At 37.0% G+C, this 288,358-nt stretch overlaps 16 protein-coding genes across 24 annotated transcripts in view; 7 read left to right on the forward strand and 9 right to left on the reverse strand.

The window, feature by feature from the left end:
- LOC141426581 (carnitine O-acetyltransferase-like) overlaps positions 1-23,285 on the reverse strand; it is a 23,335-nt gene extending 50 nt beyond the window's left edge. Inside the window, exons 1-14 of one of the 2 annotated variants that reach the window (XM_074085594.1) lie at positions 23,004-23,285; positions 22,856-22,910; positions 22,487-22,522; positions 22,150-22,395; positions 21,856-22,067; positions 21,379-21,532; positions 16,642-16,816; positions 16,107-16,294; positions 15,775-15,875; positions 9,260-9,382; positions 7,165-7,287; positions 6,785-6,983; positions 2,443-2,580; positions 1-564 (exon numbers count right to left, since the gene is read on the reverse strand). The exon at positions 1-564 is cut by the window's left edge and continues 50 nt beyond it. In XM_074085594.1, coding sequence (XP_073941695.1) covers positions 349-564; positions 2,443-2,580; positions 6,785-6,983; positions 7,165-7,287; positions 9,260-9,382; positions 15,775-15,875; positions 16,107-16,294; positions 16,642-16,816; positions 21,379-21,532; positions 21,856-22,067; positions 22,150-22,395; positions 22,487-22,510 — 1,899 coding nt within the window. In that variant the 5' untranslated portion in view covers positions 22,511-22,522; positions 22,856-22,910; positions 23,004-23,285 and the 3' untranslated portion in view covers positions 1-348. Of the gene's footprint in view, positions 565-2,442; positions 2,581-6,784; positions 6,984-7,164; positions 7,288-9,259; positions 9,383-15,774; positions 15,876-16,106; positions 16,295-16,641; positions 16,817-21,378; positions 21,533-21,855; positions 22,068-22,149; positions 22,396-22,486; positions 22,526-22,855; positions 22,911-23,003 lie in introns of both variants that reach the window. The other variant, XM_074085593.1, reaches the window with a different exon arrangement.
- A 4,337-nt stretch (positions 23,286-27,622) lies between these two features.
- Positions 27,623-29,941, reverse strand: Wdr82 (WD repeat domain 82). Its single transcript, XM_074085598.1, has one exon. It carries the CDS (start codon positions 29,746-29,748, stop codon positions 28,798-28,800), a length of 951 nt encoding a protein of 316 aa, XP_073941699.1. The 5' UTR covers positions 29,749-29,941; the 3' UTR covers positions 27,623-28,797.
- A 157-nt stretch (positions 29,942-30,098) lies between these two features.
- Positions 30,099-74,455, forward strand: LOC141426579 (uncharacterized). Of its 4 annotated transcripts, none has more exons than XM_074085587.1 (16): positions 30,099-30,380; positions 37,750-37,959; positions 38,552-38,847; positions 38,963-39,084; positions 39,319-39,447; positions 42,157-48,136; positions 48,431-48,605; positions 51,010-51,097; positions 51,520-51,815; positions 61,175-61,264; positions 63,704-63,901; positions 64,232-64,463; positions 64,847-65,178; positions 67,386-67,532; positions 69,654-70,458; positions 70,922-74,455. In XM_074085587.1, exons 2-16 carry the CDS (start codon positions 37,823-37,825, stop codon positions 73,319-73,321), a joined length of 11,427 nt encoding a protein of 3,808 aa, XP_073941688.1. In that variant the 5' UTR covers positions 30,099-30,380; positions 37,750-37,822; the 3' UTR covers positions 73,322-74,455. The 4 variants fall into 4 exon arrangements, with proteins under 4 accessions (XP_073941688.1, XP_073941690.1, XP_073941691.1 ...); XM_074085589.1 differs by having other exon boundaries at positions 39,319-39,420; XM_074085590.1 differs by having other exon boundaries at positions 38,552-38,799.
- Positions 74,456-76,998: 2,543 nt separating this feature from the next.
- LOC141426580 (uncharacterized) lies at positions 76,999-89,020 on the forward strand. The gene is made up of 4 exons (XM_074085592.1): positions 76,999-77,333; positions 78,446-79,438; positions 81,734-81,973; positions 85,434-89,020. Exons 1-4 carry the CDS (start codon positions 77,292-77,294, stop codon positions 86,274-86,276), a joined length of 2,118 nt encoding a protein of 705 aa, XP_073941693.1. The 5' UTR covers positions 76,999-77,291; the 3' UTR covers positions 86,277-89,020.
- A 2,169-nt stretch (positions 89,021-91,189) lies between these two features.
- On the reverse strand, positions 91,190-111,662 carry Pss (phosphatidylserine synthase 1 homolog l(3)77CDf). The gene is made up of 7 exons (XM_074085597.1): positions 111,317-111,662; positions 109,348-109,606; positions 108,953-109,263; positions 108,359-108,613; positions 107,879-108,101; positions 100,295-100,354; positions 91,190-98,186 (listed from the first exon to the last, which is right to left on the reverse strand). Exons 1-6 carry the CDS (start codon positions 111,493-111,495, stop codon positions 100,310-100,312), a joined length of 1,272 nt encoding a protein of 423 aa, XP_073941698.1. The 5' UTR covers positions 111,496-111,662; the 3' UTR covers positions 91,190-98,186; positions 100,295-100,309.
- On the forward strand, positions 100,836-103,801 carry LOC141426586 (uncharacterized). The gene is made up of 2 exons (XM_074085601.1): positions 100,836-102,022; positions 103,704-103,801. The coding sequence occupies exons 1-2, from the start codon at positions 101,246-101,248 to the stop codon at positions 103,713-103,715; spliced, it is 789 nt and encodes a 262-aa protein (XP_073941702.1). The 5' UTR covers positions 100,836-101,245; the 3' UTR covers positions 103,716-103,801.
- Positions 111,663-112,408: 746 nt separating the features above from the next.
- On the forward strand, positions 112,409-151,941 carry LOC141426582 (uncharacterized). 2 transcript variants are annotated; one of them, XM_074085596.1, is made up of 3 exons: positions 112,409-112,639; positions 113,247-113,443; positions 148,826-151,941. In XM_074085596.1, exon 3 carries the CDS (start codon positions 148,847-148,849, stop codon positions 150,431-150,433), a length of 1,587 nt encoding a protein of 528 aa, XP_073941697.1. In that variant the 5' UTR covers positions 112,409-112,639; positions 113,247-113,443; positions 148,826-148,846; the 3' UTR covers positions 150,434-151,941. The 2 variants fall into 2 exon arrangements, with proteins under 2 accessions (XP_073941697.1, XP_073941696.1); XM_074085595.1 differs by lacking the exons at positions 112,409-112,639; positions 113,247-113,443 and adding an exon at positions 147,598-147,825.
- On the reverse strand, positions 116,917-145,711 carry Kua (Plasmanylethanolamine desaturase Kua). Its single transcript, XM_074085600.1, has 4 exons — positions 145,222-145,711; positions 139,311-139,516; positions 122,809-123,027; positions 116,917-121,856 (listed from the first exon to the last, which is right to left on the reverse strand). Exons 1-4 carry the CDS (start codon positions 145,478-145,480, stop codon positions 121,596-121,598), a joined length of 945 nt encoding a protein of 314 aa, XP_073941701.1. The 5' UTR covers positions 145,481-145,711; the 3' UTR covers positions 116,917-121,595.
- A 130-nt stretch (positions 151,942-152,071) lies between the features above and the next one.
- Positions 152,072-155,236, reverse strand: LOC141426587 (alpha N-terminal protein methyltransferase 1-like). Its single transcript, XM_074085602.1, has 2 exons — positions 154,466-155,236; positions 152,072-152,396 (listed from the first exon to the last, which is right to left on the reverse strand). The coding sequence occupies exons 1-2, from the start codon at positions 154,906-154,908 to the stop codon at positions 152,159-152,161; spliced, it is 681 nt and encodes a 226-aa protein (XP_073941703.1). The 5' UTR covers positions 154,909-155,236; the 3' UTR covers positions 152,072-152,158.
- Positions 155,237-157,631: 2,395 nt separating this feature from the next.
- On the forward strand, positions 157,632-160,540 carry RpL35 (Ribosomal protein L35). The gene is made up of 3 exons (XM_074085606.1): positions 157,632-157,740; positions 158,242-158,378; positions 160,292-160,540. The coding sequence occupies exons 1-3, from the start codon at positions 157,738-157,740 to the stop codon at positions 160,521-160,523; spliced, it is 372 nt and encodes a 123-aa protein (XP_073941707.1). The 5' UTR covers positions 157,632-157,737; the 3' UTR covers positions 160,524-160,540.
- Positions 160,537-167,822, reverse strand: O-fut1 (O-fucosyltransferase 1). Of its 3 annotated transcripts, none has more exons than XM_074085603.1 (5): positions 167,617-167,817; positions 166,811-167,263; positions 166,160-166,445; positions 165,984-166,016; positions 160,537-160,971 (listed from the first exon to the last, which is right to left on the reverse strand). In XM_074085603.1, exons 1-5 carry the CDS (start codon positions 167,711-167,713, stop codon positions 160,671-160,673), a joined length of 1,170 nt encoding a protein of 389 aa, XP_073941704.1. In that variant the 5' UTR covers positions 167,714-167,817; the 3' UTR covers positions 160,537-160,670. The 3 variants fall into 3 exon arrangements, with proteins under 3 accessions (XP_073941704.1, XP_073941705.1, XP_073941706.1); XM_074085605.1 differs by lacking the exon at positions 160,537-160,971 and adding an exon at positions 161,780-161,804 and having other exon boundaries at positions 167,617-167,822; XM_074085604.1 differs by lacking the exon at positions 165,984-166,016 and having other exon boundaries at positions 167,617-167,799.
- Positions 167,823-169,428: 1,606 nt separating this feature from the next.
- LOC141426590 (WD repeat-containing protein 55 homolog) lies at positions 169,429-183,395 on the reverse strand. The gene is made up of 5 exons (XM_074085608.1): positions 183,187-183,395; positions 182,581-182,936; positions 182,337-182,454; positions 171,588-171,756; positions 169,429-169,997 (listed from the first exon to the last, which is right to left on the reverse strand). The coding sequence occupies exons 1-5, from the start codon at positions 183,287-183,289 to the stop codon at positions 169,499-169,501; spliced, it is 1,245 nt and encodes a 414-aa protein (XP_073941709.1). The 5' UTR covers positions 183,290-183,395; the 3' UTR covers positions 169,429-169,498.
- A 3,221-nt stretch (positions 183,396-186,616) lies between these two features.
- On the forward strand, positions 186,617-236,283 carry tim (timeless). 2 transcript variants are annotated; one of them, XM_074085609.1, is made up of 17 exons: positions 186,617-187,042; positions 205,059-205,155; positions 207,837-208,387; positions 209,052-209,205; positions 209,291-209,538; positions 212,813-213,105; positions 214,423-214,783; positions 215,304-215,495; positions 217,949-218,046; positions 222,258-222,456; positions 223,028-223,257; positions 223,972-224,453; positions 228,542-228,742; positions 229,677-229,818; positions 231,970-232,080; positions 233,583-233,735; positions 235,116-236,283. In XM_074085609.1, the coding sequence occupies exons 2-17, from the start codon at positions 205,059-205,061 to the stop codon at positions 235,261-235,263; spliced, it is 3,660 nt and encodes a 1,219-aa protein (XP_073941710.1). In that variant the 5' UTR covers positions 186,617-187,042; the 3' UTR covers positions 235,264-236,283. The 2 variants fall into 2 exon arrangements, with proteins under 2 accessions (XP_073941710.1, XP_073941711.1); XM_074085610.1 differs by lacking the exon at positions 186,617-187,042 and adding an exon at positions 201,265-201,287.
- A 1,771-nt stretch (positions 236,284-238,054) lies between these two features.
- LOC141426594 (uncharacterized) lies at positions 238,055-240,349 on the reverse strand. The gene is made up of 2 exons (XM_074085613.1): positions 240,293-240,349; positions 238,055-238,814 (listed from the first exon to the last, which is right to left on the reverse strand). The coding sequence occupies exons 1-2, from the start codon at positions 240,296-240,298 to the stop codon at positions 238,182-238,184; spliced, it is 639 nt and encodes a 212-aa protein (XP_073941714.1). The 5' UTR covers positions 240,299-240,349; the 3' UTR covers positions 238,055-238,181.
- Positions 240,350-242,783: 2,434 nt separating this feature from the next.
- On the reverse strand, positions 242,784-250,813 carry Arpc5 (Actin-related protein 2/3 complex, subunit 5). Its single transcript, XM_074085616.1, has 3 exons — positions 250,520-250,813; positions 249,148-249,219; positions 242,784-243,109 (listed from the first exon to the last, which is right to left on the reverse strand). Exons 1-3 carry the CDS (start codon positions 250,658-250,660, stop codon positions 242,870-242,872), a joined length of 453 nt encoding a protein of 150 aa, XP_073941717.1. The 5' UTR covers positions 250,661-250,813; the 3' UTR covers positions 242,784-242,869.
- A 1,689-nt stretch (positions 250,814-252,502) lies between these two features.
- On the forward strand, positions 252,503-257,174 carry Ccm3 (programmed cell death protein 10 Ccm3). The gene is made up of 5 exons (XM_074085615.1): positions 252,503-252,773; positions 252,871-253,048; positions 254,014-254,146; positions 255,877-256,038; positions 256,220-257,174. Exons 1-5 carry the CDS (start codon positions 252,702-252,704, stop codon positions 256,302-256,304), a joined length of 630 nt encoding a protein of 209 aa, XP_073941716.1. The 5' UTR covers positions 252,503-252,701; the 3' UTR covers positions 256,305-257,174.
- Positions 257,175-288,358: the final 31,184 nt, after the last annotated feature.

Consider the following 288,358-nt stretch of genomic DNA (forward strand, 5'->3'; position numbering starts at 1 on the left):
TAAACTAAAACAATGAAAAAGAAAACTAATTAATAGGTACTTGCTTAGTTACCTATATTAAAAAATCCAGCACCATATGAATGTTTTGTAAGCAGAGTATTCACTTTATGCTTAAATCTATAATGTTAACTAAGTAACTAGTTATATAATAAAATAGTATCAGTTTTTTTTATAGGTAATACAACATGCAATTTTTGAAATAAATATATTATAATTGGGCCCTGATTACAATCACAATTAGACAAAACATCAAAATTAGACTAGATATAGATAGTTAGTAGAAAATTTTTATACTTCTCTTAAAGGAAATTATTTTATCTCCATTAACCTCATCCTCAGGGTAACAAATTACAGTTTGGCCTGTGTACTCTGTAGAAGAACGTCATGCATGTCTTGTAAGGCCTGTTCCAAGGTGGCTCGATACTTGTCACAGCTAGTATCGGGGTGTTCTTGGAATGCAGAAGTGGCAAAGTTCACATCATTGTCTCGAGGGTTATAGCATGTCGCGTAGCCGTTGGGTACTAGTGGTCCGTAGCACATGAACCCGTCGCATTTGCAAGCCACCTGAAATATTACATCACCGCTATTGAAAAAGCTTTCATATATCTGGACACATAGAACTTCTCACAAGCACATAACCGCAAACGTGAATCAAACCCTAGATCGGTGGTTGTAGGTACCACAGTCCTAAAAAACTTTAGGGGGCTCAGCACGCTAAGTTTTTGTCGTAGGTATACAGCAAATCCTTTGCATCTTTTATCCGAATCAGATCACAGACACCAATGGAGAATTATTAAACAAACGCCATACAGAAGGAGATTTAATCGCGGAAACGGCATTGGATTGATCAATTCCCAGGAACTCTGATCCCCACTAGTATATGGAAAAAACATCGATAATTGAGTTATGAAATATTGACGTTGTGTTACAAATAAGTAATAGGCCGGGAAGTATCACGCTGCAGGCGCTGCGACTCGGCAGCCTGCGTGCGGTGACTCTAGCGGCCTGCAAAGAGATTTCATACAACTTTGCAGGCCGCTGGCCGGCAATGCGACCGTCTCTTGTTTCAACTCGAGTACAAACTTTCGCATTTATAATACTACCGTTTACTCGCGGCTTCGCACGCGTAAATCATTAGATACAGTTGAATTGAAATTCCGGTATTTATTAAATTCTCGTGGGAATTCCCTAAAATTACATCGTGGTTTTCATTCACGTTATATTATAACAACCATGCCAAATTTCATGACTCTAAACCCAGTGGTTGTTATTTCGAGATTTTATCCCTATCCCGTGGGAATATCGGGATAAAAAGTAGCCTATGTGTTATTTCAGATGTTCAGCTAATTTCATACCAAATTTCATGACCCTAAGCCCAGCGGTTATTATTTCGAGATTTTATCCCTATCCCGTGGGAATATCCGGATAAAAAGTAGCCTATGTGTTATTCCAGACGTGTAGCAACCTACATACCAAATTTCATGACTCTAAGCCCAGCGGTTGTTATATCAAGATTTTATCCCTATCCCGTGGGAATATCGGGATAAAAAGTATCCTATGTTTTAATCCAGGTTATAAACTAACTTTTTGGCAAATTTCATCTGTATGCCGAATTTTATCTAAATCGGTTCAGTGGTTTAGACGTGATGAAGTAACAAACAGACTTACAAAGTTTCGCATTTATAATACTAGCGTTTACCCGCGGCTTCGCACGCGTAAATCATTAGATACAGCAGTTGAATTGAAATTCCGGGATTTTATTAAATTCTCGTGGGAATTCCCTAAAATTACATCATGGTTTTCATTGACGTTATATTATAACAACCATGCCAATTCGAGATTTTATCCCTTCTCGTGGGAATATCGGGATAAAAAGTAGTTTATGTGTTATTATTCCTGATGTCCAGCTATCTACATGCCAAATTCCATGACTCTAAGCCAAGCGGTTATTATTTCGAGATTTTATCCCTATCCCGTGGGAATATCAGGATAAAAAGTAGCCTATGTGTTATTCCAGACGGCCAGCAACACATACCAAATTTCATGACTCTAAGACCAGCCATTGTTATTTCAAGATTTTATCCCTATCCCGTAGGAATATCGGGATAAAAAGTATTTTCATTTAAAAAATAATTAAAAAATATTTTTTATTTCATCCAAATCCGTCCAGCCGTTTAAGCGTAAAGAAGTAACAAACATACTCACTCGCTCACAAACTTTCACATTTATATTATTAGTAGGATTTCATGTTATGTTTTCTCAAGAAAAGCACTATACTCGCATCCCTATCCGGCCTCGCTACGCTCGGCCATTTATATCTGCTTGGCCGGCGACCCCTACTTCCCGACCTCTACAGTAATGTACCTACTATTATCGATATAGGAACTCTCTACCTGTCATAAAATTTTGCCCCCTGGATTCCCATGTCTGCTTGTTACATACCTGACTGGTGGAAAGCCGCATATGCGCACTTCTAACGTAACCGGGATCAGAATATAATTTATGTATGTCGATGCCGTTTTCCAGTGCAATCAGCTTTAATCCAAGAAGATGACGATCAACGCCAAGACCTTGCAATGCCTGAAAAAAAAAGTACAATTACACCATAGACCTTTCAAATTGAAGGATTAGCGCGCAGTAACAGATCGGCATCGCCTCGTATGATCAATGAGGGTTACTTGACAGGCGAAATATCGCTAGATGGCGTTAGTATCGTGAGGTTATTTTGACGTTACGGTCTTGCTTGCAAATGCAATCGCAAATGAGCCAATGAGGGCTATCGCGTATGAATTCACCACTAGAGGCGCTAGTGTAGCGTGAGGTCTCCGAAATGTCAAATCTCATAGTTTTTGGGTGAGCTACGCGGGTTTATTTATAATCAGAATAATTTTGTGTATATTCGCAATATCTGAAATTAATTATGGCAAAAATATGCGTTCCGGGGCAATGAATGTCTGTGTTTTGAGACAGTTTTGTCTTTCGGAAACCTTTGTCCTCCCTTTTTTCCGAACAAAACGGGGACTATGCAACACTGTGGCACTTTTTGGATTTGATAATTAATAGATTTAATAATAAACACCAATTCAATATTTACCGAAAGCCCACGTACACAGATGCCGTGATACCAGCATCATCTAATCACCCGTGGCAGCATATATTAGCAGCTTTTCATTGTTATGTACATAGATTGTTAACTGTACCTCTTTCTAGGGAAGATTTTGATTTAGAGTTAAATACTACTTATCAGATAGCGTTGTCTGGCATCAGGAAGAAAAGGAGCACAACTACTGCTTTGCACGATGTCATGGGTGAGATTATCGAGGCTCAGGATACTGGTGAGGGTACTATCTTGGTCTTGCTTGATTTTACACGGGCATTCGATTGTATAAGTATCCCACTTCTTCTGTCCAAAATGCACTATTACGGTTTTGATAATGCTACCATCCGTTGGTTTAGCAGTTATTTTGAAAATCGTCGCCAATTGGTGAATATTCTAACTAATGATGGTGGCTCTCTTTGTTCTAATCTTTGTCCTGTTGCAAGAGGTGTGCCTCAGGGATCCATTTTGGGCCCTTTGTTGTTTATTTTGTATGGTGCGGACATCATTAAATACATCAAACATTGCAAATTTCATTTATATGCCGATGACCTACAAATTTATTGATACAGCATCGGCCGTTGAAAAGATTAACGAAGATTTACAAAGAATTAGCGATTGGTCCACTGCAAACTGTTTAGTTCTAAATCCTATTAAATCAAAATATTTAATACTTGGAACTAAGCAGCAAATAGATAAAATCTTAGTTTATGACCCGAAAATCACAATCGATGGTATGGAAGTCGGGCGAGTAGACGAGGCCCGGAATCTCGGCCTATTGATTGACTCTAGACTTCGTTTTGAAAAGCATGCGCTAGAAACTGCTCCCAACACTTTCTACCGGTTAAGGATACTTTACAACGTTCGTGACTTTCTTAGTGTTGACACTAGAGTAAGGTTATGTGAAACTCTTATTCTGTCAAAAATAAATTATTGCTTTACAGTATACTGGCCGTGTCTGCTGGAGCGATCTCGTAGACTTCTTCAGCGGGTGCAGAATGCTTGTGCCAGGTTTTGCTTCAAGATCCCACCGCGCACTCATGTGACTCCATTCTTTAACAGCGCGGGTCTCTTGAAGCTATCAGCAAGATACGATCTCTTGCTATCATGTTTGCTGTTCGATACAATCAAGTGGCAGACTCCTAACTATCTCTACAAAAAACTTATTTGGTCCTCTTCTTGCCGCATAATCCGAGCTTCACGAGCATTAGTGATATTCGTACCTAAACATAAGACTGGCGCCTTTAGAGGGAGCTTCAGATATCAATCCACAAAGTGTTGGAACAATATTCCCCCACCGTTCCGTAACATCCGATCAAAATCCAACTTTCGTATTAAAATGAAATCTCATTTGCTGACAATTCAAAAACTACTGTCTTAAACTGTTTCTGAACTCCCTCTTTTCATTTTATTTCCTCTCATTAATTTTGTCTCATATTATAATTTTACTTTTATTTTTATTTATTTGAATTAATAACTTAACGCTTATCCTTTATATCCATCGTATGTATTTTGTAATTAGTACCTACTAAATCTGGTATTCACTTATCACCCACTTATATATATTAGCACATTTTATTTTAACACTACATCGCACGTTTAAGCGTTTTTATCCTTAATGGCATGTAATGTGGCACCACTGATAGATACCACGGTTGCCGACATTCAAACTCACACAGGTACTGGCAGAATACCAGCGCTACGGCTTGTTTGCCGCGGCATTATGCTGAGTCAGCGCCTTATCTTCATTACATAACATGGCTCCCTGTATTACAATGTGGTTTCTCTATATCTGTTTTGCGTTCTCTGTATGATTGTTAACCTGGTTTTGTCTTCTTAATGTTTATTCCTTTGTTTTTATCAAAAACGTGTATAGAGCCATGTTATTTTGTTATGACGATTAAAGTTTCTATCTATCTATCTATCTATCTTGTCGAATGGTTATACTAAATCAATGGTCAATAGTTTGGTTCAGAAGAAGCAGGCACGGATAGTGAATAGCATGCTTTACGCCGTGTTACCATCGCAGTCTTCTAACAAATATAGGTGTAGCATTTCATACGTTGGTCGTTTGTCTGATAGAATTTGTGGTATTTTAAAATCAAACAATGTTAAGGTAGCCTTTAAGACTAACAACTCTTTGTACTCTAAACTTTGTAACCACAAAGAGAAGGTAGATAAAGGAACTAGATCGGGTGTATACAAGCTCACTTGTAATGACTGCAGTAAAGTATATGTTGGTCAGACAGGTCGCAGTTTTAATGCTAGATTTAAGAGCATGTTTCGGCATATAGGAATGAGCATCCTGATAAGTCGAATTTTGCCAAACATTTGTTGGAACTAAATCATTCTTTATCGGACTCAGATTCGTATGAAGTGTTACATTATTGTGGCAAGGGGTTTCGTCTCGATGTTTTAGAATGCATGGAGATAATTAGATACAACAGTATGGGGTCTATTATTAATGAGCAGGTAAATTTAGTTTCATCTCCCTTGCTACGGCTTGGATCTAATTTCAGCAATGGTAGTTAATAAAACATGCCTTGACAGTAAATAAATAAAAATCAAGGTAGTTTTGAAGGACGGTTAAGAAATTTATTAATAATTTGTGGGTAGTTTTGTTTTGTTTCATAAAACGTATGTGGGTACTTGGGGAGTTACAGTGACAAGTTAAAACGGTGGTTGTGGTTCGTTAGTCTAACAACTGGTAGCACGGTGTACGGTTGTGTCACTCTGAAGATGAGCTCTGGTTGAGTTCGAAATGCGTCAGTGTAGTGTGGTGGTGGTGATAGATGGGCTTGTGTGATTTGTGTGTGTTCTTACAGTGTGGAGGTGGAGGAACTGCATGAACACGCATATTTTGCATAAGCTTAGCTATCGTAAGGTCGCGGGTGAGCAAGGAAATTATTTTAGTTCATTGACATGGACCTCCGCAAAGTAACGCCTGATTCAATAAATTAATTGGAGATTTCCGGAAATAATCGCTACCAAAGTAGCAAAAATTGTGTCTCCCCCCCCCCTCTATACCTTCCGCCGCCTAACTTTGCCTAAAAGTTCATTGCCACAAAAACTATAAAGGTATAATTCCAATAATTGAATAGGCACTATACCGTTAACCGATTCGAACACAATCCGGGAGTAACGTAAAGACGTCGCATAAAAAATGTATCTCAAAAATGCGTCAAATTTAAGTATTAAGTAATGAACTTTTAGGCAGATTTATATGGCGCGTGGTATATCTTTTAAACCGTTTGTCCATAAATATGCAAAAAAAATATGGAAAGGTAACGCTTAATAAATACTTTCAACGAAAATTGGTTTCAACATGATCGGATATACCGTTTTTGAGTTATTGAAAAACTGCGCTTCTCATTAAAAGGACGTAAGTGCCGTGAAGATACGCTCTTTTTCTGGTAATAGATTTTAAGACTGTAGTAAGTGTTTAATTGTGTTACAACGCACATAAAATTACTCGTTTTTTTTTGTAATGGCTACGGAACCCTATCTTGGGCGTGTCCGACACGCTCTTGGCCGGTTTTTTATACTGTGACAATGCCGTTACAATACTGAGAAGTGAGAGTTTTAATATAAAAAATATTGAACTCGAGTCGAATCGAATCGATGCTACATTTATGCAATAACCTTATAGCTGTTTGCAAAAATAAAAAATAAAGTTATACCACATACCTGTACTGTATAGTCCTTGTGAGCATTTATTGCCTTTTGCATTGCGGCTTTTTTCTCTTTGGGTGTACTTTGAGAGTTTAGCATTGTCTTTGCAAAGTCTATCGATTCTATGGAGCATGATCTGATCGTTTCGGTTCGCCCGCCAGCGTACATGCGCGTTGCTGCAGACTCGTAGTGCGCTCCAGGTGTCTTATGTAATCTTAAAATCATTAAGAAAATGAAATTGCTGACATTTATTTACTTAGATATTAGCTGACAGAAAACTACTAAATTATTAAGCAAGCAAACAAAATGCAAGTAAGCGCTTACAATAATTATGTTAGTTACAATGATTTACTTGATCGACTTACTTATACATAGACCTACAAACAAATACGAACCTGTAAAATGCATACTGCATAGCCATCTGTAAATAACTGTCTGGGCTTAACTTCTGTGACTTGATGAAATTCTTCCCGTATCTCTCGAAAGTAAAGCAATTCAATTCCAGATTTTGAACTAATCTGAAATAAATTAACAATAGTACATTACTGCAGAGTCCCAAAATAGGAGATTGCTTGACAATCCCTGTTCGTGAACGAGGCTTCTATAGTGCTTTTCTCAAATAAATCCAAGGAAATAATACCATGTCACTTGATGATGAACTCATATCAAAGTCTGTAACGAATAATTATCGGAGTACACACATAAATTATATATTAAGAAGTTCTATCAGACCACATTTTTAATTTTCATTAGTTTTTTATGGAATAATCGAGAAAAACTAACAAAAATGCAACGTTGCCAGCTCAGCAGGTATAAACGCTCTTAAGTGGGGTCGTGATGGCCTGGAACCTTTATTCCTAGGTCTTCACTTTCTCAATTTTTCAGAGAGTGAGAAGAATTGAGAATGTGGTGATCTGGGAATGTGAAGATCTGAAAATGTAATGAATTGGGAATGTGAAGAATTAGGAATTTGAAAATCTGGTAATGTGAAGAATTGGGAATGTGAAAATCTGCTACTTAATGTGAAGAATCGGGAATGTGAAAATCTGGATATGTGAAAAATTGGGAAAGTGAAGACCTGGGAATAAAGGGCCTCGAAGACGATCTTCGTAGTGGGCGGCCAATTTCTGCAGTCACCGAAGAAAATGTTGCCCACGTGAAAAAAATTAGAGTGAAGCAATGGGAGATAGCCAGAGATGCGGATTAGCAAGGAACGAGTGAGTACAATAATTCACGAACATTTAAATATGTCCAAAGTTAGCGTACGCTCGGTGCCTAGAATGCTGACTTCTTTCGATATGGAGAGAAGAGGTCGATGTTGTGAGGACTTTATAGAAATGAGTCGAGGTAAGGAGGAGTAAACTAACTATATCTAGAATAGTAACCTGCGATGAGACCTGAATTAGGCAATGGGATCCCGGAAGTAAACAGGAGGCATTACAGTTGAAATTTTAAGATGAGAAGCCACCCAGGAAGTTCAAGGTTCGTCCATCGGCAGGTAAACTAATGGCAACAATTTTTTGGGACGCGGATGGGATTTCACTAATTGATTATTATGCAAATTTACTACATCAGCTTAGAGAATCAATCAAAGAAAAAACCGGCCAAGAGCGTGTCCGGACACGCCCGAAATAGGGTTCCGTAGCCATTACGAAAAAGTTAAGTACCTGATATTTTTCTAAGGATTTCGTATTTTGTACGGAATATTCCAAGTTTAAGTAAATTTTATACGTTAGGCTGCTATTTACTCTTAAACTACTTACTATTAATTCTCAAGAAAACTTAACCGTTATAGTTTTCCTTGTAAGTTTGATATACTTACTACTAACCTGATTTTTTCCAAATTTTTCCACCCAATTGTTTAGATTTTAGAGGGGGAGGACGCTCGATTTAATGAAAATTTGCATTTTAAAGTTGAATATTTTGTATATTCGTACTAAATTACAGTTTTCTAGTATTGATAGTCCCTGAGCAAAGCCGCGAACGGACAGACAGACATGGCCCATGGCCGAAACTATAAGGGTTTCGTTTTTGCCATTTTGGCTCCGGAACCCTAAAAACGAAGAGGCAAACTGAGCAAAGGAATTTTGCTGTTGCACGACAATGCCCCAGTGCACACTGCTCGCACAACAAAGCTGGCTATGTCCAAAAATGGCTTCGAAGAAATCAATCACACTCCTTACAGCCTAGACCTGGCCCCTTGTGACTATTTTCTGTTCAGACTCCTGAAGAAAGGTTTGGAGGGGACGCAGATTTTTGACGGATTTTGACGATAAACTGAAAAAAATAAATTAAATGGTTTAATGTTACTATTTGAAAAATGTAACAAGTGCACTTCTTTCGCAGGGGATTACATAGGAAAATAATTAAAAAAAAACACCGTCACCATTATAGTCTTTTCTTTCTTAGTTAGGTAGATTAGTTTTCAGACGCCCCTCGTACACCTATGTACATGGAAAATGTATAGTTACCTAATTCTTGTAAACTTACTTATCCAAGCTTCCCTTGGCAGTTCTGATCATGTCGGCCACTTCGGTGTTCACATTAAAATTCATAAGTTTTGGTGGTTTAGGGCTGGAAGAAGGACTTCTTCCTGCGGCTTTGTCTTGATCTCTAAAATTAAAGTAAAAAATATGTATATAAATAATTTATTGAATCAGATGTAACTTTACGAATGACCATTTAATATCAACGAAAAACAATATTATTATTATCATCGTCATCCTCATCATATTGTTTCGGAAGCAGGTCAAAGAGGAAAGTCGTAGAATATTTTTTTTTAAATTAGTACCACTTAGTCGTTTTCAGCAGACTGAAACACGTTTTCAGGCCGTTTCATGCCAAGTTACGTACACACTTTCTAGAATGTTCCAGACAGGTGGACTGTTCCACCTGTCTGGAACATTCTAGAAAGTGTGTACGACAAGGATAACCTATATATGTGAAAGAGACAGACGATCTTGTTCCCCGAAAATTCGAGAAAGTGTGTGAGAGAGATAGCATACATGTGAAAGAGATAGAGGGATGATACCATCTCTGGAATAGTCTAGAAACTGTGCGAGTGAGATAGCACACGAACGAAACTAACGGAATATTACAGAACATTCGAGATGTATTTACTTAAGTCTGTATGGGGTTCTAGCTGGCCTGTTCTCGAACTTTGTGGAGCGATTCACTGGGGGTATATAAGCCGGGCGAGGTTGCGGCGGAGTCAGTTTCAAATATGATACCGAGAGATAAACATCGAAAAGAAATCAGTGATTAGTAAGCGATTAGTTTAACGTCATCTACGTGTCGTAACTATATTTATTTATTTGTCACTTAAAAATTACAGCATTACAGTAAAAAAAAAAAGAGCTGTAAAATTGAAATTATAAAAAAAAAGTAATATCATAACACTCTTCCATAGACAAAGCGATTGGTCCGCGTAAGAGTCCGCGCCGCCCCCATGCGAAAAGCGAGGGGCGATCTACAATGCGTGGGTGGCATTATGCAGTATTACACTAAAATAAATAGGCTTGTTTAAGAGTTTATTTTTTTATTGAATGTTTCAATGAAAATAAATAATCTTTGTAATTACAGTAACAGCAGGAAATCACAACATAAAATGGTCCAACTGTATGCCGACATAAATAATTGGCTTTATATTGGCTTCTATTGAGAGGAAATTTAATAGCAACAGTGGGAACAGTTGTTCACTTACTAGGTACCTTTTATTATTTTTAGATTTATTGATTTATTTTGATTGATAAAAAAAATGTGGCTGTTGAGACTTGACTACGAACACCTTAGACGAAGATTTTAATTTTACTAGTGAATACTGGAGCATTTTGTAACACTGTACTGTAATGCATAATATCATCCTTCATACTAGAAAAAAACATATTATATTTGAGCACATCACGTGAGAGTTATTATAATAAATGAAAAAAATAATCTTAGTTGCATGTTGCATAACACTTTTCATGGTCGTCAAGTATGGCATTTTAAATATTTATTTACATACTAGCTTATGCCCGCGACTACGTCTGCGCAGATCTAGGTTATCGCGCGGTGGCGCCCTCTACCGGAATAAAAGGTATCCTATGTTAATCCTTGGGGTTCAAACTACCTATATACCAAATTTCATCAAAATCGGTTCAGTGGTTTCGACGTGAAAGGGTAACAGACAGACAGACAGACAGACAGAGTTACTTTCGCATTTATAATATTAGTAGGGATATGAAAGGTGAGCCTTGTGTTTTTCATATCTGAATGGCTTCTATACTCAAAAATGGAATTCAAGACCAAAAAACCTACGACAGATATGTCACTGTTAAATCTCTCAATGTCACTTCTGTCACTGTCAAATAAACTTTTCAGGTTTCGCCAACCTTTTTTAACAGTGATCACAAAATTCTATATTGCTCTCGTGTCTGACATTTTTTAATGCGGAAGTTGTCCGCGTGGTTTCTGGAATTTTGCTATCAAGTTGCAAAAACTACAATCACCGTACAACGTGAAGAAGAAGAATATAAGTATTTATCTTTAATTTAACTGGCATTGGCCTAAGTCTTAAGGCCGCCATTGAGGGGAATAATAATAACTTTTTTTTAATATGATTCCTTGTATTGTTATTAAATAAGGATTTTGTGAAAAATATTACATTACTGCAGAGGCCATGAAGTAAGAGATTGATGGAAGAGTTCGGTCGGGGTAGACGGCCGAGTCGTAGACGAGGCCGGATAAAACGAGTCCAGCAATCCCTGTTCTGGCCGAGGCTTGTATAGTGCTTTTCTCAAACAATGTGAGGAAATACATGATGCATCCACCCATCCATCCATCCATGTATCCATCCATGCATCCATCCATCCGTCCGTCCGTCCGTCCGTCCATCCGTCCATCCGTCTAACCATCTGTCCATCCGTCTAACCATCCGTCCATCTGTCTAACCATCCGCCCATCCGTCTAACCATCCGTCCATCCGTCTGCCCATCCGTCCATCCGTCTAACCATCCGTCCATCCGTCCGTCCGTCCGTCCGTCCGTCCGTCCATCCATCCATCCATCCATCCATCCATCCATCCATCCATCCATCCATGCATCGCAGTCGCAAACGCATCGCATCGCATCGCAATATCGCAAATGCTTACAGAGTAGTGGTGGTTGGCTGTCTGTAATTTTTCCTTTGTCAGTTTAATGTTAGTAAGCAAATTGAAAAAGTTAGAGCAGCGGACAATAATGGATTTTCATACATACTTCATGGACTAGGCCAAGAAGTTATGTAGGGAGGTGGTAGGGAGCCATAAATGAGAAACTTCATGTCTCCATTTCGTGACATTAACGCATACATTTCCGAGCATGTTTGAGAAATATATTTAAGTACTAACTTATTTTCAACTCTCAACTAACATTGAGACAATTTTATTCTAAGGAACATAAACAGGATAAGGTTGCGTTGTTCTACCACAGTGTAGTCCTGAATATTTATTTTATTCCGTTTTTTTCGTATTTGTTGTTATGGCCGCAACAGAATTCATTATCTGTGAAAATTTCAACTGCCATGGTTTATGTTATGAGATACAGTACAGCCTAATAACAGACGGACAACTGAGTCTTAGTAATAGGCCTCATATTAAATGACAGGAAAGGAATTTGAAAAGGTTAAATGAAATATTTTTTTAACAGTTTTAACCACCATATTTAGCCACCATAAACCCCATAAAGCGCGCTACACACTAATACCTCTGCAGTAATAACTCTGCAGTTTTGTTGATTAGCTAAATGTATGTAAAAAATTAAATCAAATATTAGTTTGATTTTATCTTAATTTTAAATTATTGCACCAAATGTTATGAATACCTGAAGAAATAGAAGCACAATACCAGTTTTTCAACCAGTATTTATGTAAAAGTAAACAAAATTACTTCTTTAAATTATAGAATCAAAATTAGTAATAAAAAGAATATTCTATCGTGTGTTAAAAAAAAAGGAATGTACTATTGTACACGCATTTTATTTCAGTGGCAACATTGTCGTAGATTTTTTGGTCTTGAATTGCAGTTTTTAAGTATACACCACTTCACACAACACAACGGCATATCTTTTAAATTGATCAGCGTAAAAACACAATCATAAACTTAACGGAAACTTTCCACGGAACGACTGCGCACGACTGAAGTTTCATGGCCGAACTGGTGCGCCGAGTGGTCTCTTAATAAAATTACTCCTTTCATGACTTCTTCCAATCCCAAAACGAGCAAAATAAATAATAATATGTGATAATAGTTTAAACCACTCACAAGTAACCGATAATTAACTAACGATAAAAGATTGGTTTAGCTGGCCTCCAGTAGCAAGTTATTTAGTTAAAAACTTGTGTTGCTCTCGTCATTACCACCTACCTGCTTTAGTTCATAGATTTTTGTTCACCATATTTGTGTGGTACCCTCTTTTACCTAGATTTAAGTTAAATTAATATTGTTTTTCTCTAAAAGTGATTTTTTTGTAAATCTTTTGAGAAAATAAATAAAAAATATTATATTATAAAAACGTAATAAAGGTTTCAAACCGAAGTGGCATATAGTTACATGGGCGGTTGTCATTGGCAAATTATTGGACAGACAAAACGGAACAGACTCCATTTTGAGCGTTGCTGGCAGCGTTTGGTTTGCTATTTCTTTCCTTTCCTTCACTCCTTTGAAGCGTTGCCATTCGGGTACAAAATAGAACGAACGGCATACATTTAGTAGTCTAACGTACTCGCGTACTCTTCTGCCAAATTGCGTACTATCACAGGGCGACTAAAATCCCAGTAAGTACTAACTTCACAGCATATCGTGGCGCAATAGTTTGCATGGCTGCATGGAATAAGTTTCCATTGCCTATCTCTGAAGGGGTAGAAATTGGACCTAAAAAGCTTACAATACATACGCTGAAGGTTGAACGCCGAACATCTAGCATTTTTTTCTGATTCGACAAACTTCTTTGGATTCTTGAGAGCGTTTTCACATTATCCGATCCGATATCGGTATCGGATAATCTGAAAGATATATTTCATACATTTTACTTGCCCCGATATCGGTATCAGCGGATCGGATATAATATGAAAACACTCTTAAATCGAAATACGTGAATTTTGAACGCATCATTTAATATTTCATAACCAAGTCATGACCAAAGAGAAAGGAGAGACAATAGGGAGAAGGTAGCTAAATACCAAGCGTACCCGATTATTCCTATTATTTCTTATGCCCACAGGCACCTATTCGCAAGTTTAGAATGAACTGACACAATTCGAAATAGTCATATTTCCAAAATAAACTCTGTTCTGAACAGAATCTGGTTGAGTTTTTAATGAGAATATTTCGATTCGAGTTGTGTCAGTTTTATTCTAGGTTCATCAAATGCACCTCTGCTCATTGGTCGATTTCTGTGGCTAATATACTAGTCATTTTCAAAAGCTAGCTATTCAAATAAAATGTTATTTAATTTAGTCGGGTACTAGTAGCTCTATATACTTCCAAATAAAAGTAGTTTGTTAAGGCGGGGTCATAGATGAGAGTGTGTATACTGGTAATAGATAGCTAACTTCACGTATATTTGTGGTCTCGACTAAAGCGCCACCAAGCGGTTTAGTCCGTGACTAAATGTCTTCTATATAGATGTATAGCTACGATAGCTGTCTATTACGTATATATATTGATAGGTATAGGTAGGTGTGTAGTGTTAGTTAAAGGTAGGTATGTATAACACGACCAAGCTAAGTTTGCACCTCGCACTTAACAAAAACAGTTAAAAAAAATAAATTCAACAAATAGGAGACGAAAATTCGTAAGAAAAGCTGAAAGCTGTTAATGCTAGAATTTTCGTCTCATATTTGTTGAATGATAAATTTTTGAACTGTTCTTGTTAAGCGCGAGGTGCAAACATAGCTTGCTCGTGTTACAGGCAAAAGGCGGCAGTCTTTTACGCCGATTTCAAGTACATAATTTCAAATAAAAAATTACTTGGATATGATTAGCAAAGAAAACTGTTAACGTTCAAATCAGACAGCCTTTTAATGTTGCCAGCACTAAAATTAAATTCCAGCTAGGTATTTCGTGGCAATCATATTCGATTTCCGCTTTAAAATTTTGTTTAATGGAATAAAACATAAGTAGTTTTACTTTCAGGCGTATAAAATTAAAAAAAAAAAAACAATTTAGAATAATAATAATATATGTTATGGATTTTTACTTCTACGATTTTTTTTTACCAATGGTAACAATGTGTAACATTAAGCTTATCAGCGCCACCTAGGCGATCTTTAGAGAGATCGAGCGCGTGAGTATTATCTTATGAGACTCATCCAATAGATGGCGTTTTTACCAGTGCTCTATACTTTGTTCTAAGATAACACAGCATGGGCGGGGTGTTCTCTATTTAAATTAACGATGGCAGAATTCGAAAATGCTGATTTTGTTTTATTTGTATCATGACAAAAAGTCATATTGTGTTAAAACTAAAAAAAGATAAAGATACGTAATATTATTACAATAAGGTTTATTTTGTAGGTACTGATGGTTATTCTTTACATAAATTTTTACGGTAACTTTGTAAAGTTTTGCAAGTTGATAACAGAACAGAACAGCGTCACGATTGGCATGCGATACCCGAAGCATGCTTCCAAAATCCGAAGGTTTTTTTAAAAGCTCACGGAGTGTAACCGCCTGGAGAACACATTTAGAAGTTTTTCCTTGAAATAAGAGCTGTGATAGTGAGTGTCATAGTGTAGGGTTTCAGCACGCGCCCCGGATTGGTGGAGATCCAAGTTCGATTCCTGGCTCCCACCATTTCTTTTATGGTTTTTTCAAATGTGTTCCAGTTACAGTATATTCAAGGAAATAAAAAAAACATTATTCCCGATTAACACATGGTACTTTTTATCCAAAGAAAATGCATAGTTACTACGGGACGACACTAGTATAAGTACATAATAATAGCCAAACCTATGATATAAATACAAAATATATAAAAAAATCTTACATGAAATTAATGAGGAAATCTGTTAACACGGCTATTGGTTGCCCTTCCGCTGGAGAGTGCTCATAGGTCAACCCAGTCACGCCATCTGCGCCAACGACGAACTGAAATATGTGATTGGTATATTAATTTGACTAACATACACTTATTCACAAAGTCAGGATTAATAAAAGTATTGTACGAGAAACATTATTTTCATCACAATAAGACCTGTGTGCTGTGTGGCTGTAAAGATATAAAAAACTAGCAGTATTACTATTGTTGCTAGGGTTATTTTTATGCCTGATCCTATACTGAACATCATATAGATTATTAACGTCGACAACATAGTCTACCTGTACAGTCTTGTCAAACCAGCGGTTTCCTCCATTGCAATTGGAGCCACCTCCATGAATGGTCTGAGCAGCAGCTATGTTCTGGCGGGCATTTTTGTCAGCTGCCTTCCATAATCCAACAGGTGCGTCTAAACAGAGTACTACTAGACTCGATTGCACATCAGATAACGATTCCTTATTCTGCTTATCTAAAAAGATAAACATTAAATGTTAAAATCAGGGCTGCGTTTACAGTACAAAAGACCCCATAGGGACTTGTGGACTTGTCAAGCCAAAAGACGGTTTGAATTGTAAGGTTGTACATTATTATTGTTCATTCCGTGTTTGCAATTACAAGTCGCATACTTTAATTGCACCCTAAATAAGTCATATACTTGCGATACATTCTGGTGGTCACCTAATACTATTTATCTTATAGAACGAAAAGTAACAAATTCCATGAAAACGAGAATATGGATAAACGTGAAAGAGACAATATATTATGCATAGCATAATTTTAATACAAATTTTAGTTATACTTACCTTCGATACTTACCTTTGATTAGCATGTCATAAGCTTTCGACCAAGCATTCCTGTTTTCAGATGTAAGAATACCAATCCCTGCTTGTGCTGGAGTTTTGGACATGTCTATTACTTTATGTAACTGCTGTACAATTTGATCTTCATTTAGAATGACATTATCGTCACCCCAAAGATCAACATGGAAAATCTGAAAGGTAAGACATAATTATGTTAGTGCTCATGCAGTTCAAATTATTGTATATCTAGAATAAAATTAAATTTTCAAGTTTATGGTCCTGGTTGTATCTATCAATTTCCCTTATCATTTGATGCAAAAACCAGACTTATACTTAGAAACAAGCTGTTGCCCGCGACTCCGTCCGCGTAGAAGTATGAAAAATAGTTTACGTCCAATTTTCAGACCTACCAAATAACCAAATATACACAAAAAAATCATAAAAATCGGTCAAGCCGTTTTGGAGGAGTTTGTTCACAAACACTGTGACACGAGAATTTTATATATTAGATAGTAAGAAACATAACTTAAGTAAAAGCACACTAAGATTGATTGAAGATTGCCAATGGTTATTGAAAAATTCTAGTGCTTTTTTTTTATTCGACTGGTTGGCAAACGAGCAAGTGGGTCTCCTGATGGTAAGAGGTCACCACCGCCCATAAACATCTGCAATACCGATGCGTTGCCAAACTAGGGGCCTAAGATGGGATATCTCAAGTGCCAGTAATTTCACCGGCTGTCTTACTCTCCACGCCGAAAGAACAGTGCGAGCACTGTTGCTTCAAGGCAGGATTAGCGAGCAAGATGGTGGTAGCAATCCGGGCGGACCTTGCACAAGGTCCTACCACCTGCTGTAATATGCACACACCTACTATGACAGTATTTAACAATGGGCACAAATAGAATGAACTTGTCAGAAGGGAAGGTGAACTTTATGCAATACGGTATTTGACAACTCCTGATTTTGCCATATTTTAATATTATTATGAAAATATAGATATATACACTAACAGCCTTATTCATAAAAAGTTAGAGCCTCCTTGAAGGCTCCTTGAAGGCCCGATGCTAAAAAACATGATTCATAAACGTCTGTTAGCGCTAATCAGTCGATCAGGCTCTGCTAAAGTTAGCGGACCGTAGATTTATCTCCCTGCTAAGTCACAAAATGGCCGCCACAAGTTTGAACAGCTGACTTTGACAAGAGCAAAAAACCATACCGAAGATATTTAGTTATTAAAAAAAAACAGGAAAATATTTTCAGGAATTTGTATTTAAAAATCCTCTAAATAACAATAAATATGAAAAAAAAATAGGATGATTAACATAATTATGGCTTTTTGACATAAACATGCGGATCGGAAATTCTCGCTTTTCCTGCTAATTTGCTGTCACTGCTGATCGATTAGGCCATTTTTTGTCTTTGATTTGTCAGGTGGCCAACATAACGCGTCTAATCCGTCTATCGCTCAACAACTAGCAGACTGCTAGCAAGCGTTTATGAATCATACTTCTTGACAACCGTCTAAGCTTAATCAGTCTGCTAAGTAACAGAGATCAAACTCATGAATAAGGCTGTAAGTGTTTAGCGAAGAGAAAATTTAAATCGGTTGAAAATTGGATTTATAGTGATTTTTTGAAAAATCTATATACCAGTCTCTTTCTCAGACGCTTTTCTCTATGCAGCAAGTATGGCGGTACTGGCGTGTCACGTCACATGCCAGTATGTCTTTCTCTGTCTTATCTTGAATTTCAAACCTTTATAACTTTGTTATTCGTAAAGGTAGCTTAAAAATTGTTTTTCTATTTGATAACAGGCATTGTGTAGTTTTAATTTATAAAACGTATACAAAATAGTCAAATACCGTATTGCTGAGACATAACTACCACCCAAGAATACTTTTAAACACTCATCAGATTTATGTTTTTTTTTAACAAAAAAGTAAAACCGACTACAAAAAAATAAAAAAATAACAAAAAATGGAACCGACTACAAAACCCTTGAAAATATATTTCTAGGTACCTCGAAGTCGGTGACAGCACGTGCCAGCAGGAATGGAATAATAGTCGTCTACCTCACCTACTTACATACTATGGGTTTCATTCAATCCATCCTGCTGGGTCGAGCTAGTCTAGTAGGTATGTACCCAGAAAAATATTTTCAAGGGTTTTGTAGTCAGTTCCATTTTTGGGTATTTTTTTTATTTTTTGGAGTCGGTTTTACTTTTTTGTTAAAAAAATTCAATATTTCTCACTTTTTAGTGTATCGTAGCCAAAGTACATCTCACAACGATTCCGGGAAGCCCAAACACGGCTTAGTTACGTTGTTTTATAACATTGCCTTACCTTCCGGCTTCAGCATCAGATCAGTTCGAAAGAATCTTTTAGCTTTTATTTTTAATAGCTGTATAGATGAAGGCGTATTTCCAGATTAGATGAAATGAAGTAAAGTAGTTCCAATTTTTAAATCAGGTGATAAAGGTAATCCCTCTGATTATCGTCCTATGTACATCCTATCAGCGTTTAGCAAAATATTCGAAAAAATAATGCTGACGCAAATGATGTCTCATTTTAATACCCATAAAATCATGCATCCACAGCAGTTCGGATTCACAAAAGGCAGGTCTACTACAGACGCGGGTCATAGTTTAGTTAAATTCATATTGCAAGCTTGGGAGGAATCACATGATGCTATAGGTGTATTCTGCGATTTTTCGAAAGCTTTTGATTGTGTGGATCATGATACTTTAATTTGTAAGTTAACATTTTATGGCATTCGTGGCCTCGCTTTAGAACTCCTTAAATCTTACCTCACACAAAGAAAGCAAAAGGTAGCGATTAACGGAACGTTATCAGAGGGATCTGTGGCCGAAATGGGGGTGCCTCAAGGATCCATTCTTGCCCCATATTCCTGTATCTTATTTATGTAAATGACCTAACTTATATGGTAAGCCAAAAGTCGGGTACAGTTATGTTTGCTGACGACACGTCTTTACTGTTAAAGGTTAGTAGAAAAGATACCGACTTCATTGAACCCAATGAAACCCTGTCCGTGATATCCGCATGGTTTGCTGCAAATAATTTGTTACTAAATTCTAAGAAAACCAAATGTATTAAATTCTCGTTAATAAATTCATCTAACTCGAATTCAGTTTCTAATATAAAGTTAAATGGTCAAACTATTGAATTTGTAAAATCAACGGTATTTTTATTTTTTTAGGAATAACGCTCGATTCTAAACTACAATGGGGACCTCACGTCACAGCAATCGCGGGTAGATTGAGCTCTGCAGCTTTCGCAGTTTGGAAAATACGGCGGCTAACCGATGTTGCGACGGCACGGCTGGTGTATTTTGCTTACTTTAATTATTAAAGTTTAATAGCATTATTTCGTATGGCCTTATTTTATTGGGATCTGCTGCAGACATTGACTTAATTTTTATCTTACAAAAGAGAGCAATTAGAGCAATTTATAATTTGAAGACGCGTGAATCTTTAAGATCTTTTTTTAAGGAAACAGGTATCCTAACCCTGCCGTCGCTTTATGTTTTTGCAATAATCATCAATGTAAGGAAGAACATGTGTGATTTTCCCACTATCGTCGATAAGCCAAAGGCTGGCTAAAACCAATAAGTCGTTTCTGGGAAATTGAATACGTTTTTATAATAAAATTCCAAAAAATATTATAAATGAAACGGATACAAAATTCAGATCTATTGTCAAGAAGACATTAATATCTAAGGCGTATTATAAAGTTAATGAATATATCATGGACAGGGATATTTGGAAATAATTCCGATCCGCCTTAGCAATCCCTTCAAATAGCGAACCTACTGTGTTAAAAATAAAGTTGTGTTAAATTCTTGTGATGTATAAATATAATTTCAGAATATTGTAAATCTGTTTAAAAAACCGGCCAAGAGTCCGATCGCGACGCTCGATTTTAATGAAAATTTGCACTTTAAAGTTGAATATTTCGCAAAAATATCGCTGAATCGTAAAATCGTCTTAGCAACCCCCTAATGGTTTTAAAAGACCTATCCAACGATACCCCACACACACTATAGGGTTGGATGGGAAAAAAAAAATCACCCCCACTTCACGTCTATGGGAGGTACCCTAAAAATTTTTTTTAAAATTTTTAATTGTACTATTTTGTCGGCATAGTCTACACATATATCCGTGCAAAATTACAGCTTTCTAGCATTGATAGTCCCTGAGCAAAGCCGCGGACGGACGGACAGACAGGTAGACAGACATGGCGAAACTATAAGGGTTTCGTTTTTGCTATACTACTTTTGCTATACTTTGGCATGATAATTTACAGCTGTTCACAATCAAAAATATGAAAATTTGACGTGATCTCACTAAACTTGCAAAACAAATGCCAGTCAAAATTAAATGACACATACCTTAGCGCAGGACACAGTTTCCATCTTTATAATGCAGTTAGGCTTCCTGATATTATTTGTTCGTAGCCTATGTGTTATTACAGACGTCCAGCAACCTACACACCAAATTTCATGACTCTAAGCCCAATGGTTGTTATTTCAAGATTTTATCCCTATCCCGTGGGAATATCAGGATAAAAAGTATCCTATGTTTTAATCCAGGTTATAAGCTAACTTTTTGCCAAATTTCATCCAAATCCGTCCAGCCGTTTCAGCATGAAGATGTAACAAACATACTCACTCACTCACTCACACTCACAAACTTTCATATTTATAATATTTGTTGGAAGGAAGTAGGATTACTTACATGGTTGTTATGGATGATAGTAACATGTTTGCTGGAACTATTGTACGATAACTTATCCCTTTTTTCCCCGGGAATTCTACATGTCCCAAAGATTTTCTTGTACTGTTGCATATCTAAAGGATTTTTACCCATCATTTCAACTGGAATTTTGTCACTGAAAAATCACATATTAAGTTGGTTATTATCACAAGTAGGAACTGAATCATACAATAGGCACCTTGGTCGAAAATTATATTGGTGTGAAATTTCAAGAGTACTATTATAAGGCCAATTGTAGACGTCCCTTGTTTTCACCAGACAATGGACCATTTTTATTGGTGGACTTGCAGTTTTATATGGCTTACAATTAATGTGTGTACATGCACTGGACATTTTTCCGGCGATGAAGCAATACAACACGGCAAAAAATGGTCCATTGTCCAGTGAAAATCATGGATGTCTACAAGCAGCCTCAGTCACAATAATAAAATGTCTTACTTGTCAATTAAGGACTTGTAGTCAAGTGCAGCCAGGAGAGTTTTAGCTGCATACTTCAATTGATCCACCTGACTGTTGAATTTACGAAATGGAAAGACAAGTCCCGGACTAGAGTACACTACAACAGGATTCCTGTACTCCAAATAAGCAGTATTCAGCCACCATTCTTCAAGCCAGTTAGTATGTTGCTGTGCTCTTTTCTCTAACAATCCCTGCAATTTTATTAAGGGTATTGGTGCTCTGTCATTTAAATCGATTAAAATTAAACATAACAAAAAATATTGAGCTAAGTACCTGTAATTTTTGACCAACTCCATCAACTGAACCAAACTCTTTGGCAAGATTGCAGGTTATAGCAAATTCGTCATTATTCAGATGGGGTTTTACAGTCTTCAGATATTTATTAAGAGTGTCACTCAGCTTTGGTACAGGCAACCTTGGAAGATTTTGAGTGCTGTTTGCAGTCTTAGCTGAGGTGTAATGGCATGACAGTTGCAGTGAGGTGATGTAAGGCTCCAAAAGGAAACCATTGTGTCCACACTAAAAACATTATCAACAGCCATCTAAAAATTTGACAAAGGCGGAATTTAAATATCTTTTAAAAATTAAACTAAGTATCAATTCTACTTACAACTTTATGAACTCCACGGATCATTATGTAGACCTGCTACTACAACAATAAGCATAAAAATTAACACAACACTGTAGGCCCAATCTTGAACTATACAGGGCATAACATTTGTGAAGTGGACTTTATACTGTGCAATTGATAAAAAAAGACAAGATAATCTTTACTTTGATCCTAAAAACGTAACTATGACAACATATTGTTTAAATTTAATGGTTTTCGGAACTTTAAGCAGCTGGTTTGTTGAAAAATATGCTTAATGTGCGTAAATTTTAATAAATCGGCAAGGCACTCTATTATTAGGCCTTTCCATTCGAAACGGAAATGTACTATTATTAAGTAATAAGTTACTATAAATAAAAATAAGCTTACTATAAATTGTGGCAGCCTGACTGAATTTTTCGAATTCGACGTGTGCTGCAATCAACTGCAAGATTCGAGTGTAAGAGTGTAAGTAAATGTAAAATTAATTTGGGTAACTTTCAAATAAAACTTGTTTTGTTTTTGTTTCTGTACTGACGTTCATTTGACAGCAGTGCAGTGTTGTGTTGGCAAGACATCGGTGCACGCAACGCAGTGATTATATGATTCGCGCTGTCATCGTTCATCCACCATTACCTCTCATATTTCGTTTTCTAGAATTTTTTTACCGTACAACGGCAAAAACTACTAGACACTGGCAAAATTGTCCTCCGATGGACAGAGCCATATTTTTTTAAAGAAACAACAACAGTGATTATATACTCTTTGCACGCAGTGATTATATACTCTTTCTTTGGCGTACTATTTGTTGCCGCATTTGACAAGTACGCCGGCGGTATCTAGTCGAGCGAGCGCGCGGCGCGAGACCAATCATTCATCTAAGTTTGTGCTCTTATTTCTCTGGCCGTTTTCAGAGCTTTCAGGTTTTTAGTACTAATCGTTGATCGGAGCATAAATGAGGAACTTCATGTCTCCATTTCGTGATATTAACGCATACATTTCCGAGCATGTTTGAGAAAAATAAATAAATAAATATCATATTGTCCGTCTGTCTCATAAACGTAATATTACTAGCGTATGGTCTGTCTATCGATCTGTCAAGATACTTTTTCTCAGGAACATATTTGAGATCTGACATTTTGAGAAACAGGCGTTTTGACAATCTGGCATTTTCCAAACATGGTATTTTGAGAATCTGACATTTTGAGAAACTGGCATATTGAGAATCAGACATTCTGCATATCTGATCTGATAAATAGATCATGAGACAGAATCTCGATAGAATATCTAATCTATCAACAACTGACTGGGTTTTTTACCGTACAACGGCACAACCTACTAGACACCGGCAAAATTGTCCTCCAGTGGACAGAGCCATAGTTTTCTAAAAATCTAATCTAATTTAAATAGATCATGAAAAATGGACAAAATTGGTGTGACATACTTTATGGATGGCCCTTTGACATAGGTTGAAGAACGTGCCGGGTGGCACTCAGGTCCGCGGTATAGGTTCTGTATCGTGGATCTATCTACGCTTCCCTTTCCCTTCGCCCGAGACCATAGCCCCCTCCCCGATACCATTTTTTTGTTTCTGAGGTCATTTCTAAAAATCCGGAGGCTTGTCAAGTCCGGCCGCAACCCTAACAAAGGGTCAAAAATCCTGACAAATCCTGACGTATGGCAACCCTAGGTACATAGGTACTAATTCTGTTATTACGGGCGTGAAAACAAAGTTTAGATTAAAATCATATTTAATACACCTTAAACCGTACCATAAAAACATCGAGCATACCACAGTGTTGCATAGTCCCCGTTTTGTTAGGAAAAAAGGGAGGACAAAGGTTTCCGAAAAACAAAAGTGTCTGAAAACACAGACGTTCATTGCCCCGGAACGCATATTTGCCATAATTAATTTCAGATATTGCAAAATATTCACAATATTATTCTAATTATAAATAAACCCGCGTATCTCACCTAAAAACTATGAGATTTGACATTTCGGAGACCTCACGCTACACTAGCGCCTCTAGTGGCGAATTCATACGCGATGCCCTCATTAAAAGCGAGTAGATGATATAAAGGCATTCAACGCCGGCCGGCCCTAGGCTTTGATTGGGGAGGAAATGGCAGAATAACTGTTAAAACTACCATCAAAATTTGCTTTGCACGCCCCAAACGCTCAAGTAGGGTTACCGCTTCAAAAACTATGGACAAGAGTGGATCCGCCGTTTTGATTCTTTCTGATTTATTTTGATGATTTTTAAAAAGTGATCGGATATGCGTGCAAAACGCAATAAAATTAAAGATTTTTTAGTAACATTCACAAAACTACTAAAGGCACTAAAATCCAACAAGCGAATCAGAAGTTATCGACTCTCAAAGTTACATGATTGCAATGGTAATGATGTCTTTAGTATGGTAATGATTTTTTTATATTGGTAATGACGACATGTTGACGGTAATGACGAAAAACATATAATAAAATATGTACTTTTTTTGTTTTTAATCACTACTCATAATAAAATATCACAAAACAACGGCTTGAATAACATAATAACAATGACAACCAAATAGTATAAAGGTGAGGAAAAATTCTTAAGTATACATTTATATACATTCAACGATGAAGTTATTTTTGGATAATTCTGTGGAAATCAAGTTATTCTGACAAATAGTTTTAATAAACTATGTTTAATCATAAAACTAAACCGAAACCTTAGTAATAGCCCAGTAAAATTAAATAGCATAATAGTTATTTTAGGTCACGAGGGAAGTTTATTTACACATTCATAGAAGTTAGTTTTATTTAGTGTACCTAGTGATATCCCTTTTGCAATGTTTTATTTTAATAAATCACACATTGTTCAAAATTTTGAAACGAAGTACGAAAGTGGGGTTTAAAATAATCCCACTAATATTATAAATACGAAAGTTTGTAAGTCTGTTTAATTGTTTGTTTGTTACTTCATCATGTCTAAACCGCTGAACCGATTGAGATGAAATGTTTTAAGCTTTCGTGATTTTCACTCATAGTCAAAATACCACAAACGGGACTTATCACGCTAAAACACACGAGTAATATTTACCTCGACGTTTCAACCACACTACAGTGGCCGTGGTCACGAGTAGACTGAAGTGTAAGGTGTCAAGTCTGCCTAGCAGCGCGATTCCTTTGAACTATCCTCACTCAAAAAGTACTGGCACTCGTATCTCGAACTACCCGCACTTGGTCATTCTTATTTGTCACACCATCACACCGACACACAACACTAACAACGTCCGATCGTCCCTCCGAACATTCATCCCGACCCTGACACTTGCTTATAACAGGATTCCATCAAGACGAAAGCTTATATCCATAGTCCCAGTTGAAATTTTTGTGCTTTTTTTTATTTCAACCGCTTTACGTACTATTCTTGAGTAGAAATTACGTTCCATGGAGAGGATTTTGGGATTGTGAAGCTCAATCTAGTGGTAGGTCCTGACTTTAATAAATGTTCGGTTATGGCTGACTTATTCACTTGGCGATTTTTAACAGCTGCATCTTTTCGTCTGTCCGATATAGAAACTACCAAAACTACAATCAACCTTATAAACACCTCACATCTCTAATATGCCTCGTGACTTTGGCAACCCAAAGATGTCGTTCCCTTCCAAACACCTGGTGTTAATAAGGTTGATTGTAGTTGTGGTACTTCCTACCTATATAGGACAGACGAAAAGAACAATAGCTGAGAGAGTCAAGGATCATATTGCAGCTGTTAAAAATCGCCAAGTGAATAAGTCAGCCATAGCCGAACATTTATTAGAGTCAGGACCAAACCACTGGATTGAGCTTCACAATCCCAAAATCCTCTCCAAGCAATGTCATTTGTACTCAAGAATGGTACGTGAAGCGGTTGAAATCAAAAAGTACAAAAATTTTAACAGGGATGATGGATATAAAGCTTTCGTCTTCATAGAATCTTGTTATAAATAAGTGTCGGCATCATGATGACTGTTCGGAGGGTCGATCGGACGTTGTTAGTCTTGTGTGTCGGTGTGATGGGGTAATAAATAAGAATGACCAAGTGCGGGTAGTTCGAGATACGAGTGCCGGTACTTTTTGTGATCAAGTGCGGGTAGTTCGAAGGGATCGCGCTGCTAGGCAGACTTGACACCCTACACTTCAGTCTACTCGTGACCACGGCCACTGTAATGTGGTTGAAACGTCGAGGTAAATAAACTCGTGTGTTTTAGCGTTATTAGTCCCGTTTGTGGTATTTTGACTATGATTTAGACGAAATTCGGTATACAGATACTTTTGAGTCCCGGACGTAGGATAGTTTTTATTCCGGGAAATTGCATAGTTCCCGCGGGGTACCGATGAACCAATTTAAATACTTTTTAAAAGCAAACTTCACATATAATCGTAATTTCCATAAGATAAAAACACAATTTCGTCATTGCCGTTCGCATATACTCATTACCATTAACACAAAACAAATGGCAATGACGACGATGGTTATGATGAACATGATTTCATATATATTTTTTAACTGAATACTAATCCTGAAAGAGCACCGCCAGCGATTTTTATTGTATTGTTCATAAAATACACCGGCCTAAATAGTTAAAAAATATGTAATATTGGTATTTTCCTTGTTTTCTTTGTTGTTGGTAATGATGCAAAAGTGTGACAAAGCGTCCACAAGCAAATGTAAATCCAAAATTTGATAATTCTGCGTGGGAAAAGTAGACATGCGCTCTGCCCCTATTAGCAACAGATCTTGAGGAAAGAATGCGCTGCCTCTCGATCGCGGTAGGTAGTAGGAACATTAGATAAATTTAACTTTGACGATGCTGCAACGGTGATGACGAATTTCCGTAACAAATTTCTTTTATTCATTATTGTTATGTTTCACCAAATCAAATTATTTTATAATTTATTTTGTTATTCTAGATCATGTGTACTTTAGAAATATGAAAAGAAACACGGAAACTACGCAGTGAATTTTTAGTAAATGAGTCAGGAAGTTTACTTTTTTTTGTAATTGGCGATGACGTTTGGTGCGTGTCTTTTGTAATAATTAATTAAATGTTTGTCATAAGACTATTTATAATACATGCAACATAGGTAAAAACATGTGAGAAACGTCATGCAAAGTGAAAAAAGAATGCAGCCGTGATATTGAATTTATTATTAGCATATATTCGCCATTATTGAATTTTCGTGGATTGGACCACAAAAGGCCTAATGAGGGCTATCGTTTTTTGTCTCACTAGATGGCGCACTGTTGCGTGAGGTTTTTAAGTATGGCTTTCAAAGTCTGTTATTACGGGCGTGAAAACAAAGTTTAGATTAAAATCATATTTAATACACCTTAAAACCGTACCATAAAAATAACGAGCATGCCACAGCGTTGTGTAGTCCCCGTTTTGTTCGGAAAAAAGGGAGGACAAAGGTTTCCGAAAGACAAAACTGTCTCAAAACACAGACATTCATTGCCCCGGAACGCATATTCGCCATAATTAATTTCAGATATTGCAAAATATTCACAAAATTATTCTAATTATAAATAAACCCGCGTAGCTCACCCAAGAACTATGAGATTTGACATTTCGGAGACCTCACGCTACACTAGCGCCTCTAGTGGCGATTTCATACGCGATAGCCCTCATTTATATGGCTCAACTATTACCGGGTTACGTGTATTTTCGTGACCTATGAAATGGGCATTATATTGAAAATATGTATTAAGTTTGTTAGTACACACATAATGATTACATCATTTCTAGCATTATATGTCATTTCAAATGCTAGGACTATAGACTCTGCACAATAATTAATCCCTCCCTTATAACACAACTATTAATTCTTCTTGGGAATAACAAACAATATCATTTTGTCATACATCTTTTGTACTATCCAATATTAACATGCACATTTGAAACAATTGTCAACATCCCTACAATTATGGATGAATAAAATTACAGGCTTGTGTTGAAATTATATTTATATAAAAGAGAAAATTAGGTGTTTTCAATTCAGTTTATCATTTCACTAGGTAGCCAGGTAAAGTATATAACTTACAATATTATAATAAAAATACAAATTATGTTTACATGGAATGAAAACTAAATGCATGTACTGAGTTATTGTACAAATACAAAATTTCACTTCTTTTTTCACATAGTACAGTACAGTTGTCTTTGAAACAATGAAGTAATGCATATAGCTTATACCTACTTACGAATTTGTTGTTAAAAATTCTTATGATAGACTATAATGTAAACTTGCTCAATGTCTTAAACTACATAGTAATATATAATTGACATGGATATACATCTATTCAAACATCATCAATAGTGGGCAGCCAGAATGCCATATTAGTACATGCTGATGCTAACATCATAAACTTAGGATTAAATTGAACACACTGTATAGGAGCTGGATGATCACCATTAAGGACGCAGACTTTGTATCCAGTATCTGCATTCCAGACATGAACCCTTCCATCAGTGGAGCCACTGAATATGTACTGTGAGTCAGGGCTAAAAGATGCCTCAATTGGTATACCTTTGTTATTAAGATGGCCTGTGAATGTTTGTAGTGGAGTACCATGGTATGCATCTACTAATCTAATTATTGACCCATTTGTGCTTATAAGCATTGTTTTCCCATCACGTGAGAATTTTAATCCTGTCCAATCACATTCTTTTTCTTGATTTAGTTTGAATGTTACAAAAGGGCCTTTGTCAAATGACCGTAGATCATATAGTTTAATACTTTCAGAGTTAACTCCAGCTGCAAATATTAAGCCTTCAGGGTCATATGCAGCTACAGGTCGCCCAGACAAATGCATTAATCCTTGGCAGTTTGGTGATCGGAGATCCCACAAGCGTAGTGTTTTGTCTAGAGATCCAGATAAAAATGTATCTTCCACTGGTGATAAACATAATGTCACAACCTTCTTTGTATGCCCTGGGAAGTATCTGATGTATTTATTGTCGTGGAGCGAGAGATACCTGATTGTATCGTCAACTTTAGTAGAACTGTGGATTGCAGTATTTTTAGCATGTGTGAAGTGTATTAGATCAACACCATATTTTTTACTGTTTACTGTTATCATCTGGGTGCCTTTTTCACAGTCGTATATAACTATCTGGTCATCTTCACTACACGATATTAAAGTCTCTCCACTTGGTGAAAAATCTATACTGTTTATTTTGTCTGTATTTTCCCTGAACACCTTGGCGACCTTAAAACTTCGAACCACTTGGTCAACTAATTTCATCATCATTTGGAATATCGTTTTCTAGCAAGAAATTGTTTTAACAGATAGTAATTAGTACGAATGCTTCTGTTGTATTTCTGTTTTGAGAAGTCAATACAATTTTAGTAGCATCTTTGCGAGCTGCACAGGCACACCATTTTTTTGATTGACACTTTTGTGAAAACCGTAGACAATACTACACAGAGTACATTACATAAATGGCAAAAGCCACAGAATTGCTTCATTTAACATTTAAGGAATCGTTTATTTACTATAAAGGTTAATTTCATGAAGAAAGTCAGAATAGCCAACAGTACAAATAATTTTGTCGTTTTTAGTCTATGAAACTTATTTTATCAATATGGCCGAAGGATGTATAGTTCAATCTCAATCCGGGCACTCAAGTAAAAAAAAAACATTTGGGAATCAAAATGGACGGTGTGTAATGGCGTTCGTAATTGTTACATAGTGGTGCAAGTATTACTGCAGTTTTAAGAGTTGAATCTCATTTAATACGTTAGAAAACTATTGCTGGCGTTGCTGATATAGTATTACAAAGTAGTTGACAATATTCGATAGGCATTTTAATTGATCCCCGTTTCTTAGAATATGGTATCCATTTTGTGATCACTGATCAACCTTGTTGTGTGGCGTTTTCGGTAAGTAATAGCTACGTTAACTATATTATTTTATCAAAATTGTTTGGTTTGGTTATTAATGATTGTCTAATGCTATACTATATTATAATGAGGACATAGGTTGCAAGATACTGACTGTTGTATGTACATCGTACTATATACGTATAAACTACAGCTTTCCTTACCTTTGTTACCTTTCTAATGCGCTCATTTCAAGAACTTTGTAAAATAATTTTATATATATATATATCAGAAGAAAACTGGAAATTAAGTTACTCAATTCGATGATAACGTTACACTAAATATTTTTATAAATTGTACATCTTTTTATTTGTGATACCCTTTTTTAATAAATAGTTAATTCATAACTGTAATAATTTGGAACTTGCAATTTGCACTGTTTTTTTATTTAGAGAAAATGTTGCTACCATTCATTACTACTTTCACACAAGTTTTTCTATTATAAGTTTCAGGTTACTTAATTTATCTTTTTGTGAAGTGTACTAATTGTAAAGTATACGTATTTTCTCATTGAGATGAAAAATGGGATTCATCACTTCATCAGCACAAAATATGCTATCTGCCTGAAGGAAAAAGTTATATCGCTCTATGTTAATCTTATTCATAAGCGTATAGCTTTTCCCCTTAGTCAAATAAGCTGAAGCCACTGTAGAAGAACTCAAGATCTTCCTTTGGACAAATCAAGATTGACTGTGGCAGTGCCTAGTTTTATTATTATTTAACCCCGTTATCTAACTCTCAGTTTAGGGGCAAATGATGGGGCAGTTTTGATAATCTGAATTGATAAAAAATGAAGTTGATTTACTCACTAACATTTCAAAAGATCTGATTCATACTTAACAAAGCTCTACTATAGTGATTTTTTAAATTATTATGAAATGAAAGAATTTATTTATTGTTGTAAATTAACAATATTTTTCCAAATTATATGAAGTCAAACTTCGTTGCCTACTTGTAAAAATCGATTTTAAAAATACTATGAAAAATTAATGAGAAAAGAAATATGTCAAGAAACCAATAGATTAAAAAAAATAGAAGACATGAAAAAGGTTTTATCATTTAAAAAAAGAATACTACTTATTTCTTCACCAAAGAATAATTTTATTTTGACAAATCACTTACTTCAATGAATTAACTAATTATGTGAAGCAACAAGTATTTTAGGTTGCCCCCAAACTGAGCGTTAGATAACGGACTTAAATTATTATATTTCTGGCTTAAATAAAATTTGCTTGACTTTATTTTAACACTTCATTGGTTAATATTGGTAAAAAAAAAACATGAAAAAATGATCTATGAGAAATTTAGTTAATAAATAGATCTTTAATAAATTGTAAATTCAAACTGCCTTAAAAATATATTATATTATATTGTTATTAAAAGGTTATTTTTGCAAGACTGGCAGTGCACCAACCCTGCCACTGGTGCTATACGTACCCATGAGCTGAAATGATCACTTTACTTCAGGTGAACCTCATGGTTAACATACATATAAAAAAAAATTGTTAATTCAAAATTGAATTGAAGTAGATGTTTCATAATGTTTTGTAACTTCACCTAAATTTAAGATATTATTTGTTTTATACCTTTTAGCAAATAAATACTTTGCCAGATAAAAGCTTTACGGAGATATATGTTTTATGATCTGTATGATATCAAAATGAAATTAAAAAAAAAAAAACTTTTTTGCTGACCAGGATATCTTAATACCTGGGTACTTTCAAAAGGCGAGTGTAGGCGAGCGTTGCCGGCCGCACTCCTAATAATACTGTAGGTGTTCATGGGCGGTGGTGATCCCTTACCATCAGGTGACCCGCCCGCTTGTTTTCCAGCTGTTTGATAAAAAAAATAGATCTGTAGTTTGTTAGTAATAATACATAAGTCTTATTTTTAAGGATATATACAATTTTTTTTTCTACTATTCTGTATTTTTCCAAGGTGTTATACCTGCCTGTTTTGTTTTTTTAGCATTAGAAAGAAGGTAAGCGATCTTGATGTCTTTTTATTGAAAAACACTTGAAAAAAAGTCACAGCAAATATGTAAGAATCAGCAAGGACATCATCATTTACATGCTTTTGGTAATGTAAGTAATAGTTGCTGTTTTTTTAAAAACGTTTTTCAATAAAAAGACTTGTCAAGATTGTTTACCCTTTTACTAATGCTAAAAAAAACTAAGTATAATAAAGGCTCTTCTGTTACTGCCAGCCTTGTTGGAGGATTCTAGGTACCTTAATTTTTAAACTAGCATTTGTTATCTATAGATGGAATCATGTTTCTAGTGTTTCCGGAATAATCCCTCTGAATAATAACTTCAGGATGTGACACACTGGAAAATTTGGAAGAGTTTAAACCCTAAACATCTTAGTCAAATGTATTATTTTTTTTGTTTGTATACTATACTATACTGTACTGAGCACCAAAAAATCCCGCCCTCAAATGTATGCAGTAATAAGTAAGTAATTTTTTATGTAGTGGGAAAAATTTTGTGCCACTGAGTATATATACTACTGGCATCTATGCTTCTTTGGAGGATTAAAAAAAAAAACATAAAAGAGACTGACAAGGTTTAGACCAAACACTGCCCAGAAATGAAAATACCTCTAGCAAGTTCCTTGTTTTACTTTCTATTTGAAATAATATATTTTTTGCGAAATTGTTGATTAATAGTATAATTATTTAAATGACGATTATTACTCTACTGTTAGTACTTTTAAGGGCTGTTTCACCATCCATTGATTAGCGTTAACCGACGGTTAAATGTGATGCCGTCTCCGTCTATTCAAGCAAAATAAATAGAGATGGCATCACGTGTAACCGTCAGTTAACACTAATCAATGGATGGTGAAACAGCCCCTTAATGTAACAAATAGAATATGATTTAGTTCCCATCAAAAAATATTTTTCATAACCCTTGGGATAGGCCTTTAATCGCTTTAGTATACAGACTAGTGTTATCCTAAGGAGCATAATGCACTGTGTGTTTAGTCTTCATGAACCAACTACAAAAAAAACAAACATATATTTCTATAAGTTTAAGCCCAGTGCCTTAGCCTGAGCCAGCAGGAGTGATAGAAGATCCTTAGAAAGTATGGAGGTATGGTAGCAACTACAGGTCTACTCCCTGGCTCATACTGAAGCATTGACTTTAAACTGATAAAAAAATATTTTCATGGTTTGTTTATTAGTTAATTTTTTTGTTATATATTTTTTCTCGCTTTATAGTGTAACTAATTTAAATTACAATAGCTTAATAGAAAATGCTCATCACCCTTTACAAAATATTTCTTTTTCCAATGCAGACATTGATTTTGGAGGAGCCCTGGTGCTTCACCATCTGTTCCACTTTACCAAATGCATTGTGACAAGTCTAAATTGCTTAGCAACCATGTTAGAGTAATTGAATATAACCTGTGAAATAGTTGTTATTGAATAGTTACAGTGGCCATTTGTGGGCTTCCTCATCAATTCCACTTCACTAATAATGGTGATTCCCAAGAGCAAATGCACGAGGTACTACTAAATATACCTACCCACATGACTATGAATGTACAATATTCTAAGTCCTCAATTTCTCTGAGTTCCACTCATTAGATCCTGACTGGGTTACAGTGGGACCTAATTGGGGGTACATACTTCATGCCATTGAAGAAAAAAATAAATAAATTGGTTCTTTAATGAAGGAGTTCTTAGGTAACACAAAAAAACCGAATTGATTTTTTGTTGTTGAGTTGAGTTGAGAGTTCTATCAGAATACATTTTTAAGTTTCATTCAATTTTTATGGAATAATTTAGAAAAACTAAGAAAAATGCAACATTCCCAGCTCAGCAGGTATAAACGCTCTTAACAAAAATATCACACATTTAACTAAAACAGGGGTCAAATTCTTCCTACTGTTCCATGTATCACTTCTTACATCGTTATTTCGGATGCACTGTATAAATAAAATAAAATATCCATAACCAGTCTGAGCTAAGGCAGACAGAATAGTTTTTTATGTTCAGAAACACATTTTTTAACGATTTATTGAATCAGGCGTTACTTTGCAGAGGTCCATATCAATGAACTTAAAGAATTTCTTTGCTCACCCGCAACCTTATGATAGCTAAGTTTATGCAAGATACGCGTGTTCATACAGTTCCTCCACCTCCACACTGTAAGAACACACAAAGCACCCAAACCCATCTATTACCACCACCACAATACACTGACGCGTTTCGAACTCACCCAGTGCTCATGTTCAGAGCACCACAACCGTACACCATACTACCAGATGTCAGATATAAACCACATCAAACTTTTTAATTTGTCACTGTTACTACTTAAAGTACCCACCTATATTTTTTCTTAAACAAAACTACCCACAACCAACATATTAATAAATTTTAATAATAGTTAGGATTAAAATACGCCTTTACAGTAAATAAATAAAAATTCAAGGTAGTTTTATAGTTATGACGGTTGTGTTGCTCTGAAAATGAGCTCTGGTTGAGTTCGAAACGCGTTAGTGTTTGTGGTGGTGGTGATAGATGGGTTTGTGTGATTTGTCTGTTCTTTCTTCCAGTGTGGAGGTGGAGGAACTGTATGAACACGCATATCTATATCTATACTAATATTATAAAGAGGAAAGATTTGGATGTTTGTTGCGAATTAACTCAAAAAGTACTAGACCTATTTTAAACTTTATGTGCCTTAGGCAAAAATAATAGGATTCCGTACTAAAACTACAGCAATGTAACTCAGTGTCAAAAAAGTTGCCATGAAACATCTTTCATCGCATGTGCTGTGGAAACTATTGATGATGATAGTACAAAAAAATGTTTTACAATATTAAAGAATATATTAATATCTACAAAAAAACTTCGCGATACCATATGTCCAACTATTGTAGTTATAATTTATTGAATCAGGCGTTACTTTGCGGAGGTCCATATCAATGAACTAAAAGAATTTCCTTGCTCACCCGCGACCTTACGATAGCTAATCTTATGCAAAATATGCGTGTTCATGCAGTTCCTCCACCTCCACACTGTAAGAACACACACAAATCACACAAACCCATCTATCACCACCACCACACTACACTGACGCGTTTCGAACTCGCATTTTGCCAAAAAATAACATCAAACTTAAAAAGAAACAGTAACAAAAGTCAACAACAATAATAACAGAAATTAACAATAACAAAATACAATGCAAAGAAAATACAACGGAAACTCAACTCGTATACAAGGCAGACGCACTCTTACTGACAGTGATACTGACAGACAAGCACTGGCCATAAGAGGCACAAGATGGCTGCGTCCGCGTGTACAAAATCTTGCAAGTTTAGTTTAAAATTTTAAAATATCTTGTTCATTGTTATTGAAGAGCAAAATGGATTTCGAAAGAATAAGTCAATAAATAAAGCTATTTTCGATCTAATGCAAGTCGCTCTAACTCAGATGAATAAAAAAGTTCCAGTTTCAGCTCTGTGTATGGACATGACAAAAGCTTTCGATTTTGTCGATCATAACATTCTACTCAGCAAACTATATGCATACGGTGTGCGAGGTAATGCATATAATTTAATCAAATCTTACTTAAGTAACCGTAAACAGATAACCCAGATATCAAAATTATGTATTAAATCGAAAACTGAGAAAATTTACTCGACAGCTTTTAGAGAAATACGTTACGATGTACCACAGGGCAGCGTCCTGGGTCCTTTGATATTCCTCATTTACATCAATGATCTACCAAAGGTTATTGATCAACCTGTAGTTCCATTTGCTGACGACTGTACAGTGTTATTTACTGGTAAACGTTTAACAGATTGTGAAGTAAATATCAACAGGACATTAATTACAATAATTGAATGGCTGACAAATAATAATCTTAATATTAACATTAGTAACACCCACCAGTCATGTCTTTCAGACAGAGGCGGAATGAATCGTTTAATTTAAATATAGCATATAAGGGACAAACAATCTGTGAAACTTTGTTTTTGCTTTTAATAAACCATTTTGATTTTAATTTTTTGATTTTGATTTGAAACTGACATGACAAAATTTTTAGGCTTAAATGTAGATAATAAGTTAGCATGGAATAATCAAATTGAAATCGTATGTAAGATACTAAATAAATATTCATATGCATTGTATAATCTCAGGAAAGTAAGTAGTAAATGTTTCAACAGTTCTAACTGCGTATCATGCCTATGTAACATCGACATAATATTTTTATAAGGTACTTTTTAGGTATTTTTTATAAGGTACGGCATTATATTTTGGGGAAACGCTACGAGGTGGGCCATGGCTTTCAAAGCGCAAAAAAATGTATCAGGTCATTGTGTTGTGTGGTTTGCGGAGAACCGATTCTTGCAAATCACACTTTAAAAATCTCAAAATATTAACACTGCCACGTCTGTACAACGAAATCTGTGTATTTGTGAGAACTAATATGGATTTATTTATGAATTATAATAGTGTACGCCTTCGACACAAACTTTGCCTCATGAAATCTAAAACAGCTTTACTTAAGAAGAGCGTGCTTGGAATGGCCCCCAAAATATATAACAAATTACCGAGGGCTTTGCATGATATTGACAACATATACGAATTTAAGAAAAAACTAAATATTTTTTTGGCCGAAAAGGCGTACTACTCCATCAGGGAATTTTTAGAATATACTATATATATATATTTAATATGTATTAATTAAAAAAATAGTAAATAGGCTTAATATAAGGCAATATTTGTATGCCCTGGGGCACCACATAGTGATACTCAAAAAATAAATTTAAGACCAAATAAATGTTACCAATATTGGACAAATGAATAAATTATTATGATTATGATTATTAAGAATGAACCGCGGGAATTGTCTATAATGTTGTATCACGTCGCTACTCTGTTCCGTTTCACACATTTCGTCATTTAAAAAAATAAATATTTTTCTGTCGTAAGTATTCGATGGAGTCTATTTAATGGTCACTGATATTGCTATAAATTTTTAAAAAGTACACAAGTGTCACAGAACTCATCATAGGTGAAAAATGGTTCTCTATCGTTTGCCCGAATTTCATATGCCCGAATGTATCGTTTTCTAGAATTTTCATTTGCCATAAAGTAATTTATTTCTGAAATAGTAATTTCTTCAGAGTTGATATTAAACTAAACTAACCTAACCTGACCTACTGCATTCTATATGATGACATTTAGAAAAGTCCTGAAAACAGCCCGGTTCTATATAATTTATGGCAAACGTTGGTATGGCAAGTGAAATTCGGGCAAGTAAAGGTAAACGGTGAAAAACACATAGTTATCATAAGGTCGGGGGTGAGCAAAGAAATTATTTTAGTTCATTAGTTTCCTTTTTTTTTTCAGATTAAAATGGGCACATCAGATAATGATAGTACTCTTCAAAGTCAAATTATTTTAATTCACTCTTAAAAGAGTGATGGACTCATACAATTTATTTGGTGACGATGGAAGCGGTATGTTGGAAGGACTTACTGATCTTGGTGGAACAGACAGCTTTGCTGGTAGCTCAAATTCGGGGGTAACAGGAGAAAATAAGGATTCTGCAGAAAATAGGTAAGTGGGTTAAAATTCTTTTCATTGTCTTGCTTTTGTCCCCGATAAAATGGCACGTAGTTTTTTTTATATGGAACCTAGTGGCATTTTCTCTCTAAGGGGCTGTTTCACCATCCATTGATTAGTGTTAACTGAGTGTTAAATGTGATGCCGTCTCCGTCTATTCGAACAAAACAAAAAGAGACGGCATCACATTTAACCGTCAGTTAACACTAATCAATGGGTGGTGAAACAGCCCCTAAATAAATATTAGTTAACCAGAAAAAAACAAACATTGGCTCCACATTTTTTTTTATTTCTTAGAAGATAAATAATATCGTGACAGAGTGGTCAGAAACAATGCAACGAAAATAATTTTGACCCAAGTATTACTATGGATGAATTAGCTGTTTTGGTTTTACTGCAATGAAATGAACAACATATACATCAATTATTCGTTTAACACGTTCATGGACATAAGGCTATAGCTTTAGGTATCTGTTATAACAATTATTCTGGCTGGTTCTGTATCTAATCCATGATAGTATTAGAATTACTTGTGTTTCTTAAATGTTTCCTTAGTTTGTACTATAATAATTTAACATTTTCTTAGTTACAGGCAAACATATAGTCAAGGGAGTGTAGGTCAGGAGAGTTCAATTCAGAAACTGGCTTCATTTGGTGGAGGAAGTGGTGGGGGGCTCAGCAGCAGTGCACAGCCAGTGCCGAATCCTGGTGCAGCGCCTCCTGCTCCGGAGTACCATGACTATGGAGGTTATCCTCCGCGGCCGCGTATGCCGCAACCGCCTCACGCTTCGCTGCACCCCACGCACCATGTGCATCCGTCACATTCATACCCAGGTTACCACCCTGGGCCTGACCCTATCTATGGCATGCCTGAACATCCAGGTCTGATATACAAATCACCTGTTTAATTTTGATGTTATAATTATCAGCAAGGTTATTTATTAATTAGCATTCTTTGCAGAGATTTATATTATTTACTTATCATGTTTTTTTGTAGGAATCGGGGATATGGGAGTTTGGTCGAGTGCACCAGGCCCCAACAGATACGCGCCAATTACGCCAGCCTATAGACATTCCTATGAACATCAGCAAAAAATGCACCAGTACTCTCCACAGCAGGTAAATTACTAAGAAATAACTTCTGCGTCCTGATTTGGTTACTCATACAACTTTATAAGTATAACATGTAAGGTAAACGTACGAGTGCTCGACACGCTAATTCCAAATAGCCGACACCTTGCTGTCATCTCTATTGCTAAGGACATAAGATTAAAAATGCCAGCTATTGGGATAGCAACGAGCACTCACATTTACCTTAATTTACACTCACCTTTAATAAATATTTTTCGACAGGCTTCTACTATAGGAGGGATACAAGCCCAAAATGGCGCTTACTTAGCGAGACAACCCCATTTTTCACAATCTACATCACAACAAGTTTATGGACAACAGCAGGTGAAACATTCTTTCCATTTGAATTCTGTGAGTCAGAGCGTTTTTTTATTTGGTAAATTGTGCACTGGCGTCTTTTTCTGTCATGTATAAGCTTGATTCTTCTTTCACAAGTTTCACTCTTTATTGGCACATGACTGGCGTGGGTTTTAATACTTCCTTATTAGCTTGACTAACTTACATGTATGAATATAATTGTGATGTGAATAAAAATAAAATTAAGTCTACTTTTGTCACTTTCATAATAATGCAATTGATTACATAATAGGATTTTCTTGAAAAAAAAAATATATATATAACAGACTTCAAAAAACAGTATTTTATGCAACTGTTGTATAAGCGAGGTCTTAAAACGCGTGTTTGGCCTGGGTAGCGATATGAGCCGCATGCGAATATCGCTATGAAAGACGTCACGAGCGTTTTGAGACCAAATTATGCAACGTTGTATACAATACTTTTTCTACGACTACTTTTAAATCATCATAATTGTGGCGATCCATCAGAAAAGGGTCCTTATTGCAGTTTCTAGTTACGGAGATATTGACGTTTTTGTAAAATCCTTCGAAATTATCATTTTTTTGTTTTAAGCAAAAGGTAACATATACGGATAGACGTGTATTTGTAGCTTGGTTTCACTAGTGTATATTAAGTATTTCTATGTTAAAATTGGGTTCAAAGTTTAGTGAAAAAGGGTCCTTATGGCAGAGCAAATACAAGAATGATAAAGCTGTTGATAAAATAGTTTAATTTACTTGCAACTTTTGCTTATAAGTAAGTTTGTTATATAGATACACTTACAAAATGTGCCTTGGTATCTAATATCAAAACAAAAAATAAAAAACAAAAAACCCGACTTCCTTAAAATACTTACTAAAAAGAAGAAAACAAGTCTAGTGGGCTAAAACTTTGTTAAGTAGCTAACTTAAAGTTCAACAGTCAGTACCCATCAAGTATCAAAGAATTTTTGAGCGTCTCGATTTAAATGGGCCCCGACTGTTGAACTTTAAGTTAGCTACTTAACAAAGTTCTAGCCCACTAGACTTGGTTTCATCTTTTTAGTATTTTAAGGCAGTCGGGTTTTTTGTTTTTTATTATTATTATTAATTATTGTTTTATTTCACACTTTTCTGTGAAAATGGTATATTAAAACGATTATAACCTATTTATTTAGAATGGGCTAATTATTAGCTTTCATTTGATACCCCACTCGATAGGTTTGAATAAAAATCATTTTTGAAAACTTACAATTTGGCGCCAAAAATCCGCCATTTTGATTTTTCAAGAATTTCATGTAACCAGTGTCACTCGCGTCATTAAGACGAATCCAATGACGTATCATTTATCAAAATCGGTTCAGCCGGTGAGTAGTTACGAGAGGACATAGGACATACATACATACATACGCGTCAAACACAACCCCAACTTAGATAGTGAAACCGAAGTATTTATACGAGCTAGCAAATTTATTACAATTATCATAATCCTTCTTATGATACTTAATTGGAATTTGTAATTAATTTTTTTGGAATTATTATTATTATTATTTTTTGTAATTTGGAATTGGAATTTGGAATTTGAATATATATATATATATACACGTCGACTTAAGAACCTATTACACAAAAACAAGAATCACTAGCAAAGTTCTGTCGCCCAGTTATTAAATACACTAAAATTCACCCGCGGCTTCGCACGCGTAAACTATTCGATCTGGTAGTTACAATTGATATTCCGGGATTTTACAAAATTCCCGTGGGAAATCCCCAAAATTTATATCGTTATCTTCGTTTGAGGTGTTGTGTTAAAAACAACTATCCCGTGGGAATATTGGAATAAAAGTAGCCTATATGTTATTTGAGACATCCAGCTATCTACATACCAAATTTCATGACTTTTTTGCGGTTATTATTTCTTAGATTTTATCCCTATCCCGCGGGAATATTGGGATAAAAAGTAGCCTATGTGTTATTCCAGATGTCCAGCTATCTATGTACCAAATTTGAACTAAATCCGTCCAGCCATATTAGCGTGAAGAAGTAACAAGCATACACACACACACAAACTTTCGCATTTATAATTATAATATAAATTGAAAATACAAACTGAAATACAGATGCACAGAAAAACCAGAAAAATAAGACCATCACTGGGAATCGAACCCAGGTCCTCGGTATTCCGTACCGCGTGCTATACCGCTACACCACTGATGGTCAACGGTACCGACACGAATTTCCCCTATGCACCTCATACCTCAGCTTGTTTGTTTCTTATTTAGCCACTTAAGCAGTGACGCTAGCGACATCTATGCCGTAGCCCTCATCGAGAAACTTTTTTCGGCACCCCATTGGAACTAACCGCTCACCCGGACAAGAGATATCGTTACTAAGCAATCACCGCCACAGTGACACTGACAATCATTAAAATTATTGCCAGTGTAAGAAATTAGTTCCAATGAAACTCCGCAACATGGCGAATAGTCATATATTTCTGGTCAGGCTTACAAACGAACTTTTCCGACATAATACATTATTCATTACTTCTGTACAAAAACAGTGATTGTCCCGTTCTGGCGGTTCACTTTTATATTATAGATACTATGAAGTGCTTAAACTTTTGGTAGCTTATATTATAATTTGTGCAGAATCCCCAGTGCTATACTCCGATTAGCAAATCGCTGGTTTCTTGAAAACAAGTTACTGACGTGTGTACTAATATCAAGTCTTTTGTGTCATGTTACAGAATTACCCAAATTACACACAGATGCATCCTCCATCAGCATCTAGAATTAGTCAGCATCCTTCTTATCACCAGCAAATGGAAGTAAATCCTCATCAATATGGGCTACCTCTTAGTCAACAAAATCATGGAGCAGTACCGCAACATCAGCCTCATCAGAACATGTCCAGTCACTCAAGTGGGATAGCTCCAGGCATTCAAGGCCACCCGAATGTCCACCTTCACCACGGCGGAGCGCCGCCTCTGCATCACGTAGCGCGCCAACCCCCGGGACCAGCATCCTCCGCGGCTCCATCTCACCCTGTTCCATCACAAATGCCATATGTTTCTCCCCACCATTCCATATCTATGAATTACCAATCACATCAAGCTCAGCATCCTCTCGATGTTAATGTTACTAATCAGTACAATCCTCCCAAACCTCCTCCAGGCATGGAGTCAGGTGGCCCTCAATACAGACCTCCATTTCCTCAATTATCTCCTCAAATGTCACCAAGAGCACAAATGTCTCCACGTCAACAACAACAACCACAACTATCTCCACGTCCTGTAATGTCTCCAGTCAAAGGCCCGAGCGCGTCACCTCATAGCTCTAGAAACTTAGTTCATTCACCGAGTGCAACTGGGCCTCCTCCGTCATCGGCTTCTTTTACATCTCAGAATACTCTTCAAGCTCTAGAACAAATGGTTCTACCGGCTGGTTCAGAATACGCTTACCAACGAAACCCAGCTTCTCCAGCTGTTCCACATGTAGTTTCATCGCCTTCACAATGGAATCAGAATAAAATGCCGCAGCCTATAAATAACGTAGTGCCCCTCGAAAGCGGAGATCAACCCGTCAAATCTGGTGACTCGTTGGCAACACAGTCATCAATTCTAACGGAATTGTCGAAAAATGTACCTAAAAGTACCAGTAATATAGATAATAAAGATTTGGAAAAGAAAACTGTTCTTACTCAAAGTTCATCAGAAGGTGATAATTCGCCACATATATTTATGCCACCACTTAACGTGAGTAAAGAAAACACTACAATGAACACGTCAAACAGCGGACACAATCTACCTCCTAACGTTGTGAATCCGCCTTGTGTGTCTGAAACACCAGAGACACACGAAAAGCAGCCGCTTGTTCATCAGCCTACCGATAATAAAGCAGAACCTGTAATAATCGCAAAACAAGACGAAAAGGAAGACTCTATTCCTTGTTCATTCGATAAGGAACTAAAATTGGAAGCAAGTCCAAAACCAGTGGAAACTAACCTGAAGAAAAGTAATGAGCAAGTGACGAGTCAAAATTCCTCACTGCCATCACCTGTGACAGGTTCAAGTAATAAACCTGTTGAACATCAACAGATATCTTCACAGCCACCTAGTTTGACAAATGTCATGAGCCATCCTCCAAATTTGACTACTACCAATCAGTATGAAAATCTACCTCCGCTTAACATAAATAGATCGCAAGGTTTTCCAGCAAGCAATCTTCCAAATGTTTCTGGCAGTTTACAAAATATATTGCCACAAGGTATTTCACCTAATCTACCCACGAGCATTTCTACCAGCTTACAAAGTAATGCGTCCCATAATATTCCTACCAACTATCAAAGTAGGCCTACAGCGCTACCTGGGCCACCAACATCATCCAATGCACAAAGCAGTGCCACTCCAAACCATTCAATGCAACATGTTAGTTTGGCATCGAATACAATGTCACCTAGCTTGCCATCCCATAACACGCCGGTTAATTTGCCTTGTATGCCACCTGCTCATCCAAATATAACAGGAAACGTACAACTGAACCTGCAAGGTGCTCCCAATAATATTACTAACGTTCCATCAAACGCATCACCGAATATTACCAATGTTCAAGTAGGTTTACCAATGGGAGTCCAAAATATGCTTCCAAGTATGAGTCAGAACCTAGGACCAAATATGCAACAACCTAATCAACCCAACATGATGGCCAGCATGCCTCATGGTGTTAATCCAAATATGATGTTGCTGGGAGGTAACCCTATGCCTCCTCACAATTTACCTGGAATGTACCCATCTAGCCACCACCAAGAACGTACTTCACTACAGCAACAAATCCAGGAAATATATTGCTTACCGCCTTCAACTGAAAATCAAGAAAAAGTGAGATGCCTTCAGGAAAGATTAGCTTTCTTGCAACAACACGAGACAAACGACAAATGCAACGGTGGCCCAAATTGTGCTGTACAAAATCCCGTATACGGATCGAAAATGGTCGAAAGCCCACAAGTCACTAGCACAACTGGTCGAGGAAGGGGTAAAGGACCGCCCAAACCAAGAAAACCCAGAGCAAAGAAGGAAAAAATAGTTACTCAACCCCTAGATCAATTGCCAGTGTCTGAAGACTGCGTAACAGCTGGTACTGGTCTAAAAAACAATTCTGAATTGGATATTGATTTAAATGAAGATGTTACGAATTTAGATAGCGGTGCAATTTCAATCGATGATACTAACGGTGCAAAAGTAAAGAAGCAGAGAGGTCCACGTAAAAATAAAGAAAGGAAACCGCGAGCACCTAAAGAGCCAAAACCTGAAGTGGGTGAAAAACCTCCAAAAGAGCGCAAAAAACGGCAACCTAAGGATCCTAATGCTCCCAAAAGACGCAGAAATGCTAAAAAAGATGGTTCAGAAATTCTGGCTGATACAACTACTAATTATGAATTATTGGACAAAGACCCTAATGATAGTAAATCGATGGACGCGTCAATGAACCAAAGTTTTATTAGCGTTGAATCTCTTCAAACTCCACAGGTATTACCTGATTTATCAAATGTTGACGATAGTAATGTCACTGACTTTGACGATATACCAGTCTCAAAAATTGCTATTAAAGACTTACTTGAAGAAGCTGAAGCGAAACGAGATTTAGCTGACAAAGATGACGATCCAGATGCATTTAATCCGAAAAAGAGGTCAAGTAAGAAACGTCCTTCCGCTGGTGGAAGTTGTAAAAAGATTGCCCTTAAGAGAACTCCTGGAGGAAGAAGGAAGAAAAGAGGTGGATTGATACCCGATTCTGATGGTGAGCCTGACGATTTAATATCAACACCTCCTCCGTCCCCACCCCCTGAAGGCGATGATAGCTTAAAACGCAGATCTGCGAGAAACACACAACGGAAAAAATACACTGACGATGTGATGCTGCGTTTATCTGACGATGAATGCATACTGATGCCAAATCCCAAGCAAGATAAAGAATTTAAATCAGAAGAATTACACGCTGATACCAAAGACAGTAGCAGGCCAGACGGTACGCCTAAGCCGAACTTCATGTATGTAAATACAACGGAGGAAGACGCTATGATTGTTCAACATGTCCTTGCTTGTCGTATGGGAAAAAGGGAACTGAAAAATGAGCCGCCGCCGCCAGCGCCTTCGGTTGAATCTACGCTCAAAGTAGAACCTGGCGACAAAGAAATTACAATCAAAACTGAATTACCAGAAGGAAACGAAATAGACGAGACTAAGGAGAATCCAAAAGTTAAAGAACCTGATGCAACAGATTCTGATGAAACTAAAGTCAAAGAAGAAACTGTGTCTGAACCTGAAACAGTTCAAAATGATCCTAAACCGGAATTTCCAAAGCCAGAAACGGATAAACAAGTTATTGAAACAAAGAATGGGAAACCCATAATGGTTGATGTTGAAGAATACTTTGTTAAATATAGAAATTTCTCTTACTTACATTGTGAATGGAAAACAGAAGAAGAATTATATAAAGGTGACAAACGAATATTTTCTAAAATAAAACGATTCAAGCAAAAACAAGCTCAGCAATTGAACATATTTGAGCTTCTTGACGAAGAACCTTTTAACCCTGATTATGTTGAAGTTGAAAGGATTTTAGATATGACTGAGAGTCATGATCCTGGAAATAATACAGTCATGAAACATTATTTAGTAAAGTGGAAAAGTTTACAGTATGAAGATAGCACATGGGAATTGGAAGAAGATGTCGATGTCGATAAAATTAAGCAATATAAAATTTTCAGTGAAATTCCTCCTAAAGAAAAATGGAAGTTTAAAAAGAGGCCATCTGCTGATAATTGGGTCCAATTAAAAGAGTCTCCTCTATATAAAGGAGGTAATACTTTAAGAAATTACCAACTTGAAGGGCTCAATTGGTTATTATTTTCATGGCACAATAATCGTAATTGCATTTTGGCGGATGAAATGGGACTGGGAAAAACCATTCAGAGTTTAACATTCGTCAATTCCGTTTGGGAATACGGAATAAGAGGCCCTTTTTTGATTATTGCTCCATTATCTACCATTCCAAATTGGCAAAGAGAATTTGAAGGCTGGACGGATATGAATGTTGTCGTTTATCACGGATCTCAACATAGCAAGAGTATGTTACAAGAGTATGAATATTACTTTAAAAATGAGAAAGGTGAACCAATAACGGAAATAACAAAGTTCAATGTTTTAATCACCACATTTGAAATAATAGTTACAGATTTTCAAGAACTAAAAAACTTTAATTGGAGGATTTGTGTCATAGATGAAGCCCATAGATTAAAAAATAGAAACTGTAAACTATTGGAAGGGTTAAGACAACTTCATTTAGAACACAGAGTTCTATTGTCGGGTACTCCATTGCAGAATAACGTTAATGAATTATTTTCTCTTCTGAATTTCTTAGAACCCTCGCAATTTGCTAGTAATGATGCGTTTTTGAACGAATTTGGACAACTGAAAACTGAATCAGAAGTATTAAAGCTACAAGCTCTTTTAAAGCCTATGATGCTACGAAGACTAAAAGAAGATGTTGAAAAAACACTTGCACCTAAAGAGGAGACGATTATCGAAGTAGAATTAACCAATATACAAAAAAAATACTACCGAGCTATTTTAGAGAGAAATTTCAGTTTCTTACAAAAAGGTACCGCTTCTGCGGCGAATATTCCAAATTTAATGAATACCATGATGGAACTTAGAAAATGCTGTATTCATCCATATTTATTGAATGGTGCCGAAGATCAAATACAATTTGACTATAAACAAACCTATGGAGAAGATGACGAAGCTTATTACAAAGCACTTATTCAGTCGTCAGGTAAAATGGTTTTGGTTGACAAATTGCTTCCAAAATTGAAAGCAGGCGGTCATCGTGTATTGATTTTCAGCCAAATGGTAAGATGTCTTAACATATTGGAAGATTACCTTGTTTTCAGACGTTATCCTTATGAGCGAATTGATGGAAGAATTCGAGGAAATTTGCGGCAAGAAGCCATTGATCGGTTTTCTAAGCCGGATTCGGATAGATTTGTATTTTTGCTGTGCACAAAAGCTGGAGGGCTTGGCATCAACTTGACAGCAGCTGATACTGTGATAATTTATGATAGTGATTGGAATCCACAAAATGATTTACAAGCTCAGGCTCGATGCCATCGAATTGGGCAACAAAAAATGGTAAAGATCTATAGATTGCTTTGCCGTAATACGTATGAGAGGGAGATGTTCGATAAAGCATCTATGAAGCTTGGATTGGATAGAGCCATTTTACAAAGTATGAACACAACCCAAGGAAAAGAAACAGGGTTAAAGCAACTATCCAAAAAGGAAATAGAGGATCTTCTTAAGAAAGGTGCTTATGGTGCAGTAATGGATGAAGACAATGCCGGAGATAAGTTCTGTGAAGAAGATATTGAAATGATTTTAGCGCGTAGAACTCAAGTCATTCAAATGGAATCTGAAAAGGGATCCACATTTTCTAAAGCCAGCTTTGCTGCTACTGATCAACGATCCGACATTGACATTAGGGACCCAGACTTCTGGAATAAATGGGCTAAAAAAGCCGAAATCGATACAACTGAGAAAAAGGAAGATGAAGATTTGATAGTAACAGAACCGAGAAAACGAACAGTCATCAAAAGATATGGACATGATGATGGACCAATGGAAATGTCGGATATGGAAGTGACGCCAGATTCCGACGAAGATGAAGAAGGTAAGTCTATACAAACTAATCAAAATACTACGTCCTGTATACAAGCTATTTGTCTTGCTTTTAATACTTAAAACATTTGTGGGGAAATTTATGTTTTAATTAAAAATCTCTATGAATAGTACCATTCGCCTAGACTTACCACGACGACATCGCGGTAATTTTAGCAATATCGTCGTGATTAAGATCCGTTTATGGTTTAACTAGAATTAAAAATCGAGAATGTTTAAAACATTACATTTCAATGATGATTTTTCACCAATTATCTCATCATTTTATTTTATTTTCATTTCAAAGGTATAAGTTTAAGAAGTAAAAGGAAGAAAGAAAAACTGGGCAGAAAGGGTAGAAGATATGCAAGTGATGATTACATACCTCGACATGAAGGTTTACCTGTTGATGAAGAGGTTAACTATGGATCATGGACAAGATCCGAATGTTTCAAGATAGAGAGAGGATTACTCACATTTGGGTAAGTCTTTTTTTATTAAACAAACATACACAAGAAAATTTTTAACAAAAAAGTAAGACCAACTCTAAAAAAAAATAAAAAAAAATAGCTAAAAATGCAACCGTCTACAAAAACCTTGGAAATATTTTTCTCGTAAGTATACTAGCTCGAAGTCGGTGCCTCAGCAGGCAGCAGGAGTGGAGCAATAGTCTTCTACCTCGCCTACATACTATGGGTTTCAATCCCTCCTGCTGGGTCGTGCTGAGCTGAGTGTATCTAAATCAATCTAATCAAGCAAAAATCCTTGGATAGTCATCTGTAGTTAATTATGTCAAGTCACAAGTGTCATAATATTAACAAAAATCATGATTCAAAAAATGGTAAAGGCAATGGTAATGGTACGGTTGCTTCCCTAGCTTATGTATCCACTTTTTCATACTAGTTGCATTGAAAAGTGGATTGAAAAGTGGAAGTGGAAAAGTGGAATTATGTTAGGGCACCAACTGTACTTACTAGAAAAATATTTTAAAGGTTTTTGTAGTTGGTTCCATTTTTTGTTATTTTTTTATTTATTTGGAGTTGGTTTTTTGCTAAAAAAATTCTTTATTTCTCACTTTTTAGTGATTCGTAGCCAAAGCACATCTCATAACGAAACCATTAACCCCAAACACGGCTTAGTTACGTTGTTTTATAACAGAGTTCCGATGCCTACCTTCCGGCTTCAGCATCAGATCAGTTCGGAAGAAACATGAAGCTTCTTCTTAGTCGCTTATCTAGGTGCTTATATGAATCATGATAATTTGTGACGTTGCGCGGTCAAAGGTACCTTGTGGTCCATATGGAGTTATGAGCATTCCAATTATCTGCAATTGTTAAGCTATCGGTATCAAAAAAGATCATTGTCGTAAGAATTACACTTACGAAGATATCATTTTTTGAAAAATGTATTGGAAAATGTGCAATATCAGGAAACAGACTATTTAAGTTTAGTTACCTCAAAAACCATGTTGCCGATTTATGTTACATAGTGGGCTACGAAATATGTTTAATTGGGCTGGGCTTCTGTCCATCAACAAATATAATACAAGTTCTATAATTGCAAATCAAAACTTGTATAAAGTCCAATTATTATTAACTAGCTACCCGCCCCGGCTTCGCACGGGCAAAGTAAAAAAAAAACGGCCAAGTGCGAGTCGGACTCTCGTACGAAAGGTTCCGTTCCGACATTAGCATAAAACGCCAAAAAAACCACTTTGGCTCTATGGGAGCCCACGTTAAATATTTGTTTTATTTGTATTTAATCATTTCTTTTTAAAGTACATTTATACAAATAATATTCTGTGAATATTTCAAGCAACTACCTGTCTCGTTTGTTGTATGGGAGCCCTTAAAAGTTAATTTTGTTCTGTTTTTAATATTTGTTGTTATAGCGGCAATAGATATACATCATCTGTGAAAGTTTCAACTGTCTAGCTATCACGATTCATGAGATACTGCCTAGTGACAGACAGACAGACGGACAGTGGAGTCTTAGTAATAGGGTCCCGTTTTTATTACCCTTTGGGCACAGAACTCTAAAATGGTCTCTAATCAAGGGCATTTCACACACATTTTTCAGCTCAATTTCCCAAAAACTACACCCGACACGCACGAAGCCGGGGCGCGTCAACGCAGAGTAAATGCATTTTTTGGTTAGATTGATATTTATAATTTCGTAATATCTTTTGAATGGAATGTCCGATTTCAATAATTCAAAAAGTAATCTACAAATAAATTAAGATTGGTTTTTGGAGTCTTTTTGTATTTTTTATTTCAACTCCAAATTTTGTTACTTTTACGGTCATACGGTTTTAATTTGATTGCTTAATAACGACATCTCTTGTCCGGTTGAGCGGTTAGTTCCAATGGAATGCTGAAAGTTTCTCAATGAGGGCTACAGCATAGATGTCGCTAGTGTCGTTGCTTAAGTGACTAAATAAGAAACAAACAAAAGATATGTGGTGCATAGGAGAAATTATATTCGTACCCCTGTCCAGTGGTGGTGTAGTGGTATAGCACGTGACACGGAATGCCGAGGACCTGGGTTCTATTCCCAGCGCTGGTCATTCTTTCTGGTTTTTTTGTGCATCTATGTTTCAGTTATGTTTTGTTTTCGATATGGGTTTTACGGGATGACCGTAAAAGTAACAAAATTTGGTGTTGAAATAAAAAATACAAAATGACTCCTAAAACCAATCTTAAAATAAGTTCAGCCGTTTTTAAGATATTAAACTTAGAATTGACAAAGTCGGGGGTTTTCCAATTTTTTGTTGGATAGGTAATATGAAGCCGGTTAAAAAACAGTAATGTAATGTACATTGACGATATATATAATTTTATTTTAACGTCTAAACTGAGAATACTTTATTTAAAATATCCTTCACAGGTGGGCCAGATGGGATGAGACTATTGACAAAAACCAGTTTAGAAAAGGTTGGACTCTTCCTGTTATTGAAGATTGCGCCCGCATAATTGTAAGTTTTATTTAATTACTACCTGTTGCCCTCGACTCAGTCTGTGGAGAATTCATTGATCGCTATCCCGCGGGAAGCATGAAATCTTTCGAGATGAAAACAATCCTATGTCCTTTCTAGGGTCTTAAACTATCTTCATACCAAATTTCATCTAAGTCGGTTCTGCAGTTTAAGTGTGAAGAGGTAACAAACAGACAGAGTTACGTTCGGATTTATTATTAGAAATCCATACTAATATTTTAATAAGGATAGATTCTGTCTCAACTCGACTACTAACTGATCAAAATGATGACTTGCCATGCTAATACCGAGAAAGTTTTAGACTTTCGCTGAGTTCAATTAGCACTTCTGACCACATTCTCATTAGGATCTTTGTTGTATATAAAATATCGATTCCTTATAAAATAGTTTTAATTTTTTAGGTGCTGTACTGCTTAAGACATTATAAAGGAGACGAGAAAATAAGGAATTTCATATGGGATTTAATTGAACCATGTGAAAATGGTGAAGTAACAATTTCTCGAAACCACAGTGGGCTACATAATCCTGTGCCACGAGGTAGAAATGCGAAAAAGAAAAATAGACCGAAGGATTTACCAAAACCTAATGACATTCCAAGGTGGGAAGATCCCAACCATTGGAGTTCAGTTGAAAAGTATGACTGTGAAGCATATCTAGAGTCAAGTTACAAGAAACACTTATTCAGACACGCAAATAAGTAAGTATCTTCCTTCAGTCTTCTTTATTCAGTGCCATTATATACTCAGCGGCACAAAATTTGACCCACTCTACATACAAAAGAGCCTATTCCTGCATACATTTGAGGGCCAATATTTTTTGCCGCTCAGTATTTTAAACTTCATTGGATTTGGTTTGGTACAACCTATTCACACATCTATCATTATGTTATTTATAAGAATATCATATATCACATCATATTTTAATAACAGTATTTTATGCAACAGTTGTAATAATAACAGGGTCCAAAAAGGCGAGTGGCGTGGGTTACGATGTGAGCCTAACGAACATCGCAAGAAGAATACGCCACGATTTTTTTTTGACTTATTTTTACAACGTTGCATACAATACTTTTTCTCGGAACAGTTACTTTATAAAAAAAATACAAAATTAGAGAAAAAGTACACTTAAGTTTAGTAAGAACTAGGACAAACGCCAAATAAGCGGTAAACAACAATAAACGAGTGGAGAACATGAACATGATAGAATTTGTCTGTAGTAAACTTTGTTAGGGTTCCGTAGCCCAAATGGCAAAAACGGAACCCTTATAGTTTCGCTGTCTGTCTATCTGTCCGTCCGCAGCTTTGCTCAGGGACTATCAATGCCAGAAAGCTGTAATTTTGCACGAATATATATGTAAACTATGCTAACAAAATGGTACAATAAAAAATTCAAATAAAAATGTTTTTAGAGTACCTCCCATATACGTAAAGTGAATGTGATTTTTTTTTTCTCATCCAACCTTGTAGTGTGGGGTATCGTTAGATAGGTCTTTTAAAACCATTAGGGGGTTGTTAAACGATTTTTCGATTCAGTGATATGTTTGCGAAATGTTCAACTTTAAAATGCAAATTTTCATTAAAATCAAGCCCAGTCGTCAATACCTAAACTTGGAATATTCCGTACAAAATACGAAATCCTTAAAAAAACATTACATATTTTTTTCGTAATAGCTACGGAACCCTTTTTCGGGTGTGTCCGACACGCTCTTAGCCGGTTTTTTTAATTGACGTTTACTTGCCAGTGATGTTCGGCTTTTTCTTGTTCCTTATAAAAAACATATGAAGGTAGTAATTTGTTAAGTTGGTAGTCGTGCATTTTTGTTTAAAATTTAGTGGCTGCAGCGAATCGTTTTAGCAACATTAAGAAACAAGCACTGTTATGGGGAATAGAGAATAGACTTTTCCAAAGTCTACTTATGTTTATTTTATATCTATTAGTGTTCGTGATTAAGTAAATCACATACCTACTGTATAGGAGTTGAAGAAATTGTAAAACTCGTTCGCAAAAGAACAATTACTTATAACAAATACGAACCCGTTTAAACTGGCAGCTGGCTTGGCTGTATGGAATTATTCTATATTGTATTTCCGTAATTTCTAGGAAAGTATGGAATCCTCTCCACACTATATTCTGTTTTTTCTAACATGATTCAAATGACAGAGGCCAAACTGACGTAACTAGAGTCTCTCCTACTGTTACGCAAACTATCGATAGTTTTAGCAAAGTCTAAGAACTTAAGGTCACTGAACTCGGCCGTCTAGCTCTAGACAGAGCAACGATGAGGTGCGGTGCGGGGGAGAGGGGCGTGGCCCCGCGGGCGCCCCGTCCACTCCGACGTTCAGTGCGCGATGGTACTGGCTACATACTACGAAACTCGAAAATCTAAGTTCGTATCGTACCGTCCCTCTCGTTCTCGTATTAAATAGTATAAGTGTCAGAGGGACCGCACGATACAAACTTCGAGTTTCGGGTTTCGTAGTAGCCCTGCTGGCTGCGAAGAGTGTCGCAATTTTTCGTGAATATAATTTAATAATTGTTCCGATACAGGAGTGGCTAATTTATTATAAATGCGTTGTACATGTGAAGTATACGGCTCTGTATGTCAACGTCCTATGTACAGCCGTAATGATGGACAATTGAGATTCCATAAATTACGTAAAATAAAATCCCCCGGTCTGTCCGTTAAGTGTACGTAATTACTACCTATTAAAAAAAAATGTTCACGAGGAACTTTTAGACAATAAAGGGGATGCTACACGGTTGCCAACAAGCCTCCGACGGCGAGGCGCGGTGCGGGGCGGGGCGCGGCGCAGACTGTGAGCGGTTGCTTGCTAGGCGGCATCTGTGGCGGCATTATCAAAAAGAATCAGAACGCCACCGCCGCGCGGCAATTCGCTTTTTAATTCCCGACAATCGCGACTCGGTATAAGTGTGAACTAAGGCATTGATATTAAGTAATAATATATCTACTTACAAACTAAACGAAATTGGGACTTCATCGTATTACTTCTTTTATTCATCATCATCATCATCATCATCATTATTACGATTTTACAAAAAATGTTTAGAACCCCTTCTTCTGTGACCTTCTAGAGTCCAATGTTATCCCCACATTCATTTATAAATACCTTATTATAGGAACGTACTTGCATATTACTTTTTTGTGACAACCCTGATACATTTCCAGTGTCTAGCCGATTGTCGGCATTTCGCGCTCAGACAAAGAATATTAAGCACTGTAAATTTTCTTACACTGTGGTTTTAGGTACTATTAGGTACATCTAGTGGTAAAAGTGGCAATGGCATTATTTGTTGGTTTAACCCTTTAGTGGGTAAAAGCAAGATATTTGCCGTCATACGACTCAGATATTTTATTTTTTTCTCAATGAACGTGTTGTTAGTTAATATAACTTTTGGTTCGCATAAGAGAACATACTCGTACCAATTTACGAAAAAAAGAATAGCAGATAAACGTTATTCCAACCCATGTTAAATGATGAACTTAGATTTTTAACTATTCCTTACAATTGAACAAAAATGTTTGTAAATAAAATTTTTTTTGCTGGATTTATCCGATAGTCACAATTCTCTACTTTCAGAGACAAGATTGGCGATATAAAGTTTAAAGAAAAAAATCTGTTATTTGATAATTTTAAAAAATGAAGACGGCAATATATTTGCCACTATCCGTTAAGTGTCTGGTGTTTATTAAAGGAAAGGGTGGGTTAGGCTACAATTGTTATTGATTTATATATGGAGCAATAGCTTAATTCAATACTTCAAATTTGCCTTTTACCTTTATTGCTGAATTAGCCGTGTTAGTTAGAAATGACAACGGAAGTAAAAAAATCTCGCAAAAAAAGTGTTGATTGTTCGTGCGTGCAATCTTATAATATAATATATTGTTGTTGCTTAACTCGCAGGTTAGGTATTTTTAATTTTATAAAAAGGTTTGTTATAACTTTATACCTTCAGGCATATTCTCTTTCAATGTCTATGTATTTAAAAAAAATTCTTTTGTTTCGTAAGTCGCGTGATCCGTCAGTGTGTTACTTAACAGAAGTCATGAATATAATATTGGAAAAAAAAACCTGACTACATACAGACGTTGTCGAATGTGCAGCTCAGCTAAAAATAATAAAAGGTCAAAAATTGGATGCGAGACTTGTAAAGTCCCACTTTGTGCTGTCCCATGCTTCAGAGATTTTCACGTTTTCAATTAAGGTCGGGCAGCTACGGGACCCTGACTATAAGCATGGCCCGATATGCTCTTGCCCGGTTATTTATTTGAAAGAATTCAGTTTTAAGTTAAATAAAGGTTTTAATTATTTCTTATCATCTATTGGTTTTTAATTTATTTATTTTAGATACGTCGTGCCACCCGTAGTTCCCCCGGCAAACTGACATGACGGTCTTGTCACTTAATGCCCTTGGCTGATAGCGGCAAACATATTGCCGTCTCATAATTCGGAAACCCTGCAATAATATATACATTTCTCTTTCTCAAAAATCATAAAAAAAATCATTCATGCTGTGCGTTTCGTTAAAGTTCTCGATTCATTGCTTTAAAAAAATAATGGTCAAAGGGTTAAGCGTTATGCTTTCGAACTGAGTCTTATTTTAATTTTAAAATATTAGTACCAAATTAAGTTATTAATTTATTAATATTCGGTGTACATTAACACTCAATCCCTAGCTTTTCACTCCCGATGATCAATCGTGAGAAACGATTGCTTGCTGCCGAAAGTGTGCTCCGATTGTTAGGTCGTACAAAATTAGGTTGTCTAATAGCACCTTGAACAATATTGGTACAAGGGGTGATAAAGCTCGACCCGTGTTTCGAGTGATATGTGCACGAATTATCAGGGCGTACAAAATTGGTCGAGCTTTATCATGGATACAGATTATTACAGATGTACAAGTTGCAGAAAGTTTCCAAGTTCTCGGAAATTTCTGGAATTTTTCACAGGAAATATAGGAAATTTAAATTTAAGAAACGGAATGTTTCAATCCCCATACAAAATTGTGAGAAGTTTCCGAAATTTTCCTATATTATTATGAAAAATTGGATGTACATTAACCGCACCCTTAGTTTTGGTGATGATGATGGTTGATAATAATTAGGGTTGGGACTTTTAGATGCTTACCGTGGTTCTAGAATCCATGGAGTCGTCATATGTTATTCTATAATTTTCGCAGTCAAAGTCAAAATCTAAAAATAATACGATATATTAGATAATATGATAATGTTGTTACATCGTAATCACATTGTAATAGAGTGCAATTAAAATTATCATAAATCGTTATGGAAAAATTTACCATAGAGCAGGAATGGGGAAACTGCGGCCCGCGAAAGCTTGAAATCCGGCCCGCGACCATCAAACAAAAATCAAGAGAAGATTTCGTATTGTTAAAAATTTCATTCTCATTGGCAATGGCCAAACTAGTGTTTCAGAAAATACATATCAATATTTTTATTTCAGTAAATAACAAAGACTAAAATGCAAAACTTAGCCCGCCATATATTTCGTTAGTATATATAGGCACGTGAAGGAAAAAGTTTCCCCATCCCTGCCTGCACCACCCTCAGACTCTCACTAACGATCATCACCATCAACCATCATCAATCATCATCATCATCATCATCATCATCACCATCACTAACAATTATCATCATCAGCATCATCATCAAAATCATTATTACTAGGCATGGGACTTTTGAATGCTTACCGTGGTTCTAGAATCAATGGAGTCTTCATATGTTTAAAAACAATTTTCGAAGCCAAAGTTATATAATATTTGTTGCACCAAGCAGAAAGTTATTTATTATTGCACCGAGAGCCTATTTGGAGCCCGAGCGTTAGCGAGGGCTTTAAAAAGCACGAGGGCAATATAAATTTACTTAATGTGAGGTGCATAATCTTCTTTTCTTTTAACTATTACAGGAATAGTAGACAATAACAAACAATTACTTAATAGGAAAGAAATGTCACTAGCACTCGATGATTCCATTTTTGTAAGTTGACATCTCAGATTAAATAAAAAAGTAAAGATGGAGGACGGTGAACAGCCGAGTGAGGCCGATCAAACTACACCAATCCGTGTGCTTACACAGTGGCACGCACACACTTGCAACCAAACTACACCAAATCCTTATCTTACTTTCTTAGCAACGCATTCCCGTGGAGCATGACGTATCTTAAACTTCGACAAAATAACTAAAAATGCCAGATTGTGTAGTGAAATGATGTAAAAACTATCCATCCAAATATAAAAAGCAGGATCGAATCACTTTTCACACGCTAGTAAACTTGAAAACCAATATTTTCATTAAAAATCGAAATAATTTTGTTTGAATTTTGCTTTGAACACAAAACGTCAATACTAATGTTGCCATTATAATAATTGTAATTACCCTATTATTGGGTAAAAGTCGCCTAGGTAATACAATCTTTTTATTTATTTATTTATTTATTTATTTGTGATACACAGGTAAAATACATTGAGTCGTACAATATAATGAGAAAAAGTTCTCTGCGATCTACCTAAAAGGCGTACAAATTTTCAACTTAAATCTAAAACAATATCTAATACAAAACAAATAAAAATTAAAAAAAGAAACTACACTAAATATGACAGTACTAATATTATTATTATACAAGGTGCTATTATTATTATTATATATTATTACAGTATTATTATTAATTAATCATATCTATACAGCAGCAATGATTATAATATTTTATAACAGAGTCACGATAAAACAAATAGGTAATTGATTGAAATGTCAGGTTTTATTAATCAGAAATTCATCAATAGTATAATATGCTTCAGTTATTAGCCTTGCCTTCAAATGTTTTTTAAAATTATTAATATCTAGCTCTTTAAGGCCTTCGGACAACGAATTATAAATTTTTGTTGCCATGCCTAGGACACTTTTCCTTAACAAGGCTGTTCTGCCTTTCATAATTTGTATTTTATGTTTATGGCGAACACTTCTGGAGCCGTTGTTACATTGCAATGGAAACAACGTAGGATTTGACTTGACAAAGACTGCAACTTCGTAAATGTATAGGCTGGCTAAAGTCAATATCTTCAGTTCTTTAAAATGAGGCTTGCAGGTATCAGAGTTCTTAAGACCACGAATAGCTCGGATACATTTCTTTTGTGCAAGAAAAACTGATTGATTATTGGTAGAATTACCCCAGAAGATGATACCATATCTAAGGATTGATCCTACATATCCATGATATGCCAACAGTGCAGTGTTCTGGTCTGTTATTTTGGACAGCCTTCTTAGAGCAAAAACAAAACTATTTATACGGGTGCATAGAGAATTGGTATGTGGTTTCCAATTCAAATGATTATCAATTTCAATACCTAAAAATTTTACTACGTTTACATGTTCAATAACTCTATCTTTATACTTTACATTAAGATTGATTGAATTTGATCTAGATTGATGGAATTGCATAATTTTTGTCTTTTCAATATTAATTTTTAATCTATTTATATCTAGCCATTCGATGATCGTTGCAAGTGTATTATTTATTTCGTTCTCATATGTGTCGGAGTTGGACGCTCTAATTAAGCATGTGCTGTCATCAGCAAACAATACCAAATAATAATAATTTTATTTTTTATTTTTAAATTCTATTCTTTCTATGGCTTAAAACTTGAGAACGTGACACGTAACGTAAAGTTATTTGGTTCTTGTAAAAGTTCATCAACGTTTTTTATTGTAGTAACGGTATTAACGTGACACGCAACGTAAAGTTATTTGTTTCCTGTAAACGTTTTATTTGATCTGAGAGGTTGACATTCGCACTTTCAAAAAATGACCACGGAAAATTCGCAAGGTTCCCGCTAATTAGTTTGTTTAATTTTAATTTCTTACTTTTTTTTGGCAGATTTAGTAGCCAGTAGCAGATATTTTTACCCGCATTCTGTCAAATTTCGGATGGGCACGAAGTTTTTTTAAATATACAGCTACTTGGCTACTTACTGTTTTTGGTAGGATTGGTAGCAACAATTTTTTGTACGCAATCTGTCAAATGTCATAAGACCGTCAGGCTGAGAAAACTAACACTAGATTTTTTTACACTACGCATGCTAATTTTATAGCAAAAATACTTGTTACCTCTTTGGTGGTGCAATAAAAAAAAAAATAAAACAATGCAATAAAGGATTTTCATACATTTTTCTGCTCTAGAGCGGAAAAGTCCCCCTTTGTGCTGGGTATTTAGTTATGATGAAATTAAAGCATAGTTGGAAGAAAAATATTTTCATCACACTTGCTCGTAAACTGTGTCGAAACATGCTGGCGCTGCCAAGAGCGCAGTCAGCGGTATCGGCAATTTTTGAATTAATATTAGTTTTTATTTTACAAATATACAATTTTACTCGAAAATGTGATGAAAAACATTGTATGTTGCACGGGCGGTACTAGAATTACGAACATCGACTCATTAAAGCCCTCAGTCTTCGACTTCGGGCTTACGCATTTAACACTATATAATACACTAAAACACGTTACTGTTAGTAATCACAATAAACTAAAACAATTACTTTATGTGACAGCAACAAAAATCTCTTCTTCAACTGTCTAATATTACCCGTAACTTCCAGATACCTGAAGCGGTACTGGCTTTTGGAATATGTGTATCATAATCGTCATCAATTATTATTTCATGTTCATTTAAAAAATGGTAGTAAGCAAGGATCGTTATTGTTTTTTCTGTTTTGCGAGGTTAAATGAGTTGTAGATTGATCAAAAACTAAGATTGTTTTTTGGAATCTTTTTGTATTTTTTTTTATTTCAATTCCAAATTTTTACTTTTACGGTCATCCCGTAAAACCTAAATTGATGTCCAGTGATGGTCCTATTTTTCTGGTTTTTCTGTGCATTTATATTTTCAGCTTGTATTTTCAATTTTGATCAAAAACTCTTTTTTGTGTTCAAAAAGATTTCTGTACTCACATCGACTGAAGTTAAACTTATATTCTCGTAAAAGATATCCGATACGATACTTACTTCCTAGACACTAGCAGCTAGTCTCCAGGATGCGTTACTTTCTACGACGTTTTTGATGACGTAATGGCAACATTTCATTCATATTATTGAGAAAAATATAATTCAAGTTTTCGAGTGTCACTTTCAGACTGACAAGCAATCTTGCAAATTAATAATAAGTTCGTTTTCACTTCCCATGCTTTTAAAATGTTACTTCGGTATCTGCATATCGGGACTAAAGCTCCTTTTTATTCTCTAGGGATTAAAGTTTTTTTTATTTTTTATTTACGTTGGAAACCCTTAAACAGCCAGCTAACACGGTGTTTGTGAATGGAGGATTTTTAGGCGTGGAAATAACCTCAAAATGACAACTACAAAAATATGCAAAAAAAAACAAGGTTTAATTTCGTGAAACACAATTAATAATTACGAATATGAATCTATTCAATTATATTAAGGATTAAATCATTTTATTATGCATAGTGCAATTAGTTTTAAAATAGTCTTCAATTTTGAAACTGTTGGCTAAATATGCAAGCTTTTAAAGCGTCACTTCATAAACAATAAAAGAAAAGAAAAAACCGCGCAAGATTTTTTTTCCCCTGTTGTCATTATGGCTTGTTGTAGACCCTTGTTCAACAATCTACTATTCTTTTACCGCTTTTATTTTTACGGATAACCCTCACCTCTATCAATTGCGGCCTATTGAAACAACATTGTGAAGGCGTTCATTAAAGAAAGTAGGTTAATATAACACAGTGCCTACGCATTAACTTAACATATTGGTAGCGAATTTGAATCCAAATTTTAGAACAATCGGCAGTTTGAATGTGATTTCATTTTTCAAGCATTATATCCCTGTTGGAAAAAATAAAAAAATTGTTACCACCTTACAAAGTTATATAATTTATCATGTGTCATTTGAATCATGTAAGAACAAATGGAGTATAGTTAAACTTGCGCTGGTCTTCTTTTCTTGACTAACATATAGACATTACAATACTGAAATGACATTGCAATTTAAAAAATATACATATTTTCAGAGTTTTACTGAGGGTCCGGATGATGTATTACATCAAACATGAAGTTATTGGCGACTATGCTACACAGATCGACGCTGGAGTACATGCAAGGTAACATTTCTGACAGTGAAAAAGTTCTGCTAATACAGTCAAAGTCAAAGTTTTTTTAAAAATAAGTTCCTAAATAGTTATGTGTTGTTGGAGAGCTAAGAAAACGGTTATGTAACCGTCTTTAATATAATATGAGTTATTTGGATAAGGATTATAATATTTTTCACCTATGATGAGTTCTGTGACGTTTCGAGTTTGACAGTTTTAGAAATGTACAATTTATCGAGTGAACTATCAATTTTTCTAAGCGTTATTAGTGCCTATTTTGGAGAAGTTGCATTATATTTTAAAAAAAATTATCTTTCCAGATTTTTTTTTTTTCAAGAAAAGTAAATAGCGCGCCTCGCTCTGCTCGGGTGGCTAAACATCTCGTGTCATTATGGCTTGTTTAGTCCCTTGTTAAACAATCTACTATTCTTCGCTGCCAGTTTCGCCAAATTGTTCTTTTGTGATTCGGGAAACGGTAGCTTTCCCGATATCCTGCGCATCTGCAACTCGGTCAGCACCGTTTTCAATCGCCATCAATGGGCCATCGTTTTCTCGTTCTCGCTCGAAATAATCCCTCAAACGAATTACAAACTCCCGACTGTGGGAGTTCAAAACAGTCTTTTTTTAGACTGTTTTGCCTTTTTGCCAAAAAATGACTTCAAACTTAACAAGAAACAGTAACAAAAGTCAACAATAATAATAACAGAAATGAACAATAACAAAATACCTACAATGCAAAGAAAACGCAACGAAAACAACTAGTATGTATACAAGGCAGATGTACTCGTATTGGACAGTGATACTGACATGCACGCACTTGGCCACAAGATGACTGCGGCCGCGTTCCAAATAGCCGCGTTTACAAAATCTTGAAAGTTCTGTTTAAAGATTTAAAATATCTTATTGTTCCCTGTTATCGAATAATGAACCGCGGCAATGAGGGCTATCTTTTTTTGTCTCACTAGATGGCGCACTGTTGCGTGAGGTTTTTAAGTATGGCTTTCAAAGTCTGTTATTACGGGCGTGAAAACAAAGTTTAGATTAAAATCATATTTAATACACCTTCAAACCGTACCATATAAATATCGAGCATGCCACAGTGTTGCATAGTCCCCGTTTTGTTCGGAAAAAAGGGAGGACAAAGGTTTCCGAAAAACAAAAGTGTCTGAAAACACAGACGTTCATTGCCCCGGAACGCATATTTGCCATAATTAATTTCAGATATTGCAAAATATTCACAATATTATTCTAATTATAAATAAACCCGCGTATCTCACCTAAAAACTATGAGATTTGACATTTCGGAGACCTCACGCTACACTAGCGCCTCTAGTGGCGAATTCATACGCGATAGCCCTCATTGCCGATAATGTTGTGTCACGTCACTACTCTGTTCCGTTTTACACATTGCGTCATTTAACAAAATAAATATTTTTCTATCGTATTCGATGGAGTCTATTTAATGGACACTGATATTGCTATATATTTTTAAAAAGTAGTTTTGCATTTTTTTTGATTATTTTGCATCAAAATATAAATTACTTAAAAAAAATATTTTGCGAACATAGTATGCGTAATTCGGAAAATTTTCAAGTGTCACAGACCTCATCATAGGTTAAAAATACAATAACACAAAGGTATGGATAACATGATGTTCTGATTTTAGTCGGTATTTCTGTCGACTTTTAAAATGTAAAAAAGTAGTTATAGTGACATAAGTACAATAGTTGGACATATGGTATCGCGAAGTTTTTAGATATTAATATATTCTTTAATACAGTAGAACCTTTTTTTGTTCTATCATCAATAGTTTCCACAGCGCATGCGATGAAAGATGTTTTATGGCAACTTTTTTTACACTTTGAGTTACATTATTGAAGTTTTAGTACGGAACCCTAATTTTTTTCTGGTTATAAATATAGCCTATGGTACTTTGAAATAATTTTGCATCCTTATAGTGAAAGAAGTTTTAAAATCAGTCCAGTAGTTTTTGAGTTAATTCGTAACAAACATCCAAAAATACAAAAATACAAATCTTTCCTCTTTATTATATTAGTATAGATATCATAACAATAACAACCACTAGTATCAATACAAAATCACATCCCTGACCAATGATTATTATTTATAAGATAAGTCCAGAATTTAATTATTGATAATGCTTTCTTACTTTGTTTTATCCCTCACATGGTTCACTGTGTCAATCATATTCGGAGTTAATATCAATCTCCTGCTCCGGTTTATTTTTTATCCGCAGATTTTCCATTTCCTTGTATCATTTCAAGGTGAAACCACATTTCTTTTACGTATTACCATTAAGTACCATCATTTAATACTTAACATCAGGTAGTTTTTCTTTTATACGGTCCTTAGTTTACGAGTCAGTCGTGGCCGGTGTATATAGGGCAGTGTAGAGCTAGAAGCTACAAAGATGGCGGTGTTGTGTTGCAGCGCGTTGGGCATGCGCGTGCCGCGCGGCGTGGACAGCGCGCCGCCGCGCGTGTGGTGGGACGCGGAGTGCGACGTGTCGCTGCTGGTGGGCACCTACGTGCACGGCTACGAGAACTACCTCGCCATGCGCTCCGACCCGCAGCTCTGCTACGTCGACAAGCTCGGCCCGCCCGACGACGCCGAGTGCACCGACATCAAGTTTGTATTATTACGGCTCCATATCCGAAACGTCATAATTATTGTCAACAAACTATTACTGTCACTGTATATTTTTTCATTTGTTCTTCTTTATGTTGCAACTGGTGTAGATTCGGTCAATCGAGTCTTCAACAGTTCTGAGAATGCATTTTCGAATTAACTGGATGTGTTTCTTTTTTTTAGCTTTCGTATCTTGCTTTACTAACTGCTCGTTTTTCAGCTAATCATTTTTCTCTATTCTGATCCATGGTAACTTTTCTGTATCGAAGTTCATTAATTAAGTTAAAAGTATAGCGAGCGGTGTCTCTGAACCGCGTAATATTTGTTTAGAAGTGAAGAAAGAAAGGTGCGCGGCAGTGCAGTGGGCGACGAAGATTGCACGGACGAGGTTTCTAGTGGAGCGGGCGCGACGTCGCCGGCCGCGTCGCCGCGCGCCGACGACGACGGCGCTGGGCACCAGTGGCCGTCCATGCAAGACCTCAACACGCGTCTGCGCCGTCTCATCACTGCCTACCAGCGCAACTACAAGCGCGAAGAGCTCAAGATGCAGCAGAAAGCTAAGGTGAGCACAAAAACACTTTGTAAGCTGACCGTAGATATGACCATGTATGTACGAGGTTTTTACCTCTTTGTTCACCTGTTTATTAGAGCCGTTATCCGCAATTTGGTCTGCGTCCCGTGAAAATTGCACTTACCCTTGATAAGAAGTAACCTAAGTATTTCTACTAGAGATAATGAAATCTTATCCTCGAAATTCATGAAATGACTATTTGAGTTCCAGCTCACGTCTCTTAAGTGTATCCTATTTATGTGCCAAATTGCTATTAGCTTTTTTGAGAAGTTTCCAATTTGCGCTGACCTATTCTCAGAGGAGGGTTGTGTCCAGCTCACAGGCCTCCTCAGGACGTTAGAAGGTGGCGATGTTGAAGGTGTAACCGTGTTTAGATGGAGCGTCGCGAGCGTATGGAACAGTTGGCTCGAGACGAGGTGTCCGCGTGGCGCTGGTCTCGCGCGGACGAGGAAGCATTCCGCCGCACCGTGGCGTCGTACGGCGTGGAGTTCGACCCCGCCACCAAGAGTCTGCGCTGGGGCCGCTTCCGCGCGCTTGCTCGCCTCGACGCGAAGGGCGACGACGCGCTCACAGACTACCTCAAGGCGTTCATGGCGATGTGCAAGCGCCAGTGCGGCCTCTCCGTCGGCGAGGCCGAGCTGCCCACGCGCGCCGACCTCAAGGCCGAGCCCATCGGCGAGGAGCGCGCTATCGCCACACTGGAAAGGTAGCATTGCAAGACTGAACCAATTCAGAGTATTAATAGTACATTGTTGCACCAAGCAGAAAGTTATTTAGTATTGCACCGAGTGCCGATTTGGAGCCCGAGCGTCAGCGAGGACTTTAAAAAGCACGAGGGCAATATAAGTTACTTAATGCGAGGTGCATAATCTGCTTTTCTTTCAACTATTACAGGAATAGTAGACGAAAAAAAAAACTCATGCTAAATAATGAATAGGAAAGAAATGTCACTAGCACTCGATGAATCCATTTTTGTAACTTTACATTCGCACTCTCAAAAAATGTCCACGGAAAATTCGCAAGGCTCCCGCCAATTAGTTTTTTTTTTTTTTTTTTTTTTTTTTTTTTTTACTTTTTTTGGCAGAGTTAGAAGCCAGCAGATATTTTTACCCGCAATCTGTCAAATTTCGGATGGGCGCCAGGTTGGCCAACCAAACAATTTTAAATATACGGCTACTTACTGTTTTTGGTGGGATTGGTAGCAACAATTTTTTGTACGCAATCACTTTATAGTAAAAATACTTATGTTACCTCTTTGGTGGCGCAATTTAAAAAAATCTAAAAGCAATAAAGGATTTTCATACATTTTTTCTGCTCTAGAGCAGAAAAGTCCCGCTATGTGCTAGGTATTTAGTGCGGTTATGATGAAATAAAAGCATATGAAATAGTACATTACTGCCGAGGCCGTGAAAAAGCAATTTGTGGATGAGTAGAATTTCACGAACGAAGCGTAGCTGAGTCCGTCAATAAATACGAATCCACGAATTGCCATTTCCGCTGAGGCATGTATAGTAGAGATATGTCGATTATGACTTTGGCCGACTAGTCGGCCAAGCCGATTACGGGTTCAGGAATTTCCGTGACGCTTCGTGAACCGGCGGTAAGCCTGTAAGCGTGTTGGAACCTGTTTATTTTATTTATTTCGTATTATTTCTAGATTTTTGCTTTTGTACCTGTTTGTCGAAACGGTGTTTTTGTGCAAAAAAAAATTGTTTCAAAATAATGTCTACTGTTATGTTCATTAATGTGAAAGGGCTAAAGAAATTGAATTTAAATTTATTGACACAAAAAATAAAGTCTCGTGTATCGTTTTTTATTTTTACAATTAGACAGACAGTGATTACCGTAAAGTCAAGTGTAACTAATGCCAAATAATATTTTTACGTGGTAGGCAAGGAAAAACAGTAAATACTATAAGAACGAACAGCTTAAAGTTTTTATGTAATGTAATTCCCTCTCCGCGTGTATGTGATATTAAATATTTTATTGAAAAATACGTACAAAGTAAGAAGCCGGATAGTCGGCGCTTTTTGCCGACTATCCGCCGACTAGTCGCCAACTACGATAGTGGCCAGATAGTCGACTTTACCGACTAGTCGGCACATCTCTAATGTATAGTGCTTTTCTGCAATATTATTTAATGTGAGGAAATAAAGCAATTGTAAGGGGCTGTTTCACCATCCATTGATTAGTGTTAACTAGCGGTTAGGTGTGATGCCGTCTCTATTTGTTTTGTTCGAATAGACGGAAACGGCATCACATTTAACCGTCAGTTACCACACTAATCAATGGATGGTGAAACAGCCCCTTAAAATATTAAATTAAATGCTTTAAAAAGTTGCCCTTATACTTCCCGTGATACATGTTATTTTTTTTTTTTTAAAGTACTCGGCACGACTTATCTTTACGAGCTGCATCAAATGGCGGTTGGGATTGACTTCTGCTAGTCAAAACGTGCATTTAAAAAGTAAATAAATTGTATGGCAACGGAATTAAGTACAATTTCCCGGGCCGGGAAGTGTTTTTTTTATTTGTGGCAGTTTATAAGGAAGAACTTCGTGTAATATGTTGACGACAGTTAGACGGACATTTCCGAGCATATTGGAGAAAAAGTAATGAAGCATAAATTGACATATTTATCCTTGTCAGAGTTTGACTATATTTCATTAATGAACAGTTATGTAACTTACGGTAAATAAAACGGGTTGTTCAGTTGACAATAGTCCAGATAGCCTAGTGATTAATGACCCTGTCTATAAAACTAGATGTCCTAGGTTCGAATCCTGGCAATAACGGACATTTTCATAATAAACATCACATAAACATAAGCTTTGTTTAGTTTTGGACGAGATTATTTTGAGTAAACGGTTGTATGATATTAATATTAGTACTTTTTAAAAACCCGTTTGTCAGGATCGATTTGCTGCGAGTTCTGCGCGAGGAAGTGGCGCCGCACGGCGCGCTGGACACGCGGCTGGCGCTGTGCGAGCGCTCGCCCGACGCGCCGCCCTGGTGGCAGCCCGCGCGCCACGACAAGCTGCTCGTGCTCGGCGTCTGCAAGTTAGTACCGTACCATTACACCTATCAGTACAGTTGTTACACGAAAAAGCAAAATCTATTCCTATTTTTAAATTTTTTTCTACTCCTATACTGTAATCTGTGATTTACTTAATCACGAACAGTAATATAACAGCATACATAACAAGATTCTGGAAAAGTCTATATTGTCTATTCCCCATAACAGCACTGTATCGTAATGTTGCTAAAACGATACTGCAACCACTTACTTTTTTTTCTTAATTCGTACATTCGGGCATGCTAAGGTGCAGCCAGTTATATTACATATTTCATATGGCTTTTATACAGAACAAAAACTTTCCGAACATAATCCATAGCCTGCCAACATAAGTAACGCGTATTTTAACATCATCACTGGCAAGTAAACGTTAATCAAAAACAAAATTTTCATGTTTATCTCTTGTTTATTGTTGTTTACCTTCTTTTTGCGTTTGCCATACTTTTTACTAAAGTATAAAAACGTTTAAAGTTTACTATTTCTCTAATGTTGTATTGTAATTACTAAGTACCCAGTCGAAGAAAAAGTATTGTATGCAACGTTGTATAAGTAAGTCAAAAAAAGCTCGTGGCGTCTTTTTCTTACGATGTTCGCTAAAGCTCACATCGTAACTCGCGCCACTCACCTTTTTTGAACCCTGTTATACAACTGTTGCATAAAATACTATTAACTCACTACTTGACACTACGATCATAAATAACTGTCCTCTCCTTCTTTGTTTATTATATTTCCTAATTTCATATCCTTTTCTCACATTTCGGCTTTTTTTACCATTTCCATTGCTAGTTTGTGTTAGTAGTATATGTATTGTATGTATTATTTATTGATATATTTATTACATTAGCATTTATTTTAATATTAACGATTTTTTGCTTCTCCTGTGTTTTTATTTCCGCCTACGAACAAATAATAACTCAGGAAGCGTAACTCAGAACAAATTCGACACAAAAAGTGGCTATACCTAAAAGCAAAACGACTTATGATTCAAATACTTAGAGCAACGCACGCTTCCTACGGAAGGGAGTAGCCATTCGCCGCGTTCTCCTCTGTCAAAGTACAAGCCCAACTGGGCATACGAATTTTAAAAAACAAGGGGCGAAAACCGAATCGAGTCGCGCGAGTGAACGCTGCAGTGCCAAAAATGTCGAATGAGGGTTTTCACAGAGGTGAAATATCGCTAGATGGCGTTAGTATCGTGAGGTCCGTTTGACGTTTGCTCGTGATTGGTTCAAAAACTAAATGAGCCAATCGCAAGTAAACGTCAAACGTCAAGTGGACCTCACGATACTAACGCCATCTAGCGATATTTCACCTCGGTGAAAACCCTCATTGTTCAGTTTTCCGCTGTAAAAAGAGATTAGGGCCATCAAGCTTGCAAAAAGATGGTGTTACATTTCACATAAAAGTAATTCGTAAACACGCTTGAACAAGTATCTATTTATTTCTTTTAAGTACCCAAATGCCAAGTTTCATAAGAACCATCGATTTATCTTCGACAATAACGATCTTCCATATGAAGTTTCATTCCTTATTTCAACCCCTCACAGGAAGAATTTTTAAAAACGCGCGAACAAATCTGGGGGCACCGCAGTGCCCCCGCCAAGTCGAGCGCGAAGCAAACACTGCCGTACCATCCTTAACTGGAACCATTTTGCCGCATTTTCAGGCCCCTATTTGAGAACCTCTGGATAAGACCAGAACGCAGAAATTTTCGTAATCACATACTTAAAATCCAAAATTTCAAGTCTGTTGGTCATTTAGTTCCGAAGTTAAGCGAAAGCAAAGTTTCGCATTTATGACACTCACTCACTCATGATCATCAAACAAAATAGAACTAGTACTTCCCATAAACTCAGAGAGCTGAAATTTGGTACAGAGTCAGGGTTTAATGGCCACATAAAGGGAAAACTATAAAAAGTAGGATAATCGAAGATCTGGAGTACATGGTGACCTTGATTAGAAAACACAAGAGTTCAACCAAAGTATTAGAGATCGACATACCGCCTTTACAAAAAATATTCAACTTGGACCACTTCATTTGATAATAAGTAATAAGCCCACGTTTCTACAAAAAGAAGTGAAATCAATATTACTTTCATTTACAGGCATGGATTGGGTGACACATACCACAAATTGTTCTGTGACCCGAAATTGCCATTCGCTGATTGCGCCAGCAAGTGGTACAATAGCAGCAAGAGCGGGACGAAGAAGATTGAGGAGACACAAAAGATGTCTTCAGACGAGGAGGAACACAACTCGGAAGGTTCCGGCTGCGAGACGCGGATGTCGCTCCGACGCAGCAAACGAACGTCCGCGGCGTGCGAGCGCGACGACGATGACACCGATGCGCTCTCCGAGCTGGAGACACTCGCCAAGCTCGGCCGCGTCGACGAGGCGCTCTCCCCGGACATGTGGTTCACAGAGCGAGCGCTCGAGACCCGCCTGCATCACATCGCGCACGCCGTACAAAACTGCGAGTGGCCCTCCGCCCCCGCCAAGCCCGGCGATGCCGCCCTCCGAGCCGAGCTGCAAGACGACCGCAAGCAGACGCAGAAACGACACATCGCCATCGACGTGGAAACTGACCGCGCGAAACTGCACGCGCTGCTGTCCTCGCCGCAGGCAGCGCATTCGGGCGGGCGGGACCAGCCGCGCGAGCGCGACGACGCGTCCAGCGACTCGGGCTCGCGGCGCTCCACGCCCGCGCCGCCGCCGGCCCACCAGCGCGTGGCGCCGTCGCCCGCCCCGCCCGCCGCTACACCCGTGGACCTGTCCGCGCCGCTCGACCTTAGCGAGGCCCACGACTTCAGTCTCGGCCGCCGCACACCGCTTGCCGCCGACCCGGCACCCTCCTCCTCCAGGAGTAGACTCGACGACACGCTCACCAAATTAATGAAGAGGAAGAATGTTGTAAGTGTAAATGTCAAACTAATTATGAAATCTGATTATATCAAGAAATTTATTACTGATACATAAGAGTTCAGTTCAGTCAGAACAGGATTATATCAAGAAATATTCACGATACAAGAGTTCTATTCAGTCAGAACAGGTCTTTTTAAATAAATAGCAATAAATATACGGGACAAACCTAAATTGACCTAGTCCCAAAGTAAGCTTAGCAAAGCTTGTGTTATGGGTACTAAGCAACGGATAAATATAATTATATAGATATAGATACATACTTAAATACATATTAAACACCCAAGACTCGAGAACAAACATTAATATTTTTCATACAAATATCTGCCCCGACACGGGAATCGAACCCGGGACCTCAAGCTTCGTAGTCAGGTTCTCTCATCACTAGACCATCTGGTCGTCTAAAATTTATGTTGATAGGCTTTCATAATACATTGAAATATTTCTTTTTCAGCCCGCACCAGAACAAATAATAGGAAAAGAAAAGAAGAGGAAGAAACTCGATGAAATAGTTTTAGGTTTATCTGCTGCTAAGGTTAAGAGTCCGAGTGGTTCGACAACGGAGCCACTGGCACGCGGGCGCGGCTCGTCGATCCTGCCCGATGTAACTGTCACGCCGGCTGCTCCGCCTTCTTCCGCTACGCCTCCCTCTCAGAAACCGTTTTCTGTCACCGTCACCAATGTTCCGTCGCCTCAAACGAGCTCTAAAGATTTGTCCTCATTTTTACAACAATCTCTGGAGCACAGTAGTAAAAGCCAAAAAGTTCCATCATCTTCGGCGACAATGAAGACTTACTCTCATGAAGCGAAAGTGAACAAATGGCTCGCAGAGCAGGCCAGCGTGGAGCCGCGTCGACGCGGGACGAGCAGCGCGGCGCCGCGGCTGGCGCCCGACGAACACGTGCCCGTCGTCCATCGCGTCACCGGTAAACGTATCGTCGGCCACAAGGCACCGCAGCTCAAACATCTCGCGCAGTGGATAGCTGAGAACCCTATGTACGACATCGACTCCAAGTGGACAGAGGGCATTAAAGAACATGTCAAACTACCGCAGGACGTGCGCACACAGAGACATTCTCCTATGCAACCAGGTAGTTCGATGACCGAGCGGAAGAAAGGCCGACCTCCGACTCTCGATACTTCTACGGCCAATGTTTTGTCGACTGGATCTCATCTTAATCAAAACGTAGCTGGCCTTAATCCGGCTCTCCTAGCAAGTTTATCGAGTTTGAGCGCATTCGATCCAAAAACTCTTGCCGCTACGCTCTCAAACTTAACAGGGTTCGACCCCAAGCTACTGAATACCTTTGATCCTAAATTGCTGTCAAGTCTGAGCAGTTTTGATCCCAAGAATAATCCACTGCTAAGCTCTTTCGGTAGTATGCCAAATTTATTGGGCAACATTACTGGTGGAAATATTTTTGCTAACTTAGCTGGTTTAGGACTGCCCGGATTTTCGTCCTTAGATATGAATAGTCTCACAGGTGCAGCTGCGGCTGCTGGAGGTGACACTAAATCTAAATCACGGAAGTCAACAGATGGAGGAAGTACATCTAGCTCAAAAAATGCAAATTCACAATTCCCTTTCGTTTTTCCTAATCCCAATATGTTATATCCACAACTGGGATTGAGTGGTTTGAATCCGTTCGGTATGCACTCTGGCATATCGTCCGCTTATGACGCGCTCGGATTGCTAAGTAATAATTTGGCAGCGAGTTCTGGGTCTTCTACAATGCATAGTTCCAGCCACGGTTCCGGACGCGCCAGTTCAACAAAAACTACCACTCCTAGATCATCAACTGTAGTAACAAGTTCCTCGACGTCGCGCCAACAAAAAGTTTCAGATCGCCAGCAATCAAGTCAATTGCCTCAAATACTTTTACCACCAGATCCATATCTCTTAGAGTCACTCTCTAAACAGTCCCTAAGTTACGATGCTATGCTTAAAGCAGATAAAAGGGCCAGAGAGAGCGAGAGCCACGAACCTATGGCGACTGACTTATCTAGAACTGACAAAAAGAAACTTCCTTACGACACATTAAGGTCACAGATGCCACCAGAGTTTGCAGCAGTGCAAGAAAAACTTTTAAAAGGCGATAAAAAAGACATTGACATAAGTAAAATGTTGCTGGAACAAATGGCTTCCGGTGCGCTAAGCGCCAGTCTAGTCAGCTCAGCAGATGCGAAAAAAGTTAAAGAAATGGAAAAAGATGCGTATGAAAAGCTTAGCAAAAGTTCATCTGAATATCTCGCAAGAGCTCTGTCTTCTGAGGAATCAGCATCAGTTTCATTATCAATGAAAAGAACACATGATGAAATGAGTAATGAACCTGAAAATTTGGCACTACAGAGTACCGAACTAAATCCTTCTAAAAAAATAAAAGAAACTGTTCCTACAGAATGTATCTCTGCTATTGACAAACAACAGGATCATGCTACTGGGGAAATGGACCTAGAAGACCTGATAGCTCCATCTACTGTCATCAAAACAGGAGTTAAAGCAAGTGACTTCGATAAAAGTATTCCCAAACCGACTGTGGAACCTGCTAATGCTGACAAAGACGAGAAATCTTCTAAAGCCATATCGTATCATGATGAACCTATGATACAGAGAGGGGTAGAAAACGCCCATGGCGCAGAAGGCGGCAATAGTATGATGGAAGAAGAAAGTAAAGAGAGTGGCGCTGTAGATGAGTCCAGCGGTGCTGATGATACGTCGCCTAATGATGGCGGCCGAAGAGGTAATCGAAAGAAAGGCCGGAAGTCGTCGGACGAAGCAGTTACTACTGGTCCTCGACGCGAGTTGCGCTCGAGCGTTGGGAGGTCATCAACGGAGTCGAATACAAATCATTGAGAAACCATCTTAACTGGAAATTATAATTACATCAAACATCACATTATTTATTAGTGGGCAGCCATGAGGCTCGTCTGCAAAGTATGATCTAGATGCGCTAAGTTGCAACTCTGTTTTACATGTTATTTCTGTTATATGTGGAGAGTACTCGGAACATTCTCATTTCTTATTCACAAGATATTCTGACACACATAAATATAATGTTTAGGTTAGACGTAAGAATACTTTTCTTGTTATAATGTAATGTATGTCGCTGGAAAGCAGTACACAACTATTTACTTAAATATGTGCCGCCGAGAACAAATTAAAAAATTTATAGTCATTCACAAATTACTGCATCAAGTGCTGCGAAATACGTACAAAATTATTGACAACAGTACCTATATTTATTAATTCTGAATATTTAATGGTAAACAAACAATGGTATTGTAAAACGAGATGCTAAAAATAATAATACTAGTTTCTTGCGACATCCGTTAATTATAATAACTTTTTAGAAGACTGGTTACTCCACGTACTATTGCAATTATGCTACATAATTCATACATTTTGCATAAGAAAGTAGGTACGTTTCATTGTATTTATTAATTTATAATCATACAATAATTTTTATAAAAATAGTTTGTAATATGTTCTTGTCGCCGGTAGACTTGACTAAAAGAATATTTTGTCTAAATTATGCTGCAACTATATTCAGTTCAATGGGACCTTTTGATAGAAAATTTCTCCTTTAGCATGTTTATGTAAAATTTACAACATTGCTGCTGTTATAATGTTGATATTTTTGTTGTAAAATATCAAGATCTCTTGCAAATAAGCAACACATTTTAGATAATTCGTGGTCGTCATTGGATTGATTTCCCTAATACCTAACGTATTTTTTACACAATATTATGGACGTTGACTTGACGATGCATTGCAATCACGTTTATTTTATAGTTTAATTATTTTATAGTTTGTGAGATACGTATCAAGCTATGATGTCCTTTTATATTTTATTTTAAAAGTAAGTAAACACTGGATGTGATAAAATAATTTATTACATTGTATTCTTTTTATTTTGCATTGCCGTATTGATGAATTGTAATATAGAAATTATGTGACAAATCATAAATAAATATGATACTGATACCACTAGTTCTTATTATGGCAGCTATCTCACCACCAGCAAGGAACATACTACCACCGCCCCATCGCCCCATCCCGTTAGGGCGTCCAGTCTCTGAAATAGTTTTGAGTCTCGGGACGTGCTCGGGCGGGACTGAGACGAGACTTTAACTTCAGTCCCGGGAGTTTCGAAATTTCTCAAGACTTGACAAGCCCTTGGGGTCTTGTTGCTGAGAAAACGGCCAGAGAAATAAGAGCACAAATAGTTATTTGTGCAACAAGAGAGCAAAGTTGTTTTTGTTGCGAGTAGAGTTGCAAAGTGACCGTCACTTTCAAAATGTTCGTCCGACATTTATCAAATTGTCGGTCATAATTGTCATTTTATCTGACAATAATGGACAGAAGACACTAACGACATTTATAAAAATTATGGCTACTATCACACATTATATACATAAGATATGGTTCAGTACCCTTAGGCCTCTTGTACACACACGGTTTATCGCCGTGAAAATCTACGTCTACAAGCTTTCATAGTGATCCATACAACACTGACGACCGTGCCTACACGCGGCGAATTAACCGTAGATTTTCACTGCGATAAACCGTGTGTTAACAAGAGGCCTTAGTGTAAGTTTTCGGTTCTTGCATTGATAGTCCCTGAGCAAAGCCGCGGACGGACAGAGACAGACATGGCGAAACTATAAGGGTTCCATTTTTGCCATTTTGGCTACGGAAGCCTAAAAACCGTATTCATGCGCAGTAGCTAGTTAATTTTGGCGAGAATAAAATCTAAGTATTTTAATTTTTTTAATTAATTGGTACTACAGAAAAATCTGATATTTTTTTCTATTGACTAGTATAAGCTTATTCCTGCCGATAAAAAAAAATCAGCCACTATCAAAAATTTCATCCATCGCCCATCATTACATAAATTGGATTTGATTAAGTAAGTAAATAAAGTTTGACCTTGGTGCACAAGCGCGTGTCGTTTTCCACATATATCTCATATCAAACTCAGATCAAATAAAAAGTTTTTATTTGATCTGGGATATCAAATGTCAAATGTTGATATAAATTAAAATGATCTGGAAGATAATATTGTTGTTTTATTTACATTCAACCATTACATTTTTTATAAGATATTACGTTCATATTAAAATCAATACAATAGAATAAGGATGACAGACATGTTCAAAAGCAAACGCTTATTAATGGCCAGTAGGTACCATTTCGTGCAAGTAGGTTACGTTAGCTCTTCAACAAATGTTGTAGCCATTATTGGTTATAGAACTGTTAATTTGTACACCAAATGTCGCCGGATAAACCATTTTTGTCGTCAAAACTTTTTTGCGGTCGCTAAGATTTAAGCAAAAGTCGTCACTTCTAGGGACTAAGTCACTAAACTGGCAACATTGATAGCCGCTGGAGGCCCGTCGCGGGTCCGGGTCCGACCCGCTCTCTGTGTGATGGGCGCTCTACACTTAGTCCGCGGATCACGGCGCGATTTCGCGGAGCGAACTTGCCGCGAATTTAACAACGACTCTACACTCGCAATGGTTCGCGGTATTTTCACAGTTATGTTCGCAACGTTAAATGAAATGGACGTTGAAGTAGCTGTTGCTGCGTCCCTAACTTTATGCGCGTTAGCGTACTACAACTATGTACATATTAAAAATAAAACGCAAATTAAGAAACGGTGGAGAAAACGAAGGTGGTGGATGACAAGTATCCATCGTAATCGATTTTTCACCAATTTCACAACGACGGTGCAGGTCCAAACACTCGGTCGCGGACTGCGAGTGTGGAGTCATATGCACGTTCGCGTCGCGTTCGCGCTTCGCGCTCCCTTTGACGCGGGACAAAAAACCGACCAAAATTGGGGAACAAAGCGCGAAACCGCGAAGAATATGCGAAACGGCTCTACACTTAGCGTTCGCGCCCCTTCGCAGCCATTGCGCGCGATCCGCGGGCTAAGTGTGGAACGGGCTTGAGAATACAACATCTTTGGAATACAACGAACCGCGCGGCTCACGCGGCGGACACGACCCGACCCGCGCACGTTTTCTGTGTGTGTTGCCCTTAATTGTTCGAAATATTAAAAAGTCCGTTTGGACTATTGATGAACGCTAGGACTATAGAAACCTGAGTTTACGGTAGTTTTACGAATATCTAACTACCGAATTCCGCGTCATTGTTCAGTCTTCACATTTCATATTTTTGAATTTTAACATATTAAAAACCGACTAAAAACTTCCCTTCCTACTTTATACAGGCTTAGGATTGTCAGCAATTTTTGTTGTTGTTTCTTTAAAAAAATATGGCTCTGTTTATTGGAGAACAATTTTGCCAGTGTCTAGTAGTTTTTGCCGTTGTACGGTTATCTCTGGAAAACGAAATATGAGATGGATGAACGATGACAGCGCGAATCCAGCAATTTTTAATTTTTTCAATAAAAAAGTGTCGGTACGGTATTATTCGTACCGGTAAATAGTGTCACCCGAGAAAAAAAAAAGGTACTCTGTTCTGCAGGGCTATTACGAAACTCTGAACTCAAAGTTCGTATCGTATCGTCCCTCTCGCTCTCGTATTAAATAGTGTAAGTGTCAGAGGGACCGCACGAGCCTAGCTGGAGCTGACAACCTAACATTGACTTGACAGAAACAGCAAACGACACGTAGCGAAAAATTAAGTGATGTTAAAAGTATCTTATTTGTAATTATACTAAAGAAATTACTTATCAAAATCGTCAAAGCAAGTATTCTGTGTGTGCAACGAAAAGTGGCGAAAAGTCAGTGCTGAAATGTTGTTATCCATTCTGCATTAAGAGAGCTACAACAATTTGTACAAGGCAATTGCTGAAATGGATACAAGAGCAGCTAAATTAGCGTTAGCTCGGAAAAAGGTACAGAAATAGATTAGTGGTATAGTACATTAATTTGGAAATAATGATAGTAACCACATCATGTTCACCCTATGTACCCTAAAGCCCTAAACTGTAGAAATATTACAGTAGCAGTGCGCAAACATGAAGCTTTAAGAATATTGGGGCAATGTGAGTTTCATTGGTAAAACGAAAATACTAATAAACATAGTTTTTCATCATTCCTTTGTCGCTGTAGCATTTTTTTAAAATTTCAAATAATTTTTGGTGTCTTACATACAGGTAATAAATAACTTCACAGTCATTGTTAAATTTACAAAATTTACGAGTGATATTGACGAGACATAAGAGTCAATAAGAGACATCTCATAAAAATTCACTTTTTTAACCATCTTTAGGGTCTTTGTTCATCCAACATTACCTTATATTTCGTTTTCTAGATTTTTTTTACCATACAACAGCAAAAAAACTAGACACTGGCAAAATTGTTCTCCAATGGACAAGCCATATTTAAAAAAAAAAACAACAACAACAATCTTCTTTTGCTAAATATGCATGAAATAAAAATACTATTTAAGGACATTAAAAAACGTTTAGAATGTTTTACAGCGCTTTCACACATAGGCGATTTTGTTGCGCGACTGAAGCGCTGCACATAGGGTTGCCAGGTGTCTCTGGCTTTAGCTGGACATGTATGGCTATTTATGGACATGTCCATCTAAATATTTTCTCATGCTATGTCGCTGCGCTAGTGACAGCTGCGCTTCACAGTAACTGCCACCGCCAACTCAGAGCGCTGCAGTTGCGCATCTGTCGCGCTGCAGCTGCCGTACTATGGATACAAGTCGCGCTACTGCAGCGCGACAAAAACGCCTATAATTATTTTAAAGCGCTCTCATACTGTGTAACTGTGTACTGTATATATTTTTTAATTTATTTTTACTACAATAATATAGATCATGTTCTTGGAGCATGGTGTTTAAGTCACTGAGTAAATTTTTGAAATAGTTTTTACTCCCTTGGGATTAAACATATGCTGTAAAACCTATGACCCACCCCCACCCCTATGTGAGGCTATTTAGAGTTTGAGAGAATGAGGAGTAACAAATTAATCAATACATATTTTTTTTAAGCTAAAAGATCATCAAGTCAAGAAAGGGGTTCTTAAAGAAGGAAATGGTAATGAGTATCGTGAAGATGATGCACAAAACACTAAAGATTCACATATTTGTGAAAATCCTATTGTAACAGACGCATCCATTAGGCCTGACGATGATAATATTGTAAAGCAAACTATAAATTTGACTGATCAAAATCAAAACTACAACAATTGCCAGCCATTAAGTCCAGAAGTAAATGTAACAGAACTCCTTGTTTCCAGTAAAAGAAACCTTGAGTTAACAGTTAACCAGCTGCAATTAAAATTATCACAGGCAGAAAGTGATTATTCTGCAGCCTTAAACAGCCATAACTTGTCCAAAAAACAATTAAGCAGCTTAGAGAAAAATCTTAAAAATATAAATGATAAATATATGATTATGGCTGAAGAGGTTCAATCAAAGGATAGAGTTATAGAGAACCTCCACGCACAAAAATCTTCATTGTTAGATGAAAATAGTAACTTGCAAGATCAATTGGAGTTCACTAAAACTGTACTCACAGCAAAAGAAACTGAGAATGATTCACTTCATAGTCAACTGTATAAACTTCAAGAACAGCTAGATGCCACCCAATTACATTTACAGCAAATAACCAATGGGTCAGCTGACTGTATAACACCTAGCAATGGAACCCAGGATGGACATCTGACTGTTGCTTTGCAACAAAAAATATTGGCTCTTGAACAACAGATCAAGGTTTTGCAGAAAGAACGTGACCAAATAAGTTCACACTACGAACACTATGTTGGCGACTTGAATAATCAGCTCAAGTCCGCTTTAGTTAAGAATGAAGAATTAGTAAGAGAAGTTCAAGATTTAACAAATCGAGAGATGGGTCTTATTGAGCAAATCAGTGATATGGAAATTCGATTACAGAATTATCAAAAATTTAAAGAATCTGTGGACAGTAAAGCCTTGGCTAATGACAATATTAATGAGTTACAACATAGTCATGCACAAACTATGGTAATTGCTATTTGTAACATTTACATGTCTGTATATTTGAGATGAGCTAAGGCAACTACTTTAATTGTTAATTGATACCAGGCGAAACTCACATCTAATATTTTGAGTAGGGTGGAACTTTTGGATGCTTACGTGGTTCTAGTCGTCATAATGTTATTATAAATTTTTTGAAAAGTAAAGTTTAAAAATAAAACGATATAAACACATTATAATATAGTGCAATTAAATTATCATAAATCTTTATAATTATAGTGGCCGCAGTTCACAGGTGACGCGATACATATACGATTTATCTAAATATGCATCCTCTTTGATATTAGTGTAGTGGCAGACTACTGACAACTTTTTCGTAACTTAACCAGACTGCCTTAAAAACTAAAAAGGAGAAAATAACTCTAGTGGTCTAGAACTCTGTCAAGAAGCTCATTTAAGGTTCAACAGTCGGGACCCATTATCATGATTTTTGAGCTGGTTACGATTTGAATGGGTCCCGACTGTTGAACCTCAAATGAGCTTCTTGACAAAGTTCTAGACCACTAAACTTATTTTCTTCATTTTAGTTTTTAAGGCAGTCGGGTTTTTTGATTTTTTTAATTTAACCTGTCCTCTCCCAGAGGCACAAATTTGTGCCCAAATTCCTTTGATCCTGTTATCCTGGGAGATGACAGATTTAATGATTTTATTGTATACTTTTTTGATATTTCTGTGAAAATAGTAATTAAAACCATATATATTTAGAATGGGCTAATTATTAGCTTTCATTTGATTCCCATATTGTTACAATACAAAAAATTTTTTTTATTCCTTCGCCATATTTTTTTTCGCAGACGCCATATTGAAATATTATATACACTATGTCACTCCGACAGTTATGACGAATCCAATGATACCTCATATTACAATCCGTCCAGCCGTTTAGGCTGCAGCAAGGACCAAAGAAATGGACATACATACCCACATACATACATACATACATACTTACATACATACGCTCGAAAAACAACCCTCCTTCGGGCAGTCCGGTAATTTTTTTTTAGTAAGTAATTTTGTCACTTTTAATGAAGGATATTATCATTATTTTTATTATAATTGAACTGAATCATTTTAATACGACTTGCGAAACTCATTCATACCACAGAGATATTGATGTTTTTTTCGAGAATATAGTGTTTAACTTCAGTCGATGTGAGTAGAGAGATCTTTCTCAACACAAAAGAGTTTTTGATCAATCTGAAACGCATTTAACCCCGCAAAACATAGAAAATACAGTAACAATCCATGCTAACTACCTTTTTTAAAATGAACATGAAATAGTAATTGATGACGATTATGATACATTTATACCAAAAGCTAGTACCACCTCAAATCTATGATTAGACAGTTGTAGAAGACATTTTTGTTGCTGTCACACAAAGGAATTGTTTTAGTTTATTTTGAATACTAACATAAGTGTGTTTTTAGTGTATATACAAATAACAATTTGAATTATATTGTGTTAAATATGTAAGTAAATAAAAAGTAAAATGTTACATAACTTTGACTTCGAAAATTGTTTTTTTTTTGCATATGACGACTCCATGGATTTTAGAACCATGGTAAGCATCCAAAAGTCCCAAGCTTAGTAGCTTTGAGTTATGCCTACTAGAGCTACATTTACACAATGTGTTGAAAAAAAACATTATTCAAAAGAAGTGCAATTTTTCGAGTTTTTGTGGTTATTGATTCTGTTCCTTATATCGATCAAAATATTCCTACACAATTACATATAGTAATAAAAAGCCAATCGAACCATTTTTAAAAAGGACTGCTGTCTAACTAGTCATAATGAACAGATTTAATTAAATGAAGGACGCGTCATTTTAGCCTTGATAAGCTTTACTTAAAATCAAATAGAGCTTCTGTTATACCAGAAAAAACTAAAATTGTAAGGTCAGGAGTAGCAATTAATTTTGTAATTAGTGTAAGATAATTATTCTAATCTATCATTACTACCTATACTCTATTTATTTTGAAGATTTTTCAAATAAAAAAAAAAGAGATCTAGTGAATTTTGATGAAAAAAGTGATTAGACATTAAAAGTGATTAGATAGAAAAAAGTTGATAATATGCTTCCGCAAAGTAATGCCTGAATCAGACAATTATTGCAAAAGTGTTCTCTGTATTATTCTTATTGAGGGAGCTTAGTGGTGGTATATAATTTGTAATTAATTGTTTGTTTACATTAAATTCATAAAGATTACACTTTGACATAAATTAAACTGTTTATTATAAAATAATTGGAATTTATTTTACAGGATATGCTGAAAGAGTTAAGTAATAAATATGAAAAGCTTCAGAAAGAATTTACTGACAGTGAAGCAAAAGTAAGAGAGTTAAGTCAAGTAAGAGAAACAAAACGCACACATGATGAAATAAGTATCACTAAATTGTCTGCTGACATAACAAGTGATAAAATTGCTGCACAGAGAGCAACAGAGCAAAATATAAAGTTGAAAACAGACATTCAAGAACTAGAAGCAGCTTTTGTGAAATTGGTAAGAACTAACTAATTTTGAAAGGCTATAGCCGTGTAAGGGATCAAAAAATGCCCCTGACGTTATTAGCCATTGATTATATCATATATATTAGTCATGTTGTACTGCCTTTTCGGCGAAATATGTTTCGCCAAATTTCACTTAGCAACCAACCTTTCGCCAAAGTTTCATTTGGCAAACTAATATTTGGCATAACTTTACTTCACATTTTTTTTATTTCGCAACATTTTTACATTGCAAAATTTTACTTCATCACACATTTATGTGGCAAATAATTATGTAGCAAATGATTGGCTTAGGCAAATAACAAATTGTCAAATAACATTTGGGCAATTTTTTACATTGCAAAGTTATACTTCAATTTGATTTGTGCGAGCGAGCGAAGCGAGCGAGCAAGACGGTTCGGAACAGAAGCGACTTGGATACTTTAGGTTCAGAAGGCTAAGGCGGGAGCGAAGCGGAGCGTACCTCCCGCCTTAGCCTTCGATGTTAGGTTTTTTTTTTATAGCAGCCAGGATAAATGACACCTACTTATCTAGGTTGGATGCCATTCAATAAGTTGCTAAATTAAGGTATGCCAATCAATACATTTGACGAAAACATAAATAACATCTTAAAAAAAATCCAGGTAATAATTTGCATAATAATAATTTATCGAATCATTAGTTGGGAAATGATATCAGTGCGAAATGTTGAGTTGGGAAATAACATTTCGCCTAAATAAAAATATGGGATAAATAGTTTGGGAGTTAATAATTTGCTAAATAATTTTCGCCGATACATTAGTAAACCATTAGTCATACATGATGCTAGTTAATAATCTGCCTCAAGTTTATTTTTTATTTTTCACAATATTTATAAAACTACTAGTCCGTTTCTTTTGTAATTAACGTATGTTATTAATCACTTGAAGAAAACCAGACGTCTCTAGGTCAAGATTAACTTGGTGTTTTTACTTGGTGTTTTTTGATGTCTAATATGTAAAACATTTTTTTTTGACACTTGAGTCAGGGACACCTACCATTTTTTTACACTAATGAGTCATTTCTTTCTGTACTAAGTACTATATGTTGGTCTCAAATTAATGGGGTTGGAACAACATGGTGATTTTTTTAATAATCTTTAGGTAGTACAGTCACCAGCACCAATATCTGACACAACAAGCGTGCATAAATATCTGATACGACTCTATTCCTAGGGCCGGAAGGACGTGTCAGATATTTTTGCACGCTACGCTGTTGCAGATATTATTGCTGGTGACTGTACCACAGATTACCCCCTCAAGATACTGCTTAAGTTAAATTTTGTAATATAATAATACTATGTAACAAAGCGTGCATAATATCTGATACGGCTCTTATTTTACGGCCCGTAGGACGTGTCAGATATTTTTGCTTGCTCCACTGTGGCAGATATTAACGCAGGTGACTGTACAGTCAAATTGAAGCTCAGCTTTTTACCTATCCTCGTGACGCCCACCATCACAGATATCTGTGCCCACGATACATTAAAAATGTCGAAGCAATTTGAATCTAATTGTTTCGGAAATTAATGTGTAAAAAATAGAGAAACAAAAGAACTTTTACTTTCTTGCATTGTCATTCATAAGTCCATAACTCCTTTGAACTCATTGTGTACATTCTATTGCACACTGGGCGGCATGAGGTTATTGTTACTTCACCAAAGTTCCATTTACCAGTTAGATCTGTCATAAAATAATATGTTCTTCCTGACTGAGGGCCTGGAATTTGAAATGTAGATATTTTGGGCCTCAACGCTACTTTTATGCTGTAAATTGTGGTTATTCACGCGATAAATAAATTCAATGCGGACGAAATCAGAGACGGTAACATAGTATTGTTACATATATACAGGTGTTTGGCAGATGGATGGACATTCGTACAGTCGTGGCCCACTAATTAAGAACAGTCTTAGTATTATATATACTTTTTATAAAACTGCTAAGGTGTATTTTAATATTGAAACTTTTATTTATATTGTTTAACTATTACTTAATTTAAGTATATAGGTATGAAGTTGATTAAAACAAAATAAAAAAAGACATTTGAAATTAACTTATCCCAATTACAAAGGAAGGACATTGCTGAAGTTATGTTAATATTTGCTAGGGAATCCCTTATTCTGTAGCACTGCTAGACATCTTTTCGTCATAGACTCCACTAGGGATCTGCATATTTCTACTGGTATAGATCTCCTTGCTTCCTGTGTCGCCTCATAAAGTTCGTTTAGATTTCTAATATTTTTATTGGCTAGAATTTTTTTGACGTCGTTCCAAAGGTTCTCTATAGGGTTGAGATCTGAACTGCAGGCGGGCCAAGTCATTACAGAAACAGAATTACGATGGAATCAGTCCTTTACAGATTTGGCAGTGTGTTTGGGGTCGTTGTCTTGTTGAAATTCCCAAACAATTGGTAAATTTTCTTCAGTGTATGGCAGCATGGTGCTCTCCAAAATGTTTCTGTACACATGATGACTGCTGAGTCATAATACCGTCAATTCGCACCAATGGTCCCACGCCATGCCAAGAAAAACAACCCCATAATTTAATATTCCCTCCGCCATGTTTCACTGTTACAGACTACAGTAGTGTACTTGGAATTAAATGCCGTATTTGGTGGTCGGCGTACGTAGATTTGACCGTCAGATACTATTCTATTTATTTTAGTTTCATCAGACCATAACACATGCTTCCACTGAGCCAAAGTCCAGTCTTTGTGTTTTTTTGCAAATTTAACCCTTTTCTTGTTGACTAATGGTTTCTTGCGAGCTACCCTACCAAATAAATTCGCTTCGTTCAATCGTTTCCTTATAGTACGAGCTGCCAGACCAGATTGTTCTCCAAAAAGTTGTCGTTTTATCTCAACAGAAGACAGTTTAGGTTTTTTTTTCGCCATCCTAACAATTAGGGCGTCAGTTCGGGGGGTTGTTTTACGTGCTCGTTGTTTCCGCTGGTCCTTCTGGCATGTTCGATTCTTCTTAAAATATCTAATCGCATTAAATACTTTCGTTTTCGAACATTTAAGGTGTTCGGCAACCTTTCGATATGTCCACTTCCTCTCTAACACCAATGTTACTATGGTGTTTCTGATGGAAGCATCAGAACTAGGGTTTTTACCCATTTTTATAAACTTCTCAAGCACGTTATAATAATAGAATAGCTGAGAAATATTTTATGCTCGACCACGTTGCATATGGCCCCATCTATCCCCTGTATACGTATGTCCATCCATCTGCAAAACAACCTGTATAAAAATATGGACGAACGCCCGTAACTAAGCAAAATTTCACACCTGCCAGTGCGTAGGTGTTTCCGTTTTGATGGTGATGCCTGCCTCCTAAATCACTTAATAAGTTTCCCTAAAACTCAAGTGATCCATTTGATGAACCAAACTATGATAAGTACAAAAATAATGACCAATCTTATTAATAATAATTTCAGAGTCAAGATAAATTAGAACTGGTAGAAAAGATAACTGCCGAAAAATATTTGAATAGAGAGCTAACAATTAAATTGGCCGAAATTGAAGAAAAAGCAAAAGATATGAATATAAAGTTAAAAGCAAAAGATGAGGAAATGATAAGATTACAAACAAACAGCCGTGAAATAGAAAAACAGTTGGAGCTGTTGTCGAAGGAATCAACTTTTGTTGAAGGTGATGAACAACCAACAAATCAGGAGAATAATACTGAACTATTATGCATTCATACACATGAACATAATATTAATGATAAACATGAAAATCATGTTGAAATCGAAACGAAGGAAGCAGATTTTAACTCTGGTGAGGTTTCATCAGACATTTCTAATGATTCAAACATTCCTAAAGAACATGCCATGGTTAAATTACAAGAAAGATTTCTCAAAATAATGGAAGAGGTTGCAGATTTATCAGATGAAAAACACAGACTTGAACACATAATTTTACAGCTACAAAATGAAACAGATACAATTTGTGAATATGTAGCATTGTATCAACAACAACGTAGCTTGTTAAAAAAGAGAGATGAAGATAGAAGTGCTCAGATAAAAATATTCCAAGCTGAATGTGATCGGCTCCGAAAACAGCTTGAAGAGCTAGGTGCGATATTAATCCGATTCGCTGAAGACCCGAAACTACTGTCATATTTCAAAGACGATGCAAAGCAGGCTGATATGACAAAGGTTATGGACTTGCTGACCAATTTGAAACGTAATGCATTGATCGATCCTAAGAAGATAAATTTAGACCTTAATATTTTTTACCCCTGCAGTTGCTGTTCTGGTCAACTCATTGATGTGTGATTAAAATGTCATTCTAAAATATGTATAAAAGGTTTTTTGTATATACAACAGTTTTATGTGAAAACGGCATTGATCGTGGAATGAAGTACCTATTAGGAGGAAACATTATTTATTATTATACAAAGTTTATGTTCAGTCATAGTGAGGTGAGACCCATTAAGGTATTGTATGCATTAGTTAGTGCATCAGATAAGACTTTTGAGCATCGGCATCTATATACCTTACGGCACTAGACTGCAGCGCAGGGCTTGTTAACGTTACCAAATTCACACTATAAGTAACGTTACATAACGGTAAAATCATAAAAATACCCAGTACCGGTATTCAAATATAACGTTAATTGATAACTGAACATTATAGTATCGTTACCCAATTAACGGAGTCGATGCGGTACCACAAGAAAGGTGCCCTGATAACCTGATATGCCAAAAGGCCGCTAAGTCACCTTAGCGGCCTTTTCAGTATTACGATGTTTTTGAACTGGCCAAGGAATTTGACTTCGACCCAATCGGGAAATTTTTCTCTATCTTCTTTAGTTTCTGAGATACTGTAAGCATTAAGGCCGTTAAATGCAAAATTTTCGGATTGTCGTCAGAAGCACAATTGCAGTTAAGCCGTAACCCACCTCTAGAATTACTCAAACTAACAGAAAACACAAGTACGTCATTAGACAGTGTAAATAATTACTTCGTTGAAATCGGTAAAAACCTAGCCTCAAATTTAACGTCGAATTCGATAGCAAACGCAAGCATCGCATCATACTTACCGAAAACCTATAACCCCAATTCAATGGTTATCCTCGAAACCGATGAGAAAGAAATAGAATCCATTATTATGTGAATACGGTCCGATTCTGCCACCGGATGGGACGGCTTGTCTCCCTCTATCTTGAAATCTATCCGTAGTTTCATAATTCGAAGTTTAACTCACATTGCAAATACAGCCTTCCGCACAGGTGTATTTCCAAACGCCTGTAAAAAAGCCCTAGTTCATCCAATCTACAAGAATGGTAATCGTAGTATAATTTTAAACTATAGACCTATTTCCGTCCTATCTACTATTTCTAAAATACTCGAGAAACTTCTTAACAGACGTCTAATAATTTTTTTGAATAAAAACAATATTGTATCTGCTCAGCAATACGGTTTTCGACCAGGAATTTCCACCGAGGACGCCGTCGTCGATCTTGCCTCTCACATCACATCTGCTCTTGATCAGGGTCTTAAATGCATAGGTGTTTTCCTCGATTTGCAAAAGGCTTTTGACACTATGCATATTCCCGCCCTTCTGTCTAAACTTGACTCCGTCGGCGTAAGAGGTAGGTATTGCTCTAAATATTTTCCGTGACTACCTAAGAAACCGCTCACAAAGAGTCATAATTAACGGACTTCAAAGCGACGAAGCTTCCATCGAGTACGGCGTCCCTCAAGGCTCAATACTTGGACCAACGCTCTTCCAAATCTACATCAACCAACTCTGCGACTTGAATCTTCCGAACTGCAAAATTTTTACCTACGCTGATGATACAGCACTAGTTTTTCAGGGTTCGAGCTGGACTGACGTCAAATCTACGGCTGAGGACAATTTGACCATAGTAAGCAATTGGTTAACGCAAAACTTACTAACCCTCAAGATCTCAAAATCATTTTTTATCCCCTTTTCCATTAAAAACAATACCCAACCTCCCACAAACTATGAAATTAGGGTTCACGCAAATTGCAACAATGCTGGTAAGTGCCGATGTCTTTCTATAGCGCAAACTAAAATTATAAAATATCTTGGTGTCTGTTTTGACCGAAACCTAAATTGGTATCGTCTTATTCACATATTTAGAACACTTCGACAATCTGCCGACACAGAAACCCTAAACACTGTCTATTCTGCACTTTGTACCTCAGTCTTGACTTACATACTGTGCTGTGTGCCTGCTTGGGGTGGTGCGGCTAAAACTTATTTCCTTAAAGTCGAGAGAGCTCAGAGAGCTGTGCTCAAAGTCTTACACTACAAAAAATTTAGATTTCCAACGAAAGACCTGTACAATATCGCTAAAGTGTTGACAGTGAGACAGCTCTTTATACTCCGCTCCATTTTGCGCAGGCACGCGCAAGTACGGCAACCAGATCTTACTAAAAGAAATCATTACAGAATTTGCCCTCCCATACCCCATAAAACTAAATTTTCTTCGAGACAGTTCCAAATCACTAGCTCATTTCTTTATAATAAGATAAATAATGTTTTAAACATAATTAGATTAAGTAGGTTTCAAATGAAAAAGAAAGTCTCACAGTGGTTGCAAAAACTCGATTATGATGATACCGAGTATCTTCTGGCTTAAGACAGCAACATTTCTCTTTAACGTACCTGCACATACATTGTCACCCATATAGACTCAAAAACTTTGACACCCATAGATACATACACACACCCACACGCGCACTCACACATTTACACACACACACACACACACACACACACACACACAATTTTATTAATTATTATTTTTCCTTTTCTTAATAAAAATGTTTCAGTTCACTTAGTAGCTACTTGGATATACGTAGTATTACTCTATTCGCATACGTGACAAACACTGACTTGCAAGATACGGGCCTTGCCTAGTTTGTGAGTCAGGATTCAACTTATTTAATTGTACTATGTTTAACCTAAGTTGTCTTTTTCTTTGTAATTGTTCATTACTCTCTTGTGCAATTTTGTCTTATTGAATAAAGATTTTATTATTATTATTATTATTATTATTATAGTTTAGAAACAATACTTAAATATAAAAACCTTAAAGCATTATAAAGGCGACTTACAAATTAATTTCCGAAAATATTTTTGTTTTTATACTACAGAAGAACGCGGCTAAATAATTTTTCTTACTACTAATGGCGGTTTTCATTATTTAACTGTTTTGCTTAGTAGTAGCTCCAGTTGTGCAATTGCTTAAATCCTAAGCATAAAAGCGCCAAACCTAAGAAACTACCCAAAAATATCGCAAAATTCTTTTAACTACTTTTATGCATATTATTTCATCATTGTTAATTTGGTGTTCGGACATCGTTTTTACATTCTAAAATGGCACAGTAAGGCATATTTATCTTAGTTTTAAGTTTTTTGTTCTTAGCTCTCACAACCGTCACTCATAAGCATTTCCGGCGAACTGACCTAAAACTTGTGGAACTCCGCATACTAGTAGCCAAACGCGAAGCGGCTGCTTGACATTCCCACTAGTTTTTTCTGTTCCGTGGGTACGAAACTTTCACGGTAAAATTGTTCAGCAGTGATGTAGGGGTTACAGCGCGCAGCGCGGAATGCTGAGGATCTGGGTTCGATTTCCAGTGCTGGTCTCTTTTTCTGGTTTTTCTGTGCATCCATGTCTCAGTTTGTATTTACGATATGGTTTCACGGGATACCCGTAAAAGTAACAAATTTGGAGTTGAAATAAAAAATACAAAAAGACTCAAAAAAATCAATCATAATTTGATTGCTTAGTAGCGACATCTCTTGTCTGGGTGAGCGGTTAGTTCCGAAAGAATGTGACGTCTGTCGACGCAACACAGATGTCGCTAGTGCTGCTGCTTAAGTAGCATAGTAGAAATAAGCAACCTGAGATATGTATGCATAGGAAAAATTCGTGTCTAGATTCCTGTCCAGCAGTGGTGTAGGGGTTATAGCACGCAGCACGGAATGCTGAGGATCTGGGTTCGATTTCCAGTGCTGGTCTCTTTTTCTGGTTTTTCTGTGCATCCATGTCTCAGTTTGTATTTACGATATGGTTTCACGGGATACCCGTAAAAGTAACAAATTTGGAGTTGAAATAAAAAATACGAAGACTCAAAAAAATCAATCATAATTTGATTGCTTAGTAGTGACATCTCTTGTCTGGGTGAGCGGTTAGTTCCGAAAGAATGTGACGTCTGTCGACGCAACACAGATGTCGCTAGTGCTGCTGCTTAAGTAGCATAGTAGAAATAAGCAACCTGAGATATGTATGCATAGGAAAAAATCGTGTCTAGATTGTCTCAGTTTGTATTTATTTACGATATGAAAAAAATAAAAAAAATCAAAAACCCGACTGCCTTAAAATACTAAAAAGAAGAAAACAAGTCTAGTGGGCTAGAACTTTGTTAAGTAGCTAACTTAAAGTTCAACAGTCGGGACCCATTTAAATCGTGACGCTCAAAAATTCTTAATTAATGGGTCCCGACTGTTGAACTTTAAGTAAGCTACTTAACAAAGTTCTAGCTTGTTTTCTTCTTTTTGGTATTTTTAAGGCAGTCGGGTTTTATATTTTTTTAATTTATTTTTTTATTTTACACTTCTGTGAACATGGTATATTAAAACGGTTATAACCCATATATATTTAGAATGGGCTAATTATTAGCTTTCATTTAATACCCCACTCGATAGGTTTGAACAAAAAAAATATTTTGAAAACTTACAATTTGGCGCCATAAATGCGCCATTTTGATTTTTCAACAATTTCACTGGCGTCATTCAGACAAATCCAATGACGTATCATTTATCAAAATTGGTTCAGCCGTTGAATAGTTACGAGAGGACATAGGAATAGACATACATACTTACATACATACGCGACAAACACATAACCCTTCGCAGTCGGGTAATAACAAAGTCGGGGGTTTTTTTCAACTTTTTTTAGTTGGTTAGGTTATTAATGATTGCGATTAGGTATGTTAGGTAGATATGTTATGATGTAGTGTAGGTAATGCAAAAGTCACAAATATTTACCGACAATTAGGTCCTAAAAACTAGAACTAGGTAATGTATTGATTCAAAAAAACTAAACGCGTCGACATGTTTTTCATTTTATATTTGTACCTATGTATATAATATTTCTATGAGCGGCATTCATGTTAAAGTTGTATTTTTCCTTCGAAAAACAACGCACGCAATCTACATATTGGTTTATTGAAGAACTACACACAGGGATTAACTATTCAATTGTATCAACATATTAAACCACCATAGAATAGAACACACCACTATCATAATATCAAGATGCATATGCACCTAATATTTTTGGCAGCCCCGGATCTAAGGGGGGGCAAACCGGGGCACTTGCCCCGGGCGGCAGTTTCATGGGGCGCCAAATCCTTGAGACAAGAAAAGAAGAAAAATGCTACTCATTTGCAGTTTTAACAGTTTTTCTCAAACACTGAAGCGCCACCATAAAGGTTTTGCCCCGGTTCGAAAAAATCGTAGATCCGGGGCTGATTTTTGGGTACTACAGTATTTTCTGTGTAAAGGTTCCGCCGTGGGCCACCTACCATTTATATGGTTTATGTCAATCCAATTTTTAGAAAGGGTTATACCGACTCTTAATTCCTCATACCTACATAGTTACATGAAATTCAATCTATAAGGAGGAAGAAGAATTCTTAGAAGCTATAACGACTTTTTACAGTTTGACCATTGATTATTTTATGAAGGGTGCAAAAAACAAAACGATCAAAAATCTGTTTTAAATTGAACTACTTATTATACATTTTCGGTTTTATATATATATATATCCCAGGCTCCCAGCTTAGCGTGAGTTGCAAACTATAACCAATGTCATCTCAAGAAGTGCGTTTCGGCTTGCAGAAATTTACTGTTTCGACATGGTTATCGTATGGTATAAATAAGGTAAATATACTCTCGTTAATTCGAAACTCGAGGGGCTCTTAAAATATTACGAATTATCAAGGTTTACGAATTATCAAATGGTTTAAACCATATGAAGAGATGTTTTAGGGAACTCGTGACAACTTCGAATTATCGCAGGTTTGAATTAACGAGAGTCGACTGTAATACATACACCACGCATAGGAGAACAGAATTTGTGTCAAATAACTTCATACATTAATGCCTACATAATTTTAATTTCTACATTTTAACGTTTGGTAGGTACCTATCTACGTAGGTAAAAGACATATTGATTTGAATTAAATTTGAAATAAACAAAATTCCGAAAACTAGGGTTACATTCATCAATTTAATAATTGGAACGTTTTTATCTCTTACTATTAGGCGTTAAAAAAATGTAAACATCAACTTTTTAAAGTCTTTCTATAATACAAATTTGGATATTCTAACTTTAAAAAAACCGAAGAAAACAACAATAACACGGTGATCAAAGTTAAACCGTACGTGGGGGGTTACTTTGATACCCTATTTTTTTAACGGCAATCGATAGTAACCTCATACAGCAGCATTTATTCCAAAGAAATGAAAAAAAAAATGATGAACAGGGTCAAAAGTTACGAGCACTTTTGTTGTTTTGGGGTTACTTACTTTGATCTATAATAAAATTTCACTTTAACGAATAATCAACTTTATTTTTTTATTTAAGGTTCCACTCATAACACACATAATTGCGGAAAATATTAATACAATACAAAGCTATACCTAAATAAACTTTTGGCCTAATAATATTAATTGCAAACGTTTCATCGCAATACCCACTTTGTTAATTTAGAAATTATTCAAGAATTGAAAATAGTAAAAAACATAACTTATATTTTCACATTTGATTTGTTCTGTTGCCAACCACACTTATTCACTGCGTCAGAGTAAATGATGAAAGTAACTATCGGTATTACCAACCATAAAAACAAAAAAAGATGTGCTCGGAAACACAGATATATTCGTGTTAAAAAGTAAAATGGAAGTTTTTATAACTCACCCCGTGATTCAAAGTAACCCCTGTTTACGGTATTCACATAAATCATTTAAATATACCTACTTAGATATAGGAACTAAAAAACTAGGGGAAGGGGGATGGGGCGTTCAGCTCCAATTTCTTCTACCGAACCGAATTTTTGTCTAATGCACTCGGACTCAGAACCGCAATTGTTTTCATCACTTCTCTCTGTCACACGGTATGACGAGGGTAGAAATGGTGAATGTATGACGAACGTCAGCGCGTTAGACAATACGGCCTCAAGTTCTGAAATATGTAATTGAAATCAAAGCCGGCGCCGGAACGCCACTATCTGTCACCGACCGCCCAAGCCCCCCGAATTAGTCCGCTACTGAAAATAGTTAAATAGTATAACACAACGTGATGATCCAAAAGTTAAATTAACATAATATTCGGAATATCGAGCTCTGTATAGTTAACATAATAGTAACAACATCACAAAATCCTTCCTTATCATAAAATCTTATACTGAAATTATAATGAGCAACTAGCAGTTTTTGGTATTGTTTTCAACTAGGTTTCCTATTTTCATTCATATACGACATGACGGCCATCTGTTATATTACTGTTTTCTTTCGGCCACATCAATTCCTTACAATCAAAGTGTTTCTGCCACTGCCAGCAAACTGTCAGTTACAGAACAGGTGACTTTTTTATAAACATTTGTACACTAAAGTAAAGGAACCCGCAAGGCAATAATTATAAGTTCAAATTAGTAGGTGGAAACTCTCCCTACAGCAGTCTAATTACAAACTTGAAGAAGTAACGCAAGTGCACATACGAATCTTAGGTAAGTATGTGCACTTGGCCTACCTCTACCTCCAAGCCTACTTACCTAGTAGGAGTAGCCTGCGGCGCGTAAGTGTCGTAAAGCTGACCGTTAAAATTCTGGGCATGTGACAGTCCCGCACGGTCGCCAATCATTGCCTCACCCACCATTACCTACTACATTACTGCAAAGGCCAGTAAGTAAGCCATCCTGGACGAGTAGAAGTTTTAAGGATACGAGGCCAGGATGGCGATTACTGGTCGAGGCTTGTATAGTGCTTTTCTCAAAAATGATGATGATGGTGAGGATGATGATGATAGTGATGAATAATTTATGGTGATGATGATGGTTGGTAATGATTTTGACGATGATGCTGATTATGATTGTGTATCCTTTTGGTCTACTGGTACAACTTTGGTCTACTTGTAGTAATATTAAAAACGATAAAATTGTGTACAAAATATAATATTAATTATGATTTTCTCATCTGCCTACTTTTGTCAACCGCACTCGCAGAGGGCCAAGATACAGGCTTAGCCTAGTTTGGCCTCTGACGGATTACTAAGTTGTATATACTGTTATCTCTTTTGGTCAAATAAATTATTTTGTATTTTGTATGATGATGGTGATGATGATAATTGTTTGTTAGTGATGGTGATGATTAATATGATTATGAATATGATGATAGGTAATGATTGTTAGTGATGGTGATGATGGTGATGTTGATGGTTGGTAATGATGATTTTGATGATGATTGTCAGTGATGGTGATGATGAGGGTCGTTGATGGTGATAATACTGATAGTTGATAGTGATGACGATGATGATGGTCGTTGATGGTGATGATCATGATGATGGTTAGTAGTGATGATGATGACATGGACCCATTTCAAAATACGAGTTAAGCGCGGCCTGCGCGCTGTTTGTGACAGGTTCCAAATTTTTAAAGGAACCCATTACTCTCAAGTAAATTTCATACACTTCTCGGACAGTTCGAGATTACTTTCTGTACACTAGCAGCTAGTCTCCAGGATGCGTTACTTTCTACGAAGTTTTTGATGACGTAATGGCAACATTTCATACCATTTTTGAGAAAACTTATGTTTCACTTTTGCGTATCCGGTCACCGCACTTACGTGCCGCAGGCTGTAATTGATGTTTAGTCTTAACAAATTTTCGGACGCGTCTATCGGGCGTGGCTGCCCACCGGCACTGCTGATGTCAATGACAATCAATGGGTCATCGACAGATTACTGGAGTTCGGTACTTCAGTTTTTTGTGAATGAATGTTCTTTTCATCACACTTGCTCGTCAATGACGTTATTCCATGCCTGTGTACTAAAAGACAATGGCCTCAATTGTTCCCGCGGGAATTATGGATAAGTCCATAGTTTACATAGTTTTCCTCCCCAAGGGAGTTATGACTTTAGTTTTTAAAAGTTAGTAGGCACGTCATTTCAGACTAATGAAGTTTCAAGTCAGCCAACCTAACCTAATTTTACACCATAATTTGCCACGCTACATGAAACTTCGTTATTTTTATATTTTAAATTTATATCAAATTGTTTTGCAATAAATTTAGTAAATGGTTTTTAAGAATATTGGAATAATCTGGCCGTAAGACCATTCGAATTCTAAACTAAACATGGTTGTTAGTATTATCCATGGTTGACGGCTCGAGCCCCTTGATTAACACTTTTTTCGAAAAAAGTGTTAATCAAGGGGGCTACCAAGAAATTCGAAAATCAAAGATCATATCGTTTTCCTGACGCTAATATTATTTAATACAAGAGTGAGAGGGACGGTTCGATTTGTAGTTAGTAGTCCCCTGTATTGGCGGGTAGCCATATTTTATTCAGTTGTTTTCTTAGCGTCTTGCTTTTGCTGATTTGTGAAGTGTTTGGACACAAAATAATTTAATTTTTTGCATTTTTTCCTCGCAATATGATTAAAATCATTGTGTGTATCACGGGCCGTAAGGGAATTACAAACTCGGGTCATTAAAAGCCCTCCGCCTCCGGCGTCGGGCTTCTGATATACTCTCGTTAGTAATCCCCTACTTCAGCCCCTTAATGCACAATGTACTATTTATATATACCTACTATAGGCTTTTTTCTTCGATTCTGTATCATGTCCATATTGCAATTCAGATCTGTACAAAGTATTTACCTAACAAATGACATTAGACGATCATAAATGAACATTATTATCTTTATTATTACTTAGGTTTATATTTGTGGCCCACTGCTGGGCAAAGGCATCTCCTCTTGACCTCCATAGGTATATCCCTTTCCAGAGAAATTAAAATAAGCTCCAGCCGGGAACAGCGCATCGGTAAGTCGGGCTGCCGGCGGGTAGACGCGTCCGATATTTTTTGTTTTCAAATTTATAAAGAACATAAAAACAAAAAGTGAGATCATTTATGATGTATGTCAAAGTTTTTTTTTTTGCGTTATACATAAACTGAAAATCTTCATTTTTTAGCTTTCATTATCTTTATAAAAACGCAACTTAGTGTCAAGCAACTTACAAAGTGTACCTAGATTTTACAATTTCAACGAATGGATGAATTGGTGATTCTCTTTTCGTCACTTAACAAGTTCCTTACTAAGACATTACGCGAACCACATATATTCATGACCTTTTTTATGGTTCCGTACCGTACTCTATACCGTGGGTTAGAGTACGGTACGGAACCATCTTGTTCCATCCTCGTGCGTGCTGTTACAGGACTGTATCTTTTATCTTTTGTAGGTCTAAACTTGAAATAAAACCAAAATAAATCTCTCTTCTTTCTTTCTTTCAAATTGTCACGGTGCGAGTATTATTACAGTATAGTTACTGTAAATGCTATCATCGCATCATCTGGATCTATTATAGCTACATCGCACTGTTGTATTTAGGCTTCCTCTCAGAATGAGGGCTTGAGCTTGTAGTTCCCGGGTGGGAACAGTCAGAAAATAAACGTTTGGTGGTATGGAACCATTTATATGCCATTCTTGGCAGACATTAGGATATTGAATCTGTTAGACAGGGTTTTGGTAACGTTATCGCTGTCAAACAGATTTTAACGTTAAATCGTAATTAACGTTAAACGATTTACCGCTACTTATACAACTTTTTACCGGTATAAAAATGGTAACGTTTTCAGCTATTCATAAAATTAACGTTACTTCAAAAGTATCGTTAAAACATAATGAAAAGTAAATTTAATTTACCCTTAGATTATATATTAGGTACTTAGATACACAATCAGTCGGAAAAAATGGGTAATACAAAACTCGGAAGTTTTCAACTGTGTTTCGAGTTTTAAGATTAGTCTTGTTTTGACCATAGATCGTGTCATTTGTCAACAATGGCTAAATGCTACGTAAAAAAATGTGTGAATACCGGCTCAAATATGAGAAAAAAGGATAGGAATCTTATTTTTCGTAAGTTCTATTGATTAATCAGTAAATACTGGGTACATATAGAGCAATTTTATGAATTTGAATTATTATTAGTTATATTGGCATCTACCTGAATATATAGCTGCAAATGTCACGTTGACCGTGTTTGTTAGAAAGTTTTCTTTGGGACTGTGTATCTAAGTAAATATATAATCTAAGAATTTACCGGTAAAAGTAACGTTAATTGGGTAACGATACTATAATGTTCAGTTATCAATTAACGTTATGTTTCAATACCGGTACTGGGTATTTTTATGATTTTACCGTTATGTAACGTTACTTATAGTGTGAATTTGGTAACGTTAACAAGCCCTGCTGTTAGACATGAAATTAATTTAAAAGAAGTAAACGTGCGTTTTTACACCAGTGAGAGCGTTTTTGTATGATACGAAGCTAAGGCTTGCCTGGTTAGGGAACTTGTTAATTAGGTATACGGCTATTACAATATTTGTAAACACTTAACAACTACAATAGCTTCTAAAGAAAGCCAGACTTTGTCTCAAATTAAAGTTAACTCCGCAACCACACCAGCAGCAGTATTAGTCTAATTGGCATTAACCTTGCGTATTGATACATATTAGGTACAGCGCAAGGGTTCATAGTAAGTCAATTACCTACTTAGTAAAGACAATACCGTCCTTGTATTTGCGGGTTACATTTATACTGCCTTAAGTACTACGACATTCAATATAGACATCAAGCTACTGGAACTAAGTCACAACAGATGAACATTTTATATTTGTAAACAAATTTAATTCACAAGGCAATGAAAATATTTTTGCGGGAAAATATTTTTTAACGCAATACGTGAGCATTTTGATCAGACTTCAATAGTTCACAGCTTCTCTTCCGCCATTCGAATCAAGCCTGATGATGGCTTTTATTTAATTTTATAATATTATTTCAACTACCTATTTACAATAACTTAATTCACTTATGCAGGAAGTGCTTTTACATAAAGTAGGCTTTTCCCATGGTTAAGTGAACCTGAAACGATAGCATCACGTAAGTTAAAGTTATGGGGGAATATAAAAAATAGTAGAAAATCACCATTACAGTCGTAAAAAATACTAGGATAGAGGATGGAAGTTTGAGATGGGGCAGCCAAGCCAACTACTTCAGTAGTTGATGCCACGCAAAAACGTTATTCCCTTAAGCAGAGGGTCGTGGGTTAAATTCAAACCCCGGCTCGCACCTCTGAGTTTTTCGAAATTCATGTGCGGAATTACATTTGAAATTTACCACGAGCTTTGCGGTGAAGGAAAAATCGTGAGGAAACCTGCACAAACCTGCGAAGTAAGTCTATGGTGCGTGTGAAGTTCCCAATCCGCACTGGGCCCTCGTGGGAACTATGGCACAAGCCCTCTTGTTGTGAGAGGAGGCCTGTGCCCAGCAGGGGGACGTATATTGGCTGGGATGATGAAAAACGTTATTTTATTACCATACCTACCTATATAGATATCTAACTTTATGGATTAAGAGATGAGTACTTTTGCAGAAAGGTATTGATAAAACATGTGGTCAGCAAAAAACAGTAATTTCGTATATATATGTTCTACAGCAAACTAAACCATTTTTGGTTCCAACTAAGTCCGCGGCCATGGATAGACTGACGGACGTAGCGAAACAATAATGTCCATCCTCTAAAGACATACCAACTAAACTGCCTAATAGGGAAAATTATGCATAACTTTGCGCAGGGGGCGACACTAGCACAAACCGGACACAAACCGCCGTGACAACGTCAGTTCTATATAGTTTATCGCCATGACATGTTTATTAAAAACAAAATAACATGATATTTACAGCGATAATAACGAGAGCAATATTTAAAAAAAAAATGATATGGCATGGCATCCTACGGACATTTGAAAAACATTTAAAACATTCAAAAAAATGTATTTCTGTTTGTGCTAGTGCTGCATTCTGATGGCAGAACATTGCAGTAATATTACCTATTGTAGACATGGGTAATCTCAACTCCGCGAAGTGATCTGACTCACTAGATCCAGCTCCGGTGTCGGTACCGAATCCGCTTATTGAATCCGACTCCTTTATTGACTCCGGTTCTTTCGAGCGATTATTAATTTATCTATGGCCGATGCGGCCCGGCTCGGTTCGGTAGGTACCAAGGTCAAGGTACTGAACTGAAGTACCGATTCGTTTCGTCCTTTTAATGTTGAAAAATTCTAAATTGTGTACTTATTTTTTAAAGAACTATGAGCTACTTTAAGAACCTACTAGTTTTCTGTTTGATTCTTTGAAGCTTGAAAACAGTGTTAAAATAAGCGTCGCCCGCTCCGGTCATATTATATTGTGTTTTAATTCTATCTCATTTCTTTCCAATATAACCGAGCGAGTAGTCCGTCCGAGTACCGACGTAGGTTAGGTACCGGCTCACTCAGCGCCCGACCAAACGTATAAGATCCGATCCGATCCGAGCCGAGAGCGAAAGCGGAGCGAGTGAGTGTGACGGCGATCACGAGCCGCTCGATCCGGCCGGACTTGGTCGGAGTTAGTAACTCCGGAGTCGATAAGATTTGAAAGGAGTCATTAAGGGATTCGGATCCGCTTGAGGATCTGACTATTTTGAATCTTCAGATCCGGATTTACCCATCTCTAACCTATTGCCACAAAATAGATAATAGAGTTACAAGAGCTCTATTATCAGACTACGGAAAACTACCTTTGGTCAAAATACATCCTAAGACCATTCTAAAAAATCCAAACACGGCTAGGTTAGGTTCTGACTTGGCCAGCCTTAGTCAAAATATACCCTAAGACTATTCTAACAAGCTCAAACATAATTAGGTTACATTGTTTTGTCTTGTAGTTCCAATGTTAACTAACTTCTGACTCCATCATCAGATCAGCTCAATGATCCCATATTATGAAATTCACATTAGAACTACGCATAATTGCCAAGTTTCGTATCAATACAATCATAAGAAGTTGGTGAAAATCATGTCGCAAGGTTCCGTTACATTAATCACACATCGTTAAAAGTAAAGCTAATATACCTAAGCGTGTTAAAAAATTACTGGTTGTTTGTTACGTATTCGTCTTCCTGTGCAGTACCTACAATTCATACTTACCTCAATTAAAATCATTTAATCCTCCTTTTTTGATGCCTCTGAGACGGAACCTCTTCGTGGCTGCAAACAAAAACCATGTTATAATTTATATTTTATATTATTGTCACAATAAGTACACTTAGATTAAATTTCGAAACGGATTGCGAAAATAATTACTGGAATATATAAAAGAAAAATTTTGTTTCATAGTTTTCATTGGTAATATGTATACATAGGTGTTACAAATTATTTTTTTTTGGTTCTTTACCTGACTTCTGGAAAGAAGAACTTTCTTAATTCAGGTGTTTTTTTTTTAATTTTGTTACCTCAGATTTAATAAATCACTACCAGGGCGACAGAGCTCCGCTCGGCCTAAAAGTCACCAAGCGCTTTCCCAGTTTAATTGCTCGTTTAAAGGTATTATATTTTTTATTGGAAACCTACCTACATATAAGCTTTCATATAAATATTATTAAAATCAATTCAGCACTTAAGATTTTATTTTAATTCTGGTCATGGGCGTATAAGGGGGAGGGGGGGGGGAGAGGGCGAGTGGGCCGTGCCCACCATAGTATCACAAAACAGATACTTAGGTACAGAAATCAATCTACATACAAAGTGCCCTCGAGCAACGCACACATACATTCTATTTGTTCTAACATGATTCAAATGACAGATGCCAAACTGACGGAACTAGAGTTCCTCCTACTGTTACGCAAACTATTGATAGTTTTGTATATACCTAGTGCTAAAAGTGGCCATTGTTGTAGTAGAGGCTACATCACTAGAATAAGGACAGCACTAGTTTGACAGCCCGCCATAATAAGCGGGTTTTGGTAGCTAGCTCAAGGTGGGTCTTGATGATACTGGTAGTGTGTGTTGATCATTTGGTTGAAGCTTAAATAAAAGATCAGAAATTACTAAGAACTATTATTTACTAATACATGGTGGCAGCGGTAAGTCTCAGGAAGAATGGAAGCCAAAGGGAAGGAGGAAATAAAAAATGCTGTACAAGTCAAACCTCCAGATGAATTTACTTTCCGCTCAGAAGATTGGGAGGCATGGAGGAAACGATTTAGCAGATATTTGCTGCTGTCGGGTTTAGAACAGCGAGATGACAGAACAAAAATCGATTTGTTTTTATATACACTTGGGAAAAATGCCGAACAACTGGCGAAGCAGCTTAGTGTTGACAAAATAACGGATTTTAATGAAGTAATACAGGCATTTGAGGCTTATTTTAATCCCAAAAGGAATGTCATTTACGACAGATATAAATTCAATTCAAGGGTACAGCAAGAGCAAGAGTCAGTGGCAGATTTTTTGAAAGATTTATACAGCTTGTCAGAGCCTTGCCAGTATGGTGATTTGAGGGATGAATTAATCAGGGACAGAATTGTAGTGGGACTAAAAGACAGGAAGACTAGTGAGCGGTTACAGCTGATGTCAGATTTAAAGTTGGATGATGCTGTTAGGCTGGCACGCCAAGCGGAAGAGCAGAAGGAGGAATCAAAGCTGCTGTGGAAAGAGGAATTTGAAGTAAATAGAGTAGGTGCTAGACTATGGAACAATGATAGAAGCAGAAAGAAATGTGGACGTTGTGCAAGATTTCACGGGGAAAATCAATGCCCAGCAGCGAGACTTCAATGTTTAAAATGTGGTAAAACAGGGCACTATGCAAGATGCTGCCGGGATTGGAAGAAGGTTAATCAAGTTGAAGCCGGAGAAGAGTTCAAGATCAACATTGAGGTTGGTTTAGGTGACAGTAGTATTAATGAGAAGTTCTTGATAGACACTGGGGCAGATATTGTAGCTTTGCCACCGTCAATGCTAAAAAATTATGACAAAAATAAAAGAATGTATGATTGCCAAGAAATAATCAGAGGGCCTGATGGTACAGCATTGAAAGTTTTAGGGGCAATTTATGTTGAATTAAAATATAAGACTTGCATGTACAGGGGCAAAGCCTATGTTATAAAGAACTTACAGATTCCTATTTTGGGAAAGCCCGCTATCAGACAAATGCAAATATTAAAGCTATGTTGTATAGAAAATAAGGTGAACCAGCACAACCAGGGGCTAGGTAGTGAAAATAATGAACAAGGTTGTGGTAAAGTGGATGTGGAAAAGGAATTTCCTCAGGTTTTTAATGATTTAGGAGTGTTCAAAGATAGTTTTACTATTAAATTAATTGATAATCCCATTCCATTTGTACAGACAACTCCTCGTGGTGTTTCAATTCCATTATTGCCTAAAGTCAAAGAAGAACTTAATAGTTTAGTGGAAAAGGGAGTTTTAGTTCCGGTTGAAGAGCCAACTATGTATGTATCTCCGATTGTGGTTGTACCAAAGGGGGAAAAGGGGGTAAGAATTTGTGGTGATTACACTCAGGTAAATAAAAATGTGCTCAGACCTGTTTTTCCCATATCTAAAGTAGAAAATACTTTAGCTAGATTGAAAGGAGCTACAGTGTTTTCCAAAATTGATGCTACTTCTGGATTTTATCAGATTAAACTAGACCCCGAGTCCCGTAAGCTAACAACCATAATAACTCCATTTGGCAGATATATGTACAACAGATTACCAATGGGACTTAATTGCGCACCTGAGTATTTTGCAATGAAATTCTCAAACTTGTTCAGTGATTTAGAAGGTGTTGTTATTCATATTGATGACATATTGGTGTACAGTAAAGACCAGGAGAGACATAATATATTATTAAGAGAAGTTTTGAAGCGGATAACAAAAGAGGGATTAACTATTAATAAAGATAAATGTGTTTTCAATGTCCCAGAGGTTGGTTATTTGGGTCACATGATTAATGCACAAGGTATATCATTGGATCCTAAGAGAGTAGATAGCATAATTAAATTTCAGGAGCCTGCCAGTAAAAAGGATTTGATGAGGTTTTTGGGGCTAGTAAATTATGTGGGGAGGTTTATTAAAGATAAAACTAATATCTTGCAGCCATTGAATGAATTGTTGAAAGATGACATACCATTTGTGTGGGGATTACATCAAGAGATGGCTTTTAAAAAAATTAAGGAATTGATACTACAGGCTCCTACCTTGTGTCATTATGATCCAAATAAACAAATAATAGTTTCTGCAGATAGTAGTTCTTATGGATTAGGGGCAGTTTTATTACAAGAAAATCAAGATGGAAGTAGAGTAGTTGTAGCTTTTGCCAGCAGAACATTAAATAGTTCAGAAAGAAATTATGCTCAAATAGAGAAGGAGGCGCTGGCTCTGGTATGGGCATTACATAAATTTAAAGATTTTGTTATTGGCATAAAGGTGCTTTTGGAGACAGATCATAAGCCTTTGCTCCAAATTTTGCAAACAAAGCCATTAGATGATCTTACACCAAGATTGTTGAGATTTAGATTACAAATTATGAGATATTGTTATAAAATTGTTTATGTTCCAGGAAAGAAATTAGTTGTGGCTGATGCCCTGTCCAGAGCCCCCTTAAAGGAAACAGAGCCAGAGTCACCCAGCTTTAGCATCAGTAGGATTAACTTTGAAGTAAATAATGATTGTAAATTAAACAAAATAAGAGAAGAGCAGCATAAGTGTAATATTTGTACCTTATTAAAACAGTATACTTTAAATAGTTGGCCCAGTAAGAATAAAATTCCTAAGGAATTACTTTTGTATTATCAGTACAGATTTAACTTCTCCGTTCAGGATGGATTTTTGTTGTATAACAGTCGATTAGTTATTCCAGCTAGTTTACAAAAAGAGACATTATATGAGATACATGAGGGTCATTTAGGGGTGACAAAATGCAGGGAACGGGCAAAGCAGTCTGTATGGTGGTTAGGGTTGTCATCTCAAATTAAAAATGTAGTAGAAAGTTGTCCCAAATGCATTCAAGAAAGAACCAATAGTAAAGAACCTCTTCAAGTAGAGACAGTACCAAAAAGAGCATGGCAACAAGTAGGCATTGATTTGTTCATGAATGACAGTAAATGGTTTGTTGTTATAATCGACTATTACTCAAGATATATAGAGATATTTCAATTACATGATTTGTCAGAAAACACTATAATTAAACATTGTAAAGAGACATTTTCTAGATTTGGTGTGCCTGAGATAGTACGGACTGACTGTGGAACACAGTTTAAAAGCAAATTTGTAGAATTTTCAAAAAAATATAATTTCAAACACATAACCAGTAGTCCATATTATGCTCAGAGCAATGGCTGTGCAGAGGCAGGAGTTAAGATTGCTAAGAGTTTGTTAAAAAAGAATGATGATATTCAGTTAGCATTGTTAGTATATAGAAACACTCCATTGGAGGGTGGATATAGTCCAAGCGAATTGTTATTTAATAGAAAAATTAGGGAAATACTGCCCATGTTTCCAGACAAATTAAACAATGTTAGAGATATTCATGATACCTTTATAACAAAAAGACTTCAGTTTAGAGCCAAAATGGCAACAAATTATAACAGAAAACATAAAACAATAAATTTAAGTGAATTGAATGAAGGTGATAGAGTCTGGGTAATTAATCTTAGAAAGTATGGCACGATTGTAAGAAAGGCAAAGGAACCAAGATCTTACTTTGTCGAAGTTGAAGGAGTTAACTACAGAAGAAATAGGTGGCATCTTATACCAGCGCCTTTCATACAATTGCGCAGAAATCAGATAACTGTGAGTCATGATGGTTTCATTGAAGGTATGGATAGTAATACTAGCTCTAATATAGAAAATGATAATTTGTTAAATGAAAATGGATCTGAAGGGAATGGGTGTGATTCTGTAGAGGGTGTTGAGGAGAAAGAGAATCCACCTGAAGTAGTGAGGCAGGAAGAAGGGGATGAGGGTGAGAGTATAGACAGAAGTATTAGGCAAGGAAGTGGACGTATAAGAACGAAACCGAATTGGATGAATGATTATATTATTGGATGATTGTTAATAGGTATTAATAATTCTTAAGAGAGAGGATGTTGTAGTAGAGGCTACATCACTAGAATAAGGACAGCACTAGTTTGACAGCCCGCCATAATAAGCGGGTTTTGGTAGCTAGCTCAAGGTGGGTCTTGATGATACTGGTAGTGTGTGTTGATCATTTGGTTGAAGCTTAAATAAAAGATCAGAAATTTTATTTACTAATACAGCCATAGCACTATTTGTTGATTTAAACGTGATTTAAACGGTAAGTACGCTATCGAACTGAAAGTCTTGGAATGTCACTTTCCGACTCTGACGAACAATCTTGCAAATTAATAATAAGTTCGTTTATTTTAGCGCTTTTATTTTTACCGATAACCCTCACCTATAGCAATGAGGGCTATCGTTTTTTGTCTCACTAGATGGCGCACTGTTGCGTGAGGTTTTTAAGTATGGCTTTCAAAGTCTGTTATTACGGGCGTGAAAACAAAGTTTAGATTAAAATCATATTTAATACACCTTCAAACCGTACCATAAAAATATCGAGCATGCCACAGTGTTGCATAGTCCCCGTTTTGTTCGGAAAAAAGGGAGGACAAAGGTTTCCGAAAGACAAAACTGTCTCAAAACACAGACATTCATTGCCCCGGAACGCATATTTGCCATAATTAATTCCAAATATTGCAAAATATTCACAAAATTATTCTAATTATAAATAAACCCGCGTAGCTCACCCAAAAACTATGAGATTTGACATTTCGGAGACCTCACGCTACACTAGCGCCTCTAGTGGCGAATTCATACGCGATAGGCCTCATTGCGGCCTATTGAAATAACATTGTAAGGGCGTTCATTAAAGAAAGTAAGTTAATATAACAAACACAGTGCCTACACAGCAACTTAACAATTTTTTAGCAAATTTGAGTTCAAATATTCGAACAATCAGCAGTTTTAATTAATGTGATTTCATTTTTCAAGCATTATATCTCAATTGGAAAAAAATAATAGTTACCGCCTCACAAAGCTACATAATCATCATGTGTCATTTGAATCATCTTAGAACAAATAGAGTGTAGACACTGCAGGGCTACTACGAAACTCAAAACTCGAAGTTCATATCATACCGTCCCTCTCGCTCTCGTATTAAACAGTTAAGTGTCAGAGGGATCGCACGACACGAACTTCGAGTTTCGTAGTAGCCCTGCTGCTCACGGCACAGATCACGGACACGCGATATCTCGGACCGGGTGGGACCAGTGCGAGCGCGAGTGCCATCCGCTTGAGACACACGTTTGTGAACTTTTTTGTTTTGTGCAAGAATGGAGTACCAAACAAAAAGTTATTATAACTGTACAGTGGACGGTTGTTTAAATTCAACATTAAACGGTGAATTGTCGTTTTTTAAACTACTAGTGGTTCGTTTTAACGTTACACAGAACAGTTAGGTGGTAGGTAAGCGCCAAGATATTTTCTGTGACAAATTAGTAACATAGCATTAAAATTAAAATATTTTAGTTATTCAAAGTCAAAATATCTTTATTCAATTTAGGCACAAGCACTTATGAATGTCAAAAAAAAAACAACCACCGGTTCGGAAAAACCTCTATTATTCATTTATATTTCAATTCTTCCCATTTCATTCTCAACAATAAATCAAACAACTAGACACAAGTGCCACTACCATGATAGTCTTTTGTGCATAAGCCATAGTTGACAACCCTAGAGCGACCGCCGAGCGTGGGTATGGTACCTATCTGTTCTAGGTCTAGTGCCCACCCCAGGATGTTGGGCTACCAATTCGAAAATCTATACTTAATACTGATATCTTCACTCGCACTCAAATCTAGGCCAGCCCCCCCCCCCCTGACAAATAACCACTTTTAAGTTACGAGTATGAAACAACAAATTGTTTCCTATATCCTGGCACAAACTTTATTTAAAATATTCGTTTCTTAACAGCATGCAGGGTTTGAAACTTGACCAAATATACCAGCAGGTATTAAGTATTTTGATATCCGTTAACTTCGGCTGACGACTCAGTTCATTGATATGAACTACCTGATAACTAACTGCTTCGCGAATTGAAAAAAAAATTTTTTTTCGAGAAATCTATTTTCCTTGCATATAACAGCTTCACATTCATTGTTAATTGTTAAATTGTAAAATAAACAAACTTGACAAGTGACACTGACGTGACACATAAGAGTCATCAAAAAAAAATAAGTATTAAGTATTTTTTGCTAAATATGTGTGAATTAAACACAGATTAGTAACGGACTTTGAAAAATATTCATAAATTAAGGACCTTTACGCTGTTTTAGGTACTGCTAATAATTAATTATCTTAACTCTTGATTATCTTTTAAACAGTAAGAGTAAGCCACTAGTGTCTTAGAGAAATTAACTTCATTTGACCTGTAGATTGTCCCCTTAAAGTTAACGGATATCAAAAATAACACAGTGTATCACTAATACAAAGAAAAAAAAACAACTTAAACCTACAAACTAAGGCTTAATCATCTAAACTACGTGTATTACTTATATAGTGGTTTTAAAAAGACATTGTGTTACTATATAGCGGTATTAAAGCGGCATACATATATTACCTATATAGTTGTATTTTTGGTACGGAGTTCAAGCCCTGGTCTTGACTGCATGTTAGTTTCTGAACTTATAAAACAAATTATAAAAAAAACATACATACCGCAAAATACTGATGGTATAGCACAACGCCATAGACGCATCCTATTGAGACTAGAATTTGGATAATTAGCCAAACTATAACATTACAGACTTGGGCTTGGCCAAACAGCTCTTTGCCGTTTTTAATGCATAGCATTGATTCTGTAACCATTATTGCCCCATATACCCAGCATTGGGTTCCGACTCTCTTGCAATTGGGGTCTGTTACATATATGTAGTACTGTCTGGAAAAAAAAAATATTAGCATTTGCTGTTGCTTCCTTCCTCCAAAAACTTTCTGGTGCCTTAAGTACTCATACCCATCAAACAACATTATTATCTATTCAAAGGACTGTAATCTTAAGGCTGATTGTTTTAAAAGCAGTTAAACACGAAAATCGCATAGAAAAGAGAGAATAAGTAACATTCAGAGGCAATGGTTGAATGAAACTCTTAACACTTTTTGTGCATTCAGAATTAGTGTAGAATATCTAAATCTCACCTAACAGATGGAGCCACTATTACGCCAATCAGGCACAAACGGGCTATGACTAGTGGATGAGATGGAGGCATTTCAAAAATATGTTTGAGAAAGAAAGTGTTCAATTCAGATATTTGCCAAAACACAACAAGTTGAGCCAGCGCAAAGAATCTCATGTATGTGCAAGTTGGATCCAGCCATCGCACAGGAGTCCATTGGACCGGTGTAAACTGGAGAATAGCCCTTTTAATCTTTCCTGTTGTAGATGATATATCCCTAAAAACAAAAATATTTTAAAAATACTGAAGAGGTGCCAAGTGTAGTTTCATCATGGAGAAACAATATTACAAATGATTGTAATTTACTGATAGAATAATATAAAAGGTAGATTACAAATATTACAAATTGGAATATTCTGAATGTCTAATCTGGTGATCAGAATCAAATGCATTTTACAGTTGAACATGATCATAATAATAAACCAGTGGGGAAAAATATTTCTACAGCTATCTACAAAAACAGCAACATCTTAATAGCTTTTTAATTATTTACGATCAATAAGTACAATTTTTTTATGAGACATTAGTCAAGTTAATATAACAACAATATGCTTACCTTATACTGACCCATTTGTATTCTCTCATTTCCAAAACCTTGCATATCTTCAGGCCACACCAGATCCCCAAACCATTGCAGACCAGTACATCCAGTATGACAGAGTCCCACCAACATTCAAGAAAGTTTGGGAGCAAATGAGCAAAGGCTATTTCAGTAATTTCCCACATTATAGAAATTGCCCACAACAAGCCTGCATGTCGGAATAGTATGGCTTTAAACATCCATCCTAAAAAATGTCCCCAGGCAAACACATCAACATGGGACCAAACCTTAGCTACACTAATATCAGAACAATTCACTGCATATTCCTGTAAACAAATTTTTCAAAAATATTAAAGCATTAATTTATTCCACCATCAAATGTGCACTTTTTTAACATTTAAATTAAATACCTTGTCCATGTCAATGTGAAAATTGCGAAGATTAGGATCAATCCAATACATTATTTCATACACTGTAGAATAACTTTGGAACAGTAAGAACAATAGTGCAAGTAGGTAAAGCACAGACATCCCAAATACCATCCTCCACAGAGCAGGATGAGGCCTCGTAAATGGTCCATTAGGAAATGTGAGAACTGATATTATCAGGAAAAAAAAGACAACACAACAGATTCCAGACCATATGTTATCCTGAATGCTTGATTCATCCCTGTAAATGGAAAATAGAGTAATGTTTTCATTATGAACATTAAAATATGAAATTCATGCAAAAACAGTTGTACCAAAAAAAATGTGTTAAACAATTATGTTAATAAAGCACAGAAATATATATTTTTTGTAATTACAAGCATTTATTTCTAGTGAATACTACAAAATACAATTAGCAAAGTAAAACTGAATATAAGCTAAACTAAAACTATAAAGTAAAAATGTCATCAATATTTTCTACCACGGACCCCCCACCCCCCAAGATACTGCAGGGCTACTACGAAACTTGAAACTCAAAGTTCGGTCGTGCGGTCCCTCTGACACTTACGCTGTATAATACGAGAGTGAGAGAGACTGTACGATACAAACTTTGAGTTTCGAGTTTCGTAGTAGCCCTGCTGAACTGTTATCCCTACTCTTTTATACATAATAGCTACTCTATTCATTTATAAACAATAATGCATCCTTTGGGCTGCCAGTTTGGCATAACGCTTGGTAGGTGTTTTCTATTGAGGTTCAAATACCACTCAAGATGATGTACTCAGTGTTTCAAAATTAACATAAACACATGTATACACACACACACACACACACACACACAATACTACTCAAATATGAGAATCACAGCAAACATGATTTAACTTCACACAATGAATATACCTTTAACTGCTTTACCTACTTTAACTGCCCATTGAGCATTACATGTAATAGGGATAAAACAATACCAGTAAATACATGTACTTACTCTATACTTTTCTTTCAATACTGAGTACTTTTGGCATTGATACTTTACAACTGAGTAACAAATAGGTATTGATCAGAAATACTTGTATAGTTTACTCATTCAACACATTAGTTTTTGAACACATTTTTCATTCTGTGTTTGTTGTTGACAACCTGGCCTTGCTTGCTTGTCATTGGATATGGATTATGTTATGGATAACCTTTTTTTCCGTGTTGTGCGTGTTGCGTTGGCAATCTTGACTTATTATTCAATGTTTGTTGGATTGGTTTTGTAAAGAATATTAATGAATTCCTGTTTTTACTTTACTTATGCGAAATTTTACTTAAAATCGATCTATATGAGTAAGTATCTATACTTTTCAACCAATTTCAAGTAAGTATAGATACTTCACAACCGATACTGTATCGCGTAAAAGTATCAATACTTCAGAGGTATTGTTTTATCCCTAACATGTAATGCACTATCAAACTAGCTCTGCCACATCTACATGAGATCAGAAATGGATGATTCTGTACATTTATGCATTAACTGTAATGCACGGATGTATCAACCCATGACAGTGGCAAAAGCGAGGAGCAGTGAAGTGTTAATATTTAAATTTATATTTTATTAGAACATAGTATTAATCACAATCATCTAATTTCAAAATCACACTTCAAGAAAATATGGTATAGATCAATTTTATTCTATTAAATACCATGCATGATCCTATAGATAGGATCATGGATACAGGCAAAATTTAATGTTGTCCTCATGTCCCTAATGATAATTCTGTGTTATTGTTATACTTAATCGTTGGTAGAGTAGACCAGCAGATGCATGATAGAAGACAAATACTCCAGGGTAGTTTGGAAGTTGTAAGTAATTTCTCCAAGATAATTATTTCTGCTAGTTACATCAGACAGATTAATATTACGTACTTAATAATGAGGCACTCTTGTAGGATAGAAAAGAAATAAACAATACCTTACAAACGCAGTGTAAATGACCGAAGCAATAGAGACTGCCAAAAGGGTTATAGTATGTGGTTTGTAGAAAAATTCTATAGATATGTCATCAACCGGTCTTTCATTAATAGAACTAAAAGCGTCTGCATATTCAGAAGACGGCGTTACACAGGTTCCCGACATTTTTCTCTCCTTCATAGTGAGTTATATAATTGATGAAATACAAAAGTTACAAAAGGTGAAACCAGACAATTCCTAGACATCGGGCTAATCAAATATTGAAACACTGGACGGGATAAAGGTTAAGAACAAGAGATGACTTTGACTTGACAGTTCATTGACAGTCACACAGTCACAAGACAGCGACAGTTCGGCGTTTTTTTTAGCTTTTATTTAAAGCCGCATTCACATTTACCTGTCGTGTTGTGAAACTCTCTGTCTCTCTCTCTCTCTCTCTCTTTAGCTTTGATGCAACACAACACTAGCCGTCACAACAGACTGTATCAGATAAATATGAACGCAACCATATAAAATATATGAAACCATGCTGATGCGTCACGAACTCTCGACACAACACGACAGTTTACTCTTTGATGGAGACATCACCATACGCATGAGCTGAAGATGTTAATTTAGCTTTATTTATGTTTTATACCTGTTTCTAGCATTGAAATATGCTGCCAGTGTTTAAATAAAACCATCATTCACGTTTGATTCACGTATAAGAATAGGATACAAAACCCAATTAAAATAAAATAGGTAAACTAACAATTCCAAAACAATAAACAATTATCCTAGATGTCAATGTCGTTTTCGGAACCTAATAAAGACAATATTAAGGCACTTAGGGCTCCAAGTTGAAGTCTAACCTACTACTCTACTACCTAACAACCCACAGACTTTATTTAATGTTTGTGTAACAATCACGTAAATTGTAACTTTAATTAAGTAAATAAAGTTTGAATTTGGTGCGCAAGCGCGTTTGTCGTTCCTTTTCCACATATATCTCGCGGCACTATACTATACCTATACAATGAGGGCTACCGCGTTTAAATTCGCCGCTAGAGGCGCTAGTGTAGCGTGAGTTCTCCGAAATGTCATATCTCATAGTTTTTGCGTGAGCTACGCGGATTTATTTATAATTAGAATAATTTTGTGAATATTTTGCAATACCTGAAAGTAATTATGGCATAAGGGGTAATGAATGTCTGTGTTTTGAGACAGTTTTGTCTTTCGAAAACAAGAACCATGTATACATGGTCATTGTTTGAAAACTTTTGTCCTCCCTTTTTTCCGAACAAAACGGGACTACGCAAGACTGTGGTTGCTCGATATTTTTATGGTACGGTTTTAAGATGTTTTAATCTACTTTGTTTTCACGCCCGTAATAACAGACTTTGAAAGCCACACTTAAAAACCTCACGCAACAGTGGCGACATCTAGTAAGACAAAAACGATAGACATAAAAGGCGAGACGAGAATTGAAATTTGTATGGCGGCGCCCACGGCGTCTCGCGGCGGGCGCGCGAGAATGCATACAAACAAATTTCAATTCTCGTCTCGCCTCGTCGGTGGAAAATCACCATTACGTTTGGCCTCGATCTCGCTTGATAGAAGGTACTGTACCGTTTATCTTATGGGAGCTAGCTGGGACCTGTGTGGGATCTACACTGATTGGTGTCCATCGTGTACTCTACCTACTCTTCCCAGGTTCATATCTCGTCTCCAACCGGGAGTCGAGATCAGGGTTGTTTGAGAATCTTGACGTGCCGCACTTGTCCAAGTACCGTTTTGCAGCGAAAGGTTTACCGGAGACGTTCGGTATTCTAGTTACTGGAGACATCCAGTTGACTCGTCGCACCTTGAGAGTGAGCCTGTAGATCTAATTAGATGTCGTAACATTGTGACACTGAAAGTCTTGCCGTTCTGATATTAGCTATGTTTTACAGCTTAACCGAGAAGTACCTAGAACATCGAGGAGCGCCACGTACTTACCGTTACTCTCCGGAGCCAGATGAGCGATCTACTCATCTGGCCATAATCTATGCAGGAGGTGAAAGGAGATTACCGGCTTGGACATAATACTAACACAGAAATGCGAAGCAGATCCAGTGAGAACCAGCAACCTACAAGAGGACGAATCCAGGTAGGCAGCGGCGTCTTTAGCTTTAGCCCATGTAGCGCCCAAGTGCAATTATTACTTTAGCGCCATCTAGGAAGCGCGCGGTCAAAATGGAATAGGTACAAAGTGCCACGCCCGGCGCCCCTAACCATTATTTAAGGGCCTTCGCTCTCGTACTAATTGAGGGATGATGCTAATTAAACGATTTGACAAGATTGTGGAATCGATTCGGTCGATATTCGATAAGTAAAGTCAAGCTCTATTGAAATAGAGTTCCGTTTTACGCGATGAAAGTTGACGAGATTCATATTTATATTTTTAGATTTAAAACATAATAATATATTTTAAGTGGTTTTTGTTTATTATTACAAAATCTTACAAAGCCATGTCTATGAGCTGTTTTCTAGAGTTATTACAAATCGTCTCGCCAGGAAACTTGACGAGTTTCAGCCACCGGAACAGGCCGGGTTTCGCGAAGGATTTGGCACCATGGACCACATACACACAGTACGGCAGATTATACAGAAGCCCGAAGAGTATAATCAGCCTCTATGTCTGGCATTTGTGGACTATGAGAAGGCCTTTGACTCAGTTGAAGCCTGGGCTGTCCTGGAGTCCTTACAGCGATGCCAAGTAGACTATCGTTATATCGAAGTGTTGAGATGTCTATGATCCTGTACTTGGACACTCATTGTGGCGGCTTTGCCACAATGAGTGTCCAAGTACAGGATCAGAAGTCCAAACCCATCCAATTGCGCAGAGGAGTGAGACAAGGCGATGTCATGTCACCAAAATTGTTTTTAAGCGCGTTGAAGGATATGTTTAAGACGCTGGACTGGAAAGGTATGGGCATAATCATAAATGGCGAGTACATCTCACACTTACGATTCGCAGATGACATAGTCTTAATGGCGGAGTCGTTAGAGGAGCTGAAATGAATGCTGGACGGCCTAGCATCAGCCTTATGTCGCATAGGCCTCGGTATGAATGTGGATAAGACCAAAATTATGGTCAACGACCGCGTTGATCTGAGGCCCGTTATCGTCAATGGAAACCTTCTTGAAGTTGTTTCGGAGTACACATACCTCGGGCAGATTTTGCAGCTAGGTAGGAACAACTTTGAGAAGGAGGCCAAGCGGAGGATTCAGCTGGGCTGGGCAGCATTCGGAAAATTACGTCAAGTTTTCTCGTCATCCATACCGCAATGTCTGAAAACAAAAGTTTTCAACCAGTGCGTCCCCGTCATAACATACGGAGCTGAAACGTGGACACTCACAGTACGGCTCTAATCCACCACTTCAAGGTCGCTCAGCGAGCTATGGAACGAGCTATGCTCGGGGTTTCTCTGAAGGATAGAATCCGCAACGAGGCTATCCGACACAGAACTAAGGTCATCAACATAGCTCAGAGAATTAGCAAGTTGAAGTGGCAGTGGTCTGGTCATATCTGTCGAAGAACCGACAGCCGCTGGAGTAAACTTTTAGTTCTTGAGTGGAGACCGCGTCTTGGCAAACGTAGTGTAGGGCGCCCTCCGGCCAGGTGGAGTGACGATTTGCGAAAGGCTGCTGGTAGAAGCTGGATGCGTCTACCCGAGGACAGGGCGCAATGGCGCTCTTTGGGGGAGGCGTATGTCCAGCAGTGGACTGCTATAGGCTGATGATGATGATGATGATGATGAAAACACTGAAATTAAACCAATTTTGCTGTATTAACATAATATTTATTTGTATAAAATACACATAAAATAAAATCTTTAAAGCATTGCGATACATTTATTTCATTGCTTTATTTTAGTTTAGTACATATTAAATATAAAATAATGTGTAGCTCATAAGTTCATAATCATAACTAAAGTCACAATAATTATTTTTATTTCATTATTGACAAACAAAATAAACAAAGGTAGGTACTCTTACAGCATACCTTAAATATTAATAATACAGCAAACTTGAATTGAAAATAGCGTGAAATTTACCCCATGACTTTTAGTAGACTGTAAGGTACCTACCTACACTATACTAGACTAATAAATCTAAAGTAAAATAATAAACTAATATCTTTGTCGTTATATCACTCGTGAGATATTTAATACTAGATACATAATCTGACTGCTCTAACAACGCAACGCAAGGCGTTCCACACACTGCGGGCTATCCCGTATGAATTCGCCGCTAGAGGCGCTAGTGCAGCGTGAGGTCTCCGAAATGTCAAATCTCATAGTTTTTGGGTGAGCTACGCGGGTTTATTTATAATTAGAATAATTTTAGGAATATTTTGCATTACCTGAAATTAATTATGGCAGTTATTGCGTTACGGGGCAATTGAATATCTGTGTTTTGAGACAGTTTTGTTATTCGGAAACTTTTGTCCTCCCTTTTTTTCCGAACAAAACCGGACTACGCAACACTGTGGTTGCTCGATATTTTTATGGTAAGGTTTTAAGGAGTATTAGATATGATTTTAATCTAAACTTTGTTTTCACGCTCGTAATAACAGACTTTGAAAGCCACACTTAAAAACCTCACGCAACAGTGGCGCCATCTAGAAATACCAGAAACGATAGCCCTCATTGGCAAGCACAGCAAACGCCAGTAGGCAGGGGCAGTAGGCTACTCACTACTACTACTACAAGACATAACTATAGTCAACGACCGTTATGAAGTAAATCCTAACACATTGCAAAACTATGAAGTTTTTTTTTAATATGGCTCTGTTTATTGGAGGACAATTTTGCCAGTGTCTAGTAAGTTTTCCGTTGTACGGTAAAAAAAATCTAGAAAAAGAAATATGAGTTAATGGTAGACCAACAGAGTAGTAAGTAAATCATTTTATTCAATAGTTGACATTAACAATAATCAGGAACTGCATAGTTGTGCAATGTGTCAGGATTGACTTCTTAGCGGCCGGGCACTATACGTCCTATGCGTTAAGGGGCTCCTTGACGGGCCATATTTTCACTGCAATATGTGGCCGGCAACTATTGGTGTCTCTGTCTAACATGTGAGTCAGAGAGGGACACCAATAGTTGCCGGCCACAAATTGCAGTGAAAATATGGCCCGTCTACGAGCCGCTTAAATTGGGGCTTCCCAAACGTGTGGGTGGACCCGGTATGACACAACATCGTCGAATGTTACAGTTAATTGGGCCAAACAACTATTTTACCGACACTTTGGGCGTCTCCTGTGTTACCAAAATTGTCTTTGGCGTTACCAAAAAATCGTACTTCCAACAAGATATTTCACGGTTTGATAGGTTGAACTTACGTAGGACGGCATGTATTCATGTACAACATCTATTAAATTACAGAAAAAACATGTTCACTTACAAAAATCTACAATTGTTTGAAAAATGTCGCGGACAGATTAGTGTGGGTATAAAAGTTGATTGGCCCAATTACGGTTTACGGTTTAATAGTCTTTTATAAAAAACATTATTTTGTTTCATATAGCGGCATTCTTAGCTAAATAAGGCCCCATTACCATAGCTTATTTTCTTAAAAAAATACACTTAACTTCTTTCTACAATTAAATAACATGGCAAGTATGTAAAAGCAGACAATACATGACAATCAGCAACAAATTAATTGAGAACTACTGTTAGGCGAGGTGACCATTAGGTATTGATTATATGTGAAACGTAATGGTACGACAAGAACCGGTGCACAGTGCACAGGTACAGGTGGCACAGGTTTTGTGTTAGAATAATAACTTATTCAAAGTTTAAAAAATATGTCCCACATGGGCATTTTTACTTTAAAATGCGCAAAAGTACTTTTTTAAAAGAATTAGGTATTTATGGATTCTCCTTAATCCGAATCACGAGTACCTACTATTGATTTAGACAAAGAAAAAAACACGGCCAAGAGCGTGTCGGACACGCCCAAAATAGGGTTCCGTAGCCATTACGAAAAGATTAAGTAATATTTATCTAAGGATTTCGTATTTTATACGGAATCTTCCAAGTTTAGGTATATTTTATACCATAGGCTGCTATTTAAGAGTAAAACTACTAATAATTCTCAAGCAAACTTAGCCGTTATAGTTTTCCTTCAAAGTTTGATATACTTACTACCATCCTGAATTTTTTCAAATTTTTCCACCCACTGGTTTAGATTTTAGAGGGGGGGGACGCTCGATATTAATGAAAATTTGGACTTTAAAGTTGAATATTTCGCAAAAAAATCAATGAATCAAAAAATCGTCCTCACAAACCCCTAATGGTTTTAAAAGACCTATCCAACGATACCCCACACTATAGGGTTGGATGAGAAAAAAAAATCACCCCACTTTACGTCTATGGGAGGTACCCTAAAAAAAATATATTTTTTAGTTTTTTATTGCATCATTTTGTCGGCATAGTTTACATATATATCCGTGCAAAATTACAGCTTTCTAGCATTGATAGTCATTGAGCAAAGCCGCGGACGGACGGACAGATAGACAGACAGACAGACAGACATGGCGAAACAATAAGGATTCCGTTTTGGCCATTTTGGCTCCGGAACCCTAACAAAGTGTCCCTAATTTTTTTTGACATTTTAATCTTTGTTTCATACAGTTTATATGGGTCGTTACGAAATGGACACACGACGTAAGACGGCCGTGGTAACATATTTTTGGGTGACAGTTTGTGGTATTTTAACTATGAATGAAAATCACGAAAGTTTAAAACATTACATATTTTTGAGTGGTTCGAATAAAATATTTTGCACTGGACTGTATATAGGTACCTATCTTAAACTATTTATGCGTTGTAGCGTTAATGAGAGAAAAATAAATTGCTTGTGTTTGTTACCATTTTATTATTATTATTTTACGAATAAGCACCTATATCTGCTGTCAATGTACCTACGTATAGGATAATTTCACAGACGAACAAGTAGACATCGGTTTCACAGTAAAGTAAAGAGTTGAGTACGGACGCAACAGACCCTTAAATTTATTGCCAAAATAAAAGTTATCATTACAAGGCTTCTATTTCGTTTCTGCTCTAAACTCTAAAATAAAACGGAATAACTTTTTAAATTTGAGAATAACGTTATACTACTCCATTCTAAAATACATAAGCGAAATTAAGTAGATCTTATTCAAATGTTTGTAAGTATGAAAATATCTGCAATAATTATAAATTTTTAAATGTCGTTTAATGTCTTGGAACGTAGCGAAGTCAGGAAATAGTAAGTCGTATTTAAAGATAAATTTTGATTTACAGTCCCAACCTAAGTCCACTGTTTCTATCAGCAACATTGTAAATAAGCAGCATGCTGCATGCGGCGACCGCAAAAGTGTAATGAACACGGTAGTATAAGACGACGTTCGTTGGCCTAAGTAGGTAGTTTGACACAAGTTCGGCGACCGCGTTAGGTGAAAGACTCAGTGTACCTAATCGCCGCTTTAGTCTAACCTTTGGAAATTTCGTTCGATGCCCCCTCTAGTCAGTAGGCATTTAGTATAAGTATACATATATGTAATTTTCGGTTTACTAATGTTTCGGCGAATAACGTTTGGCAACCTGTTTCATTTCGCAACTTTTCATTTCCCAACTGTTTAATATTTCTGAAACTGTATATATTTCAGGATTTTTCTAAAACTAACCTAACCTAACCTAAAGGGTTCTACACGATGGCCCTGAAATAAATCCTGAAATATTTACCTACAGTTTTAGAGTTTGCGAAATGAAAAGTTGCGAAATGAAACAGGTTGCCAAACGTTACGTTGCGAAAAGGCAGTACTCGGTAATTTGCTTTTAACAGCTTAGGGTTGGTCAAGCGTCAAGCGATAAAACAATGGTTCCCAATTTTTTTAACACTAAGGCTCACTTTGATTTTATTATTATTAGCAGGAACCATGCGACCAAAAATAAATTCAAACTATCAAATAAAATTAAAACATTTAATTTTACATTTCTGCGAAAATCATAACAGCATTAAAATGTATAGGTACTACACAATAGCAATTCCATCTCCGCACTTACTATATAATGTATATTTTACCACATTTTGCGATAGCAAGGCACTAATAAAAACTTAACGTTAGGGACTTATACAGCGTTTAAATCGAGCGAATGATGTTTAATAATAAATTACTTTGTGTGTCAGACACATAAAATATAACCTTTTATAACAGAAACTCATATTGCAACAAACCTTTTTCATTCATTTTCAATTGTTTAAGGGGCTGTTTCACCATCCATTGATTAGTGTTAACTGGCGGTTAGGTGTGATGCCGTCTCTATTTGTTTTGTTCGAATAGACGGAGACGGCATCGCATTTAACCGTCGGTTAACGCTAATCAATGGATGGTGAAACGACCCCTAAAATGTATTAAAATTTGCTGTTATAATTTTTCGATATAAGTATCATAAAATACTATTAATATGTTTTTCGTCTAGTATTAATGTAGCGACCGTCAGACACACGCACGTTATCCATTCGTGATCTCATCTGTGACTACCACCAGCTGCCTGAACTTAGACACTTGATGTTTCAACTTGATACCTCAACAAGTTGCGGAGAATACCGGTCTAGTGATTGTCGGACCACGAGCAGTGTGTGCATGTGTGCATAGATCAAGTTTTGATTGACTAATTACTTGCTAACCTGTAAAACCTACTGTGCTGCTGTGATAGTTATCCTTTTAAATTTTTAACCCCCTCCTCCTTTTTTATTTTACCAGTCTGTCAGTGTGGTTAATATATATAATTATGCAAAGGGTTTAGCAGGCTAAGGAAGGACATTTGGCCCCTGTGAGGAATAGTTGAATTGGTAAATGTCAATTGTTTATCGCCTCATAACTAGTAACACTCCAACTTTCAGCCCTCTATCTTGAACTGTCACAGAGATAATGTCAAAAATGTTTTTTTTTTACATTTTTTCCAAACTCGTTTTTCTCCTAATCCATAGCAGCTAAAGCATCGAAACAAAATCATAGTTACCAACGTGGTTTGAGTGGGAGTATACTTTGCAATATTATTAATAATTTAAACGTGAAAAAAACAACTGGTAGCATGGTGTACGGTTGTGCCACTCTGAAGATGAGCTCTGGTTGAGTTCGAAACGCGTCAGTGTAGTGTGGTGGTGGTGATAGATGGGTTTGTATGATTAGTGTGTGTTCTTACAGTGTGGAGGTGGAGGAACACGCATATTTTGCATAAGCTTAGCTATCGTAAGGTCGCGGGTGAGCAAGGAAATTCTTTTAGTTCATTGTTGGAAAGAGCTGTCAAATAATAAATTGTTATTTTTATTTTTCACGTATTAAATATTAATAAAATTGTAGGTCTCACAAAAACTAGGTAGCTGTAATTTTGTTTCAATGCATTAGCTAGCCCATTTTTTTATATTCATAGACTACACGCGAATATGTTTCGACTTCAGCCATCAAATATTGCATTTCTTTTTAATATTTAGCAGCGACAATAAATGCGTTTAGGTACAACGTAGTAGGTACGGCGCCGTAGTCCAAAGTGATGAGATTTGGTGTCAACAAATTGGCGATAATGTGAATGACACTGCTGGTTTACCGACTCATTTTTAGGGTTGCCAATAGAGCTAGCTTTGTTTTACATTGCTACTGCAAAGATCCCTGGTCCTACGGTAAATCTCAATGAACTTTGTAAAATCGATCACTGTTTACAGTTTACCCGCACTTACCAACACTTGACTTCCTAATCGATTTATCTATACGTGACACTGAATCTTTAAGATACTTCATATACCTATACTAGGCACCTATGTGATTACGAAAACACGATTAGATAACTATAATCCCAAATATTTGGCGCTGAATTATACCTTTCAAATTAGCAATGTAAGCACAAAAGTGCCATTTATTCAATGTATAGTTTCAATTAGGCAAGAATCATTCTCATATACGTATGTACAATGGGAACTATCATCCTAAAAATAATTAGGTAATAATGTATAGTCCCAGTTACTCATCTTAAATCAATATTTAAAACTGCAGATGCTTGGTTTGTAAAGAACTCCGAGGTAACATCATAATCATAACGCACGTAAAGCTTTTACAACAGCGTTCACATTCACAGTACAACTGAATAGTTGATTTCAGCGATGTTAATACTTATGCTTATTAATTGATTTGGTAGTCGTGGACGTGTTTATTAAATAGTTTACCTGTGTACTAAAACAGGACAGAACAGTGTTCCTAGAACAGTGTTCTAGGAACGTTTTTGGGCCCATTTCAAGTCATCGGCGCGCGGTCTACATCCAGTTAAGGCCTCGATAATGGTTTCAAGGGTGGACCAGAAACGGAGCTTTTCCAGGGGCCAGTTGAGCCAGCCCGTGGTGATGCAGAAGTAAGTCTCGTGCGGCGCGACGTGGTGGATGCGGTGATGGCGGCGAGGCAGCACCACGCGCCACTCCTGCAGCGCCACCACCCACGCCGGCAGACCGAAGTACGTGTGCGACCATTTGTGTATCTACAACAACCAACAAGCTGGTATTAACGTCGACCGACACTCGCAAAATCCTGCTAATATTATAAATGCGAACGTTTGTGAACGTGCGTGTTTCGCTTACACACAGCCTATATATATAGGTTTGGGATGAATTTATATGCCGATAATCCCAAGGGATCGGGAGTCGATTCGGGACTTACCTACGAGTATGCATGTAAAATCCCGAAATGTCTGAGATTAGAGGCAAATTTTGCACAGGTGTTCTTCTTAAGACGTACTGAAATGGGGTCCATATCGGCTTGCATACTTGTTGAAAGAAAGAAAGAAAGAAAGAAAATACACTTATTCACAACACAAGACACAACGATAGTATTAAAAGTACAAATAGACAACACGAAGGATAGTATGTGTCAGTGCGGTTGTGAATCGGACGCTGGCTCAGCATAAAGCTGAAGCGTTAATAAACAGCCCAGCGCTGATTTTCAGCCAGCACCATTGGTGACCCCCGGACCGCTATAAACATAATATATACTGCACACTATTAATTAACTACTTAAGACTACATAAATAGATAATTTGTAATCTATGAAACATAATTATTGTATGGCTTTAAAAAACATGAAAATAAAATCAGAAGGTACATAACTAAACGTAATTATTGTAACTTTAACGGACGTATGTAATGTTTGTCAGAATGATCGTTTGTCATAATAACTCTTTTTTTTCTCTGAATTCAATAATTGTCCAGAATTGCTATAAAACAAACCTATTGTTATACCTAGTTATAGTGACAAACGATGATTCAGACAAACATTACAGTATGACTAGCGAAAAGTATGCGAACTTTGGCGCTCCCACTGAAATGAAATCTTCAACTGCCATAGCCATACCCAGTGGTTCACACGAGCGAAGCCGCAGGCCAAGCGAAGGCTAATACAATATAAACATAACAGAAATTGTTTGATGATCTCACCTGATTAGTCATTGCTACAAAAATGCAGCACAGGTACCAATAAGCGATCCAATTAAATTCCTTCTCAATACTTGCATTGTCGTAAGTCAGTAGTTGCCAAACGATGCGCCCCAACACCGGTATGGTGATGGCAAAGTTATCGCCATTTGTTTCCACGAAGTCATGGCGCGTGATTGACGTAGGATCAATGTGATGCTCACGAAACGGTCTGAGGAAATTCTGAAACATATTTTTTTTGTTATATTTCGATAGCTTCCGTCAATATAATAATATGCGCTCAGGTATTATAATCAAATAAAACTAGCAGTTTTAAAATCATACAATAAAAATCTTTCACTTTCACAGAGCATGCCTTCTCTTTTATATTTAAATTGTAAAAAGATAAATAATTAAGGCAGTATATTTATTATGTGTTAGTAACTATTAATTACTTATTTTGTGAATTTAAATGAATGAAACTGTTGTCGGCAGCAATATGAGTTAAATACACTAAGGGATATTTTATACATCTGGCGGCAGTGACTAGCCAAGCTCAAAGAAAAAGGAGCTGGTCACGCATCCGTATGTATATTTACTACACGAACCATTTCGAGAGCTACTTTTGACCCCTTTACAACTCGAAACCTATTTATCTACATGCATAAAATTTGGTACATTTATTCACACTACCTATACCTACCTACATTTGTTGATGGCCCTTTTAGCTTGTCTAGAATCCAAAATTTCATAAATGTAGCTCAAACAGTTATTGATATATGTATTAAAGTTTAAAAACCGGCATTTTCATGACTGACTCACTGACTTAGCGATCAAAAAAAAAACTCACTTCCAGATGGCCTAGCTAGAGACTTGATGTATGGTAATATATAGACTATTAGGCGTAAATAAAGAAAAAAAAACTGAAAACTGAAAATTATTGACAAACTGAAAATAGCACAAAAAGAAAACTGTACAGCGAAAACGTAGGAAAATAGATAATTTATAGAATTCGAATAATTTATGTACAAAAAGTAATGAAACCCATCTAAACATAAATGTGAAATGAGATACAAGTTCAATAATAAGAATATACGTTGTTGTTGACTTAGCCAACAAAAAAATTGCGATTTATATAGGTACAGTCAGTAACAAAAGTCCATGAACACATCCAAATTTTCAAAACACCTGCACACTTTAAAGGTTCATATGTAACTGAACAGGCTGTTGTACAAATCTCTGTAGACATTTGGGAATACCTATAATATAATCTGATACGACTCTTATCTCTAGTGCCGGAAGGACGTGTCAGATATTTTTGCACGCTCCGCTGTGGCAGATATTAATGCTGGTGACTGTACATTATTTTTACAAAAGTTGCTGAACATGTTTAATTACATAATAAGCCTGATCTGTAAAATATCAAAAAAAATCTGAACAAGTCTGACTACATAAATCCACTGATATGTATACTACTCAAAACTTGCTGAACATATTTCCGGGCTGGCCCGCACTGCTGCGCGCGCGCAGCGCTTGCCGCCAGAAGGGCCATTTATGCTTCCTCTAACACACTGCTTGCGGCTGTGAGGAAGTGGGACGCCAGCCCGCTTCATGAGCGCTGGAGGAGATACCACAGACCGGTCATCGCGGGATCGGGGTAACCCGCGATGTTCTTCTAACCCGGGCTTATTCATAAATTAATTTAATTTTAATTTTATTCATTTGACTTCTTATTAATTGTTTTTATGGACGAACGTCTGGAATAAATATATCATTTTATTTCATGTTCATTTAATTTAATTTAATTTCATATTTAATTACATAATTAGCCTGAGCTGTAAAATATCGAATATCAAAATTTGCTGAACATGACTGACTATATAAATCCGCTGATATGTATAAATTTGTCGCCGGACCGGCATCCGAAGTAAAACTATTAAATTAAAAAGTTATAAAACTTATAAGTTATAATTCTACAATCCTAAATAAAGCCACCACCACACCACCCCTTAGAGTGTAACTTATCCATTAAAGAAAATAATTTGTAAAATCTATTCATAAATGACGTGAAACACAATTGGATTGAGAACCTCCTCTTTTTGAAGTCGGTTAAAATCTAAAATAGTAAAAAATTAAAAAATTAAAATAAAAATAATTTATTGCATAAAAAACTTATAAACAAGAGTCTACGGCTCTGGATCCTGTGCTAAGAGTCCCTGTGTTACAGGATCCAGGTAGGAAATAAGACCGATTAATACCTATATGTGTTACATATAACTACTACTAATTACTTCCTGCTACTGTTTATATACTATAACCTAACTTAAGATTATTATAATATTAAAAATATTATAAAGTGTATGAAGCAAGAGGCTGGCATCTACGAACAAATATTATCAGTAAGCGTAGGTACAGGAAGCGTAACTCAGAACAAACCTAAAACCAAAACAACTTATGATTCAAATACGAATCAATTTCGAGGTTGCAAATAGACTTGCTTGTTGATTGGTTAAAATCAGAAAGAATGCGGGGATTGGTTGGCTCGCGTAATGCAATGTCAGATGACAACCTAACATTCAAACGGATCACTTCTTACGTTTCAATGACGTGTCATATATTAATAATGACAGCTTGTTTTTTTAATCGATTTAAAGGAAAAGGAGGTTATCAATGAGGGCTATCGCGTATAAATTCGCCGCTAGAGGCGCTAGTGTAGCGTGATGTCTCCGGAAATGTCACATCTCATAGTTTTTGCGTGAGCTTCGCGGGTTTATTTATAATTAGAATAATTTTAGGAATATTTTGCATTACCTGAAATTAATTATGGCAGCTATGCGTGAATGTCTGTGTTTTGAGACAGTTTTGTTGTTCGGAAACTTTTGTCCTCCCTTTTTTTTCGAACAAAACCGGACTACGCAACACTGTGGTTGCTCGATATTTTTATGGTAAGGTTTTAAGGAGTATTAGATATGATTTTAATCTAAACTTTGTTTTCACGCCCGTAATAAATAACAGACTTAATGCCACACTTAAAAACCTCATGCAACAGTGGCGCCATCTAGGAAGACAAAAAACGATAGCCCTCATTCGGTTGTATTTTTTTGGTTGTTACCTCAGAACTCCGTCATTTACTTATGAATCGATTTGAAAAAAAAAATCGTTTGTATAGGAATACTCCACATAGTTTCCATAGGCATGAAATCTGGATCGGATGATTGGATCCTTAGGAAATCGAGGGAACTCTTCAAATATTGTAGAGACAGAGACACGTATGGTATTTTCGATATATTTAGTAAACTCGTGCATTTGCTCTTGAACATTATCATTTGGTGAAATGGAACTAATGTTAAATACAAGTGAAGATCACAGTTGACCACGAGTTAGGTACTTCTCAATAACAAGTATTTCACGGGTTTAATTGCAATTATTTTAACATAGTTGCTAAGCAATTTATGCTCCTCGTAATGCATATGGTGAAATGGAACGGGTGGTGAAGCACCAGGACTCTTCAATAATGAACGTTAGAGATGGGTAAATCCGGATCTGAAGATTCAAAAGAGTCAGATCCTCAAGCGGATCCGAATCCCTTAATGACTCCTTTCAAATCTTATCGACTCCGGAGTTACTAACTCCGATCAGGTCCGGCCGGATCGAGCGGCTCGTGATCGCTGTCACACTCACTCGCTCCACTATTTGGCTCAGCTCGGATCGGATCTTATTATGTTTGGTCGGGCGCTGAGTGAGCCGGTACCTACGTCGGTACTCGGACTACTCGCTCGGTTATATTGGAAAGAAATGAGATAGAATTAAAACACAATATAATACGACCGGAGCGGGCGACGCTTAATTTTACGAAATATTAAACAAAAATTGCAGCTAAAAATAGGTCTTATGGTACAGAATTTAAATCATAATAATGTTTGGAATCACTAGGCAGGCAGGCTTACGCAATTTAGAATTTTTCAACATCAAAAGGACGAAACGAATCGGTACTTCAGTTCAGTACCTTGACCTTGGTACCGACCGAACCGAGCCGGGCCGGATCGGCCATGGATAAACTAATAATCGCTCGAAAGAACCGGAGTCATTAAAGGAGTCGGATTCAATAAGCGGATTCGGTACCGACACCGGAGCTGGATCTAGTGAGTCAGATCACTTCGCGGAGTTAAGATTACCCATGTCTAATGAACGTCTCTGCATTGGAAAAAGTAATCTTTTGTAAAAGGTGACGAGCAGTTGACATTAACTATTGCATCTTATATTATTCACACCAAAAATTATGAAAAAAAAATATAACAGAAATCAACAAAAAACTTTCAATAATAGTGGTTTATTTGAGTTTAGCTGTCAGAAAAATAAAGAAGTTTGTAACCTATTGGTTGGGCGATACAGGAAAGAAGAAAGTATGAAGAGGGGTGACGAAACTGTCATTTACATTATGTGAGCCATAGACAAAGACTTGATTTTGCATAATACTGACCATCTCCAACTGATAATGTATTTGAACATTTTTGAATATAAATCTAATTTTACGACTACTTACTAGTGGAAAGTGATCCCTGGACATTTTAATTTTGCGTTGTTCCTGCACCACTTTATAACACAAGTTGGCATGATACTTTAGAACTGTTCACAATCAAAAATGCGAAAACTTGACGTGAGCTCACTAAAGTTGCAAAATAAATGTCAGTCAAAACTAAATGACGCGCATGCGCACTTTAGGACAGGACACACTTAGGACCAACTTAGGACACAGTTTTTTAGTTTTATAACGCAGCAGGGCTACCACGAAACTCGAAACTCGAATTTCGTGTCGTGCGATCCCTGTAAAACTTGTACTATTTTTAGTACGAGAGCGAAAGGGGCGGTACGATACGAACTTCGAGTTTCGTAGTAGCCCTGCAGTTACCCTTCCTGGCATAAACAAATGACATGTCAATGATGTCACGACTCACGACCAAAATGAAAGAGACAAATGTATTATATATTATGACACATGCTGTACTTTTTTCGGTGATTATCATCAGTCTAAATTCGAAAATAGGTTCGGTCATGATCTAACAAATAAATCACTTTTAGACGATACTAAGTCTAGCAACTTTTGGAAATCAACTGTCCAGCCACTTTTGGAAATATACTGTCCAGCAACTTTTGCAAGTTTACTGTCCAGCCACTTTTGGAAGTTTACTGTCCAGCCACTTTTGGAAGTTTACTGTCCACCAGCCACTTTTGGAAGTTTACTGTCCACCAGCCACTTTTGGAAGTTTACTGTCCAGCCACTTTTGGAAGTTTACTGTCCAGCCACTTTTGGAAGTTTACTGTCCAGCCACTTTTGGAAGTTTACTGTCTAGCCACTTTTGGAAGTTTACTGTCCAGCCACTTTTGGAAGTCTACTGTCCGGCCACTTTTGGAAATATACTGTCCAGCCACTTTTGGAAATATACTGTACAGGGCGGGAAGGACGTATCAGATATTTTTTCACGCTTTGCTGTGGCAGATATTAATATGGCGACTGTACAGACTGTACAGTCAGTTACAAATTATTTGTCTATGTCACTGTTCTAAAATTTGGTTTGTTCAGTGATGGGTCCGGACTGAAATCTCAACTCAGTTGAGCCAAGCGGAAGGTATAAAATGCGACGCACTCCGCCCAGTGCATCCCCCTTACCTAGTTACAGTTCGATCACTGTTGGTTGTATATAATAATATCTATATGTAGCTAGAAATGTAAGTTTTTATTTCATTGTTTCTGTGCCATTAAAGCTCAAATAATTATTAAAACGCTAAGGTTTCATGTTTGTCTGGTCTGTCTGTGTGTTTGGCTGCCACATGAAAGCCAAACAACTGAATAGGGTTTTAATAGAGTAAACAAATCAGGTAGGTAGCTACTAAATGACCGTGGCCTCGTTGACAGCAATTGAAAAAGGACGGGTTTGTCAAGGCCATGATATCATAGTTTTTCTATACTTGAATATGCGTAACTTAAAATTCTGCAATGGTGAAGGAAAATATATTATGATATCATGTCGATTGAGGATACCTAATGTAAGATTATATTTAAGCTTATTAGTCGATGCAGTTCTAATACAGCTAAAAAAAAGTAATTAAGTACGAAAAAGTTGCTAACTCATGATGATTAGGTATAAAAAAAAAACTCTTTACACGAATTGCTAAAGTAACGTTGTCTTATCATCATGTTAGTATTATGGTAGTAAAGCAAAGGTAGAGTGGGGTTAGGGTTAGTCAAACAGTGTATAGTGTGTGGCTCACGAACTAGAGTTGAGGCACAACTACTTACATAAAGCCCAAAATTTCCAAAAAAGCGAAAGTGTAAAGTTGCTATTGACGAAGGTACAGGCGATTGCTTAAATTTCAATCAAATGTTAAAAGCACATTAAAAAATTAAACAATTTAATTGCCGTGGTATCAAGTTGTTTGCGACAAACCGTTCACAACTCGCAGTTTCAAATCAAGGCAGCTTTTAAATTAAAACTACCTATACATATATATCTCATACATATCCCTCCTGTTTTCGAAAATTAAGGACGTGTGTTGTCAATATTTGTTCTTACTGCTACAAGCAAAGTACTTTTTACGTGAAACTGTTTTTTTAACAAGAGAATTGGCTTAGCAATCTTTAACTTTTCGAAACTGTATTACTTAAATATATTTAACTCGTTTTCAAGCTCTTGGAGTGGACCGAGTTCTGCATCTTCGGCATCAACATCAATAGCGCGAGTAGGCACATTACATTACCCACTTTCGTTTGGCCGATGATATATACTCATCAATGTCATTACGAAGAGCATAAATTGCTTAGCAACTATGTTAAAGTAATTGAAATTCGACCCGTGAAATACTTGTTATTGAGTAGTAACTCCGATGGTCAACTGTGGTCTTCATCATCAGTTCCACTTCGCCAAATGATGATTTTCAAGAGCAAATGCACGAGCTACTTACTAAATATATCGAAATTACCATAGGTACAACATTTAAAGAGTTCCCTCGATTTCCTTAGGTAGGATCCAATCATCAGATCCTGATTTGGTGCTTATGGGACCTAATTGAAAGCATTCCTAGACGAACGCAAAAAAAAAACAAATCGTTTCATTAATGACGGAGTTCTGTTCTGAGGTAACAAACATAAAAAAAATACAATCGAATTGATAACCTCCTCCTTTTTTGAAGTCGGTTAATAATAACAAGATTTATCTCTTTTTTGGCCCTAATTCAACTCATTTTTGAATAGAATACGTAGCTATTTAGAAACATATTATCTTTGATATTAAAAAAAGATTCCAACAAACTGAGAACCTACTTTATTTTGTGGCCATAGATAACCCAAATCCAGTACCCAACACTGCCTATATGAGTATATATATGTACAATTAACAGCTGACTTATTTATGTCTCGCAAAACACGACAACAATGTAAATGTAACACATTACGAAAACAGGTCGTATCAATCAATATATGTATTTCATAATACGATACGACTTTTTAAAATATAATACTGAATTTCATTCCCGGCGTGCTGACCAGTGGTGCTGACACGAAAATTGGACCAATCAAGTGTAATCTGCTCTGCTGCATGGGAAATTAGTTGACCAATGAGATTGCGTCATTCATGACTTTTATGAGGTGTTTTTTTTTCTTAAACACATAATAGGTACAAAATGCTTTAACTTTTAGGGTTCCGTAGCCAAATGGCAAAAAACGGAACCCTTATGGATTCGTCATGTCTGTCTGTCCGTCCGTATGTCACAGCCACTTTTTTCCGAAACTATAAGAACTATACTGTTGAAATTTGGTAAGTAGATGTATTTGGTAAGTAGATGTGAACCGCATTAAGATTTTCACACAAAAATAGAAAAAAAAACAGTAAATTTTGGGGGTTCCCCATATTTAGAACTGAAACTCAAATTTTTTTTTCATAATGCCCATACGTGTGGGGTATCGATGGATAGGTCTTCAAAAATGATATTGAGGTTTCTAATATATTTTTTTTCTAAACTGAATTGTTTGCGCGAGACACTTTCAACGTGGTAAAATGTGTGGACACCCCCCCCCCCCGTTACTTCTTAAATAGGAGAGCGATGAAAATAAAAATAAAGTATATGATACGAGGGCGACACTGAAAGTTTTTAGAACTGGCCACTTGTAAACAATATAATAAAAAAGTAAGTTTAAATTTCGAAAATGGAACTCTTTGCCAATATTATTGAGTATGTATTTCATTCATTTGTCATTTGTTTTACTATTTGGCGGCAAATTGAAAATTGTCTGTGTCACGTCAACATGAATTTAACGCGAGAAAATTTTCGTGCAATGATTTTTTATGACTTTCGATGTCATTTAAGTCGACAAGAAAGCTATGACAGACTTCGATTGGCCTTTCATGATGAAGCCCCATCTCGTGCGACCATTTACAACTGGTTTAATGAGTTTAAACGTGGTCGCACTAACCTCACCGATGATCTGCGTGAGGGACGGCCTTCTACGGCGACGACTGAAAATAACATCAGTTTTGTGCGGCGTATGATAGAGACTGACAAAAGAGTGACGTATCAGCAGATTCGTACAAGCTTAGGTATCGATATGAGTCAAGTGCATAAAATCCTCCATGAACATTTAGCGGTCAGGAAGCTTTGTGCAAGGTGGATACCTCATAATTTGACCGAGGCCCAAAAACTCCGTCGGGTTCATTGGTGCCGAGAAATGATTCAAAGATTTAACGGAGGTGACTCAAATGCTGTTTTCGGCATACTTACGGGTGACGAAAGCTGGGTTTACTGTTATGATCCAGAAACCAAGAGACAGTCTGCTCAATGGGTGTTTCCTTTCGAGGAGTTGCCAACTAAAGTGAATAGAGGTCGAAGAGTGGGAAAAAAGATGGTGGCCTCGTTCTTCGGAAGGACAGGTCACTATGCAACAATTGTTTTAGAGGATCAAAAAACAGTTACTGCAGAGTGGTACACTAACAATTGTTTGCCACTTGTATTGGAAAAAGTTCGGGAGAAACGACCTCGAAGTAGGATCCTTCTTCACCACGACAACGCCTCGTCGCACACCGCCAGGCGAACGATCGACTATTTAGTGACGTCAGACGTGGCATTACTGGGTCACCCGACGTATAGCCCCGTCCTCGCACTTTTCGATTTTTATTTATTCCCGAAAATAAAAGAAAAACTTCGAGGAAAACTTTTTATGAACACCGAGGAAGCAGTGGGTGCGTTTCAAAAGGCCGTCGAAGAGACCCCTAAGGACGAGTGGGCTAAGTGCTTTTCTCAGTGGTTTCATCGGATGCAGCGGTGTATTGATGTGAATGGACACTATTTTGAAAAGATATAATAAAAGTATAAAACTAATAACTTGCTAGTTTGCTCAGCTTTTGATTTTCTAAGAACTTTCAGTTTGACCCTCGTATACATGACCATGCAAACTTCCACCGAAAATTGGTTTGAACGAGATCTATTAAGTAGTTTTTTTTTAATACGTCATAACCCGTAAACTGCAATTTACCTTTCATTTAATCAACTCAAATATGAAAAAGTGTACGGACGGATTACGGAACTCGGTGCGCGAGTTCGACTCGCACTTGCCTGGTTTTTTTAAGTATGAAAAAATGCCACAGCATCGCAGCAGGTCGGACATGACGACGATGACGTTTTACTTTTTTTTCATCACACTTGCTCGTAAACAGTGTCGTAACATAGCCTGCACCTTGGTTGCAACCCCCCAAATAAAACCTTCGACCTTAATGTGCTTGTCATGAAACCCGTGGTCGGTAAATGAGTCATTGCGCGTACAAATTTTCTTGTCATCAAGCCCAAGGTCGGTAAATAAGTCAATGCCCGTACTGATGGTGCTACGCCGTGCCCGTGCGCGCGTTTGCTGCAGGACCAGCACACGCACGCTGCGGCGCATGCTGCGCGAGGGGGAGGGGGAGGGCGGCGCTGCTAAGAGGGCAGCCTAAGGTATCGCCAATATTTGGAACAATTATTATTATTTTTAAATAAATAAAATTTTACTCGCAAATGTGATGAAAAAGTCTCAGTCTTCGACTTCGGGCTTCTAATAGATTCTCGTTCGTAATTCCTTGTTTACCGCCCTTAGGACACAATGTACTATTAAATATGTGGTTGCGTACTGGCCACTGGAGAACGGATTCGTTTAAAAAAAAATATGTGACAAAAGAAAAACTAAACTCGGCTTAACTAAAATCGGCGGGAGGGGTGACACTATTTACTGGCCCGGATAATATCGACATGGAAATACCGCTCCGATTATTCGTGTACACGCCCATACAAACTCGTGTCAAACTGAGTGTCACAGGACGGGAGGAACGCAGTCATTGGATTCTTATTGTTTGTTTTGTGATAAATATTTTTTGTTTCCTCGCAGTGATCGTGAAAAGCACAATTTTTAGTCGCGGCCAAAAGTGCCATAGATGAACTCGTATTATCGAAAATTCAAACTAACTCGTTCATCTATTGCTTACTTTCTTCAAGCCTGTAGAACAATGTACTATATCCGTAAAATATTGACAAAGGTCGGTCTTAGATGTAATCTAATGATACATAATTATTATCGATGAAAGTAAAAGGAGAGTGCTTTCATTACGTTACGCTAAAGCAATGACAAATTGAATACTGAAACAAACCATATGGCAAAACGCAAACGTGAGAATACAAACAGGTGGAGCGATCGGAGGACTTGTCTGTGCTGTGTACTTACAGTACCTCGCGTATAATAATTTAATATCGATATTTTAATTATTTTTATTTAATTGTTTTTTATATTTAGGTTGGTGCGTATGAATGAATAACTATTTATTAGGTACCTATTGCCAACAATGGGGAATGGATGAAAATTTTAGAAACGTTTGAGCCTTTTTTTATCGATAGAAATAATCTTTCTAATTAACAGAAAAAATATCAGATTTTTAAGCATCAAATTATTAAAAAAAAATGAAAGTTTTCTTTACCGCCAAATTACGACATTCCGGTCGGTTACGGGTTGTTCCATAGTCCAAAATAAAAACCTTAAAAAAGAATTTATGTGTATTTGACTCGATCGTTTTGACAGGCCCTGTACCACGGAAGTGCAAAACTCGAACTTCGTATGTTGCCATCCCTCTGACGCTTTTGTCATTTAATACGCGAGTGAAAGGGACGGTGAGATACGAACTTCGATTTTCGAGTTTCCTAGTGGCCCATCAGGTGAAACTCTTTACCGGCTCGGATAATATCGACATGGAAATACCGACCCTGTTTTTCATCTACACACCCATAGAAGCTCATGTCAGTTTCTAAGGGCGTGTAGAACAGAAACAGGGTCGGTATTTCCATGTCAGTATTATTCGGCCCGGTAGTGTCACAAGTCAAAACGATCGAGTCAAAGACACATAAATTCTTTTTTAAAGTTTTTTATTCTGGACTATGGAGCAACCCCATCGACTATAGGTTATAAAGTAGATGAGCAACCCGTACCCAACCGGACTGTCGTAAAAACTAGATGGAGTGAGGTTTTTAAGTATGGCTTTCAAAGGTTATTGACAAAGTTTAGATTAGAATCATATTTAATTCGTACCATAAAAATTTAGCATAATAGTTTTGTTAGGTTTCTGGACATTATCGCATATTTGCCCAGATATTGCAAAAGTAAACGCGTAGTGAGATTTGTCGGAGACCTCACGCTACAAGCGCCTCTAGTGGCGGATGTCGTAATTTGGCGGTAAAGAAAACTCTTTCATTTTTTTTAATTAATTGAAGCTACTTAGAAATCTGATATTTTTTTCTGTTAATTAGAAAGGTTATTCCTATTGATATAAAAAGTTTCAAGCGTTTCTAAATTTTTCAGACATTCCCCATTTCGTTTGGGTTTCATGGAAATTTTGCACTTCGGATAGTTCGGATATCGGATTGCAGATTCGGATTAAAAAAAGTAGCCTTACTAAGGTCTTACTAGTAACCAGTGATAGTGTAGCTTGCGATTATTGAAAGATTTCTGTAGTTCCAGTCCAGAGATTACCCTCAGCCAAATAAGTGGTCTATCAATTTTTAAACAAGTCGCTATCAAATGAATATGTCGCTAAAGTCGAACTTTCATGTTGACAAGACACATCTCGTCACTACTTTGAAAAAATCTCGTATCTCAAGTCAGTACGTCAACAAAATTGACTCTTGAAATAATGGTCATAAAGTTCAGCTCAGTACAATTAGGTATCGATTTTGAGATACGGCTTTTTTCAAAGTAGTGACGATTTATTGGCATTATTGTTTTATGACATGCAAACGATTATCAACTTTAGGTTGGTAAACCACATATTTGGGTGATTTTACATACCAAGAAAACACACAACATACCAACAAAGTTTGCCTTTTTATAATATGTATTAGTATAATAGTATACTAGTGTTTACCCGTGGCTTCGCACACGTAAATCCTTAGATCCAGCAGCTGCATTGAAATTTTGGAATTTTTGAAATATTCCCGTGGGAATTCCCGAAAATTAAATCGTGGTTTTCATTGACGTTACATTAAAAACAATCATGTCGAATTTCATGACTAAGCCCAGTGGTTGTTATTTCGAGATTTTATCCCTATCCCGTGGGAATATCGGGATAAAAAGTATCCTATGTTTTAATCCAGGTTATAAACTAACTTTTTTCCAAATATCATCCAAATCCGTCCAGCTGTTTCAGCGTGAAGAAGTAACAAACGTACTCACTCACTCACAAACTTTCACATTTATAATATTAGTAGGATTTGTGTGGTATTTGTCACTTTTATTTGTCAGTATCGATGGATTGAGTGGCAAGTGGCTCAATTGAGACTGTCGCAGTCGTCGTATGATACAATTAGGTTGTTCCGGTGTGACTTGACTTCTGATTCGCAGTGACTAATAATATAAACTTGGTCTTAGCATCGGAAAATTTCTTCCCATAATCATGTCATGTCATACGATTTTCTGTTAACTAGCAGTTTCAGCTAGTTAGAAATTCTGGAAAATTTATCCTTATTTACGAATTACGTTACGATACGGTAATTATGCCTTTAATAATGTTTTAACATTTGCTGTTAGGCTATGTACCTATGATACAATAATAAATATTGTCTACTTTGATGGTAAATACAAGGAGTGTCGTTTTAGCCTTTAGGCAGGGCACTTGAATAAATAAAAAATTCAAACCCCTTGCGCATAATTTTGCTTCACATCGCATGCCTAATGAACAGATCGTATGATAAATTTACGTGTATACGCGTATAATAGAACCTACAAGCACCTATTTGAACTGTGAAACAAGTTTATAGTTTTTTTTGTGTTTATCACGCCTCAGACTTGAACTTTTGAAGCGACTTTACACCTACAAGCAAAGCCCCGCGCTAATTCACTGAATAGTGTCAAATATCGCGATGGCATAGGTACCTAAATTTTTGTCAGGTAAAACCTGTTTTATATAGGTACAACTTGAAGGTACAATTTTTTTGAAGTCCTGCTGTTTGGAGATTAGCCGTGAATCCCGATTAACATTGTCCGGTTTTCAATTTACATCTACGCAATATCTGATTTTTGAAAAAAAAAAATTAACTGACGGAAAAGTAATCTGTCTTGCGAATGTGTGTAGGGAAATTTTGCCGTGCAATTATAGTTTGAATTGGAGGTAGTGTATAGGTACAGTCAAGTGCAAAAATAAGTATATATGACTATTTGTCAAAAAGTTGTCCATTTTTCAATTTTTCAGTTGCCCACTTATTTAAAAAAAATCCTGACGCTATTTCACCACAAAAAATAAGTACTTAATATTGTTTTTAAAATATACAGGTTGTTCGGTACATGGACCGTCAAATTTTTTTGGGATATTGTTGGGGTTATTTGCTATCTTTCCACGATCATAAAAATAAAGTTAAGTTGCTTTACTCGCTGATAGACATCGAATAATTTCCGCCCTAGCGACGGAATACCCCCGTAATTTGACTCAGATTTATTTTTTATCAATGTATAGCATATCGTTATAAATGTGATAAGCTAGAGAAGTAATTTAATGAAAAATTAACTACTCAATTGTCTTTTATTTTTAAATAATTGATTTTCGAAGTAGGATTTTTTTTATAAAATCAGTAATTCTCGCACGTCCCTCTGACATTATGAATTAATATAAAAACTATTATTATTGGAACAATCATATTTGATAATATATATTAAATACAAAAATTATAATTTTACATACTAATAAAAAAAGTTACGAACGTTTAAAGGCGGTAAGTATCAGATGGGTTAAATGACGCCCCTTTTTTCGCACCGGAAGTAACTATTTTTTTAGTACTTTCGGCAAGTTCAGCCGCGGTAGACTATCAAATTCGGACTCAGCATCAGTTTTATGGGAAACCATTGTGCGTTTCATCGCGGTATCAAGTAGGTACGAGATTTTGCAGTCCGCTCTCCGTCTATAAGTCTGTGGTACTTATTTTTGAAACTTTGAATCCATACTAATATTATAAATGCGAAAGTGTGTGTTTGTATGTTTGTGTGTTTGTATGTTTGTTCGTCTTTCACGTCGAAACGAAGCGACTGATTGACGTGATTTTTAGCATAGATATAGTTTATGGGCCAGAGAGTGACATAAGCTACTTATTATCCCGGAAAAATGCACAGTTCCCCAAGGAACTGCGCGCGATAACCGAATTCCACGCGGGCGAAGCCGCGGGCAAAAGCTAGAAGCTTATATTTTTACACTTGACTGTAAAATACGCATCCCGTATTGATGACGACCCGGGTTCGATTCTCGGAACCAGTACAGTTTGCACAGCCTCGATTACAGTTTGGGTACTTATATTTTTTTTTTCTTTGCCTTTGATTGATTAGTTAGATGTATGTAACTATTGGTATTGATATTTGTATACGCATACGCAGAATAGGAACTTTCCGTGTTCGTTTCGTACAATAAGTACTCAGTAGATATTTGTTGCATCGCATCACTCACTACTGAACTGAATTCGATTTGGACTAAACTCCATAAAACTACTTTGAGCAACTTTTTACAAGAATAAAGGAACGGCCATAATGCTGCTTAAAAAACGGTGACGGTACGGAATCGCAGTGAAGCATCGTATGCGTACCGTTATCTTTGCATGCTTTAAAAAACGTATTTTAAGCAGCGGTGGCCGCTCCTTAAAGCTACTGTTACACATGCTCGTTACTAGCACGAAAGCATGCTACTATTGAGCATATTCTACCTACTAGCATGTGTGTATAGGACACGTGCTTACTATTAAGCGTGCTTTTTTAGGGTTCCGGAGCCAAAATGGCAAAAACAGAACCCTTATAGTTTCGTCAAGTCCGTCTGTCTGTCTGTCCGTCCGTCCATATGTCACAGGCATTTTACTCGAAAACTACAAGATGTATATCAATGAAATTTGGAGTACAGATTTCTTGTCAAAGCCGCTATTTAGTTCTGTAGTTAAATTACAAAAATAAATATTTATAGGGGGGCCACTCCATACACGTAAAAGAAATTGAAAAAAAAAAAAAAAAATAACTCATCAACGTGTGGTGTGGCACATCGTTCGACAGCTCTTTTGAAAAGATAGTAAGGTTTCTCAAAAACTTTTTTGATTACTTAAGTGAAGATTTCAGGAAATAATCGCTCCCAAAGTAGCAAAAATTGTGTCCCCCACCCTCTATGTTGTAAACCGTTTGTCCAAAAATATGCAAAAGTATGGAAAGGTAACGCTTCATAAATACTTTCAATGAAAATTGGTTTCAACATGATCGGATATACCGTTTTTGAGTTATCGCCGAAAAACTGCGCTTCTCAACAAAAGGACTTAAGTGCCGTGAAGATATTTTTTTTCTGGTATCTATCTATATCTTAAGACTGCAGTGTGTTTTAATTGTGTCATTCATTACGCACATAATATTACTTGATTTTTTTCGTAATGGCTACGGAACCCTAGCTTGGGCGTGTCCGACACGCTCCTGGCCGGTTTTAGTGGTAAGCTGGTGGTGTAAGGCGGCCTTAAAGCAGCGTTTCCACCAGAGATGTGCGAGGATGTGTTGCGAGGAATATGTTTTTCTGTTTTCATTAACCAATAGAAACGCTTAATTTACCTCGCTTCGCTCCGCTCAAGTGTTTCCACCAGAGATGTGATGTGCGAGTACCTATGTGTGAAAGCGTTGATGAAGCGTTTCTATTGGTTAATGAAAAACACATTCCTCGCACGCAACACATCCACGCACATTATTGGTGGAAACGCTGCTTTACAATCAGGTTCATTCCATTTAGGTGCCTGACAGTTGGGTAATCGAGTTTAGTGACGCCATGCATACCCTAAGAAATATACCAGCAACAAATTGAGCCGACAGTGATAAATAGTGATAAAATAGTGTCATGATGAAGCATGAAATATAAACTTTGTCTGTTACAGAATGAAATGAATGATAAAATTGAAAATGAGTTTTTAGTATGAATCGTAACTGAAATACGCAGAAAGCACAATAATTTAAAATTCCATTTCATTACTTTGCCTATAATTGGAAGGTCAACCGCTCCCCATGTGTCTGCAGCCCAGTGCACAAAACCCGAAGCAAAATCTGCAGTTAGAACGCCAGCAATTGCTGCTAATAATAGAGAAGCGTCTGCGCGAATGTGCCGGGCCATCAGGAGGCCTGCACACACGCATAATGTGCAACAAACCACCACGCACACCCATTCTTGTAGTCTCTTGCCTGTTGAAACAAAAGTTGTTAAATTTAGCTCATGCATTACCAAATTATTATCTGTTTTAGTTATTAAATTGATTCTCAAGTGATCCCATCATAAACTGCACTGTACCAAAGAACAAGTAGGTAGGTACCGTAAACTGCTTTAACTTTGCCTTCTGGCCCCAACAATGCCTGATTTGGTTTAGAGACGATAACTCCGCTTCCTTAAAGGTTTTTAAACTTGTATCTACATGGTATTGCGTTCGATTATCCAAGCAACCATTTTTTATTGCTTTCCTCTTGTAATGTAACCGCAACGGTTTTTTGTCAGCGACGAAACGAAAGTCAACGGTCGCAAGTGTAATTTTTCAAGGTGTTTTATAATCAAAGTCAAAGCACAGAATAAGTCATAGTACAAGTACAGAAGGTTCTCTGTTTTGATGTTGACGAAAGCCGCCATTTTATATGCCTACGTAATTTTTATTAGCAAAATCACCGCGCACCACCATCACCAAGCAACATTGAACTCTAGTGCTGCGCGCGAAGGTCGTTATTATTCTGCACCAACGTTTTGGTTTAGGATAGGGTTGTAAATCAATAAAAAAAAATATTCACATATAACTTAAGAGTAAATTCGGACAAATACTTAGTTTTCTAGCATTTTTAAATTGACGCCCCTACGATCTCCGACGGTCACAAAATTGATAATTGTACAAGGTGACAGTTTCAGCGCTCAAACTTTACAATTTAAATATATACCAACTCATCCCAAAAATCGAAACACCACGCTATTTCATGATAGATATTCTAATATCCTCACGAAAATCACACAGCTACACGTAGCGTTACGCAGCGCGACTAGTTCGAGCGAGACTACGAGCGTACATGCCAGGCGGTGCTCATAACCCTCGTGAGTTAACCCACGCCGGCGTGGGGTGTTTTGATACAGAATCGTACCTATATCGCGGAGTGCGCCGCGCCTGGTCAAAGTCAAAGTCAAAATATCTTTATGCAATTTAGGCTATAACAAGCACTTATGAATGTCAAAAAAAACAACCACCGGTTCGGAAAAAACCTCTGTTGAGATGAATCCGGCAAGAAACTCAACGACGTATATTTTTTAAACAGATTTACAATGTTATTAAATTATATCTATACATCACAAGTATTTAACACAACTTTATGTTTAACACAGTAGGTTCGCTATTTGAAGGGATCGCTAATACGGATCGGAATTATTTCCAAATATCCCTGTCCATGATATAATCATTAACTTTATAATACGCTTTAGATATTAATTTGACATTGTGGCTAAACCAAGTGCTTTTTGGAACTTTGGATTATTGCCAAGGTAAGGAAAACTGGTCTTTTTGTTGAAAAATATTTTTATTTTATTCAAATATCTACATTTTGCAATTCATTACATGCTAGGCAATGTTTCACAACATTGGGGTTTCATGAACTTGTGAGCCGCAACTTTGCCTAGGGCTAGGTTGACAAAAAAAAATAATTATTTTTATATTAATATTATTTTTTTTTTTTTTTTATTTAAGATGAGCTCTGGTTGAGTTCGAAACGCGTCAGTGTAGTGTGGTGGTGGTGATAGATGGGTTTGTGTGATTTGTGTGTGTTCTTACAGTGTGGAGGTGGAGGAACTGCATGAACACGCATATTTTGCATAAGCTTAGCTATCGTAAGGTCGCGGCTGAGCAAGGAAATTATTTTAGTTCATTGATATGGACCTCCGCAAAGTAACGCCTGATTCAATAAATTATTTAAAAAATATTCCTACTACTTTACTAAAAAAAATTGATAAGCTTGAAATTCAAACATAAAAAATCGTTGGTTATATATATTTTAAGTTTAAATTAGCAGTCAGTTTCTTATTCCAAATGTTGCGATTTGCCATTTTATTCATAAAACATATGGTAGGTACATTAATATTCATTGTCAATTCAAAAATTTTTAAAGAAACTCAATTGATTACGCCCAATATTGTTTTTTTATTTCTCATTTATTGGAGTACCTATTGAGATGATGATTATTATTATGAAAAATGGTTGCTGACATTGTTATTTGTTTTTGGCTCGACCCTATTTTTAACCTTGCACCCTATTTGATTTGTATGGAGATCTAATTGAACCTGCTTCAAGTTTGCCTACCCAAGGACAACAAATACTAGTCGTTCTATGTTATATCATTAGAAAATTTTGCAACTGACTGATTTCGAGCGAGAACGAGAAAACGATGGCCCATTGATGGCGATTGAAAACGTTGTTGACCGAGTTGCAGAAGCGCTGGATATCGAGAAGCTACTGTTTCCCGAATCATAAAGCAACTTTTTTTTATAAGATAAATATAATTTGTTCACCATTATTTTTTACTAGGGAATGTTACATATTTCAGACACAACTTTGCCTACGACTTTCGCTAATAATATCTTAAAGATGAAAAGAGATACAAAGCACTTTCAACTATTGAAAGATAGGCTTAAGGTTTATATGAAAAATGTTAAATGTCACAGATAACGAAAATTAAAAAAAAAAAAACGAAAATCCAGGCAAATTTGCAGCAGTATACGGTAAGTGTTATTATTATTTGCAATCCTGTTTTAAATAAGTTCATTAATAGACTTCAAAATGAGAAAGGTTATCCTTTTATAAGTTTGTCGATAACTTCGTCGCCAGTGAATCGATTTAGATGCTTATTTTTTTGATAGATAGTGTACGTAAAACAGTACAGTTAATCAAGCCTTCAAATAGGGGCTGGATGGTGATTTCATTACGTCAGCAATATTGATAAAAAATCATGGCTAAATAAATTAATAACAATGCATAAACTTATTTTTCAGTTGTAGTTTCCCTTGAACGCGATTATGATTAGGTAATCGTGCCGTAGGTTTCCGTGAACCTTGTTCACACTAGCGTTTTAGCCGGCGGTTTCTCGGCGGAGCGCACGCTATCTCCGCGACTAGTCGCCTCCTGCGTGCCGCTGCCGCCGCTGTGCCGTCGCGTCGCATGGACGCGGCGATCAAGCCACGTGCGGTCACTAATGTTGGCATCCACGCGGCGGCACGCTGGCGGCAAATAATCGCGATAATATCGCATGCTCGCCACGTGCACGTAGCGTTTCCGCTCCGCCAGGAAATCACCGCGGCACCGGCAGAAACGCTAGTGTGAACAAGCTCAATAGTATCACTTCGTCTAAAAATAAGCTGGTCTAAGTACCCAAGTAGTCTAAGAAGCAACTGGTCCTAACTAACCTGTTTTTTGTCGAAAACTTGAAAAAATATAGGTTCATTTAGTTGCGTCAAGGCGTGAAGCACTTCAGCCACGCAGAACACGAGCTCCGCCGGAGCTTCGTAGACTTTGAGTCATAAGTTTTTTAGAGAATTTTAAACCACTTGCTACTTAGACCGGCCAGCTGCTTTTAAGACACAAGAAATGATACTCACACGTTTCCGTACCGCGAAACACAATCGGTTTTCTTTCACACGAAAAAAAAGATAGAAAAGGAAAAATTTTAACTGAATTAAAAGAAATGAGAAAAACTACTGAAGTTAATTTTTAATGCGTTTTGCATCTGGTAACATAACTATTCATGATTGTTTTGCAATAAAAACTCATTTCATTTTATAAATTGACATTAGCACGCTCATTAGCATAGCAAACACATTCCCACTTGCTAATATCGTTCTCTTACCCCTTTCACCTCCACCTTAGTTAGGTGGCGTGCTAGTAGATACAGAATGGTGGATTAACTAGCATGCTTAATATGAGCATGTTGTGAACACACATGCTTGTAGGTAGCATTTTTTTGCTCATTAGAAGATTTTTTTCGTGATAATAACTACCATGTACAACAGTACCCTTAGTTTAGTATGGATACATAAATTTTTCAAACAAACAAAAATCGAATAAAACTGGTCACACTTTTACTAAGGTAATTTTTATTTATGTTTGATGGGTAGGACAGGTAGGTGTCCTGACCACCACACCATAGAAAAAAATACCATTAAATGAATATAATTTAGCCCTTCAAGCCTTTGCCTCAGACTCTGTGGCTGTCATGCAGTAATTTTCATTTTCTAGGGATAAAAAGTTTATCCCTTTAATAAATTATAATTTATTTATATTATATATTGTTTAACAAATTTATTGAATTATAAAAAATTGCTCTATTGCATACTACAGTGCAACCTTAATATAACAAACCTCAATATAATGACTTCCTCGATTTAACAAATTTTTCGTAATCCCCTTGAATTGTACATAAGAGTCAATGTAAAATATACCTTTACATTATGACTTTTTTTACGAACAACCTCTATAACGAAATTTCAACCATCAAAAAAAAGTGTAAATACCTAATTAACGAATTTTGTCAACTCAAAACCTCTATATAACGTTTTTTACAAACAACCTCTATAACAAATTTTCAACCATCAAAAAAAGTGTAAATACCTAATTAACGAATTTTGTCAACTCAAAACCTCTATATAACGTTTTTTACAAACAACCTCTATAACAAATTTTCAACCATCAAAAAAAGTGTAAATACCTAATTAACGAATTTTGTCAACTCAAAACCTCTATATAACATTTTTACCTTGTTATAACAAATTTTAGACCAACCTTACCTCAATATAACAAACCTCAGTTTAACAAATTACTTGATATAAAAAAAATTTACTTGTTCTCTTCTGATTTGTTATATTGAGGTTGCACAGTATATAGATCATTTGCTTTCTTTGTCATTGAAAAATTATCTAATCTATTGAATAGATAATCTTTCAAAAACAAAGGAGCTTAAAAAGATGGTTGACAGATTTAAGAGTTGTTGAGGTTTTCTAATATATAGTTTTAAATGATAAATTATGTCCTATTTACTACATTGGAAATCAAGCATGTTACTGTTTTTATCAGGTGATGAAGTGAAAGAATATTGTTAGACTTAACTTTGTTCTGTATTTTTATTTTAAGTTGTTATTATTTTTAACCAGAAATAAACATAATTAAATACTAAGGGGCTGTTTCACCACTCATTGATTAGCGTTAACCAACGGTTAAATGTGATGCCGTATCCGTCTATTCGAACAAAACAAATAGAGACGGCATCACACCTAACCGCCAGTTAACACCAATCAATGGATGGTGAAACAGCCCCTAACTAAATCTCCACTATTGTTTTCCTTATTATGATATTTTGAAAACTAAGTACATTCAGACAAAGAAACTGCATCAACTATCTATCAAACTATACTTAGGGGCTATTTCACCATCTGTTGATTAGTGTTAACTGACAGTTAAATGTGATGCCGTCTCTATTTGTTTTGTTTGAATAGACGGAGACAGCATCACATTTAACCGTCAGTTAACACTAATCAATGGATGGTGAAACAACCCCTTAATCTCGTAAGGCCCAACATTCTAAATTTAGGACATATGTCAAAGCAAATGTCAACTTTTACTGATTGAAATTAAGCTAAATTGTAAGAATCAAAATTTGATGTGGATCCTACGAGTTAAAGTATTAAATTCAATGCAGTTAACCAAAAACCTAACTAATAAAAAATATAATTCAAATTAATACAATACAAATCTTAAACATCTGTATAACATAATAATAATTTTAGAATGCTTTGGAGTGCAGTTTCCTATGGGATCACCATATGATTTGCAACTGCTAGGTTTTTATAATCATAATAATATGGGACTAGTATTACTTACCTGGACTGTAGAGCTCAGCAAGTTCTTGCGCCCCCCGGTGCCGCGGCCCCCATCGCGGTTGTTTTCCTACATCGCTGGAAAGCTGTGTGTTTGCGTTAGGGTCGTCTTCAGACATAGAGTGCTCCAGAATCTGTCGCTCCGTTTTTACTGGAGCTAATAACGTTGTAGCCATAGTGCTGGCATAATCGAAACGCTCACAGCTCAGGCCATTTAGGCCGTCCCGTTTGGAGCACGGTGGAATAGGTAACGGTAGAGCCATTGCTCTTTTAATTGTGTTCACACACAGGTCAAAAAATTGTGAATAAATATATTTCTCAACTCTGTTTCCAAGTTATTTCACACTAGTCGTCACTCGTTAGTGTTCTTAATACTTAGGTGTATATCCTATTAATAATTGTGATACTGATATCATATCACATATCATATCATCCACAAGTCACACACAACCGACCGACCGAATGACCGATGTCAAAATTGACAAATGACATGACATGACGTTAGAGGTACTACAGACCTTAGCTACAGATTTACTACTACAGACTAAATAAAGTACTACCCTTGTACTAAAAATCAAACAATCGGATGACACTATTTCCCGGACGTACAATACCGACATGATATTTTGTGACACGCCCAGGACACGCCCAAAGAAACTCTTTGTCAGTTTGACACCAGCTTGACACCAGTTTGTATGGGCGAGTAGACGAAATATCGGATCGGTATTTCCATATTGGTATTATCCGTGCCAGTAAATAGTTTCACCCCAACACGCGCGGCTGTCGCGCATAATATGCTGAGCTACTACGAAACTCGAAGTTCGTATCGTACCGCCCCTTTCGATCTCGTATTAAATAGTATAAGCGTCAGCGGGATGGCAACATACGAAGTTCGAGTTTCGAGTTTCGTAGTAGCCCAGCAATCGTGCTTATGTGGGCGAGGGTATATACACAGGTATGTACACAGCTAGCGACCGCATAGCATCGCGACTGAATCTGCAAACGCGCCGCGACAGCATCGCTACAAAAAGTCGCCGTGGGTAAGCGGCCTAAGACCAGGGTACAAAACAAAAAAGTTTCTATATATATATTTTTTATAATTTTTATTGTGTGTTAAACTAAAAAACATTAAAAATAAACAAATACAACTAAAAATGTATAATTATATAGCAATGCAAAAGGTACTTAGTAAGTGAACAATTGTTTCCACTGTTGCTGCAACCGTCCCTCTTGCTCTCGTATTAAATAGTATGGGAACTCAAGACACGAACTTCGAGTTTCGTAGTAGCCCTGCTGTTTAATTTCCTCTCAATCGAAGTGAAAAGAGATATAAATTTCGAGCATTAAACCCATTTTTCCCTCGACTATAAATGATTTTTATTCTTATCAAAAGTTCATATTGAACACCTACTTCGGCATGTTAGTGCGGAATCCTACACTGCCTGCGCTTGCGTGGCCCGAAACACACTTGGCCGGTTTTTAACCGACTTCAAAAAAGGAGGTTATCGATTCGGTTGTATGTTTTTTTTTTATTGTTACCTCAGACAGAACTCAGTCATTTATATGAACTGATTTGTTTTTTTTTTGCGTTCTTCTAGGAATATCTTCAATTAGGTCCCATAAGCACCAAATCAGGATCTGATGATTGGATCTCAAGGAAATCGAGGGAACTCTTCAAATGTTGTAGGGACACCTATAGTAAATTCGATATATTTAGTAGTAACTCGTGCATTTGCTCTTGAAAATCATCATTTGGTGAAGTGGAACTGTTAATTAAGACCACAGTTGACCATCGGAGTTACTACTTAATTACAAGTATTTCACGGGTTGAATGTTAATTACTTTGACACAGTTGCTGAGCAACTTATGCTCCTCGTAATGCATATGGTAAAGCGGGTAGTGAAGCACCAGAACGTCTCAGCATCGGAAAAAGCAATCTTTCGTAAAAGGTGACGAGCAGTTGATATTAAACGTATTTACCTCCACTAAAATGCTTAGATGAAAATAATTTTCTACCCTCGGTCGGTGCCTGAGCTCACCGACCGACTTCAGACTGGTAGAAAAATATTTTCATGTTTTTTTGTAGTCTGTTAATTTTTTTAATATATTTTTTTAACTATTAACGTCTGTTGATGGGCCACCCATATTCTAATAAGTATACAATAACAAAAGTAAACTATTTACATAAATTGGTGAGAGTACGTATTCTACGCTTTTGGAGAACAGCAGCAACAACTGTTCTATGGAGTCCTACCTACCTTAATTGCTAGATATTGAACGTATTTTAGGTATCTACGTAGTTAGGTAACAGCAGGGCTACTACGAAACTCGAAGTTCGTGTCGTGCGGTCCCTCTCGCTCTAATAGTATAAGTGTCAGAGGGACCGGACGACACGAACTTCGAGTTTCGAGTTTTGCAGTAGCCCTGCAGAAATAAGATCGCCAGTGGGTGCTCTCTCCACTAGTTCTAAAAATAATCTCCGTGTTATTCCGATCTTGTTTCAGTTTCATGGCTTTACAATAATTATGATTATGAATGTTATTTTTCTATGAGAAGTTTTTAAATAATAGTTAAACCTACTTATTTTCTACACCAACTTTCAATCCGGGTAAGTGTAATTGACAGCTAGTTATTAGAATAATTTCGAATGAGTACCTTTAGTACGCCCAATCTGCTGTTTTTCTTGACCGTGTTTTGTATTTATTAGTAAAACCCACCAGCTGACAGAGGCTTGGATTTCCTGATCTCTTAATTGATTATCAACTTGTTAACTAAGTGTATAAATCGCGTATGTAGGTACCTGATACTCATAAGTACCTACTGATTCATATTTAAGCTTTATTTTGATTAGGCGAATAATGACCCGCGTAGCTTTAGGTTAGGTACTATAAAATAAAGAATCTTATTTCTTCAGATACGAGTAAGTAGAAAGTTAAGCTAAACAATCTGTTAGGTATAGGTATATAAAAAACTAGCTGTTGCCCGCAACTCCGTCCGCGTAGAATTCGTTAATCGCTATCTATCCCGTGGTAACTATGCAAATTTCCGGGATAAAAACTATCCTATGTCCTTCCCCGGGACTCAATCTATGTATACCGAATTTTATCTAAATCGATTCAGCGATTTTCACGGGATGCGCAATCAAATAAACAGATAAACAAACAAAAATCTTAACTGTTGGAACGTGTTCTGTTATCGATTCTAAGTAAGACTCGACCCTCTTCATTGCCCTTAGTGTAAGTTTTCGGTTACAAAATACGTCTCGATCGCGCTCGCGTTAAAATCTCAATTTGTATGGAAACACGAACATCGCAAACGTTCCGCTAGAGGCGCTGTTCGTGTTTGCATACAAATTGAGATTTTAACGCGAACGCGATCGAGACGTATTTTGTAACCGAAAACTTACACTAAGGGTGACTAAGGGCACAGCTTTAATATGTGCGTAGGTAGGTATAGGATTACCGAAATTCTGAATTTAAAAAATAGCACCCTCGGGCGAAATCAAGCGGCCAGCAATAAGTAATGACAACCGGCCAAGTCAAGTGCGAGTCGATTATTTTCTTAATTGTAAATTTATCCCCATTCTTTTATTTTTTTTTACTTTCCAGGTGATATCATAATTTACAAGTATGTCCAGATATAAACAACCGAAAAAGCTCGAGAGTTTAGCTCTGAACAAGCTCGGGGATTGGATAGCAGAACAAGCTGAGTTATTAATGTTTCCAATCGCCGCTGAAGCCCAAAGAGACACTACGAAAGCCCACATGTTACTGTCACGTCACGTCAACAGTATCCGTTCATATTTGGATTATAACGTTCCTTGGATGGTCCATGATCTATTAAGTACAGAGGCCATACGAGCACTCTCCGCACTTTTAGAGAAAACAAAACAGTCGTTAGGGTTCCGTGGGTCAATGCCGGGAAAATTCGTTAGTCAAATGAATGTGATTGTAAGAATGACCGAGGTATTGTTCACGAACAATTTGACTTTTATTTCTATTGATAATATTCCAAAAATGATGCGTTCAGTTTTCTACTCGAAATTACAAATGCTTTCTGGGTTAGTTTATTTAAATTTAGGTTCACTTTCTGGTGGATGGAAAACAGCAGATATGGAGGGATCTGTAATAGAAGCATTAAAGGAACTTCACAATTTAAAGTATTTAATAATCAATTACGACTGCACTGATAACATTTTACACTGTATCAGTAAGAACTGCAAAAAGATCGAAAAGTTAGATGTCTCCAGTTCTAAATGCGTGACAAATGAAAGTGTGTACATTTTGATGAAATTGATATGTTTAAGAAGTATCCAGTTGTACAGAACGTCTGTAACTTTAGAAGGGTTTGCTAAATTACTAATCAACTGTCACAATCTCGAAGATATAGGGCGGTGTGACGAAATCGGTCGAGTTTTAGAGTTTATAGATTTGACTGACTCTTCTGCACCACCGTTTAAATTGAAAGTATACGTAAGTCGTTATGCACCTGCCAACCACTTACAACTAGCTGTTGATATGTGTCCGGATATAAGAAGTGTGACTATTTTCCATCACAATGTACATGGCGATTTGATGATGTTAATAGGCTTGAAAGATTTATGTGAGCTTAAATTACTGTCATGTGACTTTTACGCTGATCAAGTAAAACAAATACTTCAAGTTAAGGGTTGTAATATCATTCATTTACACCTAGAACATGTAGATCAAATTGATTTGAATGCTCTTATGTATATTAGTCAAATGTGTCCTCTTTTGGAAAGTTTTACTCTCTATAATTGCACGTTGATTCATCACACATCATTGTACACCAAAAAATTAGAGATATTGCCTTTCCGTAATTTAAAAAAAATTACTTGTGTAGCTACGTGTACTGACGATCAGTTATTTTTTATACTTAGTAATTGCTTAAACGTACATTATATTCATTTAGGCACAGCTGTAAATGTTACTGACGAATTTATGTTTAAGCTTTTGGACAAAAATCCCTTGATTCATCTAAAGGAATTCAGAATAATGCAGTCTGATTTTTTAAGTATGATATCAGTCGAAAGAATAATTCAGAGTTGTATGAGTTTAGAAATACTTTTAGAATTGGAAAGCTGGTCTTTACTGTCTGACACTGATCGAGAATACATTAGGAATTACATCAAAGTTAGTAATTTCAATATTGATACAGTCCGAAGATATGATGTTCATGACGTCTCATACTCATAGACTAGTCTACCACGGATTTATATTGCAGTAGACGACAGACGCAATGCAATAAAATGTATAAAAACCGAGCGTGCCTATTCAAAAAAAGGAGAAGGTTCTGTTTTGAACATGAGACTACCTACCACGAGACTTGCTCATAGTGAAATCAAACCGGATAGTCACGTCTTAAATCGAATTTTGCTATGGTCTAGTCTACGAGCATATTCGTTGTTTGGAGACTTCCGAATAATTCTCCCGCCTATGAAACTTGGCACATGATGAAAATAGGTAATACAGATTATATATATACAATATTCCAATAACTTTTCTTACGAGAAGTTAGGTATTTTTACCTAAACATGAAAATCGTTTATAGCTCTCTGCGAAAAATTTCACAGACTGAAATTCTTACTGTATACGTACCTATGTACTACTTAGAATATGTATATAAAACTAACCAAGAGCGCAGCCTAAGGTATCGCCAATATTTGGAGCAATTATATTTTTTTTAGAAATATAAAATTTTACTCGCAAATTTGATGAAAAACATTGTATGTCGCACGGGCGGTACAGTCACCAGCACCAATATCTGATACAACAAGCGTGCATAAATATCTGATACGACTCTATTTCTAGGGCGGGAAGGACGTGTCAGATATTTTTTCACGCTCCGCTGTGGCAGATATTAATGCTGGTGACTGTACTAGAATTACGAACATCGACTCATTAAAGCCCTCAGTCTTCGACTTCAGGGTTCTAAGAGACTCGTTCGTAATTCCTTATTTACCGCCCTTAAGACACAATGTAGGTACTATTACTGAGATGTAGTTAGTGCTGTGTGCTACCCTACATTTGACGCTTAATAACAAAAATGTCGATAAAAACGTCGGTAGATTCAATTCAATTCTTGAAAGTATATAGCTATATCGATACTATCGATGATTCCGCCAATGTCGAGGTTGGAAGAAACACACTTTCGCATTTATAATATTAGTATGGATATATAGTATAGTATGGATGTCACCTCTTTGACGGCGTGACTGATATGTATATTCATGCCAAATTACAGCTTTCTAGTACTAACGGTCTCTGAGCTTAGCCGCGGACGGACAGACACACACACAGACGGACAGCCATGGCGAAACAATAAGGGATCCTAGTTGACTACGGGATCAAGATGGTATTAAGAAGGCTAAGATTGCTTGAGTAGTGCTTGTAGTGGTGTACACAAACTTAACGTATTTTAAAGGAAAACCTATCACAGCTGATTAGGCTTTACAAGTTACCTAACGCAATAGACGATAAAAATTGTAAAAGTTCATCTTAATGAACTAGTAATCAATAGCATGTCAACAGGCATCTCTGTGTGTGATTTAGCCAGTGATATTACATTATAAACAGGGAAATATCATACTATGAAATATCATTGGGTTTAACCCTATAATAATAAGGGTTCCATGACAGGCGAAATATCGCTAGGTGGCGTTAGTCTCGTGAGTTCCGTTTAGCATCAATCTTGTTTGAGTTATTGAATTAATCACTTGATTGTCAAACAAACTCACTATACTTACTAGCCTATCACAGAAACTCTTATTACCACAAAATTGGGAGTAAAAACAACTCCAAAAATTATTTGCATATTAATTTCAAACTAGAAACTTATTTCTGGACAAGTTTATTTCTTAATGCAAAGGCATGAGAAGGGATTTATATTACTTTAGTAGGGCTTCATAACTAGTGCTTGTTTCAAATTTTAGCTTCAGAAGTGTCTGGCACAAGGGCAAACATGTACACAGGGTATATACCATTAGGAAAATTTGTTTGTTTGCACTGTTTCATTCTCTTCAATTTTGCTTTACTAAAAATTTTTATGAACTCTTTTAAAGGTCTTGTAACTGATGAGTCTGCATCATCTTTTTCTGTCTTTCCTGATGATGTGACATTTTCTTTGACAATAATTACTCCATGTTCAGACAGGGCATTTCTGAAATCAAATAGGCATGTACAGTTTATTTAGTAATCAACAGTTTGATAATGTATATTTTTTAGTTTTTATGGTTAACATGATTTAATTTAAGAAAAATAACTGTTGATTTTATGTCTGAGGATCTTAAGCATCTTTCACATTCTACAACTAAGTAAATGTTTTTACTTATTATAATGTGGATAATGTTATATTGCCCAATTAAACTGTAAATAAGATAATCAACGGTTGAAAGGAGAAATTGACTACGCAATTTTTTTTTAGATACTGAGTTATATACATGTTCGAAATCAGTTAATTTTTCTGTTGTTTGAGCTGTCTCAAAATTTTCACAAAAATGGTGCTTAGTCAATTTCTCCTTTCAACGGTCGAAATGCATTTTTTTTTATAGTGCATTAATTCATGCATTACTTTTTGGACGTCATATTAAAGGAGTGTAATTACCAAATGTAAGAACTACATGGATGGAGTTCATAAATTTGGACACCAACACTGGAAGTAAAATAGTATAAAAATATTCTATTGTGTGACAAACCTGACAATTGCAGGTACTGGTAATTTGAATATCACAATGGAACTTATTCTGACAGTTGTTTATTATAGTTAATATGGTCCAACTTTTCAATCCAATCTGCATAACTTAAATAAATGAAACTTGAAATATATAACTAAATTAGATATAGCATAGCTTAGTTTTTAATATAGATTTGAACTAAGTTTCTAATATTTTATTTATGCTTTTTGTTTTATTTTTATCTTAATAAATGTTCAAGTTGGTAATTGAATTGGATAAATGCTGCTGTTTTAATGATGTATTGCCACAAAGCACATATAAAGACCAAGCCCATAGTGACAAATATGACAAACCATAACTACATTGACTTGGAAAATATTTGGTTGGACTGTAGCAACGGGGGCACTGTTTTTTTTTTACCAAAATGATGTTATAATGACATATTTTAAATGATGTTATCGAATAGAATTACATTAAAATCATAGCATATTTTACTTGAACAACTTTTCTCTTTAATCAAAAATGGCCGAGATAAAGGGACCTAAAGTTTTTTTTTTTTGCAAGGAGCCGGGAAAAGATTTTTTTTGTCAAAATGAAGTCATGATGACATATATTTTAAATGATGTTATTGTATAGAATATGTTAAAATAAGCCTATTTTGTTTGAAAATTTTTATATGGAATCAAAAATGGAAGAGATATAAGGACCCAAAGTTTGAAATTTAGGCACAATGTACGAGCCTTGCCGCAACAGCAGCCAGCATAGCGGAGCAAATGCTCATTTTCTTTCTTCTACATCTATCTCATCTGTAGTTGGTCAGAGAAAAGTACCCCTATTAAAAGATGCTCATTTTAACATACTCTAATTATAACAAATTTTCTCAAACATGCTCAGAAATGTATGTTAATGCCACGAAATGGAGACATGAAGTTTCTCATTTATGGCTCCCTACCACCTCCCTACATAACTTCTTGGCCTAGGCCATGAAGTTTGTATGAATCCATTATTGTCTGCTGCTCTAACTTTTTAAATTTGCTATTTAACTGACAAAGGAAAAATTACAAACAGCCAACCACCACATCTGTAAGCATTTGCGATAATGTGATGCAATGCGATGCATGGATGGATGGATAGATGAAGTATTTCCTCACATTGTTTGAGAAAAGCACTATACAAACCTTGGCCAGAACAGGGATTGCTGGACTCGTTTTATCCGGCCTTGTCTATGACTCTGCCCTCTACCCCGAACTCATCCATCAATCCCTTACTTCATGATGGCCTCCTGCAGTAATGTACAATTAAAATAGGGCTTATACTTTGCTTATACTAACATAAAAAAAATTGTTTCATATTTCGTCCTGGCTCCAGTGTAATTTCGATTGAAAATTTTGTCCAGAAAACAAAATTTTTTTTTCGCTTTTCCAAAATATGGCTATGCCTTTTTTGATTCCTATGTTTTGATGCATTGTAAGCAATAAAAAAAAAGTTGTATGGTGCCCCCTTTGGTATAGTCTAACCTCAATGTGCTTTGTGCTTGTTTGAGTTAAAACGTTACCTGCAGAAGGTTAAATATGTAACCAAATCTTCATCTTTCAGATATCCTAGAACCCACTGGTTCCAAATGACGTCATATTTTTTTTCCGGTCGAAATTCTTGTAGGCTTTTTTTATACAAATTTCCTAATTTAGGGGCATCACTTCCAACATACTTGTGAATAGAGTTAATGAATTTTTCATCTGGTTCAACAATATCCACAGATTTAAACTGGGGTACTAATAAATATTTAGAAATTCGCCCGATACCGGCACCGCAATCCAAAGCCAAATTAGTAGCTGGTGCTTTTGGTGACGTTAGAATAGATTGCAAAAACAACTTTGATCCCTCTATGTCAATATCTGAAATAAAACCAAAGCCACCAAGTACACCATCAAGAGTGGCTGGAATTTCAGACCAATATTCTAAAGCTTTCTCATAGCAAATATCTTCTGCAGTGGTCATAATCGCTTTTCTTGTAACACTGGGAAATTCAGGATCGGTTAACTGAAGTCAAAAACATTAGCCTCCGTTAAGCGGTAATTAGTATAACAATGATAATTATAACGCTCAAGATGGTGAGTATAATGACGATTATTGAAATAATATTGATGAATTGTTGAGCCTATAATAAGTTTCACAACCAAATTAGGCCGGTTTCGTTTGGTTACTTTATTAAATTATTATAAAGTAGGTACTCTGTGGTTACTTTGGTTTGGTTTTTTATTGATTGAAGTGAAGCCTCGGAGGAAATAAATACAGTTTTTAATCAAGTGTCACTGTCACTCAAAAACAGATTATATAATGCGCATGCCTTTGCCTGGTACCAAGAAACTAATAGACACTAGAGATAATTCTCTTGAATATTGTTTTGTAGTCAGAAAATATGACCTTGAGAAACGATGTAAATTCGAATTACCCTACGGAATTCATCTCATCTCACCGGATTTAATTAGCATTTTAATATATATTTTTTCCTAATTTATTTTTTAGAAAAACAGCACGAAGTCGTTTTGTGCTTCACGTATTGACGTTTTGATCTGATTTTGAATACGAAGCTGACCTTACATTTAAATATTAAGTCCCCAGTACGCTCGCGTCCCCATACAAACGTACAATACAGTACAATACAATAAAATAACTCTTTATTGCACACCAACACATAGCAAGCAGTACAGAAGAAAACAGGTATATACACAGACTTTCGACCTTCGGCGACCGTCCACACTGGCTTCGATGTAATGGTACGATACCTTTGATGTTACCGCCACGCTTCGGATCGCTGGCACACGCCAACGTACAATCGTTGGTGTTCGTTGGGCCGGTGTGTACGCGCTATGAAGTTTGACACACTTTCGAAGGCCAACGAGCGTGCGGAGTCAACGTTGAGTATCCTTCGTTGGCGTTCGTTGGGCCGGTGTGTACGCAAAATGTATGAGACGGAGCTCACGTCGTGCGTTTGGCGAAGAATGGCGAAGATGTTCAAATAACAAATCTCTTTCGAGGTTGCAAATATACAAGTATTCGTATGCTTTGTGAACGATTTAAATCCAGAAAGTGAGCAAAGATTGTTTCACGTGCGTGCTGTGCTGCAACGTTCGGCCAACCATGACCGCCGAGTCATAGCGGCGTGCATGACCCGCGGTTTCGGACGAGTAAACCATTAGATCCCGACTCCCGTAGTTGAATTGAAATTCCGGGATTTTATTAAACTTCCATGGGCATTATATCGGGTTAAAAAGTAACCTACGTGGTATTTCAGATGTCCAGCTATCTACAAATACAATACAATACAATACAAATATTATTTATTGCACGTTATCAAGCCAAGTTCAAGCTAACAGAACTGGCGAACAGCACCGTAATTTTACCCGAACCATTTGAAGCCACTTTTGATCCCCTCATAACTCAAAAACTATTTCACATAAACATGTCAAATTTAGTTCAGTTATTGGGATTTAGGAGATACATATGTTCTCCAAATTTCATAAACACAACTCAAACGGTTATTTAGATATTAACATCCAAAAATCGACATTTTTATCACTGACTCACCTATAGATCAAAACTAACCCAGTTCCAGATGCCCTATTCAAAAGAAATTTCAAATTTGGCATTCAGATGTTGAGTTGAGTACAAAGGAACAAATCAGAAACTAGTAAATTTTTATTATTTTATTATAATTTTTAAAATAAATTATTTCTGTATCCCATAAAACATATATGTGAAATGAGAGCCATGTTCAGTATTATGAGTTATGCCTTGATTATTGACTTTAACGACAAAAGAAGTGACATCTAAATGGGTGCCAAGTGCCAAGGTGCCAAGTTCAATGGTCAGTTCTGAAATTTATTTATAACAATATCAAATATTTTATAACTACTAAAAATATCATTTCTTCTTATAACGTAGGATAATATATTGAAGCCTAACGTCGGACTTGGCTAGTTCTCGTATACGACTGCTGCTGCTGACTGCTGTATACGTTCCAATCTGCGGCAGCCCTAATTCAATGGCTTAGGCCATAATTTCCACGCGGGCCCGTGTGGATCAGGAACATCATCTACATCATTGAATTTCTTCGCACTTGCGAAGACACAGTCGTGCGTGGGAACCTCAGTTTTTCAAAATTTATGTGCTAAATTATATTTGAAATTTCTCATGAGCTTCTATGGTGAGAGAAAATATTGTAAGGAAACCTGGATACACCTGTATGTTAGTTCTGTGGTCCGTAGTTGCGGGCAACAGATGGATGTAAGTAGTGAGTTCTCGTTCATTGTGGCAGTGATAGTGATTGTCTATTGGCTGATGATGAATTCGAATTTATGCTTAATCATGGACACTATAAACAAACATGTGTAATGCAAAAAAATGACAACAATGAAGATGAAGATGATGCCGTGAAGCAGCAGTGCTCGCACTGTTGTGTATCGGCGTGTTGAGTAAGACAGCCGGTGAAATTATTGGCACTTGAGGCATCCCATCTTAGGCCTCTAGGTTGGCAACGCATCTGCAATCCCCCTGGTGTTGCTGGTTTCTATGGGCGGTGGTGATCTTCTACCATCAGGAGACCCACTTGCTCGTTTGCCATCCAGTCGAATATAAAAAAAAAACAATTTTTCTTTTTTCTGACTTCATACCAATGTTCATCTAACTATTTCTATTATGTATATTAGCTTCTTGGTGCTCACCCGACGACTGGTAACACCGCACCAACGTCACCGTGTAAATGTTCTTTCTTTACGTCAACTTTTATGGTGACAGCAGAGGGACGGAATTGTGAAAAAAGTAAAAATGGTGTGTGAATTAATGTTAAATCGTTAAATATTACCAACATCGTATTATATTTGTTCTTACTACTCGTGTATTATAACATTTGCGTAGTATATAAGTTCTAGGAATATGTATTTTCAGCGGTAGTATCGTGTGTTTAGTATTCTTCTCTTCACCACCGGATAGTATTTGTACATGTTAATGTTTTAGTTTAATTTTCTACTGTTATCATCTTTCTTACTGCGAAAATGCTGGTTAATTTTCATTATTTTTTGTATTGTTTGTTATTACTTGTTATTAGCGTCATAACCTCAATAACCTAAGGCGAATCTAAGATTAGTTAGATATTAACGTGGTATGGTAGGTAGCTAGTCATGGTATAACTATGAATGGAATGACTACATTAATGTTGATTTCTCGGAAAAAATAGTGTAGTTATATCAAGTTCATGTGAAGCGAACGCACTACTAGTGAATTTTCTTTCTGCACTCAATGATAATTTATTATTGATTATGTGTATTTCAGGGCAAGGTTAAGTGCTCGGAACTGCGTACGAAGGATAAGAAGGAGCTCTTCAAGCAATTGGAAGAGCTAAAAACTGAATTGACTCACCTTCGAGTATCCAAAGTTACTGGAGGTGCAGCTTCCAAGCTGTCCAAAATGTAAGCTACATTTTATCATTTCTTTGTCAAATCATGTTAATCTAGTGTTATAAGTTATTTAAAGTCAATTTTTTTTATACTCCTACTGTGATCAGGATCAGGAGTTATTAATAACCAGCTAAAATAGAGTTTACTAGGTGAGGTAATTAGCTCACTGTTTAAGCAATTACAACTAATGATGTAAACTATTTTGATTAAATATTATAAATTATTAGTGGTTATCATAGTATTACTTAAATCATTCGAACCACACAGTATTACCTATTAATGTGTGCAGTAGGCACCATTATTAATAAATTAGTTTATTTTTGAACATATTAATTGCAATTGGTTCTAGGTTTTCACATCATTAAATTATGTCCGTGGTAGGGTTAATGGCATCTTTGTTTACCCTTTCTATAAATTGGAATTGGATTGACATAAACCATATATAGCGCACCTTGAGAATTATTGTCATTAAACAAAATTTCGTCACGACTGAAAAAATCACATATCTCAAATTCATATGTCAATAAAATTGATCATTCAAATAATGTTCATAAAGTTCACTCAGAAAAACTATTGATTTTAAGTTATGAGCTTTTTTAAAAGTAGTGACGATTTATCATCTCTCAAAATGACACTGAAAGAATTTTAATGCATATTTTAATTTTGCAAGCTGTCATATTTTTGTTTAGTGACAGTCTATTCTCAAGGTCTGATGAGTTGACTATTAACCCATCAGATGTTGGCCTCTCGCTCTGCAAGATTTACTCTAAAATTTAATAGCCCCATACAAAAAAGAAATAACTTTATTATTTAATAATAATAAAATATATTTTTTTAATAGTTTGCTTACAATTTCTTATTTTGTTGAGGCTTTAAACAATCTAGATGATCATGTCAGCCTCATGGGTGCTTGCTCAGGTCCCTACTATGGGTTAGATCAAAATAGTGGTATATGTAAATGGCTATGTTAGATGTCGGCTCTGAGAACCAATAGTTGATCCTTCAGGGGCATATAATGTCTAAGTCAGAGTCCAGGTGTCACAATCTTACTTAATATTATAAATGTGAAAGTTTGTGAGTGAGTGAGTGTTTGTTACTTCTTCATGCTGAAACGGCTGGACGGATTTGGATCAAATTTCGCAAAAAAGTTTATAACCTTGATTAAAGCATTACTTTTTATCCCAATATTCCCATGGGATAGGGATAAAATCTCTAAATAACAACCACTGGGCTTACTTACCGCTTGGTAGCTGGGCTGGACGTCTGATAACACATATGCTACTTTTCATCTCAATGTTCCCATGGGATAGGGATAAAATCTCGAACTAATAAGTGCTGGGCTTAGAGACATGAAATTTGGTATGTAGATAGCTGGACATTTGGAATAACACATAGGCTACTTTTTATCCCGATATTCCCACAGTATAGGGATAAAATCTTGAAATCACAACCGCTGGGCTTAGAGTCAAGAAATTTGGTATGTAGATAGCTGGACATCTGGAATAATACATTGGCTACTTTTTATCCCGATATTCTCACGGGATAGGGATACAATCTCGAAATAACAACCGCTGGGTTTAGAGTCATGAAATTTGGCATGAGTGTTTTAATTTAATGTCAATGAAAACCACAATGTAATTTTAGGGAATTCCCACGAGAATTTAATAAAATCCCGGAATTTCAATTCAACTACTGTATCTAATGATTTACGCTAGTGTAACAATAAAGGAAATCATGTGCAGATGAAGTCGCAGGCAAAAACTAGCAGTGTTATAAATGCGAAAGTTGTAAGCTGGAGTCTTGTGCATCTAGCAGTAAAGACTACTTATTTAATAGTAGGTACAAAATTTTGGCACCAATTACAGTGATTACAGGTCAAACAGGAATCAAATATTCCTTGGCATATAAAATGTCTTTTGTTTCAGTCGGGTTGTAAGAAAAGCTATTGCCCGAGTTTACATTGTCTATCACCAGAAGATGAAGGTTAATCTGCGTAACCACTACAAAAACAAGAAGTATAAGCCTTTAGACCTGAGGCCCAAGAAGACCCGTGCAATGCGTAAGGCTCTTACACCACACGAGGCTAAACTCAAGACAAGGAAAGAGATCAGAAAGAAGTCTCTCTTCCCTCCAAGGGTGTATGCTGTTAAGGCTTAATTAAAAACACAAATTAATTTTGTTCTTTATTTCACCTTCAGTCACCAAAAAAACCTTAGCAGCGTCTTATGCACTGGAGTGTCTTCAAGCTCATGCATTATGTTTCAACATGTAGTTTTTTAATATACTCTGAAATACTTCTTAGATCTAAAGTTCTTCATGCTTTTGTTTTTTGCGGTGTGGAAAGGCCCAAAACTCAGAACCTAGTCCTCGAACATCTCTCTCTCTTTTCACAAAAGCAGTAAATGATGATACACAGTTTCCTATAAAATAATTGGCTTGTCCTAGAATCGCAAGATCTATATGAGGTTTGGGTGGCTGCAGTCTTACAACAGACACATCAAATCTATGCAGTGCATTGGAGAGTTCACTTATCATGGGATTTGAATCAGTTGCAACAAAGACATACTTAATATCATCAAGTCTCTTAAGTACTCTTTTTATTTGTCTGAAAAAAAAGTTAATGATTGCATGATTACTCAGTTTGCAGAATTGGTAGAACCAAAAGTGATTATTCTATTTTTTAACAGCAAGAATATAATTTCATGTGTCGTTCTCACGCAAAATCAAATTGCATTTGAAATTTACCATGAGCTTTGTGGTGAAAGAAAACATGGTGGGGGAAGGACTACTTCCGCGGTATTGAATTAATATTTTTTATTGCACACGAACACATAGCAAGCAGTACAGAAAACAGGTATATACACAGACTTTCCATTTGGTTGAGTTCTAGTTTGAAAACTTATTTTATTATAACTTTTCAAAGTTTGAACATGGAAATACGTAGTTTTGAGATATTCGACTTCAAAGTTTTTGGGTGTAAAAAAACCCAAGTTCTAGTTTGAAGTTATGAAGTGCATAACTAATTATTTGGATAAAAAAATATATATCATACATTAGGGTGTAAAGAACTGAAATTGTACAACTTTTTTTAACCCATAACTGTTTGCTATATTTGGTTGTCATAGTGTGCTCATGGATTCTATTAACCCTAAATAAGACCCCATTTACTGGAGCATACTACCATATACGGTTTTTTCCCGCCGAGTCACACGCTTAACTGTCACTCGTTGGGAATATTTTTGCTAAAAAAATCCCAACAAGTCACACCGGCACTAGATAGGACAGTTTTTAATGTTTTAGCGAAGCGGAGCGTAGCTCCCGCCTTAGCCTTCTAAACCTAACCTAACGGAGTCGCTTCTGCTCCGAACAGTCTTGCTCGTTCGCTCGCAGTCTTAGTTTTACAAAATCACGCGTCTTCGTGGATGGCACTAGGTATACCTGGCAAAGGATATTTTTAGAGCTAGTAGTATTTTCAATAATTACAATGAATATTGTAACTTATTACTAAAACAATAAGGTTCAATTTCCAAATCAATGCATGTGGTCGCTAAATCGCCTCACCTTATTAAACAAATAAAGACATTTAGGGGCTGTTTCACCATCCATTGATTAGCGTTAACCGACGGTTAAATGTGATGCCGTATCCGTCTATTCGAACAAAACAAATAGAGACGGCATCACACCTAACTGCCAGTTAACACTAATCAATGGATAGTGATACAGCCCCTTACTATAATAAATATCACGGGACAATCCCAAACTAAGCTTAGCAAAGCTTGTGTTATGGGTACTAAGCAACGGATAAATATAATTATATAGATATATACTTAAATATATATTAAACACCCGAGACCCGACTTGACCCGAGAACAAACATTAGTATTTATCATACAAATATCTGCCCTTAGATGAGTGTGTACACTGGTAATATCTGCCCCGACACGGGAATTGAACCCGGGACCTCAAGCTTCGTAGTCAGGTTCTCTAACCACTAGGCCATCTGGTCGCCTATTTAATACGGTATTTGACTATTTTGTATGTGTTTTATAAATTAAAACTACTTACACAATGCCTGTTATCAAATAGAGAAACAATTTTTAAGCTACCTTTACAAATAACAAAGTTAATATAAAGGTACCCCGGCTCGCACCTCTGAGTTTTTCGAAATTCATGTGCGGAATTACATTTGAAATTTACCACGAGCTTTGCGGTGAAGGAAAACATCGTGAGGAAACCTGCACAATCAAATCCAATTTTCAACCGATTTAAGTTTTCTCTGCTAAACACTATATGTATATATATACAGGGTGTCCCAGAAGTACCACGTCACAGTGACACCAGAGGTAGGCCAGCTCAAGAGGAACCTAACCAACCTAACATGACCCCAGTAAAAGTTGCATGGTTTTCGAGTTATTACCGAAATAAAGATTTTTGGGGATACTCCCCTTTGTCTTGACATTTTTAGTACCAGCATCGACTTGGAAAGCTTTTAATAACAGTTTTTTATGTGTATCGAATCGTGAATAGTTACTTCAGAAGTGCAGTGTGTTATTTTGTCAGTAACTACCGTAAAATGCTGAAAAAACCTTTATTAATCTTGATTTAAGTTGTCTCCAAAATAAGAATTTCAACTTTAACCATCTGCCATGAAAAAAAATTACTAGAAACGAAACAAACAAATAACGCCAATAAATTAGACATATTATGCAGATTCAGAAATGGTATGACACATGTATCTTACTGAAATAACATTAGGCATTCTTATGACTTTGCTGATGCCGCAAGCCGTCAGTGTTAAGTAAAAACATGTTACATTACCTACTAATTTATTGAATCAGGCGTTACTTTGCCGAGGTTCATATTAATGAACTGAAACAATCACCTACTTTGCTCACCCGCGACCTTATGATAGCTACGTTTATACTAGAAATGTGTGTTCATTCAGTTCCTCCTCCTCCACACTGCAAAAATACAGGGTAGTTCGAAGGACTCGCGCTGCTAGCAGACTTGACACCCCACACTTCAGTCTACTCGTGACCACGGCCATTGTAATGTTTCCGAAACGTCGAGGTAAATATTACTCGTGTGTGTAAGCGTCATAAGTCCCGTTGGTTATGAATATGAATGAAAATCACGAAAGTTTAAAACGTTAGATAATATTATTTGGTTAACGCTATAATCTGGACATCTTTAAGGTCAAAATGAACAGACACCTTCTAGGCAAACGTGTACCATCTTAGGCCTCATCTTCGCCTTCCATCAAGCGAGATTGAGGACAAACGTAAGCCTATTAAAAATATTCTAAAACCCGATTTATTTCAATGACATATTGTGGACTGAAAAAGGGATGGATATTTCAATTTACACAACGTCCATAGCTGGCAGACAGAAAACCAACACAGACACATACGAGAAGATCGGTCCCAATACCAATTCAAAATTAATTTGTGGACTGGAATTCTTAATGGACAAATTGTGGGACCGGTGGAGTTGCCTCCTATTCTTAATGGTAGAAACTATTTACAGTTTTTGCAAAACGACCTGCCTGGTTTATTAGAAGATGTACCGTTGGCACTGACACGAACCATGTGGTACCAACAAGATGGTTTCTCGGCACATTACGCTCGGCTAGTCCGTGAGCACCTCAGCGAAACATTCCCTGAGAGATGAATTGGTCGATTGGGACCAATTTTATGGCCACCGCGTTCCCCGGATCTAAACCCACTAGATTTTTTTTATTGGGGATGTTTAAAACACAAAGTTTACGCGAAACCAATACGCTCTGAAGAAGGATTGCGGCAACGAGTATTTGACGCGGCCCGTACCATATCGGAAGTCAGTTTACGAAAATTGAGCCGTAATTTTATTAAACGATGTTTTTTGTGCATCAGAATTCAGAGTCCATGGGAGACAATTTGAACATTTATTGTGAATTAAATTTATTCCAATAAATGAATGAAAGATAAACCTGTTTTTAAGCACCCACGCAAAAAGAAGGGTGTTATAAGTTTGACCGCTATGTCTGTCTGTCTGTCTGTGGTACCGTAGCTCTTAAACGCGTAAACCGATTCGAATGCGTTTTTTTTTATTATTATTTGAAAGCAGGTTTACTAGCCATGGTTCTAAGACATATTCTATCAAAATCGTTTCAGCCGCTTTTGAAATATTGAACTTTGAAGTGAGAAAGTTGGGGATTTTCCAACTTTTTTTTGGTTAGGTTATATCCGGTTCTTTAGGATCCGGTCCTAGCCTTGAAAAGGGAGACAAATATTAATATTTAACCTTCGTGCATTTGGCAAAATAATTGTATCAGATAATAGATGAGCTATCGCTATACACAGCATTTTTGTACCACTTAGCAGGGACTGCTTTCGGAGTTCCAGTTTTAAGTTGGTTCGATAGGGCTTCGCTAAAGTGATAAGAATGTCTAATGTTCTTGGAGTAAGATACATGTGTCATACCATTTCTGAATCTGCATAACATGTCTAATTTATTGGCGTTATTTGTTTGTTTCGTTTCTAGTAATTTTTTTTCATGGCAGATGGTTAAAGTTGAAATTCTTATTTTTGAGACAACTTAAATCAAGATTAATAAAGGTTTTTTCAGCATTTTACGGTAGTTACTGACAAAATAACACACTGCACTTCTGAAGTAACTATTCACGATTCGATACACATAAAAAACTGTTATTAAAAGCTTTCCAAGTCGATGCTGGTACTAAAAATGTCAAGACAAAGGGGAGTATTCCCAAAAATCTTTATTTCGGTAATAACTCGAAAACCGTGCAACTTTTACTGGGGTCATGTTAGGTTGGTTAGGTTCCTCTTGAGCTGGCCTACCTCTGGTGTCACTGTGACGTGGTACTTCTGGGACACCCTGTATTTTCATAACAATATTAAGATATGGCAAATACAGAAGTTGTCAAATACCGTATTATGTATTTCTTATTAAAGAAAACAAAAACAGCACTTTTTCCTTATAACTCGTATAAAACCAACATAATCAGTATTGTAAGAATAGAATACGTACAATTTGAGATGCACCATGCAGTAGTGGCAGGACCTAAGAACACTGTACCTATGCGTAATATCAGCCTTCGATCTTTTTTTGTTTCAGACTTATTTAGAATTAAGGAGCATAAATTGGGATTTATAAATTTTATAATGCATATTTTTACAGACATCCATATCCTTGAACTTGGATGAAAAATGTTTTTTTTTCGCTTATTTTTATGCCACTTCTCTCGGAGTCAACTATCAAAAAAATTACTTAATAAGCCACAATTGTCAACTACGTATACATTTAAAAACATTTTGAAAAATCATGGTGCGTCATGTCTTTTTCTATTGATGGCCAGTGCGTGATTGGAACGAAATTGTCTGTATAATACCAAATGTTATTGCTTGAAATAGATACATTGAATAGTGATAATACATAAATTGTAGTAATAGAGGTATTTATGTTGAATGAAATTATGAGTATAATAAATTCAGTTCCAATGATTATTGTCGAAAATAAAAAAATATAATCATCAGTAGGTTGTAAAATTGTATAAGATACATTTTCAATGTTTCAATAATCAAATTTGCAATTTTATATGAACTTTGGCGTACTTACCCTTTTCCTTCACCACAAAGTAGTCCCTTTTGCCTGAGAATGACACATATTAGCTGTTGCCCGTGAATCAGTCTGGGCAAGATATGGTTAATTATTATATTTGTAATAAAAGATAATTCTCAAATATTCATTATTATAGTCATGCATGCCAAGTAGCTAGGTGTCAATATTCATACCTAATGATTTCTGTTTTTGATGGTAGGCACATGGAGGCTGTCAGTGTTCCTCTTTCATTTTTGTATCCCAAACACTGCGGGGCAGCAAATAACATAGGACTGTCATTAACATGTTGACAGGCTCTAATCCAGTCCTGACCATTTCTTAGGTGAACACCAAGAAAACCACCACCACTCATATTTTTTTTTATGAATTGTCTGGCACTTGATGCAATATGATCACTCCATTGCATATATTTGTGCAAATGTCTATTTTCGCCTTGTACTGGAAAACTGGCTGGGGCACCTGATAAAGTCCAAAATATCTAAATGATTACTTGGGATTTTTATTATATTAGGACACCTACTGTATAATGGTAATTTTACATCATTTGGCATAGTTTTATGTGCATTCCCAGTGTATAGTCAGCAGTAACCATATGTAACACAATAAAGTGTTCATATTATATCTGATAAGACTATTTCTAGGGCTGGTATGTAGCATAAGTCCGATATTTTTTAAAAGTAGTGGAACTTATGAGCTGGAGATGAAGATGCTGAATTATGTTCCATCATACCTACATCTAACTTGCTAGTAGCAAGTTAACCAATAGATATTGTTTGTGTTTTACCTGTGCAAATACCTACTATACTACATTCGATTTATCTTACCTGTAAAAGCTAAGACAGGCCATTTTGTTGGTGGGTATTTCTGCTTCCATTTATCAACCATTACAGTATTGCTTGCATCATAGTTTAAAGGCCCATAGAATTCAGACCCAGTAAAATCAATGTTGAAAGTATCCCAGAAGGGACCAAAAGGATTACCAGATTTAGCATTGCAACTATTTTCCTTGTCTCCTCCTCTTTGAGTGTAGCAGAATGCAAACCTTTTCTCTTCAGGCCATATACTCGGAGCAATTATAGACATAAAATATTCCATTGTCATTACTGTATGATACTCAGCTAAACTTTCAGTTTTGAAGTAAGTATCGAATGGAACCTGTACAGACTTGGGTTCTCCATAGCGGTACTCAACCCAAGGAGGTAAAACCAATGTTCTATTCAAAGTTTTGCTAAATGCTAAAACACCTAAAAAATGGTCGGCTTGGTTGCCAAATCTACCTGTAAACAAACTTAATCATTTAAATCGCAGAATTAAGAAACCAGAATCCGAGCTAAATAGATCTTAAATTCTTTGCAAACTTTTAGTTGAAAAATACCTAAATTCAAACGTAATGAATATGGTTAAGGTCGAAACATTATAAAAAAAGCACCCCAGTCACCACTGAAATAACTGATTTTATCGCGAGATCATTCGCTGCAAATTCGGATTAAGCAATGGGGAAATTGTCCTTATCTAGTCTTTTTAGTTCGTATAGTGTGATGTAAATAAACAACAATGGAAACAAATGCCGGTTGAATTTAATGTAGTAGATTAGAACACAAATTGAAAGTTTGAAAGGAAATCAGCTTACCCATGCAAGGACAATATGTAATATAACCATTTAACTCATGATTATTTGAACTAGCTAATTTTATAATAAATAGAAATATTACTGAAAGAAATAACATTTTCGCTTCGTATGTATAGTCTACAACACATAGGGTGGGTGACACTCTTTCCAGTTTCCCAGCCCGGATAACACCGATATGGAAATGCAGGCCCTGTTTTTTGTGTACACGCCCATAGAAACAGCAGGGCTACTACGAAACTCGAAGTTGGTGTCGTGCGGTCCCTCTGACACTTATACTATTTAATACGAGAGCGAGAGGGACGGTACGATACTAATTCGAATTTCGTAGTAGCCTTGCTGACAGGAGCTTCTATGGGCGTGGGCGATTACACGAAAAACAGAGTCGGTATTTCAGAGTGGTAATCCTATTTTTAAGTATTGGCTATCTGTGCACCAGAACGAGAATCGAAAATAGAGTGATTTGATGACACCATCTACTTTTAAGGTAATGGTTTTTGACATTTGACATTAGTGTCTTAGTTTTAGCTTAGTTTAAGTCCTTTTGTGCTTTTAAAATATGGGTGTCACACCTGCAAATAAAACTTTATTATTATTATTATTATTTCCATCTCGGTATTATCAGGGCCGGGAAAGAAGGTCACCCCAACACATACATAAAATCAGTGTGACCATCTTTAAACCACAGATCCTGCCATACTTTGGTTAAAACCTGCCAAATACTGCAGGGCTACTTCGAAACTCGACGTTCGTGTGGTGCGGTCCCTCTCGCTCTCGCATTAAATAGGGATAAAATCTCGAAATAATAACCGCTGGGCTTAGTCATGAAATTTGGTATGTAGGTAGCTGGATGTCTAGAACAACACATAGACGACTTTTTGACCCGATATTCCCACGGGATACCTAGGGATAAAATGTCGAAATAACACGCTACTTTTATTCCAATATTCCCACGGGATAGTTGATCTTAACACAACACCTTAAAGATGAGATTTAAATTTTGGGATTTCCCACGGGAATTTTGTAAAATCCCGAAATTTCAATTTTAACTACCAGATCGAATAGTTTACGCGTGCAAAGCCGCGGGTAAACTCTAGTTATATTATAAAATAACAGATAATGATGCCGAAATGAAGTTTGCTTTTTTTTATTATACTTGTAATTATGTATATATAACTGGTAAGTAGATTCTATCAGATAATCAGTTAAATGTATGTAGGTGTGATGTAGGTACACACACAAACATCACGCCTGTATTCCCAAATGGGGTAGGCCAGGGTTTCGCAAAGTGGGGTACGCGAACCCCTGGGGTTCGCCATTCGACGGCAGGGGGTTCGCGACAAGATTTACGTAATGGTGGCGTGATGACTGGCAGGCACGTGCGGCACACATGGTGGCGCGCGCGCGACTGATTTCGTCGTTCAACAGTCAATTTTATTGTTTTCTTTGGGAGGTTAGGGGGGGGGATGTAATTAGTTTTTTTTTTTAATGGCTTTCACTCTTGCTGTTTTTAGCAAGACGTATTTTGCCAATGTCGATGTTGCGACATTACGCACATGAGGAGAATGTTCGGTTTATGAAATTTTGATTTTGGGGAAGGAACAGATAGGAGACCTAAAACAAATAACACGGACGAGTGACATTTTTTTTTAAATTAGTTTAGGGGTTCGCTGTCACTTGGAAACTTGAACAGGAGTACGCGGAGCCGAAAGTTTGAGAAACCCTGGGGTAGGCAGAGCACACGAAACGTTACCGCTTCGTAGCCACTTTTAGCAATTTTACGTTTTAAGTTTGACGAAAGCGGTACAAGTGGTATTAAAATAATAATCAAGTTTTATTTTATAATTTTCTTGTCCAATCATAATTTATTTTGCTTAGTAGTACATCAAGCCAGTCCAGAAAAAAAATCTGAAGCGTTTTTAACACTGCTGGAGGGCAAATTATTGCTCATATCTTTCTTCTTGTTTTGTTTCTGGTTAACATCAATAATGGAGTCAACAGTTTCGAAGTATGATATATTCCAAAATTTTACATCATTGTTATGCGAGCATGAAGCAATATAGCAGCCGTCATGGCTAATGTCCAGGCATTCAACTGGTAGGCTGTGTTGACCGACTACGCCTAGTTGTCGTTGCGGGAACATATGTGCCGCACGCAGTATTCCATCCTCACCAGATGTCACTACAATGTTCTGAGTTATGGGTATCATGCACGAAATTGAGTGTTTTTCACCAATATACTCATCACTGTGCAAACCAAATTCTTTCCAATTAAACAAATATAGTTTTCCTCTTGAAGAACCAACTAATAACTTAGTGTCAGAGCGAAACAATCCCATGCAAGTCAACTCGGAGTCATAATCTTCAGATGTTGAATAGATTTTGCTGTAACAAAAAGAAGTACCTATTTTGGTAAACAGTTCATTTTTAGAGTACCGCACGTAAAAGGTGCCGACTTAAGGTAATTAAAAAAAAGCTGTGATGGCCTTGTGGTTTGACCTATGGAATATTTCAAGTGATGGATAGTGGTGTCTAAGCCGGGCTAGCATCTCTCGAGTTTTTCGAAATGTTGTTGTTGTGATCCGAATTATAGTTTTTCGAGACACATATACTAATAGGCTACCCAGCGAAGGAAAACTAGTAGACGCATAAAACTAGACGGACCTGGACATAATTCAATAACCCGTTGTTTTTATTATTTTATCGAATATTAAAATTAAGTATCAAATATTATTAATCAAATATATTGAGGAAGAAATTCGGGGTCGTAAGCGTATTTTAAGCTATGACCACAGCTATGACGATGATGATGATGATGACGATATTTTAGATTTAGAAGATAATTGGGAATTTTATTTTTAGAAATATACTTGCCATACTTGAAGAAATTCCCTCCATATCTCATGAAATATGATCCGGAGAAAAAATGTATAGAATCTTTTTTTAAGAGAATTTTATGTAGATTACTTATTTATCAGAACATTTATGCTATGGGCCACCGTTTACGAATATTTACGAAAAGCTAAAAAAAAGTTATCTTTCCACCCCCCTCCACCCGTTAGCTTCACCCCCACCCATCAGTACTTTTAATGTGGTTTAAAACACCATTGCAGGTGGTAGGACCTTGTGCAAGGTCCGCCCGGATTGCTACCACCATCTTGCTCGCTAATCCTGCCGTGAAGCAGAAGTGCTTGCACTGTTGTGTTTCGGCGTGGAGAGTAAGACAGCCGGGGAAATTACTGGCACTTGAGGTATCCCATCTTAGGCCTCTAGGTTGGCAACGCATCTGCAATCCCCCTGGTGTTGCGAGTGTCTATGGGCAGTGGTGATCTCTTACCATCAGGAGACCTACTTGCTCGTTTGCCATCCAGTCGAATAAAAAAAAAAAAAAAATTCCCTACAACTATGCCAAAATTCTCTTTTACACGAGTTTTTTTCCCCTGATAGGCAGTTTTTGGTCTGCGTTGAGTTGGCTATGATAAGAAGTTAAATTTGAAATACATGATTAGAAGCTAGAATAGACTTACACACAAAATTCTGTCAATTTTATACCTGGTGTGGCTTGTAATATGAGCAAATAATTAAAACATGATCATACTCGTCAAAATAAACAATATTAGTTCAGCGACTTTTAATAATTATTTTTTAAATTTTTATTACACTAAAGTTTATTCGAAGAAGCAATGTAAAGGAAAATGGTTGACCTTTCTAGCATGAGGCGACGTCAGTTGTGTTGTAGGATTGCGTACATTGATTGCAGTATTTAATTTGTATGAAAAAAGGAAAATCAAAAGCTCCATTATTTTTAAAAGTCGCTGAACTAATGTTGTTTAGTTTGAAGAGTAGGATCTATGTTTTAATTATTTGCTTGTATTACAGGCCACATCCGGTATACATAAGGGTGGAATTAATTACTTTTCTTTTTTTTAAGTCAGCTAAAAAAACTACATTTTATTATAATAAAACATATAGTACCTGCCCTTCAAGTCTATAGATGTTAGTGCTCCATCACCACCAGCACAAACCAAATATTTCCTTGCCTCTGTTGTGATCATGTCTGCTACATGTTCTTCTCCAATTTTTATGTTAAATATAGGATCAGGTTTCCTTAGATCCCATAGTTTTACAGTGCCTGCATCATCTCCTGTGAATTAAACAAAGTACCACAATAATTAAAAAAAAAAATCATCATTTTCTTGGATAAGACAGTCTTGGCGTCAATAAAATTGTGGGTGCGTAACGATCGATATAAAAACTTGGTATGTTTTCACTGGATATAACGATTAAAAGATATAATGCACTTTTCATATAACATTTGATATATGCTCATGTAATATAATTATCAACTTAGTCCATTAGTTACATCAGTTAGGCTTCACAATGGAACAAGCTTTACGAGCTAGGCTCGCGTTGAGACAAAAACACCTCTGTGATCTCATTGAAACGGCCAAAGCAATGCTGGAAAGCGAGATCGGTATTCCCCTCATTCAAGTTTCTCAAATGTGTCTGAAATTAAAGACTGCTATTGGGGCATTAGAAAAGGAAACCTTTTTATTTATAGATAAATGTCAGGATGAAGAAGGTCTAGTTCCCCAATGCACCGAGGCGCAAATGATGGGTGAGGAGGTACTAGCAAGTTTAGAGGCTGTAAGTCAGGTAAATGTAGCAGAAAAGACAACAGCAGAACAAGTGTCAAGATTGCCCAAACTTGACTTATGTAAGTTTAACGGAGATATTTTAAAATGGACTGAATTCTGAGGCTAATATCGACTCTAGGAACTTGAAAGATGTGGACAAGCTGTCTTACCTATTAAGTACGCTCGAAGGTGCAGCGTTAGAAACGGTAGAAGGCCTAGGTGTTACAAATGCCAACTATACAATAGCTGTCGACGTCTTGCAGAAAAGATATGGTGCGAAGGACAAAGTAATTGATGCTCACTATGCTGCGATCAATAATTTGACTGTCGCAGCCAACCTGCCAAGTGAGTGTCGACGTAATCTCAACCATATTGAGAAGCACCTCAGGATTCTTGCGGCATACGGAGAAAATATTGAGAGTAATCACCTGAGAGTTGCAATAACCTCAAAATTTCCGGGACCTGTTCTTTACCAGGTGAAGATTTTGTCCAAAGACAGTAGGATCGCAGAGCTCAGGGACTGCTTGGAGAAAGTGATCACTGCTATGGAACATTCCAGTGCACCTATACCATCTAGCTCGACGAATATCCCACTTGAAACATCTACAGAAGCCTTGCACGTTTGTGAAAATCGACTAAGCAAACGCTTCATTAAGCCGAGGAAGCATGAAGCCCAAAAAGTAAATTTCACACTGAATAGGAAGAGGAAAGATGGGAAAAATCAAGGTCCCCAAGAGAAGAAATCAAAAAAGGAATGTGTCTTTTGCAATGAGGAACATAACAGTGACCAGTGCGAGAAATACAGCACGGTTACGGAAAGAAAACAAAAATTGGGTAACAAATATTATGTCTGCTTCCGAGAAGGACACAGAGCTAACAAGTATATCAGGATTCCTCGGATAAGATGCTATCATTGCAAAAGACCACATAACTCGGCTTTATGTAATAGGAAATTTGCTGTTGCTAAGAGTGAGTCAGACAACCATTTTAATTTCAATTATAATAAAGTAGATAACTTACTGACAAATGTCAAATCTTATTTGCAGACGGCAACAGCAAAGCTAATCCACAACAATAAAGAAGTCCCATGTAGGTTAATTCTTTACTTTGGGAGCCAACGAAGTTACCTAACTACCAAAATGGCAAAGCAATTGGATTTGACTACGGACACCGAAGACCGAATTGTCATCTTCACATTTGGATCTACGACCGCAAAGGAAATGCCAAGCTCAGCTGCGGAAATCAAATTACTGACGAAAAGAGGTATTACTGACGACAAGATTCCAGTACCAGAATGGAATGCAGCAGACATAAATGTTGACATATGTGCAGATGATAATTCACTTGGTGATGGTATTGACCTCTTAATTGGGAACGATTGCTACTTTTCTTTTATACGCAGTAAGCACCAAGTCCAAGACAATTTATTCCTTGTGGACACAGATTTCGGTTGGCTTATCTCTGGCAATTATCATGAAGAGCAAGAAGGACGTACTTTATCCATCGTAACATATTGCCAATGCCATGAGCCCGGATGTCCATATTTTAGTGAGCCAGACCTACCATTGCGCACCATTGATATGAAATTCCTTTGGGCTCTCGAAAGTATAGGAATAACAGACTCTCCTAAGACCACTCGAGAAGAGGAACCGGTGAAACATTTCAATTCGACAGTAGAATATAGCAATGGAAGGTACGAAGTCAAGTGGCCGTGGATTGAATTTCCACCAGAATTACCTACCAATTTTGGACTAGCATATGGACGTTTGAAAAGCCTACTGCGACGTTCTAATGATGAGACAATTAAAGAATACCAGGATATACTCAAAGAACTGTTAGAGGCTGGCATCATAGAGATTGTGGAATCTCGACCAAGGAATGAAAATGTACCTGTTCATTATTTGCCTCATCATATAGTCCAGCAGAATGGTAAACGAGGCAGGATCGTTTACGATGCTTCTGCAAAATTAAATGGAAAGAAGAGTTTGAACGAGTGCCTGTATCGTAGTCCATCTATGATTGAAGACATGACTGCATTAATTCTTCAGTTTCGAACCGGTGAAATTGGCATAACTGCAGACATGGAAAAGGCGTTTCTTCAAGTTGGACTGCAAGAAAATGATAGGGAAGTCACCCGATTCCTATGGGTAAAAGACCCAACTGCGGAACCAACTGAAGACAATTTGATCTACTTCAGATTCTGTAGAGTACCCTTCGGAATTATTTCGAGTCCATTTCTACTGACTGCCACTATCAAGGTACCATTTTTCTCGAACAAACCAATCACTTTTGAAGAGGGTCGCAGATAAATGTTATGTAGACAATTTAGTGATAAATGCCGACTCTATATGTAAAGCAAAAGAAGTATACGAAGAAGCAAGAGAAACCTTCGGAGAACTTGCAATGAACATAAGAGATTGGACCTCGAACTCTGAAGAATTCATGGCTAGTATTCCAGAATCACAGAGATGCAAGAAATTGGATTCTGTAAAAGTACTTGGAATACGTACTTAAAATGGGACTCAGTTATGCCCGACGAACTAAAAGAAAAATGGAACAGCGTTGTCAAAAACCTACAGTCAGCAAAATCAGTTACATTGCAAAGACATACAGGTGATGGCAAAGAAAGTACGTACGAGTTGCATGCATTTACAGATGCCTCGAAGAACTCGTATGCGTCTGTTGTACTTGAGATCATCTACCAGAAAACAGACAAAAGTATCTTTCTTGATGGCTAAATCTAGAGTAACGCCAATGGAAGACAAAGAAGTCAAAGTCAAAGTCAAAGTCAAAATATCTTTATTCAATTTAGGCTACAACAAGCACTTATGAAGACCTGAAGATACCACGCCTAGAGCTTCTGGGCTATTTGATTGGAAGTCGGCTACTCAAATATGTTCGAAGCAACTTGGATCTACCGATACAACAAGCCTACCTATGGACCGATAGCCTTATTGTTCTGAACTGGATAAAATCTAGTAAGTTGCTTCCACCATTTGTGTCAAGACGCATAAACGAAATCAAAGAAAGCAAAGACGTCGAATTTCGTTATGTCAATACGAATTTGAATCCAGCTGATTTGGCAACACGATCTGAGCTATGGCAACAGAAAAAGGACCTATGGTTGAATGGTCCAAAGTTTCTCACTAAGCAACATGATTTTTGGCCCATCATCCCAAAGGGAGACCAACATGCAGCCTTGCTTTCGGCCGGGGAGGGTCTGGATATTGTTGACGGTCCAGAAATGGTAGACAAGGGCTACGAAGACGGTCATGAACTTACAGATGTTGACATGATGGAAATACACACACCCGAAACACGTCAGCCTACTAGTGCGGTAACAGAAAAACCTACACAAACGCAAGGCAGCGATGAGATTAGGAAGCTGCAAAAGGACTTTCCTGATGATGTAGCAGGCAAAACGACCCATTTAACACGCAATCTAGGTTTGTTTCTCGACGTAGACGGGATATTAAGGTGTAAAGGACGCAAGACTATCACCAACTGGACATATGACAAAAAACATCCGATACTTCTACCAAGGAGATGTGCTTTCACGAACGAGATTATACGTAGTACGCACGAATCTAACTACCATATGGGAGTATCGCATACATTAAGTATCATTAGACAAAAATACTGGATACCACAGGGAAGAGCAGAAGTAGAGCGAGTAATCAGGAAATGTTCTCAGTGCGTGAAGTATGGCGTTATAGTATGGAGGAGGTCTATATCAGTTGCCACCTACCCCAGCGTTACCAGCAGAAAGGGTAAATTATAGCAAACCTTTTACATATACAGGAATGGATTATTTTGGACCCATGTTTGTCAGGCAGGACGCAAAATGGAAAAGAAAAAAGATGGATCTGCTCGTTCACATGCTTAGCTGTACGCGCCATTCACATGGAAATAGTGAATAACTTAACAGCTGATGAATGCTTGTTAGCTTTAAGAAGGTTTACAGCGACGAGAGGCGTGCCACTAAAAATTGTTTCAGATAACGCTTTGCAGTTCAAGTTAACCAGCCAGGTACTATCTGAACCCTACTGCAAAGAGAACGAGATCCAGTGGAAGTTTATACCACAGTTAGCGCCCTGGCATGGTGCCTTTTACGAGCGTCTTATAGCTATCGTGAAACATTGTCTTAAGCGTACGATAGATAAGCATTTGTTACAGGACACTCAGCTACTGACAGTCATAAAGGAGTTTGAGTCAGTAGTGAACTCACGCCCGTTTGTTCAAGTCGGTACTGAACTCGAGCATGTGCTGAAGCCGTCCGACTTTTTATCGTTGGGAAAATGTTTAGAATTCAATTTAGAAGCAACAAGTACCGGCACGGGTACGAAAATTGATCTTGTACAGGGTTGGAGAAGAGGAAAGACTGTACTCAATGAATTTAAAAAAAAGTTCGAAGATCAATATCTACCTAGTCTGCGAGAAAGGTACAACAATTCTTACCAACAACCAAGAGTCAAATCGCATCGAGAACCTCGCCTTGGCGATATTGTGCAAATAAAAGACGACTCTCGTAGAAGATGAAGTTGGAAAGTTGAAAAAATTGTTTCCTTGATTCGAGGAAGTGACGGAAAATGCCGAACAGCGATAGTCAGGGTTGGCAGCTCTGATTTCACTCGTTCAATCGGCAATCTATACCCACTGGAAATTGATGCTGCCCCAGCTCGAGAAGTGATCAGTAGGATAGTGACACAACAGCCGGAGGTTACTGGCTCAAACGCCAACCGAGATGCTACAGATAATCAGGAGACCACAGAACATCTTGTTGAACCAATCTAACTTGAGCCTTTGATTCCCGAACAACCTGAAGCACGGGATGGTTCTAATGTTGGTGATGTGCCTGTGGCAGTGGATGAAGCCGTTGATGATACCGGTGAAGCAACTGTTGTAGACGAAGTTGCTCATAATGGAGAAGAGCTAATGAACACATCATCTTGCGGTGATGATGGTGTTGAAGGTGAACCAACCAGAAAGAAGAGAGACGCAGCAATAAAGGCAAAGGAAAAGATTGCTGAATGGACGCGTCAATTATTTATTATTTTGTAAATGTCTGTCAGCAAATCTCTCGCCGTTGGGAGTGACGCGGCTAAGCGCGAATTATACTTAAAGGTGAGCTAACCTTAAACTATAATTGACATTGTGTGTGTATTGGTAACACTGGCAGTATAATAAAGTAATTGTTTTATGGCACTTAACAGCTGTCACGAGTTTGAATTTTAACAGTCGAAAATAAGGCGGGACTGATAACGGAATCGGACATTAACTTGAATAAAGAGTATGTAAGGAGGATAGGAAAGAAATTGCACATTACGTTAGTGCATCCAGTAAGAGAACAATCACTGGTAAGTTCCTTAAACTTTTCCTTACATATCTAATGTCCGTTATAAAGCAATATGATCAAGAGAATAACACTAATCGTGATAAGTAAAGTTTGTATGACAAGATTGCTTGTTGAGCTTTCATAGTAACTAAATGTAATCAAACCTTTGTATTGAACCGTGTGTTGGGTCTGGTGGTTTGGGCTGGCTGTGAGGGGATTTGTTGGGAGGCCAGTGGGCGGAAGCCCGATTTCCTCACATATCCAACTTGAGGGTATGTGATAGTAAACGAGATTAAATGATGTAAGAGTTATATCTAAAGTTCATGAACAGTGTTCATCTGATGATCATATTATTTAACTAGTATATGGCGATAGTTGTAGGTATATTGCGAAGCTATACCATGAACCCCGTAAGGACGTCGCCACAACCGTTTTACCGTTTTTAGGGTTTCGTACCCAAAGGGTGCCAACGGGACCCTATTACTGAGACTCCGCTGTCTGTCTGTCTGTTTGTCTGTCTGTCCGTCCGTCACAGGGCTCTATCTCTTGAGCCGTAATAGCTAGGCACTTGAATTTTCACAGATTATGTATTACAGTGGCCGCGACAACAACACATACTAAAAAGAAAATAAAGTTACAAATCAAAGGGAGTCGTCATACAAGAAACGTGTTTCATTCAGCGGTTTTTGATTGCTAGGCTGCCAATATGACGGCCGTCAGTTGCTAGGGGCAACGCCCGTGACCCTATGTTGTTTAATGTTTAACTACTTATTAATTTGCGATTTTATTAGTGCTATTTTATAAAACCATCGATAATTATAATAATTGATACTAAGACCGTGGTTTATTTTTTTGTGCAGCATTAAGACTAAATAACAATTTGTGATCCACAAACCTCCGACACACACTACACACACTTCACAAAAGCCAACTTCAATAAAGCACTCACAGCCGCTGTATTTAATGTTTTTTACACTAAAAAAATTCCGTTATAAATCATAGGCTATTCAGCCTCCGACAGGGCGACAGCCAAAGAGGATGAGAGAAATTAAAATTGTTCTTTATTCAAAATACTTGCACCTAGTGGTTACATTTTCGTGATATGTTTTTATTAAGGGGTTGTTTAACCATCCATTGATTAGCGTTAACCGACGGTTAAATGTGATGCTGTCTCCGTCTATTCGAACAAAACTAATAGAGACGGCATCACACCTAACCGCCAACTTGAATTTGAAGTGGATATCTTCAACCGATTGAGCTGAAATTTTGCATGCATGTATAAATCCGATGACAATGCAATATTATTATGACGTAGAGCTGATCTGATGATGAAGTTAGATGTTGGCCATAGGAACTCTGTAATAAAACGACACGACCGTGGTAACCAGGGGCAAAAAGTACCTACCGCCAACAAAAAAGCTTGTATTCGATTTTTTTACAAAAAAATATTAAGAACTATTTGTTTATAAACTTTGTACGGAGGCACGGAACCCTACATGCGCGAGTCGCTCGCACTCACACTTGACCGATTTTTTGTTCTTTATTAATTTATTTATTGTTCTTATTAATCACGGATTAAAGTTTTCTTCCATGTTATTAATTTATCCTGCTTAATTTTTAGGTTTAAAAATTATGATGTGGGCCAATCAACTATTTTACCGACACTTCGGGCGTCTCCTGCGTTACCAAAATTGTCCCTGGCGTTACCAAGAATCGTACTTCCAACAAGATATTTCACGGTTTAATAGGTTGAACTTACCTACATAGGATGGCATGTATTCAAGTACACCATCTATTAAATTACAGAAAAAACATGTTTACTTACAAAAATCTGCAATTGTTTGAAAATTGTCGCGGACAGATTAGTGTCGGTAATAAAGTTCATTGCCCCAAGTGAGACTATTGAAATATGATAGTTACTTACTTATTGTCAGTTACAAGTTGGCAATCACTTATTGAAAATAAATAATTAATACACTTAATTAGGGTTCCGTACCCAAAAGGGTGCCAACGGGACCCTATTAATGAGACTCCGCTGTCTGTCTGTCTGTCCGTCTGTCGCAGGGCTCTATCTCTGAAGCCGTAAAAGTTAGACACTTGAAATTTTCACATATTATGTATTACTGTGGCCGCTATAACAACAAATACTAAAAATAAAATAAAGTTACAAATTAAAGGGGGTGTCATACAAGAAACGTGTCTTTTCAGCGTTTTTTGGTTGCTAAGCGTTATTAGCCGTTGCTAAGGTGACAGAGTCGCCTAGCAACGGGTAGCTATGTCGTTTGAATATTTACCTTTACGTCTGCGATTTTAATGATGTTTTTTAAAAGCTTTATATTATAATATATATATATATATTTATAGTATAATATAGTGACTGTATGATTGTGTGGTTTATTCGTTTTTGTGCAAAATTAATAAAGCAATTTATGAACCACAAAACCTCAATGAAGCCAACTTTGATAAAGCGCTCGCCAAATCCACACCATATTAATTTTACCTATTGATTTTACCTAATGTTTACCTATTGATTTTTACACTAAAAAAAACATTCTAAGTATTTAACACTATTTACAAGGTATACACTTGTTTTTGATAGCGATGTTAACAAAACATGCAGCTATTTGTTATTCCATGCACGTCATTTTGCATGAATTATGCATGCATGTAAGTAAAGTTGTTTCGGGTTGTTGGCCTTTAGGTATAATACAGTACAGTTTCAAATTTATTATTCACACTAGTCGAGCTTCTTATTATTTAATTACACAACCATACGAAGTCCGCCGAATTTCCCGCGAATGAACAGAGTTGACAGATTTTTTTTTGATCCGCGCGCGGCGCTTTTAGGGCAATGGATTCAGAAGCAAACAGCCAGAACCAAAGAGGATGAGAATTCAAACTGTTTTTTATTCGAAATACTTGCACAAGTACTTATGGCGATATTTTTAGAAGCTTTTCTTTAGCTTGCCCTGTTTGTTTATTTATTTATTTATTGTTTGTTTGGGTCAAATCTTAGAAGCTAAATTTGACCCAGTTCCAGTGGTCCGATCAACTTGAAATTTGGCATACTTATGTAAATTTGGTGAAAATACAATAATCTGGTAGTGACATCTTGGTGGTCATGCCAGGATCGTCTCTGCAGGAGGGAACTCCTCAATAGTTAATAGTACTGACTTGAAATTTGGTACAGATATGTAGTTTAGACAACAATGCAAGTACAGTCAATAATAAGCACATTCGGCAAAAAACAGTTGTATTAAAAATTAAATTTTTAACAAAAACTTATTAAGCATTATAATTATTTGCAGTGTAGGTAATGTAACTATGTTTGCTCGGGTGGAATCTTTCAACTCAAAAGTGGATAACCGATTGAGCTGAAATCTAAAACGCTTTTTTTTTTTTTCTATTTTTTTTTTTTGAGGCTTAAGTTCACCATAGAGGTGGGTAAATCCGGATCTGAAGATTCAAAAGAGTCAGATCCTCAAGCGGATCCGAATCCCTTAATGACTCCTTTCAAATCTTATTGACTCCGGAGTTACTAACTCCGACTGGATCGAGCGGCTCGCATCGCTCGTGATCGCCGTCACGCTCACTCACACTGACTCGCTCCGTCCGCCTGCTTTCGCTCTCGCTCGGCTCGGATCGGATCGGCAGGGCTACTACGAAACTCGAAGTTCGTATCGTACCGTCCCTCTCGCTCTCGTATTAAATAGTATAAGTGTCAGAGGGACCGCACGACACGAACTTCGATTTTGGAGTTTCGTAGTAGCCCTGCGGATCGGATCTTGGACTTGGATCTTATTATCTATGTTTGGTTGGTCGTTCGGTTCGGTTCGGTTCGTAGTAGCCCTGCGGATCGGATCTTGGACTTGGATCTTATTATCTATGTTTGGTTGGTCGGTTCGGTTCGGTACTCGGACTTGGACCAATGAACGAATCTTTCTCTCTCTCACGAATCTGTACTTCAGTTCAGTCAGTGGGTGGGGCACCGCAGTACCGTACCGGCACCGACCGACCGAACCGAGCCAGGTTAATAATCGCTCGAAAGAACCAGAGTCAATAAAGGAGTCGGATTCAATAAGCGGATTCGGTACCGACACCGGAGCTGGATCTAGTGAGTCAGATCACTTCGCGGAGTTGAGATTACCCATGTCTAGTTCACCAGTGTGACTATGCCAGCCTCATTGAAAGACATGCAGCCTCATTGAACGCATGTTGAATCCAATGACGATGCAATATTATTATAACATGCGAGTTGATCTGATGATAAAGCTAGCGGATGACCCTAAGGAACACTGTGATAAACGACACGACCGCATCGAGTTTGGACTCGTTTGCCGTCTTGACGAGTACTTTGGTAACCAGGGGCATAAAGTACAGTCAGCAAAAAAAACTTATATATGAAGAATTTTAAGAAAAACTTTTACTGAACTGTTTACGGAACCCTTCATATACGAGTCTGACTCGCACTTGACCATTTTTTATATTATATACAGTACCATACATCCAAACATACAAACTTTCCCATTTATAATATTAGTAGAATTATATTAAAATGTTACTGACTGTACACCTGCGCGCTGCAACTTCAGAGAGAGCTAGAAGTTTGGCACGGGCTATACATATATTACGGTTAATAATCCGGTAAAAGGAAAATGATTTTTTAACTAAGTGCAGTTTGGCTATGCTTACCCGGCTATGAGGGGCATTGAGGGGTTACAACATCCATAGTATTATAAGAAAAAAAAATACCTGTTACTATTTTGTTAGTGTCTAAACATAACAGCTTATAGACTGGCTCTTCATGAGCATTCTCAATGCAATTCTTTAGTTTTCCTGTTTCAACATCAGTAGCCATTATAGACTTATCCTGAAATTACATAAAATAAGATCAAAGTAGGAGTAACACAAAAAATCATGTGTGTGGCACACAAGAATTTAGTGCAATAATTTAGTTATTAAAAGTAAAAAACCTGTGACCTGTTTTAAAACAAACCTTTGCAGTTGTGTACATGATATTTCCGTTTGCATCAAATTCTACATCTCTACATGCTTTCACATGTAATTCTAGGGTGTTAACTAATTTTGTTTCATTATCATTGTACTCATACAGTAACACATCTCCCATAATATTAGCTAAAGCGATTAAATTTCTGGCAGGGTTAAATGAAATGTCAACAATGAAATCTTCACAAGTTATAGTGGGAGGATGATCTCTAGGTTTGTTTTTCTCAGCCTTTATTGCTTTCACAACTTCATCCTCATCATCATTGTCATCATTATCACCACCTTCGGCTGCTGGTTCACCAGCTTCATCACCACTCATATCATGGTCATTGTTTCCTGTGCTATCTGGAAATTGATAGGTATCTTTCATATTTCTTTGAATTAAAAATCATTTAAATGAAGCCCAGAGAGAAATGGAGTAAACTTGTAGCCGCTTGGTACCCAAGAGATGCAAAAAAGAATAAAGATTCAATAGTGTTTTTGTTTGAAATAAACAACACTACTAAGAACAACTAGAGAATGGCGAACGCAGACCATCTAGTCCATAACAACAACAAAATTGATTGCAAAGTTAGGTTATTTCAACGAGGCGCACCATTATCGACATCAAACTCATTTTCGTCATCAAATTCTTCACTTGAGTCGCTGTCACTTTCATCTGATGAATTCTTTTCAAATCCTCGAAATTCAATGGTCATTTTTGATAAAGTGCAATTACAAACAGCGTCACAAAATATAATTTAATCAAACTCGATGAAACAAACACTACAACTACAATCTCTTCTTATTTTTTTTTTTTTTTTTTTTTTTTTTAATTTTGGCTATACTTTACGATTGAGCCAGCGTCATGTCGATTTCTCTCAATAAGAAAAAAAGAAAGAAAGAGGCAGTTGCTATTCCTTGAAAGAGGGAATCATTTGACTGTTTGTTTGACTGAATCACAGACAGCCAGCAGGGCTTCTACGAAACACGAAGCGAAGTTCGTGTCGTGCGGTCCCTCTGACACTTAAACTATTTAATACGAGAGCGAGAGGGACGGTACGATAAGAGCTTCGAGTTTCGTAGTAGCCCTGCTGACTCTATCTAATATTTCTCTTTGCTTACTCTTTGCTCTTTCTCTCTTTGTAATGTGTGTTTAGAAGGCCTACTCTGAAGTTCAAAAATTGAAGTTCGTATCGTACCGTCCCTCTCGCTCTCATATTAAATAGTATAAGTGTCAGACGGACCGCACGACGCGAACTTCGAGTCTGGAGTTACGTAGTAGCCCTGTAGGTAGGGTAGGACAGGACAGACTCTAAGGACAGACAAGACAAGACTACTTTTAGAGAGGATGACGTGACACTCTTTCCCAGCTTGGATAAAACCGACATGGAAATACCAGCTTTGTTTTTTGTGTACACGCCCATAGAAACTAACAGCAGAGCTCTACGAAACTCTAAACTTGAAGTTCGTGTCGTGCGGTCCCTTTCGCTCTCGTATTAAACAGTATTAAGTGTCAGAGGGACCGCACGACACAAACTTCGAGTTTCGTGTTTCTGAGTAGCCCTCCCTGCACGAGCTTCTAGCGAGAGGGACCGCAAGACACGAACTTCGAGTTTTGGGTTTCGTAGTAGCCCTGCTGCTGCTGGTGTCAAACTGACAAGACAAGAGTTTCTATGGGCGTGTACACGAAATATCATGTCGGTATTTGCATGATGGTATTGTACGGCCGCGCGGCCGGGAAATAGTGATAATAGTGTCACTGTCACCGTAATATTTAATATCGAAAATACAAACTGAAATATAGATGCACAGAAAAACCAGAAAAATCAGATCAGCGCTGGGAATCGAACCCAGGACCTCGGCATTCCGTGCTGTGTGCTATACCGCTACACCACCGCTGGACAACGATACAGGCACGAATTTCTTCTATGCACCTAATATCTCAAAAATTTGGAATTGAAATAAAAAATTCAAAAGGATTCCAAAAAACCAATCTTAATAATATTTAATATTATTTTCAGCCCGGTTTGCGTCGTACCGCGGTGATCATTCTTGATCTAATAATTACCGATAAGATAATTACCAACATGTCAATTCCGAAAGTACACGGAATATAAATTAATAAATTTAGTTGAAAATAACTTAATTTGGTCCAGCAGGGCTACTACTAAACTCGAAATTCGTATCGTACTGTCCCTCTCGCTCTCGTTTTAAATAGTTCAAGTGTCATAGGGACCGCACGACACGAACTTCGAGTTTCGTAGTAGAGCTGCTGGCTTTTTGTCTTTTTGTCTGTTTTGTTGTACCTACACGCACATAGAAGCTTAATGAGAATTTGCTTAGCTCATATCAGTATGTATGGGCGTCTACACGAAAAACAGGGTTGGCATTTCCATGTTAGTATTATACGAGCCAGGAAAGAGTGTCACCCGCATGTCACCCATCAAACTTTGTTGTTGTTGGCTGAGGTTGTTGGTTGTTGTTGTTTTTTATAGCGCGTACCTACACACCGGCCCATTAGAAAAATATGGCTCTGTCGTACATCGTGAATACATCATCAATATCATTATGGAGATAGTTTGAGACTGAGACCCTGGAAAGAACGCAGAAAAGAGTATTTTATATTACGTTATACACTTTATTAATCTGATATCCCTATTATTAGTCTAGCTAGTAAGCCGCAAAAAATAATAATTAGTAAATGTCAATGTCACTATGTCAGACACATAACCTGACAAATCAGCTGCTTGTTTGCAGTGTTGCTATTTATACAGATTTATCTGTATCGATACAGATTTGAAGCTTTCGATACAGATAACAGATTTTATTATACTTTTATACAGATTTTAACAATTTGAACATTTGCAAAAAAAAATATATTTTATTTTTACATATTAATATTCATTTTACAAATCATATTTTTGTCCACCTTCAATATGTAAGTTCGTTCTTGATGAAGTGATTGCTTTGTTAGCAACAGCCCCTCCATAGTTTCAGTGCTTTATTTATTATTTGGCTATTCGGTTTTTATTAAATTTACAGAAGAAAATCTTAAGTTTTTCTCACAAATCTAAGATATTACTACGGTTTTTCATAATCATAATCAAAAACATAAATCATTTATTTGCGAGAATGTAATTTTACAATGTTAGGTGGTAGATTAATTAACGATATGAATCCAATACATTCTGCTCAATTAATCAAGCAACATTTTAAATATAATATTTTAATGTCAAAATAGATAATCAAATTATTTACATAAAACAATAAAAGGTCAAATTATTAAGTGAGCTGCCATTGTTATTTAACAGTAAAACTAAAAATATGAACTGAGTGTCAGATCGATTTCTTTATTTTTTTATTGTGAAACAAACAGTCATACAAAGACAAGGTTACAAATATTTTATATGTAAGTTACTTTACAGACCTTTAGTTTCCAAAAGTATTATAAAAGAAATACAAGAAATGCAGCAAATTCGCAATCAATTATCACACTTAACGACAATGTGTAATTTCTTACCTAAAAACTTGTATACCTACCTATTTTGTGCTTTTTTTTATACAATTATTTTAAGCTTGTTATAATGAAGTCTATTTTAAGTAGGTACTTACCTAATTCAAAATTAACATCCAAAACAAAGTTAAGTACTTACATAAACTAATGTTCGTCTTAAAACATTTTTTAGGAGCCTTTTGTATTTTTGAATATGTTTATATCTATAAGTTTTTACTATTGTTATAGTTTACAATGTAAACTTTACATGCACGCTTGATTAACATGTTTTTAGAGTAGTTAGTTCTACTACGCGGGATGGAAAAAAGATGTGTATATTTGTCACGACATTGGCGTTCCCTTGTACCAGGAACTCTAAATTGAACGATTCAGCATTTCTATACACTACTGCCGTTGACAATACCACGATTACACATAATAAATTAAAACTAAACAAATTTTGTTATTGATCTCATACCTACAGATTATACTGTGTAATTTGTAATACAGATTTCTTGGTTGAGGTTATGGCAACATTGCTTGTTTTGCGCATGCTTGCTTAAGACGTCAGTGTAACAGACAGTTGTTTTATCACAACATAGAATATTGTTTAAATTGTTGATTTGTTGAATTTTGTTGAGCGGGTCCGTGAGGTGAGACTGAGTTGTCAAACAGACTTGGATGTGTCTCAGAAAGGGATGGTCATGCGGTAAACTGACTTACTGACTTTTCAGTGTGCAAAAAACCCAATTTTAATTTATTTACTTACGTATGATACATGGACAATACTTGAATGGTGTTCAGTGCAATACTGTTGCAGTTCATTAAGTTGAGTTCTGATATTCGAAAGTAGTTCTTCAAGGACGTGATCGTGATCCGAGTAACAATGAAATTCAATACTGTTAATCGCTAATCAAGTTTTGCTATATCCTCGGGTCCCGTTTTGCTGTAGAGGAAGGAATTTTAAAATCTAAAGGTAATTTATTTTTATCATGTTTAGATAAGAAATTAATTTGTAAGTATTTGTAACTGTGTGCAGCATGCATCAGGAAATTCCAAAAATAATTTAACCAACGTTTTCACATTAAAAAGGAATGTATGCATGGGCGTTTTGAAATGCAATTAATATATTGACTGATCATTTATTGATTTATTTCTAACAAATTAAGATAAAAGTTCTGTACTACTAAAAATGCAAATATTTGTGAGCATATGTGTATGTATGTATGTTTGTATGGAAACTCTTTATTATACAAAAGAAATTAAACAAATTACAATTGACAAACTTTGGGATACTTGTACAAAGGCGGACCTATCCCTTTAAGGGATCTCTACCAGTCAACTCTTGAGTATGCTTGTTACTTCTTCATGCCAATATGGCTGGAGGGATTTGCATAGAATTTGGCATGTAGATAGTTGGACGTCTGAAATAACACGTAGATGGGCCAATCAACTTTTTTACTGACACTAATCTGTCCGCGTCATTTTTAAAATAATTGCAGATTTTTGTAAGTAAACTTGTTTTTTCTGTAATTTAATAGATGGTGTACATGAATACATGCCATCCTGCGTAAGTTCAACCTATTAAACCGTGAAATATCTTGTTGGAAGTACGAAAGTGTCGGTAAAATAGTTGATTGGCCCAGATAGGCGAGTTTTTGTCCCAGTATTCCTATGAGATTCGGTAAAAATGTCAAAATCTTCATTGGCATGGTGTGTTTAAATCCACTATGTAATTTTTGGTTACTCCCATCCAAGGGAATTTAGTAAAATCCCAAAATTTAAATGAAATTGCTGCATAGGTTATGGTTTGAAGGAGCAATGCTGCAGGTACCTTCTAATAAGAAACTGTTATTACGTTTTACACTACAGGGTGGGCAAATTGGAGGTATACAATTTTTTTGCCGCCATTTTGTTTTGGCCGTCCCTCTTACCGACCCTCTCGCTCTCGTATTAAATAGTATAAGTGTAAGAGGGACTGCACCACACGGACTTCGAGTTTCGAGTTTCGTAGTAGCCCTGCGGCAATGACATGAACATGGCGGCAGCGGCTACGAATAATAATTCTCTAGAAGCGTAACTAAGCCCGAAAAATCATTCCAAGGAATACTTACCGCGGCGGGCGGGGCTTAAAATACCCACCGCGCGTCGCGCCAGTTCGGTTCGGCCGTAAAACTTAAGTCGTGCAGTTGCTCTGTGAAAAGTTTCGATTAAGTTTGTGATTCTTTTTTTTTTTTTTTTTAATCTTATATTTTAACGAGGCTTCAGTACACTAAATGTGACTATGCCAGCCTCATGGGGGGCCTCAGATACATGTTACACTCTCTTGTGCAGAAACCTAGTCTCTGGATGCAAAGGCCCGTCTGATGAACTTGTAAATCCGCATCGCTTCTTCTGAAAGTGGATGACTCAGAATCACATTTACACTTCCATTCCACAGATCCATACCATCCAGATACCGGTTTCTGGTATCCTTATTCTGATCACATTCCAGAAGAAAATGAAGGAGGTCTTCAGTCTTATTACAACCTAAACACAAGGGTGATTGTACAACTCTCATCAAATTTAGGAAATAATTTAGTGGAATGTGACCAGATCGCACACGAAATGCAAGCACAAGTAATTCCCTGGGAAGGCTGGCACAATCAAACCAGGGTACCTTGTACACTTTGTTTTGAATAGTACTATACCAAATGCCCTTTGTTTCAGATACTTTGTTAAACACTATTTGCCATTGTTCATTACACTTTGCCTTGGCTAAATACATCAATTCTGTACCATAAGGTTTACATCCAATCTCAACCCCTCTTGAAACTGCTATGTTAGCTAAACTATCAGCTTGCTCATTACCAGCTAAACCCACATGAGATGGGATCCATTGCAACACGATTTGGACACAGTTGGAGTGCAACCTGTGTATGATTTTTAGGATATTGTAGGCTATCGGCATACCTCGGGAGCCCGAGACACACCGAGCCAGGTGTTGAAGTGCACTCCTGGAGTCAGTTAGGATAATTATTTTATTTCTTTCCAAATCTACAGCATAAGAAAGGGCTTCATGCAGGGCTACCAGTTCAGCTCTCATAATACAAATCTCGTTGTGCAATTTAATTAGTTTTGAATTATTTGACTGAGGATCAAAAATGCAGCACCAACACCCTTGCCTTTGGACCCATCCGTATACAATTTATAAAATCCTTCATATTTTTCCTCCAACATTTTAATAACACTCTGCTTAAGCAAGTCACATGGTACATTTCTTTTTGGTAAATTAATCTCATCTACATCACACTTAATACAAGAATGAATGTCAATATACGATGTCCAAATGTCCACAGAAAACATGTCCAATATCGGGCTCTGGTGCATATCCACATCCTTAAACAAATTGTGGACTGTGACTAGTACTGGCTTAACTTTATTATTCCAATAACTCTGATCACATTGTACGGATAGCTGTTCCAGAAGGTCAGATACCTTATCATGTGATCTCGAACAAACTCCCAACCAGTACCTGGATGCCAGCCATTGCCTACGTATGGAGAGAGGCGGTAGGCAGAGTTCATTCTCCATCACATGTATGGGTGTACTACGGATAAAACTTCCACATATTCGGAGAGCTCGATTTTGTAAGAGGTTTAATTTTCTTAAATGAGTATTTGCACAAGAGCCAAATAAAAAACTACCATAATCTATTCTGCTTCTTATTAGTGAAATATAAAGACGCCTGAGGTGTATTGGATGGACACCCCAAGAGCCTCCTGATAGAATTTTTAATATATTTAAATATTTATAAGCTTTCCCACAAATCTCCTTAATATGTAAGCCCCATCGAAGAGAGGTATCCAACCACATGCCAAGATATTTAACTTTAGCTACTGCTTTTAATGGATTATCATTTATTCTTACTTGTATGTTCTGAAACTTTTGCCTACATCTGCTAAATATACATAAATTTGTTTTCTTTTCAGATACTGACAAACCTATATCCTTTAGCATTTCTATAACTAACTCCAAACTTGTTTCAATATTATTAACAGTGGATAATAAGTTTCTACCATCTATCATTGCATACAGAACAAAATCGTCAGCATATTGGGATATATGCACACTTGAAATATTTTTACATATATTCATGGTGGCGATGTTAAAAAGTAATGGAGATAATGGGTCACCTTGAGCAAGCCCCACACTGGTATATCTCATATTGTTGCCATTCAGCCCAGTAACCTGAAGTTTTCGCCTTGATAAAAAGTTCCAAATGTATTGGCAAATCCTTTTTCCAACCCCAATTCTCTCCAACATCCTCACCAGAAAGTGCACGTTAACATTATTATACGCATTTTCGATGTCAAGGAAACAGGCTACAACGGCCGCTTTCCTTGAAAAACCTAACTGTACAGTGGTGAGCAATCTTACCAGATTATCGTAACAAGAACGAGCCCTTCTAAATCCAATAGTAGAGTCTGACAGCAGGCTTTGGTGTTCAACATGCCACTCTATTCTTTTCATAAGGATGTAATGAAAAATTTTGCAGGAACATGATATTAAAGAAATAGGTCTCAATGAAGATGCCGAATCTGAGTCTCGACCAGGTTTCGGTACTGGTACAACTTTAATATGGCGCCACTGGTCTGGGACTGCCCCCGTTGCTAAAACTAAATTATATATATACAAAAGCATTGCCTTACCAGATGTCGGCAAATTATAAATCATGGAATAAGATACATTATCAGCGCCTGGGGCAGAATCTTTACGTTTTAGTGAATTCATTAACTCTGCCATAGTGATCTTCTTTTCCAGAATTGGGTTAAAACTATCAACTAATGTTGGTTGAAGCTCTTCGACGGAGTCTGGTGTTAGTGACTGGAGCAATTCAGTAGCCTTAGCAGGATCAATAGCGCTGCCTGCCGACTTTTTACCCTTCATCCACCCCATCTTCCTCCACATTTCCGAAGGCGAAGTCTCGGTGTCTATATCACTGCAAAACTGTCTCCAAGCTTTAGCACTTTCTCTTCTTATTAACTGTTGACTACGTGATATCCTCGTTTGCAATGTGCTAAGATTGTCAGGAGTGGGATTTTTCCTGAAATTTTTAAGAGCCAATCGTCTCTGTGCTACTGATTCTGAGATTTCTGCAGACCAATAAGGCTTGGGAGAAAATTTGTTAGTAGGGTCTTGCGATATTTTGATCCAAGGTATTGTTTCATCAGCTGCATCTGTAATGCTTTTTAAAAACTTATCATAACTTTCCTGTACATTTAGTGACAGTTGCTGCTGATTGAAAACGGAATTTAATTTATTCTTAAACTCTTTCCAATTCGCCTTTTTATAGTTTCTTTTCAAAATAGGCACTGTAGATTTTTCGTATCCCACTTTTAACCTAATAATCAAGTGATCACTGCCTAAGTTCTCGTTGGTAACCATCCATGTGCATTTCAATGAAAGGTCAGTTGATACAAATGTGACATCTGGAGAAGATTCTTGCGGCTGTCCATCAACTATTGTAATTCTGGTGTGGGTACCATTGTTAAGGCATACGAAATTATTCTCAAACATTGCTTTATACAGCTTTTCTCCCTTACAATCGGTTTTATATGACCATAACAAGTGGTGTGCGTTCATGTCTCCCAATATTATTGTCTCTTTATCAAATATTTCAAATAAGCCATCCCAATCGCTCTGGCTAACACTTTGTGAGTTTGGGCAGTAAATGGAAATAATATTTTAAGACCACTAACATTGTCCACTGTCACAACCAGTATCTCCAGAATAGGGTTAGGAGTAACAAAGGTATAAGGTCTCAACTTAATAGATTTGTGGTAGAGGACACACACACCACCGTAACCATCATCTCTATCCAATCTCAATATGTTGTAGTTACTTAACTTAACACAATCATCCTTGGACAACCAGGTTTCACATATAAAACCTAAATGTATCTTATCCTGTATAAGAATGTTTTCCAACTCCTTTAGCTTTGCTTTAATGCTGTGTGCATTCCATTGGATAATGTTTAATGTTTCTATATTACATTGAAGAGCCATCCCAGGTGAAATTAAAAAGACTCAGCAGCGCGTCAACATTCATAAATTCCTTAAACAATAATTTCACTTCTTCAACAATGTACTTAACAATCATTTGAATTTTTTCTCCCCAATCCTCCTTAGCCAAAATAATCTCCTTCAATTTGTTTAAAAATCGTCTAAATAATCCTGTATCCTTTTGCTTTTTTGGTTCATCATCATATTCATCGTTTTTGTCTTTCTCATGGTTCCCATGGACAGGAGCGTTATTCTCTCCTTGCTGTGACGAACACCCTTCATTATTTTTATGTTGTCGTTTTTTAGTATTCTCATTTCCTTTGGGAGTTTTCCTGCTCGCTGGTTTGTTTTCATTTACAGTTTTATTTTCTTGGTTTTTCTTTAGAGCATCTGCAAACGTTTTGGCTTGAGGCTGGGGAGTATTACTTTCTGAACTCTCCTCATTTTCCCAACTTTTTTTGCCAGATGTAGATTCCTCAGATTCAAATGCTTGCCGAATTTTTAAGAGAGCTACTTTATAGGTACATCTTTTCTCAGCCATCAACTCTCTAATTTTTTTCTCCTTATGGAAAGCTGGACACAAACTTTTAACCACAGACATGTGATCACCTTTGCAATTTGTGCATTTAAACACCGTAGTTTCGCAATTTTCATGATCTGCACCGCATTTTGGGCATATTTGCTTATTTGATGGGCAGAAGTTTCTGATGTGCCCAAACTTCCAACACTTGCTACACTGTGTAACAGGAAAAATGTATGGCTCGACTTCCATCCTTAGTCCATATGAGAAAACATATGGAGGCAAGTCCGAGCCCGAGAACTGTAAGCGTATTTTTTCACTTCTAACCCACTTCCCATCCTTGTCTCTTCTATTAAGTCTCTTTGCACTGATGATCTCCAAATCACATTGAAATTCATCTTTTATTTTGTCATCGTCTATGTCCAGATCAACATCCTTGACAACACCATATGTATATGCCACTTCACTTGTTTTACGACATGTCCAGCCTGCATTTATAATCTGTGCGCACTTCATTAGCGTGCCAGCTGACTCACAGTCCTTAAATCTTATTAGAATTTTATAAGGACTCTTGTATGTCACTTTCAGTACACCAGTAACATTGCTATTTTTCAATATTCTTGCCATCCCTATTTTCTTTGGAGACCCTCTTTACTACTCACTGAAACCTCCACAAAAGTATTTGAATCATCCTCTTCCGGCAATGCTGAATGTCTTTGTGCAGAGTCTCTCAATGGAGAGTCGCGTTGATTTACCCTCTTTTTCCGTCTGATTACTTCCGTAAAGCCTTCTAAATACGTCTCATCCTCTTCTGGCGAGGATTCTCCTCTCAGCCTTTTCCGACCTGGCACTTGGGGGTCCACATCATTATCATCCCATTCCAGGTCAGATCCCAGAATAACTTGGTTTATTTCTTCCGGTGACATGGAATCCAAATTGGGAATTTCATTGGATTTCTCATCCTCTTCCCCAACCTCCATTATAAACACAACACTTCAATTTTGTGTTAAAATAAAACCCTGACACTTAAATGAGGGTAGTTCAGAAGTCACTTAAACTAAAAATGTTATAATAACTATTATAAAAAGCATTCACAACACTAAAATGTTTGTAAACACTGCACAATCCTTTTCACTATATTTAAGTTCACTCTTATTAGGTTTATAGTCCTTAATTTAATTAAAATCTTGAAATTATTAAGGAGTAAATCACTAGACACTTTTCTCTAGAAGAAGCATCTACCCACGAATGGTGATTCTTTTTACGCTAATCAATTTAAAAAATATGCCGTTGTTTTGTGTGAAGTGGTGTAGAAGCCATTCAGATAGGAAAAACACAGGGCTCACCTTTCATATGAAAGTAAATAAATATTTAAAACACCATACTTGGCGACCCTGGAAAGTGTTATGCATATGTATGTATGTATGTATGAGTATAATAACTCTTATGTGCCCCAATAAAATATGTTTTTTCCTAGTATGAAGGATGATATCATGCATTAAGTATTACAAAATGCTCTAGTATGCATTAGTAAAATTAAAATCTTCATCTAAGGCGTTCTTAATCAGCTGTCAACACCCACAAAAAAAGTTCAAAAATCAATCAAAAATAAATCAATAAATCTAAATCTATAACATCTAATCTAACCTTTAAACGAGCAGTTCTCGTATATATTTTTTGGGGATCTCAGAAACTGCTTCAACAATTTCGATGAAATTTGGAACATAGGGGTTTTCGGAGGTGAAAAATCGATCTAGCTTGGTCTTATCTCTGGGAAAAGGCTTGTTACAGAGTGTCAGCCCGAGCAAAGCTCGGACGCCCAGGTACTTTATAATTAAATAGCAATGCATGAAAAATTATAAAACCTAGTTGCTATTTAATTTCCTCTCAATCGAAGTGAAAAGCAGTGTAATACTAGCTGTAAACTCATTTTTAACCGACTTCAAAGAACAACTTCAATGTTTGTATTTTTTTTATTTCCTCGAAGTGTCTATTCACCCTCGCCATACTAGCTCGGGTAAAATGACTAATTTTATGCTCTTGTTTTACAATCTACTATTCTAGTTTTGTTTAAATTTTTATGCTGAAGTTCAAACCAATAGCCAATTTTTTATGTCGGCATACAGTTTGACCATTTTATGTTGAGATTTATCACCACCTGCTGAATTGTAATTACAAAGATTATTTATTTTTATTGTTGTATTTAAAACATCCAATAATAAAATAAATTTGTAAACAAGCCTTATTTTAGTGTAATTCTGCATAATGCCATCCACGCATTGTAAGATCGCCACTCGCTTGTCGCATGGGGGCGGCGCCGACTCTTACGCGGACCAATCGCTGGCAAGCTTTGTCTATGACATGAGTGTTACGTTGTCATTGCTGTTAGTTTGTTTGCGTAAATGCTACAAATTGAATCACAATCGAAGCGTTAACTGCTGGCGGTTACGTTTCTTGAGAATTATTATTCGTAGCATGGCGGCGAAGATGGCGGCAATGGCGGCGACGGTTGTCAGTCAAACGTCACAGGACAGGACTGACATTGACAGTTGTGACAGTAGCTCAAGCAGCTGTGATCGAACACAGAATTTAAACATCGATCGGAAGCCGATTAAGAATATTTTGCTGCTTGCCCGCGCGCTGTTTGTGACGACGGGCGACGGGCGCGGGCCCGCGCACGACCCGTCCCGCGCCCGACCCGCGCCCGCGTTCTGTGTGAAGGCGTCCATATACCACCATGCAAATACGCCCGTCGCGGGCCCGCGCACGACCCGCGCCTGCTCTCTGTGTGCCCTTTAAATAAGGTTATGGCCAGTAATATTACTGAATTGTTGCCCAGGGCTTTTTTCTTTTCTTTTTTTTTTATTTGACTGGTTGGCAAACGAGCAAGTGGGTCTCCTGATGGTAAGAGATCACCACCGCCCATAAACATCTGCAACAATTCCATTGCGGCTGACTGCTGGTACTTACTAGACGTGTGCGCCGATGCCGCCGATGCTAAAATCTACGGCGGCGGGCGCCGGTCAAAAATCGGCGGCGGCGGCGTGATTTCGGCGCGGAGAATTTAAATAGAACTGTTTAGTTTGTAGACTAATTTTTATAACAAAATTATATAAAATGTAAAAAATCGGTCAAGTGCGAGTGCGAGCGACTCGTGTAATTTGCAAGTTATTAAAAATCTTGTAAAAAAAAATCTCCGAAATATAAGCCCTAAAAAGGAGGCGTTTCGCAGTGTTGCCTCGCACGTTTCAGCGTAGCCATACGACAAATTTTACTACCATATTTTAGCAAAATAAAGTTATTCGAAAAGCTCGTAAAACTCGAATACTTAATTGTATAGTATTCGAATACTAAAAAGCGGCGAATACTCGAATAAAACGAATACTCGAATACTCGAATAGCATGCCCTACTCGCGTATGAAGGGTTCCGCACCTCCGTACAATGTTACTCCGTGCAAATAGTTCAGTAATATTTTTTTGTAAAAAAATCTTATACTAGCTTTTTTTGTTGGCGGTACTTTTTGCCCCTGGTTACCAAAGTAGGTAGTCGTCAAGACGAATCAAACGAGGCCAAAATCGATGCGGTCGTGTCGTTTTATTACAGAGTTCCTATGGCCAACACTAACTTCATCATCAGATCAGCTCTACGTCATAATAATATTGCATTGTCAGCGGATTTATACATGCATGCAAAATTTCAGCTCAATCGTTTGAAGATATCCACTTCAAATTTAAGTTGAAATATTTTATTTAAATTATTTAATTCCACCTGAACAATCATAATTAGTTTCATTACATTACAAGTTAATAAAAACATATCACCAAAATGTAAGCACTAAGTGCAAGTATGTGGCCGTCGCCCTGTCGGAGGCTGAATAGCGCTTTAGACTTGCCATGCGCCGGAAAAAAAGTGGCTGAACGCGAATTACCGCCGAACGGCGTGTACTTATTATGAATTAGTGAATAAATCTTAACCTGATTTTAAATTTTGACCTTGTAAACAAATAGTGTTACTTAGTATGAACTATAACGGACATTTTTTTAGTGTAAAAAACATTAAATACAGCGGCTTTGAGTGCTTTATTGAAGTTGGCTTTTGTGAAGTGTATGTAGTGTGTGTCGGAGGCAGCTTGGCAGCCTAGCAATCAAAAACTGCTGAATGAAACGACCGCGACCGGCCGTTTCTTGCATGACGACTTCCTTTAATTTGTAACTTTATTTATTTTTAGTATTTGTTGTTGTCGCGGCCACTGTAATACATAATATGTGAAAATTTCAAGTGCCTAGCTATTACGGATCAAGAGATAGAGCCCTGTGACAGGCGGACAGACAGACAGACAGCGGAGTCTCAGTACCTAATAGGGTTCCGTTGGCACCCTTTGGGTACGAAACCCTAAAAAAAGCACGAAACGTCACGGACCAATATCATTTTGCCCACCCGTTTTGGACTTAAACGGGACCTTTTTCCTTCTTCTCTTCTTTAAGATTCACCGAACCAGTACGAGTAGAACTCGGAAGCTCTCGGAGTATATGTAATGTATGTTATGTTATGTATGATAACCTTATGGCTGAACGACGCTTGCTTCGACTGCAGTCTCCCGATGATGCTGAATAGACAAATTTCGAAATCCTTGCGACACGATATTCGTACCTTTAACACCGCTCGTGTTAAAGATACGATTGAGTGGAATAAAGGCTTTAAAGTGTTCGCAAGAGCTATGTCTATTGGGTAAAGCCAAATGACAAAGTTAAAGAGAGATGATGGCAGTATAGTGTGGACTAAAGCGGAAGTGTTGAGGGAAATCGAGGAGTTCTATGGACGGCTCTACGAGCTTACGGCTCTACGGCTTAGTGATAAGCCTGTTTTCAGCGCGGCGACTCGAGACCCAAGAGCCAAATTGACCCGACACTGTACAGAAGATATCCCGGACATCAGCCTGTACGAGATAAGGATGGCCCTGAAACAGCTTAAGAACAACAAGGCGCCGGGTGAGAACGGAATTACGTCAAAGCTTCTGAAGGCGGGTGGATCACCGGCTCTTAAAGTCCTTCAGAGGCTCTTTAATTCCGTCTTGCTCGAAGGCACAACGCCAGAAGCGTGGAACAAGAGCGTTATGCTGTTGTTCTTCCTTCATGAAGGGCGATAACACCCTATTGAAGAACTAAAGGCCCATCTCGCTGTTGAGCCATGTTAAGCTGTTTTCCAGGGTCATTGTAAATCGTCTCAAACGCGGTCGATGACTTCCAGCCAACCGAACAAGCCGGGTTCCGAAAAGGCTACCGTAGACCACATTCATACGCTGCGTGCGGCAGGTCATACAGAAGAACGAAGAGTATAACTTGCCGCTATGTCTAGCGTTTGTGGACTACGAGAAAGCCTTTGATTCGGTCGAAACGTGGGCGGTGTTAGTCTCTCCAACGATGCCGTATCGACTATAGATATATCGAAGTGTTGAAGTGTTTGTATAAAAATGCCACTATGTCGGTCCCAGTACAGGAACAGAGTTCGAAGGCGATGCCCTTGAAAAGAGGCGTAAGACAGGGAGATGTCATATCTTCGACACTGTTTGCTGCCGCTTTGGAAGACGCCTTCAAGTTTCTTGAATGGAGAGAATCACTCACCTTCGGTTTTCCGACGATATCTTGGTGGTCATGGCAAAGTCGATGGAAGAACTCAGCACGATGCTCGAAGGCCTCAATCGAGTCTCCCAACGGGTGGGCCTCAAAATGAACAGGGACAAGACAAAGGTCATGTTGAATGTCCATGTGGTGCCTACCCCTATTTTGGTGGAGAATTCGGTTCTTGAAGTTGTTAACGCGTATGATACCTAGGGCAAACCGTCCAATTAGGTAAATCCAACTTCGAGAAGGAGGTCAATCGTCGAATCCAACCCGGATTGGCAGCGTTTGGGAAACTCCGCAACGTTTTTTTGTACAACATTCCTCAGTGTCTTAAGACGACAGTCTTTAACCAATGTGTGTTGCCAGTGATGACATATGGATCCGAGTCGTTGTGCTTCACTATATGCCTTATAAATAGGCTCAGAGTTGCTCAGCGAGCTATGGAGAGCTATGCTTGGGGTTTCTCTACGGGATCGAATCAGAAATGAGGAGATACGTAGAAGAACAAGGGTCACCGACATAGCCAAGCGAACTAGCTCGTTGAAGTGGCAGTGAGCAGGCCATATAGCACGGACATTGTGGGGACAAGCCATTGAGAAGCACGGAGAGGCACTTGCTGTCTCTCTAGACGTCTCGAAGGCTTTCGATAGGGTTTGTCACGATGGACTTGTGGGTAAACTCCCTTCTTATGGGATTCCTGCTGGCTTTTGCACCTGGATAGCTGACTTCCTGCGCGGTAGGTCTTTTAGGGTTGTGATCGATGGCTGTTCGTTCGGACGAACAGCCATCATCGATCGAAGAATAGAGTGGCAGAAAGCACTGATCCCTGAGGAACACCTGCATTAATGTCCATAGGATCGGTCCTATGGACATTAATGGATGTATTCCTCATGGATCAGTGCTTTCTGCCACTCTATTCTTGCTGCACATAAATTACCTGTTGGTATATCCCGGTATTTTTGAAAACGCCGATGACAGCACAGTGTCGGAAAGATATTTGTCCGATGTTTGAGCTAGTGGTTCAGATACCAACGTTCTCAGGGAGACTATGATAGGTAACTTAAACCGAACTCTTCAGGCAGTGTCCGATTGGGGTGAAGCCAATTTAGTCGGCTTTAATGCCTCTAAAAATATTAAATGAACTACGTTTTGCGGAAAAATAACACGCTGGTTTATTTTCCGCAAAACGTAGTTCATTTAATCTAACTCCAACCTTTCGAGGCCTGCCTGTACCAATATCTGACCACCTTCAGCTCCTTGGTTTAGACCTCTCAGCTAAAATGAACTTTGGGAGTTACATCGAATCCTTGGCAAAAACCGCTGCGAATAAGCTTGTTATCCTATCCAAGGTTAGGCGATACTTCACTACGGACCAGCTCATTGGTCTTTACTGAGCTCAAGTCCGATCCTGCATGGAGTATTGCTGCCACCTAGCTGCTTTGGATTCGGTAGAACAGCGAGCGAAGAGACTCATCGGCGTCGCCTGCGACGCGGATTTTTGTCGCCAGAGCCTTCGTCATCGCAGAAGAGTGGCTTCCCTGTCGGTATACTACAGGCTACATTTCGGAGAATTTGCTTCGGAATTGCACGACCTTATTCCACCTGCTCCTTTCTTCCACAGAACGACCAGAAGTAGGCGGGGTCTCCACCCTTACGTTGTCAGTATTCCCAAAATTCGCACAAAGCGTTTTCGCTCTTCCTTCATCAACCGCACAGCAAAAGAGTGGAATTCCCTGCCTGCGACTGTGTTTCCTGAACACTACAATTAGGCCGCTTTTAAGTCTAGGGTGAATGAGCATTTACTAGGCAAGCGTGCTCCATCGTAAGCCTCATCCTCGCTTTCCATCAGGCGTGATTGGCCAAACGCAAGCCTATACTGTTTAAAAAAAAACCAGGTATATATCGTGTCTGTAATATGAATTAACGTAAAATGGAGACTTCAGGAGAGGCCAAAATGTAATTTACAAATAAGATACAGTAAATAATTACTACAAAAATGATTACATATGGTAAGTGATAAGGTTCCATAGTGGCTCAAATAAAATTGGATGACTGTACTGTACATATGTGACCTATCCAATTTCGCAAAGGTGGTTAGGCAAATGGGATGCATTAGGTATAATATTAGTTTCCGTTACAAAATTTCAACTCTATTTTTTTTTTGTATGATTTCGGGCACCAGAATCCACGTTAAGACCTAGATGTGTATAATCCTAATTCCATTATATGTACAAAGTTTCGTATATCTGGCACGTTTTTTTTAAGTAAGTAACTACCAGCAGTCGGCTGCAATGGAATTGCTGGCGTCCTGGCAACAATTAAGTGACTAGCCATAACCAACTTATTTAAAAGTAATAACTGCGGTACAATTATTTTTGGCCTCTTCTTTTTTGAAAAAGTAAGTATCCATGTGGAATTTCTTAAATTTAATTATAGGGTTGCTGGAGAGATACTCTGCAGTAACCCCGAATTCAATTAATTGTACCCTCTACCCTCGATTATAATATTGAGGTACAATTTTTTTTAAGTAGGTACTAATTCGGTACATATTGGGTACATCTGCTTTATGCTTAAAAAAAAACAGACAATGGGATTGCCATTATGTAGCGACGAGTTTCTACTGCCGTGGAGTTAAATGGTTAATGGTATCAGTAAGTAGTCGTCGACCGAGCATCTCTGATAGTGGGTACTGTGGGTATGGGTAGGGTGACGTAGCTAGACGTACATTATGTATACTACTCTTTGACGTACATACGTAACACGCACGCTTCGTTTATTGGTGGACGGACGGCGCTCGGAACGGTGAATATCTGCGGGCACGTGCGCGGTCCACGCGACTCACGCGGCCTACTAATCGACGGGCGTCGGTGGGGGGACTCACGTGTCCGATATATTTTTCCTACGAAGTCGAAGCACGAGTTTGAGACTGAGTTGTTGCTGAACATTTCCTTTTGTTAGTGAAGTCGCATTGTTCTGTTGTTAAAGTAAACTTGAACTCACTTACTCAAGACAACAAGCTTTTGAAAATTTTAAATGTAATCTACTTACTTTAGTACCTACCTATTGATAAAAGTGAACTAGGTGGGAAGCCTTATAAAGGGTTTCAGATAAATTGTGGATATGCTTTGACCTGCTGGTAAAGGGCACTTAGGATGTTCTAAAAAAGGGAATTTAGATTTACTTTCAGTTAAAGTCACCGCTTTTTGTTTTTTTCTTAAAAAAATGCCAACATTGTTCAAGTTTTTGAGTATGGTTCCTTTCTTCCTTTTTTCTTACTTTCCTTGTATTCTTTCTGAATATTAATAAATAAACAAGTTTGCTATACATCAGCAGGGAAGGGAGCGTAACTGGTGCCGATGACAGACGTATGACGTCAAGCTAAATACAGTGTTTTTATCCAGGCCTCTTTAGTTTACTGATATAATCAATATGATAGAACGTAGTCAATTTTCATGGATGATTTTGGGATTTGGAATTGACGGAAGTTTTACGCAAAGAACTATTTTTAAAGTCATTGCCATAAAAAAATGATTTAAGTACATAAAGAAAGGTTTTGACCTTTAACATATTTTGCTCCAGCTTCAGTTATGAGGATTATGAGCAGTACACGAATTTGTAACTGGCGGGAGATTCAAGAGTTAATTGCCCTGAGTGTACATATGTGGATTTTATTTATGTAAATAAAATATTTTAATCTACCTACCTTTTATATTATTCTATCAATAAAAATAATTCAAATAAAAACGAAGATGCGATATTATGTTGCATCTTAAGCGTTCTGCTACTTACTCATCTAGCGATGATCTACTTTGTCATCTAGCGAAACATTTGTTGTGTTGTTTCATTTACTCGTAAAAAATATTTTTTATTACAATTAGAATACCCAGTAAAATATATTATTTACATACCAAATTTCATATCATAACTAAGCGCAGCGGTTGTTATTTCGAGATTTTATCCCTATCCCGTGGGAATATCGGGATAAAAAGTATAATAGCCTATGTGTTATTCCAGACGTCCAGCTATCTACGTACCCAATTTCATCCCAATGCGTACAGCCGTTTTAGCGTTATTTATGCGCTGCAAACTTTATTTATACGTTTCTATTCGTACAGCTCTTACGTTTTACTGCACCCTATTTTCGACTATGCTGACATTTGTTATCCCGATCTCTTAGAAGAGCAGCTTAACAAACTTGAGCGAATTCAAAATCTATGCATTCGGTTTATATTTGGTCTACGTAAGTTCGATCATGTCTCTAATTTTCGATCACAGCTCAAGTGGCTCCCAATCCGCTTTCGCCGTAACACATTCTTCACCTTCTTTACGGCATTCTCTTTAACCCTGCAACTCCCCGCTACCTCAAAGAGCGATTTAGCTACGTAACTTCTATTCGATGCTCTCAGAACTTTCAAATCCTTTCCGTGCCTCTATCTAACTCCAAATTCTATGTATATTCTTACACTGTCCAGGCTATTCGGTTGTGGAACTCCTTACCGATTGACTTACGACGCGCAAAGTCTTTGTCACTATTTAAATCTATGCTTAAGGAGCACTATCTGTCATCTTGTAATTATTAGCCTTATTATAATTTATTTATTTATTTGTTGCTGTTTATCTCACTACCTATATTTATTTTGGACGTATATTATATGTACGATATAATTATGTATGTATTCGTAGATGTATTGCTGTTACGTTTAAAATTTCTTATCTACTTTTGATGCACCACCTGTTGTAAACTAGTCCTTACTTCTTTCTGTAAAAAAGGTTGCCTGGAAGAGATCGCTCTTAAGCGATAAGGCCGCCTATTGCTCACCTTGTAATATTTTTTTCTGTGTATCTGTTTTCTGTATCGCTTACTATGTCTGGTGTACAATAAAGAGTCTTTGTATTGTATTGTTTTAAACAAAAGAGCCAAAACAGTTATTTACTTTATGTATTTGTAAACAAAAACAGATATCGTGAATGTTTTGCCAGGTGGCGTACAAATCTTTATTACGAGTAGTAATAGGTATTCAAAAGACCAATAATTGATTTAACAAATAAACGAAAACCAAACTGACATAGGTAGGTGCCGGCACGGCATGGAAATATGTTTATAGAGTACACTAGAGGTTTTTTTTTTAGTTTAAAATTTAAGTAAAATTAAAAATCTTGAAAAACCCACGCCAGTTATAAAAGTAACTCTTAATCGAAAAAAGTTAATTTTGTATTTCTTTGTGCAAATGTATTTATAATGACTGTCAAAATAAAAAAGATCAATTATTTGTACTGTATAATTATGTGTACTTCAAAAAAGGAGGTTCTCAATTCGAATGTTTTTTTTTTATTTGTAGAATAGTACGCGATCTTTCGGGTCCATTTGCCACAAACCCAAAATACCCCAGTACTTAATACGACCCAATATCTAAAGACCTATTCTCATAACGAACGATACCCGAATTCACTTAGTACCAATAAAACAATAAATAAAAAAAAAAACAAAATACCCGACTGCCTTAAAAAATACTAAAAAGAAGAAAACAAGTCTAGTGGGCTAGAACTTTGTTAAGTAGCTAACTTAAAGTTCAACTCAACTTCAAGTTCATTTAAATCGTGACGCTCAAAATTCTTACCTAATGGGTCCCGACTGTTGAACTTTAAGTTAGCTACTTTACAAAGTTCTAGCCCACTAGACTTGTTTTCTTCTTTTTAGTATTTTTTAAGGCAGTGCAGTCATTTTTTTTGATTTTTTTAAGTTATTGTTTTATTTTACACTTTTCTGTGAAAATGGTATATTAAAACGATTATGACCCGTATATTTTTAGAATGGGCTAATTATTAGCTTTCATTTGATACCCCACTCGATAGGTTTGAATAAAAAACATTTTTTGAAAACTTACAATTTGGCGCTTAAAATCCGCCATTTTGATTTATTAAGAATTTCATGTACCCAGTGTCACTCGCGTCATTAAGTCATTATCATTTATCAAAATCGGTTCAGCCGTTGAGTAGTTACGAGAGGACATAGGAATAGACATACATACATACGCGTCAAACACATAACCCTCCTTCTTCGCAGTCGGGGAAAAAGAGGTAATTTTAAAAATCAGTTTTTAAATAATTAATTTATTTAGCCATAAATTATTATTAACCCTTTAACCGCCATTTTCTGAATTATAAGACAAAAATTATCCAGCTCATTTCGCCGCAGTCCTATAAGTAATTAAGACAAAATGACATATAGTTTCGGTGTAGGTGGCGATACGGGCACGTACGAATGTAAACGTATTGGCGGCTAAAAGGCGTGTGTGTGTGTGCCCCATGTTATCAAAAATAAACTAAGCAAAGATCCTTGAGTGAGCCCTAAAACAGAAGGGCTACTACGAAACTCTAAACTCTACGTTCGTATCGTACCGTCCCTCTCGATCTCGTATTAAATATTATAAGTGTCAGAGGGACCGCACGACACGAACTTCGAGTTTCGTAGTAGCCCTTTTTTTTTTTTTTTTTTATACTACTAGATGGCAAACGAGCAAGTGGGTCTCCTGATGGTAAGAGATCACCACCGCCCATAAACATCTGCAACACCAGGGGTATTGCAGACGCGTTGCCAACCTAGAGGCCTAAGATGGGATACCTCACGTGCCAGTAATTTCACCGGCTGTCTTACTCTCCAAGCCGAAACACAACAGTGCAAGCACTGCTGCTTCACGGCAGGATTAGCGAGCAAGATGGTGGTAGCAATCCGGGCGGACCTTGCACAAGGTCCTACCACCTGCCCTGCCGAACTAATGTACATAATATGTGATGTCTTGTTTCAGATGGAGTGGGTCCTTCGTAGTCCACAGACCCATAGTACATTTAGCAACCTCGGGTTTATGCATGCTGATGGATACCATGTAAATGAAAGTTGCAACTGTGAGTAAATCCCTAGTATAGAACTAAATAAACATGTTGTTGCGAAAATATTTAAATATACTTAACCTTATATTGTTGCCTTATTGCCGCAGAAAAAAAAGGTGTTGTACAACTGTACAGTAAGCAGCAGAAGTAGTTGCTTGGTTATGTTAAATAGGTAGGTACTTAAAATGATCTACCTAATTACCAACCAGCTCACGAATAGGCGCTAGTATTTTTTCACGAAAAACTTAATAAATAAAATTCGCGATAAACGTGTTCGTGTTTAATTACTTACACGCACGATTCTTCTGCTCCTGTCAGGTTAGTAAGGCACTTGTCCCACCGCCGACGATAAGCGAGAAGCGAGTGTAGTTTTGTCGCTCGGCTGTAAGCGAGTGTACGAGTGCGACGGACGATCTCGCTCCACTCGTTTGAGCGGGGCGGCCATGCTAACATCGCTGACCGATTATAGCTGAGCAAGTTTTATAGCACAGCGAGTTTTGTAGCTTTTATCGCTGTGACAAAAGATGTAAGAGTGAGTTCTCGCAGGCAGTGTGAGTGAACAGCCAGCGATCAACTTTTAATATATAATGTCTCTTTTACTTACACAGGATCTTATATCTTTTGTTCGTTTCTTGAGCGAGAAAGTAGTCGATAGCCAATCGTTTCCTCGTCGGCGGTGAGACAACTGCCTTAGAGGGGTGTGTAGACCATTTTGAACTCCACAACTGCTTAAACAACTTCTGCTGCTAATTGTACGGATTTTTAAGACTGCAGTCTTTTATACAAGCTTAGGCTAATAAAGAGTATTTAGTGATAATTAATAAGTACCTGGGCGACCGAGCTTTGCTGGGGCTAACTCGTCAATAAGCGTTTTTTCAGAGATTAGTAAGACCAAGGTAGATTGATTTGACATCCCTTCATCGAAATTGTTGGAGCCGAGAACCTTAGCGACAGACGGACATACAGACAGACAGACAGACAGACAGCGGAGTCTCAGTAATAGGGTCCCGTTGGCACCCTTTCGGTACGGAACCCTAAAAAGTATAAAGCGTTTCTAACATAAAATAAAAAAATCCAATGCAATTAATTATTGATTTCAAGTCTGTGTGTGTTAAGTTTCATATGTTTTTTAATGTATTATAGACATTATCATTATCCTGATAGATACGATATTTTTTTATATTTTATATATTTTTATTTTATTCGATTGGATGGCAAACGAGCAAGTGGGTCTCCTGATGGTAAGAGATCACCACCGCCCATAAACATCTGCAATACCCCTGGTGTTGCAGATGTTTATGGGCGGATGCCAACCTAGAGGCCTAAGATGGGAATTTTGACCCACATACGATAATTTTACGGCCCTAGTACGATAGCTGCCTAGGCCCTAGCTTCAGTACCCTTAGTGTAAGTTTTTGGTTACAAAATACGTCTCTATCGCGTTCGCGTTAAAATCTCAATTTGTATGGAAACACGAACATCGCAAACGTGCCGCTAGAGGCGCTGTCCGTGTTTCCATACAAATTGAGATTTTAACGCGAACGCGATCGAGACGTATTTTGTAACCGTAAACTTACACTAGAGTATGGGTTGTGAACACTGACATGTATTGGTAGGATGAATTGAGCAGTTATGGGCAGTTACAGTCAATTTAGACGTGTCAGTATTGCAACGTCGCAATCACCAAGTGTTTTACACTGGAGATTTTATAATAACTTTATTATATTATACAAAAATGGAAATCATGGGCGTACCCAGCATTTTTTAGGGGTGGGGCAGAAGTAAATTGGTTCGGAAAGCGCAATAACTAGACTCGATCTCTGTACATGCGCGCTTGATTCCTCGTTACTTACTGCATTGCTTCGCGCGTTAATTTTTAAATTACCCAAATTAATATTTAATTTTGTCATATTAATTTTACCTAAAAATTTAGCTTTGGGTGAGAGAGCAGGGTGGGGCAACTGCTAGAATTATCCCAAAAAATAAGCCGAAACCAGAGTACATTATAGGACATTTTTATCTTTAAATATGCCCAGGAATACTCTGTCATAATCCCTCGGAATCCCGGTGGGCATCCTGTATCCTTTGCTTAGGTTAGGTTTAAAGCGGCTTTTAAATACAACTAGGTTTTAGGGCTAAAGAGCTTTATAGCCTTTTATAGGTAAAAAACTTAAGTACCTACCTGAAGTTTTTCACCTATAGCATAGCCAAGTATCAGCATGTCAAGTCAGTCAAGATTCAAGAACCGAGGCGTCTTTAAATAAGGGCTAATGGGGCTAAAAGAAAAAACTAGTTTTTTTTTAAATATTATTTCACTTACCCCCCCCCCCATTTTTACCATTCATTGATTAAATTTATTTGACGGATAAATGTGATGCCGTCTCTGTTTGTTTTGTTCGAATAGACGGACACGGCATCACACATTTATCCAGTGGTGAAACAGCCGCCAGTCTCAGTAGTGTATAGTATAGATCAGTTTAAAGTGAAATATGAAAAATATTATTTAGACTGTTAAGAAATCAAAACTGTTAAAGCACTTTCATTTACCTACTGGACTTAAAAACTTAGGTAAAGTACTTACACAGAGGCCAAAAATGTGACAATTACACAATGAACATTTTAAAATAAAATAGTTTGAATCGTTCAGTAAATCTACTCTCCTGTTTTTATTTTAAAACATAAACTAATTGTTACAGTGGTGCTGGAGGGCATTTTGCACAACATCTTAGCCGAGGACCGCTATCTCCGACCATACCGAAGAACAATTAACTTTGGTCAACATGTACAGAAAGACCTAATACCTCTTTTATTGAATGCGAAGGAGGATGAGACTGTCGAATTGATAATCAGAATATTGGTGAATTTAACAACACCAATAGAATGTTTGCTATCGGTCGAAACTATATCGCAGTCAGATTTTGGAAGACATACACTGTACGAATTAAACAATTTGCTTGCGTCCACCAAAAAATCCTTTACGGACGACCGGGCAACTAAAGTGCTTATGGACTTCTTTAAGAAAAACGCCGACTTTACACAGCAATCAAAAATAACACTGGATCAATGTACAAACATAAGCAACTGTCTTTTGTTGTTTAGAAATTTACTCCACATACCCGAGGATGCGAATAGCTCTAGCCCGGGCAGCAACGGATCGGTTCATGCCGTGCAGAATCAGATCCTCTGGAACATTTTTAGCCAGAGCTTTGATAAAGTACTTATAAGGCTTATGACTATACCAGAAGCAGTAAGTGACAAGCCCTTTAATTTCCCTGCTATTTATCGAATTATGTACAGATTTATCATACAATTTTTTGTTTGATTTGTTTAGGTTTATGTTTGATTTGTTTATTTTGGTTTAAAAGCAGCACTTGCCATATTTTGTGATTCGATTTTTATGCATAAACAGTTATTTTAGTAAGTTGTTTAGAATTATTGACTCCAAATGTCAAACTTGGTGACTTTCGAAGTGATACGTGACAGACCCTAGGTTTTCGCCTCGCGCTTTGTGGCATAAAGCAGATAGCAAATGGAGCAGCCTTTCTGCGGTGAGGGCGTCCTCCGATCCTGTGTCTAACGTCGCGCTACTGTCCTGTTTGCAGCCCCTTTTGGTTTGTACGATGGTTTTCATACAAAAATCGTGCCCGTAACAATGGATTATTTATTTGGAGGGTTATGTTTTTGCCGTATACCGAGATTTTACTTTTGACCAAAATTATTCTGGGTTAGTTGATACGTACGAGTACGTTAGTACTACACAAATCACAAAGCCTTTTTGAGCTAGAAAATCTTGATTCCGAAATTCATCGGCTTTTTTAGGGAATGTGATATATGAATTATCAACATTATTTCCTGTTTTATTAGGTGTTATTTTGAATGAGATAAGATATGTGTTTTGTTTTAACTTTCAGAGACTTTGGGGAGTATCATTGGTGCAGTTGATTGCATTGTTATACAAAGATCAGCATGCTACCACATTACATAAACTTCTTAATGTCTGGGTCGAGACAGGTCTCTCCGACAGCTCTGAGGATAATGAGAGTAACACCACCCCCCCAAATAGAAGTACTTATTGTGAATTTTTTAATCACATTGACATAAGTTAAAAAAATAAGTGCTTTGTTAAAGTAAAGAATATACGAATTTGCAGGGAGTGAGGATTCTTCGCCAATGCTGACGTCAGATCCGACATCAGATTCTTCGGACACGGGCGCCAGCGGGAAAAATAATGAAGAACCCAATTCTGAAAATAATGGATGGGGCGCTTTTTCGGAGAATAATACTAGCGAGAATGGTAGTCCGCCGTGTCAGCAACCTGTTGAAAATGACAGTGACATAACTATGAGAGACAAGAATGAAAATGAAACATTGAAAAGCGACGAAAACAAAACCGCTAAAGTAGGGCACATTGTTATAATACTTTTTATTTTTATTTCCGTTAGCTCTACATATATTGCTTGGTACAATCAGAAAAAAAATGTAGTTAAATAGATTTTTCATCACACTTGCTCGTCAATGACGTTATTCCATGCCTGTATACTAAAAGACAATGGCCTCAATCAAATCAATAATAATAAAAATCAATCAATAATTAAATAATTTTAGTAAAATATTTTTTAGCATGTTTGAATAATCTGGCCGTAAGACAATTCGAATTCTAAACTAAACACGGTTCTTAGCATTATCTATGGTAGACGACTCGAAAAAAGTCACAATCAGGGGGGCTACCACGAAATTCGAAAATCGAAGTTCATATCGTTTTCCTGACACTTATATTATTTAATACGAGAGTGAGAGAGACGGCACGATAAGAACTTCGATTTTTGAATTTTGTAGTAGCCCCCTGTATTGGCGGGTAGCCATATTTTATTCAGTTGTTTTCTTAGCGTCTTGCTTTTGCTTAGCTGTGAGTGGACACAAAATAATTTAATTTTTTGCATATTTTTCCTCGCAATGTGATGAAAATCATTGTGTGTATCACAGGCCGTAAGGGGATTACAAACTCGGGTCATTCAAAGCGCTTCGTTTCCTGCGTCGGGCTTCTAATAGACCCTCGTTAGTAATCCCCTTCTTACGCCCCTTAATGCACAATGTAGGTACTATTGTTCAATACTTGTTTTTCTTTCTCATGCGCTTTCAACTGATAATCTTTGTAAAATGCCTTTTAGTCGGAGGAAATTTTCTATCAAGTAGAATATTGTTAAAATTTAGGGCTTAGTACGTTAATTCAAACAAAAGTGTAATTTATATACAAACACAATATACCTACTTAACAAATTATGAAACAACAAAAAAATCTACCAGTTTGATTAGTCAGTAACGTGCCTCAGGTCCTCAACGAGGTACAATCGCATGACTGCCACGTAAAATTACCTAACATTATTTTTCTGCGATTAACACGTTAAACGCCATGGGGGTCACCGATGACCTCGCAGGGTCTTATTTTCAAGACGCTGATCTGCGCCATGTGTAGTAGTTATCAGCTATTCTATGCATGCGGATGACCGGCAAGGCGCTCTTAAGAAAAGCTTACGTCCGGGACTTGAGCACAATTAGTCTTACTATACATGTGATCAGAAAATGAAATAAAATGACTGAAAATGTACATTTTAGCTTAATAAATCTATGATGTAACTTGAAACTGAATAAGTGTGAAGAAAATGGTAGTGAAGCTGATAATTAGATATTGACTTTTAAAAAGTACATTGTTGTAGAGGCTGAAAAGTAAGCAATAGATGAACGAGTTAGTTTGAAGGCCGACCCGAAGGAGAGGCCTTCGATAATACGAGTTCATCTATTGCACTTTTGGCCGAGACTAAACATTGTGCTTTTCACGATCACTGCGAGGAAATAAAAAACATTTATCACAAAAAAAAACAATAAGAATCCAATGACTGCGTTGCTCCCGCCGAATTTAGTTTTTCTTTTGTGACATAAGTAATATTTTTTAAACGAGTCCGTTCTTAGTGGCCAGTACGCTACCACATATATAAAAAATCAAAAGCGGTGCTGTGGCGTTTTTTTATACTTAAAAAAATTAAAGCATTTTGTGCATATTATGCGTTTAAGAAAAAAAAACAGCCTTAAAAGTCATGAATGATGCATTCTCGTTGGTCAATTTAATTTCACATGCAGCAGACGATTACTTTTGATTGGTCCAATTGCGTTCAACACGCCGGGAATTATATTCAAATGTTATATTCTAAAAAGTCGTATCGTATTATGAAATCTATATGAAGTACATAATATTGATACGACCTGTTTTCATAATGTGTTACATTGTTGTCTTGTTTTGCGAGCCATAAATGAGTCAGCTGTTAAATGTACATATATAGGCAGTTTTGGGTACTGGATTTAGGTTATTAGGACATTTTCGAGCAGTGTCATGAAAAAGGTATATGAGGGGATCAAAAATGGCTCCAAGTGCTTAGTGGTAAAATTACACACGGTGCTGCTGGCTAGTTCTCTTGGCTTGACAACTACCGCATGTCTAGATTAGATAGATAGATTATCATCACTTTTCAGTAGGCTATCGCTCTGCTCATATTGGCCTTTCCAGTTGTTCTAAAATAAATTACATAATATTGACTTGACACATACATACATACCTGAAAAATAAATAAATTTGGAACACACTATGATCTTTCAACTTCTTGTTAACGAAATTTAAAAAACCAATGTCAGGTCACATAAGTAGGTACAAGGTGTTAATGAAATAACTGAAAGTAGCTGTAGTGTTGGAGTCTCTGAAGTTACAGACTACATTTTAATAGAATTTCGTTTAACAGATATTTTTTCTCATATTATTGTTTCATAGAATAATCAATACATGGAACACTTACTTTGAAGAAATTTGTATCATTGATTTTTGTTACAAATACATTTCATTATTTAGGTATTCATTTCATAGAATAACAAATCAAATATTCTTTATTCTTATATTATTTAGTTGATATAAAACTTATTACAAAGAAAAACATTTCAGGTACTTTCTAAACGTTTTAATTCATACCTGTGACAAAATGCAAACCCTCCTATAACGGTAGCGATTCACTTTCTGGTGTGGTCACAGTTCTTACCTAACCTAAACTACTTTTCTGATAGCGATTCGTTTTCTGTTGGGGTCACAGTTCTGACCTAACCTAACCTACTTTTCTGATAGCGATTCGTTTTCTGTTGGGGTCACAGTTCTAACCTAACCTACTTTTCTGGTAGCGATTCGCTTTCTGGTGGGGTCACAGTTCTAACCTAACCTAACCTAACCTACTTTTCTGGTAGCGATTCGCGTTTACTATAACCAAATGTAACCTGCATAAAATCACTATTTAAAATGTGTTAAATTTTATTAAATTATGGATAACATAAAGTTTATTTTTAAATTTAAACGAAAAAAAAATCTTAAAAAAAATATTCTATGGTTTGACACAATTGTTAAATAAAATAATTTCATTATAAAATTCATTGAATTATTTTTCTATTAAATATGTTTCATTCAAATAAATAGTAATTGAAACAATAATATTCGAAGTAAAATTACACGGACTAAATATTATATGAAACATTTTCTGTGAAATTTCTGTCTGTGAAAGTAGGGAACACCGCAGAAATAAAATCACGGCGTAGAAATAGGTACTTACAAGCATCTTTTTTTAACATATATATCTAATTCCAGGATGACCCGAATATGATGAATTCACAACCCGCAGTTTCGAATAAAGAACAGCAATCGTCGAAAAAAGAAAAAGAAAATTTCAAATCAGGGAACTCTGACAGTGGACATGGAACTCAATTAGAAAATCAAGAGTCTATTTCAACATCTAGCAATGATGAAGGAACAGATTCAAAGAAACCAGTGCACCAGAAACCACATAATCCAAAACAGGTAGCAAACAACAAAATACCTACTGCGATTACACTTCAAGATCGAAAACGTAAGAAGCTCGTCAAGAGAGCCAAAGCTAATATGTAAGTAACTAAAATGTATCAAAAATGGCCGTGTAGGTATATATTGCTTACTATACTTATCTATATCGATGACAATTAAACTAAGACTTCACCTATAATGAGTAGGTAATAATATTTTTTAATTATTCTGCAGAAAAATAAGCATTTTGGAAAGGTGCGTCTCAAAGGGGGTCTCAACGTATATAAAAACGTTTAATAATAATTTCATATTATAAACGTTCATAACGTATAATTAGCATTACGTATAACATGAAACACTATAAATAACAGTTGTTTTATAAAAATATTCATAAGAAATAACATTCTTATGGACTAATTTTACACGTAATAGCTTCTTATATACAACATTAATATGATATAATATCATGTCATATACTTTGTTTCTAAAATAAGTACCTGGTAAATTTGAAAACCACAAAATTAGGTAATCTATAGTTTTAATGCCCCAGAAAATTAGGTTAGGTTAGAACAGCGACCCCCACGCCCGAGCCGTGCGAGCGAAGCGCCAGAACCAAACGAAGCTTGCGGAAAGTAAAAGTAGAAATAAAAATTAACAAATAATACACAATAAATTAATTAACAAATTTATATTTTTTTTGAGTGTTCTGTTTTCCGTTGTAAGATTAACTGAATGATGTTTTGGTTATTAGACTGAAAATTTTATACATATTATTTGATCGTTATACTAAATGTTTTTATATCCGTAGCTCATTATACGTTCTGAAATTATATACGTTATGAGCATTATCCGACGCATATGCTATATTAAAATATTAAAAGGATTTATGTGTTGGTGTGCAATAAAGAGTTATTGTATTGTAGTTTAACTAAAAGGGTCCAAAGCACTGTCATGTTATTCTTTAAATTCGCTTTTGTTCCTACTGACAGTAGATCCAAAATAAAATAAAAAAATTGTCGAGGGTTTGGATCCCTTTTGTTAAACTACGTTATTTAACCGCCATTGTCTGAATTATAAGACAAAAATTATCCAGCTCATTTCGCCGCAGTCTTATAATTAAGACAAAAATGTCATAGTTTCGGTGTAGGTGGCGATACGGGCACGTACGAATGAAAACGTATTGGCGGTTAAAAGGTTAAAAGTTATAGAAGATGGCGTCATACATTATGAATATTGTATGTTTTGTTGTTATATATTCTATTACTTACCCTTTTTGAAAAGGCACCCTTATAAATTATTTACACTTGACATACGTGATAGTAATATAATATCCGTTAAAATAATAACAGGCGTTGCTCTAAAGGGACCGAGTTTTATACAATGTCAATAAACATTAACAAGAACAAATTTGTTTCCAGCATTAACGTTCAAGGACTTGCACATAAAACACCTTCTGATGATGATATAGCAAATGTCATAAAGGAATTTACCGTAGATTTCTTACTGAAAGGCTATAATTCTTTGATAAGAACACTTCACAGCCAGATACTCACTAATATAAAGCTTGAGATTGATACGTCACATTTTTTCTGGTTACTTACGTATTTTCTAAAGTTGGCGGCTCAAATTGAGTTGGATTTGGAGTTAATAAGCTCGGCACTGTCGTTTGAAATGGTGTCATACTTGACTGCTGAAGGAGTAAACTTATGCGAACAGTTCGAATTAGCTCTCAAGCTTGATGGAAATGATCTGAAGCCAAGTATACGCAGACTTCATCTTGTAAGTAGTTTAGGCTATCTAATGACTTATTATCTGACCTGGCAGGTTTGTTATTTATGGTAAAGTGCCTTGATGAGCATTCCCAAAGAAATAAAATCAATTTCGTCTTTCACGACGCAGACTAAAATATAGGTAGGTACCTACATTAAACTTACAACTGCAGGTCTATGGGAGAGGGGGAGGCCTACGTCCAACACTGGACGTTCTACGGTTGATATGATGATGACGATGAGTTACTTAAATTTTTGAAAATTTTTGGAAGCCTCAAATTTTTCAGGCATAGCAAATTGCAATTGAGACATATTATATTTTATTTTATTTTATAATTTATTCTTTTTAATTTTAGATTTTTAGATTTTTTGATATTTTGAATTTTTTTATTGTATAATTGTTTTTTTAGTGTTATTTATTATTATTTTATTAATTTTGATGTATTTATTAATTATGATGTAATTATTATTCTATTGAGAAACAAAATTTATAAAATTCTTAGTTATTAAATTCCGTGTTTTCTTTTTAGGTCATCACTGCTATCCGGGAATTTGTTCAAGCTATTGATGCTTACAAAAAGTTCCCACATTTAAACCCTCAAGATCACGAAAAGCTTGATACGTTACGAACTAAAATGTGCGAATTGGATGAATTACGTTCACTGTTGGTGCTGCTGTTGCGTACTTATAATCCGAAATATCACTCCAAGGCATACTTGCAGGTAATGGATTTATTTGGTGAGATTTTATTTTGAATGGTTTTATTTTAAATTGTTAGTTTTTTTTTTACCACAAATATTTCTAAAAAAAGATTTTATAAAGAAGTTTCTGAGAAAATGGGTAGCACTATTCATCCTACTTATAAGATAAGATACTTTGAGGTTGTTTCACCATCCATTGATTAGTGTTAACTGACGGTTAAATGTGATGCAGTCTCTATTTGTTTTGTTCGAATAGACGGAGACCCCTTATTGTAAAAAAACCGACTGCGTGAAAAAATACCTCAAAAGAAAAAAAAACATGTCTTCATGTCCTGAACTCGTGTTAAGCTTTTAGTGTAACGAAAATTGTAACTTGGGCAACGTCTTTGCTGACGTCCTTTGCTTAGCTCGTTTACATAAAATCACAAATCGTCGCAAGCCAGTTGCTGAAATTGGTGATGTAAGCACTTTGCGTAATCCCATGGTGACGTTGGCAATGGTACGCACAACAGGTTCGGACGTAAATTAGGTAGGTATATTATATTTAAGTTGTTGCATTTGTATGGCTACACAAGAGTTGAATAAATTCATTGCATGCAATAAGATTTACTCGTAGGTGGGTCCATCCTTGGTCTGTCCGTATTTGGTTGCATAAAATTAAAAATCATATTTTTGATAGGCATAACTATACGCATAGCCGTGAAGAATCATAAATTAATTCGCATAATATATTTTTACAAGTTTTTATGACAACTAACAACTTTATGCGTAAAATATTAGGACAATAGTTGTTATGCGACTAGATGGAAACCCGATTTAGGTACACTCACTCGTCTGTCTGCCTGTAAATTAGGTTAGGCTGCGAAGGGTTCATCCGCCGACTCTTTTTTGTTAAGTACCTGCCAATACTCGTACCTGTGACCAAAACTACTTGTACTAACTACTTGTACTATTAAGTATTTATATATTCTGTGCCAAAACATGAAAACGAAACAACCAATGAATGATCTTGTTACGAAGACGGCCTGGGTGGCCGCCTGTGTCGGATTACCTAATTCAAATTCGTTTATTTGTCAAACATAGGTGAAAACATAGGTGAAAGTAATTGGTTTTAGTTATTGTGGTAATTCATGGACATATTTCTCGATATTGGTACCTAGCTCAAAAGATATTGAAGGCGGTTGAATTGAAACGCTTCGCGGTCCCAAAAAGTATATAGGTACAGTACCTACAGACCTTCACTCATGTTCATGTAGGAACACGTAAAGTAGGTAGGTAGCTATAGGTCTCTTATGTTTTTTTAACCCATACAAGTGCTTATTGACTTGGTACTTTCTAATGAAAATTTAAATTTCAGTTAATTTCGAACACCTGTTGTGTTAGTGACTGAAAGACAAATTTTGTTAGAAACAAAATAAAAGTTTATATTTATCCAAAGGGATAATTAATGTTTTCGACGCTATACTTGAGTGAGGACTTGAGTCAGGATTAATTACTGAGATGGAAGAGTGAGAGAGTGAATGAAGACCTAATAGTGAATGAACTAGAAAACCTACAAATATAACTACCTATACTCTGTTTATTTAACCAAGATACTAAAGTGACAGTATGAAAGCTGAAATGTAAAAATAAGGTGACCAGCATAGTACGAATAATTCTGCTCTCTGATTTCGGTTTTAATATGTTAACACATTTAAAACATAATATTTTATGGATAGAAAATAAAAATTAAAGCATTCAATATTCTACTTCCCATAAGCATTGAGCTTTTAGACAGGTCTTGCTTAGAATCAAAGTAATGTTTTTATATAAGTAATGTTTAAGTTTACAACATTACTAGTCGAAATATCTCCTAAACTGTGGCATTTTCATTAGATCCATTTGACCTTTTTTAGAATGTCTTAAGTGCCCTACGTGTGTTAGTACATCATAGATCCGTTCATATCTTAATTTTTTTTGCGTATAACATATGTAGGTACTTACCGAAACATTTCGGTGATTACCGGTTTTGGCACATCACTATTTATGTATGAGATGTAAAAAACAGGTAACACATGAAACGTCATTTTAGTATCTTGGTTTAATAAACATAGTATAATCAATATTATGATTACGAAAATGTCCCGATCCTCCATGTGTTTGTCATGGGCGTCGCCAGGGGGAAGCAGGGAGGGGCAGCTGCCAAAGTTGCCAAATGTATAGCAACCAAACCAGTCCTAAGTCTTTGATTTGACTTGCTTGATCGATCATTCCTGTACGTCGAAATCGAAACTCGAATGAATTCACCAATTCCAATAAACACCTACAACTCATGGGTACGTACTTTTCTCATTCTCCATATGAACTTGCTCCCCCTGGGCAATCAGCTGGCGACGCCCTTATTTGTTGAAATACCTCTTTTACATACATACACATATATGCACATATGTGCTTATTTAATAAAATTAAATTTATTTTGTCTTGACATTTTACAGGATCTCATTGTGACGAATCACTTACTTTTGTTGTTCTTGGACATTGGTATGAGGAGCCCAGATGGTGATTACTCACTTATGACAGAACATATCCAGCAGTAAGTATATGTATATAAATATATATGTGAAGTTAATTAGTCACACCTACTATTGAGTGATGTGATAATACTAATTATGTACCTAGTTTTGACGGCGCGTGTTTTGCCGCGTGACTCGCGGTATGGATGTGTTAAGAACATGCGATATCGGCAAGGCTTATGCTGTCGTTTGCACATTGTTGCTATCACACCCGATCTCTAGTGCAACTAGTAGGTTTGAAAAGGATAGTTGCATTTCAAGCAGTACATTAAGTTTCCTAGTGAAATGAGTAAAACCGTTAGTTTCGAATACCTACCTGTTTCTCTCCAAAGTGTACCCATTGAAATCCTTAGGAAACTTATAACAATAGGGAATATGCAAAACTGGATTATAAAAGGGTAGTATTTAAACGCACATCAAAAAAAGTCCTTTTTTATCCAAAAAAATCCGAATTCACTTCAAAATTACTGATTGCACAGCAAAATACTCTACTCAAAATATTAAGTAATAATCTGCAACATATTCGTGGCGTACTTACCGCTATTTATCTTATAGTTAAGTATTTTTATTATTTATTACACAGCTAATAATGAATAACGCACATAATACCTTGTAACTTTTTATGTTAAATATAGCATCTATTTTCATATAACATTTTTTTTATTAAATAGCTGTCAAACGGGCATGCGGGTCACCTGATGGTAAGCGATCACCGCCACCCATGGACACCTATAGCATAGTTAGGACTGCGGGTGCGTTGCCGGCCTAAAGGGGAGGGGATAGAGGAGGGTGGAAGGGGGGAGAGGAGCTGGCCTCCGGATCCCTCACTCACCGTACGAGACACAGTAGCAAATCTACTATTTCACGCCGGTATTCTGTGGCAGTGTGGTACCTACTAACCCCGACCGGCCCATTCATACTGCAGCCAGCAATAGGTTACAGTAAGGCTCTACCACATGTCAACACACATACAGCAATACAACATACAGCCATTTACCTATATGAAACAGCAATTTATTTGACATATCATCTTATTATTTATTAACTACAACATAATAAGATCTGCAATTAAATACAAAAATCCCCTTGTTCAGTCTCCATCATATATTTCGAGCGGCCAAGGTGATCAAAAATACCAAAACATTAACTATAATACCTGAATAATAGAGGGGATAATATTAATTGCACACCAAATATACCTATCAATTTATTTTCATTGCTAGTCCCATTATAGCATTGATACTAGCATTGATAGTCCCTGAGCAAAGCCGCGGACGAACGGACAGACAGACAGACAGACATGGTGAAACTATATTGGTTCCGTTTTTGCCATTTTGGCTCCGGAATCGGAAAAAAGTATGATGTATATTTTCGAATTTTCGGCAGCACTAGTTTTGCTAAACATTTAGTTTATTTGTATTGAAATAATTTAATCGATGTACAAAAGAATATAAAGGATGAGAAAAAAATTGTTGGCAATTATTTATTTGATGTGAAATTAATAATATTCGATATTAAAACGAATACCTATATGTTTAATTTATGCTTATATACAAACTTTATATTTACATCTCTGATTAGGTTTTCTTCGACGGTGATTAAATTTTCTGATTTAACTTCCACTGAACGTAGATATAATGTACTCGTATATTTGACTTTTAGTATTTAGTATTTATTTATTTGGCAAAAAACATAAAATACATAAGGCCTTATTCTAATAAGTCTTACAATATTATGCACCCTGGTAGGGTATAGCCACATTTATAATAATGTTATCTAATAAAACTAAAAAGTAATTTTAGAAGGTTACTGATAGACAGACATATATAAAAAAATACTTTTTTATCATGATCGGTTGGTAGATCTCGTCTCCTAAGAGTTATGTAGGGTCATATGTATGTCCAACAATGAAACTTAGGTACACAGTGAAACATTGCGATATTTCTAAAGTGCCATGTTGCCAGATCGTGCTCGATATCGCGCAAGGACGTCTTTGAGAACCTCCACTGTACTCCAGTTTGCTTCGGCGTCACGTGGAGGAACACGTGTCTACGGAGCCTTTTCAGTATTATTGGCACAAAAGTTTTTTTTTAGCATTTTTTTGGAGATTTCTCCTTAAATTATGGTTAGAAATTCAAATTATTTGATACTTTCCTAACATTATACATTTCGTAGATTATCGTGGACTAGATCACGTGTTAAAGTGGCACAATTTAGCAGGCGAAAATTCGAGGTTAATATAAAATACCTTAGGTAGTCAACAATGAAACATTTAATGAGACTGATTGAAGTTAATATATTTAAAACTGTTTTGATTATATTATAAAAATAAAAATTATGAATCAAATTATATTAGTTTCACGTTTCATTGTTAAATATGTAATGTTTCATTCTGTACACCACTGTGGACACAGTGAAACATTTTTTACTTTTTATTTTTTTGATGACTTACTACACATTCCTAAAAAATACTGTATATGTCACCCAAAATCCAATAAAATTACCTAAGTACTGTAAAAAATTCAGAGATCTAATATCTGTCGAAACAAAAGATTTATGAGATTTTGAATTTTATGTGTTTCATTGTTGGACACGACCCTACGTAATCAAAGGACCCCCTACACTACATCCTTTGTTCATTTACTGTGTTTTGCTAGCTTTTATATATAAGAGGACTCTAATATATTTTTGTTTAAAAAAAAATACTTTCTGCCAAGTTTCTTGCAGCGCATTATTCTTGGCAATGAATAGTATAAAAACCGGTCAAAGCAGCATTTTTGCTTAGCAGACCCCTTTCGCCTCTCTTAAGCAAAAATACACTTCAGTAATTTTAGAAGGTTACTGATAGACAGACATATATAAAAAAATACTTTTCTTATTTTCAAGTACCTCTACAAAATTTCATACCAAATTTTGAATTTTTAAGACAACCGAAATTAGGTAGGTTAGGTACTTATAGGTTTTTTGCTTACGGCAATTTATATTGAAACATTTTTTTTTTCAATCAATCAATTAGTCAATCCTCCTTGTCGATTTCGGCCACGGCGACTGCTTCACCTCCGTTCATGCGCTCTCATGTGGCTCACGTAAGCCAATCTTCCTCAAGAAGGTACGAGCACACGGGCGCGTGCGTGAGCATACCATTCTCATAATTATATACTATTGCCGCCACGGAGGAATAAAAACAAGTGGAAGTGCTATGTAGGTGCAGCGGTGCGTGCCACAAGTAAGCGGAGGTACGTTTACTCGATGCAGTCGTGTTCAACATTGCGTAGAGTATGATCACGTTTAGTAGTGTCGCGACATTCCTTGTTTTACAGTAATTATGCTGTATTTCTCAATTCTGGAATGTAAAAATGATAGCAGGAAAAAAAAACAACTAATGGAGCCTACGTCATCGAGGAAGCGTACTGCCCCGCTTACTTGTGGCACGCACCGCTGCACCTACATAGTACTTCCACTTGTTTTTATTCTTCCGTGATTGCCGCTGATGGTCGGGCCTTTAACTCGTCGCGTTTGGTATCAAGATCAAACCGACGCTGTCTCAAAACTGTTGAGAGTTTACGACTCACAAGCTTCTCACAAGAGATCCCCACTCGCCACGGCGTGTCGCCAGTTTTTCCCACTGAGATGGCTCCACGTCACATTTTTCATGTGACGTTTCAGCACATCCTTGAACCTAAGGAGTTGACCGCCATGCTTACTTGCCCTCCTTAAGTTCCGAGTAAAAGATGCGCTTAGCTACTCTCTCCTCCGCCATCCGTGAAACATGCTCGCACCACCGAAGTTGACGCCGCATGAGATTAGGCTCAATGCCACCCACATTGGCTCGTCGCAGCACTTCACTGTTCGTCACTCGGTCGGACCATTGGATCTTAAGAATTTTTTTTGAAACAATTTTTTTTACTGTATCTTTGAAGTAGCTGTTGTTAATAAGGAAGATACGAGCGAATGAATTTTGCATTCCATCTCTTTCTATAAAATTGAATTTTAGGAATTCCTATCATCTTCATGCATATGTCGTCATATAGATACAATATCGGATCTCTGTCTAATTGATAATCCTTACGTGAATCGTACCACACCTATTATAGGTATCTAGTTGTCACGAAATATTTACTTTCTAGTGTTATGTTATATGAAATAAATATACCTATGTTAATAAGTAGGTACTTACATATTTATATGAACATGTCGCAACAAAATTATAAACAACATTTTACATTCACAGGTTTGCTTCTCCGGAAATAATGTACCAATATGCACTGCTTTTGGAGGATTACATGGAGAATGGAGAGTTTGTCAACGACTGTATTTTTACAATGATGCACCACGTGGGCGGGGAGCTCAACAGTTTGATCTGTTTATTTCAACCGAAAATTTTGAAAGTATTCACTTCTATATGGGAATCCGAGTGTGAGATATGTGACGTAAGGACAAAATATTTTGTTTGTTTATGTAGTTGTTTTATATCACGAAAACAGGTGCGCCATGCTTGTGTTGCAATGCACATAGACACGCGCTCTTGTGTGCGTAACTACGGGTAGCGTTAGGAACATCATCGTTAATGAACAAAATAATATAACTTTACATCTTGTTTTACTTAAATAATACAACGTGTCAAAGTATTTTAAATATATATTTTCTGTAATAATCTTTCTTAAACATTATTTTGTTTTACCTCAAGACGAACAACTTTTCTCCTTTTCGTATTTTGCATGTTGACGGTACTCGATCAAAAACTTTGACGCGAACCAACTAGCACGACACGACTGATTCGACCGGCGAGTCGGCCGACACTTCAGTCACACTTCAGTATAATAATGTTCTCTGTCTGTGCTGAGCACTGAGCGCTCCCGAGCTTACGCACACAGAGACAATGTGAATGTGTATCTTCACACACAAGTATCTATGACTCACCCGCTTTCTTGAGATAAAACATCTGTATGTGTGTTCAATCACGTGTCTATTACTTTTTTTTTAAATATCTATTATTTCCAGGATTGGTCTGATCTCATTGAATACGTGATAAACACTTTTGTAAAGAAGCCTCAATCATTGCATATTTCACATACTAGTATAAGAATGGAAACGGAGGATTTCGAAGGCGATGAGGTGTTGAAGAAACTTACAACTTTGAGCGCCCCCGAGAAGGAAGAAATCCAAGCACCCGACATGGAAAAGAAAAAAACAGCCCAAAGCGGCGGGAGCAATGCTTCTAATAAAAACAAGTAAACACTCGCGTTATTTTTTGAATGGTTAAAATTTGCTGCGCTCGGTGGCACTTTACTTTGTGCTTTGGTTTCGCGTCTTTGTTTGCTTAAAAATTGAAAATATCGACAAACTTTGAATAGAATTCACCAAATTACTTACTTACTGCATACACGACATAGTTTACAAAGACACTTCTCACACTGAGAATGCTCCTATCGTGTAAAGTGTTGTGGTATAACTTAGCTTTACAAAGTTTTCATTCATCTAAGCCAGCGTTTCCCATTTGCCGGGTCGTGACCCGATACCAGGCCATTAAAATAAAATACCGGGTCGCAACATTCCCGCCTTGTTTTAAAAATAATACCTACTATTACCTAACGTAAATATTCGTAAAAGTAAATCGTAAAGGTATTAAGTGGGGCACGAAGGGGCAGTGTGAAAATAACCGGGCCATGGCAGAACAATGTTTGGGAAACACTGTTCTAAGCTATAATTGTAATTGAAATATGTGGTGTGACGTGTGACACCTTCCTTTGATCTAACATAAAATTGCCCCGGAAATTAATGCAATAGATATCTCGCTCATTCTCTTCTATGATATATTTATATGTATATATTTTACATGAACCAAAATTTTCTAAATATTCTTTAATTTTGTAAAATAGCTAATATTAAAAATTAAAGTAAATATGTAACACATATTCTTATCAGATATTACGTTCTTGATGCAGATGGACGGAAAACGACCTGTCATCATTGAGTTGGCATTATATGCAATGCAACACTCAACAAGACGTGGTGGGTGAAATTGTAATATGTTATAAAGAAGACGGTTCTACCAAAACCAGGGATTCAGTGATAAAGGCTCTATATAAACAGAATATTATAAACAAGGAAGAATTCGACAAGTTGTCTAAGAAAGAAACCGACAGATGTTCTAAAATGAAGAAGATTAACAAAGAAATCAGAGATGTGGAGATTGGAAAACTATGTGAACAACTTAGGCAAGACGGGAAATACAAGTGTTTTGAATGGGTCCAAACGGTTTTACTCAAAGCATGTCATGTTAAACTTTATTTTGAGAAGAAAACTCTGCGGTGTGCTGAGGATAACTTAACAAAAGTGGAAGGCTCGAATATTCTACAGTTCAAATTCTTCAACCAAGAAATTCAGGAGTTGCCGGTGTTATCACCAGTGTCTTATCACTCACTTCGTAAGTAGCTTTCAATATATTCTAACCGTTTCTGAGAAAAAAAATCGCTATCCTGGTTTAGGGATGATAGTTACTCTACGTTGACGCGCCCCGGCTTCACGCGGGTCGGGTGTAGTTTTTGGGGAATGCAGCTGAAAAATGTGTGTGAAGTGCTCTAGATTAGATACCTTTTTAGGGTTCCGTATCCAAAGGGTAAAAACGGGACCCTATTAAGGTAGACTTCCGACCAGAGCGGCTCTATCGCAACGGCCTCTGCGTCAGTGTCGCAGCGGCTCCGACGCAGATTGGCTTCCGAGCAGCGCGACTCCGGTGTCAGTTTGATGTTATTCCATGCAAAATAACCTCAAAACCACGTGCGATCCCAGCGATTGCGCGGCAGTGCTTGCGCAAACATGGCACGGCCGCTATCGCTCGGCGATACTGACGCGGCGACAGTGACGCTGCGTTCGAACGTTAGTTCATACATTTCCGTACTGCATAATACTATCGCTCTATCGCCGCGTGACTGTCGCTGCGTTAGTGACGCCGGAGCCGCTCTACTCGGAAGTCTACCTTTACTGAGACTCCACTGTCCATCTGTCTGTCACCGGGCTGGATCTCATGAACCGTGATTATCGTATCGCTATACCAATAAATACTAAAAACAGAATAAAATAATGTTTAAGTGGGGCTCCCTATAACAAACGTGTTTTTTTTTGCCGTTTTTTGCTCGATATTAATAACCGCAACAGGTAGACGCTTGAAATATTCACAGAATATTTAGTTGTACCTATATTCACTTTAAAAAGAAAGAATTACTTAAATTAAAATAAAATAAATATTTAAGGGGACCTCTCATACAACAAACGTGATTTTTTTGCCGTTTTTTGCTAATGTCTAATGTTGTATAGATAACGGTACGGAACCCTTCGTGCGCGAAACCGACTCGCACATGGCCAGTTTTTTTTAATTTTGCCCGTGCAAACTACGGGCTACCGGCACACAGACCTTTTTACCCGACTGTCCAAAGGAGGCTTATTTTGAATATTTTGCCCGTGGAGAGCCGGGGCGGGGAGCTAGTTTAAAATAAATTAGATATTGGGCATCTGAATCGCCGCAAGTGAGAGAGGGCGAAATGTCGCCCGATCGAACAGCAGGTGGTACAGAATCCTACTAATCCTACTAATATTATAAAAATGTGAAAGTTTGTGAGTGAGTGAGTGAGTATATTTGTTACTTCTTCACGCTGAAACGGCTGGACGGATTTGGATGAAATTTGGCAAAAAGTTAGTTTATAACCTGGATTACAACATAGGATTTTTTTTATCCCGATTTTCCCACGAGATAGGTAAGGATAAAATCTCGAACTAATAACCGCTGGGCTTAGAGTCATGAAATTTGGTATGTAGATAGCTGGACATCTGAAATAAAACATAGGATACATTTTATCCCGATATTCCCACGAGATAGGGATAAAATTTTGAAATAACAACCGCTGGGCTGAGAGTCATGCAATTTGGTATGTAGGTAGCTGGACGTCTGGAATAACACGCAGGCTACTTTTTATCCCGATGTTCCCACGAGATAGGGATACAATCTCGAACTAATAACCGCTGGGCTTAGAGTCATAAATTTTAGTACAGTACAGATAGTTAACTCAGTTGTGCGCGCGGCCCTATGTGTGCGTGCGCTTGTAAATATACAACTTTCACGTGACGCGGCAGTCGTCGTCCGAGCAAGACGTGTTCTTATCGCTTTACGCACACATAGGGCCGCGCGCACAACTGAGTTAAACTATCTGTATGTAGATAGCTGGACATCTGGAATAACACATAGGCTACTATTTATCCCGATATTCTCACGGGATAGGGATAAAATCTTGAAATAACAACCGCTGGGATTAGAGTCATAAAATTTGTCATGGATGTTTTAATTTAACGTCAATGAAAACCACGTTGTAATTTTAGGGAATTCCCACGAGAATTTAATAAAATCCCGGAATTTCAATTCAACTGCTGTATCTAATGATTTACGCGTGCGAAGCCGCGGGTAAACGCTAGTGCCTAATATTATACTTACTTAATACTCGCGCTCACGCGCACGAGCACACACATTTGTATTTAAATTAATATTCATATTATTAATATTAGCAGGATTAAATAATTTGCTTGGCAACGTCATCTAGAAATTAAAAAAATAGTAAGAAAACCGGCCAAGAGCGTGTCGAACACGCCCAAGATAGGCTTCCGTAGCCATTACGAAAAAAATCAAGTAATATTATGTGCGTTATAACACCATTAAAACACTTACTACAGTCTTAAAATCTATTACCAGAAAAAGAGCGTATCTTCACGGCACTTACGTCCTTTTGTTGAGAAGCGCAGTTTTTCGGCAATAACTCAAAAACGGTACATCCGATCATGTTGAAACCAATTTTTGTTGAAAGTATTTATTAAGCGTTACCTTTCCATATTTTTTGCATATTTTTGCAGGTGGCTTGTGCAAGGCCCGCCCGGATTGCTACCACCATCTTGCTCGCTAATCCTGCCGTGAAGCAGCAGTGCTTGCACTGTTGTGTTTCGGCGTGGAGAGTAAGACAGCCGGTGAAATTGCTGCCACTTGAGGTATCCCATCTTAGGCCTCTAGGTTGGCAACGCATCTGTAATACCCCCGGTGTTGCAGATGTTAATGGGCGGTGGTGTTCTCTCACCATCAGGAGACCCACTTGCTCGTTTTCCATCCAGTCGAATAAAAATAAACGGTTTACAAGATAGAGGGGGGACACAATTTTTGCTACTTTGGGAGCGATTATTTCCGGAAATCTTAACTTAATCAAAAAAGTTTTAGAGAAACCATACTATCTTTTCAAAAGAGCTGTCGAACTATGTACGTAGTTTTCGCTGTACTTACTCTAAATTTCATTGATGTACATGTTGTAGTTTTCGAGTAAAATGCCTGTGACATACCTACGGACGGCAAACAGACAGACAGACAGACGGACTTGACGAAACTATAAGGGTTCCGTTTTTGCCATTTTGGCTCCGGAACCCTAAAAACGAGGACTGGACTAGAACTGGATTTTCTATAAAAAAAAATTTAAGCAAAAAATGCCTTCAAAAACCTTGACAATAATTTTCTACTAGTTTGAAGTTGGTGCCTCAGCATGAGCCAGCAGGAGTGGAACTATAGTCGTCTACCTCACCTACTTACATACTATATATTGGGCTTCAATCACTCCTGCTGGCTTGTGCTGAGGCACCGACTTCAAACATAGTAGAAAATTATTTTCAAGGTTTTTGAAGTCGGTTCCATTTGTTTAAAAAAAATTTTTTTACCTGTTTTTAGTGATTTGTAGCCAAAGTGCATCTCACAACGATTCCATTAAGCTCAAACACAGCATAGATATTGTTTTATAACAGAGTACCGGTTACCTACGGTCTTCTTTATCAGGTTCAGTTCACCAAATGATACTTTCTGAATGTATATACTTGACTTAAGGGCAGTTTGACCATCCATTGCTTAGTGTTAACCGACGGTTAAATGTGATGCCGTCTCTATTTGTTTTGTTCGAAAAGACGGAGACGGCATCACATCTAACCGTCAGTTAACACTAATCAAAAGATGGTGAAATAGCCCCTTAGTGTTAAAAATGACAAAATCGCGATAGGTGTGCTTTAAAAATTCGAGTGTTGCCCTCGATTTCTCTAAGATTCCATCATCAGATCCTGACTTGGTATCAATGGGATCAACTCGAAAGTATGTCCTTTAGAATAAAAAAGGAATTTTGAAATTCGGCCCACAATTATAAACATACAAACCAACAACGAATTAAAACGAATTAAGAACCTCCTCCTTTTTTGAAGTCGGTTAAAAACATGCCCGCCAGCAGGGCAGTACCTAATGAAATTCCATACAATATACTGCCTAGATTTTATATAAGATTTACGGGTTGTTTCACCACCCATTGATTAGTCTTAACTGACGGTTAAATGTGATGCCGTCTCTATTTGTTTTGTTCGAATAGACGGAGACGGCATTACATTTAACCGTCAGTTAATACTAATCAATGGGTGGTGAAACAGCCCCTTAATAATTATTTTTGGTTACAGTACTGGATCAATCCGTGCCGCTAGTTCCGTGGAATTGTGAGCAAGCTTTTATGTGCAAAGATCTGAAGTTTCTACAACTGCTTCATAAATTGGGTTTCCAGATGCCAGTTGATACTGGAAAAGTTTTTATTAGGATCCCCCACATCTGGCCGTCTGAAATCTTATATGAACTGGCTGGGAGAGTTTGCGAGATTGACACAAGTTAGTTGTTATTAAATACAACTTAATAAAGCTGAAAATCCCCGTCTTTTTATTATTAATGATGAATGCTTCTGCATAAAAATGGTTCAAAACGGTTTTAATGAAATTTAGCTAATAAATCCAGATTTATCACTAACAAAACCCGATCGTTAAGAATCTACAATACCGCAGATTGACACAGATGCGAGTACATACTTGTCAATCTTATAAATATACCACCATCCCAGCCTATATATGTACGTCCCACTGCTGGGCACAGGCCTCCTCTCAGAACAAGAGGGCTTGGGCCATAGTTCCCACGCGGGCCCAGTGCAGATTGGGAACTTAACACGAACCATTGAATTGCTTCGCAGGTTAGTGTAGGTTTCTTTACGATGTATTCCTTCACCGCACGAAAAGCTCGTGGTAAATTTCAAATGTAATTCCGCACATGAATTTCGAAAAACTCAGAGGTGCGAGCCGGGGTTTGAACCCACGACCCTCTGCTTGAGAAGCGATAGGTCAAACCACTAGGCCACCACGGCTTTTTTGATCTTATAACATCCCTTTGTTTTTGTGTCGAGGGTTAAATCGTGGAACCTTTTCATAGAAAATGTTACAGTGACATTGCATTGCCAGATAAGGAAAACCATTATGGCACTTAAGGCAGCTTCCACGGTCTAAAATTAAATTAAATTGTTAACCTTAGGTTAGCGGTGACAATTGCATACATTTTGACACTACTTGACCCTGTGTTAACACTTAACTAGGAGTTATATACCTATTTAACAGGTTGGTTCAAGTCAGCCTCACAGTGAGAATGTTCAACGGATAATTTTGATTACCCACTATTAATAAGAATAGTACTGGATCATTCAAATATTTTCGTGTTATTTCGCTGATCATTTTTCTAATCTTGGTCTGCATATTACAATGTTTTCTTTTTGTATTTTAGCAAAACTAAAGTTCTCTATGGATGACTTGGCCAACGTGGGTGCTTATCCCGTGCAGCATTGCGCCTCCGTACACCCACTGGAGAACTATTATCAAATACATAAACAGAGGCACCTCGCCACGATGCTAACCTTCATTCCCATGTAAGACTTATTTCAGTACCATATTTCTCCTAAAATATGAATATTTGTTTGTTGCAATTGAATTTTGAGCCTCTTCCGGTGGGTTCGTTGAGAAATTGCGCCGTGTATAGCAACTGCTAAACTTGGTATACGTATGGGCAAGCACGCATCACGGAATGCTGAGTATCCGGGTTCGATCCCCGGCTTAAAGCTTTATTTTTTCTGGTTAAGATGTAGAACATAATGTTACAGTATAATTTAAAGGAATATAATTCATAGCGGGACTTCATAGAAAAACCACAAAACTCAGGGATGTAATATTCCTGAATTTGATATTGATTCACCTCCAGCGGTTGTATTGACTTAAAAATTTTTACATGTATAATGCTCCAATTACAATGCATTAATCCATCAATACCGTCGGCACAAAAGCTAGTGTTGAAAATGTTTTTTTGCGTTGATGTTTTTAGGGTTCCGTACCCAAAGGGTGCCAACGGGACCCTATTACTGAGACTCCGCTGTCTGTCTGTCCGTCCGTCTGTCACAGGGCTCTATCTCTTAAGCCGTAAAAGTTAGACACTTTTCACAGATTATGTATTTATGTGGCCGCTATAACATCAAATACTAAAAATAAAATAAAGTTACAAATTAAAGTGGGCCGTTATACAAGAAACGTGTTTTTTTCAGCGTTTTTTGGTTGCTACGCGTTGTAAGCCGTTGCTAGGCAGCCAAGTCGTTTGTCACCTAGCAACGGCCCTATGCCGTTTGAATGTTTATCTTTAAGTTAGCTATTTTAATGATGTTTTATAAAAGCTTCCATAATATAATATAGTGACTGTCTGATTGTGTGGTTTATTCGTTTTGTGCTAAATTAATAAAGCAATTTATGAACCACAAACCTCATTGAAGCCAACTTTGATAAAGCGCACGCCAAATCCCCACCGTACCAATCACTATGTTCACCTATTGTTTTTTACACTAAAAAAATCATACTAAACTATTTAACACTATTTACAAGTTTTATAATAGTCTAAATTTATTTACACTAGTCGAGCTTCTTATTATATTAAGTATTTAATTTAATTACACAACATACGAAGTCCGCCGAATTTTCCGCGAATGAACCACGCTGATAGCCTTTTTTTTGAGCCGCGCGCGGCGCGGGCATTGGTTTCAGAGGCAAACAGCCAGAACCAAAGAGGATGAGATTTCAAATTGTTTTTTATTCGAAATACTTGCACAAGTGCTTACATTTCGGCTATATTTTTAGAAGCTAAAGCTTGCCCTGTTTGTTTATTTATTTATTTATTGTTTGTTTGGGTCAAATCTTGGAAGCTAAATTTGACCCACTTCCAGTGGTCCAATCGACTTGGAATTTGGCATACTTATGTAAATTTGGTGACAAATTGACAGTATAATAATCTGGTAGTGACATCTTGGTGGTCCTGCCAGGATCGTCTCTGCAGGACAATACATGTAGGTACAGTCAACAAAAAGTACATTCGGCAAAAAAAGCTTGTATTAAAAATGAAATTTTTAACAAAAACTTATTATAAGCATTATATTTATTTGCAGTGTAATGTTTGTTTGGGTGGAATCTTTCAACTCAAATTTGAAGTGGATTTCTTCAGCCGATTGAGCTGAAATTTTACACTGATGTATAAATCCGATGACAATGCAATATTATTATGACATGGAGTTGATCTGATGATAAAGCTAGCGGGTGACCATAGGAACTCTGTGATAAACGACACGACCGCGTCGAATTTGGACTCGTTTGATTTGTCTTGACGAGTACTTTTGTAACAAGGGGCATAAATTACAGTTTGCAAAGAAGAAAGAAGAATTTTAAGAAAAACTTTTACTGAACTGTTACGGAACCCTCATGTACGAGTTCGACTCGCACTTGACAATTTTTTTTATTAATAAGTTGAAAGTCATTAATTGATTTAGTGGTAGGTTAGTGCTGATTATTTGAAGTAATTATAAAGCTGCAGTCCATGATTTTAGTCCAAATATTTTTCTTGAAAAACTGAAAATTACCTACCAAAATCATAATTATATATGATTATGATACCTACTTAGAGCTAATGATTGCTCGTTAAGAAGTAGAATGTGATGGTAGACCTGACTGACTTTACCTGAGTTTTAACCGTAGTAATTAAATTGCAGGCCCGGCTCCTCGTTCGATTCGGAGTGTGTCCAAAGCGACGATATCAAAGCACATTACTGGCAAGAAGCAATGCAAGCGCATGAGTTAGAGGTGTCATGCTCATTCGGAAGGTACCTAAAACTTATTGGGGTTTCGTAACCAAAATAGCACTAATAGAAGCCTTAAGTATAAATGAACTGAAATAATTTCCTTGCTCACCCGCGACCTTACGATAGCTAAGCTTATGCAAAATATGCGTGTTCATGCAGTTCCTCCACCTCCACACTGTAAAAACACACAAATCACACAAACCCATCTATCACCACCACCACACTACACTACGCGTTTCAAACTCAACCAGAGCTCATCTTCAGAGTGACACAACCGTACACCATGCTACCTGTTGTTAGTTTATATCTTGAGTCTAAAAAATAGTCTTTAAAATAATAATAATAATAATACAGAGATGTATGGGGTCCCTTAGTAACAAAACTATCCCGTGGGAATATCGGGGTAAAAAATAGCCTATGTGGTATTCCAGAGGTCCAGCTACCTACATACCAAATTTCATAGCTCTAAGCCCAATGATTGTTATTTCGAAATTTTATCCCTAGGTATCCTGTGGGAATATCGGGTAAAAAGTCGCTTATGTGTAATTCTAGACGTTCAGCTACCTACATACCAAATTTCATGACTCTAAGCTCAGTGGTTAATATTTCGAGATTTTATCCCTATTCCGTGGGAATATCGGGATAAAAAGTAGCCTATGTGATATTACAGAGCTCCAGCTACCTACATACTAAATTAATTGGCTCTAAGCCCAGCGGTTGTTATTTCAAGATTTTATCCCTAGCTATTCCGTGGGAATATCGGGTCAAAAAGTCGCCTATGTGTTATTTCAGACGTCCAACTACCTACATACCAAATTTCATGACTCTAAGCCCAGCGGTTGGTTTTTCGAGATTTTATCCCTATCCCGTGGGAATATCGAGATAAGAAGTAGCCTATGTGTTATTCCAGAGGTCCAGCTACCTACATACTAAATTAATTGGCTCTAAGCCTAGCGGTTGTTATTTCAAGATTTTATCCCTAGCTATTCCGTGGGAATATCGGGTCAAAAAGTCGCCTATGTGTTATTTCAGACGTCCAACTACCTACATACCAAATTTCATGACTCTAAGCCCAGCGGTTGTTATTTCAAGAATTTATCCCTATCCCGTGGGAATATCGGGATAAAAAGTATCCTATGTAAAGTATCCAGTAAAAGTATCCAGGTTATAAACTAACTTTTCGCCAAATTTCATCCAAATCCGTAAAGCCGTTTCAGCGTGAAAAAGTAACAAACATACTCACTCACTCACTCACTCACAAACTTTCACATATATTAGTAGGATTAGTAGGAAATAGGATATCTACTTGCATAATCCATACAAAATACAAAATCCTTAGAAAAATATTACTTAATTTTGTCGTAACAGCTACGGAACCCTATCCTGGGTCCTACGCGCTCATAGTACATTTTATTACATGTAAAGGACGCTATTATAATTTGCCGCGCGTTTACGACGAGACCGTGCAACGTAAAAATCAAACGTCGCGTCGCAGCTTTTTATGTTGATTGTATTGATTCCAGCGCCCCCGTCGAACCTATTGTTTTAACTGAGGATATTCTCGGCGATAATGTTGCGGTGAAAGCAGAACTGCGAGAAGAGGTTGACGAACCTTTGTTGCCACCTAATGAAGATAACTTCGATGCAGATCTTTCCGATTTCGATGACGACGATAGGTAATTACTCATTTCAATAGCCGCTCAGAGACTCTGATGAAAGCCTACACTACACCCCTTATGAGCATTAATTTGGCACTTTTAACCCCCGACGCAAAACGGCAGCCTAGCTGTGGCAGCAAGTCGAACATGGCGAGGATACTCGCGCACTGAGCAGCCTCGCTGTTCAGCCAGTGCAGTGCCGTGCGCAGCAGGCTTAAAAAGTTAATGCGTTTCATACTTAAAACGTTTCATACTATCATTACATAGGTACATATCACAAGCCACTGATTGAGTATTCTGACAAATGAATTAATTTAAATTAAATTATGCCTTCAACAGCGTCGTAGTCCAGAGTTAGTAACCACTGTGTAACAAATTGTTTGGCAATGGTCACCGAACAGTCCTTAATGTTACAGCAGGCCAGTACCTACAGAATGAGGGCTATCGTTTTTTGTCTTTCTAGATGGCGCCACTGTTGCGTGAGGTTTTTAAGTGTGGCATTCAAAGTCTGTTATTACTTATTACGGGCGTGAAAACAAAGTTTAAATTAAAATCATATTTAATACACCTTAAAACCGTACTATAAAAATATAGAGCAACCACAGTGTTGCGTGTTGCGTAGTCCCGTTTTGTTCGGAAAAAAACGAAGGAACGGGAGGAGGAGAAAAGTTTCCGAAAGATAAACTGTCTCAAAACACAGACATTCATTGACCCGTAACGCATAATTGCCATAATTAATTTCAGGTAATGCAAAATATCCCCAAAATTATTCTAATTATAAATAAACCCGCGTAGCACACCCAAAAACTATGAGATATAACATTTCGGAGACCTCACGCTACACTAGCGCCTCTAGCGGCGAATTCATACCCGATAGCCCTCATTTTAAAACCGATGCTCTGGTTGGTTCTGAGATTGAAGCGTGAGGAGGTGTTACTTCCGCGTTTATAATATTAGGAAGGATTTGAAACCAATTTCACACGTGCTTGTTGATTTATGATTACAAACTACTGAACCCAAAAAAAATACTTAGTACGTTTCTTAATATTATGCGTTCACACGGAACCCGTGGTACAGTCAACGTCTTATATAAGTGATCATTTTTGTACCTTGTCGCTTTCAGTCGTTACACAATTTCGTATGGCTTTTCAAACATGACGTTAAAGTGACAAGGTACAAAAGTGATCACTTTATTTATGACGTTGACTGTACATGAGTCCGACCCGCACTTAATCGGTTTCAAAGTATATATTTTTCATCTCCAGACGCAGACAGGCAACAATTTATTTACCTATGTGTGTTTGCCATTATTCTTTCGTCATGTTGATGCAATAAAAGTACCTATTCACCCAACGTGGATGAGATATTGTTTTAAGTAATGTATTTGATTATTTTTAGCGTCTGCGATACAGCTTCCGTCGTCTCAGATCTTACAAGAATGTACGTGTCGGATGAGGATGAAAAATCTCAATTGCCGCCTCGGCCCAGAGGCAAGATGCACAGCCACTCACCGATGGGCTTGTTCACTGAGATTCCAATGACTTAGGCTGAGTATGTCAATTCTTGGTGTCGCTAAGATGGATGGATCTTCATAATATCTCAATAATGCACCAAGAATTTTATTGGGCCTCTGGGAGACTCAAATGTGCCCCTGCATTCAAGCACGAGTCCGCAGTTTCCCAACTTATTGGCCATTAGCGGTTATGTAATTAAGACCTAAAAGATAACAAAATAGTATGTAGTTGATGGCATTTTAATTTTTACTAGAAATACAATTTTGCTATTAGTTTATAGTTTATTATACGTTGAAATGTATTAATTTAATTGTTTATTACATGTTTTAATATTGAATTACGTATTAAATGGTTGATGTTATGTAATTGAGATAATTTGTCATTTTATTATGAAATATCTACTTATTATAGGTACTCTGTTTATTAAACCAAGATACTAAAATGACGTTTCATGTTTTACCTGTGTTTTACATCTCATAAATATTGATGTGCGACAACCACATCCGGTAATTTCACCGAAAAGTTTCGGTAAGTAGGGACCTATGTTATGCGTAAATAATGTTAAGATATGAACGGATCTGTGACGTACTAACACACGTAGGGCACTTAAGACATTCTAAAAAAAGTAAAATGGATCTAATGAAAAAATGCCACCGTTTAGCAGATATTTCGACTTTTTATAGATGTTGATGTTTAAGTTTAATTTTGATTCTAAGAAAGACCTGCCTAAAAGCTCAATGCTTATGGAAAGTAGAATACTGAATGCATTAATTTTATTTTATTTTCATAAAATATTATGTTTTATCGATTAGGTATCTGCAATTATGACGAAAACCGAAATCAGAGAGCAGCACTATTCGTATTACGCTGGTCACATTATTTTTACTTTTGATATGTTATACTGTCACTTTAGTATCTTAGTTTAATAAATAGTTTTTAAAAGTGAGGAATCCGTAAAATCTCGGAATTTTAAATCGGCTGCCAGATCTATTGGTTAACCCCAGCGAAGCCGTAGACAAAGGCTAGTAAAGAAATAAAATAAATTACCACCATTTACCGTGTTTTGGATTTGGAACCCTAAAAACAATTGATCTAACTGGTAGTTTTTTTTACATATGACAGTTACATACAGGCTGAAGTGAGCTTTTCCTTGATAGTGTTTTGATAATTAGTTAGGATTCGATTTGTAGCATTCGAACATGGCGGATGTAGACAATATCTAATTTGAAAATACAAACTGAAATAAAGATGCACAGAAAAACCAGAAAAATAAGACCAGCACTGGGAATCGCACCCAGGTCCTCGGCATTCCGTGCCACGTGCTATACCGCTACAACACTGCTGGACAACGGTACAGACACGAATTTCCCCTATGCACCACATATCTCAGCTTGTTTGTTTCTTATTTAGCCACTTAAGCAGTGACGCTAGCGACATCTATACCGTAGCCCTCATCAAGAAATTTTCGGCACTCCATTGGAACTAAACGCTCACCCGGACAAGAGATATCGTTATTAAGCAATCTAATTAAGATTGTTTTTTTGGAATCTTTTTGTATTTTTTTTTATTTCAATTCCAAATTTTTACTTTTACGGTCACCCGTTAAACCTAAATTGAAAATACAAACTGAAATATAGATGCACCATGCATGAAAAACCAGAAAAATAAGACCAACCCAGGTCCTCAGCATTCCGTGCCACGTGCTATACCGCTACACCACTGCTGGACAACGGTTCGATTCCCAGTGCTGGTCTTATTTTTCTGCTTTTTCTTTGCATCTATATTTCAGTTTGTATTTTCAATTACGGTTTTACGGGATAACCGTAAAAGTAAAAATTTGGAATTGAAATAAAAAAAATATATAAAAAGATTCCAAAAAACCTTAACAACAGTGATCACAAAATTCTATATTGCTCAAGTGTCTGACATTTTTCAATGCGCAAGTTGTCTCTACGTGGTTTCTGGAATTGTGGTTCTCAAGTTGAAAAAATTACAATCGCCGTACAACGCCCCTCTCAAAGAGAGTTTACCTTGACACTGGCGAAATTGTCCTATTAATTAGGACAGAAAAGCCATATTTTAAAAGAGAAGAAGAAGAAGATAACAGCTCTAAAATAAATGTATGTTAGTAATATAATTTTTAATCATTATTTATTATGGAATGATCAAAATAATGGGATGCACCAAAATAAAAACACCATAGTTTTTATTTTATTTTAGAAAAGAGGGACTGCTATGTCATATACCATTTCATTGATTGCCAAGGGTGGATGAGTACGGATTCTTTTAACGAACTCGGATGATGTCACAGTGATATGCCACTTACTTATTGCCAAGAACAAATTCAGGTCGACAAAGTCCGACAATATCTTGAAACTACAACATTTAAAGCCTGCCAAATGTGAAAAATATTCCTCTTGGCTCGAGTCCTTACACACTCCATTAATAGGTGGAAAACATCTTCAAACATCGTCAATTTGCTTCAGAGTGTAGACCTGCTCATTAAATGCGCAAACTTATTTAAAGGAACATGACCAGATCGAAGTCTATGCGCACAAATAACTTTTGCTCTGGAGAGACTAACAGAATCAAACCAAGGTACATGAGGAGGCTCAGACTGCATTGTCCTACCAAATACCCTTGAACTGAGGCGGCTGTCGAAATGCTCTTTCAGATTTATTATACGTTGTCAAAAATTGGGACATCCTAATTAGTTTATAAATCTTAAACAAGATTTATTTCGACATTTAGTCAATCAGCTTCTGTTGTTACTAAGCCAAATATTATCCATATATTTTTAAACACCCAGAATTTTGGAACAAACAATATCAGAATTAAATAACAACAAACAACACACGTACATCAATCATGACACATCGCTCAATTGTGAAAATACCCTTCTCCGAGAAAGGTTTTATTTCACAACTTATTTCATAATTCTACGCTTCTCTTATAAAAAGCTTTTGATGGCGTCATATATCTTTGATTCGCCGTAGTTATTTTGTTCTTCATCGCCGGTGTATCCATAATGGCCGTTGACAGGAGCGTTGTAGGAATTGTCCGGAGATCCTTGAGAAAAATCGTTTCCATGGCTTTCCAAATGCTGATTGTTTCCGTAATTGATTCCTCCTAAATGTACATGTTCAGGGTACGGGGCAAATGAGTGCTCTCCACTAGAGGACGAGCCATGGGATGGACCTTCCTGAACCTTGTAAGAATTATATTGGGTTTCTACTGTGTCGTGATGAGTCTGATGGCCGCCAGTGTTTGAGTGCCCGCCGCTATGGCTAGTTTTGAACTCAACCTTTTTCGCGGCCGGTAATTGTACAATATGAGGCACTTGGACGTGATACGGCTTAGAGACGTGCACAGGGTACGGGACTTTTTCGATCACCTTCACCGGGTATGGCACTGGAATCTTGACTGCGATAGTTTTTGTTATTTTTATCACTTTAACAGGCGTTTCATGTTGTTCGACGTGTTGACCTAAGTCTTGAAGCTCTGTTTCATAATGCTCCACTGGGATGATATGGGTGTGTTCTGATGCGAGTGCGTATGTGCAAAAAAGTAATATCAGAAGTTTCTGAAACAAAATAAATATAATATAAGGGTAAAGTGCCTGCTGATTCTTAGCTTATAAAGTAAGTAGGGTATACCTTGTAGCTTATGGCGCGCACATTAAGCAAGGTAGGTACGAGTAGATAGCTGCCGTACCTACCTAATGGAAGCGGCTAAAGAGATGAACGCTTTGTCTGCGATAATCGCTAGTGCTATGGCCACTGAAGTTCTTACGTTGGCACATATTTAACAACAATTTGAGCGGTCGGTAAAATAACCATGTGATCAAGATAAACACAAAAAAAACATTACCTACAGTTAGGTACATTCACCGCCGCGTCGGTTCAGACTTCCGGATTATTATCTAATGATTCTATTGCGCGGTCATCGTGAATACATTCCAGTCTCTTTTAATAAGTAATTATTATTTCCTTGGGAATATCTGCACAGATTACTCAGATCATTATGGCTTAACAAATTAACAATTAATTTTCTTCTGGCTTGTAAAATAACAGTATACCGATTTAGCGACGAAATAGTAAGTATATAGGTAAGTAGTTATTTAAATTTTGTGCCTGATCTCCACAGATCACCTCCCCCGCATAACCACTTATGGAACACTTTTAAACCGGGGGACGGCAGCAAGGCCGTCATTTATTAACCAAATGCAAGCATTCTTGCCCCCTTGCCAGTAAGAAAAAAATGTTTGGTCAGTTTTTTTTGTGGGCGATCGGTTTCCGCCGCGCTCCCAAGTTTCCGGGTGCCACCGCGCATATACCTTGTACCCCTGAGTAAACTAAAGACGACCCTGGACCGGAAGCAGTGCCTAAATACGATCGCCAAATATGTAGATATTAGAGGATGTTTGGGATAGGATTGTGTAGTTCGATAAAATAATTAAGAATGTTGTTATAACAGCAAAGTAAGGCCGTGGCCGCACTACGGCTAAATGGTTTTTAACCGCGTGACTTTGTGAATCAAGTAAACTAGCAAGCGGCCGCACTGGCGGTTTTTAGTTTACTTGTATAAAAAAGTCACGCGGTTAAAAACCGCTGCGGTTTAGCCGTAGTGCGGCCTCGGCCTTAAGCACTGATGGAACCTTTTTTAATTAAGTGTATGAAATTCTGTTTCTGTTTCGTGATTAAATTACTTAGGTTAGTAGTTTTTTTAAATGTTGGAACCTTTTTCGTTGGAAAATTATTCATCTAAAGTACAATTCAATAGAATCTGACAATTTTCTACATATTAAAGACACCCTATCGTGGGCACACTTGATTATATATGTCTCTGTTGTTGCAATTATCATCTAAAAGGAATCAAAAAAGAATAATAGTCACATCACAAAGCCTTAGGCAACCCAGTGTTTATATTAGTAGGCTCGAAGTGTCATCGTGTCGAAGGATTGTCAGATTCTATTGAATTGGAGTTTACATGTATTTAATAAAAAAAACGATAGTAAGGTTCTGATTTCTGAATATAAAAGAGAGAAAGGCAATCACTAACCGTCATTTCGATCGCTTGCTCACGTACGTCCACTTAGCTCTTACTAAACTACAAAGTGACAACAAGAGCAATGGTTGCCTTATATATTGGACAGTCCCTACGGCGAGAGGCCTGCAGCAGATTCGGCGCTTACTTTCTTTAGCGATCGCGGTGGTTCCGCGCCGCTCGGCAGTGCCCAGCTCGGCACTCCACCGACGCAGCAGTGCACTCCTTGCTGTCGTAATTTCTGCCCGCAATTCATATCTTTCTCAATTCGTGATGTAACTATACCTATTGATCTTGTTTGCTCTATTTTAGGTAGTCTGTGTTACATTGCGTACCTACTACAGGTAGGAAGGTACCTACTGAACCTAAAGCAGAACAAGTTGGTATGATTGCTTAACAGTTTAAGTACCTACCATAGGTGTACTATCTATTTACACCGACGAGTTCTAATATCTAACACATGCATAAATATCTGACACGACTCTTATTTCTAGGGCAGGACAGGACAGGGTCCTTCATGGCTACTACGAAACTCGAAGTTCGTATCGTACCGTCCCTCTCGCTCCCGTATTAAATAGTATAAGTGTCAGAGGGACCGCATGACACGAACTTCGAGTTTCGTAGTAGCCCTGCTGAGACCGTGCCCGTTGTACTCTCAATTTCGCGAAAGATTCGTTTAAACGCGTATAAAATGCGAGTCCCAAATAGTGTTGCTGCGATGGCCACAGATATAGATAGATAGTCTATCGCTAGTATCGTAGCGCTCAACTAGCAAAAACTAGCCTTACAGTGTGAGCTATTCTCATAGACCTATACCTATTTATGATTGTTTTTTTGGAGTATTTTTTATTTCAACTCCAAATTTGTTACTTTTACGGGTATCCCGTGAAACCATATCGAAAATACAAACTGAGACATGGATGCACAGAAAAACCAGAAAAAGAGACCAGCGCTGGGAATCGAACCCAGGTCCTCAGCAATCCGTGCTGCGTGCTATAACCCCTACACCACCGCTGAACAGGAATTTAGACACAATTTTTTCCTATGCATACATATCTCAGGTTGCTTATTTCTACTACGCTACTTATGCAGCAGCACTAGCGACATCTATGTTCCGCTCTCATCGAGAGACGTCACATTCCACCTACCTATACCTATACCTATTTCCTCTGAGGCTATTCTTCGCATCGTTCCCGTAGTAGCAGTGGATCGCTGTTCAGAGGGAACGATTGAGAGGCGGTTACCGTCGTTAAACGTCGCTGCATCGGAAAATCAATCTTTCGTAAAAGGTGATGAGCAGTGTACATTAAACTATTGTAGGTATCTTATATTATTCACACTAAAAATCGTGAAAAGTATAAAGATTGTTTGTACCTATTGTTTAGGCGATACAGGAAAGAAGAAAGTATGAAGAGGGGTGAGGAAACTGTCATTTATTGCGCTATGTGAGTTATATGTATATAGACCACAGACTTGATTTTGCATAATAGACTGACCATCTCCAATTGATAATGTATTTGAACATTTTTAATTATAAATCTAGTTTTACGACTACTTAATAGTGGAAAGTGATCCCTTCCACTATTAAGTAGTCCACTTCATAACACACGTTGGCATGATAATTTAGAGCTATTCACAATCAAAAATGCGAAAATTTGACGTGAGCTCACTAAACTTGCAAAATAAATGTCAGTCAAAATTTTATGACGCGCATGCGCAACCTTAGCGCAGGACACACTTTTCATTTTTGTAACGCAATTAAAATTCCTGACTTACTATTTGTACGTAGATCGTTGCCTTGAAAATCATTCGTCCTATCGAACTTGGTCTAAACAATCGATATAGTATCGCGTCAAATAAAAGTCGATACAAAAAAGCTTGATACCATTACATGCATAAGACCGGTCTGAGTGGCGAGCCTTGGGGAGGCCTATATCCAGCAGTGGAGTGGAAGTCTTTCGGCTGATGATGACCATATTAAACCTTTTCTCCGCCACGTCAAATACAAAATACATCACCCATACGCCAGGCTTCTATATTGCAATGCCTATGCTTTTTATAGCGGCAACATTTATTTTTGTTATTTTTACTAATTATGTGTCATTGCTGTTATAAATAAATTATTTTCTTTCTTTCTTTAAAAATGAACCTTAACGCTATTGACTGAAGGTTGCTTTTGAATTGAAGTAATGGACGTTTATATAGGTCGTTGGCGTCCAAAAGGTTGATAGAGCCTGGCCAACCTAAGTCTGCAACGGAATAATTTGGCAACACTGTATTTTAACTTCCAATCACGTACATAATATGCGTTACATTTGCAGTGTTACCATATTATTCTCTGAAGAGTTACCTTGGCTCGGCTCTACTTACGCTTTAATCATATTATCGAGAACTATTTGGAATGGAGTGGTAGATGAACATTTGAACAAGTCACTTATCTACAACTGGGGCACATCTGTTCCTCACTCTTTAGGATCAGGACTAAGGAAAAAGAATAACCTGCACCTCTTAATAAAACTTTACTTAGCCAATTTAATAGAAATAACGGAATACAAGTGACTGTTACAAATTATAATACATAAGGCTTGGAGATTACACTCTCATCCTATCTGAGAGCACTCTAACGATGGAGCCGGTACCACCAATATTGTAGACTTTTTCGTGCCACAGGAGCAGATGCCCACTGGATCCCTCTGATGGATATTCAAAACCTCGATAGATATACTTCATCAGGATGTCAATGTCGTCCTGAGAAAGGTTTGCCACAGCATCTTCTATTTGTGCAGATTTTATGGCAAGCAATACCCTCAATGTTAAGGTTAGAGCATTATCCTGAAACAAAATGAAGTTTACTAAGTATAATTCAATGTTGATGGGAAGTATCAGATCTGTAATGTCTAAATGTTTTGTACTGTCTCTACGTTTTGGGCTGTCGCTGTCCTTATGTTTTGTGTAAGTATGTCTATTCCAGGCAGGGCTTCAAATACCGGTAAAAAGTTGGTAACGTTACCTCTGTCAAACAGATTTAACGTTAAATCGTAATTAACGTCAAAGTATTTACCGTTACTTTACAATATTTACCGGTATAAAAAATTTAACGTTATAAGCTGTTCACATAAAGTTAACGTTAATTTAAAAGTATCGTTAAAAAATTACGTCTCACTTTTACATTATAGCGGTGTCCCTGGTCATCATCCTGCTAAATCAGAACATTTGTTTATTTATGCTATTAAATCTACTCAACAATGATGTATGTGCTTGTATGTAATTCGTATTAAAAATAATTCAGATTTGCTATTTTTTATAGATAATATTATGCGTTCACGATTATAATTTTGATCCCTACGTTTTGAGGCCATTTCAAGTCTCATTGTCACGGAAAAACCGACACCGATTGAAGTAATGTTACTTTTTTAACGTTATAATAATGTGAATTGGGTAACGTTAACAAGCCCTACTTCTTATTCTTCTTCTTCAGCGCGTTTTCGCCCACCGTTGGGCATACGCCTCACCAACCTTTCTCCATCCAGATCGACTATCTGTCTCTCTCTTCCAGACCGGTCCTGCTGTCTCCACAATGTCATTGGACCATCGAGCAGGCGGTCTGCCCACATTTCTTTTGCCTAGCCGGGGTCTCCACTCCAAAACGCGCTTGCTCCACCGTTCGTCGTGTCGTCGGCACACGTGGCCGGCCCAGGCCCATTTCAGCTTCGCGACTCTATGTCTCACATCGACCACTTTCGTGCGTTTTCTGATAAGCTGGTTCCGGACTCGATCGCGTAGCGTTATGCCGAGCATGACTTGCTCCATGTTACGCTGTGTCTCTTTCAACTCGTGGATTATCCCAGCAGTCAACGTCCATGTCTCACAAGCATACGTCATAGCCGGTAGCACGCACTGATCAAACACCTTCGTTTTCAACGATTGGGGAATTTTGGACTTCAGCATGTAGCTCAGCTTTCCGAAGGCTGCCCATCCTAACTGTTTCCTTCTTTTTATCTCAGCCATCATCGAGTCCCGGCCTAACCTTATCACAGGTAATGGACAGGTCCTAGGTACGTGTACTTTTGCACCTGCTCCAGCGATCGTCCATTCAATGAGATTGGATTCGGTGTGAGATCGGCTTTCGCCATAACCTTTATCTTGTCCATGTTCAACTTCAAGCCCGTTCGCAGGGACGCTTGATATAGTTGCTCCAACATGAGTTGCAGGTCTTCGGCACTTTCAGCAATTATAACACGCCATTAACGTTGATTCCCTTGCCATTCCAGTCCAATGTTTTGAATATATCCTCCATAGCGTTGGTGAATAGCTTAGGGCATATAACGTTTCCTTGTCGGACACCTCTTTAAACTGGTATGAGGTTTGTTGGCTCTTTCAATTGTACGGTCATTGTCGCCGCCTTGTACAAGGTCTTCAGGATCTGAATATACCGGTAGTCTATGTGACATCGATGTAGCGAGTCGGTGACTACCCAGTGTTCTATGGAGTCGAAAGCCTTCTCATAATCGACGTAAGCTAGATAGAGAGGCCTGTTGTATTCTTTGGACTTTTCCGTTATTAAGTAACGTTACCATAATGTTAATTTATAAAGTAACGTTATTACTTAATACCACAAGATATTTTTACGATTTTACCGTTACGTAACGTTACTTATAATGTGAATTTGGTAACCTTAACAAGCCCTGATTCCAGGTACGCAAGAACAGGGCTTCAAATACCGTTAAAAAGTTGGTAACGTTATCGCTGTCAAAGAGATTTAACGGTAAATCGTAATTAACTTTAAACGATTTACCGTTACTTATACAACTTTTTACCGGTATAAAAATGATAAAGTTATCAGCTATTCATAAAATTAACGTTAGTTAGAAAGTATCGCTAAATCATAATGTAAAGTAAATTTAAGTTACCCTTAGATTATATATTACTTAGATCCACAATCAGACGGAAAAATGGGTACTACAAAACTCGGAAGTTTTAAAGTGTGTTCCGAGTTTTAGATTAGTCTTGTTTTGACCATAGATCGTGTCATTTGTCAACAATGGCTAAATGCTGCGTAAAAAAATGTGTGAATAGAGTGAATACCGGCTCAAAAATGAGAAAAAAGGATGGGATATTGTTGAAAGTTTTCTTCGAGAATTGTATCTAAGTACATATATTATCTAAGAATTTACCGGTAAAATTAACGTTACTTGGGTAACGATACTTTAATGTTCAGTTATCAATCTATATATATAAAAGGCAAAAGTGATTGACTGATGTATCAACGCACAGCCCAAACCGCTAGGTCTAGGGATTCCAAATTTAGCACGTAGGTTCCTTTAATGGTCTAGGGGTGCACTAAGAAAGGATTTTTCAAAATTCACCCTCTAAGGGGGTGAAATGGGGGTCCAAAGTTAGTATGGGGAAATAAGATTAGTTAGACTATTTCATTCGAAACTTCACAGGAGTACTCTTAACAATAAATAAGTAAACACGTGTTTCAGATTTTTTGAGAATTTAACCCCTAAAAGGGGGTAATGTGGTGGCAACGTCAATCGGAAATCAATCGTTGATATATCAACGCACAGCCGAAACCTCTGGACGTAGAGACTTAAAATTTTTCACATAGATACCTTATACAATGTAAGCATCCACTAAGAAAGGATTTTCGGAAATTCTTACGGGAACAGGAAAAAACGGGATTTATATATTCGATTCCGAGTGACCCTATCTCAGTAACTATAATAACTAGACTCTTCAAATTTGATTCACAAGTAGGTACTACATTAGTCAAAACATCGATTTCAGGATTTTTGGAAATTCCCACGGGATAAGGAAAAAACGGGATTTATATATTCAGTTTAATGGAATCCTATGAACTATAATTACTAGACTCTTCAAATTTGGCATAGAAGTAGGTCATTATAATAATAAAAAACAGTTTTAAGGATTTTGGGAAACTCCCACGGGATAAGGAAAAATGGGATTTATATTCAGTTTAATGGAATCTATTTTTCGTTTTGCTGGTCCTAGAAAACTGATATTTAGCATTTAGGTTCCTTGAGAAGTGTTGGGGAACACTATAAAAGAATTTCCTGAAATTCTGACGGGAACGGGAAAAAATGGGAATTTTCGATTTACTGGTCGTAGAAGGCTGCAATTTGGCATGTAGGTAGGTTGCTTAAGGAGTGAAGAGAACCATTAAGAAATTTTCCGAAATTCCCAGGGAAAGGGAAAAAACGGGATTTTTCGTTTTACTGGTCCTAGAAAGCTGAAATTCGGCATGTAGGTGTTTGGGGAGTGTAGGGGAGCGTTAAGAGAGGGCTTTCAAAAATTCGCACGGGAACGGGAAAATACGGGATTTTTCCTTTTACTGATCGTAGAAAACTCAAATTTAGCATTTAAGTTCCTTGGGGAGCGTAGTAGCACTACAAAGAATTTCCCGAAATTGTGACAACAGGAAAAAACAGGATTTATCGTTATACTGGTCGTAGAAAGCTGAAATTAAGCATGTAGGTTGCTTCGGGAGTGTAGAAAGCATTAAGAGATAATTTGCCGAAATTCTCACGGAAAAAGGAAAAAATGGGATTTTTCGTTTTACTGGTAGAAAGCTGAAATTCGGCATGTAGGTTGCTTGGGGAATGTAGCATTGAGAGAGGACTTTCCAAAATTCATACGAGAATGGGGGAAAAACAGGATTTTTCGTTTTACTGGTCGTAGAAAGCTGAAACTTGGCAAGTGGGTTCTTTGGGGAGTGGAGGGGAACAATAATTGAGCATTTTCTGAAATTCTTATGGGAACGGGAAAAAACAGGATTTTGCGTTTTACTGGTTGTAGAAAGCTAAAATTTCAAAATTCAAAAGTTTATACTGCACGTACACTGATCGTAGAAAGTCAATCTGTGTTACCCCAAATTTAACGCGAGCGAAGCCGCGGGCAAAAGCTATTAATGTTATAATTTAGTACCGGTACCTACTGGGTATTTTTATTGTTTTACCGTTATGTAACGTTACCTTACTTATAGTGTGAATTTGGTAACGTTAAGAAGCCCTGCGCAAGAAGCTCGTTTCGACAACCCCCGTTTAGAAAACTTATAAAACCTGTCTGACGCAAAGACGCAATGTACAATTTGCTGCTGTCATGTCAGTTTGGCAGTAATGGTTTGGTATTGGCAGGTATAATTTGAAAATATCTAATTTTGTAAGGTATAACATTATTTAGATATTAATATCAGTTGATATAAAGTTAGTGTTTTTGATATTAGTTTTTCTTTTACAAATATACAATTTTACTCGCCAATGTGATGAAAAACATTGTATGTCGCATGTCGCACGGGCGGTACTAGAATTACGAACATCGACTCATTAAAGCCCTCGGTCTTCGACTTCAGGCTTCTAATAGACTCTCGTTCGTAATTCCTTATTTACCGCCCTTAAGACACAATGTACTAATATATCAGACGACCAGATGGCCTAGTGGTTAGAGAACCTGACTGCGAAGCTTGAGGTCCCGGGTTCGATTCCCGTGTCGGGGCAGATATTTGTATGAAAAATACGAATGTTTGTTCTCGGGTCTTGGGTGTTTACTATGTATTTAAGTATGTATCTATATCTATATAATTATATTTATCCGTTGCTTAGTACCCATAACACAAGCTTTGCTAAGCTTACTTTGGGACTAGGTCAATTGGTGTGAATTGTCCCGTGATATTTATATTTATTTTATTTATTTATTATATCAATCATGAATGATTACCTAATGTACCTATGTCATGTTAAAAGAAATTAGTCCATATAAATCTTATAGAAAATGATGTTATATAAAAATAATGTTATACTATTTAAGAGTTATACATTATAAAACTATATTTTTTGTTATTATAGCTAACATTCATTATATCTTGTGAACGTTATTAATACGAAATTAGATAGTTTACAGTTATATCTCGTGAGACGCACCCATAAAGGACAAAGTGCCCAAATATTATGAAATTGATCTTTTTTTTAATTGGCTGTTTCAATTTTAATAAGCAGTAATGCTGATTAAGAGTAAAAAAAACCAGCTAATTGAATTTGCTGATTGTATGTCCTTGATATAAAAATATGTTTCCTTTATTTTGAGAAGTTTTAATTTTTGAGAGAAGTTTTGATTATAAGTTCAAAGACTGTCAAATACTAAGACAGTGAATTAATAATAAATATTCCTTAAGTTTATAAGTTAAAGGCTGTTAGTAATGTGGTAAACTTTCGCGATTGCTAAGTCATTAACAAATAAGCGTTAAAAAGTTATTAACAAAGTTTTTTTATAACTATCTTTTTTTTACTTTAATGTATGCTAGATCAAGCATTTAAATTAATAAATGTTGGAAATTTATTCAAATGAATTTTTTATTTTATAAGATACTTTGCTTGAAATCATAAACCTTAGAGCAGTTAGGTTGAAATAAGTATTTAATAGGTTGTTGTAGAAAATAGTAGATTGAGCAAAAGGTTGAGAACCACTTCACACTAAATTTCGATACATTTTATTTCCTAGTTCGGTGATGCGGCCTCCCGTTTCGGTATTACGTGCAAAACACGTTTCTTAGTTTGGTGAATGGTACAAATCAGAATAAGTGGCTCAAAAAACTTTTTAAATATATTATATATATACATTAAAATAAAATTAATTTCCAGGTAGATTCAAATGATCACATGTTTAACAATGTTTCCATTAGAATATTGACCATAATTGTATAAGATTAACAGACCTTATTAAAAAATAAAACATACACCCAGGTCTTAAGCGTTCGTTGAAACATACATTTACCTTACCAGCTTTAATGATCATATATACCAATAGGTACCAAAAAACACAAATAGCGTAATGCTGAAGTATATTACACTCACCTTAACTTGTTGGTTTGAAGACCCTAATGGGGCATTATCCAGAACATTCTTGAGGGCTTCATTATATCTGCCTGTATTTTCAGAGTTAAGGAGCAATGGTAATTTTAGTTGACACATGCAGAAAAGTGTATTATCATATCAAAATATAAATGTGAAATGAGAGCCAAGTTCAATATTATGATATATACTTTGATTGTTGACTTTAACAACAAAAGAAGTGAGATCTAAATGGGTGCCAAGTTCATTGGTCAGTCCTGAAATTTATTTATAACAACATTAAATATTTTATAACAACTTAAAATATAATTTCTTCTTATAACAGGATAATATATTGAAGCCTAAGGTCGGACTTGGCTAGTTCTCATATATGAATTATTATTATTAAGTACCTACTAAAACAGTCATGGAAAGCTCTATGTTCAATGGTTAGTTTCTACCAGCAAGCCAAATTTTCGGAAGAATAAAATAAGAACTTACAGCTTTAAAACTTGCAAAGGCTATAATATAATTTGCATATGAAAACTAGCTAAGTCCGACCTTAGGCTAATTTACTAGTTATGTATAAAAATTTACTAGTTTCTGATTTATTCCTTTGTCTTCACCCAACGATCTAGCTGGATGCCGAATTTGAACTTTGTTCATCTGGAACTGGGTTAGAATTGTGATCTATAGTTGAGTCAGTGATAAAAATGACCATTTTTGGATGTTAAGATGTTTATGAAATTTGGAGCACATTATGTATCTCACAAGTCTCAATAAATGAGCCAAATTTGACATGTTTATATGAAATAGTTTTTGTTTTATGAGGGGGTCAAAAGTGTCTCCAAATGGTTTGGGTAAAATTATACACGGTGCTGCTCGCCAGTTCTGTTAGCTTGAAATAGGCTTGACACGCTACTGCGTGTCTAGCTCTAGATAGAGTAAACACAGATTATTTGAATATATATTTTTTATCAGTAGAAAGTTTGCTCAACAAGTTTAAGATTCCATTCAGCAAAACTGAAAATCATTTTTTTATACAAAAATAGGTTTGCATTTGACCACAATTACGCAGATGGTAAGTAAAGTTGTGGATTAAGTACGATGGAGCATGCCGATGGAAAATATCACCCTAGATTTGAAGATGGCCAGATTGTAGCGATCAGGAAACACTGAAGCTGGCAGAGCATTCCACTATTTCCACTCCTTAGCTGTCCGGATAATAAAGGACGAATGAAATATGAAAACGCTTTGTGCGAATTTTAGGGATGCTGACAACATAAAGGAAACATAAACAAACATAAAGCAATCACATATTATCCGATTCAGAGATGTCTTTGTACAAGAAAACTTAAGTTGGCGTTGTCGCTTACGTAAATTATGGAAAAGGATATTGATTCAATAATGCGCAGACTTCGCCCTCATCAGGGCCGGTGGGCATTGCTTGTTCGGCTTCATCTTCCCTAAAATTGTCTTCATTATATTGATCAATGTCTATCTTCCGAAAAGCTGAGCTTGATGTATTTTTAGCCATTTTAGTTTTTCAATTCTTCACTATGCACTTTCAATTCATAGAAAAAATAATCTTAAATTTGTTATTAAAATAAAACCCAACCCACAACACGTCACGTCACTCGTATGTAAGGCGCGGCCACATGCAAGTCGCTCGACTCGACACTCGTTTCCAACGTCAAATCTGGTTATGTGACATATAGCGATAAAGCTGAAAATGTTCAGCTTTATCGACGAAAGAAAAAAAAACTTCTTAAATTTCGACAAAAACACTGTTATTTTTTTTTCATTCATTCCAATTGCTTTTATTTGTACCACTGCCACGACTGCTACTAAATGAGATTAAGAATCAGCTTCCAAGACCAAGATCATTCCTGCAAGCAACCATCTTGACGCTGCTGCTCGTCGCGGCGACTTGACGCTATTTTTTTTGAGCCACGGGAAATTGAAAATCACATTAAAACCAGCCAAGAGCGTGTCGGACACGCCCGAAATAAGGTTCCGTAGCTATTCCGAAAAAATAAGTAATATTTTTCAAAGGATTTCGTATTTTGTACGGGATATTCCAATTTTAGTTATATTTGATACCTTAATGCTATTTACTCTCAAACTACTTATAATTCTCAAGAAAACTTAACCGTTATAGTTTTACTTGTAAGTTTGATATATTTACTACTACCCTGAATTTTTTCAAAATTTTCCACTCACCAGTTTAGTTTTTAGAGAGGGCCGCTCGATTTTAATGAAAATTTGGACTTTAAAGTTGAATATTTTGAAAATAAATCACTGGATCAAAAATCATTTTAGCAACCCCCCCTATGGTTTTAAAAGACCTATCCAACGATATCCCACACTACAAGGTTAGATGAGAAAAAAATCACCAACACTACGTACGCCATACGGTAAAATTTTTTTTCTTAATTTTTATTGTACTATTTTGTCGGCATAGTTTAAATACATATTCGTGCAAAATTACAGCTTTCTAGCATCGTTAGTCCCTGAGCAAAGCCGCGGACGGACAGACAGACAGACATGGTGAAACTATAAGAGTGCTATTTTGGCTACGGAACCCTAAAAATGGGGTCACGTGACCAGATATATCGCTGCAAACGAGCGATGAGCGACTGCATGTGGCCGCACTAGTGTACGTCACACAATCATCGATCGACAGGAAGGATGACACACCACGCATAAGACTGACTGACACCCACTACACGGACAGTTTAATAATCCAATTAATTTTGAATACATTACAATATCAAACATAAATCTGTACAATTTATTAGTTAGTAATATAAATTGTAAAAGAATTATAAATGGAGCTAGTTTTGCGGTGCCCTTTTTATATACTTTCCCGAAGGAAAAGTATATTGCATAGTTTGGACCGTATGACCAATCGCTCGCTGTCACTGTTACGTCACTCATGTCAGGCTGGGTGACACTTTCCCGGCCCGGATAATACCGGAATGGAAACACCGACTCTGTTTTCGTGTACACGCTCGTAGAAGCATCTGTCAGTTTCTATGGGCATGTACACAAAAAACAGAACCGGTATTTCCATGTTGGTGTTATCCGGGCCGGAAAAGAGTGTCACCCTCATCTAATGGGGAGATCTTTGGGGGAGATATAGCTAACTGCTACCTACATTAGTAATCTGTGGGTGGATACTACCAAATTTTTCAAATCAAATCATGTCATTTAAAAAAAATATTGTTTTTATATCAAAACCTGCTATTCTTTTTTATATATTACATTACATAAACATTTTTCCAAGAAACTATTTAAGCCTTGGGTTTTATTTATTTCCTCTGAGGTTTTACTCAATAGTATTAATATAATAATATAGATAAATTTACTGGCAACTCTAACTATTTAACTATTGTCAAATAAGTTGTAAAATTACGCTGAGTGGTGTAAAGTCAATCTTTTATTGTGTTCTAAAGTAGTTAAAACTTGCAAGAATTTCTCTGCCGTGTATTGTTTCAAGCTCTCTTAAAGAAACGGGAGCTCATTAAAACTTCATCGTCCTCCTTGCCTATTTTATTACCTGAAATTTCGCCACAATGACAATGGGCGATGAACTGCCTGTCACTTCTTTGGTTTTGCCTGTTCTTATTCGTCCTGTACTAACTCAGGTTTGTATGAGTTCGATATTAGCATTTGAACAATCCATAAGCTTCAAGGCTACTTTTACTGAGAATGTCAAAGTAACTTATTTCGTTGTCATTTAAGCTGGAGAAATATGATTTGGGGGCATCTCAAACCTTGCGTGCAGCCCTCACGAAAGCTGAGGCAGCAGTTCCAGGGCTTAATTATGATTTGGTGGCTGGGATAATGCGAAGAGCTGACATACCAGTTAACATGAATGAAAGCTTGCTGCGTTTGCAGGGAGCTCTCACAGAAGCAGAATGTAAGTGGATATTATATATAACATTGTAATGTATTCAGCATATCTTATAGGTTTATTTTCCATCTTACCACAATGCAGACATCAGGGTGATTGCAGATGAGTTGGAAGGGTAACTTTAGTTGGGATTTCTCTTTTTAATTGATTCCCTTGCTATTTTACCCACCATACTGGAACAGAATAGTGCAAGCTAGTTGTATTGCAGCAGTGATTTGGGACAGACTTTGCTTGACACACTTTACAATCTACTGGTTAGCCTAGCATGCAGTTTTATGCAGGCCAAGCCAAAATCAAGAAATAGATACAGTTTGTATACTGTATGCTGTAATTTATATTTTTAGAGCTATTGCAAAATGCATGCACGTGGGTTTTTCAAAATATTGCATAGTATAGTAAATGTCTTACAAATTAACACAATATCTGTGTTTTTGTTCTATGATTTGAGAAGTGAGGCTGATTTTGTTGCATCTGCAATAGCGCTTTGAATATTATGATAGCTAAATAATACTTTACAAACAAATCAAAGGAAAACTGTTTAAAGCCTAATTGAGAAAAAATAATAAAATTAATTAATCAAAGCTTTCTTGGTAGAAAGTGAGCCAAAATGTTGAACCCTCAATAATAGGATTTCCCATTGCCTCCTACATACAAACTAGCACTTGAAGTTTATCTGTTTAAGGGAGGAATATGTGAATGAGGCGAAGTGCCATAATTGTAATTGCTCAATTAAAGTTAGTGCTGTATTCACTGGCAACAAGCCTCATATAAATGTAATACATTTAAATGAATCAAATCAAAATCCAATCCAATCAATCAATGCAATCCCTACATTCTTGCTTGTTTTTTTTTTTTTAAGATCTCGGAAACGGCTCTTACAATTTAGAATGTACACTCCAAGTAGTACATACATTAAGAAGTGATTTTGACTGTAAATTTGTTTTTATAACGTAACTTTGGCTTAATTACAGGTGCTGATCTGAGGTTAAACCGGTCAGAGGAAGCATTTCAAGAGTTGAACAAGAAGTCCACAGCATTGAAGAAAATCTTGAGTCGCATTCCTGATGAGATTACAGATAGAAAAACATTCCTGGAAACTATCAAGTAAATATCAATGACAATCTAATACCTTTAAACAAGCAATTCTTGTATATCCATACTAATCCATACTATAATATTATAAATGCGAAAGTAACTCTGTCTGTCTGTCTGTCTGTCTGTTACGCTTTCACGCAAAAACCGCTGAACCAATTTGGATGAAATTTGGTACAGAGATAGAATAGACCATGGGAAAGAACATAGGCTATCTTTTATCGCGAAAAAAAGGCTTTAAGGGGTTGAGATAGGGGGTGAAAGTTTATATGGTGGAAGTTCGTCGCTGTTGGAAATAAAACCATGAAACTTGGCATATAGGCACTTAATAAGAAATAAGTCGGTATGTGTTTTAGCTTTTTTGAAAATTCGACCTGTGAGGGGATGAAATAGGGGATGAAAGCTCATATGGAAGGTCGTCATTATCGAAGATAAATCGATGTTTCTTTATGAAACTTGGTATTTGGGCACGTAATAAGAGATAAATAATTGTTCGAGCGTTTTTTTAAATTCTTCTTCTTCTTAAAACCGGTTAAAATCGACTCGAACTCGCGCGTCAAGGGTTCCGTGCATAGGTATTTATGAATATCAAGTGTTAGCAGAGCCAAGCTCATAAGCAAAATTATGATTTTCAGATTTTTCTTACTTATTTTGCTATAAAGGGAATAAAATTTGCTATAAGAGCTTCCTTTATTCAAAATTTCAAGTTTCTAGGACAGCCGAAAGTACCCTATTACTTTTTTTGAGTTTAGGGTTTTAATTTCAACTCGATAAATACTCCGCACGTTTACGGGATAAAGAGTCTTGACAGACAGACGGACGGACGGACAGCAAAGTCATCCTATAAGAGTTCCATTTTTTTCCTTTTGAGGTACGGAACCCTAAAAAACATTTGTTCCGGCTCTTTTCAAATTTCGACATTTTTCATACCTACTTGAAAATATGGGGATGAAAGTTCGTAAGGAATTCCAAACAAATTTACTTTAAGTATAGAAATATGTGTAGCAATGCTTAGTAAGAATGCCGTCTTAATTATAATCCTACCCTCCTAACTTACAATACAAGACGTAAGATGTCAAGAGCTCACTATGAAGAATTAGTCCTTTTGTGTTGGCAGGGTAGAATACTTATGTTTTACCAAATAATGGAAGAACAAAAAAAATTAGTTTAGATATAAAGCAATGTATTAAAATAGGTTATTTTCAGTAAACCGTAGAAGTTTCTATGTGCTATAATTGGCAGAATAGGTACCCTAAATAAATTAAATACTTTCCAAAGTTACTATTCCACGCGGACGAAGTCGCGGGCAAAAGCTAGTATATATATATATAAATAATGTGAATCTCGGAAAGCTCTAATGATTTTGATGCAGTTTGGTATGTAGGGCTTTTCAGGGATGACAAATCAATCTAGCTTGGTCTTTTCTGTGGGAAAATACTTATTAAAGAGTTTTAGCCCGAGCAAAGCTCGGTTGCCCAGGTACTGTTTAATAATGAGAGAATATTCTGACGCAAATTTATTTTTGTAATTTTTTTTTTATTTTTGAATAATAATGTCAACTCATTAATTACGAAATCAAGTCCTTAATGATTTTTTTTGTTAGCTCTGCCAGTTCCAATTTTTTTCTTCATATCTGATTTCAAATTTGGAATTTTTTATTTCAGAATTTTACTTTGTTTAAAGCAATAAACACTTAATAATTCATCAACAAAAATTTTAATGTTTTTAACTTCGACTTGCAGAGAAATAGCATCAGCTATTAAGAAACTCTTGGATGCTGTTAATGAGGTGTCTACATACACTCCTGGGCCAGGAAAGCAAGTTCTGGAGCAAAGGAAGAGGGAATTTGTCAAATACTCCAAGAGGTTTTCCAATACACTAAAGGAGTATTTCAAAGAAGGGCAGTAAGTACTTCACCTTCATCAATTCATCATTAAAATGCTTTGTCATACTTTTTGGTGCTTACTTTAACTTTTTTTGGTCAGTTTTTGTTCTGAGAAAAAATAGTTTTTTTTTTAATTACCATGGCTTTGGATTAAATACTTCATGTTGATGAACTTTAACACTTTTTTCTTGTTTTTTCAGGGCGAATGCTGTTTTTGTGAGTGCTCTTTACTTGATCCACCAGACTAACCAAATTTTATATACAGTAAAGAATAAATCTGAATAGAAAGATAACCCTAAAGATTATTATATAGAAATACGTAACATATTCATTTAGATTTCATTTAAATTGAATGATTTAACTTTAAAGTAAAACAAATGTAATGTATGGAATAAAACATAAGCAGTCAATAAGTATTGGTTGTATTTGGCAGGGGCAGTAGTAAAAACTGAGGCTGTATTGCGTAACGTTTCTGACGCTCGCGATCGCAGTCAAATGTCAGTATTTGTATGCGAAATCTGTCATTTGATTGCGACCACGAGCGTGAGAAACGTTAGGCAATATGGCTACTGATTGATTTACAAAGCATAATGTAGCAGATAATTTGAATGGCCCGGAATACTTCCAAATCTGATAACACCATTTATTGTTAGGTTTATAATGATTATTTGTGAGTACATTTGCATTTTTGATTCCACATAAATTAATTACCTACGTAATATTCCCATTTGTTGTGTTTTTTGTTATTAAAAATTGTTAGAAGAATACTTTATTAATCAATGTAATAGTAATTACCATCTTATTTTACTTATAACGATATATATGTATGAGTGTTTAGAGATTTAAACTTGATTGATTTTCTAGAAAAACTTTTCAGAAATGTGAACTAGGCTAGAGGATTGCAAATTGCAAGGAGGGAAACGAAATATAAACACTTTGCAGTACAGTAGTGTATGTAGAGGCTACACAAATATTCTACTGTTATTTAGGTAGGTACTGTACTGTTATTTGGGCTATCAATAACATAGCCACACATATCTGTTGTACTTGACCCTAGCATTTTAGATTTTAAAATGATTTATGAATCAATGTTATCATGTTAATTTGCACTGTTCTAGACATAAATATTATTAAATTAATAGAAAAATATTTTTATCCAATGTTTTATTTTTTTATGTACAGTCAAGCCATTTGACTCCTGACCCACCATAGAACGATCTCACAGTGTCACAATGCATTCCATTGTCAAGCAAAGCGATGTCACGTTGACTTTTTTCTTTGAAAAGGTTCCACAGTGGGTCACGATTCAGTTGGGTCAATAGTACCTACTTACTCATATGAAATCATGTTACCTACATTTTTCGGCTCCCAATGCCCGGAACAAAAGGAACCCTTCCTTACAGCTGAGGTGTTCAATTTCATTGGATCCAAGATCTACGGTAGGGAATGCTGCCGTCAGAATGCAGCACTCTAACCATAGAAACAGTTTTTTGAATGTCTTAAATGTCTTTTAATGCCTGTAGGATGCTGTAATATCGTTTTATTTCTTGTAGGCTAATTCCCCTTGACAAAAAATCTCAAGTATAGCAAAATATCTGAAAATCACTGATACACAAAACATAACTTTGTTTTATATGAAAATACAACTTTTCTTTTAATTGCTTTTAATCACCGCGGAACCCTCAATACGCGAGTCCGATCGCAGTAAAAGAAAAATAACGACACTAAGGTAGCATTATACATTCAATAATAAGCTCATTTACTGTACAGGTCGATCCTCAAGAGCTGGCACTAATGGATTGAATGAAGGAATGAAAGTAGGTATGTATCCGTGTGTTATGTCATGCATCTGTCATTTTCCAACAAAATCTAAGTGACATTACTTTCATTCAATCCATTCGTGCCAACTTTTGTGAATCGATCTGTAATTTACCTAATAATTTATGAAATATTGCTATTTAACTGCAAAAGGACCTCTGAATCTGAACAGTACAATATGGAGTACAATATTATTTAAGCTAAGAAATAAACTGGCAGAGTTCTGTGTTACAAAGATATTTTTTGGAAAACTGTAGGAAAACTTATAGAGCTCAAAGGACGAATTACAGCAGCAGCTCGGATTCTACGATGTTCACAGTTAAAGCTCCTTTTGCGCTTAATTAGCAATATTTCGTAACCTAACTTATTAAGTCATGTACCATTTAAAATTAACTAAAAAGAAAAACAGACTCCAAATAAAATAAAAAAATAACAAAAAATGGAACCGATTACAAAAACCTTGAAAATATTTTTCTAGGTACCTACTAGCTCGAAGTCGGTGCCTCAGCACGAGCCACCAGGAGTGGAACGATAGTTGTCTACCTCACTTACTTACATACTTTGGGTTTCAATCCCTCCTGCTGGGTCGTTCTGAGTCACCGACTTCGAGCTAGGAGGTACCTAAAAAATACTTTCAAGGTTTTTGTAATCCGTTCCATTTTTTTTTGTTGGAGTTGGTTTTATTTTTTTGGTATTTTTTTTCTATATTTCTCACTTTTTATTGATTCGTAGCCAAAGTACATTTCACAAAGATTCCATTAAGCCCAAACACAGCTTATAGTTACGTTGTTTTATAACAGAGTTCCGTTGCCTACCTTCCGGCGTCAGCATCAGATCAGTTCGAAAGAATCATTAACTTTAAGTTTCTTCTTAGTCGCTTATCTAGGTAGGTATATTAATCATGAGCATTACGGTCACAAGTACACAAAGCTAATATGGACCCAGTATTTTTGCATATGACTCTACGGAACCCACGGTGCGTGTACTGGACACGCACTTGGCTTGTTTTAGTGTTTATTAAGTTTGTAAGCTACACATCTGCATCCAAGTTATTACATACATGCTTTGTGCTATGTTCGATTAAACGGAAAATCCTACTAAAATACTTATTATAAATGAGAAAGTAAGCGATGTTTGTTACTCAAGTTCTTTTGCCCAGGCAGTCTGTAAGTCTGTAAGTACGCTTTTTGGTGTAAGTCTGATATTGACTGTCTAGGAATATAAGTTTGATAGCGGTCTGGAAATACGAAAAATACCAACCTTGACTAGGAGCATCTTAGTACCTACTAAAGCTACTTTCATACTAGTTAACTTTATTTTTGTGATCGAAATTTACCTATTCAAGCGGATCCCAGCTGGTCATAAATAAGAATAATGCATTCGCTGCGATTTCAATAACGGTGCTGTATTTAAATTCATCTCATAGCCACGACCAGTCTCCGGGCGGCGCGTCGGCGGTGCAGCCAATATTGAACGCTATTTCTGTAAAAAATAGTTCACTGAGTACAAAAAAAAAAACACTACCAGTTTGAATTAGGTGCCTCTGCAGCCAGCTGGAGTGATAGAAGCGCAATAGCCGCAATAGATATTATTATTATATATTTAGGTAAGATATGTACACTACCCACTCCTGCTGGCTTGTTCTGAGGCATGGACTTCAAACTGGTATAAAATTATTTTATGTTTTTTTTGAAGTGGTTTAAATTTATTATCGCAAGTATATTTTTTTCGCGCTTTTTAGGTACTATTCCTAACTTTTTTAAGTTACAATAGCTTAATTTCAATTGCTCGTTATCTTTTATGAAATATTGTTTTCCCGATGCTGAGATGTTAATTCTTGAGGAGTGCTCCTGGTACTTCACACTTTCACAATAGTACATTGTGCATTTAAGGGCCGTAAGAAAGGGATTACCTACTAACTAGAGTCTATCAGAAGCCGAGTTTGTACCTAATCCCTTACTGCCCGTGATACGCACAATGATTTTCATCACATTGCGAGGAAAAAAATGCAAAAAATAAAATTAAGTATTTTGTAAACTAATGAAGTAAAACAATTACTTTGCTCACTCGCGAACTTATGATAGCTACGCTTATGACACTGATGCGTATATAGCTGCCACCAGAAGATGGTAGCTGGTGTTCGGTTGTGTTGCCCTTTCCTCTGAAAATGAGCTCTGTTCGAGTTCGAAACGTATCAGTGTAGTGTGGTGGTAGTGATAGATGGATTTGTGTGTGTTCTTACAGTGTGGAGGTGGAGGAACTGCATGAACACGCATAACATCTTGCATAAGCGTAGCTATCATAAGGTCGCGGGTGAGCAAAGTTATTTGTTTTAGTTCATTGATATGTACCTCCGCAAAGTAACACGTGATTCAATAAATTAAGTATTTTGTGTCTAAACACTTCACAGCTCGGCAAGAGAAAGACACTAAGAAAATAACTGAATAAAATAATGGCAATCGCACCATCCCTCTCACTCTCGTATTAATAATATTAGCGTCAGCGATACGATACAAACTTCGATTTTCGAATTTCGTAGGAGACCTCGACTGTCCATTTTTTCAAGTCGTCTACCTTCAACTGTGTTTAGTTTAGAATTCGAATGGTCATACGGCCAGATTATTCCAACATTTTAAAAAAATATTATCTAAAAGCAAGAAAAAATTATATTCTTTTAAAATAAAAAAATAACGAAATTTAAAAAAAAGAGAGATAAAATAAAACTTTGGCTGACTTGAAACCTCTTAAGTCTGCAATGACATACCTATTATAGATAGTGCTATATGAACGTCTTGGGTAAAATGGGTCGTTTTGTGTTCTTGTTGTACAATCTACTATTTCACTTCTCATGCTCGTAAAGTTTGTATTTATGCTGGATCTAGGCGACATAAAATGACTTGAGAAAGTAAAATATTCGTCTTAGACCAAGGTAATCAGGTGTCAACAGCCACAAACAATAATGTTTCTATATTTTTTTATTGATTTTTATTTTATATAAACTAAAAATCAATCAAATCAATCAAAATAAATCAATTATACTAAAAATTTATAATTATATAGCGTGTATTTTTGATACTACCTCAAACTGTTACCAGACGAAGATTTAAGTGCTGTGAACCGATATCAAAACAAATTGTTAATTTAGAATTAACTATCAGAGCGTAATAATTTTTTTAAATATTTTCGAGCAGCAATTATATTTTGTAGGTAAAATAGCTCTGTCACTTCTGCGGTGTATAATCTATATAGCGCTGACGTCTTATGACAATCCGGTATTTGAACCTCAGATTTGAACATATTGTTGACATAAAAAGTCTTGTCTATCGGTAGAATATAAGTCAATGTCCAAAATAAAAGAAATAGGTCGAATTACCAATCAAACACCCCGTGTAGCTATACAGATAGGTGGTGTGATAATTTTTATATAATTGTTGTAGTAGAGGTTCCTATCTACCTATCTCTAATTTCACAGCGGCATTATTACAAATCGTGGGAAAAGATGGAGTGAGGTTTTTGGCAGTCGTACTGGCTGGTGTCGGAGAAGAATCGGATTAAAATGATTTCGTGACCGCATTTACGTGGGTCAAGTCAAGAAGCCTGCGTCGCGATTCGTCTCGTCGTGCGACGCGGACAATGGCGGGTCGTGCCTCAGCCCTGTAGCCCTGTCCGTGACACTTGACACGGGCAGACGGGCACCGGCGATCCTCGACCTCCGCATATTTACGCGTACAACATCAACACCCAATCTTGATGAGGTGGATCGAAATAAAAACGACAACGGTTTCAGACTCTGGCGGCTCCATTTCATTTACCTGTTCATGGGCTTCTCCTTTTAATTGGAGCTGTAAGTTAGGGTTTTTATTGTAGGTCTTTTATTCTATTATATAAAAGTGGTCTTGCTTATCAAGCGTAAGCGATCTTGATGTCTCTTTTTATTAAAAACACTTTTGAAAAATAAGTCACAGCAAATATGTAAGAATTAGCAAGGACATATATGATCATAAGTAATAGTAACCGTTTTTTCCTACTGTACTTTTATATTAGTAAAATAGTGTATTTAAAATCAGTTCAGTAGTTCTAGAGAATACAGTACATTTAATTTGCTAGACAATACTTATCGCATTTTGGCTTATGTATATTGCTTAAGTAGTACGTGGGTACCTACCTCCTATCCAATAGCATAAGTAACCTACCCAAAGTTACTTTCTTTCCGGATCGAATTCTTAACTTTTTATGACATAGAACTTCAACAATGAGTCAATCATATAGATCAGTTAAAATATTCATAGCTTTGAAGCGGAGGCGTAATCGATTTTAACTTCGACGCGTCGGTCCTGCCGCCTGCGCCCGCGCCGCAGATGAAAGCGCACGATACGACACCTAATAGGAACGATTGTGCCTTGCGAGCTATGTCGTATTGCTTCTCATACCGACTTATCTGCCTACCCATATCATATTTCATAGTCATATTAATGTGAATAAGATTGCTGTCAAACGAAGAATGTTATATATAAGTATGCTTGCTAAACTGTACGAGGATTGGAACATATTGTTAGGTACGATATTAACGATGCAAGACGTGCAGAAAGCAAACCATACCATTATCAGTCCTTAGGTTACATTACACAGCGAGTAAGTCGCAAATGGTACTTGTTTAGTTAAGTACCTACCTAGTATGTCACAAAAGTAACCAATGTCACCATCAACTGATTACCCTGATTTTTTTCAACTTACCTGTAAACTTTAATTGACCTCGACCTCGACTTGACGATCGGAAACTCCAGATAGTCACGTGCTTGGAGAACCTGACTACGAAGCTAAGGTCCCGGTTCGATTCGATCCCCGACCGGGGCATCTTTTGTATTAATAATACGGGTGTTTGTTCTCGGGTCCTGGACGTTTAATATTAATGCGTATTTAGCTATATAAGTATGTTTATCCGTTGCCTAGTATCTAAGCGTAGTATCCATAATACAAGCTTTGCTTTGTATGGGACTAGGTCAATTGATGTCAATTGTTCCATGATAAAAAAACTACGAATTATAATCTTAAAGGCACTCTTGTTAGTGTTGAACGAAAAGTCGTGTCTATGAAAGCATTTTTCAACATTTGAGTCACGCACGACCCCCTGGGGGACCATCAAGCCTCTTTAAAAAGATTGCAAAAACCCCAGTAATAAATTAAGAAAGAATTGAACTAAAAAAAAGCTCATTTTAACACAAATCGACAAAAATATCATTCAGTCAGATTCACATTAATAAAAAAAATCTACAGATTTGACTTTGTAATACATAAAGTATAACAAGTTAAACCTTAACTGTTAACTAAACCGCATAACGAAGAGGGGGTCGCAAAATGTTTTTCACTTCTCATGTTCTTCAAATATTATTTTAGTCTCTGCATATCGGGAGTAAAGCTCCTTATTAATATCTAGGGATTAAAGTATTTACATTACAGTAAAAAATTTTTTGCTATTTGAATTTTTAACAAATGTCCAATACTCGTATTGAGCGTACGTTGTAAAAAGTGACATTGTTAATTTTTTTATAGAACGTCGTTTTTTTCCCTCACATTTAAAGTGAAAAGTAGAGAGTGTTTAATGCGAGACTGGCAGTTGTCCCACCGCCGACGATGAGCGAGAAGCGAGCAGAGCGAGTAACTAGAAACGAGTGGGCGAGCAGTGAAAAGCGAGTGTTCGAGCACGACGGGCGATTACTCGCTCCACTCGCTCGAGCCGGGCGGCCGCCTAGCTAACAGCGCTGAGCGAGTATCGCTGAGCTAGTTTTATAGCTCAGCGAGTTTTATAGCTCTTGTCGCTGCGACATAAGATGTAAGAGCGAGTTCTCGCCGGCAGTGTGAACCGCCAGCGATCAACTATTAATATATATGTCTCTTTTACTCACACAGGATCGTATATCTTTTGTTCGTTTCTTGAGCGAGAAAATAGTCGATAGCCAATCGTTTCCTCGCCGGCGGTGAGACAACTGCCTAAACAACCATAATGACACTGGAACTATAGCCACCCTCGCTCTGCTCGGGTGGTTAAACATCTCGTTTAATTATGTCTTGTTTTACTCCCTTGTTGAACAATCTACTATTTTAACTCCCATTATATTAGCTTTAGGTATTATTTTATAACACGCAAGTCGTATATCAACCAAGTGATAAAATACACATTGGAACGATGAATGGTTCTATTCCAGTCGATTTATTTCCGTTTATGTATTAGCATAGCAGACTACAAAAAAGCTAGTTGTTGATGCAACACATTTTGGATGTATCGTCCAGGAGCTTCCCGTAATTACTGCACATCAATCTCAGTTCTTTGTTGCAAAAACAAAGCATTTGTTATTGAAGACATTATCATCTGATAACCTAAACTGTTATCGTGATTTATACTGACGCTTCATTTTACATTAGATATACAGTACGAATGCATGAAAGTTCAACGACGAGTTTGCTTAATTCAGGACGGATGAGTCTAATATGTATACGTACATATTGATTGATCGAACACAGACTAGATGGAGAGTCAAATGGAATGGTTTTTTCCACAACGTAGTACCTACTGAAGTTAGACCATTTACAACGATTAATTAAATCAGGTGGTACTTCCTTGGAGCTCCATATTAATAAGGTACCTACAAAACCAGTAAGGTACAGTCGAACAAATTGAATTATGTAAGTACTAGAGTGTTGTTGTTTCTTTAAAAAAATATGGCTCTGTCCATCGGAGGACAATTTTGCCAGTGTCTAGTAGTTTTTGCCGTTGTACGGTAAAAAAATTCTAGAAAACGAAATATGAGTGGACGATGACAGCGCGAATCCAAGTACTAGAGTGGAATCTTTGTGCTACTAATGTCATCTTGACGTCCTATAGTCCTATATTTATGTGAAGGAAATCATAGTGAAATTGATTATTAAATAAGGTTCCACTCAGGTACATACATGAATCAGTTCCTTAGTGTTTGTTGTTTTTGATAGTTGTGTACCTTGCTTGCTACCCCTCAACCACACTTAGTTGGTATATCGTTGGTTATCTTGTGAGACGGTGTGCTTGGTGTAGATAGACGGTGTATTCTTTGCTTTGAGAATTAACTCGTATAGAGTTTGGACCAAGTTAACGACTTTTGTGGTGTTGTGGTAGTTGGGGTTTATATAATACTAGAGTTTACCCGCGGCTTCGCACGCGTAAACTATTCGATCTGGTAGTAACAATTGAAATTCCGGGATTTTACAAAATTCCCTTGGGAAATACCAAAATTTATATCGTAATCTTCATTGAGGTGTTGTGTTAAGAACAACTATCCCGTGGGAATATTGGAATAAAAGTAGCCTATGTGTTATTTCAGACATCCAGCTATCTACATACCAAATTTCATGACTCTAAGCTCAGCGGTTGTTATTTCCAGATTTTATCCCTATCCCGTGGGAATATCGGGATAAAAAGTAGTCTACGTGTTATTCCAGATATCCAGCTATCTACGTACCAAATTTCATCCAAATCCGTCCAGCCACACACAAACTTTCGCATTTATAATATAAAAAAGTAAGCATTTATAATTATAATATAATAAGTAGGATAAGTAGGATAGTCAGTCACCTGTTTATAAATCTAGTGAATAATGTTTTTTCGTCGTATCAAGATACCTAAATATATGAACTTTTCCGACAAAATACATTATTCATTACTTACTTCTGTACAAAAACAGTGATAATAAAAAAAACAAAAGGTTTACGAACACTGTTTCTCATGCATATCTACAAATCTGCAACTGGAGTGCCGAAAACGCCGATTGGCGTCTAATTTAGCTTTCCCTGGATGTCGCTGACGCCGATGGGCGTCTGTTCGGCATCGCAGCAAAGTACCGTAATCTGGCGCGCGGCAATGAATGGGTCAAAGAGCTTTACAGACTGCAATGCAGGATAATGAATAGATTTCTTTTTCCCCTGAATGTTCAACACTGGCATAGATAATAGATCGCTCGTTTTTGGCTCGAAATTAGAACTTGTGATTTTAGACGATCAGATGGCCTAGTGGTTAAAGAACCTGACTACGAAGCTTGAGGTCCCGGGTTCGATTCCCTTGTCGGGGCAGATATTTGTATGAAAAATACGAATGTTTGTTCTCGGGTCTTGGGTGTTTAATATGTATTTAAGTATGTATCTATCTATACAATTATATTTATCCGTTGCTTAGTACCCATAACACAAGCTTTGCTAAGCTTACTTTGGGACTAGGTCAATTGGTGTAAATTGTCCCGTGATATTTATTATTATTTTTATTATTTTGCTTAATATACGAAATGTACATACTCAATATCATATTTTCTCAATTTTTTCGCGATTCTCAAGGTCAAAGAATCTAATTGCTTTAAAATTCCAGAGAAATAATTAGTTGTTTGGGAGAAACGTGTCAAAATGGTGTTGTAGAGCGCCATCCTGCTCTTTCTCGTTTTTTTCCCGTTCTGGCGGTTCATTTTTATATTACAGATGTCTACATATCTTTAGATGTATTTGAAAGCGGGGGTCGGGTTTTTGCGTAAAGGAAGATAAGTATGTATGTATCGCACAGACATAATAATTTCTACGTTCTACGACGCAATTAATAGTTTTGCCTTAAATAAAAACCGGCCAAGAGCGTGTCGGACACGCCCAAAATAGGGTTCCGTAGCCATTACGAAAAAATTAAGTAATATTTATCTAAGGATTTCGTATTTTATACGGAATCTTCCAAGTTTAGGTATATTTTATACCTAAGGCTGCTATTTACTCATAAACTACAAACAATTCTCAAGCAAACTTGGCCGCTATAGTTTTCCTTGAAAGTTTGATATACTTACTACCATCATGATTTTTTTCAAATTTTTCCACCTACCTACCGGTTTAGATTTTAGAGGGGGGTGGGGACGCTCGATTTTAATGAAAATTTGCACTTTAAAGTTGAATATTTCGCAAACACACCTCTAAATCGAAAAATCGTCTTAGCAAACCCCTAATGGTTTTAAAAGACCTATCCAACGATGCCCCACACTATAGGGTTGAATGAGAAAAAAAAACACCCCCACTTTACGTCTATGGGAGGTACCCTAAAAAAAATTTTTTTTACTTTTAATTGTACCATTTTGTCGGCATAGTTTACTTATATATCCGTGCAAAATTACAGCTTTCTATTAGCATTGATAGTCCCTGAGCAAAGCCGCGGACGGACAGACAGACAGACAGACATGGCAAAACTATAAGGGTTCCGTTTTTGCCATTTTGGCTCCGGAACCCTAAAAACTGGTTCTCTTCTTTCAGTTGTTCAGGTATTTCAGGGGCGTGAATTAGCGCTCTGAAGGGTTCGTGTGAAAAGGTATACCCACTTTTGAACATGAAACTACCGTTATGACTACCGCATGAGACTCGGCGGCTGCCGAAAAAAAATTTCGAAGTTTCATCGGGTAGTCGGGCGAGCAGTACCCTTAGTGTAAGTTTTCGGTTACAAAATACGCCTCGATCGCGTTCGCGTTAAAATCTCAATTTGTATGGAAACACGAACAGCGCCTCTAGCGGAACGTTTGCGATGTTCGTGTTTCGATACAAATTGAGATTTTAACGCGAACGCGATCGAGACGTATTTTGTAACCTTAAACTTACACTAAGGGCACAGAGAGGTGTGCGCCTGTTGCAGCACCCGCCGAGTCGCTTAGGTACTCCTAAGAGGAAGGGCTACGAATGAGCCGAAAAGATGTCGAGCTAAACACGATTTAAGAGGTGAGTTATCCGTTACAATATCATTTAATATAGGTATACCCACTGCAACATCGTTCAGTTTTATTATTGTTCGTTGGCCTGACGCATTGCCGTGTGATGTTAAAAGTTTAGGAGTTATTGAGGTTTCTGTAATCTTAGAAGAAACCCTTATAGTGTCTTCGTGTCCGTCAGTCCACAGTATATTGTTAACAACGAGCACGTGACAGTAGTATATAGAGCGAATTTTAAATTAAAAGTATTACAGCTTATTAGGATTTAAATGTTAACGAGTAGGTAATAGTCGATTGAAAGTCAATTTTGGAATTTTGTCTATGCGGCAAAGACATACGGTACGTATCCTTACATGAGCATTGCCCGCCATGCATTTGGCCGGTTGTAAAAACACTTGGGCTTGCCAAAAAGCTCGATGATCGTCGTCTAAGATAGATCGTTAATTTAATTTTCCGGAGTTCAGTAGGTACCTATAATATTATAGCTATCTTTTGCTTTAAATGTAGTTGGTGGTACGACAATAACTTGTGTTAGGAAGTTCAATTATTCAGATACGATAACCAAAAAAGCGAAGAAGAAACTGCTTCGAATTCGTCGGTATTTTGTTAAAGAAAATACTAAAAGGTAACTCTTGACCGTGCAATGAACAGAGAAAATGCTCGCCGGACCGCCGGTCCTGCCAGTGCAGTGGTCCCGACAAGGCTAGTTTGTAATTAGTGTCGATTGTTTGGCTACCCTGTAATTTGTAATTATTTTAACATTACATAGGTTGTCAGTTGTTGTTGGCAGGTTAACGCCTTAGTTCTAATCTAATGTTAAGGTCAATAATCGTATCGCACGTGGTGATAACCTTCAGAACTCGCACTGTCTTAACGTGATTGGTATCCATTTAATATCATTCGTCCGTGAAGCAGCCACCGGCCCTACACTACGAAGTGCAAACTTTGTACTTCGTATATTGTCGTCCCGTTAAGGCTTACATCTACATATAATATAAAAGTGAACCGCCAGAACGGGACAAAAAAAATGAGACAGCAGGATGGCGCTCTCAACACCATTTTGACACATTTCTCCCAAACAACGCATTATTTCTCTGGAATTTTTAAGCAATTCGATTCTTTGACATTGGGAATCGCGAAAAACTTGAGAAAATATGATATTGGGTGTGTACATTTTGTATATTAAGCGAAATAAAATCACAAGTTCGAATTTCGAGCCAAAAACAAGCGATCTATTATCTATGCCAGTGTTGCCATTCAGGAAAAAAGAAATCTATTCATTATCCTGCATTGCAGTCTGTAAAGCTCCCCATTCATAGCCGCGCGCCAGCAGGGCTACTACGAAACTCTAGACTCAAAGTTCGTGTCGTGAGGTCCCTCTAACACTTATACTATTTAATACGAGAGCGAGAGGGACGGTACGATACGAACTCCGAGTTTCGAGTTTCGTAGTAGCCGTGCAGATCACGTACTTTGTTGCGATGCCGAGCCGACGCTTCTGCAGAACAGACGCCCATCGGCGTCAGCGGGATCCAGGGAAAGCTAAATTAGACGCCCATCGGCGTTTTCGCCACTCCAGTTGCAGATTTGTAGATATGCATAAGAAACAGTGTTCGTAAACCTTTTGTGATTTTTAGGGTTCCGGACCCAAAATGGCAAAAACGGAACCCTTATAGTTTCGCCATGTCTGTCTGTCTGTCTGTCCGTCCGCGGCTTTGCTCAAGGACTATCAATGCTAGAAAGCTGTAATTTTGCACGGATATATATGTAAACTATGCCGACAAAATGGTACAATAAAAAATCAAATAAAACTTTTTTAGGGTACCTTCCATAGACGTAAAGTGGGGGGTGATTTTTTTTCTGTCATCCAACCCTACACTGTGGGGTATCGTTGGATAGGTCTTTTAAAACCATTATGAGTATGTTCAAACGATTTTTCGATTTAATGATTTGTTTGCGAAATATTCAACTTTAAATTGCAAATTTGGTGGGTGGAAAAATTTGAAAAAATTCAGGATGATAGTAAGTATATCAAACTTACAAGGAAAACTATAACGGTTTAGTTTGCTTAAGAATTATTAGTAGTTTCAGAGTCAATAGCAGCCTAAGGTATAAAATATACCTAAACTTGGAAGATTCCGTATAAAATACGAAATCCTTAGAAAAATCATCTAATTTTTTCGTAATGGCAACGGAACCCTATTTTGGGCGTGTCCGACAACAACGGATCATTGTAAATAATGTTTATAATAAACTACTGGAAAAAAAAGCTTGGGGAATAAAACTATTTCGCTAAAAAACCTTTTCAAATTAACATCGGAGCTAGCTAACAGGTAAACGTTGTAGACAAGTCAAGATGTCATTGTAGTCTGGTAAAAATAAGCAGTAATTATAGTTATTTCCTGGTGTTGCAGATGTTTATTGGCGGTGGTGATCTCTTACCATCAGGAGACCCACTTGCTCGTTTGCCACACAGTCGAAAAATAATAATAATAATATTAATAAACTTTCTAGGTATATCGGAGTCATCTATTACGCGAATCACGAAAGAAGGTCGTTCCTCCTAAGGTTTTAGGTCGCCAAAGAAAAAAGAAAGCATTGTTCCGACTATACTGAACTATCCATCCATACTAATATTATAAATGCGAAAGTGTGTTTGTATGTTTGTGTGTTTGTCCGTCTTTCACGCCGTAACAGAGCGACAGATCGACGTGATTTTTGGCATAGAGATAGTTTATGGGCCCGAGAGTGACATAGGCTACTTTTTATCCCGGAAAAATTCACAGTTCCCGAGGGAACAGCGCGCGATAACCGAATAGATACTACGCGGGCGGAGCCGCGGGCAAAAGCTAGTTATTTAATAAGTAATACGCGAGTGAGAGGGACGGTGCGATACGAACTTCGATTTACGAATTTCGTAAGTACGAGTAGGTAGTAGCCCCCCAGGTCCACGTTGAGACTAACAACGAAGGTTATTGTGAATGTTGCCATACGTTATCAGACGATTGTAAATTATTTATAACTGTTATCCTTCTCTAGACAGACGATGTGTTCAATTTTATTCACTCGTGTCTAGATTTTGTGGAATTACATACATTTCGGTGGATATATGAATAGATATTCTTGTAAATGTTTCATAGTTGATAAATTACCATGTTTCAGCAGACAGATGTGCGGATGAAAAGTTGATGGTGTAGCAACCGGATTACAAATTGTGCCTAATGCTATGCGATATAAAATATTAATGGAGCATCGTGGTGGCGGCGGAGCGCGGGCGCATATGCAATGTCGCCTCGGACGGCTGTCGCAGCCAAATCGATGTAAATCCGACACTCGTTGAATAATGCGATGTTTTGACGGGTCAAGTGTCTGTTTGTTGTATCACTCACTATTACACTTACACCATGGGAACACACTGTGATTTTTTTCGGACATGTTTTAAAGTTAAATAACGCCTTACTGCAAAATTTATCGTTACTTAAAAAAACCTAGTTAGCCGTAATAGTTTTCCTTTTAAATCCGATAAGTACGTGACCTACTTACTACATTTACGCATTTTTCCAGACAAAGGTTTAGCTTGCACACTTGACTCTAACTAAAATTAGCACTTTATAGCTTAATATTTTGCAAACGCATGTCCCTAAATCGTAAACTCGTGCAAACTTATACCTAATCTTTTTAAAGACCTATTCAGGGATGCGCCACACTATGTGTTTAAACGAAGAAGGAAAATCATACCCCAAAAATATGTATGTTTTTTTTACTATTTTGTCGGAGTGGTTAAAATTTAAGGTTCCTTATAGGATAGGTTCTTGCAAGGCCGGCAACGCATCTGCAGTCCTAATGGTGCTACGGATGTCTATGGGCGACAGTAATCACTTAACATCAAGTGAACCGTCTGCTCATTTGTTTGCTATTACGTAAAAAACCCGGCCAAGAGCGTGTCGGACACGCCCAAAATAGGGTTCCGTAGACATTACGAAAAAATTAAGTAATATTTTTCTAAGGATTTCGTATTTTATACGGAATCTTTCAAGTTTAGGTATATTTTATACCTTAGGCTGCTATTTACTCATAAACTACAAATAATTCTCAAGCAAACTTAGCCGTTATAGTTTTCCTTGAAAGTTTGATATACTTACTGAATTTTTTCAAATTTTTCCACCCACCGCTTTAGATTTTAGAGGGGGGGGGACGCTCGATTTTAATGAAAATTTGCACTTTAAAGCTGAATATTTCGCAAACAAATCATTACATCGAAAAATCGTTTGAACATACTCGTAATGGTTTTAAAAGACCTATCCAACGTGCAACGATACCCCACAGTATAGGGTTGGATGAGAGAAAAAAAAATCACCCCCACTTTACGTCTATGGAAGGTACCCTAAAAAAAATTTATTTTACTTTTCTATTGTACCATTTTGTCGGCATAGTTTACATATATATCCGTGCAAAATTACAGCTTTCTAGCATTGATAGTCCTTGAGCAAAGCCGCGGACGGACAGACAGACAGACAGACATGGCGAAACTATAAGGGTTCCGTTTTTGCCATTTTGGCTCCGGAGCCCTAAAAAGGACTACGGAACCGTAAAAATTAAAACAAAGTGGTGAGCAAATTAATCTTACTTGCATTAAGTACCGACCCATGATAATTCATTGTTCAGGTGGATAATGATGAGTTGTGCAATATTGTGAAGGGGATGGTGTTCCCAGAGGCGCAATCAATTCCCACAACGACTGCTGAGAGACTCAACGAGGGTCACTCGTGAGATAATGGTCGGGCCGGGCTGCGGCGGCGCCGGCACCCGCACCGGCACCCGGCGCGGCGCGCGGCATCTGCCGCCCGTCGTGGGAGTGCGCCCGGAAACTGATCGCACAACCCAACACAATAACACACAAATCAACGAGCAGCCGCGGCAGGTCCGTCACCCCTCTGGAAGCTGTGGGAACTGGGATCCTTTATGTTAATAATATCATTCGCGAAATCGCTTTATAAATCTAAACAAACCATGTTCGAGTGTGGGGTGGCATAATGGGCGAATGCTGAATAGATGCACACTGACCGGAAGCAAGGGATAGTGTGCGTAATGCGTGTTACTGTTCAACTGCACTTTTCTTTTCGAGCCTGGGAAACTATCTGTACAAAAGCAAACGCTCAATTGATGTATCTTATTATTTGATATTCTCAAGTACAAATGAACCTTGTAGATACTAAAATTTAAAAACCATTAAAATTATTTATGTAGGTATCTTTGGTTTTAGTAGGTAATTGATTAAATTATTTACGAAAGTAAACTAGTATCGAATAATTCCACGTATCAGACTTTAGTCAATTCCCAATTTTTACGCCAAATTCGATGAAAACCCATGTAAAACTAAACATAGTGCAGGTATTCGATATTTACATAAGGTAGAGATAAGCGGATTTTATAATATCCCCGACGATATCAATAAATTCGTGCAGAAAATCTAAATCGATTCATTATTATTTACTCAAATAATCAAATTTCTAGACCACAAAGCGAGGTGTAAAAAATAGAGTTCATCTATTCATTTATCAAAATACTGGAAGTAATTAAAATTTTTAATGAGTCTAGGTTTGCGCATGAATCATGGTGAGATGGGGAACTGGGCGAGGGTGCGGCGGCCACCTGACGCCGTATCATCGGCTCCGTCCGACCTGACCGCAGTCGGCTCGGCACGCACCGATATTATCGCACTCGATTCTAACTACTGGTACCATCATTTAGTACCCCTTTAAACACATTTTAACTTTTTGAAAATAACACGAACATGCTTTGCACATTGTGCCCTGTGCATCTCCTGTGACGTTGTATTAAAGACAAATAGTAATAGTTAGATAATATAGACATTTTTTTTTTGTAATGAAATACCCCGAAGTAATCTATTCCTTACATAAGTAAGATATACATACGTGGTGGCCTAGTGGTTTGACCTATCGCCTCTCAAGCAGAGGATCATGGGTTCAAACCCCAGCTCCCACCTCTGAGTTTTTCGTAATTCATGTGCGAAATTACATTGGAAATTTACCAAGAGCTTTACGGTGAACGAAAAACATCGTGAGAAAACCTGCTGCACAAACCTGCGATGCAATTCAATGGTGTGTGTGTAGTTCCCAATCCGCACTAGGCCCGCATGGGAACTTCGGCCCAAGCCCTTTCATTCCGAGAGGAGGCCTGTGCCCAGCAGTGGGACGTATATAGGCTGGGATGATGATGATGATGATGATGATAAGTACGAAATTCGTATGTAAGCACATGTAAGGAACATAATACTTCAGGGTCAATTTTGCGTCTCGTCTCTCTGAGATGGATTAAGGTAAGTACTTACCTGGGTACAGTCTTACAGCATTAAAGGTGCACAAAATAGTTTTATAAAATTATTATTTTTGATGGTTCGTTCAAGGATCAACAATACTTCATTGCAGGGCTCAAAATATATCAATGAGGGTGGGTGTGTGGGTTACATGATGAAGTGCTGAAGCTAAAACAAAAAAAAAGTACGCCATCTAGTTTATGTGAATCGCATTCATATAATATTACTAGCTGTTGCCCGCGGCTTCGCCCCCGTTGTTTCTGTATTTTTTCCCATAAAAACTTTTTCCTGACAGTAATGAACACAATAAAAAAAGAATTAGCGAAATCGGACCAGTCGTTCCCGAGTTTTGCGCTTAGCAACACATTTACTATTTCATTTTTATTTATATATATAATATATATATATATATATATATACTAGCTTTTACCCGGCTTCGCACGCGTAAACTTTTCGGTCTGGTAGTTGCAATTCAAATTTTTGGGATTTTACAAAATTCCCCTGGAAATTTTCAAAATTTATATCGTGGTCTTCATTGACGTTGTGTTGTGAATCTCTGTACAAAATTCAATACCCTAAAACCCAGTGCTAAAATTAAAAAAAATCCCAATCCAAATTCAAATTTAAAATTCAAATTCATTCATTCAGTAAATAGGCACCTTACACGTTATTTTTAAACTACCAGCGCTTTCGGAAAGACCATCATTGCAAGAAGAATGCGCCGCAAGAAACTTGGCAGTAAGTCATTTTTTCAAAATAAAATACTTAAAAACTACAGTATACAATAAAGAAATAAATACAAAATAATAATAATAATAGTACAGGGATGTATGGGGTCCCTTAGTTACAAAACTTTCCCGTGGGAATATCGGATAAAAAGTAGCGTATGTGTTATTACAGACGTCCGGCTACCTACATACCAAATTTCATGCTCTAAGCCCAGCGGTTGTTATTTCGACATTTTATCCCTAGGTATCCCGTGGGAATATCGTTCAAAAAATCGTCTATGTATTTTTCTAGACATCCAGCTACCTACATACCAAATTTCATGACTCTAAGCTTAGCGGTTATTATTTAGAGATTTTATCCTATCCCGTAGGAATATCGGAATAAAAAATAGCCTATGTGTTATTCCATAGGTCCAGCTACCTACATACTAAATTTCATGGCTCTAGCCCAGTGGTTGTTATTTCGACATTTTATCCTAGGTATCCGTGGGAATATCGGGTCAATTAGTCGCTTATGTGTTATTCCAGACGTCCAACTACCTCGTACCAAATTTCAAGACTCTAAGCCCAGCGGTTATTATTTCGAGATTTTATCCCTATTCCGTGGGAATATGATAAAAAGTATCCTATGTTTTAATCCAGGTATAAAACTAACTTTTCGCTAAATTTCATCCAAATCCGTCACCGTTTCAGCGTGAAGAAGTAACAAACATACTCACTCACTCACTCACTCACAAATTCACATTCATATATATTAGTTATAATATTACTGTGTTATCATCGTATTGTGAGTCCAGTCCGATCTAAGGTAAGTTCTATACAGTTTTTATAGGAGGAGGAGGATCTACGAGTATGTTCGACTGCTGGGTATGTTTTCTTAACCAACTTCAAAAAAAGGAGGTTATCAATACGTTTCTATTTTTTTTAATGTTTGTTATCTCAGAACTCCGTCGTTTATGAAACGATTTGAAAAAATACTATTTCGTTCGTTTAGGAATGCTTTAAGCACTAAATCAGAATCTGATGGTTAGATCCTAAGGAAATTGAGGGAACTCTTCAAATATTGTAGGGACATCTATGGTACCTAATTTGGATATATTTAGTAGGAACTTGTGCATTTGCTCTTGAAAATCATCGTTTGGTGAACTGGACCTGATGAAGAATACCGTAGACGGCCAACGGAACTCGTCAAAGCTAAGTACCTAATGCTTGCGCGTCTATGAATGATCATGATTGATATATAAGCGACTAAGAAGAAGCTTTAAGTTAATAATTCTTTCGAACTGATCTGATGCTGAAGCCGGAAGTTAGGCAACGGAACTCTGTTATAATATAAAAACAACGCAACTAAGCCATGTTTGGGCTTAATGGAATCGTTGTGTGATATAATTTGGCTACAAAGCACTAAAAAGTGAGAAACAAAGAAAATTCTTACCAAAAAAGAAAAAATGGTCCCGAAAATTAATTTTTTAAACAAATAATGGAATTGACTACAAAAACCTTGAAAATAATTTTCTACGTAGGTACTAGCTTGAAGTCAGTGCCTCAGCACGTGCTAGCAGGAGTGGAACTATATAGTCGTCTACATCACGCACATACTATACATATTGGGCTTTAATCACTCCTGCTAGGTCGTGCAGAGGCACCGACTTCAAGCTAGTACCTAGAAAATAATTTTCAAGGTTTTTGTAGTCGGTTCCATTTTTTGTTATTTTTTTTGTAGAATTAAATTCGAATTAAAATTTATGAAAAATATCGGTGATTTATTCTCTTTCTCAATGATGCTAGAATTTCTAAGTTTTCCTATGATACAAAATTCTGAATATGTTAGTCTAAACGGTCTGCTTATCTAGGCTAGGCATCCTAGATTCAAGAGACATCTGTCAAAGCAATGTAAAACTATGTAAAACACTTTGATGCCTACGCAAATGGGTTTAATAAAATACAGTTTTCATCAGAAGATGTAATAAACAATACTGTAAATAAAGCGGGTGGAGCATGGGGTTCCGGACCATAAGTTTTTCGATTATATCGCACGCGTGTCGGCGCAACTGTCAGCCGTCGCGTGCGCACTTAATAAGCTCTTAATGAAATTAACGACTGTTGCGACGTGCCATATTGATGGGGATGACCAACAATTACAAATTTCGTGTGTTGTTTGTTGCCAGCCTGACCCCAGTTAACGAATAAATTACCTTAATTGTTACCTGCATGATGCACCCGGAACGAAAACGTATTACGCTATTAAAACAATGTTACTAAATTACCAATCATATTTATTGCAAATAATTGGAATAATCTAAGGGAATAATAGATATTGTAGTTTTATTCACTCATATAATCACTTGTATAATAATACGAAGCAAAGTATTTATCCTAGTTCCTTTTTTAGCAACTTCTTCGGTACGTAGGTTCTTACGAGAGGGTGAAATATTCCATGGCTGGAACTAACTAGGTAATGTAAATTCCCGATTAGGTATCAGCAGAATAAGGGTTTTCATTGTAAATATTATCAAGGGAATGACACACATGAGCACTGTTTACTGTTTACTTTTGGGTTGCTCAATGCTATCTCCGCCGTGTGGATCCCTTCTTGGACATGAATGAACACGTGCGCTGGCGCAACCACATGTGCGCTAGCATTCACACCAGCTCCTTTCTGGGCAGATTAGATAAGGAGGGGCGTTAGCGTAATTAGTTCACATGATTGAGACGCCGATATTTCACGAATAGCAGCTTTGACAGTTTAGTTTGCTATCTGACTCTCTGAAGAGAGTAAGTATAATCTTTTTTTATATAAATCCACCTTTTTTTAAGTTTTGTAATAGGTAGGTACTCTGCAGAAGGTTTTTATCGAAAAAAAGAAGAAAATGGCGGAGAAAATTAGAAATATATATGAAGAAAACTTACGACTACCTTATTATTATTGATACCTTATTATATTAACTTTTCTAATACAACCTTACGATGTAGTACTCAGATCATACAATCAACTTACTTGTTTGTATGATCTGAGATGTAGTAGGACATAATATGTATTTGCACGTATTTGGGAATTCTCAAGAGAGTTTTTGCGAATTCCTGGAATTTCTATTCAAATGCTAGAGCTTATGGTTTAGTTTCATATAATAACTAAATCGATCGTAGATACTCAGCTGTGAAGATTTATTTAAACATAATTATCGATTATAGGCGGCAGTATATCCGATGACTTACGATGTTCATAAAAATCTTAACGCTCTTCGTTCCGGAGTAAGAACAGGATAATGTTGAATGAGCATCCAGAAGGGGCCATACATTTCCTGTCTAATAAAAAGATTGTAATTCAACAGAGTTCAGTGACCCTGTGATTATTCGTCTGAATAAGAGTAAGTACCTATAAATAATGAGATCGCCAATCGCCATCGACTTTATAACCATACCTATATGGTTATAAAGCCGATGCCAATCGCCCATTTGTTTAGCAAGCAGGGCACGCTGAGATTACAAGGATACAGGGAAAAGATAGGTACTAGTACCTACGTTCTAATAATTTGCCATTTTGCTTCAGAAGTAGGCTCGAAATCATATCTGAATATAACTTGACTACGACCGTTAAAGTTACATTGTTTTAGCTATTGTACAGGTAAATAGTATACGACTAGAAAAAAGAATCACCTTATTTCAATGCACTATGTGTAAATTCAAATCATTATGTATAAACCGATTTAATCGCTGATTTTTTTTGTTGTAATCCCTACTAGAGTAAAAGTCACCGGCTAGTTTATTCAATCCTCAAACAATTCCGAGGTAAAATGGAATAATTGATAACACGACTAAAAGGTACTTACTTAGTTGCATATCGGTTAGAATAGGTACATCACTGAAAAGATTAATTCTCACGTTTCGTAGGTACTTAACATAATACTAATAAATATTTATTACCGCCCGATATAGTTATTGAATATTGTAACTAATGCATCCATCCAGAACTACGCGCGTAACGTATTTTCGGTGCACTACTTAACATGATCATGGGAAACTGCTTAGCCCACCTGCCCCGGCTTCCGATCGCTTATTCTGACTTTGAATAGGGACCAGTTTGATCCTCGGCTCACACAATGATTACTTTACTAAACAATTGAAATACTGGTTCGATGTTCGTATAATATTATAATTAATTAGAAATCTAAAATTTAGATTAACTAACTGCCATAGTAAATAATAACGTGACTGCTAACTCGGGGACTCCGAGGGTAGGTACCTACCTATCGTAATTATAAGTGTTGAAAACGTAAAACCGTGCCATGGACATCACACAGATCATATTGCAGAGTCAATAAAAAAGCGGAAGTCTTTCGCAGGTGTGTTTATTCGATATCCCATAGCTTGAACCGATTTTAGTGTCATGGAACCCCCACAGAATGATTGTACATAGCCGCAGATTTATTACATAAATCTGAACGCCAAGAACATTAAAGCTATAAGTATGATTATCTAAATAGCACGGTTATTCAAAAATGTTTAACGATTGCAGAAAAAAATCTCAACTTCAGAAACTCTATGCATAGTTAAATAGGTAAGATATTTTTTCAAAACCGCTTCTGTAGTGAACAAAACGTTATTTTAGTTAACTTGATGACAAATTATTATGCAAAAATAAATGCTCCGGGACCAAATAGAGCACCGTCACCGGTCTCCGGATGTAAGGACTTTAAATATGAGCCGTGTATTTACCCAAGACGAGAGCACATACAACACGTGCGTACTACGTTTACATGGACGCCAGGTAAAGGGGGAGCTTTCCTACAGCTGTTTCCACAAGAGTAACATTAAACCACGCCTGCCTAACTTGCGCAACGCTCGGTTATTTCTGTCGTTTCGTAGCGACTGATTTGTATTATTCCGATGTCACATCTGCGCCTGACATCTTTAGCACGCAAAGTTATATAGTCACAGTAGGTACAGTCAACCACAAAGAGATCGATACGGTCAAAGTTACAAAAATATGTACATATATAAATATATATAATTATTTAGTCTTAACGGTTGTGCACACATATTTCTGTAACTTTTGCTGTCTCGATCTCTTTGTAGTTGACTGTACCAAAACTTAGCAAGTCGATTCCCTGCGGGGTGATGCATCCGACGATATAACTAACTCCACTTCTCTCACTCTCCGGGTAGCCTAATTACATATTAACTTAGTGAGATTTTCTATTAGTTAAATCAGTTTTAATTCAATAGATTTCAGGTTAAATTCATTGCAATCTTTTTTTTTGCTTTAAGGCTTTTAAACATAAGTTCCAGTTTCGGGTTCGTCGATTTTCGCTCAGCTGATGTTGCGCCCCTACCCGTCTAAAGGTGAATTTCTTTGAAAGTGAGACCGTCTCGGCATGCAGCAACCTGCAAGGATCTATTGTACGTCGGCGCAGCTGCCGGCCTGCTCAGGCGCACGGTACGGTACGCGACCTCCGAGATTACAGCGAATTGCATTGTGCCCGTGTTGATATGCCATTTTTTGTTGGTAGGTACACGTTAGCGTTGCCCAAAATTTTATAGCCATGATTTTATGAAAAAATTATTAACCTGTGATTTGGAAGGTATAATTAGTTAGTTTTTACTTTCTTTCTGATTTTATAATGGCAGATAACAGAAAATTCACAGCGTTGTTATCTAAATTGTCATTTTATTGAAGTTTTTTCAAGCCTGCGTCATGTAGGTAGGCAGACAGACACGATAGAATAACTTTTAGTCGGCACAACTTCAGATTTTTTTCAAATTATAATTTAACTGTTTTTATTGAGAGTACTTACATACAATTTTCGAGTAACAGTTGTGGCAGAAGTGGATCATGATGAGTCCAATCTGTTAATGATTTTCTTGGAATCATTCAGTACAGCTTTCCATGGTTCACTTGCCACGATTTCATCATCCCCGGAGCAAAAAGTAGTTAAGCATTACAAGCAGACGTTTAGTTGATTCGAATATCCCATTCACTCCATCAAAATCTGCCTAAAGTTAAAAAGAGAAACAGATAGTTTCATGATGTTTTGCGCTGTGATAGTTATTTTCATTGAGTAACACAAAAGGATGGATCGTGGAAGATGAATGAAGGTCGTAATTTTTTGCGTTCGGGAGCTTTGTATCGAAAGCGGTCTTTGTTATTTTGTCCCCAGAAATATTTAATTTCATTGTGCATTAATATGCTATACCTGTGCTGTGCAGATACTTTATATCCCTTTTTCGTGCAGAATGCTGAATAATTGTTTAAATTATCTTTGTTATTTTATTTAGCTTTTGGTTTCCTTTGATATAAATTCTAATTATATAGATAACCGTCTAATGTAGAAAGAAAACAAAAGAATAAAAGTATTTGCTAAATTCGGCACAGCAAAAAAAAATACAATTAAAAATAAGACAACCTTACATACACTTACAAACTAAATAAAAAAGAAAGAAAAGAATCATAGCGCCGAAAGAAGCCAATGTACCACTTGAAGCATTTCCAAATAATCTTCTTCTTAAAGTGCCACTCCATTACTGGAGGTTGGACGTAAATTTTATCCCTGTCTTGAGTCATTCGGAACAGTTGCTCTGTACCTACTGCTGATCCCGTTCCGCAGCCATGATATCTTCCGCCTTCCAGGGCGCCGTTTTCCCTGTACTTTGCCCATCAAAATTAGCTGCAGCAGCTGATAATAAATTGTCATGGCGCAGCACGTGCCCAGATATCCAAATAATGAAAACACCTTTTTTGTCGAAAATACAAACTGAGACATAAATGCACATAAAAACCAAAAAAAGAGACCAGCACTGGGAATCGAACCCAGGTCCTCAGCAATCCGTGCTGCGTGCTATAACCTCTACACAAAAAAAACGATCATAATTTGATTGTTTAGTAGCGACATCTCTTGTCTGGGTGAGCGGTTGGTTCCGAAAGAGTGTGACGTCTGTCGACGAAACATAGATGTCGCTAGTACATATTTATTTGAATTTGTATCTATGGCTTATATTTAATGCGTAACCACTTTTTTTTTTATCATCATGAACATTTGTATCCTTTTGGTCTACTGGTAGTAATATTAAAAACGATAAAATTGTGTACAAAATGCGTGTGCATGTGCTCCTGCTGCTACGCCATGCACAGCACCATCAGTACGGGCACGGACTCATTTACCGACCTTGGGCTTCATGACAAGAAAATTTGTACGCGCAATGACTCATTTACCGACCACGGGTTTCATGACAAGCACATTAAGGTCGAGGGTTTTATTTGGGGGGGTTGCAACTAAGGTAGCCTGCATGTTTCGACACTGTTTATGAGCAAATGTGATGAAAAATGAATTGAGTTGTTGCTGTCAGTCTCAGCGTCAGCTGTCATGCGTTTAGTTATTGCGATGCTTAACTGGTATTTGTTTTGTACTCAGAAATGTTTTGTTTGGTATCATTGCTTATAGTTTTTTTTTGTTGTTATTAAGATGTTATTATTATCTCAGTTTAAATTTCTATGTATAGCTGTTGGTGTGTAGTCGAAATTTTTGGTAAAGGAGATATTGTGCTTGTATAGATATATGTATTATGTTTGAGTACCTACTAAATTGCATTCGTACATATTTATAGTTGAGTTTGTATTTTATTGCAGAGGTATTTTTTGATATACGAGTATACACAGTTTTATTTTATTTGTTATCGTACCTGTCTCAGATGTTTGATGTTTTCAATGCCAGCATCGATAGCGAATATTTCTCGCTGCCGTCTCCTTCTCTTGGTTTCTCTGTCGGTCAGTCAGTCAGTCTAAAGTAGCTCTCCATAGTTTCTTTTTCTGATCGTTAGCTTGCATCACACCAAAATTCTTCTGGGAACTTTTTATAGTCCCAGTTCTCATATAAACTATTTCGATACTCTGGAGAATGTTTTGTGTGATGTCGGCCCACAGTTCGATCACCATATAATAATGGGTGACTTCAACACCTGTCTCTTAAAAAAGGATCATCGTTCAAACAAATTATACTCTTGCCACTTCTCTAAACCTTCATATTTTGCCTTTGTCCCCAATTTCATCTCATACTAGGGACTCGTACAAATTTGTGAATGAATTTATGAATATCGAGTGGTAGCAGAGCCCCTCTCTTAAGAAAAATGTATCTGGGATAGTGGGATTTTAGACGGTTACAGAGACAGAAGTACATAAAAATTCAGAATACCAGACTTTTTTTATTGATTGTGCTACAAGAGCTTCATAGTAAAAAATGACAAGTTTCTAGTGCAACCCAAAAGTACCTACCCTAAAGGTTTTGATTCCCCGGCTATTTGTATGGATACGCCTTTTTTAATGACTGTCTATATCTTTTGATTGTGTTGAATTAGAAGTTTGATTTTTTCGCGGCTTCAAAGTGTAGTAGGTAGTAACTTGAGTATTTGACATTAATTTCCGACGCGTTCCTCAGAAAAAGACTGATGGACGAACAGACGGACAACAAAGTAATTTTATAAGGTTTTTTTCCTTTTGACGCCTAAAAGAAACACAACTCGTAGTTGAAGCCGATAGTTTTCGTCGAGATGCATAGCTTTCCTCTTGTTAACGTTGGTTACGCAAAACGAGATAGCTGAGCAGATAAGAGCGACTGGGCCCAGGCCCTGAACCCGGCTAACCTAATTGACAACCGGCGCTCGCGCACGCTTCACATCATCGATCAATTTGACCACCTCACAATCGACTTACGAAATTCCCATTCGTACAGATATCGATCCTGTGCTACAATTACCTTACCGGTAGTGACTTTAAGCTCCAATCACGTCATTTTCATTGTTACCCCATTGGATATTTCGCAAAAACCCAATGTTTTTGCGAAATATCCAATGGGATAACAATACGCATATACTTATCTAAGAGCGTGGATTTTCCAAATTTATTAATGTGAAGTAGCTACTCTTTGCTTCCGATTTAGCTTTGTTTCGCTGCGTAAGGGAACCTAAACGGAACTTTATTATTCATTTATTGTTAGTGTACAATGTAAGTAGATCAAATCTATTGATTTCATAATAATTTAATTGTAGTAGTTTAGTGGCTAGTACGGCGGTGTGTCAGCAGCTGGACACTGTTTCCGCAATTTTGTTGTGATTGCAAACAATGGAACAAGTGGCAGGCCGGTGGCGGCGGCGCGCGCGCGACTCGCTTATAGCCTTATTTCAACAGACACGACCGCAAAGCATAGGTACAAATTAATTTACACTGTTTTTGTTTATTGCATTGTTGCTGTTGTTGTTTATTGTATGAACATGCATATACTTACACGATAATCCGGCTTACTCGGAGTAAACACTAACGGAGTTGACAAATGACAAATAAAATTATTTATTAAGATAAGGTTGCATAGTGTGCCTCAGGAGTCAAATTTGTTGACTATACGGACCCACTTGATATAATATCATCAAACAGGTTTATTTTTCGTTGTCTATTTGATGTCTGACTGCTGCACAAACGTCTTCTCTACATCTTTCCACCTGCCTCTACTTTTTGCAAGGTTTCGGCAGTGTCACTCAAAGCGCTCCAAATTATTTCACCATTTCCTTTTCTATTTGCCTCACCAGCTCCAGTGCGCGATCCGAGCTCAGCCACAGAATAAGTAATAGTGCTCAGCAGAATGCTCCACCAAGTCTCACTTGTGTTTTTAGATCTACGCTCCTCATCAACAATTTAAGTTTTGATGCGCAGGACGGTAGTGTCTAATTCTAGCAGTTAATAAATATAAATGCTGTAATCTATGGCTCACTGCAATTCCTGAGTTTAGATTTCTTGGCCTCAGTTAAAGGCCAAGTATTGATATTTTCCAATGCGTTCGCAATCGCATTCACCATCTCGTCCTACCCGCGTCCTCTATTTTTTCAAATCAAATATCAAAAATGCTTTATTGCAGACCCGGATCTATAGTTTGTTAGTAATAATAAATGAAGTAGTCTTATTTTTTAAGGGATAGTATTGCATTCTAACCATACAATTCCATACCATTGCATTCCTTTGGATTTATGTTTGACAAAAATAAGTAGTGAAAATGATTGTGATTTCGAGTGGTATAAATTACATAATTGGATAGAGGCTTTATTATCTAACGTGCGGACAATCGTGGATGTACCTACCTGTGTAAGCTTACTGAACCAAGGTATTAAATGCAAGTTTAGTTTTATGACATAATATCCAATGAATTCAAATAAGTAAATTTCCGAATCGATGAGACGATTGTGGAAACGAACGATCGGAGCTCGTCGCTACGCAGTCGTATCTGATTCAACAGCGCTTAACAATTTACAACTAAGCAGTTATTAGCGCGTGCGCTGCGTCGGCGCAGGACTGGTTTGGCATGTGTCACTTTTTCATCGGCACCTTCATCTTGGTCGGTAGTTCGCTTAAATGATTTATGATATGATAGTACCAACCTAATTAAATAAATATGTATTTATTTCAGCATTTCGTTACCCTACGCTAATTCTGGTTGGACCAAAAACGTAGATGCACACACATGTATGTATACATGTGTAAACGTGTGTTTAATGTATACGATTTCACAAAAAACTGTCATTTTGGGCTTGTGTAACGTAGAACGAGTTTAGCTTTTAATGGTAAGGCCACAAACTTTTTATATGATTGTTAAATAATAAGTACTTTTCAAAAGTTTAGGTAGGTAGCTAAGTTTATTCTTAAATTTTACTGTTTGATGCTTTTTTAAGGGTTGTTGTTTAATTTTATATAAGTAGGTATGAATGAAATTATTTATTATATTCTCCGAAACTTAACACAGCCATTGTCGCTTATAATTTTAAAGTTGAACTTAAAGTATTGGCATTACGTAGTATATTTACGTATAGGTAATGCATATATGCCAGGAAATGCATATTAATTTTAGACTAATTGATTTGTTTCAGGAGTTACTTTCCGGATGTCCATTTTAATGAACTACTAGAACAACGTTTACCTTGCCACAATCAACGCAAGTAATGTAAACATTGTAAGTAAACCTAACGGTATCCCATCTTAGGCCTCTAGGTTGGCAAAGCATCTGCAATACCCCTGGTGTTGCAGATGTTTATGGGCGGTGGTGATCTCTGACCATCAGGAGACCCACTTGCTCGTTTGCCATCCAGTCGAATAAAAAAAACCTACTTAGTTCATTAATCATTAGACTATAAATACATAGTCTATATCTGAAGTTCAAACAATACGTGCTCTGTTTAAAGCAGGTAGTAATAAGCACTATATAATTTACTAAATTAGTAATTATTTCTTTTCATTGATTTAACCCATCCCGTGACCAACGACTTTTTTGGGTAATTTTGTTAATTACCTACTCTAAGCCAATAATAAAAGTTGGTAAATCACGAAAAACTTAATAGCTGAATATCGGCTATTAGTCTATAGATATATGTCGAAAGAGTTAAGATGAGTTAAAATGTTTGACGAAATTATTAAAACTTCAACAGGTTACCCGGGGGTGTAAGTACGCTAGGAAAACCTATTCTGGGTTTATGACCTAGAGGAACTTTTTTTTCTGATGTTTTTCGCTTTTATGTCATAAGCTAAGCTAATTTTGCGTACCTTTAACCACATTGCGTGGCAAAGTTAAATAGCATTGAATTTTATTAAAGTTCGTTGACGAATTAGATTTTCAGTTACAGTCTCCTTCTCAACCTACAAAATATACTATTCAAATAATATTAACTTCGGAATATTTTCGAAAAAACATACATGACTGCTGGAATTTTTGCTACTTTAAATAAAGCAAAAATAGTACATTTTTATAAACATCAGTGTAATGTGATTAAAGCTGGCGACCATGGTATCTGACAGGTATAATGGAAACCTCTCCGTGTTTGATGAACGCGCGGTTAGTTAAGCTGCAGTCTGCGCGTGCGACGCGGACAGTAGAACAATCGACGACCGGCGCCCGCGAGATTCGATCTCGACTATTGCTGGTGGGTCTAGTTATAAAAGGTCAGCGTAATAAAGTAATCTTAGTGTGTAATAATTAATAATTAATGATATTGTCACGTCACGAATAGGTAGCACATGAAGAAAAACAGCCGAGTTGTGGAAAACAGACCGCTATCCTTACGATCTTACAAATTTAATTCTCATTTTTTTCCTGAGAAAGGTTGTGGGTATGGGTGTATGGATGTTTTTTTACTACTTTACTTAAAATTAAGTACCTGGGAAAGCTTGGCTCGGGCTTAAACTCGGTAACAAACAAGCGTTTTCCCAGAGATAAGACCAAGATAGATCGATTTTTCATCAACAAAAACCACTACATATATATATATATATAAACAAAAATCGCTCGTTTAAAAGTATTAGATAGATAGATTACTCGATTTTGATGAAATTGTACACGACAGTCTTCACGCTAAACTAGCTTTTAATTTGAATCAACACATCGAATAATATATAGACGCAAAATTTCTAGTGTGGCTTTACCAGCTTTTCTATCTTCTTTCCTAGTTCAGCAAATCTCAATGTAACATTCTAAGGAAATCCCTTCAAACTTTGAGATTGCTGGATCGGCAGAAGTTAGAAACGCTTTCTTAATTGCATGCCCAGGTCAAAATTTTCCAGTTCCTCTAAATTCACAGAGGAGTTGGTTTTTTTTTTGCCAAATTTCTTACGACACTTGAGTTGCAGTACAGGTTCAGAACGTGCCAGGCTTTTGGCTGCGGGAGCACACGAGGACGGCAACTGGCTTCACGCCTTCCCATCGCCGAACACTGGAACATTCATTGAGCCTGACACACTCCGAATTGCAACCTGTCTGCAGCTCGGAGTTTCGGTCTGCGCTCCCCATAAGTGCCCCTGTGGCAGTGACGTCGACCAATTAGGTCATTACGGAATTTCTTGCCAAAAAAGTGCAGGCCGCTTCTCCAGACAAATGCTGTACTAAATGAAATCTTTCGCCGGTCCCTTGCCACCGTCAACGTGCCGTCATTACACGAGCCCGCAGGTATTGCATGCAAGAGACGATGGTAAGAGACCGAATGGCATGAGTTTGATTCCATGGAAGATGAGTCGAGTGCTTGTGTGGAACGCTACTTTCTCCGACACGCTGGCTCCTTCCCATCTCCATGGAACCTTTACTAGAGCCGGTGCAGCATCTGAAGCGGCTAAAAAATCATAAATGTCTAAATATAGGGGTCTTGGCACCGAATACGACTTTATCCCATTCGGTGTCAAGACCCTTGGTCTGTGGGGTCCTAAAGCGCTTTAAAACTTTTTTAAGAAATTTCGAAAAGGTTAAAGACGTCACAGGGTACCGAAGAGCTGGTAGCTTCCTCGGACAAAGAATAAGCTTGGCTATTCAAAGAGGGAACGCTGCCAGCATCTTCGGGAACTTGCTTAACGGATACTCTTTAAGTAATTTGTTTTAGATTCAGGTTTTATTTTATGTAATTTAATGCTTATCGTTATATTATGGCTTTGTAATTAACTAATTTTAAACTTACTCTTCAATTTATACGTAGTCTATGTCATAGACTATGTATTATTCGAAAAAAAAAGATTGCTACTTGGAAATATAGTCCAGCTGCTTAAAAGTCATCAACATGAGTTTATTCAAAGAGTGCATCAAACCCGTGTGGTGTCGGGTTAGAATTACACCTCTCCATTTCTTCCGTGGATGTCGTAAGAGGCGACTAAGGATATAGGTTAAGGTATAGATACCGTAGGTGACAGATTAGCAACCTGTC

This window comes from Choristoneura fumiferana, chromosome 3 (genome assembly GCF_025370935.1).
Source record: "Choristoneura fumiferana chromosome 3, NRCan_CFum_1, whole genome shotgun sequence".
Lineage (NCBI taxonomy): Eukaryota > Metazoa > Arthropoda > Insecta > Lepidoptera > Tortricidae > Choristoneura > Choristoneura fumiferana.

Coding starts and splice junctions, on each gene's coding strand:
- Wdr82 (XM_074085598.1), bottom strand. CDS start 29,748: ATGATGATGAAATTAGTTGACCAAGTGGTTCGAAGTTTTAAGGTCGCC.
- LOC141426590 (XM_074085608.1), bottom strand. CDS start 183,289: ATGACCATTGAATTTCGAGGATTTGAAAAGAATTCATCAGATGAAAGT. Junction 182,455..182,580: donor TCATGTACACAACTGCAAAG/GTTTGTTTTAAA, acceptor ATGTAATTTCAG/GATAAGTCTATAATGGCTAC. Junction 169,998..171,587: donor TCTATAGACTTGAAGGGCAG/GTACTATATGTT, acceptor TTTTTGTTACAG/CAAAATCTATTCAACATCTG.
- RpL35 (XM_074085606.1), top strand. Junction 158,379..160,291: donor GCTTCCAAGCTGTCCAAAAT/GTAAGCTACATT, acceptor CTTTTGTTTCAG/TCGGGTTGTAAGAAAAGCTA.
- Arpc5 (XM_074085616.1), bottom strand. CDS start 250,660: ATGGCTAAAAATACATCAAGCTCAGCTTTTCGGAAGATAGACATTGAT. Junction 249,220..250,519: donor TCTGCGCATTATTGAATCAA/TATCCTTTTCCA, acceptor TCTGAAAATACA/GGCAGATATAATGAAGCCCT. Junction 243,110..249,147: donor CTTCAAACCAACAAGTTAAG/GTGAGTGTAATA, acceptor ATTTTGTTTCAG/GATAATGCTCTAACCTTAAC.
- LOC141426586 (XM_074085601.1), top strand. CDS start 101,246: ATGGAAGCCAAAGGGAAGGAGGAAATAAAAAATGCTGTACAAGTCAAA.
- Pss (XM_074085597.1), bottom strand. CDS start 111,495: ATGAAGGAGAGAAAAATGTCGGGAACCTGTGTAACGCCGTCTTCTGAA. Junction 109,607..111,316: donor ATTTACACTGCGTTTGTAAG/GTATTGTTTATT, acceptor TTCCATTTACAG/GGATGAATCAAGCATTCAGG. Junction 100,355..107,878: donor TATACCATCAGTATTTTGCG/GTATGTATGTTT, acceptor TTTTGTTTGCAG/CCACGAAGAGGTTCCGTCTC.
- LOC141426582 (XM_074085596.1), top strand. CDS start 148,847: ATGTCCAGATATAAACAACCGAAAAAGCTCGAGAGTTTAGCTCTGAAC.
- LOC141426579 (XM_074085587.1), top strand. CDS start 37,823: ATGGACTCATACAATTTATTTGGTGACGATGGAAGCGGTATGTTGGAA. Junction 48,137..48,430: donor TTCCGACGAAGATGAAGAAG/GTAAGTCTATAC, acceptor TTCATTTCAAAG/GTATAAGTTTAAGAAGTAAA. Junction 65,179..67,385: donor GCTATCGCCACACTGGAAAG/GTAGCATTGCAA, acceptor CCCGTTTGTCAG/GATCGATTTGCTGCGAGTTC.
- Ccm3 (XM_074085615.1), top strand. CDS start 252,702: ATGACAATGGGCGATGAACTGCCTGTCACTTCTTTGGTTTTGCCTGTT. Junction 252,774..252,870: donor TTCGTCCTGTACTAACTCAG/GTTTGTATGAGT, acceptor TTGTCATTTAAG/CTGGAGAAATATGATTTGGG. Junction 256,039..256,219: donor GAGTATTTCAAAGAAGGGCA/GTAAGTACTTCA, acceptor TTGTTTTTTCAG/GGCGAATGCTGTTTTTGTGA.
- tim (XM_074085609.1), top strand. CDS start 205,059: ATGGAGTGGGTCCTTCGTAGTCCACAGACCCATAGTACATTTAGCAAC. Junction 213,106..214,422: donor AAGAGAGCCAAAGCTAATAT/GTAAGTAACTAA, acceptor ATTTGTTTCCAG/CATTAACGTTCAAGGACTTG. Junction 224,454..228,541: donor AGTGTCTTATCACTCACTTC/GTAAGTAGCTTT, acceptor TTTTGGTTACAG/TACTGGATCAATCCGTGCCG.
- Kua (XM_074085600.1), bottom strand. CDS start 145,480: ATGGCTCTACCGTTACCTATTCCACCGTGCTCCAAACGGGACGGCCTA. Junction 139,517..145,221: donor TGCTGAGCTCTACAGTCCAG/GTAAGTAATACT, acceptor TTGTTTCAACAG/GCAAGAGACTACAAGAATGG. Junction 123,028..139,310: donor ACCTTCCAATTATAGGCAAA/GTAATGAAATGG, acceptor AATATGTTTCAG/AATTTCCTCAGACCGTTTCG.
- O-fut1 (XM_074085603.1), bottom strand. CDS start 167,713: ATGTTATTTCTTTCAGTAATATTTCTATTTATTATAAAATTAGCTAGT. Junction 166,446..166,810: donor GCCTGTCTTAGCTTTTACAG/GTAAGATAAATC, acceptor GGACTTTATCAG/GTGCCCCAGCCAGTTTTCCA. Junction 166,017..166,159: donor TCAAAAACAGAAATCATTAG/GTATGAATATTG, acceptor TGTCATTCTCAG/GCAAAAGGGACTACTTTGTG.
- LOC141426580 (XM_074085592.1), top strand. CDS start 77,292: ATGGATACAAGAGCAGCTAAATTAGCGTTAGCTCGGAAAAAG. Junction 77,334..78,445: donor TAGCGTTAGCTCGGAAAAAG/GTACAGAAATAG, acceptor ATTTTTTTTAAG/CTAAAAGATCATCAAGTCAA. Junction 81,974..85,433: donor AAGCAGCTTTTGTGAAATTG/GTAAGAACTAAC, acceptor TAATAATTTCAG/AGTCAAGATAAATTAGAACT.
- LOC141426587 (XM_074085602.1), bottom strand. CDS start 154,908: ATGACCACTGCAGAAGATATTTGCTATGAGAAAGCTTTAGAATATTGG. Junction 152,397..154,465: donor ACATATTTAACCTTCTGCAG/GTAACGTTTTAA, acceptor ATTTGATTTCAG/AAATGCCCTGTCTGAACATG.